The sequence below is a fragment of the Dama dama genome, chromosome 18, assembly GCF_033118175.1.
Source record: "Dama dama isolate Ldn47 chromosome 18, ASM3311817v1, whole genome shotgun sequence".
Classification (NCBI taxonomy): Eukaryota; Metazoa; Chordata; class Mammalia; order Artiodactyla; family Cervidae; genus Dama; species Dama dama.
Window position 1 is genome coordinate 83,329,146 of NC_083698.1, and position 288,358 is coordinate 83,617,503.

At 38.6% G+C, this 288,358-nt stretch overlaps 1 protein-coding gene across 4 annotated transcripts; it reads right to left on the reverse strand.

Annotated features, from left to right (window-relative positions):
• Window positions 1-17,846: 17,846 nt before the first annotated feature.
• On the reverse strand, window positions 17,847-128,689 carry SLC13A1 (solute carrier family 13 member 1). Of its 4 annotated transcripts, none has more exons than XM_061165703.1 (18): window positions 128,533-128,689; window positions 105,079-105,207; window positions 101,759-101,895; window positions 99,387-99,574; window positions 98,737-98,794; window positions 98,610-98,658; window positions 80,805-80,962; window positions 66,678-66,797; window positions 65,605-65,700; window positions 65,449-65,508; window positions 61,774-61,872; window positions 61,286-61,387; window positions 58,081-58,187; window positions 55,557-55,666; window positions 51,790-51,951; window positions 49,935-50,072; window positions 48,114-48,270; window positions 17,847-18,195 (listed from the first exon to the last, which is right to left on the reverse strand). In XM_061165703.1, exons 1-17 carry the CDS (start codon window positions 128,629-128,631, stop codon window positions 48,133-48,135), a joined length of 1,950 nt encoding a protein of 649 aa, XP_061021686.1. In that variant the 5' UTR covers window positions 128,632-128,689; the 3' UTR covers window positions 17,847-18,195; window positions 48,114-48,132. The 4 variants fall into 4 exon arrangements, with proteins under 4 accessions (XP_061021686.1, XP_061021688.1, XP_061021689.1 ...); XM_061165704.1 differs by lacking the exon at window positions 17,847-18,195 and adding an exon at window positions 20,966-21,054; XM_061165705.1 differs by lacking the exon at window positions 65,449-65,508.
• Between the last annotated feature and the right edge of the window lie 159,669 nt (window positions 128,690-288,358).

The following is a 288,358-nucleotide window of genomic DNA, read 5'->3' on the forward strand; positions in this document are numbered from 1 at the left end:
ATCAGTGGTCAGTCAGTCAAATCTTGGTTCATTTTAAAGCTCTGCACACAGGCAGGCTAAGTCGCTCCAGTCATGTCAGACTCTTTGCAAACCTTACGGACTGTAGCCCGCCAGGCTCTTTTGTCCATAAGATTCTCTAGGCAAGAATACTGGAGTGGGTTGCCATGCCCTCCTCCAGGGGATCTTCCCAACCCAGGGATTGAACCCGAGTCTGCTACGTCTCCTGCATTGGGTTCTTTACCACTAGCACCACCTGGGAAGCCCTTTCAGCCCTGCATCAGTGCTTGCTCACTTGCTTTCGTTGGGTCCTGCTCTTTGCAATCCCATGGACTGCAACCTTCCAGGCTCCTCTGTCCATGGGGATTTTCCCGGCAAGAATACTGGTGTGGGTTGTCATGCCCTCCTCCCGGAGATCTTCCCAACCCAGGGATCAAACTCAAGTCTCCTGCATTGCAAGAGGATTCTTTACTGTTTGAGCTACCTGGGAAGCCCAACTCTCTTGTCCAATTAAATTAAAATCTTTTGTTTCCTCTATTATTAAAAGGAAAACAGAAACCTTTCCCAGGTGACTCTAATTAATGTATGGCACTGAGCTTTATTGATCTAAAAGGCACAATGAATAGACATTGCTTTTGCAAAGTCCCATTCCACACAGGCATCTGGTATTCTAGTTAATCTGATTTCTCAGACAATGTCACTTAAGCAGAAAGTTGGAGCGAACATGATTTAAATAATCTTTGGATTATTCCAATTCCAAATAATCTTTGGAAAATTTGTAATTCAAAGGCAACATATTAGGGACATACTTTTCCTCCAAATGGGCTAATCACAGGCATAAGATGTGAAAAGAATGTGTCATGTTTTGACATTTCAACAATGGCTATTAATCATAGTCATATTTTTCTACTAAAATTTCCATTTAAATACTGTTTGTTAATGATAATTTTTGGGAGTCTATTCATATGTAACCTAACAGTGAAAATAGTTCATAGATGATCTTGAATTATACACCAAATTGAAAAAGCTCTTACTAAAAATAATCTGGAACAGAGAAGATATTGTGCAAGACACTAAAAATATATGCTTTGGAAAGGAAACTAGGTGAGCTAGTTTCTACCTATTTTGACTTTTTTTTTCTTTACAAAGTTTTCATGTAATAAAAGGATAATTTACTTTAAAAAATATCAGGAAATAAGAAAGTTACATTAGTTCCTTTTGACAAATATGGAAACTTTAAATGAAAGTGTTATAACTTTCTTCTCCAGGGTGTCTTGAATTTCTTAGAGAATAAAATTTTAAAGCCATTTGAATTGAGAGAAAATCACTTTTGAAACGACTGAAATTGAGAGACAGTCAGTTTCTTGGTTCTTTAGAGAAATCTGCAATGAAACCTTAAATTTTTAAAAAAAAATAGATGACATTATGAAGCATCAGAATTCTTTTTACGATAATTTATTTACTTTCTGATCAATTTTTGGGCACTGTTCTGAATAAAACTAAAGTGGTTTCATACATTGAAGAAAAACTTAGTCTGAGTGCATTCCAGAGTTTTTCATGTGAACAATAGCGTCTCAGAATCTTTAAAACTGCAAGGAAGAGATGTGCTCGGGTTAACCTAGCAATGAAGCTCTATCTATGGACAAACAGGGGAGGGTGGCATCATAGGCAGGTGAGCAGCTATCCTGAGGCCACTGCGTCTAGCCGACCATCATTTCTGGTACAGAAATGAATCACAGAGCCCTGGCTAACTGACCTCCAGGGAGCATGGACCCACAGAAGGTGCCTTCATAACCATGGAACCTCACTGCCTCTGCCAAGTCTCAGGGAACCAGAATCAGAGAACAAGAGAGCCTCCAGGGAGCCTAAGAAAGCCTAGGTCTAGAAGTGAACTGTGAAATCCACGTGGATGCCAGGACACCAACTGTAAAATGTCAGAATTTAGTTTTGAATCTTTACACTTATCTTGTGTATTTCCCTCATCTAATTTCCTGAAAGCATTACTTTTGCAGTAAATATAAAAGAAGAGAAAGTAGTTACTTCACAAATATGCTATTATAAGCCACAGTTGAGTGAGGAGAAAATATTCCCAATCAGGACCATCTGTGGTGGCCTCAAGGCAGAAGGAGCGATTGGGTTTCTCCATATTGCCTGAAAGGTCAGTAAGAAGAGTCTTCACACTTGATCCAAAATGGCCAAAATCTAAACTCTGCTTCATACATTCAAGCTGGGGAATTCCATGGAGGCTGCTTTTTTCCTCCTTCCTTTCTTCTTTCCTTTCCTCCCTCCCTCCTTTCTTTCTTTTTTTCTTTCTTTCCATGAAACCCAGCCCAAGCAGAAGGCAGTTTCTCCTACCAGGGCAAGCACTTGTTGCAGGAGGATGGCTTACAGGTTGGCTAGGGCTCTAAGGAGGAGCCCTAAAAAGAAAGAAAGCAAATGGAAGAAGCAAATCAGGCCTTCAAAAGGATTATGTGGAAAGAGAAATGGATCAATTTTTGACTCGGTTCAGTTCAGTCCAGTTGCTCAGTCATGTCCGACTGTTTGCGACCCCATGAATCGCAGCATGCCAGGCCTCGCTGTCTATCACCAACTACCGAAGTTTACCCAAACTCATGCCCATCGAGTTGGTGATGCAATTCAGCCATTTCATTCTCTGTCGCCCTTTCTCCTCCTGCCCCCAATCCCTCCCAGCATCACGTCTTTTCCAGTGAGTCAACTCTTCACATGAGGTGGCCAAAGGATTAGAGTTTCAGCTTCAGCATCAGTCCTTCCAATGAACACCCAGGACTGATCTCCTTTAGGATGGACTGGTTGGATCTCCTGGCAGTCCAAGGGACTCTCAAGAGTCTTCTCCAACAACACAGTTCAAAAGCATCAGTTCTTCAGTGCTCAGCTTTCCTCACAGTCCAACTCTCACATCCATACATGACCACTGGAAAAACCATAGCCTTCACCAGATGGACCTTTGTTGGCAAAGTAATGTCTCTGCTTTTTAATATGCTATCTAGGTTGGTCATAACTTTCCTTCCAAGGAGTAAGTGTCTTTTAATTTCATGGCTGCAATCACCATCTGCAGTGATTTTGGAGCCCCCAAAAATAAAGTCTGACACTGTTTCAACTGTCTCCCCATCTATTTCCCATGAGGTGATGGGACCGGATGCCATGATCTTAGTTTTCTGAATGTTGAGCTTTAAGCCAACTTTTTCACTCTCCTCTTTCACTTTCATCAAGAGGCTTTTTAGTTCCTCTTCACTCTCTGCCATAAGGGTGGTGTCATCTGCATTTCTGAGGTTATTGATATTTCTCCTGGCAATCCTGATTCCAGCTTGTGCTTCTTCCAGCCCAGCGTTTCTCATGATGTACTCTGCATATAAGTTAAATAAGCAGGGTGACAATATACAGCCTTGACGTACTCCTTTTCCTATTTGGAACCAGTCTGTTGTTCCATGTCCAGTTCTAACTGTTGCTTCCTGACCTGCATACAGGTTTCTCAAGAGGCAGGTCAGGTGGTCTGCTATTCCCATCTCTTTCAGAATTTTCCACAGTTTATTGTGACCCACACAGTCGAAGGCTTCGGCGTAGTCAATAAAGCAGAAATAGATGTTTTTCTGGAACTCTCTTGCTTTTTCGATGATCCAGCAGATATTGGCAATTTGATCTCTGGTTCCTCTGCCTTTTCTAAAACCAACTTGAACATCTGGAAGTTCTCAGTTCACATATTGCTGAAGCCTGGCTTGGAGAATTTTGAGCATTACTAGCGTGTGAGATGAGTGTAATTGTACGGTAGTTTGAACATTCTTTGGCATTGCCTTTCTTAGGGATTGGAAGGAAAACTGACCTTTTCCAATCCTGTGACCACTGCTGAGTTTTCCAAATGTGCTGGCATATTGAGTGCAGCACTTTCACAGCATCATCTTTCAGGATTTGAAATAGCTCAACTGGAATTCCATCACATCCACTAGCTTTGTTCGTACTGATACTTTCTAAGGCCCACCTGACTTCACATTCCAGGATGTCTGGATTTTTGACTACCTATATCCAAAAGTAGCTGGAGAAGGGATAGGCTGCCTGCTCCAGTATTCTTGGGCTTCCCTGGTGGCTCAGATGGTAAAGAATCCACCTGCAATGCGAGAGACCTTGGTTTGATCCCTGGGTTGGGAAGATCACCTGGAGAAGGGCATGGCAACCTGCTCCAGTATTCTTGCCTGGAGAATCCCCATAACAGAGGAGCCTGGTGGGCTACAGTCCATGGGGTCACAAAGAGTCAGACACGACTGACTGACTAAGCACACAGCACATTCAAAAGTGGAAATCGAAGCAGAAGTATTTAGATAGATAGATCTCTGTGGAGTGTCAGGCTTCCCTGGTGGCTCAGACAGTAAAGAATCCACCTGCAATGCAGGAGACCTGAGTTTGATCCCTGGGCTGGGAAGATGCCCTGCAGAAAGAAATGGCAACCCACTCCACTATTCTTGCCTGGAGAATTCCATGGACAGAAGAGCCTGGCAGGCTACAGTCCGTGGGGTCGCAAAGAGATGAGTGAGCAACCAACTCTTTCTGTGGTGTGTATATATGTGTTTTGCTGATGTATCAATACCATGTCTCATGGCCATATTAAAATCTAAGGTCTGTTATTTGCTTTGCCTCTCTACAACTCTGATCAAATTGGTAGCCTCTAACATCACGTTTTGCAGGCTGCTTGATTTTAGGTTTTAAAAGAATAGAAGGCAACCACCTTAGAACAAGAGGGAGATTATGGAAGCATATCTAGAATAGGCATTACAGCCATTGTGATACTGCATTGTCTGGAATTTAATGTATTAGAGAACTGAAGAGGAAACCAAACCACTTGTAATCAACAGGACTTTGTCACACTTTCTAAATGTAAAAAATGCAATGAAAATATTCTGAATGGCTTACTCACTTGAATTATTATCAAAACCTTTACATAGACCTCATCTTTGGTCTTTAATTTTTCTGGCTCCCTTTCTTCTCACCTATATACCTGAGTCTCTGTGGAAATATAATGGCCTTATGAGGTTTGTTCTCTTTTCATTAAAGGCTCAGCTGCCACTGTGGATCCTAAAGCAATTCCTGAGAATATATGTGGAGGAAACTTGGGTTGAACTGTACACTGATATGTTAAAAAATGAGACATGTCAGTCCCTGGTCTCTGATTGATGATCTTTTCATTTTTTCCTAAATACGCAGAAAAGTTGTATTTCAAATTTTCTGGTCCGATTTCCCCACACACAGCTGAGTTAGGTTTAGGCAGTTTTATGTGAGATACCCAGAGTGAAAGATGTAAGAAGTTTTACTTCAGACTTGTAGACTGGAAACACATTTTTATCTTTCCTCCCTCACACACACAATTTATTTAGGAATTAGAGTCCCTCCAAGAAATTGAATCGAGGTCTCTGACACTCATTATTATACTGCAACCTTGTCAGTAGCTGAGACCATCCCATGGAGACTCTGCTGCCAAGGTGTGGTTAACACTGCTCTAAGTTGTATACTGATAATCACAGATAATCACGATGGTGTGATCACTCACCCAGAGCCAGACATCCTGGAATGTCAAGTCAGGTGGGCCTTAGAAAGTATCAGTACGAACAAAGCTAGTGGATGTGATGGAATTCCAGTTGAGCTATTTCAAATCCTGAAAGATGATGCTGTGAAAGTGCTGCACTCAATACGCCAGCACATTTGGAAAACTCAGCAGTGGTCACAGGATTGGAAAAGGTCAGTTTTCCTTCCAATCCCAAAGAAAGGCAATGCCAAAGAATGCTCAAACTACCACACAATTACACTCATCTCACACGCTAGTAAAGTAATGCTCAAAATTCTCCAAGCCAGGCTTCAGCAATACGTGAACCATGAACTTCCAGATGTTAAAGCTCGTTTTAGAAAAGGCAGAGGAACCAGAGATCAAATTGCCAACATCCACTGAATCATAGAAAAAGCAAGAAAGTTCCATAAAAACATCTATTTCTGCTTTATTGACTATGCCAAAGCCTTCGACTGTGTGGATCACAATAAACTGTGGAAAATTCTGAAAGAGATGGGAATAGCAGACCACCTGACCTGCCTCTTGAGAAACCTGTATGCAGGTCAGGAAGCAACAGTTAGAACTGGACATGGAACAACAGACTGGTTCCAAATAGGAAAAGGAGTACGTCAAGGCTGTATATTGTCACCCTGCTTATTTAACTTATATGCAGAGTACATCATGAGAAACGCTGGGCTGGAAGAAGCACAAGCTGGAATCAGGATTGCCAGGAGAAATATCAATAACCTCAGATATGCAGATGACACCACCCTTACAGCACAAAGTGAAGAAGAACTAAAGAGCCTCTTGATGAAAGTGAAAGAGGAGAGTGAAAAAGTTGGCTTAAAGCTCAACATTCAGAAAACTAAGACCATGGCATCCAGTCCCATCACTTCATGGGAAATAGATGGGGAGACAGTTGAAACAGTGTCAGACTTTATTTTGGGGGGCTCCAAAATCACTGCAGATGGTGATTGCAGCCATGAAATTAAAAGACACTTACTCCTTGGAAGGAAAGTCATGACCCACCTAGATAGCATATTAAAAAGCAGAGACATTACTTTGCCAACAAAGGTCCATCTGGTGAAGGCTATGGTTTTTCTAGTGGTCATGTATGGATGTGAGAGTTGGACTGTGAGGAAAGCTGAGCACTGAAGAACTGATGCTTTTGAACTGTGTTGTTGGAGAAGACTCTTGAGAGTCCCTTGGACTGCCAGGAGATCCAACCAGTCCATCCTAAAGGAGATCAGTCCTGGGTGTTCATTGGAAGGACTGATGCTGAAGCTGAAACTCTAATCCTTTGGCCACCTCATGCGAAGAGTTGACTCATTGGAAAAGAACCTGATGCTGGGAAGGATTGGGGGAAGGAGAATGGGATGACAGAGGATGAGATGGCTGGATGGCATCACCAACTCGATGGGCATGAGTTTGAGTAAGCTCCGGGAGTTGGTGATGGACAGCGAGGCCTGGCGTGCTGCGATTCACGGGGTCGCAAAGAGTTGAACACGACTGAGTGACTGAACTGAACTGAAGTTGTATACTACCAGAAATTTCACAGGTATCATCACTGTGTCATGTCTGAGGCAAGAGGGCATTGTTTCATGCTTAGAAAATGCTGAATTGTAACAGTGTCTGCAGACTTTGGGGGCTAAACAGAGACTTAGATTAATGGATGGTCCGCGGGACCCGGCATTAGGAAATAGTTATGTCTACTTTTATTCTTGTAGCAGGATGCTCTTCAGTCACAGAGGAGAAAGCAAGGAGTGTAGTTACCGAGTTCTCATGTTGAAGTCATACCTGCATGCTTACAGAAAGGTCAGGACGTGTTCTACCTAGGCTTAAGGGGAATTGACAGGGGTCCAGTCAACCAGGTGTTGTTAAGTGCAGTTTAGTAAAGCTGAAGTATCTGCGCTAAGCCAGTGTGGGTGTCAGAGATGACCCGGAGTTCCTACCAAACTTAGATGTTCCTCAGACCCTCTGAATTCTGACTACAAGTAAAGTTACCAATGAAGGATAAACATAAAAGCAATGCCTCAGACTAAACCGGCCATTGTGACCAGCGCTTTGGTGTGAACTTGAGGGCAGAGAGGTGAGGCAGACCCGAGGAGGGACACTGAAGCCAGACCCTTCAGCCGGACACTGAAGCACGTGCTGGGAGAGCAGAGAGGTAGGCCCTTTCCCTGGGTGACTACCCCTCACTATCCAGCGTCTGAGTCCTACCATGCACCCTCACATTTGCTTTCTTAAGAAGGGACGTTTTCCAAATGAGACCATTGATAGCACTTCAGCAAGAGCTCTTTGGCACTCGCAGACCTCATTGGGATTGAGACATTCAGAATTAAATCCAGAAACACTGAGACTCCAGGGAGGAAATAGCTCTTCATCCCATGCCCAATTTGTCCACGCTGCAGTAAGAAAGGAAAACTGATGGCAGGATCCAGTCATGAGGATGAAAAAGGGTAAATACCCTGTTATCCTTCTCGGAAGAAGTTGGACCCATGGGGCAGCAGAAAGAGAGAATTCAATTCTGAGGTTGCTGTGCTGATTTTTAGAGAGTTACTAGAAATCCGTCTTAATGTCATGCTGGTTCTAAACATACACATGTACATACACACTCAAATATGGACCATGTATATCTGTGTTCAAACATATGTATCTTGTACATCTGTACAGTAATAACAGATTGTATATGTTGCTGTATATAATAGCATATTATTTAATATTTATCAAAACTGGATAGTTTTCAAGGTAACAGGAGAGAATTTATTCATTCATGTTTTTCAACAAATATTCACTGAACACTCACAGTGATTCAGATACTGTTTTGGGTGGTAGGAATATAAGTCAGATAAAGTCCTTCCTCAGCTGGAATCTATTTTTCAAGCTTGGAGAGACACAAAGTAAGCAAGTAACAGTACAACTCATTCTGAGTAATAATAATTGATATGAAGAAATTAAAACAGAGAAATATACCTGAGACTGTCTGGAGTGAATTGGGCAGGTTAGATAAGACCTTGCACAACAATCTTTTATTGAATTCAGAGTCCAATTATACAAAGGTCTGGAGGAAACAAGAAGATGTGCAAAAAGTCTGAGGCAGCATTGAGCTTGGCATATTTCAGGAACTGGGGGAAGGCTTTGGAGAGCAGGAAATTAGTGAGAAAGTTGAGGTGAAAGAGGTTGGAAAAGTCAAGCCACTCACATTTTGTAGACAGTTGTAAAGAGGAAGGATTCTATTCTCACAGCCGTTAGAAGCTACTGGTGAGTTTTAAGAAGGGGAGTGATATGTTCTTATTTATGTTTTAACAAGTAAGTCCTTCTAGGTGTTGCCCAGATAGGGTGGAAAGAGTGGAATCGGGGAGATAGCCTTTGGAGTTTCAGAACCACCAAATTAGAGGGGCTTGGGAAACATTTTGGGCATTCTATTATATAAGCGAAACAAATGTAAGAGCAAGCCTTTTCAAGTTCAAGGTGATCATCCTATAATGGAACTGTCTAGTCACAGGAAGCTAACAGAATCCAGAGTCTCTACAGCATTCATCCTCAAAGGCACTGCAGTACAGAATAAAAAATTATTGAGCATGCAAAGAAGCAGAAAGACATGACTCAAAGTCAAGGGGGGAAAAGTCATTAACGTTCCTCCCCTCCAAGACAGACCACACATTGGATTTAGCAGACACATATTTTAAAGTAAGATTATTTAAAAAATATGGAAACTATATTCAGATGACTAAAGAAAAGTATTTTCTTCATAAGGGAACAAAGAGGAGAATGAATGGAGAAAGTAGCATTGACAGATATACACTAGGTCAAGTGTAAAATAGATAGTTGGTGAGAATTTGTTATATAACATAGGGAGCCCAGCCTAGTGCTCTATGATGCCCTAGAGGTGTGGGGTGGGGGGAGGAGGGTGGGAGGTTCAGGAGGGAGGTGATATATGTATAATTATGACTGGTTTGTGTTGTTGTATGATAGAAACCAACACAACTTTGTAAAACAAATTTTCTCCAATTAAAAAACAATTAAAAAAGGAAATCTCAGCAGGGACATGGACTCTATAAAAAATTACAAATCCTAACACTGCAAAGTATAGTACCTAAATTGGAAAATTCACTGACTAAAATTAGCAGATGATTTAGGGGAGTGGAAGATGAATTAGTGAACTTGAAGGCATAGCAATAAATATTTTCCAGTCAGAAGAATACCAAGAAAGAGATTGGAGAAAAATAAATTGTCCTGCAGAGAATTGTGAGACAACAGCCAATAATTCGACATACATGTTCCTGAAGTATCAGGATAAGAAAATGAAAATAGGGACTTCCCTAGTGGTCCAGTGGCTGAGACATGAGCTTCTGATGCAAGGGGCCTGAGTTCGATGTCTGGTGGGGAAACTAGATTCCATGAAACACAATTAAGAGTTTGCATGGTGCAACTAAAAGAACCTGCATGCTGCAACAACGACTGAGTGCAGCCAGATAAATAAATAAATAAAAATAAATATTAAAAAAAAAAGGAAAATGAGATTAAGCAGGAAAAAATACTTGAAGACAATGACCCACAATCCTCAACCTTGATGAAAACCTGAAACTGGAAGAAGTCGAGTGATGTCAAGCAAGATATTCTTCCAGCTACTGATTCAACAATATGTATTGAATGCTTATTCATTTACTATTTATCAAGTACTTTCTGCATTGGGCAAGAGGGAATATACATCTAATTATGGCACAGTTTCCACCATATTTAACAGTGTAGATCTGTAATACCCAGTTCCCAAACCGCTAGTCACCTGTGACGATTAAGCACGTACTTGAAATGTAATAGGAGGATGGATAGTATAACGTGATGAAGTGGCAATATTTTGGATTAAATAAAATATATTATAGAAATTCATCTCACCTGTTTCTATTTCCTTAGACTATATTAGTAGAAAATTTAAAATTACATGTGTAGCTTGCACCATATATGTATTAGAACTGTTCTAGGCGATCATAATCTAGTTGCTAAAATAGGGTCCACAGAGGGTTCCCAAGTGACTCAGTGGTAAAGAATCTGCCTGCCAATGTAGGAGATGTGGGTTCAATCCCTGGGTCAGGAAGATCCCCTGGAGAAAGAAAATGGTACCCCACTTCAGTATTCTTGCCTGGGAAATCCCATGGATAGAGGAGCCTGGCAGGCTACAGTCCATGGGGGCGCAATGAGCCGGACACAACTTAGCAACTAAACAACAAATGAAAAATAGAGTCCATATGTGTATATATATACTAAGTAGCTTAAGTTTCAACTTAGATGCATTGGAACTAGATACTTTTTGTTAGCATTTTTTATTTTACAGTTGTTGTTCAGTATCATTTTTAATTATTATAGTTTTGTTTTCTTTTGAAGTTTAATTTGTGATTCTCGAGAGGAAGCAGAAACATAGTAGGTATAGAAAATATCTCTCATCAGTCACTAACAACAGATCATTCTGAACTCAGTATAAGAAGCCACTTGGGGTTTTAAGGTTATCAGTCTGGACAACTTCAGCTTTTTATCTCATGCGCCACATTAGTAAAAGGAGGTATGATTTGGTCTGCTTAGTATATATTTCAGATGGTTCATTCAAATGTAAAATGAGAAACATTAAAAAATTTTAAAAACTCAAATGTTATGTACAATGGAACCTACTTAACGTACAGTTTGAAACAGTGTAGACTTCATGTTTTGCTCATTGAACATCCTTTTTAACTTTTCTTTGGTAGACATTAACCTAAGGGGAAAGCATTTTGCCTCTAGCTTTTAAAACCTGTCCAATAAAACATTTTTAATTGAGTTAGGTTTCATAGGTATTCATTATTACACTATTAAATTAAAGAGGAACTATTAAAGAAAAAATAGTAAAGTGACCGATTTACTCATTTGAGCTGAACAGTACATTAGACACCACAGTTGACACAATCTGTGTGATTCTTGCCCTGAAGGAACTAATAGTCCTGGGTATGATTATTTTCTTTGTAGGGTTAGATTTTCTCCTCCCTAGATGCTCTGCTAAAGTTTGGTCTTTGATCTTGTAGATTTCAACTTTTAAAAACTGCAGAGCATTAAGTTCTTTGTTTGGAAGCTTCCTCTTTTGCCTCCCCAGATATAACTCAGATGAAGTCATGTGACTCAGATATGTCCATCCTCAGATGAAGCTGTGGGTTAGCAAGTTAGTCCCAAAGGGCAGTGGGGCTGTGGAAGCTAGCAGGTGTTGAGACGGCTCAGAGAAAGTGGGTTCTTGAAATCTATCAGAAGTGATGAGGGCTAAAAAGGCTCATGCTGATGGTTTGCATAATGACTAAGATTTCCTGGTGTTCATAGCTTGCCAAACTATGAGATATTCAGGAAACCATCACTGCACATCTTGCCGTCCCTGGCAAGATAACAAGGTCAAAGTTTTACTAAGATACCTTTGTTGAAAATATTTGTTCAAAGAGATACTTGGTTTCTATCTCTTTAGGACGCTTTGGTCCAGATAGTGTCTATTTCCAGGAAGACAAGTATTTATAAAGGGCACTGCAAATCTGCTGCTGTAGTACCCAGAACTATGAAGAGTGTTCCAAAAGGTGAACAGGGTTGGCGAAATCTATAAGGAAACTATCTAAATAGGATTAGAAATTGAGCTGCTCTAGAATCAAAGTGTTACATAAAAGAATCCATGTAAAGCTGGGTGGGAGAAATAAGCAAAGGCATCTTTCTCTTACACTCCTAAATTTTCAACAAAAAAGACCAAGGACATATAAAGTAGTATCAAAATTGTATAGGTTAGAAACTAAGAAGTGTCATCCATGTGACAGAAACATCGAAGGAATTTTGCTGGATATAAATGCTAAATGTACTTGGTTATTCTGAGAAACAATGACATCAGTGGAAGGAAATAAAGGGGATACTTTAAGAAAACACCCACACTTCCTGAGGAGCAGACGCTATATGGACTCTAATTAGCCAGTATCCAACACTCGTATTTGAAAACAAAAGCACCAGAGGCCCAAGTTTAAACACCAAGGAGGCAGTTTGAATGTAGGTAGCATCAAGCAGAAAGTGTGGACTGAGGAACAGCTAATTAACTGAAGAAAAAGCCTGTTGTACATCTGCACAGTGGAATATTATTCAGCAACAAAAAGGGATGGACTACTGATACCCAGCACAACATGGATGAAAGCCAAAAACATTGTCTGAAGTGAAAGATGTCAGAGGCAAGATACTATCTGTGGTACAATTCCATTTATAGGAAATGTCTAGAAAATTCACATCTCCAGAGGTGTAAAGCAGATGAACGACTGTCTGGAGTGGCATTTAGGATAAAAATTGACTGAAAACCTGCAAAAGTTATCTTTTGGAAATGATGGGAATGTTCTCAAGCTGGATTGTGATTATGGTTGTACAGTACTGTAAATTAACTAAAAATTATTTCATCATACACTTAAAACAGTTGGACTTTATGATCTATAACAGTCAGCCCCAAACATCTGCCCAGCAGTTGAAGCATTTCCTTCAGAAGAGATGTCCATTATCTTAACTATCTCAGAAATGTTAAGAGTTGAGTTAAGAATAAATGTGGGAAATCAGAGTTTTCAAAATGTTGACCTAGAGGGGTGGGATGTAGGCTCAAGGGGGAGAATATATACCCCTTGAGAGAATATATATATGTGTGTGTGTGTGTGTGTGTGTGTGTGTATACATATATATATATATACATATATATATATGTATATACTTATGACTGATTCACATTGTTATATGGCAGAAACCAATACAGCATTGTAAAGCAATTATCCTCCAATTAAAATTTTTGTTAAAAGTTGCAGTCAGGTTCACCTAACTCAAATGAGTAGCCAAATATGTGCCAAAGGACCATAATCTCCTCACACAATTCAGGGAATATGGGAGAAATGGGGTGACATCAGTCTATTAATGAATTAAAAATTTCAGTTGTAAGATAAATAAGTTCTTGTGATTGAAGGTGCAGCCTGATGACTACAGTGAATGAACAAAACTGTACTGTGTACTCAAAAGAGGAGATTTTAAATGTTCTCCACACACACACACAAAGGTAACTATGTGAGATGATGAAGATGTTAACTAGTACTACGTGGTAATCGTTTCACAATATATACATATATCAAATCATCACCTTGGATACCTTAAATGTACACAATGTTACATGTCAAGTGTATCTCAATAAAGCTCGGAAAAGAAGACGAGAAAACGCATTCAACTTCTAAGGAACTACACCTCTTAGAAGAAAGCAGTTCAGTGAATGCTTGGCTCTGAACCACTCCTAGAGAAGTAGCAATTACAGCAATATTCTAATCTTGAGATTGGGTCATTTTTGATGACTGCTGATAGTAGCAAAAATGCAACAAGGCATAATTTTTGTGTGTATGGGTGATTAATCCAAAGAACGGCCTTGAGGGTGAGTGTTAGGAAATCAAGATCCGACTATGGGGAAGTGAGCTTCTTTCTAACATGCTTGCTTGTGTGACAATAAGTATGATTAGAAATACACAGGGAGATTTATCTATAGAAAACTGTCCTTTAAAAGACAGTTTTTCTATTTGTTGGGACTGATATTCCCAGTTACAGTGATGAGAGTTGATTTCCACTTGGAAGCAATTCGTTTCAGTTTCCATTAAGCAGCCTAGAGCCTGGTTCAAAATGCAGTTAACTTTATTATATGATGCTTTCTGGCTTTCGGGTGCCTAAAGAAACTCAAATTGTGTTTAAAGAGCAAGATATTAAATAAACTCCTCAACTTAAAAAATGTCAAGGGTGTGAGTTGGGAATAAAAATCAAAGTCCTTAATTTTTTATAAGAAACTTTATTCAGTGATGTATAAAAGTGGAGAGAAGATAGCAACTTCATCATTGCACATTATTAAAAAGAAGCACAGTGTCCAGGGATTCTTTTATATGTCTGGGCATAAAGCAAGTGCCCAGAAACTAACTACTGTTTCTTCAGGTCATTTAAACCATGTATGTGATTTGATTTTATGAAAGTGAGTATTATGCTTTAATCACAAGAGTTGGGAAGACTGGAAAATTATGCTGGCATCATGTAGGTTTCAACATATGCTTGGTGGAGATCCGACTTAGAGGAGAAACTTCTCCCAGTGAGGTCATTCTTTGACCAAATCTTCTTGTGTGGAGTTAAAAAAAGTCCATTATCCACTAAATTTTGTTTTGCCAAAAATTATACGGAGACATTCTAGTTCAGTAGTACCTAAAATGGCATTGGAGCTCAGTCGCTTCAGTCCTGTCTGACTCTTTGCAACCCTACGGACGAAAGCCCGCCAGGCTCCTCTGTCCACGGGATTTTCCAGACAAGAATATTGGAGTGGGTTGCAGACCCTCCTCCAGGGGATCTTCCCAACCCAGGGATCAAACCCACGATCTCTTACATCTCTGGCATTGGCAGGCGGTTCTTTACCACTAGAGCCACCTAGGAAGTCCCATTTAACATCTATGGGTGTGTTATTAGCTCAGTCATGTCTTATTCTTTGTAGCCCCATGGACTATAGCCTGCCAGACTCCTCTGTCCAGGCAAGAATACTGGAGTGGGTTGCCATTCCCTTCTCCACAGAATCTCCCCAACCCAGGGATCGAATCCAGGACTCCCACATTGCAGGCAGATTCTTTACCGTCTGAACCACCAGGTATGGGTGCCTATTAGCAAACACAGATGGCACCACAGAGAAAAATATCTATTTGCAAACAGAGGAATAACTCAATGGCTCCAGATACTGCATTAACCAAACTTTCCTGCGATGTCCTCCAACACTCTTCCATAATCTCACCTCATCGCTTAAAAACTCTCCTGCCCAGAGCACCAGCCCCGAGTACTTGTCTCATGCATCGAGGGATGGGATGGGGAGGGAGGTGGGAGGGGGTTCAGGATAGGAAACACATGTAAATCCATGGCTGATTCATGTCAGTGTGTGGCAAAAACCACTACAATATTGTAAAGTAATTAGCCTCCAACTAATAAAAATAAACAAAAAAAACCTCTCCTGCCTTTTGTTTCAGTAGCAGTGAATTCAGACTCAGGTCTGGCCTTATGCAACTGTTTTAATAGCTTTGAATAAAATCTTCCTTACTTGTTTAACTTTGACTGGCAGAATTTTTGCTTTGATGCCCAAATGTGAATGCCCGTGTGGGCATGAAATCCTCTGTTGTTCCTATAAGTTGCCTTACAGAAGTAGTGTGGTTAACAGGTGTTTTCCTGGAGGATGGGGATAGGGTGAGTGAAGGGAAACTTGGGATGGAAATTTTCAAGACAATGTAGCTTCTCTGGGAGGTGAAAGTGAAAATGGCTCAGTCAAGTCCGACTCTTTGCAACCCCATGGACTATAGAGTCCATGGAATTCTCCAGGCCAGAATAGTGGAGTGGGTAGCCTTTTACTTCTCCAGGGGGTTTTCCCAACCCAGGGATCGAACCCAGGTCTCCTGCATTGCAGACGAGTTCTTCACCAACTGAGCTATCAGGGAAGCCTCTCTGAGAGGTGAGTATGATACAAGGTTGAGGTTTACAGGCATCCTTCCTCTGGCTTCTCTCAAACTGCTTCTGAGTCATTACTTTTAAAAAGACCAACCTTCATCTTCCTAGTGCAGACACTCCATCTCCACCTCGAAGTTCAAATATGATGTTAACATGCATATCAAGGGATAGGCAGGGTGAGGCATGGGGCCCCTGTTGCTTAGGCTGCTACAGAAGGGAATTCCCCAACTTTTGAATAATTCACTAAATGCTTACATGCTGCATAAGAATTCATCTATGTTGATAACCTATTAGTATTTAGAATCATTTCTAAAAAACATTAAAAATATTGCTTTCAAAACTATTTATTGATAATACCTTATATCTCTATAGTACCTAATTATTTAGAAAATATTTTATATAAACATTATTTCAATCTTATTTCATAACTACTACCCACCCATATGTTTTTGTATTTATTCCATCAAATGTAATTTTGTGTGATTATTAAGTGCCAGATGAAACCATATAACTACATACAAATGTATTTTTAGATTGAGGAAAATGAAAGTAAGGGAGACTAAATGACTAGTTCAGCATCACAAAATAAGAATTTTTAGATCTAGGGCTTGCACCCAGGGAGTAAAATGAATCCAGCACCCTTCTCACCCCTTTTAGGTTTGGAAAGGTGTTTTATTCCAGTAGTGCAAATGACCAAGACCTTTTTTAGTTTCAGCTATAAAGTGTGAGGTTTTTTCCCCCCTGAAAAATAAATCTCTGTCTTGTAGGTGGGAAGGCTGGCTCAGGAACTAGAGAAATATTGTGATATCTGTGTTTCATCATTGCCAGAAGGAGAGGAAGTAGAAGAAAGAGCTAAGTCAGTTTGTATATAATGTCAATTTGTATCACCTTATGATACATATATGTGTCTAAAATGATGTAACCACCACTTCTTTGTGCCTTGGAAGATCAGCTTCAGCTAAAACTTATGCTGTTATTTAGTAAGTGCTTTCTTCTGAGAAGCTTACACTATCCAAAAACTAGTTAATTTTCTAACTTGTATGCCATTGTGCTGCAAGGAGAGCCAACCAGTCCATCCTAAAGGAGATTCATTCTCCTAAGGTGTTTAGAATACCTAAAGGATGTTCATTGGAAGGACTGATGCTGAAGCTGAAACTCCAATACTTTGGCCACCTCATGCGAAGAGTTGACTCATTGGAAAAGACCCTGATGCTGGGAGGGATTGGGGGCAGGAGGAGAAGGGGATGACAGAAGATGAGATGGCTGGATGGCATCACCAACTCAATGGGCATGAGTTTGAGTAAACTCCAGGAGTTGGTGATAGACAGGGAGGCCTGGCGTGCTGCGATTCATGGAGTGGCAAAGAGTCAGACACGACTGAGCGACTGAACTGAACTGAACTGATGTTGTGAAAATAGTGGCACAGGGAATTAAAATTATTTGTACAATGTCAGAAAAAGTGTGAGACAGAAGAGATGTGTCTATACACAGAAACTGATTTAAATACATTTGACTTCAATTGTCAAAACAGCAAATAACAGTGGTAATATTAATATTAAAACTTTACTATGTTAATTATTTATTATATTAATTATGTATTCAACTTGTTCTTTTAGAGAATCTTATCATGTTTCATTAGGATATAGTTGCAATTGACTTTCCTTGCAGTGTTTATATAGTGTGAGCAAGGAAGCACTGGCAAATATGTTAGTCAGGATAAGGTAGGTTATACTGTGGTAAAACATTAGCCGTGAATTCCAATGGTTTAATACAATAAAAGTTTATTTCTGTACCATGTCAGATGTTCAAAGCTGGACAGAGGCAGGCTCTGCTCCACAAAGTCACAACAAATCTCTGGTATGAGGGGCATTGACATTTCAACATGAGGTTTCAGAGTTTGTTGCAGAAGAGGAAGAGGGAGACTGGAGAATTGCACAGAGAGGTTTTCACTCCTTCATCCTGCACATGACACAGTCCTTTCTATGCACATCTCTTTGGTCAAGACTAGTAATCTGATGCCCCTAACTGCAAGAACTCCTAGGAAGTTTAGTTTCCCATGTGTCCAGGAAGGAAGGAGAGCTGAGTATGTAGTATTTATCTCAGCATGTTTGTGAAACTCACAGCACATATGATGGGATCTGAAAATAGAGAAGATGAAAAAAGTGTGTAAAATAATAGTTTGAATAAAAGAAACCACAACTGGCTGCTCACCACTGTGTCTAATTCTGCTTAGATCAAAGTATATGTTTATCCATCTATCTTTCTACATACTGTTTATACATCATAAATCACTTCTTTACATATTGTATTTTTCAGGGTTCTCCAGAGAAACAAAATAAATAGGATGTGTATATAACTTAGGAAGAAATTTATTTTAAGGAATTGGCTCATGTGTTTACTGAAGTTGGCAAATCTAAAATCCACAGGTGGGCTGGCAGGCCGGAGACCGAGAGAAGAGCTGATGCAGCAGGTCAGATGCACAAGTCATCTGCTGTAGAATTTTCTCTTGCTCAAAAGAGGTAAGTCTTTTATTCTATTTAGAACACACCTGATTGGATGAGGCCCACCCATACATTAGAAAGTGATCTTCTTTATTCAAAGTTCCAATTTAAATGTTACTCTCATCCAAAAACACTCTTATAGGCATATCCAGAAAAAATATTTATCCACAGATTGGGACTCTGTGGTCCAGCCAAGCTGACACATAAAATTAACTATGACCCATTCTCAAGTATACCTCCACCCACCAGCTATGAGAACAAGGATGATGGACTTGCCTTTACAACCAGTAACCTCAGCATGAAATTTTCTTTTATAGCCACATTCAGATATATGGTTCCTTAAGAATCATCAAACACTTTCATAATAATCCCTTCAGAATTCCTGCAAAATGTTTTGCTTTCAAACATCAAGTTTTGAAATGAAGTCTAGTGAAATCTAAAACCTAGTGGCATTGTTTTATCTTGATTAGTAAATTCCTTTACAATATCTACTTTCCTGGAGGATTCTAATTACTAAACTATTACAGTTTTTTATAAAAATTTTTCCTTAGAGTTTTACTGAAGCATGAAAATATTTCTACCCATCAAAATAAAAATTTTAAATGTGTGTTAAAACTAGATTCCTTTCTGTACTAAGAATTAGGGTCCTAGAATTCAATAGCATGCTGAAAAGTAGGAAGAAAAATTTTGCCTGAAAAACAGTCATCCAACTTTTATAAGCTGAAGAAAGGAAGAAAAGATCAACTACCACATAGAAAACTTCATGAGATACAGTTTTTCAATACTTTTTCTTTTGTAATGAATACTGGTAAAGCTCACTGAGTTAATAGAAGAAGCATAATCAAGTTATCACCTATTTCTAGAGCACGGGATCAGGATTAACAAAATCATGTTGGTAAATTGCTTTCAGAATCTCAGGGAAAGGGCATTGAGTAAGAAAGTAGTTGGCTAAGTACTGATTAAAATACGTTCACACACATACACACACAACATATACAAACACTGATATGTATGTGTGTGTCATAATGGGTGCTACATGTCCTTATGTTATCTGAAATAAAGGTTCACAACCTTGGCAGTATTGACATTTTAGGTCAAACAGAGTGTTGTGGAGGCTGCTCTGTGCATTGTGGAAAGTTTACCAGCATCCCAGATCTCTATCCAATAGATTACAGGGACAATATTTACTCTAGTTGTGACAACCAAAACTGTCTCCAGACGTTGCCAAATGTCCCCTGGAGGGCAAAATCACCTCTAATCTAGAACCACTGACTTAGAGGCCAAGACAGAACTAACGTGAAGGAATTTCAATATGACACAATTCCTAAATCTGACTAAAAGGAAACTTTCACATTTAAAGGAGAATAAAATCATTGATTTTTAAAGTGATAGTTTAAAGAAGACTTCTTTTTTTTTTTTTTTTAAACTTTATAAGTTGGCTCCAAAAAAAAAAAAGAGAGAGAGATACAAGAATGAGATAATTTCCAACAAAATTGGTGGAGGAATTGGTGTTTTGATTAGCTGTCATTTTGCTTAAGCCAGTGTGCTATTAGAACAGGAGCAGACAAATAGACCAATGAAATAGGGTAGAAAGCCTAGAAACACACATGGACACAGAACATCCCTAACATTCGTGGGGCCTGAGACAAGGTTGCAAATGGAAGCCCATGCTGGTTATCTACCCACCAGATTGGTTTATTGGCTTATAGGCTTATAGGAAAGCTGTAAGTATTAACTGTTGCAAAGAATGAGAGGGAAATTATCAGTAATTTTGGTAGGAGTTGAAACTGATGTAACTACTTTCAAGGATCCTTGGCAACATGTAGTAAAGATGAAGGTGGTCATATAGCACTAAACATCTACAAAAAAGAAATTCTCACACAAGGGCACAAACATTGCAAATGTTCTCGATGTTGATCAGTGGAGGAAATACGAATACTTCATGGTATGGTCATACAAAGAAACCTACATTCATGAAAATGAATGAAATGTGTGTAACATCAGGTTATGCTTTGAATATATACATAATATTAAGGAAATATGTAAATTGAAGAAAAGTATATAATCATGAACAAATGATGAGCCAATTTCAAATCATGTTTTTCTAGGCTTTAAAATTGATTTCTGAAACTTTGAGGTGGCAGATTTTTATTAGTTTGAATAACACTAGGAAATGAGAAAAGACTTATTAAATAATTAAAAAAAACTAAACAACAGCTTTTCCTTTGCTCAGTAAAATTAGTGAAATTTTACTGTTTATGGACACCTGCAGGGTACACAGCAGCTTGGCAAAAACTGAGAAATTGACAAAATGTAGAATAAACTTTTATTCAATACTATGCTTACATTCTTTAAATTTATGAAGATTATATCTTTAGAAAAACTACCTTTGAGAACTGCAGTTACTTGAAAAAAAGGACTGTTTTGCTTCATTTTCCTTGCTGGAATCTCTGTCCTCCGCACAGTTTCTAGGGCAGGGGAATCACTCCACAGTTGCTGCGGGAAAGAATGAGCAGTGTGGGCTTCCTTGACGGCTCACTGGCAAAGAATCCGCTTGCCAGTGCAGGAGACACAGGTTCTATTCCTGATCCAGGAAGATCCCACATGCTGCAGAGCAGCTGAACCCACATGCCACAATTATTGAGCCTGTGCTCTAGAGGTTGGGAGCCACAACTACTGAGCCCACAGGCCCTTGAGCCCATGCCCTACAACAAGAGAAGTCACTGTAATGAGAATCCCGTGCACTGCAACTGGAGAGCAGCCCTTGTTCTCCACAACTAGAGCAAAGCCCCTGCAGCAAAGAAGACCCAGCACAACCAGTAAATAAATAAATAAAATCATTAAAAAAAAGAATGAGCAGTGTATTTCAGTTACTATTATACAAATGCCTAACAACTAGCTGTTATACCCACGTGGCTATAATGCAATGTTCTTTGTCATAAATTATTTTACCTTTTTGTCAGTATGATCAGTTAAAAATATCCTATTTGCTTTAATTATAAAATTTCAAATCATATTTTGTTATAACAGCCACTCTGATTTCTGTAATTATTTATCTTCTATGCTACAGTCCATGGGGTTGCAAAAGAGTTGGACATGACTTAGCAACTAAACAACAACAAAATTAGGTTAATATTGTCTATAACTGCAATTACATGTATACATAATTAAATATATGTCAGCGGTTCTTAGCTGGGGGTAATTTTGCCTGTGTAGGGGCATTTCACAAAGTTCAGAGATATTTTTCGTTGCCACAAATGGAGGGCATTAGCTTCTGGGATCTAGAGGGTAGATCTAGAGGGTATGCCAGGCATACCACAACACACAGGAAGGCTCCTCACTCACATGCACAAAACACTTGGCTGCACTAAAATGTCAACCATGTAGTTTTTGAGAACCCTGATTTGAAGCTCTATACAGTCAGCAAAAACAAGACTGGGAATTGACTGTGGCTCAGATCATGAACTCCTTATTGCCAAATTCAGACTTAAATTGAAGAAAGGAGGAAAAATCACTAGATCATTCAGGTATGACCTAAATCAAATTCCTTACAGTTATACAGTGGAAGTGAGAAATAGATTCAAAGGATTAAATCTTATGGACAGAGTGCCTGAAGAACTATGGATGGAGGTTTGTGACACTGGAGAGGAGGCAGGGATCAACACCATCCCCAAGAAAAAGAAATGCACAAAGGCAAAATGGTTGTCTGAGGAGGCCTTACAAATAGCTGTGAAAAGAAGAGAAGTGAAAGGCAAAGGAAAAAAGGAAAGATATACCTATTTGAATGCAGAGTTCCAAAGAAGAGCAAGGACAGATAAGAAAGCCTTCCTCAGTGATCAGTGCAAAGAAATAGAGGGAAAAAATAGAATGGAAAAGACTAGAGATCTCTTCAAGAAATTTAGAGATACCAAGGGAATGTTTCATGCAAAGATGGGCAGAAATGGTATGGACCTAACAAAATCAGAAGATATTAAGAAGAGGTGGCAAGAATACACAGAAGAACTAGACAAAGAAGATCTTTACAACCAAGATAATCATGATGGAGTGATCACTCACCTAGAGCCAGACATCCTGGAATGCAAAGTCAAGTGGGCCCTAGGAAGCATCAGTACGAACAAAGCTAGTGGAGGTGATTCCAGTTGAGGTATCTCAAACCCAAAAGATGTTGCTGTGAAAGTGTTGCACTCAATATGTCAGCAAATTTGAAAAAGTCAGCAGTGGCCACAGGACTGGAAAAGGTCAGTTTTCATTCCAATCCCAAAGAAAGGCAATGTCAAAGAATGCTCAAACTACTGCACAATTGCACTTATCTCACACACTAGCAAAGTAATGCTCAAAATTCTCCAAGCCAGACTTCAACAGTACATGAACCAAGAACTTCCAGATGTTCAAGCTGCATTTAGAAAAGGAAGAGGAACCAGAGATCAAACTGCCAACATCCATTAAATCATTGAAAATTCAAGAGAGTTCCAGAAAAACATCTATTTCTGCTTTATTGACTATGCCAAAGCCATTGACTGTGTGGGTCACAATAAACTGTGGAAAATACTTAAAGAGACAGGGATAACGGAGCACCTGACCTGCCTCTTGAGAAATCTGTATACAGTTCAAAAAGCAACAGTTAAAACTGGACATGGAACAATAGACTGGTTCCAAATCAGAAAAGGAGTATGTCAAGGCTGTATATTGTCACCCTGCTTATTTAACTTATATGCAGAGTACATCATGAGAAATGCTGGGCTGGATGAAGCACAAGCTGGAATCAAGATTGCTGGGAGAAATATCAATAACCTCAGATATGCAGATTACACCACCCTTATGGCAGGAAGCAAAGAACTAAAGAGCCTCTTGATGAGAGTGAAAGAAGAGAGTGGAAAAGTTGACTTAAAACTCAACATTCAGAAAACTAAGATCAGGGCATCTGGCCCCATCACTTCATGGCAAATAGATTGGGAAACAGTGGAAATAGTGACAGACTTTATTTTGGGGGGCTCCAAAATCACTGCAGATGGTGACTGCAACCATGAAATTAAAAGACACTTGCTCCTTGGAGAAGACTCTTGAGAGTCCCTTGGACTGCAAGGAGATCCAACCAGTCCATTCTAAAGGAGACCAGTCCTGGGTGTTCATTGGAAGGACTGATATTGAAGCTGAAACTCCAATACTTTGGCCACCTGATACGAAGAGCTGACTCATTGGAAAAGACCTTGATGTTGGGAAAGATTGAGGACAGGAGGAGAAGGGGATGACAGAGGATGAGATGGTTTGATGGCATCACTGACTCAATGGACATGGGTTTGGGTAGACTGTGGGAGTTGGTGATGGACAGGGAGGCCTGGCATGCTGTGGTTCATGGGGTCACAAAGAGTCAGACACAACTGAGTGACTGAACTGCTGCTCCTTGGAAGAAAAGTTATGACCAACCTAGGGGCATATTAAAAAGCAGAGACATTACTTTGTCAACAAAGGTCAGTCTAATCAAAGCTATGGTTTTTCCAGTAGTCATGTATGGATGTGAAAGTTGGATTATAAAGAAAGCTGAGCACCAAAGAATTGATGCTTTTGAACTGTGGTGTTGGAGAAGACTCTTGGAAGTCCCTTGGACTCCAAGGAGATCCAACCAGTGCACTCTGAAGGAAATCAGCTCCTAATATTCCTTGGAAGGACTGATGCTGAAGCTGAAACTCCAATACTTTGGTCACCTGATGCAAAGAACTGACTTATTAGAAAAGACCCTGATGCTGGAAAAGATTGAAGGGTGGGAGGAGAAGGGGAAAACAGAGGATGAGATGGTTGGATGGCATCACCGACTCAATGGACATGAGTTTGAGTAAACTCTGGGAGTTGGTGATGCACAGGAAGGTCTGGTGTGCTGCAATCCATGGGGTCGCATATAGTCGGACACAACTTAACGACTGAACTGAACTGAACTGAACTGATTTATACTGAAGGGAGAGGAAGGCCGTTCAAAGATGATTTAGTAAACTAATTCTTCAAAGTGAGCAGATGTGTAACAAAGAACAGGGTCTCCTCAAAGAAGAAATTCTAAAGCATGTCATTGGCTGCATGTTTTATTTTACTTCTTTTCTTCATTAATGGTTGGTGGAGGGGCCCGTGCATCTTCATGAAGCTGTACAAGACCGGATGTGGGACAGATTCTGGCTGAAAGCAAACATTTATCTTTTCTTGCCCGTGATAAAGAAGATGAAGAGTAAGCTGGAAAAATTGGACTCACCCTTCACTGTTCATATGAAACTGTCACAACGTTGTTGAAAAGCTATACCCCAATACAAAATTAAAAGTTCAAAAGTACTAAAAAAGAAGAGAATTTGGCTCAAAAGAGAGTTAAGAGACTTCCCTGGTGGTCCAGTGGTTAAGGCTTTGCCATCTCAAGTAGGGGATGTGGGTTCCATCCCTGGTTGGGGAACTAAGATCTCACATGCCTCATGGCCAAAAAAAGCAAAATGTGAAACAGTAAAACAGAAGCAATATTATAACAAATTTAATAAAGACTTGAAAAATGGCCCACATGAGGGAAAAAAAAGGGTTAAAACCCTGGACTTGGTGGTTCTGCAACTAATAGATACATCATGCAGTTTAAAAAGGAAAGGCAAGTACATGGTTACCACCATTAGGAAACAATCCCCAAATGGAGATCTCAGTTTTCAGGAAAGCACAATAAAGCCAGATCCTGTCTCCACAGAATGTATGAGGATTATGTACATAATTTGCTCTCATCTATTTGAACATGAACAAAAGCCATTAAGTAAGCACACAAAGGCAGTGGATATAGCATTAGTAAACAGCATCAAATGAATATAGAAGAAAATAATAAAAAATATCATGAGGAGTATTTATAATCTTCTATAGTCAATAGGACAAGACTTTAAGTATATTAAAGGCCAAATAATTAAATTGTGCTTTATTGACTTTGAATTTTTTCATAGTCTATGCAAATAATAACTGAAACTATGTTAATCTAATACACTGTGGCTATCTTAACTTAATCTTAACCAAAAGGGCAAGAGGAAAATGATGAAAACTTTTTTATAACTAGCCCTGTGGACATTGAATATGAACTAAATTAAATTTTCCACTTTTAACAAATTGGGAAGACAAACATCAGATGTGTCTCACCGTAGGGAGAAAGTGAAGTGTTGTTATGATTTATTGTGAAATAAAATATCCACATCTCATATATATGAGCAAGTATGAATATGTGAAAATCCCCTAGAACCATGCCTGCTACACAATAAACACTCAGTAAGTATGAGATACTGTTTTTATTAATGCTAAGTCCCAATCTGGCTTTAAATCTAATAAGTATTTTGTGACTAACCAAATAAAAAAAGCATAAGTGCAGTCTTTCCAGTCCAGAAGTATTCATGTTGTCAATTCTAAACATTAGGGGAAAATAAATATCTGGGGGAAAACCTATTTACCTATAAGAGGACTATGTTTTTCTGAGATACCAGTAAGAGCAATACACTACGGTGATTCTTCATGTCCAGCAAATGCTCTCCAACCAACCTCTTTTCAGTCAGAAGAAGCATAGTCAATCTGAATATGAACAGAAATCTAAGTAAGAAAAATCAGTGATACATGCCATCTCCCAGCAAGAACAGATGGAATGACGGTTTTTAGCCATGTTGAGATGAGCAAAGGGAGGTGTGTGCTGGTTATGGTGAACTGGTGGAATGTTGTATGGAATTCCACAGAAAGAGTAGCTCAGCTGAAAAGTGTTTGTTCTGCTGATAATGACATCAGTAACATAAAACCAGCATGGAACCTATAAGAATAAAACTATAGAGGCTGATTAAAGTGCATAAAATGAGATCTGAACAAATATAGTACAAAAGAAAATGCATATTGAATATAATCACAGATCAGATGGGAGCAATAAATGCTGAGAGCATAAACCTGTTTCTGGCAAGTAACATATAAAACATATATAACACACACAACCACATAATATGCAATTGAAGTTGCATTAAAATTTATTAGAAGTGTTTTTAAAATTTCTAAATATGGAGTTATTCTGAATTACCTCTTTGTTGTTAGCTACTTATTTTATGGGCTTGTGGTTAGAATACATTGTCTAAAATTAATTTTTTGTAATTTGTTGAAACTTGTTTTGTGAACTAGCTTATGATCAATCAATTCATAAAAACAAAAAAGAGAGACAGGGCATAGGTACAAATACCATAGACAAAATAACAAGGATAATGTTAAAAACTTTATTCCAATAATTCTGAAAACTAAAGCAAAAGTCACTCATAACAAATTTTTAAAAAATTTTATTTGATTTATAACATTAAAGCAGAATCAGCATTTAAAATCAACTTACTAACTGGAAATCTTATTGACAGGAGGGTGAACAGACATATGTGGTAAAGCAAGTAGACTAAAACATTAATGGTAGAATCTAGGGGGTAGGTACAGGGAAGTTCACTAAAACTCCTTCAGCTTTGCTGTTTATTTGACAATTTTCATAATAAATTTTTGGGAGAAAATTCTAAATAGTAGTAATTTTTTCTCATTCTTAAAAGAATGACACTCTATGTCTAACATAAATGATTCCAGAGAATAGAAAAAGTAGAAAAGATACTCAGCTCATGTAATAAGAGTAATATAACCTAATAAAATTGGACAAAGATAAAAAGAAAAAATTTATACACTAATTTTATGTTCCTTATGTGAGAATTGCTGCAAAACATAACAGAATAGCTCTATGGCATCATGGGCAGGGACGTTTTTCTTAAGGAAGTTGCATAGAGTATATCCATAAGGATCAAAAAAGGCAAAAAAGCACCACTGCTAAACGAAAAAGCACATTTTACTATATTAAAATTGACAATTTCATTCAGAGATAATACACCATGAAAAGCTTTTTAAAAGTTGCCAACCAGAAAGATTATTATTTAAATAATTATTAGAAATGCTAAAAAGAAATAGTAGGAAATTAAGGAAAATATAGCTACAGACAATTCAAAGAACACGAAATCCCAAGGGCTAAAAAGTATAAGAAAAAATGCTCAGTTTCACAACACATTAGGGAAATGTTAACATAACATCAAGATAAAATTTCTATGTGAATGGCAAGCATTGAAATGTCTAACAATAAATGTTGACAAGGATGTGAGCGAATAGAAAATTTCATCCATGGCTGTTGGGAGAATAAATGACTATAGCCACTTCTGAAAGCAGCTAGGTGATATCTAGTAAAACTGGACATGTTTACACTGTCAGTTCAGTTCAGTTCAGTTGCTCAGTCATGTCCGACTCTTTGCAAACCGCAGCACGCCAGGCCTCCCTGTCCATCACCAACTGCCAGAGTCCACCCAAACCCATGTCCATTGAGTCGGTGATGCCATCCAACCATCTCATCCTCTGTAATCCCCTTCTCCTCCTGCCCTCAATCCTTCCCAGCATCAGGGTCTTTTCCAATGAGTCAGCTCTTTGCATCAGTATTGGAGTTTCCGGTTCAACATCAGTCCTTCCAATGAACACCCAGGACTGATCTCCTTTAGGATGGACTGGCTGGATCTCCTTACAGGCCAAGGGACTCCCAAGAGTCTTCTCCAACACCACAGTTCAAAAGCATCAACTCTTACACTCTGCTACTGCTGCTGCCAAGTCACTTCAGTCGTGTCCGACTCTGTGCGACCCCATAGACGGCAGCCCACCAGGCTCCCCCATCCCTGGGATTCTCCAGGCAAGAACATTGGAGTGGGTTGCCATTTCCTTCTCCAGCGCATGAAAGTGAAAAGTGAAAGTGAAGTCGCTCAGTCGTGTCCGACTCTTAGCGACCTCATGGACTGCAGCCCACCAGGCTCCTCTGTCCGTGGGATTTTCCAGGCAAGAGTACTGGAGTGGGGTGCCATTGCCTTCTCCCTCTTACACTCTAGAACCGAGCAATTTCAATTATAGTGATCGTCTCTAGAAAAACCCATCTATGTGTACAACAAGCCACATGCAAGGTTATTACTAGGAAAAAAAAATTGTCCATCATCAGAAGAATTGATAAAATTTTCCTTTAAAATAAAACCTAATGCTGTAGAAAATTCAAAAGAATAAACTTGAAAATAAGCTATTAATACAGTTACTAAAAATATATTGTATACCCAGAAAATAATTTTATAAAACTTTAAAAATTCTAAACACGATATTATAAATTGCTACATACATGTTGTTATTTAGTTACTAAGTCGTGTCTGACCTTTTGCAGCCCTATCAACTATAGCCTGCCAGGGGTTTTCTGTTCATGTGATTTCCCAGACAAGAATACTGGAGTGGATTGCCATTTCCTTCTCCAGGGGACCTTCCTGATCCAGGGATCAAACTTGCATCTCCTGCATTGGTGGGATGATTCTTTACTGCTGAGCAACCAGGGAAGGCTATCTATCTATCTATCTATTTATCTATCTATCTATCTGTATGTATTTATGTATATATATATGTATTTACGTATATATATATACATACACATACAGATGTAGAGAAAGTCTGAAATCATACATAGATGGGGTGATACATATCAAATTGAGGTTAGTGATTACCTCTGGTGACAGTAATGAGTTAGGGGGCTTTATTTTCTAAGGCAGATACCGTTCTTTAATTGAAGGATAATAGCTTAGCAATATTGTGTTAGTTTCTGCCATACATCAACATGAATCAGCCATAGTTATACATATGTCCCTTCCTCTTGAACCTGCCTCCTACCATCCCACCCCTCTAGGTTGTTACAGAGCCCCAGTTTGAGTTCCCTGGGTCATAACAGCAAATTCCCACTTGGCTATCTATTTTGCATATGGTAGTGCATATGTTTCCATATTACTCTCTCCATTCATCCCACTCTCTCCTTCCTTCCCCCACCTCCGTGTCCATAAGTCTGTTCTCTATGTCTGAGTGCTCTGCAAATAGGTTCATCAGTACTGTCTTTCTAGATTCCATATATATGCATTAATATATGATATTTGTTTTCCTCTTTCTGACTTACTTCACTCTGTGTAATAGGCTCCAGGTTCATCCACTTCATCAGAACTGACTCAAATGAATTCCTTTTTATGGCTGAGTGATAGTCCATTGTATATATGCACCACAACTTCTTTATCCGTTCATCTGTGGATGGACATTTAGGTTGCTTCCATGTCCTAGTTATTGTGAATAATGCTGCAATGAACATTGGGGCACATGTGTCTTTTTCACTTTTGGTTCCCTCAGGGTATATACTGAGTAGTGGGATTGCTGGGTCATATGGTAGTTTTATTCCTAGTTTTTAAGGAATCTTCATACTGGCTTCCATAATGGCTATATCAGTTTATATTCCCACCAACAGAGAAGAGGATTCCCTTTTCTCCATACCCTCTCCAGCATTTATTGGTTGTAGATTTTTTGATGATAGCTATTCTGGAAAGTGTGAGGTAATATCTCATTGTAGATTTGATTTGCATTTCTCTATTAATGAGCGATGTAGTTAGGGGGCTTTAGTTGCTTATTTTTTTGGGAAAAATATATGGAACAAATATTTAAAACAACCTAATTATTAATTAATTTGTTAAGTTCTTAAGCTTTAAAATTTGCACAATGGGTCCATGGGATGGTGGATTCACTGTTGTTGTTAATAGTACTTTTCTATATGTTTAGAGTATTTCATAATTAAAATTTTTAAATAGATAAAATTGATATATATGGAATGTATAACACTACCATGAACATAAGGGTGCATATATCTTTTAGAATTTTGTTTTTTACTTTCCTAACCTTAAATTGGATAATCATACTAAGTACAGGAAAGCCTGGCATGCTGCAGTCCATGGGGTTGCAAAGAGTCGGACACTACTGAGGGACAGAATAACAACAACCTTGGCAATTAAAGCAAATGTAAAGAATTTTGATAATATTTAGATAAAACTGTGCAAAAATCTTACTGCACTTTTTACATAAGTCTCTCTTAATCTTACTTCCTCACCCAGGCTTCTACAATTCTACTCATATGATTATACCTGGTAATATCTTCAATAAAGTTAACTGATCAATGAATGAACTTTTCATATCAAAGATTTCCATGAGCTCATATTTTTCCCAAAAGTGAAAATGCAGACTAAATGGTCTTTTCCAGAATATCATTGTTAATTTTTAACATTTTTCCCTAAGAAAGACAGTAATATATATTACAGTGAGGCATTTTCATGAAGAAATCCTAGAACCTATCACAAAGTCTTGCTCTGGATTTATGTTAAACGGGTTAAATCATCCCACAGCTAATTCTAACCTCTGAGAAACAGGAAACAACTGAGTAAAGGCCCACATAGTCAAAGCTATGGTTTTTCCAGTAGTCATGTCTGGATGTGAGAGTTGGACCATAAAGAAATCTGCACATTGAAGAATTGATGCTTTTGAACTGTGTTGTTTGAGAAGACTTGAGAGTCCCTTTGACAGCAGCAAGATCAAGCCAGTCAATGCTATAAGAAATCCACCCTGAATATTCATTGGAAAGACTGATGCTGAAGTTGAAGCTCCAAGAGTTTGGCCACCTGATGAGAAGAGCTGGCTCATTGGAAAAGAACCTGATGCTGGGAAAGATTGAGAGTAGGAGGAGAAGGGGGCAACAGAGGACGAGATGGTTGGATCTCGTTTGGACATAAGTTTGAGCAAACTCTAGGAGACAGTGAAGGACAGGGAAGCCTGGTGTGCTGCTGTCCATGAGGTCGGAACAAGTCATACATTACTGAGTGACTGAACAACAACAAAAGGGAAATAGCTGGTTTTCCAACTCTTCTGAGAATTTTTATACTTACCTTACAGGAATTCAGAACAATACTTTGGAGAGACAGAGGGTGTGATTAAATTGTCATTTGTTATATATATTTTTTAAGGGAGCTGAAAAAAGGGATTATAAATTGTCAACAAGAAAGTATTGAATCTCCTGACTCACAAGCTGACATTTCTTCATGGTGAAGACTTAGAAGATATACTGGTGATGATTGCTTTGATAATTCTGATATTGTGGCTTTGTCTCTTAGGGGACACTTAATCAGACTCTAATAAAAGTTAATAATATGATATCCCTTGAGAACATGCAATTATAGTGTGATGCATCTTTTAATTCACACACTGACATTCTGAGTGCTTTAAAAGGGTACTCCATCAGCCATTCAGATAGTAGAAATGAAAAACAGATGGGTTGTAAAGAATAAAAACAGGAAGAGAAAAATGAGGCTCAGTATCACTCCTGCATTTGCAGAGCACTACTTGCATCTCTTCAGTTCACCAAAGCTCAGGTGTAGATGGAAAGTGATGCCTGTACCTCTAGAAACAATCTGTCAACAGCACCTGCCATCCCAATCTCCATCTCCACATTTGTTGTTTTTTTTTTAACCATAATTTACTCTTATTAGAGAGAGGCTTTCAGAACATTGTAAGAAATATTTACAGCTACTCCACAAAACTCTTAACACTTAGTTAATGCAAAACATCACCAATGCTGAAAGTGAAAGTGAAGTTGCTCAGTCGTGTCCGACTGTAGCCCACCTGGACTGTAGCCCACCAGGCTCCTCCATCCACGGGATTCTCCAGGCAAGAATACTGGAGTGGGTTTCCATTTCCTTCTCCAGGGGATCTTCCCAAACCAGGGATCAAACCCAGGTCTCCTGCCTTGCAGGCAGACGCTTTAACCTTTGAGCCACCAGGGAAGGCCACCAGTGCTGAAGAGTCCCTCAAATTACACCTGACCAACTTGTGTTACTAGAGACACTAAGAATCCTACTGGAACTAAGATCTTTCTTCAAAAAAATGAGATATACCTTACTTAAAGTTTCCTTTGTTGTGCAATAGCTTTTAAGTTTAATTAGGTCCCATTTGTTTATTTTTGGTTTTATTTCCAATATTCTGGGAGGTGGGTCATAGAGGATCTTCTGTGATTTGCACAACAAAGGAAACTATAAGGAAGGTGAAAAGACAGCCTTCAGAATGGGAGAAAAAAATAGCAAATGAAGAAACAGAGAAAGGATTAATCTCAAAAATAGACAAGCAACTCCTGCAACTCAATTCCAGAAAAATAAATGACCCAATCAAAAAATGGGCCAAAAATCTAAACAGACATTTCTCAAAAGAAGACATACAGATGGCTAACAAACACATGAAAAGATGCTCAACATCACTCATTATCAGAGAAATGCAAATCAAAACCTCAATGAGGTACCATTACACGCCAGTCAGAATGGCTGCTATCCAAAAGTCAGTCTACAAGCAATAAATGCTGGAGAGGGTGTGGAGAAAAGAGAACCCTCTTACACTGTTGGTGGGAATGCAAACTAGTACAGCCACTATGGAGAACAGTGTGGAGATTCCTTAAAAAACTGGAAATAAAACTGCCATATGACCCAGCAATCCCACTCCTGGGCATACACACCGAGGAAATCAGATCTGAAAGAGACACGTGTACCGCAGTGTTCATCGCAGCACTGTTTATAATAGCCAGGACATGGAAGCAACATAGATGCAGCTGAATGATAAGGAAGATGAATGGATAAGGAAGCTGTGGTACATATACACCATGGAATATTACTCAGCTGTTAAAAAGAATTCATTTGAATCAGTTCTAATGAGATGGATGAAACTGGAGCCCATTATACAGAGTGAAGTAAGCCAGAAAGATAAACACCAATACAGTATACTAACCCATATATATGGAATTTAGAAAGATGGTAACGATAACCCTATATGCAAAACAGAAAAAGAGACACAGATGTACAGAACAGAATTTGGGACTCTGTGGGAGAAGGCGAGGGTGGGATGTTCTGAGAGAACAGCATTGAAACAAGTATACTATCAAGGGTGAAACAGATCACCAGCCCAGGTTGGATGCATGAGACAAGTGCTCAGGGCTGGTGGACTGGGAAGACCCAGAGGGATGGGATGGGGAGGGAGGCGGGAGGGGGGATCGGGATGGGGAACACATGTAAATCCATGGCTGATTCATGTCAATGTATGGCAAGACCCACTACAATATTGTAAAGTAATTAGCCTCCAACTAATAAAAATAAATGGAAAAAAATTGAGATATAATGCGTTTGGAACTGAGATATTAAAAGAACCCAGCTCAGGGAAATAAAGGGTGGAAGGCTATACTTTGTAATTAACAATTAATTAACAAGGCTGATCATCTAGGAAAACTTCTGCAAACCTTGAAACGTTCTACAGTCATCATTATGTTTTCTCCATTGATGTAGGCAAAGAACAGGGGTACACTAAATATTTGCAGCCTGAGTTGAGGAGGAGATTTTACAGACACTAGGCACCCTACTGTCTGTGGATGTAACATTTTAAATACTCTTAATAGGTATGAGTTTTTCCTTTCTGTCTTGACTTTTAAAAATATATATTTTTATTATGTTTAAAAAACATTCTCACCACACACATACACAACAGGCACACACACATGCACAAGCAAAGTTAACTACATGAGGTGATAAATGTGCTAATTATCTTGATCTTGGTAATCATTCCACAAAGTATATGAAAATCAAATCATCACACTCTACACTTTAAAAATGTATCTTTTTAAGTTAAGCTTTCTTACTTTCACATAATTACTTTGTCTATATAATGTGTCAAATTGGATAAACTATGCTGGCTCTGTCTTGTCACTAAAAAACATCTAAATTTGAAGTCTACTTTAAATTTCTTTGAATACTCTTACTGTATCCACAGAATCACCTAACTTCAGATTCAGTATCCATGTTTGGCAAATAGATTCAGAGGAGACTTGCACAAGATGGAATACCATATTATATCAACCAGTACTTGATTGTTTAGTTATCATGCTTGCTTTCCATACATGTTCTTTTCAGAAGAAACAAGAAGGATTGCTAGTTTAAAAAACTCTTTCTTGATAGGGATTGCATTGAATCTATAGACTGCTTTGGGTAGAATAGCCATTTTGACAATATTAATTCTTCCAATCCATGAGCACGGTATGTTTCTCCATCTGTTTGTGTCCTCTTTGATTTCTTTCATCAGTGTTTTATAGTTTTCTATGTATAAGTCCTTTGTTTCTTTAGGTAGATATACTCCTAAGTATTTTATTCTTTTTGTTGCAATGGTGAATGGTATTGTTTCCTTAATTTCTCTGTCTGTTTTTTCATTGTTAGTATATAGGAATGCAAGGGATTTCTGTGTGTTAATTTTATATCCTGCAACTTTACTATATTCATTGATTAGCTCTAGTAATTTTCTGGTAGAATCTTTAGGGTTTTCTATGTAGAGGATCATGTCATCTGCAAACAGTGAGAGTTTCACTTCTTCTTTTCCTATCTGGATTCCTTTTACTTCTTTTTCTGCTCTGATTGCTGTGGCCAGCACTTCCAACACTATGTTGAATAGTAGTGGTGAGAGTGGGCACCCTTGTCTTGTTCCTGATTTCAGGGGAAATGCCTTCAATTTTTCACCATTGAGGGTGATGCTTGCTGTGGGTTTGTCATATATAGCTTTTATTATGTTGAGGTATGTTCCTTCTATTCCTGCTTTTTGGAGAGTTTTAATCATAAATGAGTGTTGAATTTTGTCAAAGGCTTTCTCTGCATCTATTGAGATAATCATATGGTTTTTATCTTTCAATTTGTTAATGTGGTGTATGACATTGATTGATTTGCGGATATTAAAGAATCCTTGCATTCCTGGGATAAAGCCCACTTGGTCATGGTGTATGATTTTTTTAATATGTTGTTGGATTCTGTTTGCTAGAATTTTGTTAAGGATTTTTGCATCTATGTTCATCAGTGATACAAAGGAGGCAAGGATATACAATGGAAAAAAGACAACCTCTTTAACAAGTGGTGCTGGGAAAACTGGTCAACCACTTGTAAAAGAATGAAACTAGAACACTTTCTAACACCATACACAAAAATAAACTCAAAATGGATTAAAGATCTAAATGTAAGACCAGAAACTATAAAACTCCTAGAGGAGAACATAGGCAAAACACTCTCCGACATAAATCACAGCAAGATCCTCTATGACCCACCTCCCAGAATACTGGAAATAAAAGCAAAACTAAACAAATGGGACCTAATGAAACTTAAAAGCTTTTGCACTACAAAGGAAACTATAAGTAAGGTGAAAAGACAGCCCTCAGATTGGGAGAAAATAATAGCAAATGAAGAAACAGACAAAGGATTAATCTCAAAAATATACAAGCAACTCCTGCAGCTCAATTCCAGAAAAATAAATGACCCAATCAAAAAATGGGCCAAAGAACTAAACAGACATTTCTCCAAAGAAGACATACAGATGGCTAACAAACACATGAAAAGATGCTCAACATCACTCATTATTAGAGAAATGCAAATCAAAACCACAATGAGGTACCATTACACGCCAGTCAGGATGGCTGCTATCCAAAAGTCTACAAGCAATAAATGCTGGAGAGGGTGTGGAGAAAAGGGAACCCTCTTACACTGTTGGTGGGAATGCAAACTAGTACAGCCGCTATGGAAAACAGTGTGGAGATTTCTTAAAAAACTGGACATAGAACTGCCATATGACCCAGCAATCCCACTTCTGGGCATACACACTGAGGAAACCAGATCTGAAAGAGACACGTGCACCCCAATGTTCATCGCAGCACTGTTTATAATAGCCAGGACATGGAAGCAACCTAGATGCCCATCAGCAGATGAATGGATAAGGAAGCTGTGGTACATATACACCATGGAATATTACTCAGCCATTAAAAAGAATTCATTTGAACCAGTCCTAATGAGATGGATGAAGCTGGAGCCCATTATACAGAGTGAAGTAAGCCAGAAAGATAAAGAACATTACAGCATACTGACACATGTATATGGAATTTAGAAAGGTGATAACGATAACCCTATATGCAGAACAGAAAAAGAGACACAGAAATACAGAACAGACTTTTGAACTTTGTGGGAGAATGTGAGGGTGGGATATTTCAAAAGAACAGCATGTATACTATCTATGGTGAAACAGATCACCAGCCCAGGTGGGATGCACGAGACAAGTGCTCCGGCCTGGTGTACTGGGAAGACCCAGAGGAATCGGGTGGAGAGGGAGGTGGGAGGGGGGATCGGGATTGGGAATACATGTAAATCCATGGCTGATTCATATCAATGTATGACAAAACCCACTGGAAAAAAATAATAATAATAATAATAAAAATTAAAAAATAAATAAATAAATAAATAAATAAATAAAAAAAAATAAAAAACTCTTTCTTTAAAACTTGCTTTACATTTTGTAGAATACTATCAGATTTTAAAAGGTAAGCTACTAGAAATGCTCAGAAGTGTTTTAGGGAATTGTATAGAGTTTTTTTTTTTTCCTTTGCTTAAATTATTTAGTCAAGTGAATATATGAAGATTAAAAAAAAACAGGTAGGAGATAGAATGTAAATCATGGCCAATGAGATGTCTCTTCCTGTGGGAAGACCGAGGTTCTTTACAACCTCACAGTTCTGGCTTTAAAAAAAAAAATAAATGGGGAAGGAAATATAAGTAACACTAGCCTTCAGGAATATATTAACTGTAAAGCTGGCTTTAACATGAAGTATAAATTATCCAGCACGTTAAATCTCAAATACAGCCTCAACCACAGTCTCAGTAATAGAGACTGTCAAATTCCAGTTCTGAGGATGAGTTCTGACCCTTTTCAAATTCTAAGGAGGACCCATGAGTAGGTTCTGTATGAAGGAAGTTTAGGGCATCCCAAAGCAACTTCCCAGATACCTGAGGACAGAGCTATTCATATCCAGTAGACCCCCAGCTCTGGAAAACATCCAGTATATCCCAACTCTGACCGGAAGCAATTACTTTCCCAGTTGAGATGGAGAATAAAAGTTTATGGAGAGGAATGTCAAGGACTGTAGTAAAAATGACTTCCCCAAACCCTGAGGAATAACCTGCCATTATTTATCATTCATTTAACATTTGTTAGATGAACCACAAAAAGCCTTGTTACTGAGAAGATAAAGTATTCCTGTCAGACCATAGCTTCTGTCAGAGACTTGCCTCCTCAGGTTGAACAAACTTTGAGGTTGACTAATTTTTCTAAACAATTTTCCCAAGGTTTAAATCTTTACATCCTCTAATTCTTTTTACATAAAACAAGAAACTATATTTGTCTGAGGTGCTTTCAAATATGGCCGTGAAATCTTGTGTTCTAAATTAAAATAATAATTTAAAATTATATCATTCGTTCATCTGTCAATGGACATGTAGGTTGCTTGCATGTATCAACTATCGTAAATAGAACTGCGATGAACATTGGGTTGTGTGTATCTTTTCAAATTATGGTTTTCTCCAAATGGATAAAGAAGATGTGGTATATTTATACAATGGAATATTACTCAGGCATAAAAAAGAATGCAAAGATACCATTTACAGCAGCATCCATGGACCTACAGAATATCATACCAAGTGAAGTAAGACAAAGACAAGTATTATATATATCTTGTATATGGAATTTTTAAAAAATGATACAAATAAACTTACTTACAAAACAGAAATAGATTCATATACATAGAAAACAATCTTATGGTTACCAGAGGAGAACAGTGGGGGAGAGATAAATTAGGATTTGGGGATTACCATGTACACTCTACTGGGGCTCCCCAGATGGCTCAGTGGTAAAGAATCTGCCTGCCAAATGCAGGAGATATGAGTTTGATTCCTGGGTTGGGGAAATTCCCTGGAGGAGGAAATGGCAACCCATTCCACTATTCTTGCCTGGAAAATTCCATGGACAAAGGAATCTGATGAGCTACAGCCTATGGGATTGCAGAGCATGCATGCATACACACTACTATATATAAAATAGATAAACAAGGACCTACTATGTTTAAGCACTCCCTAGCCTTAGAACTTTGTCATACTTTAAACTCTGAGCCTTTACACAAGGCAAAATAATAACAGTTTAGTTATTAAACAGAATCAAGGACCGTTAGTTAGTCCTGAAGGACTATAGGTAGTATTCTGAGCCATACTCTGTGAGCTGTTTTGCAGATACTGAAGTCTCTTCCAGGTGGAGAAAGATGACTACATTGTAGCTATGACAGAAGCTTTTCTGTTTCATATAATTCTGAGAACTGGCCTCAAAAAATGGGAATTAATCCTAGAACTGAAGATTAACTGTACTTGAAACAGTCAAGGTGACACTGATCAGACCACCATATTACTGATTTCGAGATGATTCTCAGAGCTGACTGTGCTTCTCTGCCCCCTCCCTCTGCCAATACACCCCTGAAGTTCCCTTTTAAAAGCTCTCGCCCTTGAGGTGGCACTAGTGGTAAAGAATCCATCTGCCAATGCAGGAGATGCAACAGATGCAGGTTCGATCCCTTGGTTGGGAAGATACTCTGGGAAGAGGAAATGGCAACCTACTCGAGTATTCTTGCCAGGAGAAACTCATGGACAGAGGAACCTGGGAAGCCACAGTCCAGGGTGTCACAAAGAGTCGGACATGAGTAAACGTCTGAGCACACACATGCTGCCTGAGTGGCAATTGGGAGTTGGTTTTTGGACATGAGTCCACCTTATTCCTTGGTTGCTGGCCTCCAAAATAAAGTAACTTTTCCTTTCTAACACTTATCTCTCAAGTATTGGCTTTTGAGCAGTGAGCAGCTGGACCTGGATTTAGTAATAGTATTGCACAGGGAACTATACTCAATATTTTGTAATAATGTATAAGGGAAAAGAATCTGCAAGAAACACATATGCATATATAACTGAATCACTTTGCTGTATACCTGAAACTAACATCTTGTGAATCAAATACACTTCAGTTAAGATAAATATCAAACAATTTAGGATATAAATATTAGGTAGCTATCACAGTATTGAAGTCAAAGAAAAAACAGTTTCTTACATGTTGTTTTTGTATGTTCTAGACTCACTTCATCTTATAGAAACATTGAATTTTAAGCTAAAAATAAAGGTCTGACCACAGTCCTCAGCTTCACATTTGGACCATTCAAGTGTGTTTAGTCAGTTTTTCTTGACTCTCTCATAAGTGCTGAATAAATCTCAAACTCAACAAATTCAAAATTGCACTCACAGAAGAACATTTTCTACCTCCAAATACCACTATAGAGGCTCCTTATCTACCATTTACTCTCTTATTTAAGATTGCACTGTACACCAGTGATTAAAATTGGAGATTTCAGAACCAATCAATTCACTTAGCTTGTCCTGATTCCAAGTTTACTGGGGGGCGGGGGGAGGGATTATAATTTAAATTTGGCTCTTCTAGGGACCTCCACTCTTATCAAGATGCAACATTAGGAAAAGGATTTATTCTTCTGCCCAAACAACTAAGAAAAAGAAAAATTTTATGAAATAACAGTTTTCAGACATTGGATATCAGGCAAAACAGGACAGTGATCTCTGAAAGGAAGGAAATAGTTGAGCCCTATAATTGCTTCAACTTATAGCACAGGGAGAGTTTCCAGGCAGCAACTTAAAGAAGGAGGAATCCAGCCAGAACCTGGTGATAACCTGAGTTGAATAGATGGAGTTGGGAGTCTGGGGAGGACAGGTGGCTTTAGTTTGCAGAGGAGAGTATCAGAGAGGAGAGATGTGCAAAGACAGAAAGATCTCCAGAAATCCTGTCCCCTATTCTGCTGAATACTAATCAAAGCATATTTGTCAGGAAACTACCTGAAGGTAAAGAAATAATCACTTAAAATTATTTAGATGAGGTGATCACAAGGGCTCACACAGTGCTGGGAATAATTCATGCTCCAACCAGAGTGTGTGTGCGTGTGTTAGTTTCTCAGTTGTGTCTGATGATTTGCGACCTCATGGATTGTAGCCCATCAGGCTCCTCTGTCCATGGAATTCTCCAGGCAAGAATACTGGAGTGGGTTGCCATTCCCTTCTCCAGGAGATCTTCCCAACCCAGGAACTGAACCCGGTTCTCCCGTATTGCAGACAGATTCTTTACTATCTGAGCTGCCAGGGAAGCCCTCCAATCAGAATGGAAAACCTCAAAGGTAACAGAGCATCAAATAAAACATTGAGAAAGATGTTGCCTCAGTAGTGAGGGAAAGGCAGTCCCAGTACAGGCTGTCTTGAACTTACCCAATAAATCTTAAGAGCAAATTGTTTCCAAATGACTGTGCCCCAGAATAACACTCAATATTTATAGAAATAAAAATATACCTTAAATATACCCAGTATTTAACAAAGTAAAATCAACAAGGTCTGGCTCTCAACTGAAAAAAAAAAAAAACAGTACCAGGAAGAAAGAGAACAAAACTATGGCTCTTAAATGAGAAGAAAATCAAGCAATAAGAAGCAGCAGAAATGACAGAAATGACAAAATTAGTAGGCAAGAACAGCAAAAGTTATAGAACCTATATTACATATGCTCAAACTCACCTCATCCAGGGTGAGTTTCATATGTAGGGTTCACAGAATTTAGATAAAAACTGCAAGAAGAAAGGAATAAGATACGGGATCTAATAAACAAAAACCTAAGTTGACTAAATTAAAAGCTGAAATAGAACAAAAAAAGAAAACCACTGAAATGACTAAATTGACTTGGATTTAGTTAAATTAGGTGTTCTGCTCTAAAGAAAAAAATGGAAAGTTGAGAGCTATGTTAGAATACTTTGTCTTTGAACTTGCATTTTTTATGCTTTTTAAGTCCTTTAATTCTAGCTTTTTTCTTAACCCATACATTTACCAATTTGGTTACCAATTTCTTACTGTGTCACACACCTTCAGTGTTGAATTATTTTTCTTTTCCCTTTGATATATGGTTTAGAAGTATCTTCGTGAGCCTTGCATATGGTAAGCCCCCTTAGTTTTTATTGGTTTGGAAATTTCTTAGTTGTTTTCATTCTTGAAACATAGATTTTTCTAGATATACCATTCTAGGTTGATAGCTCTTTGTTTTAGCACTTGGAGATTCTTAATTGTTTCCAATTGTTCTTGAGGATGTAGCCTTGGTTTAATTGTTTAATTATAATTCCTTGGGTGTATTCTGTCTTCTCTCTTTATCATCTTTTCTTTCTTTTGGCTATGCTGTGTGGCATATGGGATCTTAGTTGCATTTGGGATCCTAGTTCCCGGATGAGGGATTGAACCTGCTCCCCTGCAGTGGAAACATGAGTCTTAACCACTGGACCAGCAAGGAAGTCCTTCTTTTCTTCCTTTTGTGCTGTTGTTGTTCAGTCTCTAAGTCATGTCTGACTCTTTGCAACCCCATTTATTGCAGCACGCCAGGCTTCCCTGTCCTTCACTATCTCCTGGAGTTTGCTCAAAGTCAGACACTCTTTCTTTTGAGTGTTCTACTATTTCACTATCATGTAGATGAGGGCATATTTCCTTTCTAAAAATCCTGCTTTGGATTCATTATGCTTTCTAAAAAAAAACTTGATTGGTTTCTTTCATTAATATTGGAAAATTGTCACCCACTGTATCTTCAGTGACAGCATTTCTCATATTCTTTTTATTATCTACTCTTGGTGAAAGTGAAGTCACTTAGTTGTGTCTGACTCTTTGTGATCCCATGGACTCTAGCCTACCAGGATCCTCCATCCATGGGATTTTCCAGGCAAGAGTACTGAAGTGGGTTGCTGTTTCCTTCTCCAGGGGATCTTCCCAACAGGGATCGAGCCCAGGTCTCCTGCATTGCAGGTAGATGCATTACCATATGAGATCTACTCTTGGAATTATGATTAAATATATTTTACATTTCTCATTCTAGCTTGCATTTTTTAACTTCCCTTCAGAGTTCTGTATATCTCTGTGTTGCATTCTAAATAATTTTAAAAAAATATGCCTTCAATTCACATAATTCCTTTTCTGGTTTGTATAGTGCTATTTAACCTATTCATTAAGTTTTTAATTTAAGTCATTATACTTTTTCTATCTAAAATTTCTATTTGACAACTTTTCATATCTGTCTGGTTACTTTTCGCAGCCTCTTGTTCCTTATTGTATTTGTCTTTTATTGCTGCCAAAACAAACTACCACAATGTAGTTACTTAAAACACTACTCATTATTATCTCAGTGCTCTGTAGATTGGCAGATTTTTCCAACACAAGTCTCATTGGACTAAATGAAGGTGTTTGCAGGGCTGTGACCCTTACTGGAGGCTCTTAAAAGCAATTTATTTCCAAGCTCACAATGTTGGCTGAATTCAGTTCCACGCAACTGTAGGACAGAGGCTTCTGTTTCCTTGCTGGGTTTTAAACAAGGGTCATTCTCAGTTTCTGAAGGCTACATGCATTCTCTGGCTTGTGACCCTTTTCATCATCAAAGCCAGCAACAGTGGGGGTGGGGGGAGGTGTCCAATTCTCATGTTTCAAATCTCTCTGACTTCCCATTCTGTCTCAACTTACCATCTGACTCTTCTGCCTTCCTTTTCTGTTTTTAGGAGGCTCATATAATCACATTGAGTCCTCCTGAATAAGATTAGGTGGAATGAGATGGTTGGATGGCTGGACGGCATCACTGATTCAGTGTACATGAACTTGGGCAAACTCTGGGAGATGTTGAGCGACAGAAAAGCCCTGAGTGCTGCAGTCCTTGGGGTCACAAAGAATTGGACACAACTTGGTGACTGAACAACAACAATCTAAGATAATCTCCCTATTTTAAGGTCATCTGATTAATAAACTTAACTACATCTGCAAATGGCTCAGTGGTAAAGAATATGCCTGACGGAGATGCAGGTTCCATTGCTGGGTTGGGAAGATCCCCTGGAGAAGGAAATGTCTACCCACTCCAATATTCTTGTCTAGAAATCCCATGGACAGAGGAACCTGGCAGGCTACAGTCTATGGGATCAGAAAGAGTCGGACACAATTTAGCGACTAAACCACCACCAACCACATCTGCAAAATCTCTTTATAGTAGTTCAGTTCAGTTCAGTTCAGTCATTCAGTCGTGTCCGGCTCTTTACGACCCCATGAACCGCAGCACGCCAGGCCTCCCTGTCTATCACCAACTGCCGGAGTCCACCCAAACCTATGTCCATTGAGTTGGTGATGCCATCCAACCATCTCATCCTCTGTCGTCTCCTTCTCCTCCTGCCCTCAATCTTTCCCAGCATCAGGGTCTTTTCCAATGAGTCAGCTCTTCGCATCAGATGGCCAAAGTATTGGAGTTTCAGCTTCAACATCAGTCCTTCCAATGAACACCCAGGACTGATCTCCTTTAGGATGGACTGGTTGGATTTATAGTAGTACATAGATTAATATTTGACTGAATAATTAGGAGACAGAAATCTTAAGAGGACATTTTTAGAATTCTGCTTACCATACTTATAATATATATCCAAGACCCTCTTTTATATTTTCAAACATTATGTGTCTTCACTTTATATTCTTTATTTGGTAGTTAGAATATCTGCTGTCTTTGCACTTTGGATTCTATTTCTTTTGTTTATGTTGTTTATTGCACAAAACACTTTATGTCTTGGCAGAATTTATGAGTTTTGATGATAAACCAAAAAGTTCTTTGAGCCTCAAGTTGAAAAAAGTATTCCTTTTATTTTTTTTTGCCAGGTACCTGGGAATACTACCAACCTAGAATTGCTTTAAAATACAATTTCAGATTGAAGTCTCCAATACAACACTGATACTGAGACTTTAGGCCCCTAACCGGTGCGGTTATACATTTTCAAAGAGATTTTACTCCTCCCCATGAACAGGTCAAGACATTAAAATTTCCTTATGCTTCCCTCTATAAAGAGGGTTTTTTTCCTCATTTTCACTGAGATGATATCCTATCTCCATGAAATTTTACATTTAACCCCTAACTTGCTTGGGTCTTAGTTTGGTCTCCCATCCCTTGTACCCTGTATACTTATCAAAGAAAATTTCAAGATCTCTAGGGATTAGCAGTTTCTGTCTTCAGTCCTAGCTTAAGTCTCTGGATTCTTGCTGGTTCCTTAAATCAAACTTTTCTCTTAAGGACTTCTATTATTATTTTGCTGACACAGTAATGCATATTATAAAATATTTATTATTGTTTGCCCTTAAGAAGATCTTCCCCACCTTTGACCTCCAATATCTATACCACCATACTGTCACTAAGAAAAGCCCTTTTCTTTCTTTCTTTGTATAAAACCCCACGTCTTTTTCTTTCTAGACAAATGAAGGTCCTCATATTTGGAAAAAACGTTCAATCTCTACTTTTTTTGTGCTGTTTTTAGTGTTTATTCCTGGACTGGTCTGATCTTGCTCTGTACTGGGGACCTTCATTTTTGATATTTGCATTCTTTAAAATTTACCTCGTATATTATTACTTTGCCTAAAGTACTTCATTTGGGAATAAGATAGCTGATGCTGCCCTGGGGTAACAATTTAAACTATTTTTATTTGTATATTATGTTACAGCAATAAAACTGACCATTTGTTTGAGTTTACTTTTTCATTGCTAGTACAATCCTCTCCCTTATAAAAATAAAAACACTTAACTGGGAAAAATCCACACATAAGTAAAGATAATAGTCATGCATTGACTAAATCAAAAAAACTTTGGAGCAAAACTGTCATCACAAAGAATCATATACACAATGGAATATTATTCAGTCATAAAAAAGAATGAATTTGAGTCAGTTCTAATGAAGTGGATAAAACTGGAGCCTATTATACAGAGTGAAGTAAGTCAGCAAGGAAAACGCCAGCACAGTATATTAACGCATGTATATGGAATTTAGAAATGTGGCAATGATGACCCTATATGCGAGACAGCAAGAGACACAGATGTAAAGAACAGACTTTTGGACTCTGTGGGAGAAGGTGAGGGTGGGATGATTAGAGAGAATAGCATTGAAACATGTGTATTACCATTGTGAAATAGATGATTAGTCCAAGTTCAATGCGTGAAACAGGGCACTCAAAGCCAGTGCACTGGAACATCCCAGAGGGATGGGATGGGGAGGGAAGAGGGCGGGGGGTTTGGGATGGGGGGGACACATGTACACCCATGGTTGATTCATGTCAAGGTATGGAAAAAACCACCACAATATTGTAAAGTAATTAGCCTCCAATTAAAATAAATAAATTAATTTTAAAATCTTATTAAATATTTAGCTATGGCAAAGATATAGTAAAATATCTAATAATAACCTTTGATATGTAATAATATGTAGTACACATGTCCGGACACAATTAGTGTGCCATGTTTTATCAAGTTTTGCTAATAAATTCAGTTCATTATACTGGTTAAAAGTTACCTTCCCACCTCCTAGGCCCAAAAAGTAGAGAACCAAGACTTGGAGACCTGGTAGGGTGGAAGCAGTGCACACACTTGAAAGGAAGGAAATCTGAATTCTGAATGCTGACATGTTACAGCGGCAGTTGAGGTAAACAAAGGAAACTCGTGTGCCTGGGAGCCCTCCAAGCACCGGCAGAAGCAGACAGTAAATAGGCATTTAGTGAAATTGCCCCTATTATCTAGACAAGATCCAAACCCTGAGCAAGATACAGAGATTTAAAGTGACAAAGATTTCCAGTTAACCTCTAAGTAGAGCTCAAGATAATAACAAAAACGATATCTATTTTAGAGTGGGAAGACAAAGATTTGTTTGATTGTCTGTTTGGGCTGTCTGTTGGAAACTTTCAAAGACAGTGCATACCTCTCAAACTAAAAGAGTTTGAGAGCTTTGATGTAAATGGGACAAATGTGAAATGGATGAGTTAAGTCATTTCTGATATATCAACTAGACATAAAGATGTAATAAGAGAACCATATGGCTCACTTAAACAAATTTTGACTAAGTATCATTTTTCTTGTATTCAGCTGGCAGCTGTTGGAAGCAATTCATTAAAATGATTCAAGCTGAAATGTTTATATTATTTTCTTGAAAGCAAAATGTACTCATTATAATTTGAAAAGTCATTTCATTTTTTCATAATGAAAATATATTTGTCATATAATTCAACAGTGATAAATTGAATGACTAGAAAAAGGCAGAAGAGTGATAAATACTGTGGATCATAAATGTGCAACATATGATAGATGAGGGAACAAATAAATAGGGTGAACAGAGATGATCACACAAAGCATAATATTATATTGTAATGATTAAATGGACACATTTTTTATTGAAAAAATGATAAATTTTGCATTGACTAATAAATAATGAACATGAATTTTGAATTTTATATATGTATAAAATTACTTATAATTTTTAAAAAATGTATAACTTAAAAGATCCTATTTATCATATTTCATTTTCAAGAATAACTTTATAAATAATGTTATTTACACACAAAAAAACAAACCATCCCTGAGGACTTCTGTGAAAATTAAAGAAGCTATTAAAGGTGTGTTTTAACCTTGTCTTCTATTTTATTTTTAACATGAAAATTGCTCTGTTTTAATTTTTCCGTGTTTTCCTAACTGTACACATTTCTTTTGCCTTTGTGAATTTTTTCCCTTTAGTTTAATTTTAGAATGCCAATAGACCTTGATCTTTCATATCCCGAATGTTAGGAGACTATTTTCTTCTTACTTTTGTTTAAATGTTCAGTTCTTTTTCCTTTTTGGTTTCCCACAGATAACTTATTTTTCTCTTTTGTGAATATATCAACAGTTTCACCTTTTATTCTTTAATTTTCCTCTAGTATTTCTTTTCAATATTGATGTAATGGAGTTATATGACTTTTTTCTATAGTTGTATAAACAGTGATAATTCATGTAAATTTCTGAATCTTTTGTTTTTACGTATAGGGCAGACAGACTGAAACCCACAATCACAGAAAACTGTGAAATGAAATAAAATAAATGCTTAAGCAAAACTGCTACACAAATAGACAAATGTGTTAATAGTTTTATACTGTGTAGCTTTCTTTTCTAACTATACTGCGCTAATGGTGGAAATCATAGCAAGCCTTAACCATAGAGCAACAAAATGCATTTCTCAGTGCACTGAGATCATACAAGTATAAACCATAAGATCAAGTGGAAATTCTTATCTGTCTTCTGCTATTTAGTGGGTTCAGTTGTACATATATATATTTACTTTCAATTGTTATACTACATGGCTATATCAAGAGTAATCTGATTGGAATATTTTTTAGATGATGGGATGTACACCTTATTTAGATTAAACTTTTCTTTTGTACCACCAGATGACCACAGTTTTGATATTTTTCAGAAAATTCCCTTGGACAGCACTATAGAACACTACAGACATGATTTATACAAGTACCTAATTAACTTGCATATTTTATTTCCTATTTCTAGCTTCATGGAAAGTTTTTGAAATAATAAATGGACATCTGAAATGTTACACTGAACCCAAAGTGTAAGATGAAGCAAAGGACCTCATTTCTTTGAAGGTCAAGTTATAAATTATTCTTGTGATTAAGTAGGATACATATGGTCTTTAAGCAAAATCTCAACTGAGGGCTTCTTGATGAAGGCACATAGATACTCTTGGTTGCACCTTAAAACAGGTTTTTGGGTGTTCACTGGAACTACAGCAACTACACCAGGACTGATTTAAGAATCATCAATTTTCTAGAGCCAAAGTTTGCAGTGAAGGCTTTACAGTGGCTTCTGAAACTCACCACAGAATAGTCATGCTTGTCATGGCGTTGTCTCATTACTAAGTGGAGGAGCCCAGGAAGGGTAAGTGTAGAGGTCAAACATAGGTACAATCCAGGTAAACATGCCAAGCATCACAACAGCGACACCCACAATATTAACGCCAAGTCCAGCTTTAACCTTGAATATGAAAGAGCTTGAATGTTAGTCTCAAACAAAACAAAACAAAACAAAAAAACCCAAATTGGGAGAATTGGAATACTGTTGCAGAAGGCATATGCAGATTTACATGCATCTTAAGTGATTGGTATCAATTATTTGTTTCATAAGACAAGTCCTTCCATTTATGCCAAAAAAGAATCTGTTCCCAACCAAATGTCATTTAGTTGGAGAGCATCAGAGAAGTTTCTCTTAGGAAAGTACTGAAGTCATTACAATTAGAGAAAAATCCCTTAAAAAATCTGCCAATTCAGGTCAAATCAAGATTTGAATTTTGTGGTTTGGTATTTCAGTGAATATGTTTCAGGTCACTATATGAAAACTGAATCCTTCATATTCATTTCAGTATTCTCTTACCAGAGATCTAATATCTCTTCTACTCATCTTTCTCAAAGTTCCCATCCTTCTAGCTCTGATGTTATTATTCTGGTAGCCACTAAACCATCTCAGATTGCAGGGATTAGCCAACTCCTGCCCATAAACTGCTTTGTAAACCAAGTTTTCCAGGATCACAATTTTGCCCGTTTGTGTACATATTTTTGTTGGCTACTTTTATGATGCAGTAGTTGTTACAGAGACCCTCTATGGCCCAGAGTCTCAGATATTTACTCTCTGGATCTTTACAGAGAAAGCTTGCCTATCTCAGCATTCTCTGTGTTAAAACATGAAGCCCCGAGGCAAAATGGGATGCCAAAGCAATGAATATTGTAGAGTTTCTGTCCATGCAAGCCACTCATTTATTTTAGAACCTTGGTTTTTTTTTTTTTTAATTCACAAACCTAGCACATTGTTTATATTGCATATTATGCACATTTTTAAACCCAAAGTAAATTATGTGACTTCTGCATAGAGGCATTTACAGAATTTTTATGTTACAGGGGCTTAGGAACAGCAATCTGTGTAGAAGGAAGGAACTGGGGCTTAATTTGGAACTGCATTTGCACAGCAGGCTCACTGAATAGCCTGTAGTTATATTCTTGCTTGGTTTGGTTCAGAAGTGGGTGATCAAGTTTGAGAGAAGACCAGGATATTCTCAAACTAGTTCTTCACTACCACAACTTTTGTATTTGGCAAAATGTGCACATGTTGTCACTTACATTTTCTATTATTCCTTGCTGTGCTAATTTCACTTCATTTTATTTCAGGTGTCACCGTTAGAATCAGAAAAAGAAAGATGACTTTCCATCAGTCAGGCACTGAGCCCAACATCTTATTCAGAGCAAATGTCAGTTGTGTAAATATTTGTGATAGAAAACCACAGTGCTTGATTGCTAAATTTCATTAACCCTACTTCTTCTATCAGGCTAGGTCAAGTTGGATCCTGATCTTGACAAGCCCCAAGCTTAAACCATTGTGTTGTGTATATTCTCTGCTCTCTTCCTCTTTCTGTGTACTACTAAGGCATTCAATATCTCTGTATTTGTGACTGTAAATATTAATGGCACATTTGCTCCAGGTTATCACTCTTAAAAACAATCCTAGGGCCAGTCACATGCACTCACATTCAAAGCAGGACTCAAACTATACATTTCCTAGCATTTGATTAGTTTATAAAAGGATAGAAAACCCAAGACATCACAAAATAATGTCCACTGGACCTGATTGCATTCTTTCAGTTCACTCACCATGTCCATAACTTTTAGATGGCCATATGAAAAAACAATAGCATTGGGTGGGTTTGCTACTGGTAGGAGGAATGCAAATGAGGTACACAGAGTAGACGGTAACAAAATATAAAGAGGGTTGATGTGAATGGCTTCAGCCTGTTGGAAAAGATAAAAAGGAGTCTAAGTAAAATTTTGAGATAGGCATCAAAATGAGCAAAATTATTATAACAAACTTCCCAGAAGCAGGTTGAAATATAAAGACAAAATTATACACATAAATAGTTTTTAAGATTTTTTAGAAAACGTTATCTTCTTCTTTTGGTTGTTTATATGGTGATTGGTATCCATTTAAGCATTATAACTCAGTTCATTCAGAAAGTAAAGTATCATTTATTTCAGAAACAAAATGAAAACAGCAACTGTTTATCTAGTGCTAAGAGCCATACTAAGTGTTTACATACATGTTACTACGTAATATGTAAGTATTTATACATGAAAGTGAAAGTTGTTCAGTCATATCCAACTGTTTGTGACCCTCCATGAAATTCTGCAGGCCAGAATACCAGAACACTGGAGTGGGTAGCCTATCCCTTCTCCAGGGTATCTTCCCAACCCAGGAATTGAACAGGGGTCTTCTGCATTGTAGGCAGATTCTTTACCAACTGAGCTACCAGGGAATCTCAAATATATATATATATATATATATATATATATATATATATGTATATATATAAAGTTATATTATATATTTTTATATGCATATAAAGTTTAACAGTATATAATGTATAGCATAATAGAATAACTTCATATGTTTGTATATACAACTTAATTTTCACTATGGCCTTAAGAGATGGTAATTATAGCCCCAAATAGCAGATGAAGAACCTGAGGTCCATAGAGGCTAAAGTAACTGATCCAAAAACATAGCTGGCAAGCAGTTAGAGCTTAGGAGGCTCTCAGGTTCCTTCGGCTCCAAAGCTTCTCATCATTCCATTAACTTACTGCCTCTGTGAGCTATATAATTTAAAATTTCCTTAGGGATCATCACAGAAGAGTTACTACTATTCTTAATTATTTAACTGCTCCCTGTTGAGAGATAAACCCCAGAAAAATTCCAAATTGTATTTCACTAATATCCTCTTGCCTACATTTCTTTTCTAATTTGAAGCCACTCAAGAATGCTAATGTCTGCACCTTGAATTGGTAGCAGAACAATTCCAGAAGGGCAATCTTTCTGCATCTAAAGTGTTTTCCTTTCACCAAAATCATCTGCCCGGGGAAGAAAAACATTTTACTTGAAGCTATTTCTCTTAATTGCCATCTAGTTGTGGAGAAGAGAGACAGTTTTCCCCTCTCTATCTTTGCAAATCTACTTCTTACTTATCTTTTAAAATTCTTCTTAAACTGTACAGAGCTGTGTTGGAGACATTGAAGCTTGAAGCCCGAGGTGTAAATCTGGCTTTTTATTCCCTTGCAAATCACTTATATGAAGTGCTTCTCAAAACATCAAGACATCTTCTAGAGGGAGAAGTTAGAGATCTAAATATGAAAGTTGTCAGGAAGCACTGAATCCCAAAATCTTCTAGAGCTGGAAAGGGTCTGAGTTGACCCTCCCATTTATCTGTAAAGGAAAACTATGGGCAGAAGGAAGGTAGATGGTTCTCTTAAGATCCTGCTGCTTGAACATGGAAGAAAAGAGTTCTCCTGAGTTGAGGTCTCCTAAGAAAATATGAATGCAAATAAGGACCACCTTGTAAGTTACCTACAGGGACCCATTCAAGCCCCAAATGATTCTACACCACAATATGAGGACATGCAAAGTAGAACACTATTCTTTCATGAAGAGAATAAATAGGATAAATGAAATACTCACCAATGGAGATAGTATTGGAAGAAGGAGGGTAATGGTAGCTGGATTGCTGGCTACCTCTGTTAAAGACGTGACGAGCAGAGAAGATATCAGAATTATTAGCCAGACTGGTAATGAACCTAGAGGAGATAATTTATTTCCTATCCACTTAGATAGTCCTGACTCCTAAAAAACAAATTTGCAATATGTGTTATTCATTAATAATTCATTTAATCAGACAATTTAAATATATTAAAAAGCATTATTTGACCTAAGGACTCAGTTTCTAAATTAACATTTTAATCTTTCACATTTTTCTGTGGTTTGTTAGATCTAGGTGACTATGACATTGTGAAGTTCTTAGTTATTCTTATTTTAACACCACTAAAATGCTTTAGGAAGCTTGAATTGTCTTCCCTCATTTTTTCAGTTAAATATTAATTACATCTAATTACTATATATGGGTATAAAAAAACCATGTAGTACTACAGGGCTTTAAGAAAGGGAGTATTCTTTCTGGTCTTCCTCTTCCCACATTTAAGCTGTGTTCCTCAGAGGCAACAACTTTCATTCACATTAGCTATTTATTCCCATGTTTATGTTTATGATAGCTATTTTACAAAATTCTACTTTTTCATATTTCTAAATTTTCAATTTTAGACATTATTTGGAACAAGTGTGCTTGCTCAGTTGTGTTTGACTCTTTGCAACTGGCTTGGACTATAGCCTGACAGGCTTTTCTGTCTGTGGAATTTTCTAGACAAGAATACTACAGCAGGTTGCCATTTCCTACTCCAAGGGATCTTCTTGACCCAGGGATGGAACACTGATGTTCTAATATGTACATGAAAATTCACTTTTCTAAAACCTTCCATTATACATATATTTCCTGTCCCTGCTCCCCATTCCCTTAAATTCATATATCAACATTTTAGGTTAAATCAGTATTTAAAGTTTGCCATTATGATCATATGAATACTTTTCACAACTGAGCCACTTAGTGTACTGTGATTGCTTTAGCTGTTTTGTTTTAGTTTTTGTTTGTTTTTCCAAGAAGTGATTTCCCTATTCTTTTGCTTGCTTAGTTTTTTAAGCAATCACTAATCCTCCAGTACACTTTCCAGTAAAAGAAGAAAATTCCTCACATAGACATTTCAGCTAATTGTTCTTTTTCATTTTCCCTGATGGAGATGTTGATTTTGGAGTATATCCTCCTCTTGCTACACTGGGACTAGTTGCTCTTATCTACTTTACTGTTATTCACTAGATTACTTATGGGTCCCCTTCACCTCTTTCTGCTGTGGGAATCCTGTCTTGTTAACTCCTTTGTGTTGATGGCCCACAGGACCACATCTTCTGTAACTTGCTGATAATTGGTGCCTGGAAAGTAAATTTCTTTAGTCTCTGCATGTCTGAAAACCTCTTTCTTTTCTTTTCACATTACTTTGACATATCATCCTTTTTAGAATTCTGAATGTACAAATAATTATTGCTCCATTTCCTGTGGCTTCCAGTGGGTTCTTTAGAAGCCTGATGTTCAGATCTTGGATACGCTGTACATAATACAGGAAAATCAATCACACTCAGATGAACAGATATGTTATTCTGTTTTTATCCTACAAATGGAAGGGACAGTCCTCCATTTGTGAGATTTCACTGAGCTCCTGCGTGTGTGAATTTGTACACACACGTTAAAGTAGTATGGACATCAGAAAGGCTCTAATGACAAGATCGGAAGATGGCAAAAACATCCCCAGATCTGATAACTAGATTTATGTACATTATTTCTAGTTTTGACATTTTTGTTTGGGGTTTGATTTTTTTCAATGAAAAAGACTGTTTACCATTTAAATCATATTAGCACAGATTCCTCTTTAAATATATCAATATTTAAATAATGGATTTTTACCTATGTATTGGGTAAAATTAGATTACCTAATCTTATTAGGTAAGATTAGATGCAGTTGGAAAAGATTACATCACATACAGTCCTTCACCTCAGGAAGCCACTGAGATCATATCATCCTGCTCATGGCTTCAAGCTGACCACTCAGAGGTAGGGTGATTTTGGGCATCCCATAGAAATCTGAGGTTTTGTGCTAGGATTTCCACAGCCAAGTAGAACCCTTCCAAGGTTTTCCTACTTCTTCCAGAGAGAGAGTCTAGTGAATCAGACTAAGTCCACACCTTATCATTTCCTTCGATTCTGCAATTCTAGGGTCTGGCCAATGCTTTCAAAACCACTTTGAGTGACAGATATTCTGAGAAAGAGAGATGAACATATTGACATCAATACTAGAGTTGCTGATTCTGATTTCCTCACAATTCAAATTAACCAATACAGGAATGGAAGTTATTTATTCTGAGAAACCAGATCTCATTACTACTGAACTAGTAGAAAAGTGTCTTTGTCGTCTACTATCATCATTTGTACTTGAACAGTCTATGAAGCAAGTCAAATCTAGACTTGAAACAATATCGTAAGTGGCACTCAGAGTTGAGACAATTTTTAAGACTTTCACGTATTACCAAATTGCTGAAAGCTCAGTATCGAAATCTCATACAGAAAAACTGACAATAAAGTCAGAAGCAAAACACAGTCTTTCGTTAGACTGTCAAGAATAGAACAGAACGGGTAGTTATTTGTCTTGAAAAACAGAAAAATTTAACTTTTGGGAAACTGAAGGGCTAGACATGATATTTTTCTCACCATTGCTTTTACTTTGATGGCTGAACAAGGAAATGGAATGTTCATGAGTTTTGAGTGTTTCACAGTAGGCTACTAAGTCCAGAATAAAACAGCAGAGAATTTTCATGGAATTTTGGGGGAAGATACTCTTCTTGTAGCAACCCTATAACTAGGGCAATTTCAAGGGACAGAGGTTTCCCCAGACTTTTACTTTATATCAGCTGCATAGATGATGGACCAAAGAAATAGCCAACTTTATTTCTCATGATGATTTCATTTCTTTCTAAAATTATACTATACAGTCCATGGAATTCTTGAGGCCAGGATACTGGAGTAGGTAACCATTCCCTTCTCCAGGGGATCATCCCAACCCAGGGATCGAACCCAGGTCTCCTACACTGCAGGCGGATTCTTTACCAGCTGAGCCACCAGGGAAGCCCTCCTAAAATTAGACATAATAAATATTAAACATGGCTACGTGAAATTCTTCCTGGACTTCATTGAGTATTCATGTATGAAATAATTTTAATGGATTTAATATGTAACAAGTAATGTAATACAGTTCTATTGTTTCTCATTCTACTTTGGAAATATTAGGACCATGATATACATCAGTATTCTTGCCTAGAGAATCCCATAGACAGAGGAACCTGGCAAGCTACAGTCCATAGGGTCGCAAAGAGTCATGACTGAAGCAACTTAGCATAGTACATAATTGCAGAGAAATCTGACAGCTACTTAAATTCATCATGAGATAAGGGTATAAACAAAAAAAATGTTTAACAAGGAGTCTTTGTATAAATGACTTTTATATGTTATTTTTCTTATTAAGCTTCTCTTTTAATCCTATTTCATGGATTAAGAATTCTATTTATTTTTCTTTTGATATGCTGGGACACCATAAAAATGATGATTTATGCTCACAGAAATTCTTGAACTCTGGACTCACCTCATCTGTGTGGTATAGTTACTGCTTGGCTACTGTAATCTGCATCATTACAATGATAGAATGAAGTTGAGCATTCCAAAAGCTTGACTGTCCTTGTGTCCTTCTTTTGAATAGCTTAGTTAACTGCTAAGTATCTTAGACACAGAGTATTACCTCACAGCCATCTGCCAAGGCAAACCCTCCACCAACAAGAATGGCTATATCCCAGGGCATGAATGACTGGAATTCTTTCCAAGTAATCAGTGGAGAGTAATCAAAAGCAACTGAAAAACAAAAGTCCTACAGTTAAACATTGCTTAAATATTACAATATGACATGTCTTATTATCATAAATAGCCATCTCATATAAAGTTTTCAATATTTCTGTATTATTCTTATATAGGGAACTTGATCTGGACTTTATTTCCACCTGGCCTAGGTAGAACATTATATTATAAGAAAAGAAAAATGCCATAACTTGGAAAACTCCTTTGCATTTTATTAGAGAAAAAAATTAGATAAATGATAACATCATATATAATACTATTCATTCATTCATTACACTAACATCTTTGCCTACCATGAGTAACAAGTGTATTGGGCTATCTGCAATCCACCATTGATACAACAGCATCTGTGGAACATTATAATTATCATTCACCCATATTTATTTGAACATTTTATTTTTTTCAAATCATGAGGAGGGTCATGATAGATTCACCAGAATTTCAGTTTAAAATAATTTAAAGTTCAGATTAAATAACTTCCTTATTATTCAGGAAACCCTTAAAATGCTCATAAAGCAATAATCACAAGGATTTCTCTTGATATTTGGGTTCTAATAACTCCATTGATTTGCTTAGAAATAATATCCATGAACATGGGTTTTCTGCCCATTTAACTTTTGTGTATATCAGGCAACATGGTATGCTTTTAAGATTACTAAGAAGTCCTCTTCCTGTTTCCTTCCCACAAACTTAATCCAAACCAACTCTCACTGTTGATGGAAACTTTGGTATTTCCTGCTTGAATTAAGACCATATATCCTGTTAAACACTAACATCTCTGACTGTTCCTCTCATGTAAAACTGAATGGTTTATGTCTTCTTGTTCTTTTGTTGCTAAGTCATGTCCAACTCTTTTGTGACCACGTGGATTGTAGCCCACAAGGCTCCTCTGTCCATGGGATTTCCCTGGCAAGAATACTGGAGTGGATTGACATTTCCTCCTCCAGGGGATCTTCCTGTGTCTCCTGCACTTGGAGGTGGATTCTTTAGGCTGAGCCACCTGGGAAGTCTGTTTTATGTCTTATCTTGCATTTTTCAGTCTGATGTGAATCAGTTTATCAGGGAGAAGAGAAGTTAAAGAATGAGGAGAGGATGTTGGAGAGGAGGAATCAGAAGCAGGGGTCAGAGAAGTTAAGCCATGCAGAACACTCTACTAGGCCTTAGGGCTTTGATTGCAATGGTCAGAGACCTTGGCGTCTCATAGGAATCTCTGCTCTGTATTACACAACCTTCTTATAACACATTGGAGATATGCTAGTCTCAAGTGGCAGAGAAGGCAATGGCACCCCACTCCAGTACTCTTGCCTGGAAAATCCCATGGACGGAGGAGCCTGGTGGCTGCAGTCCACGGGGTCGCGAAGAGTCAGACCTGACTGAGCGACTTCACTTTCACTTTTCGCTTTCATGCATTGGAGAAGGAAATGGCAACCCACTCCAGTGTTCTTGCCTGGAGACTCCCAGGGACGGGGTCGCACAGAGTCGGACACGACTGACGTGACTTAGCAGCAGCAGCAGTCTCAAGTGAAGAACAAAGGCATTTACTTCTACGCTATACTGTTTACATATATCACGTCCTAGAAATCTGACTCATCAGTCACTCATCTATTCTGACTCAAGAAATCAAATGGGCCAGTCCAACAGCTTGGCAACCAGTTGCATCCCACCAGATAAATCAATCAATAATGAAGGAATAAACAACAAAACCCCACAATTCTACCAGCCTATTTCCAAACAATTTTAAACCATCTTCCCATATTGACAACACTGGAATTTGACCACCCAAAACGTGTTGTGTTAGTATAAAGCATAGGCATGGATGAGAAGTGTGTGTGTATTTATACTCAAATAAGCAGACACATTTTCTTGTCCATGTGTTATGAAGACAATGAAATCTTCCGTTGAATATGGTCTCTTTCTTCTGTGACACCAGGTTATGGTTAGCCTAAGCGTGGGGTTTATGTACATTTTCTCCAAGGCTACTATGAGGCTGTAAATACCCTTCCCTTGAAACTCCTCACATTTTTAGAGCCTCAGCATTTATTACCGAAGGCTCATCTTAAAGTATAACTTCCAAGTTCTTGTTCCTGTATTTGTCAATAGTAAGATTAATTCTGATTATGACCAGGACAATGAACTTATGATAGACCAAAGAGTATCACCCATAGTAGAATTCTAACTAACCATGGTGTGTAAAGAAATCTACTTCTCACTTCTACAAAGTAAGATGGTCCTTCATATGAGGAGAGGAAGTGTGAAGTCTGAACAGGGGTTGCAGTGTATAAACAGGAGATGTAAACCAGCAGCTGTGTTCATGTCCATTCCTTCTGATCTACTGTGTTAACTGAAACCAAGGGAATTTTGTACTTTTGCTCTTCTGTCAAATTCATTCAGAATTATAAATAATACTCAACCAGTTTCTCCCGTAGGTGTAGTTTTGGTCAATCTCTTAGCTGGGATAAGAAAGAACAGGAGTCCTATAAGTAAAGCAACAGTTGAATCTGTAGCAAAACCGGGATACCTGAAAAAGATAAGTGAGTGCATTAAAAAATGCCATCAAGGATTTGTATGAACTAAGCATCAACTGATTATGCTAACAGCATAGAAGTAGGAGTGGTGGTATTGGTTATTTATTCCGGATAATCTGCTCTAAAATCTATGGATTCATAACTAAAAATGAAATTTAGTGAAAATGGAAATCTCAGACCACATCCCCATTATTTCCACAGGTCTCCTTATTTTTAAAAATCAGGTTTACACATGCTGATATGCTAGGCCAAAAGTTCCCTTTCAGGTAAAGCTGACAGATCTGGTAAATAATTTCTTCTCTGGATTATTTCTTTTAATCATATTGAAAAAGTATTGAGGTTGAAACAATAGGCCAAGTCCTACATGATTGTCTATAAAAGGCTAATATTGAATTGTGGCAAGGCATGGATGTTTACAGAGTCTTTTAAAACTCTTCTGTAAATTGTGAAAAGGAATTGATCTGTTTTTCTAAGATAGAACATCTGCTTCTGTGTTTATAGGCCCTGGCGATATCATACCAATGAAACTGACTCATTTGAAGCTTTGTACCCTATGAAACTCAATCAAGAATATTAATTATCAGAATGGCTTTGAGATGCTCATAGATGATCACTATAAAAATTAAGAGTTATTCAGGAACAGATGGGTCTTAGAAATACCAGGCCATTCCTGCAAGTAAGACAGGTTTCCAGAATCCCCAACAGTTAAGAAGCACCTGGAGACCAGATATGAATGAAACAGGAAGAAATAATTAAAAACCAGTTCTAAAAGTCAGCATATTAATTACTGAATCTTTGAATCTGAAAAGCAGAGTTTGTACCCTAAGATTATTCTACTACCTTGTAACTCAGCAGTGCACACATAGTAAAGAGGCTCTTTATTCCTGTAATTTACTTGATTAATCTAGATAATCAAAGAAATCCATTATTTTATTCAGTCTGACAATTTTATAAAGCAGTCTTTCCCCCTAAATATAGATTTTCTTTCATTGTGGAGTGAAATGCTGCCTTGGTATAATTTATTTTAAAAATGTAACCAATATTTATTATTTTATAGTTCCTTATTTCTTGTATTTCAGTTATAATTTTTGTTGGATTTTTGCCAAATTAGGTCAGGCATCATGTAATCTGATTTTGTTTTATATGAAAAGACATATTGAAATCTTTCTAGGTTCAAACAGATGGAATGAAAACATGAGGTGGTAGCAATAAATCTTGATTTATCATGCTAGCTTTGGAAACTCTAAATGTCTAAAATGTCTACATTACAAATATATTCTAGAGTATACATACTTCATATAAAATCAAACCACAAATACAGAAATAACTGCTCTTTAAAAGACTTTTTAAGCTATTATCAGTTTATATTTAGTTTATTATGAACTAAGGTTGTCTCAATATTACAAAATATTAAGCTTAAGTAAATTTTATTTGCTCTGGCAATTTAAAAACATAATTGCCAATTAGATGTATATATGCAAATTTCTTCCTCTTTCAAAGCTTTTTTTCTTTTCTTATTGTTTTCTCTCAGAATTTGAGACAACATGGGTGCCTCCTCAAAGCAAATACACTTTGTTTTCCTACTACAGACAAAACATCTGAGTTACATTTTCCTCCCATAAGGAGGAGAATTAGAAACTGATTATATTGAATTTCCTATTGGGGTTTCTGCCTGGTTTTTATTAGCCGTTGTCTGATTTCATTTGGTTTTTACACATTGGTGTTTAGGACTCTCGCCACCTAGAATGATGGGAGTGGCATTTTTAAAAGGGGGAACAATTATTTTTCTGTTGGTCTAGGTCTTATTACAAAACCAAAAAGTTTAATCAAACTATTAAACAAGAGTTTGCTACGAACAGCTTGCTATAAGTGATTGGATTTTGTTTAGACTTCTTGAAATGAGACGTTTTCACCCTAATGGAAAGAAAAAGCCTATAAAGCTGCAGCTGATCCTTGAAAACATGCTCCTCGCTGCACTGGTGCACTTGTGTGCTCACCAGGAATTGGCAAGCACACTTGGCGGCTTTGAAAAGTGTTGGCAATACCTATGTAACCAGAAGGCTCTGATGCAAGAATTTCTTCAATCCGTGTGGGCAGAATAGATTTGACTCAAACGTTTTTAGTTTCTATCCCCACTACATGGATTTTTGTGGGGGGATGTTGAGACAGGAAGTTCAAATCATAGATCTGCTGAATTTAGGCTACAGAGGACTTCAGTGAAACACAGATTTAGAAACGTGAATCTCAAACCAAGGTATTTATATGGACATGTAGGATGGTCCTCAATTTAGCAAATTATTCTACAATCTTCCCCCTCACTTCACATGACTCAGCAGTGTCTGCTGGGATATAAATCACTGACAGATAAACTTAACTCTGACCCAGCTTCTAACAGTAGCTTGTAAATCAGTCTTCTTGCTTATTCAGGAATTCCTTATTTATAAAATAGGGGCAGGCATAGATTTATAGGGAAATAATACAAAAACGGACATCAACAGAGGAAAAGACAAAATCTAAACTAAATAAATAACCCTTCATAGAAATAAAAACAGGTTGGCAAAAATCACAGAATATGAACTCATATCAGGTTATTAAGAGGCCCTCAGTGGTATTCAGTGCACATAATAGACACTTATTGCACTTCTTGTGGGAAGAATACAGCTCTATTCTAAGTGCCATTATTAGCCCAGGCTTACAAATGGAGAAACTGAGAGGTAAGTGACTTGCCCAAAGTAAGTGGAAGAGCCAAGAATAGAACTGAAGCAGTGCGACTCCAAGGTCTATACTCCTGACCATCTTAAAACATGGCTTTCCTGCAAATTATCCTTCTAATTTTGTAAGGAAGAAAATAGTCTTGTCTGAAGAAGCCTTATCTTTAGTTACAGGGCAGTCTGGTTCCTGGGCTTATTGCCTTACCCTAAATTTCATTCTTTATCACTGTTTTTTTCCTGAAAAGATTATAATTTTAAAAACCTTTTCAATGGAAAGGAAGAAAAGCAAATCTCATACAGTCTTTCAGAGTCATAGGAACCACTTAGGAGAAAAGCAGAGTATAAAACAGGAGGTGACAAATATAACACGTAATGCTTACTCTGAAAAAAGCGCAGACCAACCAGAGACAAATCCAGGATCTCGGCTGAACCATAGCAGGGCCATTACAATGAAGAGGACTAAGGTCACAATTTCTTGATATCTGTGGGAAAATTCCAATCCTTTCATTTATTTTCTCAGTCGGAACATTTGTAGAAGCTCCCTGAACTGTTGTCAGGGAGAAGGCAAACACTATAAAAATCGGATGTATCAATTATTTAAGAGAATCTGCAGTTCTAACTTCTAAGGGGGCATTACTCCTCCGTGGGCCTTTCAGCTTCTTGTCCTTCTATCTGGTAAGTTTTAGTTAGACATGGTCTGTATTTTATCATGTGGAGTTATATTTATAAAGGTTAGAACACTTGGGGCCCTTATCAAGTGTAGTAAATGCACAATAGACAATTATGCACATATTTGTCTTTAAACAAATACTTGCAGTATAAGCTGCATCCCTCGGTGTGTTTGTGTCTACGGACATGTGTATCTTACCTTATTGGCCCAAGTTTTTGATATTCTTGTTTAATAAATGCAGCACAGGCTTTTTGTTTGGCTGTTGGGGGTTTGCCACATTGGAACATCTCCTTAAAGCTAAAAAGAAGAGTGTGGAATTATTTGAGAGAACAGCATTGAAACGTATATATATATTACCATATGTAAAACAGATGACCAGTGGCCAGTTTGCTGCATGAAGCAGGGTACCCAAAGCCAATGCTCTGGGACAATCTAGAGGGATATGGTGTGGAGGGAGGTGGGAAAAGGATTCAGGCTTGGGGGCGCACATGGACACCTATGGCTGATTCATGTTGATGTATGGCAAAAGCCATCACAATATTGTAAGGTCATTATCCTCCAATTAAAATAAATTAATTAATTTAAAAAGGATAATTAAGCTTGTTAAGCAAAGAATTTTCCCTTTATAGAAGATATGTGTGTGAAAGTGTCAGAAAATATCAAGCTCCCCACTAATAACAAAAACCTGTGCTTTTTGCCTATACCTCTGCCTCTTGCTCTGAATTTCCTCCCCCCTCTTTTCTGTTTTTTCCTGGTTTGCTTAATTTTTGATGCCTAACTGTCATTCCATACCTTCCATGACATCATCTGCTAAGCTCTTCCTTTTCCAAGTTCTTTGGCATCACTGGAATTTTGCTATGTACCACTCATCTCTAATTTAATACTTTATTACTTACCTGACTGGTTAAAGATTTTAATATATTTCTTAAGTGTGATTGTTAATTTTCATACAAAAGTTTTATCTCACTAGTGAGAATTATTAGAGAGTGGGGGGCCGTAACATGTATTTTTTTGGGGGGCAGTAATTCTAAACACTGGCATACACAGTAAACACTTGACTCATTAACTCTAGCTTTGTCAGGCTTATGAGACGGTTGTTAGATCCATCAATTTTCACACAATATGCTAAACTCCAGTTATACTCTAGGCACACAAGTCACATACACTGATCATAAACAGAGTCCAAACTAGATCTGTTTTCAGAAATAAAACCAATTCTATTACATTTTCCTTTGCATTTCTTTACTCTTTATGTCCTAATGGCATCAACCAGATCATCTTCCAATTTACTTCTAACAGTAACTGCCAGTCTCTATATCTTTTAGCTGCTTACTTTTAGTGACCCCTTTCTCCTATGACTAATTCTTCTATCCTGAAGTCCAGGGTCTTCAAAACCTTGAACAGCATTTTGTGAAGTGTTGCTCTAAATCTTGATTTTAAACATATCCCTCCAGAGGAAGAAACAAATGGAAAACTGGCCAGATTCTTCTGGATTATCTTTGGGAATGTATGAGTAGCTCAGTTAGATTGTGTTATATGTTGGTATGGAAAGCATTTCTGGGTAAATATCCAAAGGGAACTGACATCTACATTTTTAAGAAATATCTGCATTCACATGTTCATGGCAGCATTATTCACAACAGCCGAGATATGGAAACAATTCAAATGCCCTTGGATGGACAAATGGATAAGAAAAAAGAATAAAAACTAGTCCACACATATATAGTGGAATATTATTTAGCTATGAAAAGGAATGAAGCACCGATACATGCTACAGTAAGGATGGACCTGAAGAACATTAGGCTAAATGAAATGTCAGACACAGAAAAGCAAATACTGCATGACTTTCCTTATATGTGGAATATAAAATAGTTAAACACATAGAAGTAGAGAGTAAAATGGTGTATTCCAAGGGTTAGGATAAGAGGAAAATGAGGAGATGTTGGCTAAAGGGTACGAAGTTTCAGTTATGCAGAATAAGTAAGCTCTGGATGCCTCTGTGCTAAGTTGCTTCAGTAGTGTCCAACTCTTTGCAACCCTATGGACCATAGCCCTCCAAGTTCTTCTGTCCGTGGGGTTCTCCAGGCAAGAATACTGGAGTGGGTTGCCATGCCCTCCTCCAAGCTCTGGATATCTCTGCACAAATAGAGACTATGATGAACAATAAGGCCTTATATACTTAAAATTTTGCTAAAAACGTTGATCTTAAGTGAAGAGTTTTATTACAAATGAGGGGGGGAAGAGCAAAAGGGGTAGAGAGAAACTTTGGGGAGTGATGGATAAGTTTATGGTATTGATAATGATGATGGGTTCATGCGTGTATGCCTATCTCCAAACACAGTAAGTTTTGTAAACATTTAGTAGCTACAGTTTTTTTGTATATCAAGCATACCTCAATAAAGCAGTTTTTAAAAAAAGAAAGGAAGCAAGGACATATTCTTCTGTAAAATTGCTGAGGGTAAGCATGGCTATGAAAGAGTAGATGAGATGAGGACTGTGGTAGGAGGGCAGTTATCACATGAAGAGACGTTATATTTCTTTTTCTGCAGTTCTGTTACTCAGATATGTTTGGACTGTTATTACCTTTGTAGGGGCAGAAATTCCTCAATTCTTAAGTCATCCATCCTACATATTCATTATCACCCACATGTACCGCTCCCCCCCAGTGAACATGATTAGATGATTATTGTTGCATTTAAGATCAAAAAAGTAATATTTAATTTTTATAGCCTCCATTAAATGATTGACTAGCCAGTCTTGAAATTTTTCCTCTTGTCAGAATATAAATTCTACCATTAAAAGAAACTAATCTGTGGACCGCCTTGAGAGCCATCAATAGAATTTAAAAAAAAAGTAGAGTTAAAGAAAAGATGAGTCTCCTTAGAAACTGTTTTCTACCCAGTAGACTGCCTGTGTACTTTGTCACTTTGCTTGGGGACGATCAATAGTTAAATCAAAATCCAAAGCGTCTTTGCTACAAATGAAGGTTAATGCCTTCGCAGTGGAACTGATGAAGCATATGACAATGTATCAACCTCTCCATTGAAATAAATCCCGTGGCACTGACAGATGAGCTTCACTTCCCAAATAGGTTGGGGTCATTTATAATGGGTGAGTTAACTGTGTTAACACCCAATGTGCTCATCAGAATGTCTGGTGGTCTGCCAGGGGAGGGGCTGATCATTTCTGTTTGTTGATCTAAAACCTCTGGAGGTGAATACCAGACCTGTGGAGGTCTCTGGCAGACCGAAAAGGACACTGAAAAATTAGCTGGAGCATAAATCTGTGCCATGTGTAACCAACACTGGACAGCAAGGGGACTGTTGCAACATGCCACTGATCATGATTTATGGATTTGGCTAATATATGCACTTCACAGGATGTTTTTCCTCCCGGAGAAACACATTTCAGTGCCTCTGCCCATTATCTTCTTAATTTCTCCTTTTTAAGTGGTGGGCCACTTCAAAATGATGATAAGTTCGCCTACATATTTTATAAAGTCATTATATGTAGCAAAAAAAGATCGAAACAGCTGTGGGTCTGAGACCAGATGCCTTCTCCTTTGGTTTGGGATTCGAGTCCCCTGCATCCTGTGTTGTTACCTGCGCAATTGAATAGACCCCCAAAGGCTTGGATTTCCAGGAAGGGGTATTTAGTATGCAGCTGGCCTCTTCCCTCTGATGCCCACCTGCCGTAGGCAGTGACATTTCACACATTGGCTCCAGCGGGAGCGCGGCCTCACACTGCTCCCGCAATCTGGACAAATAGATTGTTCAAAAAACCATCAGTACTTTCTCCCCACTACTAACAAAACTGGCAGTTCTGGAGAAAAACCAGGAAGAGGAATGGAGAGGGAAGAATATGAGTCCTTACATGATGAAGCTTGGGAAATGTGGGCACGGGTATGGAACACGACTCCACAGAAGTGTTTGGCTATTCAGAGGAAGTACAGAAAGCTGACTTCAGGCTCCCCTGCAGTGAATAACATGCTGTTTCATTCATAAGTCCTTGAAGTTATTTAAAGAAAACCTTATAAAGTTGAGTGACTTCCCTGGAGGTCCAGTGGTTAAGATTCCGCACGTCCACTGAAGGGGGTGTGGGTTCCATCCCTGGTTGCGGAAATGCCTCTCAGGGTAGCCAAAAAAAAAAAAAAAAAAATGAAGTTGAATTGGTTTATTTTTCCATGAAAAAATTCCTGAAGGTTTGATAAACAGTCCTTTCCCCTTTCTTTATGGGTATTATTATATGTGTTGACTCTCTGAAGCAGCATTTTAGATCTTGCTGTAGAATCCTGCATAGTTTTAAATGCTGCCAGGCATTTGAGTCATGTAACTCATTGGTACTTATGAACCACTAATTTCAGTCGCAGTTAAGGTAACATCTGCAAATTCTCTGGCTCTTGATTGACCAGTGTTTCCTACTTTGACTTCTCTATATTCAACTAGGGCCCATCCATATTAGAATTACAGTGTTGCAAGTGAGCTTGCCGATCTTCCGGTTAAATTCTACTGATTTAGTTGAAGATATTGAGACTGAGAAGGGGTCAAGTCTTGCAAAGATCACTCATCTGTCTTGTGAGAAGCCACAACTTTGTCCCTGGTCTCCTGATTCTCAATCCAATGTTCTTTCCACGGAGCATGCTCTCAGATTTTTGTTTTAGTTTTTCAAGGGCATGTCAATGTTAGTACAATGTTAGGATGAAACAGGAAGCTCTGAATGCTACAGTTTAAAGTTACTTGATAGCTTGAGGAAATCCACACATTAAACCAAAGATAAGAGCAAAATTTCTTAAAATTCTGCTTTAACAGGTGGGCTAAGTCCTCACCATAATGAGCTTCATATGTACTTCTGGCTTATTAATCTTAATGGTTTAGGATCAGAGGAGACCAAGATAGAGTTTCTGTCCACAAACTCTCTTCCACAGATGATATTCTAGAGTATCCATATAATGCATGTGTTCATATGTATCAGTTTTGTGGGAAAGAGAAACGCAGAAATGCAGCATGCGTGAAATAGGTGTAAAAGCCCTGGATGAGGGGCTGAGAACATGGAACCCAGACACCAATAAATAAAGATCTGATTAACATGGAATATGTACTCACTTGAATCCTAGGAAAAGCCACTGAAGCCAGATCCAAGACAAGAGGAGAATAATAATGGCAGCCGGGAAGGACATTATAAACCATGATCCAAAGTTGATGCAATCGCAGTCAGGATAGCGCCTGTGTGAGAATACAGAAAAGTGTTCACGGGAGGAGTACAAGTGGAATCGTTTCTGACGGTCTAGGAGAAGCAGCACTTCCCATCTTTCCTACAATAGCAGCCAGGAAAGAAGAAGTGTGTGTGTGGGGGGGGGGGGGGGCGGGGGGGCGGTATTCCCTACTAAATACAGGAGTTAGCTTTGCTTTTCATCTCTTGATTCTGTCACTGCATGGTTATTCTTGCTTCTCACAAAAATGAGAGCAGATATGTTATGACTTTTGCTCCCTTTATTCGATCTTTAAGAAAGTGTTTACCAAAGAACCTAGCACAGTACCTGATACTCATGGAATTGCACAAGAAATGGGTATACATGGGTGTGTGTGTTTTGTTATTTGTATACAAATCATCAGTACATGAGTGAAGAAAGACAAACAAGCAGACCTGGGAACAGGTGAAAATTAACTTAAGAGAACAGCATGTGTCCATTACCATTTCACCTTGGGAGCTGACAACCCAGACTCTGAAGGGACTCTGATCTGACCCACACTGTCCCTCAAAGCTGTTTTCCCCTCTTGTTTCTTCTGTCCCAAAGCAACTACAACCATCTTATCAGACATATTCTAGACCTTTCTTCCTAGAATTAGACAGTACTTTGGGGCTCAAATGGAATAAATCAGGACCAGATAAAAATAATTAAAAGCCCTGTGAAAAAATATCAACTTTTCCATTAACTCTCTTTGTTATTTTCAGCTTTCTAGCTCACATAATAAAACAGTAGCAACAAAAAACATCAGGTACAAGCACAGTTTCTTTGGTAACCTCACATTCATTGTTTTGAAATGTAGTCTAAATTCTCATATAGTTATCTATTTTATGACTGTGGGGAAAAGGAAATCTGAGAAATAGTTATCTTTAATTTTTCTTCTTGAAGCAGTAACACAGAGTCAGAAATGAGAAAAGTACAGAAAATAATACAGGATTAATAAAAAAACACCATTCACATATTTTTATTATGTTTGAAATCACAAAATAGAGAGAATGTAATAGAAATGCTATATTTTCAGTATTTTTTTCTACTTAGATCACATTTTGTATTTTGCCACTTAAAAAAGATCATGTAAATAAATGAGATGTTTCATGCTATACACATCAACATAAGCCAAATTTATTTATTTTAGAACACTGCTATTTTAGCCTGGCTCCTAAGAAATGCAAAGGCTGTTTAAAAAAAAAAAAAAAAGCAAAATTAAGCTTTCAAAACTGCAGATTTCTCTTGTTGTCTGCAGTTTCTATGAGCTGATGTCCCTGGGTCCTAGAATTAGCACTAGCAACTTGAGGATGATTTTATCTACCTTGAAGAGATCCTATGATTAGCTTATATAGTTATTCCATTGTTACTGCTGTTGTTTAGTCACTAAGTCATGTCCACCTCTTAGCGACCCCATGGACTGGAGCCTGCCAGGTTCCTCTGTCCATGGGATTTCTCAGGCAAGAATACTAGAGCGAGTGGCCATTTCCTACTCTAGGGTATCTTCTTCATCCAGGGATCGAACCCACGTCTCCTGAGTCTCCTGTATTGGCAGGTGGATTCTTTACCACTGAGTCACCTGGGAAGCTCAATTGTGCCATTTGAAAGTGGCAAATGACAAGTAAAAATTGATAAAGAATGCATAAAATTGATGAATGTAAAAAAAAAAATGCTTTACCAACTCTATGAGGCTCTATTAGAGAATTGTCTGCTTAAAAAAAAACAGTGTTTTCAGTTGGAAAATAAGTGAGAAAAGGTTTAAGCTTATCTTCCATCAATTTATTAGACTTGGATTACAGGTCGGTGGCCTGTGTTATTTTGTTCAGCCTAAAGACAATGAGAAATGCTACATGGATTAGGCTCAAAACAATGCCCCAAACCCAGTTTCATTTTTCACCATCTGTAGCTCATACTTGGAAATTAGGCTGCATTGTTCTCCCCATCCATTGCAGAAAGTTCTGTGAGATTTGAGGGAAGTGGGGCTTTTCAGAATTTTTGCCTGGAGGGATAGGCCATTTAGAAAAATGAAAGTTTAAAAAAGCTAAACTCTGGGATTTTTTTTTTTTCCTTCCTTTTTTTGTTCAGTAGTACGAAAGTAAACACTATGAGGTGTAAATATTTTGAACGAAAATGGAATGAGTGGCACCCTAGAAGGGATTAGCTTCACAGTGGTGGTTCTTTTCCCACTTCCTTCATATTCCATAATGGGCTTCCCTGGTGGCTCAGAGGTAAAGAATCTGCCTGTTAATGCAGGAGATACAGGTGATGCGGATTCAATCCCTGGGTTGGGAAGATTCTCCTAGAGGATGAAATGGCAACCCACTCCTGTAATTTTGCTGGGAAATCCCATGGACAGAGGAGCCTGGAGGGTAACAAGAGTTAAACATGACTGCATGACTGAGCATGCATGCATGTCTAGTCCGTAAATGAAGGGACTGCAAATATCTGCCTAAAGCAAATGGAGATTTCCTCTATCATAAACCATGCTAACTACATTTAATTCTGATGGAATCCTTTTCTTTCACCTGACACTATGTTTTATGTCTACCATGTGCTGGGTACTCTTGCAGCTACTGGGGATATAGCTGTGAATTAGATGGACACAGTTCAGGCTCTCACAGTTTACATTAAATAAAGAACACAGGCAGAAAAACAGGTAAGCATATAATGAATTGGAAAATAAAACAGAATAGTGTGACAAAAAGAGATTAGGTGGAGGGAGATATTTTACATAGCATGACCATGAAAGCGAAATTTGAGATGAGATCTAAATGGCAAGAAGGAGCCAGTCATGTAAATACCTGGGAAATAGTATTCCAGACAGAGGAAATATCAAGTGCAAAGGCCCTGGGGTAGGAATGATTTTAGGATGTTTGAGGATTAGACAGAAGACCATTGTGGCTGTGTATGGTGAGCTAAGTTCACAGTCACATGAAATAAAGTCCAAGAAGTAGCCATCAGGGGTCAGTTCATATATAGCCATGGAGGCCATCAGAAGGAATTTGGATTTTAATACTAAGGCAGTTGGTCTTCCCTGGTGGCTCAGATGGTAAAGAATCTGTATGCAATGCAGGAAGTCCAAGTTCAATCTCTGGGTCTGGAAGATACGTTGGAGAAGGGAATGACAACCCACTCCAGTATGCGTGCCTGGAGAAATCCATGGACAGAGGAGGTCCATAGGGGTGCAACGAGTCAGACACAACTGAGCCACTAACACTTTCACTTTCACTAATGCAATTAGGAGTAATAGAAACATAGTAAGTAAGCTAGTGGCATGATATAGTTTAAAGTCTGTGTAAATTTATGAATTTCATAAAACATGTTAGCTAGATGGATTGTCAAGATGGATGGTAACAAGAGTGAAACCCAAGTGTAGTAGGCAGAACTCCATGATGACCCCCAAGAATCCTGCCCCTGATATACATACTTAGTATATTCTTTTCCCCTTCTATGTGGACAGAACTTGTAAAGACGGTGATATTTTATTCCTGAGGCTAAGTTCTTTAATGGGTAGAGTGAAGAGAATTTGCAGAGGTTCCCATCAATGGACTGACTCTGAGTTAATCAAAAGAGAGATTATCTTGGGAGGGCCTGACTTACTCAAGGGAACCCTTAAAAGAGAGTTGTTCCTGCTGGCTTCCAGATGCCAAAGGAAGGGGGGGCATCTAGCAAGGATCCTGGGGTATCCTTTAGTTGCTGAGAGTGACCTTATGCCAACAGACTGCAATAACATGGGCACCTCAGTGATTCAAACACAATGAATTGAATTCCGTCATCAACCTGGATGACCCTGGACTAGGACTCTGAGCTTCTGTGGAGATTGCAGACCCCGTTGGCATCCTGACTGCAGCTGAGAAAAGGACCTGGCTAAGCCGTGCCTAGATGCCTGACCTACAGAAGTGATGAGGTCATAAATTCCTGCTGTTTTAAGTTGCTAAGTTTATGGTAATCTAACGTAGCAATAGGAGACATACACACGGAATCTGTTAGAAGATCAAGGCAGGTTTGCAGAGGAGTAGGGAGATGAGTAGATTTTTAGCTTCATTTAGATTGGTAGCAGCATAGATGAAGAGAAGGCAGTGGATTTTACAAATATTTGGCATACAGTGTAGGAAAAGGTGTTATTCACTGACATGAATCTGAGGGAAGTGCAGGCTGGTGGATTGAATGCCGCTGTGAGGGTGTTCATGTGAGGTGACCTTTAGCTTCCCTGGTGGCTGTGGGGGATAGTCAGTTAGATAGATAAGTCTGGAATTGAGAGAGCAGTTAGAGATGTGAAATTGATGGTTACCCACATACAGGTAGCTTTAGAAACCATGGAAATGGGTGTGTCAATTTCAGGAATCAGTGGAGATGAGTGGAAAAGGAAATACACCCAGGGCACCTTAAGTCTTAGAGGTCAGGCAGAGGGGCAGGAATGAGTTAAGCACATTTAATTCTAACAAAATTCCTGCAGGCATGTATTATATTTTTATTTTACACAGAAAACGCAAAGTCTCAGAAGGTTAAGTGGATTGCTCAAGATCACAGAGTGTACAGTCAAGCTGGATATTTAAACTCAGGAGGACTGTTGAAAACACAACCCCTCTCCTTTAAAGGCCAGTGTCCTCAATGTCCCCCCAGGTGAAAAGAGAAGATTCCATATATATTTCAAAATATCCATAAACTAGGGTACAGACTTGATGTTTTAAGGACATTTTAGAATCCCACAGGAATGACGGCGTAGGAGAGACATGCTTTGACCTGAAGGACACAAATGTGTTAAGTGTTGAAATTTAGGAAGACAGTGCTATAGATGCAGTTCTTAAGTCCAAGTACAAAACTGCAAATAATGCTAATTAAAGACACAGCACTGATTCAAAAGAATGTGTGTGATTGTGGATATTTATTGCCCTGAAACAGATATTGGCCACTAAGGGCAAGATCAGCTGATATCCACGCTGATTATGATCCTTTTGATTAATGACTATTTTGATTATTTCTGAGTCAAAGCCACTTTTCAGATTTGCATTTATGTACTTCCAGAGGTTTCTTTTCAAATATTAAACTTTTTACTCATGAACCAGACTTAGATTTCTAACAGCAAGAGCAAAGTTGAAGCAGCAGCAATGACAATGGCTTGAGTTATTGACGATTTCCTACCTGCCAGGCTCTCTGCTAAGAGCCATGAATGCAGTATGCCATTTCATCTTCATAATAGTGTTGTAAGTTCTAGTTTTGCCTCCATTTTACAGATGGGAGAAACTTACATTTGTAGAAGTTAAGCTAATATATGGCAAGGTTGAATCTGAACCAACGTCTAAGTCCAAACTTTGCAATATCCAAATTTCTTCTGTACTATTTGCCAGAGAAATTCTTTCTTAGAAAAACATATTACGCTTTTCTGCAGGAGAAAATCATGGTGAGCTTTGAAAGAGGCTATTGCTAGGTCGCTGGTTTACCTTCTTCTGTAATTAGCTAAGCAGAGAGGTTAGGGAGGTGGGCTTTGAATTTAGAGCGCCTATGAACACTTTTCTTGGTTTGTGAAGCAACAATAGTTATTATTTAACATATAATTAGCAACAGTGACTGCGCTAATCATTGGTAATTCAACTTCCTTCCAAGCTGCTTTGTATACCCACACATTTCACAGCTGACACCCACAAGCTGAATAATATACTTTGATAATCAGCAAGCTGTGAAATTTTACTTGTGATAATCTTCTCTTCTTAATATGATAGATTGGCTTTTTGTGTTTAACTAATAGTTGGTGTATTTGTTAAGTGATATCGATGCAGCAAAACTCCTCTGTTATGAAAGCAATAATTGCCCCTAATAATATTTCCCTTAATAACTTTATTTTAATATCAAAAGATTATTCAGTTACTTAGATGATTCCCAGGAACAATCAGCATTTCATTCATGTCTTGGTTCAGTTTATCTTAACCAACGTTTATTGATCACCTACCTGTGCTTCTTGGGGGCTAAAAGAAGAAGATAATAATTCAATAATTATTATAATTCAATAATTCTTGAAACCTTTTACAAGCTTGCAATCAGTTGTGGTGGTTATGGATGTGCATGGATAAGACAAATTTATAGACATGTGAATATAGGTTTGATAAGAAGAGATGGGAATGGAATGTAAGTTTTGGAGTAACTGAACAGAGTTTCAAATCATACAGCATCCACACAAGTAGAGAAAAGCTGGCAGAGTTGGAGGTCTTTAAAGAACCAGAGTAGGAAAACGTGGGTTAATTACAGGGTGATATTTATTAACAATGGTGTTAGGAAAGGAGTAGATTGGATGATGAGTGGAAGAGTGCATCAGTGAAGCAGAAGGGTCAGGTGGAGAACATCGAGCAAGCAGGATTTCTTTAATGAGGAGCCAATAAAAATCCAAAGAATCTATAAGATTGTAACAGTAGGTACAGAAAACAAAGAATATTTCCATAATGCCTTATTCCAAGATAAGTCAAAAACTAACGGTGAATTAATCACAAGGGAGTCAGAATCTCGGTGCCACAGGTACTAGATTCAAAGATTAAGAATGCAAGAAGTTTCATACCTTGTGGTTGAGTTAGATAACTGGCTCAGTCTTATTAGTATTGTTCTGAAAACCACCTACTAGGCTGTATATTAACTTATGATGACAAGGGCTTCCCTGGTTCCTCAGTCGGTAAAGAATCTGCCTGCAATGCGGGAGACCTGGGTTCGATCCCTGGGTTGGGAAGATGCCCTGGAGGAGGGCATGGCAACCCACTCCAGTATTTTTGCCTGGAGAATCCCATGGACAGAAGAGCCTGGTGGGCTACAGTCCATGGGATCACAAAGAGTCAGACACGACTGAGCAACTTAGCACACAGAACAACAGAGGGATGGTTCGGTCAAAATAGCCTTGTTCTCAGCATTGCAACTCTTTCAAATAATTCTCATGTGTGCATGTTTATCTTTCATGAAAAGAAAGTGCAATATGTGAACACAAATACCAATGCAGTCTTCACTTGTCACTGGCAGCGAACTTGATTTTTTAAAAATTTTGCCAACATGGCCCCCTCCCAGATGGTGGGAGAGGCAATGAAGCCACAGAGCAAAAAGGGTACCAGGATTTAGGCCGCCTGCCTTCACCTCCCAGTGCCTCCAATGACTGCTGATCATCATTTAAACTCTCGGAGCCTTGGTTTCTTCATCTGTGAAACAAGGGTGTGTATATACGTGATCTGAAATATCTCTGTCTTCGCTTGTCCCCTCTCATTGTCACTCAGGAGCACACATCTTTCTTTTCCAAGACTGACATTTCTACTCTTGTTTCTATCCCATTCCACCTCCACCTGACTGTTAGCCAATTAATAATTTTTCTCTTTCTATCTTTCTTTTCCCCCCAAACCTCACATAGCTGTTTTTGCTGTCTCCATTGCCTGAGTGTAAAACCAAACTGATACCTCCCTTATTATAAAGGAATACTCTGCCTCTGGTTACACCATGCTCTTTCTTTTTTGCTTTCTTTATTTTTTCTTTTCTTTGTTAAACTTGAAACAATCATTTAAACTGGCTACCTTGTTCTCTCACTATGTCCTCACTCCTTCACTCTCTTTAGTCTGAATTCTGCCCCAGTCCCCATTGTTCCCCTGCATCTGCCCTCCTGGAGGTCACTGATAGAAACCAAAAGCCTCTTTTCAGCCATCATCTTACCTGACCCTTCCACCACACTGCGTGCTCCTGACTCATTCTCTGCTTGGAAAATGGTCTTCCTCTCTATCTGTCAAAATCCCACATGCTCCTGGTTTTCCACCTACCTTGATTAACTTTTCATATCTTCCTTTTTACCAGTATTTCCTAAGAATCTTTCCATGTTTCAATTCTCTTACCTTTTTTCTCCTTATATTTCCCTTGCTACACTCAAGATTTTAATTTCTATTTGTGTATATATATATATCTTCCCCAAAAGTTCAGCAGGTAAAGAATCTGCCTGCAATGCTGGAGACACAGGAGACGCAGGCTCGATCCCTGGGTCTGGAAGCTTCCCTGGAGAAGGAAATGGCAACCCACTCCAGTATTCTTGCCTGAAAAATCCCATAGACAGAGTAGCCTGGAAGGCTACAATCCAAAGTGTCACAAAGAGTCAGACGCAACTGAGCAACTCAGCACACACGTACATATATATAGTCCCAAATTTATAACTAATTGAAACAATGAATTTGTAAATACCTGCTGAAAATCTCCTTATGGATAGATTCTGAGCAGGTCACTTCTCTATATCCAAAATAAAATTTATTTATTTCTCTAATGAATGTGCCTAGTCTTCTCTAGAACTTCATGAAATCACCATCTATTGACATATAGCCCTAGTGTCAAAACTTCCTAGAGTTGCCTTAACCCTTCCTTACCCTTATAAATCCTCAGGCCTAGTTGCTCACCACCTTCTGACCGTGCGGCGCCCTGAGTCTAAATCCACCCATCACTTCATGACTCACCTGGTCCTGCCTCTCATCATTTGTCAACAAGTTGGTCATAGACTCCTGGTTGGTCTCCTGTCCCCAGACTCTTAGAACGCCAATCAGTCTGCACTCGGCTCTTCTCACTGTGCAGACATGCACAGGCTATTCTACTACTTCCAGGAAAAACTGATTATAGAATTTACGTACTTTGATTTTATGGATTATTTACATTCATTTTCTCCATAAGCATGGTGTTTACTGTTTACCTTGTTTAGGATTGAGCCAGGTTATGCAGACAAGTTTTCTCTAGTGATTAGAGGTACTGCACACAACTAGAGTCCTCTTTAAAGACACATGTTCAAAAGTTTCTAGGGAGGTAATATTTTGGGAAAACAGACTTTGCGATATGACTGATCTTGATTTGGTCTGCAAGTTCAGTTCAGTTCAGTCGCTCAGTCATGTCCGACTCTTTGCGACCCCATGAACCACAGCACACCAGGCCTCCCTGTCCATCACCAACTCCCGGAGTCCACCCAAACCCATGTCCATTGAGTTGGTGATGCCATCCAACCATCTCATCCTCTGTTGTCCTTTTCTCCTCCTACCCTCAATCGTTCCCAACATTAGGGTCTTTTCAAATGAGTCAGCTCTTTGCATCAGGTGGCCAAAGTAATGGAGTTTCAGCTTCAACATCAGTCCTTCCAATGAACACCCAGGACTGATCTCCTTTAGGATGGACTGGTTGGCTCTCCTTGCAGTCCAAGGGACTCTCAAGAGTCTTCTCCAACACCACAGTTCAGAAGCATCAATCCTTTGGTGCTCAGCTTTCTTTATAGTCCAACTATCACATCCATACATGACCACTGGGAAAACCACAGCCTTGACTAGATGGACCTTTGTTGACAAAGTAATATTTCTGCTTTTTAATATGCTGCCTAGGTTAGTCATAACTTTCCTTCCAAGGAGTAAGCGTCTTTTAATTTCATGGTTGCAATCACCATCTGCAGTGATTTTGGAGCCCCCCAAAATAAAGTCTGACATTGTTTCCACTGTTTCCCCATCTATTCGCCGTGAAGTGATGGGACCAGATGCCATGATCTTAGTTTTCTGAATGTTGAGCTTTAAGCCAACTTTTTCACTCTCTTCTTTCACTTTCATCAAGAGACTCTTTAGTTACTCTTTACTTCCTGCCATAAGGGTGGTGTCATCTGCATATCTGAGGTTATTGATATTTCTCCTGGCAATCTTGATTCCAGCTTGTGCTTCTTCCAGCCCAGTGTTTCTCATGATGTATTCTGCATATAAGTTAAATAAGCAGGGTGACAATATACAGCCTTGACATACTCCTTTTACTGTTTGGAACCAGTCTGTTGTCCCATGTCCAGTTCTAACTGTTGCTTCCTGACCTGCATACAGGTTTCTCAAGAGGTAGGTTAGGTGGTCTGGTATTCCCATCTCTTTCAGAATTTTCCACAGTTTATTGTGATCCACACAGTCAAAGACTTTGGCATAGTCAGTAAAGCAGAAATAGATGTTTTTCTGGAACTCTCTTGCTTTTTCAATGTTGGCAATTTGATCTCTGGTTCCTCTGCCTTTTCTGAATGCAGCTTGAACATCTGGACATTCATGATTTACATATTGCTGAAGCATGACTTGGAGAATTTTAAGCATTACCTCACTAGCATGTGAGATGAGTGCAAGTGTGCAGTAGTTTGAGCATTCTTTGGCATTGCCTTTCTTTGGGATTGGAATGAAAACTGACCTTTTCCAGTCCTCTGGCCACTGCTGAGTTTTCCAAATTTGCTGGCATATTAAGCGCAGCACTTTCACAGCATCATCTTTTAGGATTTGAAATAGCTCAACTGGAATTCCATCACTTCCACTAGCTTTGTTCATAGTGATACTTCCTAAGGCCCACTTGACTTCACATTCCAGGATGTCTGCCTATAGGTGAGTGATCATACCATCGTGATTATCTTGGTCATGAAGATCTTTTTTGTACAGTTCTTCTGTGTATTCTTGCCATCTCTTCTTAATATCTTCTGCATCTGTTAGGTCCCTACCATTTCGGTCCTTTATTGAGCCAATCTGCAAACTGCCAAGCTAAATAGCAAAATTTTCAACTCTACTAATAGTAGCTAACATTTATGCAGCATATGCTTTATGTTATGCACCATTCTAAGTGGTATTTATTTTATGTAAAACTTGAAACTATGAAAGAAAGAGAGAGATATTATTATCCTTATTTTTTTTTTCTGGTAAAATAACAGGCTTAAAGACATTAAGTAATTTGTCCAAGAACTGGTATTTGAATATAGACATTTGAATCTCAGAGCTAATCACCACTGTGTACCACTTCCACAACAAGAATATAAGGGTTCGTGTGCACTATAATATGTGCAATTCATCTGGCAAGGGCTCAATCCTTGTCATTTGTCACTTTACCTTCTTCTCTGTACGTCAAAAAACAAAAGTTATCCTGTTTTAAAATTGTTAATGGTTTCTGTATATGTATGTTTTGCCTATGCAATGAGCTAGAATCTTCTTTCTGGTAGGTTTTATTTTTTGTGTTCAGAGAACATAAAAGAGTTCAAAACCATGCCTTGCACATTGTCAATTCTTAACACATGTTTGTTGATTGACTGAGTGAATGAAGATCTGTTTTTATTTGCACAGGATAAAATTTAGATTTCTCAGAATTCATTGTTCTTATTTTCCATATGTAAAGAAGAAAACAAAAGAGTACATGCATAAAACATAAATATATTTCATATTTAAGTAAATAGATAAACAGTTAGATAGATAAAGCTTTGAAATGTATTATCCAGTTGCTTCCTCTCTTAGATTACTTGTAAGACAGCACCTTTTTCTAAGTGTCAAAGGCAGGAAATCATTGACTCTTGGGCTAATGTACCCTTCAGAGTTTGTCAAGACCCAAAATGAACTTGTACAAAATGATCATTGGTATTGCTCAAAAAGATGGTAGGAAGTGTCAGGAGAAAAGGTGAGATTATTGTAGTGGCTTTGGAAATAAAGGATGTTACTCTCTGGCTCCAAACATCTGAACATAGAACATAAACCTTTTTTTACTTCATGTAGTTTTAAGTTTCTGAAACTTTTCCCAATGAAATTGAATGCATTTTATTCCAATGTTGCTTTGGATTACTGTTGTATTTTTAGGGTCAATATTTAAGAAAACATTCATTAAATACTTATTCTGTTTATTTACTATTTACTTTTTATTATACAAATTGCTATATACTTTTAAAGCTATTTACTTTTTATTGTTCAAATTCACAAGGTAAGTGATTGAAAAGTAGAATTTTTAACTCAAGTGCTCTGACTGTATCCCAGCTTCCCCATTTTCTGCACTGAAGGAATATCACAGCACTAACTTATATTCAGATTCATACATCTGCCCTCAGTTACACATAAGGTTGTTTTGCCCCTTCTCTTTCAATATTTTTCTATCAAGAAGGGATATTTTGAGTTTTCCAGTTTTCACATAACTCTTAATGCTAAAGAGAACTTGAAGGAAAAAAAAATCACTAAATTTCTAATTCTATTTTAAGCATTTTCTAAAAAGAATGTTTTGGCCAAATTCCCATGATTAGGAGAACTACTAGATTAGACAATTAGGGAAAATAGTTACTGAAACATTTTGCTCCAAGTGCTACAATGCTCTCAATCTGTCATTGAAAAATGGATGAATGCATTCAAAGAGTCCAGGGAACAGTTAAATAAAAGAAAGAAAATTTTGTTGATGCATTGGGTAAGAACACAAAGACCAAGGGCAAACTCAGTATGGTTATTTTGACGACATCAAGTAATTTCTCAGGAATGGTGGAAACCAGCAGTTCTCTAACACCAACGAAGTAAAAAAAAAAAAAACAAAAAGTAACTTGGTCTAAATTTTAGGAAAAGATTTACTGAGAGGACTGAGATGTAGAATCTCTTTCTTTGGGGGATTCATGAGAAAGGATAGAAGTCTAGCTTTCAGAAAGGGATTAAGTACATTTCCTGCCTTAAATTAGGTGATGCATTGAATAAATCCTTTCTGGCACTGGGAATTTCAGTCTCTCACTTATAAAGCAAATGTCTTTATAAGGTTCTTTTCTAAGTCAGCCATCAGAGTACACATGATGGATGTATACTCATAGAAACAGTAAATGCACACAGTGGTCTGTATTGTCCCTAAATTGCTTTGTTAGGGTTCTTTTTGTACATAAGTTCTCATTCTTTCCAGAATGGAGGGTGACATTTTTTGAATCTTGAATTTCTTGGAACATCTTGCAAATAATTCAGAAAGTTCACAGAGTTTGTGACTCTGCTACCTAGAGTGTGGTTTTCCCTGAATTTTTCTTTGAAAAGGACTTAAATCTTGTTCCAAGGCATTGTCAACACTGCCCACCTTCCAGAAACTCTGACTATTATCTGTCCTTAGTTCTTGAAATTATACCTTGGGTGTAGAATCAGATTGAACTCTCATAAAACACTGTGGACTTTCAAACTATTGTTTCAATAATTCTTACATAGTACCAAGTATTTTTACATAGTTTACTTCATTTAATTCTTACAATATTCATATGGACTGTGACTATTTTAGATATGAGAAAATTAAGTCTTGGAAGAACTACTTATTATTGTGACTGAAAAGTGGATTTTTTAACTCAAGTGCCCTGTGTCCAAGATTTCCAATTTTCTGTGCTGAAGTAACATCATAGCACTCATATTCAGATTCATATATCTGTCCTTAGAATACTTTATTACTGCTATTTTTTGTAATTGCCCAATTCTTCAAATATTTTTCAATCCCAACACCAAATCTTCTGTAATGAACAATTCTGTTTACTACTCATCATTTAAGTTTAAATGGCAATTGACAAACCCTACACAAATTGTCCCATGAAAACAATCCCTTTCACTTTAGGTAACTACCATTTGCAATATTATTTTTTTTTTTTTCATGTATTTATTTATTTATTTATTTATTTTTCATTTTTTCATTTGTAGTTAGTTTATTTTATTTTTTTTTATTTTTTTATTTTTATTATTATTATATATATATATTTTTTTTCCAGTGGGTTTTGTCATACATTGATATGAATTTATAATAAAAAGTGTCTTCCGTGTTTGGAGACACAGGAGAGGTGGGCTCGATCCCTGGGTTGGGAAAATCCCCTGGAGGAGGAAATGGCAAACCACTCCAAATTGTTGCCTGAAAAATCCAATGGAGAGAGGAGCTTGCTGGGCTATAGTCCATGGAGTCGTGAGGTGGACATGACTGAGCAACTGAAAACCCATGCATGTGTTTGGTGAGAGTGATTACCCAGGAGTTATTTTATCCAAGCTGACCTTGGAATCTACAGACACCTGTTAATTCACTATGTCCTACATATCTAACTCTATGGGAAGGAGCAGAAGGGAGGTTTCTAGACCTACAGCAGTCCTGATGGGGAACAAAGGAGGATTAACTCAATATAGCTTGCTCTCTCTCTGGATTCCCTGAAACAGGTAAGAATAATTCTTATAATTTGTGTGCTGTTCATTTATCAAATCATCAACCCAATCCTTCTACTTACGTATTGAAATGCTCAGCGAAGATCAAGTTGGTGGAGGTACCAGTGATTGTTGTCAGTCCACCAATGGTAGAAGAATAAGCAATGCACAAGCACATAAGTTTACACATCATGTGATCCTTCTTTGTTCGATATTTGTTTCCAGAATTTGTGCCTGAATTCTGTTCAACAATAAAATGTACCATGAGAAGAGCTCTATTTGTGGTCATAAGAAGCAGTCACAGCATTTGTTATGGACTAAATATTTATGTCCATCCCACCCCCAAATTCACATGTTGAAGCCCTCACCCCCAATATGAAGGCATTTGGAGATTGGGACTTTGGAAAGTAATGGGGTTAGAGGAGATGATGGGGCCCTGGCCTGATAGGATTGGTGTTCTTACAAGAGGAGACACCAGAGAGCTTGATTTCTCTCTCTTTCTTTCTGCCATGTGAGACCACAGAGAGAAGGCAGCTGTCTGCAACCTAAGGAGACAGCTCTCATCAGACACTAATCCTGCTGGTTCCTTGATCTTGGATTTTCAGGTTCTAGAACTGCGAGAAACAAATTCCTGTTGTTTAAGTCACCCAGTCTATGGTACTTTGTCAGAGCAGTCCAATAATACAGCATTTATCTTTCCATCAACAGAAATGTTAACAATAAAAAATACGTAACCACTGAAATACCTTTACAAAGTCTCATTCACTTATCCTTCTTTCTTATTCCTGAGCCAGCTCTTACCTGCTTTCTTCCCTTCTCACCAGCCCTCCCAAATCTTTCCAGGGTTTTCCCTCTGAACTGGTGGTACATGGTCACTGAATTCCTAAATCTCTTTTTGGAGTGTTTCTCTGCTTTGGCACCTTAACTGGTCCTCTCCAGAAGATACCACTTCTGAAACACTTCATGTTTTCAACCCCTTATACTTCAGCATTGAGAGATGGAGTCAGTGTCCTCCTTGTTCCCTACCCTCTTCCAGAACATTAATCCCCTACTGACATGAGAGTAAATCAATTTTTCTTTAGGCTCATGTCATTTGGCTATCTCTTTCCTTGGCCATTGTTTTGAATAGGATGTTCTGATCTCCCAATCACCCACTGCTATCAATTAAGATGACCTTCCCATCCGGCCCACAGCACTCCTCCATCCTGCAAATCCTGTCAAGCATCTGGATAACAGGACCATCTTTATGAGGACCCCTCAGAGATCCCGGCCTTACAGATTTTTTTTAAAGTCTCATTTCCAGAGACCTTCAATATGCTCTTCCTCAGAGCACCTTGTGCTCTATTTCCTGGGCAACACTACATCTTCCAGTGGCTCCATCTGAAAAAAAATCACTATTTCTAATTTTTTTTTAAGGATAGAACTTCTTAAGGTGCAAGACAAAAGCAACTTCATTCCTTCTCTCACCTGTGGCCCATCTAACACACTCTCTTGGTCTGATTGTTGCCATCCCTAGAATGAAACCTGGAATAGAATCTATAACTTTTTTTTTTTTTTTTTTGCTTTCTTTTTTTTTTTTATTAGTTGGGGGCTAATTACTTCACAACATTTCAGTGGGTTTTGTCATACATTGATATGAATCAGCCATGGATTTACACGTATTCCCCATCCCGATCCCCGCTCCCACCTCCCTCTCCACCCGATTCCTCTGGGTCTTCCCAGTGCACCAGGCCGGAGCACTTGTCTCATGCATCCCACCTGGGCTGGTGATCTGTTTCACCATAGATAGTATATACATGCTGTTCTTTTGAAATATCCCACCCTCACACTCTCCCACAGAGTTCAAAAGTCTGTTCTGTATTTCTGTGTCTCTTTTTCTGTTTTGCATATAGGGTTAGAATCTATAACTTTTTGGGTCACTTCATTTAGTCAAGAGTTTTCAGTCAAGTTTAGCAAAAAAAAAAAAAAAAAAGCAACCTCATTTCATTAGCTGGAATGAAGAATCCTCTATTTAATTACAAAAGTCCATTTTCACTGTCAAACTACACAAAAGAATTGCCTGTATTCACCTACTCCATTTCTTTAACCTTTCTAATCTGGCCTCTTTCTCTTCAGTCAACTCAACGTACACTTGCTATGATTTTTTATAACCTCCATATTACTAAACTCAGTAGCTATTGTTCAGTGTCAGGTTTGTAGACTTCTCCTGTGCATTCACGCTAAGTCGCTTCAGTCATGTCTGACTCTGAGACACCGTGGACTGTAGCCCACGAAGCCCCTCTGTTCATGGGATTCTCCAGGCAAGAATACTGGAATGGGTTGCCATTTTCTTCTCCGGGGGATCTTCCAGACCCAGGGATCGAACCTGTGTCTCTTACGTCTCCTGCATTGGCAGGCAGGTTCTTTACTACTAGCGCCACCTGGAAAGTCCCTGGAGACTTCTCAGCAGCACCTAAAAGAATTGATGACTCCTCCTCTCTCTGGAGAACTCTTCTCTGGGCTCTGTGATAGTTCAGTCTTCTGGTTTTTCTTCTCCATCTCCGCCTGTTCTCTGTCTCCTTTGCCTGTTCATTCTCCTTGATCCGTCCTTAAAACTGGGCTTCCCTGCTGGCTCAGTGGTAAGGAATCTGCCCACCAATGGAGGAGACTAGAGTTCAATCCCTGATCCAGGAGGATCCCACATGCTGCGGGGCAACTCAGCCCACTGGCCACAACTACTGAGCCTGTGCTCTAGAGCCTGGGAACCCCAACTATGGAGCCCATGTGCTGCAACTACTGAAGCTCGGTGCCCTCGGGCCTGTGCTCCGCAATAGAAGAAGCCACTGCAATAAGAATCCTGTGCAATGCAATGAGGAGGAGCCCCCACCTGCTGCAACTAGAGAAAGGCTCTCCCAGCAACAAAGACTCAGCACAGCCAAAAACAAACAAACAAAACCTGGAGTTTCCTGAAACCTTATCACAGGTACTTGCTTGTCTATTCTCATGGTGATATTTCTCCTTAGGGATTTTCATACATTTCACTGGCTTAATGAAAGAGAAAATCATACCACCTAACTAGTTTTCAGCCAAGCTTCTCCTTTTACCTATGAATCCAACAGACTGTCCAACATAATTTGAATGTCTCAGATAAAACTCCAATTCCCAAATGTTCAAAACCAAACTCATTCTTTCCTTCCTCAAATCCTGTTCTTCAGGATCATCTACAGAAGATAATAGCATTACCGTCCCCATGATTACAAACACTTAGAGTGTGCTGAGTATATAAAAGCACGGCTTTAAGTTTAAATCAAATAAATGCTTTAATTCACATTTTTTTTTACAACATAATGAGAGCAGTACTGCCATTATCCAACTTTACACATGAAGATGTGAAGCACAGAGAGGCTGAGTGGTTTGCTCACGGTCACAGAGCCTGGAAATGGCAGACTTAAGTTTGGAGACCATGCAGGGCTCATAGCCTCACACTCTCAGCTGCTATATTACATTGCTTGTCCTTAAAATTCTCCTCATTCTCATCCCACTAAATTCTATCAATCGTATCTACTGAAAAATGTCTGCACTCTGTTGGTTTTTCCCATCTGCACTATCACTTCCTCTAAGTCATCATTATCTCTGATTTGGGCTATTGTAAGAGGAACCAGAGATCAAATTGCCAACATCTCTTGAATCATTGAAAGAGCAAGAGAATACCAGAAAAACATCTACTTCTGCCTTATTGACTATGCCAAAGCCTTTGACAGTGTGGATCACAATAAACTGTGGAAAATTCTTAAAGAGATGGGAATACCAGACCACCTGACCTGCCTCCTGAGAAATCTGTATGCAGAAATCTGTAAGAAGCAACAGTTAGAACTGGACATGCAATAATAGACTGGTTCCAAATCAGGAAAGGAGTATGTCAAGGCTGTATATTGTCACCCTGCTTATTTAACTTATATGCAGAGTACATCATGAGAAATGCTGGGCTGGATGAAGTACAACCCAGAATCAAGATTGCCAGGAGAAATATCAATAACCTCAGATACACAGATGACACCACCCTTAGGACAGAAAGTGAAGAACTAAAGAGCCTCTTGATGAAAGTGAAAGAAGAGAGTGAAAAAGCAGGCTTAAAATTTAACATTCAGAAAACTAAGATCATGGTATCTGGTCCCATCACTTCATGGCAAATAAATGGGGAAACAATGGAAACTGTGACAGATTTTTGGGGGCTCCAAAATCACTGCAGATGGTGACTGCAGCCATGAAATTAAGACACTTGCTCCTTGGAAGAAAAGCTATGACCAACCTAGAGAGCATATTAAAGAGCAGAGACATTACTTTGCCAACAAAGGTCTATCTAGTCATAGGCACGGTTTTTCCAGTAGTCATATATGGATGTGAGATTTGGACTATAAAGAAAGCTGAGTGCTGAAGAATTGATGCTTTTGAACTGTGGTATTGGAGAAGACTCTTGAGAGTCCCTTGGACTGTAAGGAGATCCAACCAGTCCATCCTAAAGGAAATCGGTCCTGAATATTCATTGGAAGGACTGATGCTGAAGCTGAAACTCAATACTTTGGCCACCTGATGCGAAGAACTGACTCACTGGAAAAGACCCTGATGCCTGAAAGATTTAAGGTGGGAGGAAAAGCTTGAAAAGATGATACTGTAGTAAGGTGCAAAGATTGAGGACCAGAGAGACAGTAGTAGATGGCAATAGGCAGGAAAATAGAGCTCTTAAGAAAGTCTGAGATAAGCCACTAATTAAGACGATTGGTACAGAAACTCTAAAAAGTAGTGGGAGAGTCCTTAGCAAATTGATCTGCTCAAGACAGTAGTTTCAAGAGTGTTTGACTCTAATTTTAGAGTGTTTGACCCTAATCTTAAAATGCTGTTGGAATAAGTCACTCAGGGTAGACAGTAAGATTCAGACTCTGAGAGTACATGTTTGCAGATTTATCTGAACTAATCACTACATCTATCTGAGTGGAGCAGGAATTTATGTGTGTGTGAGTTATCTTTCCTTTGAATTTTGGAGAGGAAAAAAAAATCCAAAGCAAAGAAGGGAGAAGCAAAGCATCTAGGGGGTGAGGCTGGAGATATTCAGGGATGAGGTGGGCAAAGGAAACCTCTCACACTGGTGACAAAGGACAGAGACAAAGATATATTGTGAGCGGGAAAGAGCTTACTTTACGTTTCTTGATGAGAGATGTACATGAAATTAAATGTATAGAATGATGTAATTTTTAAAAAATAAAAAATTTATCCACATATACACCTGTGCCAAGAAACTAGACTGAAATGAAATATATCAAGATATGAGAGTGCCTGCTACTTTCTTGATCTTTTTTTGGTATCTTCCACAATAATAAAAGAATTTTTTAATATATAAAAGAATCATAGAGTACAGATATTTAGAGATAATCTGGTACAAAGACATACATTTTCAGAAGAGCAAAATAAGTTTCAATGTGACATAATGGTCAAGGCAGAAATGAAGCAGATTTCTGTGTATCTGAGTTCCCTTTCAGTGATTTCCCTTGTGTCATCTTGCCTTCCAGAACACACTTTTTATTTATGTGAGTTTTTTAACCTATGCCCAAAACTTTACCTCTAATTACTTTTCATATTGCTTTCACAACAGCAACTGCAACCTAATGTGTTTTTATTCAATCCCAATTCTGTCATCATTCATTTGTATTTCCCACAATCTATGATATCTAAGACCAACCCTGTGAGTATGTCTTCTACAACTTCTTTCAAGTGACTGAAAACATTTTGTCCAGGACATGACCAAATTCAGAATCCTAAGACTCCGCGAAATGGGGAGTACTTGAGGGACATTTCAGAACAGAAATCCTGCAGGTGCAGATACAACTCACTATTGCCACCTGGTGGCAATGATTGTGGATTCCAGGGGCACATTATGCACTGACCCCAGGTGCTATTATAATAATGCATAAGGGAATCACTATGGACTATACCAGTCTCCACTGCTCTGTACAAAATAATTCAACTGAGCGAGTGTGGTATAAAAACATTATCGGTTATATTTATATTTAAATGTTTATGCAAGGCTAATTGCACAAAATATTAGTTCCTGCTAATCATTTTCTGCTTGCGAAAGTTTAAAATCTTCCAGCTCTTTTTGAACATTATTTTGCACTTTAATACTGTTCCTATGATACCATTTCTTAACTTCTCAGTTGAAGGTATTACAGTTAAAATTCCACTGTGTTACATGATGAGAATTAAGCTTTCTTTCACAGCCTCCTTTAATGAACACACTTAAGACTTCTCAAGTCTCCATTGCCCTCCTATTATGGCTATCACATAATTTTGCTTAGAGCAGAGTTCAGCATTCAGAATGTTATCTAGAGATCTACTAACAACTGAGAAATCAGATATATATTACTTTTCCTGTTTTGTGTCCCCTGCTTACTTGATTAGTTTTCTAAGTGGATACCACTAAATCAGCCCGGAATATTCCCTAGTTATTTAAATGTTCTCTCCAAAAAATAAAATGATGCAACACCTAATCTACAACAAAGTGAAGTGAAAGTCGCCTCAGTCGTGTCTGACTCTTTGGGACCCATGGACTGTACAGTCCATGGAATTCTCTAGGCCAGAATAGTGAAGTGGGTAGCCTTTCCCTTCTCCAAGGGATCTTCCCAACCCAGGAATTGAACTCAGGTCTCCGGCATTGCAGGAAGATATTTACTCTACAACAATATTCTACCAATTCCATTGTCTTAGAGACGTCTCTTCCAGGGCTTTCCTGTCTGTCCTACATCTAGTCATTTTCTTCCTCTAGACCTGTAAGGAGATATCTAGACTTCAGTCTACCCTCTTCCTTCATTGATAGTTCAACTGGGTATTGATTTCTAGGTTGAAAACAGTGTTACTTAGATTTTTGAAGGCATTCTCCCCTGACTGCTTGTGAGTTTCCAGGGTTGCTCTAAAGAAGTCGTCTATGTTTTTTATCCAAAGGAATTGTTCTTTTCTCTTTCTGGAAACTGTTAGGGTCTTCACCTCATTCACTGCATTCTGAACTCTCAGTGTCCTTCTCTATGTGTACATGTTCCATCCATCTTGCTCGTACCCAGTGGGAGCTTGTCATAAAAATTATATTTTTCCATCATGGAAGTTTTCTTGAATTTTGATAGAATCTTCTCAGTTTACTCCTTTTCTGAAACTCCTATTATTTTCTCATCTTGTTTATTCCTTTTATACTAAAGTTTCTACTTATATTTCATATCTTTACATTGTGTTTAGTATTTTATAAATTTATTTCCTATTTTATTTATATATGTTCTGCTTCTTGTTCCTCTGGTATAGAATCTCCTTCATATTTCATGAATGCAGATTCTTTGTTTCCCTCTCTGAATATATTAAGGATAGCTTCTTTTCTTGTGTTTTCATCTTTTTGCACAGTCTGTTTCCTGCAAGTTTCTGTTTTCCTTTTCTTTGTTTAAGTCTCTCTCTTCCATGCCTAAGGCTGTCTTCAGATATCCAGGAACTTTGGTGCTTTGCTCATATTTAAAGCAGTGAAAAGCTGGTTGGAATTCTAGTGCATGTGCTTTGGGATTTGTTGGTGAATGTGGGCTCATATCTAGTATTATCTGATTGGGGGGTTTTTTGGGAGAAAACCCAATGCTATATATTTTCATCTTTTCTCTTATGCTGGCTGCATTACCCAAAGAAAAGCACCCTGGTCTCTTGCCTACAGACACGAGCAGGGAATAGGTCTGGTTATTGGGGCTAGCAGGGTGGAAGGCAGGGATTCTCACCATTCAGAATCCTAATGGTAACATTGTCACCATCCAACATATAAATGGTCAGTCAGTATCTCTGTTTTCATCATGAAATCCATCCCCAATTCCAAACTGCATCGAGTTCTCCTCACCCTCTGTGTCGCCTGTCTAAAGATTACACTTCTGTTTGGTGGAGGAAGAACTGCTGTATCCATGGAGACTTGGGGGAGAAACTTGTGTATTTAACTGTTTCCTAAACAATTTTTTAAATACTCTCACTTTTCAACATTTTAAAAACTTTGAGGGCTACTGGTAAGTAAATTAGATTGCTTATTTTCTTTCCTCACTGTTGACTAGAATTCCACTTTCATTGACTAATTGAGGCATTTCCCACCTATTCTTTAACTTTCCAGGTTCCAAAGTGATTTTGCTGTCATCTTCTCACTTGACATTTTTATAATTGTGACTTTACTTTTAAAAGTTTATTCTTTTTTTAAATGAAGATTCAGGATAGAGTGAAGGTAAATGGACCTATTTAATCTGCCATCTTATTGGAAGATGCAATATTTCTCTTTTAACTTTAAAATGCAAGTAAATACATGATTTTTGACTAATAATTCTTGCACAGGTTGACCTTAGTGCCTCCATGGCATCCACACTGGGGGATGAGGGAGGAAACAGGGAAAGGAGAGGAAAGCTCTAGAGTGCATAGAGAGAGTGACCATAGGGCCATGAAGCCTTGTTCACTCTTGACATGTTGAGTTTATATGGTCTTGGTTAAGAGGATAACAAATTATCCTTTCTAGCTTTAATTCAAGCAGTCCTTCCACAATGTGCTTCTGGCTTTAAATGACTTCTACAGGAAGTTACTTTAAAAAACCCTAGAATGAAGACAACACAAGAAAATGTAAGAGGACATCCTTCTCCTACTCTTGGTGTAAACTGTTCATGAAGATCTGGTGAGGATCTAATCAGCAACAACCTGAGTGACTCAGAAGAGCTGGTAACAAATTTGAGGTTATCAGTAAGATTCCTTGAATTAGGATTTCTATCCACTATAGTTAATAAAGAATTATGATGCATAGTGTGAATCAGAATATTAGCTTATACATTAATAGTAATAGTACAATGAATGGGTATTTAAAATTTAGCACGAAAAACAGGACTTTTCATAAAAATTCTGTTTTCATCAATGTTGAAAATCAATTAAATCCAGTATTATTTTACAAAATGTTATATCCTGCTAAGTATTTAGAAGCTTCATTTGTAATTTCTTAGTGAAGAACAAAAAATCAAAATATACATGCTATTGAAAAAAAATTCTGCTCTTTTATAGTGGTAAAAATGACTGAAATAATATATAAATAACATAGCAGCATAGGAAATCAGTATGTGTGTGTGTGTGTATGTGTGTGTCTGTGTAGGATTATATATTAAAAAAACAAAGAACAAAAAGATAACAACTGCAAAAGAATGCAGGAAAGAGAGATGGAAAGAATAATTACTTGAAAAAAATAGAAATCTGGCACTAAAAATTACTCTAAACTTATGAAGTCACAGAAAGTTCAAGTGGATCAACCTTCTCAGGCAAAAATTTCTAACCCGAATAAAAATGTAAAAGCCAACAATATGCTTTTTATAAGAGAAACATCTAAAATATAAGGACATAGAACTATTAAAACTGAAAGGACAGAATTAATGCCAAGTAAACACTAGCTTAAAGAAAACTAGTATTGCTATTACGTTTTCATCAGAGAAACGCTAAGATTCCAAAATATTACCATTGGTTAAAAGGGACAGGCAAAATGGTAAAAGCATTACTTAGCCAGGAATATATAAATACCCTAAACTGATAGGGATGTAATAACATAATCTAAATAATCTAAAATTATACAGAAAGCAAAACTGACAGATCAGGAGACATAGACAGGAGGGAGGCAGGGTGGAGGGAGGTGTTAACAAAACAGTTGCATTAATTGCTGGCTAACCAGACAAAAATTGTTAGGTCACAGACAACTTGAAAATCACAACTGGCAAACTTGATCTAAAAGGCTTAGAAAATACTGCACCCAATAAGCTGAAAATATGCAGTTCTTTTTAAGTAAAATGAAATATTTATCACAGTTGGCCATGGCTAGTCCACAAATCTGCCTCAGCAAGTTTAGAAGAACTGATGTCATACAGACAAGCTTTTAACCACAGGGAATTTATGCTAGAAATAAAAAACAAAACAAGAAGTAGCTGCAAAAGTTTCATTTATTTCAAAATTTAAAACATACATCTAAGAAGCCCATGGATCAAAGACTAATATAATTGAAATCAGAAAATACAAAAAACTGAAAAATATAGAATATAACTAAAGTGGAAGAAATGGAAGAAAATTTGTCTCCTCAGATTTTTACTTTGGAAGAGAAGAAAAAGTCAAAACAAATAATGTAAATTTATATTTTAAAAGTACAGAAACTAAATGAAAAGATAAAGTAGACAGAAAAAAGTAATAAAAAGAAGACACTAATAATGTAGAACATGAAATAGGATCAAAAGAGCCAAAAGTTAGTTCTTTGGCAAGACTTATAAAACTTATAAAATGTATACTTTTGGAAAAAAATATTCCAATATTAGGAATGAAAAGATATATAACTAAAAATACTTTAGAAATTAAATAGGTAATAAAAAAATATTAAAAACAACATGCAACTAAATTTGAGATGGAATGCATAAGTTCCTAGAAAAATACAACTAAAACTCAAGGAGAAATTAGAAATGTGAATAATTCTAAACCCAGGAAAGTAATGGAAGAATTGCTAAGTATATGTCTGTTATGCCTTTTGTGTTCTCCTTTCTGTTTCCTGCTAGCTGGGACAGAGAATGGATAGAGGGCAATGAGGCAGTCATCTTGAACCCTGAGGCAGCCATCAAATGCTAATGATGGCAGAGCAGGCATAGAAGCAGCCAAGGTCATCATGATTGTGGAACCATCACACCAGCCTAATTCTATCTTATTAAAACTATTGCTATTTTGGGTGTTTGTTGAGATGAAGAAGTAATCAGTAGAAGCGGTAATACTGAAAAGAAAATAAGAAAATGATTAACTTGAAATTCTGGAGTGTGTCTACCTCCATAAGGGGTTGGATATGATTGTGTGCGACTTCACTTTCACTTTTCACTTTCACACATTGGAGAAGTGAAATGGCAACCCATTCCAGTGTTCTTGCCTGGAGAATCCCAGGGACAGGGGAGCCTGGTGGGCTGCTGTCTATGGGGTCACACAGAGTAGGGCATGACTAAAGTGACTTAGCAGCAGCAGCAGCATGATTGTGTGAGGAAAGGAGATGGAATCAGAGAAGAGCTCATGCGGAATTTTAGAAATTGTTGTGTTATTTTTCAAAAGCTGGGGTGGTATAAGATAAATTGGTATAAACCATTTATCATCTTTAAATTTGTATATATTAAAATATTTCACAATCAAGATACATGAAAAACAATTTGGGAACAAAATAAATGTATCCTTTTGTTAGGAAATATCATTGGACTGTGAAAAGAAAAATACTGTTGAGAATTTTAGGAGACAAAACAAACACAGTATTAGAATAAATTCTACGGGAGGTTTATTTTACAGAGGTTTACTCTACAGTTAAGGGAAAGTACAGTTGCTCCCAACATGGCTAAGCTCATGTTACTTGCTAGATAATATTTCCACAATATAAAAGGTGAAGAACCACATTTTTGTGGTTCAAAAATAAAAGATATATAGAAGAGAATGCATTATCAATAGTCAGTTATTTCTTTAATAACAAAACATCTTGTGGAAACCCAGCTAAGTAAACCAATGGAGCCCAGCTAGGGTTTTGACTACAATAAGTGTTAAAATCTTGAGTGAGGTTGTGTTCACAGGCTGCTGCTATGATTCTTCTTTTTTTATGAATGTCAAAATAAATTATTTATTCAGAAGTGAATTTGCCTCACCACCTGTTGTTTGTTGTTGTTATTTAGTCTCTCAGTTGTATCTGACTCTTCTGTGACCCCATGGACTATAGGCCATCAGGCCCCTCTGTTCATGGAATTTCCCAGGCAAGAATATTGGAGTGGGTTGCCATTTCCTCCTCCAGGGGATCTTCTGGACCCAGGGATTGAGCCTATATCTTCGAGTCTCCTGCATTGTAGGTAGATTCTTTACCACTGAGCCACCAGGAAAGCACCACTTGCATGGTGAATCCCAGCACCTGAATCAACACCACCTGAATCCCAGTATATGTCAGAAATATCATCCCTTGTTCCGATTTAATACCACTGATAATGAGGCTTCCAAATTCTCAATTGAATGGCATGTGTTCTCATAAATTGGATTAGTGAGTAGAAAAGTTATAATTTATTTTAAAACTTCAACTTCATCTTGTGTTCCCAGAGGTGCAGAAAACTGCCAAGTTAAAAAAAAAAAAAAAACAAGTAAAATGTACAAGCTTTCAGCTATAAGTAAGGACTGAGAAGCCACTGACTAGACACGGTGACTAGAGCTGACATCGCCACAATCCTCCTGACATACACTCCACAATTGAAATTTGCCAAGAGTAGAACTTAAATGTTCTCAAAAAAAAAAAAAAAGAAAGATAAATATGTGAGGCAATCAATATGCCAATCAACCATATAGGGGAAACCATTTCACCAAATACTTCTTCAAATCACCAATGCATACTTTAAATGTCCTATGATCTTTTTCAACTTTATTGAGGCATAACTGACAAATAAAATCATGAGATATTTAAAGTGTACATCATGGTGATCTGATCTACATATGCATTAGGAAAAGATTATTCCCACCCAGCCCTTCAATACTTCAGTTACAGCATGCGTCCCTCCCTTCCTTTCTCTCTCTTTCATTGGTGACACATTCAAGTATCAGTCCCCTAGCCAATCTCAACCATACAGTAGTATTATCACCTCTAGTCCCCATGTTTTATATTAGGTCCTCTGACCTTATTTATCTTATAGCCAAATGCTTGTACCCTATTGCTAATCTCTCCCTATTTACCCACTCCCACCCCCTGGCTCCTGGGAACCAATTTTCTATTCTTTGTTTCTACGAGTTTTACTTTTATTCTCAAGATTCCATATATAAATGAAACCATGCAATATATGTCCTTCTATGTCTGACTTATTTTACTTAGCATATGCACTCAAGGTTCATCCATGTAATTGGAATGGCAGAATTGCCTTTTTTTTCTCATGGCTTAATAATATATCATGGTATATGCATATCACATCTTCTGAATCCATTCATTCATTTTTTCCATATTTTGGCTATTGTGAATAATGCTACAGTGTGAGTGCAGATATCTCTTCAAGATCCTGTTTTCATTTCCTTTGAATATATACCCTGTAGTGGGATTGCTAGATCCTGTTTTAATATTTTGAGAAACCTTTCCATTGTTTTCTATAGTGGTTGCGCCAATTTACATTCCCACCAACAAACCATAGGGGTTCCCTTTTCTTCAACAACCCTTGTTATCTCTTGCCTTTTGGTGATGCTGTGATTCCTAAAGGGTATGTGATAGCCTTTCTCTCTCCCTCTTTCTGCTCACATCTTTATAACCTGCAGAATTTGGCTGGATGGGTAAAGGAAACCCATAGTAGGTTGTGTCAAGTGAGGTCTCAGCAGTGCTAAAAACTGGCCTTGCTGCCCAACTAACTTCGCCTGGTCTAGGAAAAGGGAAAAGCAATTTAGAACTTTTGTTTGTAGCACCTACCTGATCTAATTAAAAATGCCATTTCTGCATTTGATCTAGGGACCAGATATTCTGGTCCCTGCCTACTTGGCAGAAATAACACCCCTAGTCCATGATATTATGAACCATGCTTATTACTGTTATCGGGTTCTTAGAATTCTTGGAGAATATTAGACAGTGCTGTTTTATAGAATTCTATCTTGAATAATAAGGATTTCACCACCAAACTAAACAACATCTAATTAAAAGCAAGATTCAATTTGTTCGAGGAAATTTTCCTTTGAACTTTTCCTTTTGGGGAAACTACAAATTATATAAGATGAATGGAAAACAATTATTTTAGATCTTTCATTAAAAACATACAGAATTTCCAATTCCTTTCACTCAAAGATGCCTGGAGGTTTAGAAATTGAGCTAGTGTAAAAATCTGAGATATTTCTTTGATTAATACCAGTGCTTGAAACAAGGAAAAAACATAGCAACTTGATTCTTCTTTTGGTATATAAAAATTGATTTCCGGATACCTGAAATTCATTTCTTATGGAAATAATATGAGTGATGATTGGTCTCCCAACTGCTCCACTGGAACCTGACAAATTATTCCCTCATATATGTCAGTGTCTTTTGGGATCTTCCTTTCTTCTTGTTCCTTTTCTTCTCTAAAAATATTTCAGCTACTTTTGGAGTAATAAAGAATTTATGGGCTAAATACCTACCTACCATTTTTATTCTGGGCATGAGTAGGGAGCTCTGCTAATGTTTGGGCCTTTGCCTATGGTGAAAAGGGAACACTGTGAGTCTTTTTCATGTATGCAGCTTAGGAATGAGACTCAGATAAGAGTGCTCCTGAATCATTTCTGGAATCTGAGGAACTGGTGAATATCCATCAGCTTCAAAACCGACGTATAATCACCATTGGCTGCTGCAGCAGCAGCAAAAGGAAAATTACCATCAAATTATCATTATCATCTATATCGATACTTTGCAATTCTAGTAACAAGAATTTTAGGACTGATGACGTTTACAAAGAACTCATACAAGTCACTAGCAAAAACAACCAACCAATCGAACAAGCAAACAAAATAACCTCCCAGACGATTCAACTGAAAAACAGGCAGAGGAACTGAAAAGACAGGTTCACAAAGAAGGCACCCAAATGGTCAACAGGTACATGAAAAGTGCTTAACATCACTAATCATCAGAGGAATACAAATCAAAAACACAATGAGTTATCATCTCACACCCGTTGAAATGGCAATCATTATACTAGCTTTATGCTAAGTGAAGTAAGTCGGGCAGGGAAAGACAAATACTGCATGGTATCACTTTTACAGGGGCTTTCCTGGTGGCTCAGTGATAAAGAATCTGCCTGCCAATGCAGGAGATATGGGTTCGATCGCTGGGTTGGGAAGATCCCCTGGAGAAGGAAATGACAACCCACTCCAATATTCTTGCCTGGGAAATCCCATGGACAGAGGAGACTGGTGGGACAAAATCCATGAGGTAGAAAAGAGTCAGACAGGACTTAGTGACTAAACAACAACAATCATTGATGTGGGAAATCCATAAAAGCTGAACACACAGAATGGAGAGGAGAGTGTTGCTTACCAGGGGTTAGGGGGAAGAGCAGGGGGGGATGGGGAGATAAAGGTTAAAGGGTACCTGCTTCCAGTTTTAAGATGAATAAGTTCCAGGTATCTAATGCAAGATTATGATAATTAATATTATATACAGTAGTTGAAAGTTGCTAAGAGAGTAAATTTTGAATGTTCACACTGCAATAAATGGTAATGATATAATATGATGGAGGTGTTAAATAAAACTATGGTGGTAATCATTTTTCAATATGTAGATGTATCAAATCAACACATTGGTGATTCGAATGTGTAAAAAAATGGCAAAATGGTGTAAATTACCAAAAAACTCTATGTCTTTTTGTTTCTTCTTTTTCTTCTTTGAAATTTATTTTAAACCATCCTCTCTCAAAAAGAGTAATATTTGGATCTTTTTTGACTTGCAGTTCACATTCAAAGCCAAACCACACAGGATTTAATTTAATTCAATAAAATGTCTTATCTACTTGATGAAAAAAGGCAGAAGACTGAAACATTATGAATATAAATATTTCTTCCATTTTATAGCTAGATTAAGTGCATACAGATTCTCCCACATAATCAGTTAATCTTAAATTATCCAGTTTAAATCTGGCAAAGAACAGGTGCAATTTATTATAATTATAACATGTTATAATTATCTACTATGTTTATATCTGAGATTTGTAATTGTCAAAAATAAAAATCTATCTTAAATGTACAGTATGTGAAAAATACTTTCATGTGACCCCCTATAAATAGCACTTTATTAGAGCAAAAAGTTATCCCTTAATTTTTCTTTTACACCAAGCTAAAATTTTATGTATGAAGTTATAGAACAACCATAGAATCATTATTCAAAGGCCTAGCTCTTCTCTACCAAACCCAGAACTTAATCTTTACTGCCTAAAATAGACCCCAGTTATCTCACATTGCCCTTTTGAAAACTTCTTCCTCCCTCAGCGGCATCACAACCTTCTCTTATCTAGCTTTCTGTAGCAGAGGCATCTTCCATGCTTTTATCAGTCTCATCCATGAAGTCATACTAATCAGAAAGTCCAGTTAAGCCATACCCTCTGTCCTTCACATTGTTACCACAGTAAGCTTCTCAAAGGGCAGGATTTACCATACTGCCTCCTAGCTTCAAAGCTCTCCATTTCCCTTAAGATAAACTAGGATTCTTTGCATGGCACAAACTACTATTTTTCATCTGGCCCAACTCTCCAAACATTTCACTTTCCACAGCTCATCCCTGGCACCTGCACTGGATGTGCTTCCTGCAAAATCCCCCCTCTCAACATTTTGGGGTCTTTGAATTTTATGTATTCTCTGATTACGTTACCTCTTCCTTTTTCTTTTCTTCATTAATTAGCCAAGATAATTATGTATTGAATACTTACTCTCTGTCAAACAGTGGAATGTGGTAGGGTATTAAATGGGGAACCAAGTAGGCCTGGTCCCCGCACGTATGGAGGGTGCATATCTCTGACTGGGAGTGCCATCTTGCCTCCAGACTCAGATTTCTTGACCTCATATTCCCTCTTGGCAATATTCCCAGACTGAGCTAGTTGTTTCAGCTTCTGGGAGATCTGGTCTCTGTGTGTACCTTTGGTGTGGTATTTATGTCACAGTTTTGTTTTTTTTTTTAAAGTCCACCTTCCCCATTAGACCCTGAGTTGCTCATGGTAAAGAGGTCTTTTCATCCATAGACTTTCCTATCTTGCCTGGGACAGTGCTGGATAACCAATCCATTGGAAGGGTCTTGATCTCAAATTTAAGCATGACACCAGAAAACTGGGTTTCTAAAGATGACCACAAGAGAGTTACCAAGTGAGTGCAAGTATACCCAACAGTGTTTAAAGCTCATTTCTGATGCATTTTTCTGTAATACACCTGGCAGACTGCTGATTTTCTATGTCCTAAAGGAATTCTTTCCCTCCCTAAAGATGATAATATTTTCGTAAATATGTATTCAATTCTCATCTTAAAAACCCTTAATGTACACTGTAGCTAGTGGTTTAAGACATCACTACATTAGTTTTCTCTTTACATAAGAATCACTCTTTCCTTAAAGATTTCTGTAAATAACAAGATGGTTTTCTTTTTCCTATTCAGTTGCATGCTAATGCATTATAGCCTGAGGAAAGAACATATGCCCCTCTCTCATATTTCTAATGCCATGGTTACTGTAGGACTATTTCTATGCAGGTTTATTTTTCAGTGGTCTCGAGATATATTTCTCCCGATAAAACCTAGTATAGTATTTTTATATTGATTTATTCTGGGAAAATGAATTCTACGGGATAGTTTACAGAAGTCTTCTTCCTTCCTTTAATAGCCAGAATGGCTACAAACAGCCCCTCTATCTTCATTTGACAGCAGCAGATTATGAATTCTACTAGAATTTACTGGCAAGGAGGACACTAAAGATAACTGGATTGTAATTAAACGAATAGGAGTTGCTGTAAGTTCATAACCTGAAAGTAACAGAATGTGCTTAATAAAAAGGCAGCAAGATTTTGATAAGAAAATGAAACAATATTCTGAGGCTAGCATTATATTTCTTTAAATTACATATGCTAACTGCCATCACTATGGCATCTGTTTAAAGGAGAAAATGATGCTGATTTCAGAGCCTAAAACTTTTTCTATGAGGATTTTGATTTCAGTCCATCCATGAAGGCTTATCAAACCATTACACAATGCTTTGACGCAGGCAAGTAAAATAATTCATAGACAAGGAAGCAAGTAACAGATTTTAAAATGCATACATATCTAACTGCAGATCTAATATAATTTCATGTATAATTATTTAGAGAGAATAAAATTTAATGTACCTTTTCCCGCTCCATCTTGCTTGAAATTTTCCCTGCATCATTACTGTATCTGAAAAATAAATTGACCCAGTTTATAACTTCATTAAAATATAATTTTGAAAATCCTAATCAAAATAATATTCTTTACCCTGGAACTGGTTTTGTTTTCTCTTTTCTCTCATTTGCTTCTTGTCCGTTAATACTTTCTGCAAAACATTAAATAGAAAAAAAATTAAAATGAAGGATTATCAGTGTATGTGTGTGTGTGTGTGAAGGTGGAAGCATTATGAGAGGCTGAAAATAAACAAATTCACTTTGTACTGACATAACCTTCATCACAATAAAGTGTTCTACAAACACCAGTATCTTCCCAACATTTTTCTCACTGCATCAGAGCAGTTTATCAGAACCGGAAATAACCAAGGTAGAATGTGATGCTGTCTCCAAATAGAATACAGGAATTAAAGGTTCACAAATTATGCAGGAAAGTCATTTCAGGGTAAAAGAGTAACCTGAGTCTACTGATAAAGACATGAAAGAGGGTTTTATCAGATTGGTTGAAGTATAGAAAAGTCATTCTTATTCTCCCCCTTTTGTCAGAGAATGTAAATTCAACCATCAATTGAAGGTAAAATATTTGGGTAATATAATTCCTTTGTATAAATACTGGGAAATAGAGGGAGAGTAAGGTTGAACTCATATCATGCCTGTATGGATAATTAATTCAAAATATAATCCTTGAGTTTATCCCACTGCCCAAATAGCCAGAGCCCACCATGGCCAAAGCAAATGTGATACCATCTATTTCCAGTGCCTGGTTGGTAGATCCACTGAAATAGGTCATCTGAGTAGCCTCCACCTCTGCTTCCGCACTGATGACCTGCTGGGCCACAGCCTCCACGATGGGCATCACCATGGCTGCAGTAGAGGTGTTGCTAAGCCACATCGACAGGAAGGCGGTACTGCTCATGAACCCCAAGGACAGCCTGAAACAAGAGGGCCTTCAGTGTGAACTGTGCTCTCTAGCTTCACCAGCCCTGCAGTACTTTCCTGTAAAGGACGTTGTTTGTGAGCTGAGAGTTCATTTCTTCAAAACATAAAGACAGTTAAGGTTTCACCAGATAAAGAACTCTGAGAACAGGATAGCCAGGTAGAAATCCAAATGGCACGTGTAAGACAGGACTTATTACGAGGTTTGTCTCCCTGGAAACTATAAGAGTCTTCTCTCCAAAACCAGAAAAAATGATAAAACTTATAATCAAACTGCAAGTTGGTAGATGGTGTAACAGCTTGTAATATTACACCAATATTCAAATGCCCTTTACAGATGGCCCATCTTCAAATACTTATAAAATAAGGTGCAACTGGCACTCGCATTTAGGATCCCTTTTTCTTTTATATTTGGGTCATATCTCTGTCTATTTGTATATGTGCCAAGGAAGAACAAGGGCAAGGAGGGAGGTTAATATTTATAAGTCTGCTTTTTACTTGTTTATTACTCTGGTTCAGTATACGGTGGGTGGAGAAAATGGTTAAAATCACTAGCTAAAATGAGGTTTCAGAATTTTCTGTAGATTCAATTATTCATGAATCTGACTTTCCTGCCCGTTGTCAAGAGCTGGATGTATTACATTGTCTCCTCATGCAAATAGAGTAATCCTTCTCCCTTAAAAAATAACATACCAAAGATTATAGGATTTTAAACCATGTCTATAAGCTTTCAAAATCACAACTGGGGGAAAAAACATGATCTCTTTTGAGTAGGAGGTCCAAGAATATCATTCAGAAGCATGTCTTTCCATAGAGAATCATTTATGAAATTCTCTTTCTTTTGAAATAGATCTATAAGAAAAATTTCACATTCTACATTCCAACTACAGATAAGGTGGATATTTTCTATGTGAAAAATGAAATAAAACTTTTAAGAAAACTGTTTAAACAATAAACTATTCTAATTAAAAAATAGGAACAATTTCAACTTAAAGCGTTGGCAAAATAATCTCTCAGTACAAATCTCTTGGTACAAAAAGATTGGGAACTGGTAAAACTCTTGTGTGGTAAAAATGCCTTAACTTGAAAAACCACTTAGTGGTATAATGGACAGGACCCTGTCCCACTGTGCAGTGTGTGACTCCTCCCTCTGGGGCCAGTGAGCAGATGGCCAAGAAAAAGAGACACATTTCCTATAGCCCTTCAAGAGGCATGGAACACCATTTCATTTTAAGAGTGAAACGTCCTTAATACATACATGTTCTAAAAATTTTAAGTTACAAATGTTTGTACAAAATAGGCTTCATCTGAGTTATTGAATGCTTTTTCTATTTACAAAAGAGTATGCTCCATAAATGATAAACACAGACATTGTTATACCCTGACACGAATTATGCAGCATAATTCAATAAATTTTCTTATGTTTAAAGCAAGATGAGATGGGAAGAATCACCTAAGGTTTTAAAGCATAATGCCGTTATGTAAATGATTATGATGCTGGAGTTTTTTTTTTTTTTTTTCCAGTTCCCATCTATGTTCTTAACAAGAGCTAGAATTAAAACCAAAATGGCCAATTAATTTAATGGATTTTGGTGGGCAAAATTTATTTTATTGGGCAAAATCAGTCCAATGAGTGATTTCACATTCTATAGATGAAACTTCTTATTTGATTGTTTTACTTTGGAACAATTCATTTACAAAGAGAAATGTTCACCTTGGAATTTTTCTGCACATATTTGTATTTTGTCAGTAAATGTGTTTGTCTTGGGTTCTTAACATCCTTCCTGATGATCAAGGATACTCTTGAACAAGTCTTGAATGTGTAATCAGCCCAATAAACAAGATAGTAGTGAAATCTACTCAGAAGTCTATCAATCTTGTTTGTTGAGGTTCAGGCTTCTCTCAGCTTTGACTCCTACAGAGCATAAAAGGTGAAAGAGTTGTGTGCACTTATTCCAATCTCCCTGTAATTAGACTTGCAGTGAAATGAAAGTTTTTTTCACCTCTAATTTAAGTACCCTTTATATCACTTTCATTTTTGCAGAGAAAAAAAAAAAAAACCATGAATTACACTGCCATACAAACGATTGCCTGGATGTGCATTACTTATCCGGTTATTCGCTCTGTACAAAAATGGTCTGTATGGAATGTAAGCCTGGAGCAGTGAACACAGCACTTACCATGCCGGGTTCACACCCACCATCATCACCATTCTCAGAGCGATCCTTTTGTGCAGGTTCCATTTTTCTATGGATGTTGCTAAACTGATGACTCCAATCAGCAGTAGGTGAAAATCTTTGAAATAAGCAGATGCCACCTGAAATTACAATTAAACCCGTGAGCATTTATGCTGAAAAATGACATTGCACCAGAAAGGCATTATTTTGCTGCTCCTAACTTTGACCTTCAACTACATAATCAATGCAGATGTGTTTGAATACAAATTTAAATCAGTTCCACATCCTTATCCAGAAAAAGTAGTATTAAGAAAAAATATATATATAGAGAGAGTACCCATATACTTAATTTTTAAAGACCTGAGTAACATCAGGCAAGTGCCTTCTATTCCTTAATTTCTCCATCTGTAAACTGGGGCTAATTAGTTTGCAATCCTATAGCAGACTGACCATGGCTGTGATGAGGAAAAGTCTCAAGTCAAACTCTGGCTCACCAATATCTTCATTATCACCATTATGCCCAGACGGCAGTTATTCTTTTGTATTTTGAATGGCGATTAGTAGAGCATACAGACACTTAGGCAACAATCTATAGCAGGATTTACAAAAGAATTCTCTGAGAGGTACATAATATTTTTCTTTTTTAAAAAAAGTTTCTGTGGTCGAATAAGTTTAGAAAATAGAATTTCTTAAGATTCTAGAATTTTATTTCTTGTAGGCCTTCTCAAAACCTTTAAACACCAGTGTAAACTATCACTCTCAAAGAGTGGGATACCCTACGCCACATATTTTTCAAACTTATCTAATCATAGAAACCTTATTTTAAAATACCTCATGGTGATATTCAAGAGTCCTGACTTTACGAAATACTTGGCTTAAATTGAATCACAAGGCTGTGTTGAAATCCTCTCCCACAGCGGGGGAAAAAAAAAAAAAACTGTATTGTGGGTTATATTTCAACTATGAAAAAAAAAAAAAAAAGACCTGTGTCATGGGTTAGTTTTTTATAGAAGTCTCCACCCACAATATCGGACAGATGAACTTCATTATAGCAGTACTGTACCCAAGCAGAAGATAGAAATCTAGGTGATAAATTGCATGCCTGGCATTTTGAATGTGCCATCTTTCCTGAGAATGTTTCAGCTGAGGTCTAGGTACTTATGTGCTGAGTGGCTGAGAGTTGCGTGGAGACAGATATTTTGGCTTCAATGCATTTCATGCTTTTAATGGGAAACTGAATCCATTTTCTTCAGATGGGTACCCTTAGATTGTATAAAGGTAAGAAACACCTCTCGCCATGAATAAACTCCTCTCAGTAAGAACAAAAAGGAAGCACACATGCAAGTTAACTTGGCTTTATCTTCTGAAATGGCAGGTTTCTGGAAAAGAAAACAGGGAAGCTTTTTCTTCATTAAAAAAAAAATTACTTTTCCAACACTGTGTGAGACCCAATTTTGTTGACTAGAAAAAGCTGATGCAGGATGTGAAAGAACTGGCCCTTTGGCCAGGAGGGAGGCACCGGGCGTAGATGAGAGCCTGAAAAGATCAGACATGCATTTCTTCTACTGCCATTCACAGCTCAAGTAACCATGGACTGTGTTTTGCTTTTTTACACCTGAAGGTGGACACACATGCAGAATTCTAGGGGCAAGACATAGCTGGAAGTCTGGAGGACTTACGTGGAAGCCTTACCAACAGGATGTTTTTGTTGTTCAGTCACTTAGTTGTGTCTGACTCTTTGCAACCCCATGGACTGCAGCATGCCAGGCTTCCCTGTCCATCACTATCCCCCTGAGTTTGCTCAAACTCATGTCCACTGAGTCGATGATGCCATTCAACAATCTCATTCTCTGTCGCCCTCTTCTCCTCCTGCCCTCATTCTTTCCCAACATCAAGGTCTTTTCCAATGAGTCAGTTCTTCTCATCAGGTGGCCAAAGTATTGGAGCTTCTGCTTCAGCTTCAGTCCTTCTAATGAATATTCAGGTTGATTTCCTTTAGGATTGAGTGGTTTGATCTCCAGGATTACTGCTCCTTTTAAATACAACTTTCTCACTGGACCTTTGTTGGCAAAGTAATGTGTCTGCTTTTTAATATACTGTCTAGGTTGGTCATAACTTTCCTTCCAAGGAGTAAGTGTCTTTTAATTTCATGACTGCAGTCACCATCTGCAGTGATTTTGGAGCCCCCCAAAATAAAGTCAGCCACTGTTTCCACTGTTTCCCCATCTATTTGCCATGAAGTGATGGGACCGGAGGCCATGATCATAGTTTTCTGAATGTTGAACTTTAAGCCAACTTTTTCACTCTCCTCTTTCACTTTCATCAAGAGGCTCTTTAGTTCTTCTTCACTTTCTGCCATAAGGGTGGTGTCCTCTGTATATCTGAGGTTATTGGTATTTCTCCCGGCAATCTTGATTCCAGCTTGTGCTTCCTCCAGCCCAGTGTTTCTCATGATGTACTCTGCATATAAGTTAAGTAAGTAGGGTGACAATATACAGCCTTGACGTACTTCTTTTCCTATTTGGAACCAGTCTGTTGTTCCATGTCCAGTTCTAACTGTTGCTTCCTGACCTGCATACAGATTTCTCAAGAGGCAGGTCAGGTGGTCTGGTATTCCCATCTCTGAAAGAATTTTCCACAGCTTGTTGTGATCCACACAGTCAAAGGCTTTGGCATAGTCGATAAAGCAGAAATAAATGTTTTTCTGGAACTCTCTTGCTTTTTCAATGATCCATTATCCATGGATGGATTCATGTTCCATTTCGATGATCGATGACATTACTTTGCCAACAAAGGTCCATCTAGTCAAGGCTGTGGTTTTTCCAGTGGTCATGTATGGATGTGAGAGTTGGACTGTGAAGAAAGCTGAGTGCTGAAAAATTGATGCCTTTGAACTGTGGTGTTGGAGAAGACTCTTGAGAGTCCCTTGGACTGCAAGGAGATCCAACCAGTCCATCCTAAAGGAGATCAGTCCTGAGTGTTCATTGGAAGGTCTGATGTTGAAACTGAAACGCCAATACTTTGGTCACCTGATGCGAAGAGCTGACTCATTTGAAAAGACCCTGATGCTGGGAGGGACTGGAGGCAGGAGGAGAAGGGGACGACAGAGGATGAGATGGTTGGATGGCATCACTAACTCAATGGACATGGTTTGGGTGGACTCCGGGAGTTGGTGATGGACAGGGAGGCCTGGCGTGCTGCGGTTCATGGGGTCGCAAAGAGTCGGACACGACTGAGCGACTGAACTAAACTGTACTTCTAACTGGAAGTATCAGCACAAAATAGGGAATCTAATTAAGTCAAACATTCACAGGAAAACTTACTTCTTTGGAAGGCATGATCCCAAACATCGGGAACATTAAGCCAGGCAGCAATGCTGTTACCGACAAAGGCAAAGCTTCTGTCAGCCAGAATATGGCGACGACAAAGAGGATGTAGGCACATTCTGCTTCCTGGATAGAACAAAGGCAAGATGTCAGGTGAAATAACAAGGCTGAGAAATATTTGTTCAAATCGCAGTCACACTTGCTGAATAGAGAAAGTAAGAAGAAACTATGCAGGTCTCTGCACCTTAGAATCGGGCAGCAAATGGTTATTTCTGAGGGTCTCTAAGAGTCAAAATTTAATACACATAAAAAGACAATGACATAAAAACATCCTCATTTGTTATAATTTCTTCACATTTCCTTCAAACTAAGTAACAGCATGTCGTCAATTTTCTGTGCTCATGTCAATATTTATGGGTGTTTGCCCTTACCTTCCTGTGGCCTGTAAAATTCACACCCTTCCTTTTAACTGCAATTCTTGGTTTCTAGTTGGGTGGGACCTATGCACACCAACCTTCCTCTCTCTCTACTAAAAAGGGAAGTCAACCCAGAAGAAAAATTCTGGTGTACTTTTTTGCAGAGAAAGAAAGATACTGCCTAGTTATGTGCATGGATAAAACTGAATTTGCTTCTAAGTGATGCAGACCTGGAAGTGAAAAACCTTCTGTTTGGCTTTTTTAGGAAGACAGTTGAGCTTCTATGGAGACACAGGGGACTAAACAGGATAGAGACTCTTAATGTAATTTTTTGCTTTGCCAGGTATAAAACTGTGGGTTTCTGGCTTAGGGCATTGTTAAGAAATGGTTGAAATTTATCTTCATATTGGACTTCTCTGTGGTTCAGATGATAAAGAAGCTGCCTGCAATGCAAGAGACCCGGGTTCAATCCCTGGGTCAGGAAGATCCCCTGGAGAAGGGCATGGCTACCCACTCCAGTAATCTTGACTGGAGAATTCCATGGATAGAGGAGACTGGAATGCTACAGTCCATGGGTCACAAAGAGTTAGACATGACTGAGTGACTAATACTTTTACTTTGGCTTATATAAATAATTTTTGTATGATATCACTATGTAATAAATGATCAATAAAGGGCAGCATATTTTACACGGCTTGGTTTTGCTCTCACACTGCTTAATCTCTGCAAATTCTGAGCTGCATTTGAAAAATTTACGAATTTAAGAAACTCAAACTGCTGTCTGAGTTTAACAAGGTCTTTTATTTAAGGTTTTCCCAAAGCTGTAGCATTTCTAGTTTTGTTGCCCTCTGATTCACCTACCTCATGGTAAGTCCTCTAGGCCTGGTCCTTAACTCACCGAGCATTCCTGCACTTTCAGTGAGTTTCTAAGAAATTCTTAATAAGACACGATTGTGTCATATCTTTATTGTGCTGTCTTTTTCAAGGAGAAAGAATAAAGGTGTTTTGATGTTGACAATTTTATACAAAGTCTGCCTCTATAATCTTGACAAACAATAAAACAGTGGAACAAAGCTGAGCCTTGACTAAATTTTTCTTACTTGTTCTGGAGAGGATCTGTGAATATGTGCTTAATTTAAAATGCCAGTGTTGGCGAAAGACCAGGTCTGCTTTTTCTCTTAGTTAGAACATATGTGTGTGTGCTCAGTCTCTCAGCCGTGTCTCTGACTCTGTGACCTCATGGACTATAACCCGCCAGGCTCCTCTTCTATGGAAATTCCCAGGCAAGAATATTGGAATGGCTTACCATTTCCTACTCCAGAGGACCTTCCCAGCCCATGGATTGCACCTGCATCTCTTGCATCTCCTGCATTGGCAGACAGTTTCTTTACCACTGTGCCACCTGGGAAGCCCATTAAAACACATGGATAACACTCAAACTCTTCATTGTGACTCTATGTTTTCTATCATACTTACAAGGACCTAGATTTCAAAGATAAAATGGACCTTTTAGCTATCTTGCCTTTTAATCACAGCCAAGCCACAGTCTCTTGGGCTTTCTGGTGGTTCAGATGGTAAAGAATCTGCCTGCAATTCAGGAGAGCCAGGTTTGATCCCTGAATCATGAAGATCCCCTGGAGAAGGAAATGGCTACCCACTCCAGCATTCTAGCCTGGAGAATTCCATGGACAGAGGAGCCTGGTGGGCTACAGTCCATGGAGTCACAAAAGAGTTGGACACAACTGAACAACTCACATTTTCACTTTCAACCAGTCTCTTGGTCTTATCTATCCCACTGTCATTTTACCTCTCGATTCTGCCCTTCAGCCTCCACTCCAATTCCTCCACTATAAGCAAAGTTGTTCCAAAACCAGGTGATTTTCCAAAAATTTACTTCATTTTTGTCATTCCCTTGCATGAGGCTGGATTGGGACTAGCTACCCTGACAAATGTCTGGAGCACCCTTCTACAAGGAACTGCTAAAATATCAGAAAAATAAAAAGAATATGATGCCAGCAAAGTTTGTTTACCACACAAAATCCCTGCCATAGTGTTGTAATCTTATTTCCACGCGGGTCTACTTCAGCTAGACACTGACAGTCTGCTCAGATGGGGCAACTTTGGGGGCAAAATTTCAAGTGTTAAATTATTAGCTTGCCAAGACAACTTTCATATTTTAACTGGCCCATACATAATTTAAATGGTCACGTCAGTAATTTTTTAATTGTTTATTGGAAAGAATCCAAAGCTTGCATTGAAGGCCATCTTCACTTTAACTATGAGGTGACTCACCCCAGTACTTCCTAAAATATTTCTAAAGAGTCTTATTTACATTCTTTCTTCATATATGAATTCTGATCCCTGGTCCTCATACACTGCTTTTCTAAACTCTAATCCTTAACAGGTAGTCATCCCAGTGAGCCTCCAATACTAAAGTGACAGCTTCTACCTGCCAGGGACCATATTCTGGAATGGACACTTTAAACCTAGTTTAATTATGTACACTAAACAGTTGCAAACTGATGGCCACATCTAAGAAGAAAATACAGTTTATTTGACTTACAATGGTGTGTGTGTGTGTGTGTGTGTGCGTTTGAATCGAGATTTGCAAACCCGCAGATTTCATATTAGAAACAAAACTGAAATTTCTGGCTTCTCTTGAAAAACTGAGGAATTTGGTAACATTGGGATCATATTCTTCCAGGCCAACAATTCTCCAGACTTGAGGACTCCAATAATTCCCCTTTAGAGACTGACTTGTGTTTTTCAGTTTTTCCTGGTACCTCTGCACCATCTCATGAATTCTCTTACCTGTTTGGCCTTAGATGGCATTTGAGTAAAACCTCTGGTAATAAAAATGCTGCCTACCTGCTCTTCCTTGCAAATCTTACTTTACCCTTCCAGAATCAACCTTTGGATTGCTCATTTAGGTTTCCCTGTCTACAGCTGTGTGGTCCACGGCCCAGCAGCATCATCATGATCTGGGAGCCTATGAGAAATGCAGCATCTCAGATTCTTCCTCAGACATACTGAATCAGGTTCCCCGTGTTCCCCAGGTGATTCTGACATAAGTTAAACTTTGAGAAGCCCTGGGGTACCTACCTCTTTCAGACCTTTCCTTTTGTCATTTTTTTAAATGTAATTTTATTTATTTATTTTATGGCTATGCTGGGTCTTCACTGCCGTGCAGGCTTTTCTCTGGTTGTGGAGAGCAGGGTCGAACCCGTGAGTTGTGGTGCATGGGCTTCTCAGTTCAGTGGCTTCTTTTGTTGGGGAGTGCATGGGCTCTAGGGTGCATGGGCTTCAGTAGTTTCGGCTCCCGGGCTCTAGAGCTCAGGCTCCGCAGTTGTGGCCCACGGGCTTAGATGCTCTGCGGCATGTGGGATTTTCCCGGATCAACGATCAAACCCATGTCTCCTGCATTGCCAGGTGGATTGTTTACCACTGAGCCACCAGGGAAACCTCTCCTGTTCTCTTTATTGCTGGGTCTGACTTGCAAACCAGAAATGTGCTTCCAATTAGTGTCTTTTTGCCCAGGCTCTATCCCTAGACTCACAATCTATTTTGAAAACTTGTCCATTCTTCAGGGTGAGGTTCAAATTTACCTCTTGTCTATGGAGCTTCCCACAAACACTTCTGTACATTTCATATTTTTGCATATGCATCCCAGGAGATTACAATTGCATCTGGCTAAGTCACATACCTACTGTCCCTGATACCTTCCCATAATTTGTAGGAAATGCCTCTTTTTCTTAAGGAAGCTCAAAGTCTAGAAAAGGAGACAAACAGATTTGTGTGCCTCTGAATAGGTAGGATGGCCGGCCATTGGCCCCAGTTTCCTTAGGATAGATTTGGGTTTTACCTGTTGTGCAGTTGTCCCTTTTGATTAGCTACCACTTTCATTCTTAAAAGTGTCCCTCTTTGGCTGACAAATTACACAGTGATTCCATTGATGGATCCACCCTGGGAATACTTCTTTCTTTCAATTCTTGTTTTCCATTATGTGATCTTTCTTGGTTAGTCCTGGACCAGAAAGTGTCCTTTCTCATCAGGTATTCAACAACACAAGGTTGGTTAATCCAGGCACAATGTCAAGTATTCTATTTTAAAAATCTTATATGAAATATAGATAGTTTTTTTTTAAATCAAAGATCTGTGGATATTTTTGTTAAAAAGAAGAAAGGAACAAAAGATAGAGAAAACATTTCATTTATTTCTCTATACTCAAAAAAACTAAAATGAGAGTGAATAATTTTTGCTGAACAAGTTCTTCTGAGGAAGAAGAAAATGGAGAAGTTGTCTCAGTTTGCAGCATCTCAAAAGTCATCCTGAAAGTTTGATTTGTAGAACCATCTCTGAGGTAGAGGGGGAAATTACTTCATTTTATCACTGGAAATTCTGAGTGACCTGTTATCTATAGCTCTACCATCTTTGTCTCTTTAATTTTTTCCCTCTTCTATCTCTTTGTCCACCTTGTCAAGCCCCCAACTCCTAAAACAGAAGGACTCCACCATTACCATCATTATACACCACAATCACTCCTACTACTACAAGCAAACAACAATCCAAGGAAACAATGTCAATCCAAACAACAATGTCAAGGAAGTTAGACCGTGGATGAATCATTTTCCCTTCTCAATTCCTCTCAAGTCTAGTGAAAATTGTGAGTACATCTGATGTCTTTATTAAAATTAACCCTGCAACCATAACAAGAAAAAACTTGAATCAAATTCTGTTCTAGAGATAGCAAAGCATTTTAGTATTGTAAATTCTTTGAATGTAGTAACAGCAACACAAATAGTGTCTACTTTCATTTTGTTTATTGTGAAGGAAAATTTAGGAAGGAAAAAAGATTGAATATTATGAGTAAGACGGAACTTACAAAAATACTTTAAAATCATAACTTCTCAAAATACTATATGAAACAAAGAGGGGAAAAGTTCAGAGAACATCCTCAAAAATAAAATCACCCAATTTTCTATATACCTCCTACTGTTTCCAAAAGTTATATCAAGAAGTATGGCAAAAAAAAAACACATCCACAAATCAGAGGCAACTGTGCAGAATACAGATGTTGTCAATTTCATTAGATAGTATCAGGTGTAATGTCACTTGACTGTAGTTTCCTGCTGTGTGTGTGTATGTTGTACTTTTCTGGCTGATTTGGAGTCTTCTCTACCTTTCCTAGGCTTCCCTGGGGGCTCGGATGGTAAAAAAAAATCTGCCCGCAATGCAGGAAACCCAGGTTTGATCCCTGTGTTGGGAAGATTCCCTGGAAAAGGAAATGGCAGCCCACTCCAGTATTTTTGCCTGGAGAATCCCATGAACAGAGGACCCTGGCATCTACAGTCCACAGGGTTGCAAAGAGTCAGACACGACTGAGCAACTAACACGTTCACTTTCACTTTCTACCTTTCCTATTAAAAGAAGTTTTTCTCAAACCACCAGAGAGATAAAGTGAAATGTGCAGATGATTACCAACCAATATGGATAAGATATTCCTATTCCCTACTGACAGACACACATTACTGTATATAAATAATAACTAAGATAACTAATAAGGACCTATTGTATAGCACAGGGAATGCTACTCAATACTCTGTAGAGAACTACTTTGGAAAAAAATCTAAAAAAGTGTGGATCTATATGTATTTATAGATTCACTTTTCTGTGCAGCAGAAGCTAACACAACATTGTTAATCAACTATACTCTAATACAAATTTAAAAAGAAATCCCTGTTCTCTGATATTTTTTTTAAAAAATGAAGCATAAGAAATCTTCTAGCAGTATATTTTAAAAAGCATTTTAAAAATTATGAAATATTAAGAACATATGGAAAATTATATAGTAAACACATTTGTGCACATATCTTTAGATGCAGATATTTTGCCACATTTGCTTGAATTTTATAAAGTAAATAAAACATTTAAGATTTACATATATCACTTCACTTCTTTCTCCTCTGAAATCCTGAAAGTCAACCACTATCTAGAATATGGTTTATATCCTTTCTATCCATGCTTTCATGATTTTATTACATGTAGACATTATTACATTAATAAACAACATATGGTTTTGAGATTAAATAAGATTTTCGCTGCGTATGACATGAGATATGCGGGTTCAATCCCTGGATTGGGATGATCCCGTGGAGGAGGACATGGCAACCCACTCCACTATTATTGCCTGGAAAATACCATGTATTGGGTTGCAGAGTCAGACATGACTGAAGTGATCTAGCATACATACATACTTAAAAACATTTTATTGGAATATTGTGTGAGTTTCTACTGTATAGCAAAGTGAATCAGCTATACATATACATATATCCCTCTTTTTAAAATTTCCTTTCCATTAGGTCACCACAGAGCATTGAATAAACTTCCCTGTGCTATACAGTAGGCTATAATTAGTTTTCTATTTTATACATGGCATCAGTAGTGTTACATGTCAATCCCAATCTCTCAATTCATCCAACCTCCCCTTCTCCCCTTGGTAGCCATACATTTGTTCTCTACAACTGCATCTATTTTTCTTTGTAGGTCAGATTATCTATACCAGTTTTTCATATTTCACATATATGTGTTAATATTTTATATTTATTTTTCTCCTTCTGACTTATTTCACTCCGTGATTTTTCAACTTGCTTTTTCACTCAATGTTTTATTGATTTCAAATGTGTTCATGTTGATACATATAGACTTACTGTTAATTTTTTTTAAATGGATATAGCATTTCTTTTTATAAATATCTTACAGTTTATTTGTCCATTTTTTTCTATTGACGGCTGTTTAGGGCTCTTTCCCTCAATTTTTCATTATTATAATGCTACGGACATCTTCATACCTAGTTCCATGTGAATATAAGAAAGAGATTTTCTAAGCTATTATATGAAAGTAATTATCAAAATTTCTGAGTGGAAAGGACATGTTGGAGCCTTACCGGTATTGCCCAAATGCTATGCAAGATGGTTGCATCAGTTTATACAGTATTAGCACCAACAATGTGAGAAAGTTCTGTTTCACCACCCACTGGTATATTGGAGTAATTTATTTATTTGACAATCTGATGGTATGGAAAGTTCTTCTTAATTTAATTTGCATTTGCTTGAATACCATTGAAGCATTTTTTCATGGTTGTTGAACATAATTGTTCCTCTCCTGAAAATTACCTTGTTTATAGTCTTTTCCCATGTTTCTGTTGTTCATTTCTTTTTATTGTGAATTTGTGAGGTTATTTTTAGATTCTTAATATTTCTTTATACATGTATATTTATAAATATTATTCTTAGCCTCTGACTTATCTATGAAATTCGATTTATTGTGTTTCTGGGTAATAAGGTTTTAATTTCGATTCAGTTATTTTAAAATCCTTTCTGTTATGTTTTGTGTTTTTACTATCTTATATGAGAAATTCTTTCTATACATATTGTATTCCCATATTTTTTTCTAAAATAAAAAAAAATTTTTTTTTTCAAATGTAGGGCCTAAATTGATTTGTATAGGAGGCTGATGCCTTTTTTCTAAATGGGTAATCAAAATGTCCTGGTTTCTTTTTAATTAGATGGTCCATCTTTGCCCACTAACTCTTGCTACTACATATTTCCTGTGGCAAATTTCTACAAATGCAACACATGCATTTATGGACTCTCTATCTCGATCACTTACACTCCCACCACCTTTCAAAAACTGGTGAACTTCAGAATTATTAAACTCTTTTAACTACTGCAGCTTTTCAATCAGTAATTCAAGTCTTTTATTTTATATTTTTTCAAAGTTGTCTTGATAGTTTTAGGCTTTTACTTTTTGAATGTTAGATTTTTATTCAAATTACATGAAATTTATAAAATAAGAAATGGCTTTAAAATATTCTCATCTATGAATTCTTCCTTCATTTAGGTATTCATTAAACTCTTTTTATAATATTTTGTAGTTTTCTCCATAAGGGTCTTGTATTCTCCAAGCCAGGCTTCAACAATATGTGAACTGTGAACTTCCAGATATTCAAGCTGGTTTTAGAAAAGGCAGAGGAACCAGAGATCAAATTGCCAACATCAGCTGGATCATCAAAAAAAGCCAGGAGAGTTCCAGAAAAATATCTATTTCTGCTTTATTGACTATGCCAAAGCCTTTGACTGTGAGGATCACAACAAACTGTGGAAAATTCTGAAAGAGATGGGATTACCACACCACCTGACCTGCCTCTTGAGAAATCTGTATGTCCAGTTAGAACTGGATATGGAACAACATACTGGTTCCAAATAGGAAAAGGAGTACGTCAAGGCTGTATATTGTCATCCTACTTATTTAACTTATATGCAGAATATAGCAGGAGAAATGCTGGGCTGGAGGAAGCACAAGCTGGAATCAAGATTGCCGGGAGAAATACCAGTAATCTCAGATATGCAGATGACACCACCCATATGGCAGAAAGCAAAGAAGAACTAAAGAGCCTCTTGATGAAAGTGAAAGAGGAAAGTGAAAAAGTTGGCTTAAAGCTCAACATTCAGAAAACTAATATCATGGCATCTGGTCCCATCACTTCATGGCAAATAGATGGGAAAACAGTGGCAGACTATTTTTTGGGGGCTCCAAAATCACTGCAGATGGTGACTGCAGCCATTAAATTAAAAGATGCTTTCTCCTTGGAGGGGAAGTTATGACCAACCTAGACAGCATATTAAAAAGCAGAGACATTACTTTGCAAACAAAGGTCCATCTAGTCAAGGCTATGGTTTTTCCAGTAGTCATGTATGGATGTGAGAGTTGGACTATAAAGAAAGCTGAGCACCAAAGAATTGATGTTTTTGAGCTGTGGTATTGGAAGGATTGATGTTGAAGCTGAAACTCTAATACTTTGGCCACCTGATGCAAAGAACTGACTCATTGGAAAAGACCCTGATGCTGGGAGGGATTGGGGGCAGGAGGAGAAGAGGGTGACAGAGGATGAGATGGTTGGATGGAATCACCGACTCAATGGACATGAGTTTGAGTAAACTCCGGGAGCTGGTGATGGACCGGGAGGCCTGGCGTGCTGCAGTCCATGGAGTCTCAAAGATTCAGACACAACTGACCAACTGAACTGAATTGAACTGAATCCTTATTAGATATCTTCATTACTGTTGAAAAAAATAAGAGATTAATCTAATTATCATCCTTTTGTATACATTTTTTCTCTTTATAGTTTGGTAACTTTAAAATTTTCTCCTTCAATGGTTTTCTCCTTCAAAGTTTCATTTATGATGTATCTAAACATGGACTAATATTTAATTAAATTATTTTGTACTTAAAAATGCATATTCTGTTTGAGGATTCATATCTTTTTTAATTCTGAAAAATTTAGCCATTATTACTTTGAATATAATCTCTCTTCTAGTCTCTCTTTTTCAGGAATACCTTTCACATGTGTGTTGGGAATTCTGAATCTACCTTCAAACCATTCTTTCACGTAAAACATATTTACTTATGTGTGATTTTTAGGTGAATTCCTAGTATTCTTTCTTAGTTCACTGAGTTTGTCTTCAGGTGTATTCAGTTTAAAGTTTATAGTTTCATCTTAAGTTTTTAAATTTTGAATTCTTTTTAATTTCAGAGAAGACTTTTTCATTTCCAAGATTTCTAACTAGCCATCTTTTTATATTCGCCTGTTCTTGCTTTATATTTCTTTTAAAAATGAGGATTAATTGATACACAAAATACTGCACATGTATATTATATACGATTTGTTGAGTTTTGGACATATGTAGATACTTGTGCAACTATCACCACAATCAAGGTAATGAACATATCCATCATGTCCAAAAGTTTCTTCAGGCCCCATTTTGGGTTTTGTTTGTTTCTGCGTGTGTGTTAAAGACACATAATATGAGACGTACGTTCTTAAAAATTCTAAGTGTATAGTACAGTGTTAACTATGGATACCATGTTGTTCAGCAGATTTCTAAAACTTACTCATCTTGCATAACTGAAACTTTCCCCTTTGAACAACTCCCCTTTCCCCATCCATTCAACTTTTGGCAACCACCATTCTACTCTCTATTTTTATGAGCTTGTCTATTTCATATGCCTCATAAAATTGGAATCATGCAGTATTTTTTCCATCACTGGTTTATTTCTCAGCATAATATCCTCCCAGTTCATCCATGTAGCTGCAGATGACAGGATTGCCTCTTTTTCTTTAAGGCTGAATAATATTCTGTTGTCTATACATACCATATTTTCTTTATCTATTCATCAGCCCATGGACATTTAGGTTAATCCCATGTTATGGATATTGTGAATAATGCTGCAATGAACATGGAAGAACCAATACTTCTTCAATATCCTGATTTCAATTCTTTTGGCTGTATATTTATAAGTGAGATTGTTGGATCATACATGTGGTAACTATTTTTAATTTTTTGAGACGCCTCCATACTGTTTTCCATAGTGATAGCATCATTTTACATTTTCATTAGCAGTATACAAAGGTACCAATTTTTCCACATCATCACCAACACTTATCTTTTTTTAAAAAAAAGTAAAGGACATCCTAACAGATGTGAGGTGATAACTTGCTGTGGCTTTGATTTGCATTTCCCTCATGATCAGTGATATTGAGTACCTTTTCATTTGTCTGTTGTTCATTTGTATATTATCTTTGGAGGATGTGCATTCAAGTCCTCTGTCTATTGTATAATCTTGGTACTCTTGTCAAAGATCAGTTGACCATATATTTCTGAGCTCTCTATTCTGTTTCATTGGTCTAAGTATCTGTCTTTATTCCAGTATGATACTGTTTATTTACTGTAGTGTAGTCATGTATTTTGAAATCAGAAAGTGTGGATGCCACAAGCTTTATTCTCTTTGCTCAGATACCCTTGGCTATTCAAGGTTTTGTGGTTACATATGAATTTTAAGGGTGTTTTATCTATTTCTGTAAAAAAAAAGAAAAGTCTTTGCACTTTTGATGTAGATAGCACTGAATTTGTAGATTGCTTTGGGTAGATGGACATATTTTAACATATTAAATCTTCTAATCCATGAAATGAGACGTCTTTCTATTTATGCATATCTCCATTAATTTCTTTCATCAGTGTTTTATAGTTTTCAGTGTAGAAGTTTAAACTCTTTGGTTAAGTTTACTGCTAAGTATTTTATTATTTTTGATGCTATTTTAAATGGGATTGTTTTCTTAACTTTCTTTTCTGATAGTTGTTAATATGTAGAAAACAACTGATTTTAACATTGATTTTATACCGTGCAATTTTACTAAATTAGTTTATTAGTTCTAACAGTTTTTTGTAGAGTATTTACGGTTTTCTACACATAAGATCATTTATGTCTTTCCAATTTGATGGCTTTTATTTTCTTTCTTGCCTAATTGCTCTAGTTAGGGCTTCTAGTACTGTAATAAATAGAAGTGGTAAGAGTGGGCATCCTTGTCTTACTTCTAATATTATGGAAAAGCTTTCAGTTTTTGGCCACTGAGGATGGTGTTACATGTGGGCTTGTTATATATATATCCCTTATTGTGCCGAGGTTCATTCCTTGCACACTTGATTTGTTGAGAGTTTTTTTTTTTAATCATAAAAGGATGTTGAATTTTATTAATAATTTGCATCTATTGGGATGATCATGTGATAATTATTTTTACTTAAAAAACCCCATGTATTTGGAAAGTAAATGTCTACTTTAAATGATGGGTGTATCTAAAAAGCCATAACTAGGGAAATTAGAAAATATTTGTAATAGAATAAAAATAAAGAGAATTTACCAGAATTGGTTGCATGCAGCTGGAGATGATTATGTAATTTTTTAAATAAATCCTTCATTCTGTTAATGCGATACATCACATTAACTGATTTGTGTGTATTGAATCATCCTGGTATCCCAGGTATAAATCCCACTTGGTCATGTTGTATGATCCTTTTAATGTGCTAATGAGTTTGATCAGCTAGTATTTGTTGAGGATTTTTATATGCATGTTTATAGGGATATGAACCTGTGATTTTCTTTCATTATATTAACTCTTTGCCTGACTCTGGTATCAGGATGTTGACCTCATATAATCAGTTTGGAAGTGTTCACTCCTCTTTAATTTTTTGGAAGAGTTTGGAAAGGATTGGCACTAATTCTTTCAAAAATTATTTGGTAGAATTTACCACTGAAGCTCTGAGCCTGGGCTTTTCTTCATTAGGAAGTTCTTGATTATGATTCAAGCACCTCACACTCTTTATTGGTCTGTTCAAGATTTTCTGTTTATGACTCCATCTTCATGGGTTGTATGTTTCTGGAAACTTATCCATTTCTAGATTATTCAATTTGTTGGTGTAATTGGTATATTTCCATTTTAAAATAATTTGTTACTTATTGTGGATCCCTTCGCCCATTTCTCATCTACTGATTTCCCTATTACTTTTATTCTATTTGGAGTGTTTCCATCTCTGCGTTGGTTTCATTGTCAGACCTTCTTGATTGTCTTACTGCATTTTGAAATTTTGTTTTCAGATTTACCCTGCATAGTAGTTGCTTTGTTTCTGGGTTGTTTCCTTCTGGACTCATTATTCACCATCTAAAAGTTTTACAGTTGCCTGCAGCCAGTCCCCAGATTGCAGTCCAGTATGTGCTCTATCTTGTCAGCTTGAGGTTCATTCCTGCCAGAACAATGCAAATCCAGCCATCTCGCTGGATCAGGAAGCTTGGGTCAGTCCTGGCTGGGGGCTGGGCAGAAACTGCTTCCTCTGAATGCTTCCACAGACAGCGGTCAGCCTAACTTTTTTGTTTGGCCATTCATAACTGCCAAGAAAATCACTCTGTAGCACTTAGTTTGTGGCACTGAAATTAATTCTGACCCCAGAGTGACATGGGGGCGCTTTAGACCACAGGTTCTCACGTTTTCTCTGCTTGCTTGCTTTTCAGACCCATTTTGGTTTACAGAAATGTTTATCAGTGTTGTGTTTATGGCGGAGAATAGGGTGGAGGGGACTTCATTGTACAAATTTCATCCAGACTGCTGACCGTAGGCTTTATAGATAGGAAACCTTATTTCAAAGGTGAAAATATTTGCCGAGTAAAGAGACAAATCTGTTCTTCTGACTTGATTAAGAGGAGGGGACAATAACATTTATGAATGCCTGTGACATACCAGGTATAATATTTGTTTTATGTAGTCTTTCCCCAAATTCTATAAAATAGGTATTTTAATTCCATGTTGAATTAAGGATCAACAATCACATTGCTAATAATATGTAGTAGAGTTCAACCCAAGTATATTCATGAGAGCACATCTTATTTCATTTACTACCCTGTTCCAAGCACTTAAAACAGTGGTTGGCATATAGTAAGTGCCCAGTAATATTTATTAAATGATTGAAGCTTTTTTCCTCTGTGTCTTTTCTACCACTGTTCTTATTCAGTTATCTGATCCCTGGGCTTTTTCAGTGACTCAGTGGTAAAGAACCCAACTGTCAATGCAAGAGATGAGGGTTCAATCCCTAGGTTGGGAAGATGCTCTGGAGAAGGAAATGGTAACCCACTCCAGTATACTTGCCTGGGAAATCCCATGGACAGAGGAGCCTGACAGGCTACAGTCCAAGGGGTCACAAAGAGTTGGGTACTATTGAGTGACTAAACAACAAAGCTTGATCCCTAGATAGAAGATCCCTATATTACTAGGCATAAATTACTTAGTCTAGGAATCTCTTTTCTTTGCCTTGTTCTCTTGTCTATTTTCTACTTGCCTGGCACTGGATATTTTGATGCCCATCATGGTGGGTAAATCATCTCTATAGTTCTCCTGAGGTTTTCATCTCTTTTGCTAATAAGCTTGAATTAGAACTAAACCTTTTACCTGCCTGGGTCACTTCCACATTTCACAATATCATCGTCGTATCTAGTTTTATCCACCCCAAGTTAAGTGCAGCCAGGAACTTGCTACAGAGGCAGAAAAGGCAAATGCTGCTATGACAAGGCAACGTGGATAATGACTCCCCTCTGACTAAAGTTCTGAGTGTCAAATTATCTTGGGAAATGTGGTGGATTATATTTAAAAATCACCTTGGTTCTCTTTTAAATTATAGTTCCAGAAAGAATTGAAATATAAATTAGCCTTTAAAATACAGTTTTTTTTTTAATGACAGACGGACTGATATTAGGGAGTAATTTGGCTGACGAATTAGTACATATGTGGGTACGGTCTCTCAGCACAGCTTGAGAAAAGTAGGACCGATCACAAGCTTCAGTCACTGCATTTGATTTTCAAAAAGAACGCACAGCAATTAAGATGGGAGAAAAATCATGCATTATGAATCTGTGTGCTACAAGAAAAACACTATTATTATATGACAGAGCCCGTAAAGGGCTTTGCATGGTTCCTGACACACCTACCCCTACTGTGGCAGGAATTTCTCAAGACTCAATCCATATTAACTGAAAACCTTAAAGTGACTCCAACTGGCCTCAGATTGGAAGATGGAGAGTAAGAAGCTCAACTACAAAGTTAAGGAAAAATAATTAGCATTTCTTATTCATTTTCAGCCCAAAATGGGTAGCAAGGGAAGGCAATTAGTGGCTCCACTATGTCAATTACAAGGGAATTTTTATTTCCTTTTCATTTAACTTCCGAAACCAATTAGCAATGGAGATGTTCTGTGTTCACATCCCACGCACACAGTGGAGCTACAAACAGCCAGAGTTCACCTTGTTCTCCAACCTGACAACAGGTTAGGGTGTGATTAAAAATGCCGGCCATGGGTTAACTGCTTCAGAGTCACGATGCGTCTTAACCGTGCAGCATTCTGGACTTCATACCCACAAGTACCTCAGGTGACCTTGGGGCAGCCAATTCACAGACAATGTTCAAAACTCTTGTAAGAGGCTTATTCAATTTACAGATGAGGGTATGGACCAGGGGGCAGTGTGACAGAACCAGTTAGGGAGTTTTTCAGAATATGCTAGATAAGTTGGGACAGCCTAGGTTAAATCTCAGCAGCTTGAAACAACCAATGTTTATTTCTTGCTCACATGATCTGTTTACCCTGTGTCATGGTTGCTCTGCCATCCAGGCAGCGGGAGATCTCATCTCAATATGTGTTCTAGTAATTACAAATGCAAGAACAGCAGTGCACAAGCTTTTAAAAATTGGATGTAAATCCCAGTAAGGAAGCAATAGCATCAATGGGTTTGGGAGTCAGACAGCTTGTCTGTAAATCCTCATTCCCCTTAAGGACTATGTGACTTTGGGCAAATTGCTTAACCTCTTTGAGCATCTGTTTGCTCATCTGTAAAATGGGGATAATATTGACTACTCTAATGGTTGTTGGAGGCTGATAGTAGACATTCACTTACATTATCATTACCAAACAGAGTATCAAAATGTATCATGAAGAGAAGAGCTTCGTGGAAGAGACACATCCCCATTCCCCTGATACACCTACCTACATTCTTGTTCTGACCCTTAGTGGCTCTTACACTCTATTTGAAGTTCCTTCCTTTCATCATCTCCTTTCTCCGGTATCCTCTGCTTCCTACACGATCTAGCTCAGGTATCCACATCCTTCTGCCATGAGAGATCTTTAACCCGAATGGGTTCAGCACAGTTATCAACCATCTACTGTAGGTCAGGCATTGTGCCTGGCCAGAGAAAACAAGTACACCACGTGTTCTGTGCTCTTGAGGTATCTGCGGGGCAGAGAGGGGAGTGAAGATAAAGGCAAAATGGAATACACACCACAGTGGAGGCTGATGTCTCCACAATCATGCAAGGAGAGCATGGAGAATGATTCTGCTTGTATCAGAGCCTGAGCTGCCTTTCCTAGCAAGCTCAGGGTGAGAGGAGTGGGCATGTCAGGAGGAAGACACCGGACATGAAAGACAGAAAGGCAAGAACAGTCCTGGGTACTCCAGGTGCATAGACAGTGAAATGTGAATGAAGGAGTTAGATCCTGGGGGCTTTGGGGGAGGGCTATTAGGACAAAGAAATGGCAAAATCCCAAGATCCATCATATCTACAAGTTCTGTTAGATATTTCCCTCTGTCAGCCAAAGGGAGCCATAGAAGAAGTAGTACCAGTGCATGTTCAGTCCGTCAATTGTGTCTGACTCTTTGTGGCCCTACAGACTGTCCCGTCAGGCTCCTCTCTCCATGGGATTCTCCAGGCAAGAATACTGGAGTGGGTTTCCATGTGCCCCTCCAGGGGAATCTTCCCAACCCAGGGATCAAACCCACATCTGCCTGTGTTTTTACCCACTGAGCCACCTGGGAAGCCAATGGAAGAATTAGGACCAGTGGTAAATGCAATAGGATGAGGCTGACATGTAAAAAATAGTCCTCTGGCAGGAGACTTTGGGGGGAAACAGTGTAAAATGGTCTGTGAAAGAGAGAGATGAAGACAGCCCAGTGGAGAACAGTGCCAGCAGGAACGGAAATGAAGATTCAGATGGGAGGCAGGTGGATTCAGGAGGTAAAGCAACATTGACTGAGTGATGTGGGCTTAGGAAGAGCTGAGGGATCTGACATGACACGCAGATTGCAGACCTGGATAAGTGGTAGCCAATTCTCTGAGATAAAGAACATAGAAGGAGTGGCACATTGTAGGCAAGTGGGACTGTGCAGGGTAGGGGAATGGAGGGGATGGTGAATGTTGTTTCCCTAGATACATTCACCCTTAAACTACATGCCGATAACATAAATTATTTGTTTCCATCACTGGCATGGATTTATGTACAACCTTATTTTGTGATGAATGCTGGCCATGGTATATATTAACTTTTCAGCAAACTTGCAAGCTACTTGAAATCAGAAACATTCATTTAAACTGCGTAAGATGCTATCATTCACTGAGCACCATACTTTGGGCCTCGAAAGTTCTCATCAAATATTCATGAAATAAATATATATCACATTTGGACTTCCTGGTTTTGTTCATCTCCTACCACATTACTATCAGCATGATTCTATGTTTTCTTTTTCTCTTGCCCATCATTCTGATGCTCTTTTGTATCTAAAATGTTCACTTTCTTAGCATTCATAGCATTTACCCCTTTATCTTGGGCTTCCCAGGTGGCACTAGTGGCAAAGAACCCGCTTGCTAATGCAGGAGACGTTAGAGATGTGAGTTCCCTCCTTGGGTCCGGAAGATCCCCTGGAGGAGGGCATGGCAACCCACTCTAGTATTCTTGCCTGTAGTATTCCATGGACAGAGGAGCCTGGTGGGCTACAGTCCATGGGGTTGCAAAGAGTCAGAGGTGATTGAAATGACTTAGCACACACACACCCCATTATTTGAAATCCCTACAATATTTTAGACCAACATTGAAAACAATATCCAGTTTCATTTGCCCCTTTAGAAGGTCCTTATGTATTCTCAGAGTTCCTCTCCTCCCTCTTCTCTCACTTGTGGTCTTTTTAAATCCTCTCCCACTCATTTTCCTTTCCTTTGTCAGGCTTCTCAACCTACCTCTTCCCCTCTTCCATCAGAGCCTTTATCCCTTTAAGGTTTACAGTTCTTTACAAGTGCTGTATTTTCCCCATCTGTTTAGTTTTTCTAGATGGAGCATCTAAGTCTCTCCTTAAGTATTAATTCTTTTACTTATCATAATTTCTATTATAACTTTGAGATTCATGATGCATCAGAGGCATAGACTGTGGAGGAAACAGAAGCAGCCCACGACAGCCACAGACACAGAGGCGGCCCTCCCAGCCGTGTTTTTACCGTCGCTGACCGGGGCTGGTACAGCGTGTTAAGACTCTGTTCAGCTGACTCTCTCCTCTCTTCAACTTTCTCTTGGCATAAAATGTTTCCCCAAGAAATCCTGAAGTATCTGACAGAAACCTGAAGTCTGGTCTTGGATTTACAACCAATCAACTAGGGAATGCTGCTCAACATCTGTGGGACTGTCTTCCTGAGAAAAAGCGGGGTCCATAGTGAACACATAAACCAGACGGACTGACTTACCAGTAAGAGATGCACTCTACAAACAGAAAATATTATTGTTCAATTTTCTTCTCTTACAACTTGTCAGACAAACCTGGCCCTGTTTTTATCATGTTGTTCCATCACAAGAAATACAAAGAAGAGCCAAGAACTAGAAAAATAAGCAACGAAATAGCACAGAGTTCTGAGAAGAATAACATTAACAAGCTGCTAAAAATAGTTGTAAAAGAATAATGTTGCACGGGGAATATTACTGGAACTAAGGCATGTAGCCTAGGCCAATTTTAACAAGCTTTTATCTGGAAATATTTAAGTTAGTTCCTCTCCAAAGGGAGAAAAAATTCAGTTACAATGATTAATTTTACTCATTTACATAAACATCAATTACATTACAGGCTTCTTTCACTGACCATTAACTACTATTTGGGAGCTTCCCAGGTGGCTCAGTGGTAAAGAAGCTGCCCACCAATGCAGGAAACACAAGACACGGGTTTGATCCCTGGGTCAGGAATATTCCCTGGAGGAAAAAATGGCAACCCATTCCAATATTTTTGCCTACAAAATCCCATGGCTAGAGGAGCCTGGAGGGCTACTGTCCAGGGGCTTGCAAAGAGCCAGAACAATGGGGCAGCTGAGCGCATGGCACACGGCTACTAATTGGGGAAGGACTGGGACTGCCTTTACACTTATGTGGTGATTATAAAGACTATTTCTGATGTTTCAGTGGAAAGCAATAAGAAGATAAACTTCCTTCAGTAAAGTGACATTTATACCAATGTATCAGGAGTATCTTATTCCCCTTGGAAGACATAGGACACAGGTATTGAGCTGAGGTTGAGATCATGGCTCTGGAGTCAGACAGACGTTGGTTGGACATCTGTATAGCCACGTATTGGTAAGCTATTGACTTGTTTCTATCTCTAATTCTAATCTTCAAAATCTGACCAATTATAATACCTAATTCATAAGGACACAATTTGAACTTCTGTCTGACTGAGACCCATAAGCTTCTGGGGTGATGCATAATTTCTTTTGCTATAAAATATTATTTCCATGAAAACATGGAAACACACAGTTGCAAAATCTCTTCCATCTAAAAATTTTAAGACTCCAACTTAATGCCATGACTCATGGTAAACATCGTGTCATGGGAAGGGGAATCACATCCTGACAAGTTGATTGCACCAGGTTGTAGAGCTGGGACTCTGGGACATTCAGCAGATGACATACATGAGACCCTTACTCCAGTTCTCCTAGGTCCATCCCCAGGGTTTAGAATTACTGCACTCATCTACCTTCAAGAGGTTGAGTTGCCTGGGGTCAATTAAGGAAATGGCCAATATACACCTCTTCTCTAAAGCATTATGGTAAGGAGTTATGCCTGAGTTGTTGATAAATGAGTATCAAGCCACAAATTTTGTGACTATTTAAAATAGAAGGCACATCTTCAAAAATACAAAATATAGAAAAGGGTAAAACAAAACCACTGTTAAAGCATGAATTATGAGTTTTGACAGAACCTGAGTTCAAATCCCATTTCAACACCATCCCTGTGGCCTTTGCTGGGTCACATGTCTTTGAACATCAATTTCTGCAAATGTAAAATGAGAATGCTAGGACATTTATGATTGTCTTCTTGGTTTGTAATGAAGGTTAAATAAGATAACTTGGATAAAGCAGCAGGTAGAATGCCTGGAACAGAAACAAGCTCTGTAAAGCAAAGCCCTTCCCCTCCTTTTTGAACATTACATGGTAAAGCCACTTACGGACTCTCATCTTTGAAGCTACATTTTTGAATTAAGGTTGAATTAAGCTAAGGGTTAAGGCTGGTCTACAGAAACAACTCAAAATTCAGCAGGGAAATGAAAAAAAAAATCAGTCAATAACTTATAGTTTACTAGTTCCACCTTCGTGTAGATTTATTGTGTTTTTATAAAGCAAAATTGACTTTTTGTTTGCTTGTACTCTTTAGTTGTTCTGTTATTACATGTTTAGAAGTATAAGCTTCACAGTTTGGTAGCCTGAAAGTTACAATACAATGATTTCAATCCACATCAAATTAGCCTCTACTTAAATTTTATACCTTCTAATGTCCTAAGTTCTCTGAAAGAAAGTTCTGCTTTCATTGTAAGCAACAGTTAAAATGGGTTTAATTAGCAGTTGATTGAATGGTTAAATATGCATTTGAAATAGCAAAAAAATGAAATTATTTTATTGTACTTGGAAAAATCCTCCCAATAACGTTAGCTGAGTTTTAACAAATGAGTTGATTAGAAGGAAAGGAAAGAGGGACAGAGTTCATCAAATGCAACTTGATGCCAGTTTTCCCAATAAACCTAATGTACTCTTGACATAGCACTTTGGAAAAAAAAAAAAAATCAATGACTACATTGCTTAGCAAGAGTACACTTTTTCTGGTTAATGAATCATGCACAGAGAACATTGCTTTTTATTTATTTACTTGTCTTTCCCTCGCAAAAAGTTTATATTCATTTTCTCTGAAAATTATGTTAAGATAAGCAAAGTATCAAGCATGTATATGTCAAAGGAGCAGCACAGATGATATGCAGTCATGGACAAAGTTTGTCTTGACTGGTTTAACTTACTTTCTCAGTCATAAGTAAGGACTTTATGCTGAGAGTAACTAGAAATATTAAAATATAGCAGGGGTCCAGGTAATGAATCAGGAGGTAAGAGTCAACCAGGTCTGGCGGACAGGTAGGGCCAGGGGAGTTGGCAAAAGAAGGCCATCATGAACATGAAATGGAGTAATGAGTCTTTGAAGTGGGTAGAGGAGGAGGCATTCAGATGAAAGACTTGTGTCTGTGCTTCACATTTGTCATCTAGTGATTGCCAGAGACTCAGAGGAGTCCTCAGAGCTAGCTGGGATAGGAGGGGCAGGGGGAAGAGGGGAGGATGAATCACATGGAATTTGAAAACAAAACCCACCAAACCAAGGCCAGTGGAGGCTGCCTGCTGTTTTCACTAGAAATTCTTTAAGAATCTGGGGGTTCAGAACAATGTCTGATAAAAACTGGGGGAGGTGAGTTCTTCCCTCCCACTTCAGGGTGCGGTGAGACCTCACTGCTGAGAGAGACCCAGCCTGCGAGGCTGTAGCCCCTCATTCTTTCTCCCACCACCCCCCACCAGGTGACACCCTGAAGCTGTGGGCAGCCAAGGCTAGGCCCCCACCAGCTTTGCTGGTAAAGAAGAACTTGGCAGAGCTAAAAAGGACTTTTCATTATCTAATCTCACTTTCCTTCACTGTGGATGAAAAAGGCTTAGAAGAAAAGCTGATAAACCTAGTCAGCTTATTAAAAAGCAGAGACACCAGTTTGCCAACAAAGGTCCGTATAGTCAAAGCTATGGTTTTCCCAGTAGTCATGTACACATGTGGGAGTTGGACCATAAAGAAGGCTGAGCACTGAAGAATTGATGCCTTTGAACTGTGGTGCTGGAGAAGACTCGAGAGTCCCTTGGACTGCAAGGAGATCCAACCAGTCAACCTAAAGGAGATCAACCCTGAATATGCACTGGGAAGGACTGATACTGAAGCTGAAGCTCCAATCCTTTGGCCACCTGAGGCAAAGAGCCCACTCACTGGAAAAGACCCTGATGCTGGGAAAGAGTGAGGGCAGGAGGAGAAGGAGGGGACAGAGAATGAGATGGTTGGATGGCATCACTGACTCAATGGATGTGAATCTGAGTAAACTCTAGAAGATAGTGAAGGACTGGAATACTGCAGTCCATGTGGTTGCAACAAGTCTGACACAACTTAGTGACTGAACAACAATTTTCCTTCAGACCAGTGGCAGACTGCTGAGCTAGGCTGGAGTATTACAATTACTGTGATTCTGTTTTTACCCAGACTCATATAACCTTGGTTAATGCTTGTTAGAGAAGAACATCAGGAAGGTTTTCTTCTACTCAGAGAAAAGGCATCTTGGGGTGGTGGGAACTGCACCATTGTAGGGTTAACAGATTTGGGGAGATTCTCACTAACCCACTTACTGTGTGCCAGCCACAGCCCAAGTAAGTTCTTGATGAGTGCTCATTCACTTAATTCTTAAAACAAGCGCAATACAATCCCACTTTTACATAGGAGAAAATAGAAGCCCAGAAAGGTCAATTAATTTGTCCAGGTCACACAGCTTTTAAGTGGAAACCTGAGACCTAAAGCAGGGAGCCTGGCTCTGGTGACGTTTTCTTGCCACCAAGAGAACCTTGTCACACTTGGCACAAATAAGGCACTCACTAAATGTTTGCAGATACAAATCATTTTAATAAGGTAATAAAAATGCATTGGGTTTATATTTCTACACTTAATAGATTGACCATACTTAAAGGAAACAGAAAAATCCCTACAAGAACACCAAAGGACATAAAATCTCAAATGATCAGAACACGTACAATAATGTGTAAGATTTTCTGATTAAACAAGGAAAATTACTTCATGCTTTCAGTGTCTTCTTCTCTCATGTTCTTGTGTTGTTCATTTGCTAAGTGGTGTCCAACTCTTTGTGACCCCAAGGGCTGCAGCACTTCCAGGGGGTTCCATGGCTTACACCAAAATGTGGAACTGCCAAGTAAATTAATCTGCCCTAGATCACCTTTCCTGGAGAATCCCATGGACGGAGGAGCCTGGTGGGCTACAGTCCATAGGGTTGCAGAGTTGGACATGACTAAAGAGGCTAAGCACGTAGCACAGATCATGCCTAGGAATTCCAATTGTCCTTTGAGCTCTTTCCCCCAGTGTCACATTGCTGCCTAATCTCAGGGCAAGGGACTGTGTTAACCTGGGATGCTCCCTGGAGAGTGATAACTAGACCAACAGGATCTCAAGGGTCGTGATTCTTTTGTTCTTCTCTTCATCTGGTTGCCAAGCAGAGAACAATTCTGATTGAATATACTATTTAATTATTCTAGTTAATCACACTGAGAATCAACAGCATTAATCATTAAGAGGGAGAAAAATGGACAAAATACAATGTATAACCATCCTGATTTCAAGCCCAAGGTGTCACCACTCTTTCAGCTCTGAGACAGATAATTACATAGCAACAATAAAGGACAATTAGATACCTCAGAAAACCCACTAGCCTGCTCTCCGGGTTCACCTACCTTTGAGCGGAGGATGAGTGGCAGTGGTAATAAAATCAGCAGAGTGAAAACTACGAGGAGAAACCGGCGATAAACTAAAATGTAACTGAAGAATTTCATTGTCTTGCACAGGTGCCTTCAATAGTGTTCTCCTCAAATAAAGGGCAGGCATTAAATAACCAACCTGGATTAATATTTCTCTAGCTCATCATCTTCATTTACTGCCCCAGAGTCACCAACATGAGTTAAAATTAAATCTCAATTTTTATTGTTTTACTGTCACAATTCACATGGAGAGATAAGCCCTAGAGTGTGAGAAATCAAAGACTATTTTCTGCTAGGGTTTTTGAAAGGCAAAACTGCCCTTATTTAGTTTGTGTATTGTAACTGGACTAGAAACTGTCTAGGTCTAGGAAGCAAAACCATGAGGTGGGCTGAGTCTGCCCACAAGGAGGTCCCTCCCCACCTTCTGATGTCCCCTGATTTTGAGGCTCCACCCTTGGGTGGCACCTTAAGCAAGTCTTCACTGGGTGCCTCCAGTATCCTTTTCAACGAAGCACATTTTCAGTTTGTGAATTGAAATAGCCACCCCAGGAGTAGGAATTCCAGTGTGAAAGGCAAGTTTTGGGTACAGATGGGTTTTCCTGGGCCTGCTCAGATAAGATACTGAAAGTCCACTGCCTTTGCGGAGTTTGGCTCCGAGGAGAGCTCCTGACTTCTCTCATTCAGAACTTCTCTGTTTTCATTCAAAAGATAAATACCGATGCCTCTGATAGCTAGTAGTACTTTTCTCCCCAATATCACACCTGTGTGCACATACCATGTGGAAGCTTCAGTCATACCTGACTCTTTGAGACCCTATGGACTGTATCCCACCAGGCTCCTCTCTCCATGGGCTTCTCCAGGCAAGAATACTGGAGTGGATTGTCATGTTCTTCTCCCGGCGATGTTCCCAATCCAGGGATCGAAGCTGTGTCTCCTGTGTTTCCTGCATTGGCAGGCAAGTTCTTTACCACTAGCATCACCTGGGAAGCCCCAATACCACACCCAGGTACACAATAATTTGTTCACTGTTTATATGCACAGTTCTGTGTATTTCTTGGACTCTATGGCCTCTTTGGATAGGAAACCAAGTTATCATAAAGTCTTACAGCCCTCACCTGTAAGACTTTTCCAGGATTGAGTCGATACTATTGTGCTGATACTGGCTGGATTGACTAGATAATTATCAGGGAATTTGTACAGAGATGAGTCATTAGGGTCATCCAAGGAGAGTGAGTGTGTATGTGTGTGTGTGTGTGTGTGTGTGTGTGTGTAGATGGGAACTGTTCTGACAGCAGTATCAAGGACATGTTTTGAAACACCTCAGGGCTAGGGAGTCATTGATTAGTTTCTCATTGTCTGGTAAATTAATCTTCCAATGAACCTCAACTAAACAACTAGCCCTGAATATAAACAAAACACATTTCCTTCTATGTGTATTGTATGCTCAGTTGCTCAGTTATATCTGACTCTCTGTGACCCCATGGACTGTAGCTCACCAGGCTCCTCTGTGCATGGGATTCTCCAGGCAAGAATACTAGAGTGGGGTGCCGTTTCTTACTTCAGGGTATCTTCCTCACCCAGGGATCAAACCCACATCTCCTGCGTCTCTTGCATTGGCAGGTGGATTCTTTACCACTGCATCATCCTATATTCAATTTCTGTTGTGACAAATAACTTTACTTTTATGCAGTTTATGATTAACATGTAGAACTTATTTCTAATTCCCCATTAATGTAACTCTGCTTTTTTTCCCCCCATCAAGAAAGAGAATTCTTTCAACAAAACTCACCTCACTGTACTGCTAATGTAGATGGGAAAACACCTTTTCCCTCTACAAGTCTAAATTTCTAAAGATATATCATCTATAGTGATTCAGGAAAATCAGAATAGTAAACAGAAAAAAAAGTCTGCAAACCAGAAAGGCACATTACATCTTGAGTTTCTCAGGTGAAAAAAAAGGAGAGTAATTATAGATAATAGTAATAAATAGTGAGCAGTGGTGAAGAAGCAGTCATCATAGTGTTAAAAAACACATGAAAGGAACGAGTTACTTCAAACACCTTTGATACTTTTTTTCCCTATATCATACTCTGTGCAGTTCATTGCATGCTTTTTTAATATATATGTTTTGGAGAAATCATTTCGGTTCTCAGATTTCCTTTGGCCACCTGGTGAGACCATTTGAGCCTGACTTTCTCATCTTAGAAGATTTTGCTCTGTGAGATGATACCAAAAAGGAAAAGGCATTTGTGTGATATTTAATGGAAATGAAGGCGTGTGCATGCAGGGAATGGTAGTCCTCCCGCTAGAAGGAGGCTACAGGAAAAACACTTGACGTTTCATCAGGGCCTACATTCTATGGGCCATTTTCTCTATTCTGGCTCCCATTTCTCACCAGACCAGTTTTTGCAGGATCTCCCCTATGATGGCCTGAGGATCTAGCGGGCTTCATCTTCTGTGGCTGCTCCTTATTACAGAATGGTTCTGTCTTTTCTTTACATCCTTTTCTCTCCACTGTCATTAAGTTTAAAGATTTGACCAAACAATTCACACTAACCACGAATGACTAGTATGCCTGGATACCTCTGTGAGCGCCAGCAAGGAGTGAAGCTCGAATGGGAGACTTTGGGACCTTTAGAAACATACCTTAAGGTGTATTTCACAATACATCACATTGCTAAACAGTTACACAGTTGTCAGATTTCACCTCTTATTTGCACAGAAAAACATAAATCTCTCTTGAAAATGAAAGTGAAGTGAAAGTGTTCGTCTGTCAGTCGTGTTCAGTTCTTTGTGACCTGGTGGCCTGTTGCCCTTCAGGCTCCTCTGTCCATGGGATTCTCTAGGCAAGAATACTGGAGTGGATTGCCGTTCCCTTCTCCAGGGGATCTTCCCAACCCAGGGATGGAACCTGGGTCTTCTGCATTGCAGGCAGATTCTTTGCCATCTGAGCCTCCAGGGAAGCCCTATATCACAGTTGTGGTATTTTCTCTATCTGCCCTAAAACAAATCATATCATTGTGTAACCATGGATTAATCTGCTTAAAACATCTTTATAAATAGAAAATATTATAAATAGCGTTCATTCATTCACTGCCAGCTACTTTGTGTCAGATTTACCATCTCATTCAGTCTTCAAAATCCAATACAAGGTATAGGAATTGTATGTGCTTTTATAATTATTTCTCTTCAACAGATTTGGAAACTAAAATTCCAAAGAGGCCAAATTTAATGTCCTTGGTAGTAAGTGGTGACAATGATTTAAATTCAGTTATTTCTGGCACCTAAGATGTGGGGTTTTTTTTTTGGCAGAGTACTACGCCATTTACCTGCCATAATGACTATTAATTTGACACTAAATCCATCAAATCTAGTGTTTGTCTATAGGTACATGGTTCAGTTGGCTTAGCAATTGTAGCTCTAGGGCTTCCTTTCTTAATGCCCATCAAGCCTTATAACTGGACATAACACATGAAAATCAGGCTTCTCTGGTGCCTCAGATGGTAAAGAATCCGCTTGCAATGCAGGAGAACTGGCTTCGATCCCTGGGTCAGGAAGATCCTCTGGAGAAGGGAATGGCTACCCACTCCAGTATTCTGCCTGGAGAATTCCATGGACAGAGGAGCCTTGCAGGCTACAGTCCAATGGGTCACAGAGTTAGACATGACAAAGCGATTGAGCACATATATGAAAATCAGGTTCAGGCATAAAGAGAAAGAAAGATTCCTTCTGTATATATTCTGGTTATGTTCATGAAGACGTTAGATACCTGAGTTGTATAAATAATTGATGTGAGGGGCGTGGAAACCAGCTTTTATGTGTCAACTTTCATACTTCTCTCAGGCTTGTTTTCTGGTTGCCCCTTTACTAGGCCACATTTACTCTCAAATTTGTGCTCTTCTTCAGGTCTTTTCCTCTTCTAAGAAAATACTTTCCTCTCTGTCTTTAAATCCCACCATCCTTGAAATTTGACCTAGTATACTCATCTCAAATCTGCCGCTTTCTATAAATCCATCCTGACAACTTCTGAGTCTTCGTGGACTCACCTGGGAAGTTCCTCCGGCCAACTGTATTCAAATAACCTAGAGTGCTTGACAAGAGTGCAGAGTCCCTGCCCTATTGGGTCATGTTTTGCTGGCTCCCTGCATACTAAAATTTGAGAATCATTAACATAATATCTGTAAGATGCATTTTAGCCTGTGAGTAGAAACTCTGACATTAATTACTATTTCAATAATGCATATCAATCTCAAATCCTCAATAAACTTGCTAACTCTGTGAATAAACGGGGATATTAATTTATTTCCCTTGTGTCCCTAGCAAAGTGACAAGCAAAGGGACTTTTGCTTGACTCAGTGAAAAATTTCTCTATATTGGCCTATAAATACAGATAAATAGGAACCAATTAACCTCATTGCTTACCTAGTATGGATTACAAGAGCAGTTCTTCAGTTAAGTATTTAGATTTTCAAAGAAAAATACACATGGCGTGTTCAACAGGGGAATATTTCCCCATTGCAAATGCACCCATAAATACTTAGATAAAAAGTGTGTATGCTTAGTGTATGCTTTGACTAAGGAAAAAGAATCAACATGCTTTAATTGTTGGTGAAAGAAGTCAGGCATATTTGTATATAAAAAGATTGCATTTCCTTCAATTATGAGTGCCTGTTTTCATTCTTAGAATTTGTTGAGTTCAAAGTGCATGCCAGTTTTACTTGATTGCTCTTTCTTAGACTATCGAGGCAGGTATGCAAGTATTTTCTCTTCACAGTCATTTGCTTCTATGCCTTGACTAGTTCCTCTTTCGGAAACTCACTTATCATGCATCCCATTTATATATTCTAGTTATTATCATAAATTCTATCATTTCCAGACATTGCACTGTAAAGTGTTTACTCCCTGAGTTCCGTATGTGAGCTGTGCCCTAAAACCTTTTTAGATACTGTGAAAACTAAGATAATTTTTCCCTTCCTAATTGGCATCCAGTAGTCATTTACTTTGGCATTTTTTTGCATTTTTTACTTGTTCATGTTTACTTTTCTGTTCTTCAAGGCGATGAATTGTCTTGATGAAAGTGAAATTTCCAGGTCCACATCAATTAACTGTATCAGTTTTGATTTTCATTTTCTAAAGTAAAGGATAAAGGCATTACCCAGGGTAGGGTAATCTACCCTAGAGACTCCAGGTTCATGAACCACTCCCTGGACTCCTAAAATGGTATCATTCATTATTAACCACAACCTCAATAATCATTCCTCTAATACCATGAAGTAAATGACTGACTGAACAGATGAAGATTGAACTGTGTCCTATGAGGTGGTGACCTGAACTCCCATGAACTGAGAAGCAAAGCAAATTCCACAAGAGGAGGATCTATTTTTGGCAAGAACAGCAGCTTCCTGAACACTTTAGTCCTCCTGCTTAGACAGAACCAGTCACACCCTCCACTGGGGTGGATGGGATGTTTTCTCCTCTTGACCAAGCTTGACTATATCTTTATCTTGAGTCCTCTGGGGGATGAGAGGGGAAAATTCAGGGATGGAGGGAGGAGGCGGGGGATGCTGGGAAGAGGGGAAGAGAAAAGACATACCAGAATACTTAGCCCATTGTTAGAAAAGGAAACTGACTCAAGCTACTCAAAAATGTCTAGAACTCTGAGTTCTGTTCCCTGCTTGTCCCTCACCACCCTGCCTCGTTACATTATGTAATAGTCACATAGGAGACAGTGTGGGACTTCCAGGGAATTCAGAGGTGAACCAGGACTCCCAGTTGTAGCCTTTCTTGTCAGTCCCTGAGTGGAAGGCAGATCAGAGTTTGAGGTGCTCTGAGAGGATTGCTATAACTCTAGGGCTCCAAAAAATGGGAGCTGAGGCTCCACAGATATACATCACATAGAACCACGCTATGACCCTGGCTGATCCAAGTGTTCGACCCTTTTGTGAAGTCATAACGATTTCATAGGGTTCAAGTAGGCAATCAGAAACTGCTTTTGGGTAAAGCCAGAGAGACCAATTTAAAGCAACTAGAAAGGTCAAATTTTCCCCCTAGGAATCTCAGTGCTGCTAGGAATTCACCCTTTTGTTGCTCATAGACAAATGGGTCCATTTTTCTCTCTTGGGAAAAACATTGGTATTTCTCCCTTCATTTTTGCCACCAAATATATTGTCCATTTGAGCTTGATACATCTCCTGGCCTTGATGACAATGAAAAGATAAAGTTTCTAACAGCAATTTCATTTTAAGTCTAGTGAGTGGCATTGACACAATCCAGCTTACTGTCAAGCTGACCCATCTTCTTTGGAAATTAATTTTTACCTAAGTGTGGAATATTTCACAATATGTCATTAACATAAAGACAGAAAGTCAGCCAGGGTGCCCTTCTGCATTAATTTTCTGTTGGCATAGCTACAGCAGTCACTGCTCTTTAACACTTGACTTCTCTGTTACTATTTGAGTTTGGTGGCTTTTGGTCCAAATAGTTGCTTATAGAGGAAACCCATTTCTTAGGAGAAGGAAGTATGTGCCCTGTGACTACCTACAGCCTTATGAAGAAACATACCAATGTTTATTCTGATAAGTTATTTCAGTTCAGTTCAGTCGCTCAGTCGTGTCTGACTCTTTGCGACCCCATGGACTGCAGTACGCTAGGCCTCCCTGTCCATCACCAACTCCTGGAGTTTACTCAAACTCATGTCCATTGAGTCGATGATGCCATCCAACCATCTCATCCTCTGTCAACCCCTTCTCCTCCTGCCTTCAATCTTTCAGGCATCAGGATCTTTTCCAATGAGTCAGTTCTTTGCATCAGGTGGCCAAAGGATTAGAGTTTCAGCTTCAGCATCAGTCCTTCCAATGAATATTCAGGACTGATCTCCTTTAGGATGGACTGGTTGGATCTCCTTGCAGTCCAAGGGACTCTCAAGAGTCTTCTCCAACACCACAGTTCAAAAGCATCAATTCTTTGGCACTCAGCTTTCTTTATAGTCCAACTCTCACATCTATACATGACTACTGGAAAAACCATAGCCTTGACTAGACAGACCTTTGTTGGCAAAGTAACATCTCTGTTTTTTAATGTGCTGTCTAGGTTGGTCACAACTTTCCTTCCAAGGAGTAAGCGTTTTTTAATTTCTTGGCTGCAGTCACCATCTGCAGTGATTTTTCAGTGATATACCCATTTGGATGCACAGTTCCAAAGAATAAGAAAACCTTCCTCAGTGATCAGTGCAAAGAAATAGAAGATAAGTTATTTAGGCTTTCATTTTTGTCCATTTTTCAAAGACTCACAGAGGAACCTTTTCAGAACAACATTCTCTTTTTCATTTGTAGGATTGTAGAGTTAAACCACATTAGAAGACAAACCATGAGGGTTCAGCTTAATTTACACTTTTGACCTGGATAAACATGATATAAAATAATAGGGGTGAGGAATGCTTTGAATTCTAGGAGGTTTTAAAAGAAATGGGGCTGATAAAATGGACTCTTGTAGTGAGTACATTGATGTGAATGAGAGACTGTGTTTTCTTCACAAGGGACCTGCTATTCAACGGGGAAGGCAGTGTGTACATAGCCACCAACTCCTGGTGGCTTCGTAGAGCATAAGACAAGTGCTATAGGAGGCCCATTAATGCTGAATGCTCTGTTGTCTTTCATAATAATCTCCAGTTTCATAGTCCCTAAAATAACTAATTATAAAATTTCACAGCTAGAGTCTTGATCAAATGTGTTTTTCTCTACTTTTGAGAACTGTAGCATCTCTGGTTGGGAAAATTCTTCTAGTTCCACAGGAAATATTAGTACCAAAAACAACAACAACAACAACAACGCACAACCATTCTTTCCCAGCCCATTCTTGAATGTCTCTGATGATGGATGATTCACCCCTCATTCCATATATAAATAGCCCCACTCTTCTCCTTGGATTTCTCCCCTTAGACACTGAGTCAAAATTTGCCTACCTGTAGCTTCCATTTCAGAGAAGGCAATGGCAACCCACTCCAGTACTCTTGCCTGGAAAATCCCATGGATGAAGGAGCCTAGTGGGCTGCAGTCCACGGGGTCGCTGAGAGTCGGACACGACTGAGCAGCTTCACTTTCACTTTTCACTTTCATGCATTGGAGAAGGAAATGGCAACCCACTCCAGTGTTCTTGCCTGGAGAATCCCAGGGACAGCGGAGCCTGGTGGGCTGCTGTCTATGGGGTTGCACAGAGTCGGACATGACTGAAGCGACTTAGCAGCAGCAGCAGCAGCAGCAGCAGCTTCCACTTACTGTTTGAATTCTGCTTTGGGGGGGACCATAGGGGGGAAAATCAAGCTACTCCTCCATATGACAGAGTTTAAATATTTGTACTCTTCCCTTACCCATTTGCTTCAACACTGTCTCATGTCTTAGATTTTAAGTTTCTTTGCTATCTTAAATTAAGGACATGGCCTTTTTTTTTTTTTTTTTTCTATAGCCCTGGCTAGTACATGGGTTTCATGCTCTGTTGCACATGCTGCTGGGCACACAGAAGCAGAACTGGAATATCACCTCCCCGGTTCTAGATGTTATTCCTAGAGCAATGCCAGCTACATTTGCCCCATTACATTGCTGCAATATTTTGAACTTGCTATCCCATAAATTTGGGTATGTGCTGTAGCTAAGTAATCTCTAGCTTGTCATCTTAATAAATATGGCAAATTTTCCCCACTAATTTCCATCTTGTTAGATTTTTACACATATTTTAAATTGTCATGACTTGGGCCATATATCATATGCATGCTATAAACATATTTAATGATAGTGTCCTCCACGTATTTATTCAAAATAATTGATAATATATTCAACAGGTTCCCTTCTCCAAGTACCTTCCTTCAAGTTGACACCCTTGCGCTAAAGTAGCTTTTGGATACTGTCATGAACTCAGGCCTACTCAACTGTCTCCCTTTCTAGAATGCCTCCATGCTAGAATCCGGTTCAATATTGACATCTCACTTACTGATATACAGTTAATAGCAATGACTTTTGCCTTGTTGACAATCAGGATGGCATTTTCCTATGTCTTTGAGCATAAAATCACATTTCTTATAAAACTGTTGAAATTGTCCTTCACAGATATTTAGATTGCACATATGAATATGTCTACTTTTCTCCTTCTTGGCTGCATAAATGGTAAAAAGGACATAAATGGTGTTTTCTAAGGTGTAAGTTACTTTCAACTTCACAAATCAGTTCTTCTATACTTCAAAATATGCATTTGTCTGGATACTAAGCATTAGTTATTATTGTGTCACTGATTTCTCCAAAGAAAAAAGGACTATTCATAAATCATTACTTAAGAATTAGAAGTGCTCAAGTTTTCTAGAAAGGAAATGTTCTCCATATTAAACATGTGTGAATGCCTATGTGTGACTATAAGTAGACATCCAGAAAATCACATGTGGAGTCAGTGTGACCTAATAGTACTGGAAACGCCTAACGTATTTCCTCCAGGCTTTTCATTCTTTTTTTTAGTCCTACAGGGATGTTACCTCTTTGGCAGATTCAACATCAGCCACTCAGTGATTTCATCAGAGTCTGCTGGGAAAATAGAGAAGCTTGACCAGGAAGTACCAAGGCTGACAGTCGGAACTGAACCTCAGACTCTCTCCTCAGGGAAAGGAGACATCATCTGAAATTATAAAGACCAAGGAAAAAGAAATCAAAATACTGATGGTATTTTGTATTTTGTCATGCCTTTGATTTCCAACAATAGTCTCATTGTTACAGATGAGGAGGCTCCCAGAGGTTAAGTAAATTGCTTGAGGTCGCTCATATGAAGTTCAGATCCAGATCTGTGTGATTCCAGAGCTGGTGCTTCCCCCGCCCCCAAGTCACCACTAGTCTGACCTCCCACAGACAGCATAATTTGGGTACCATAATTGGGCAGAGGTAAAGAATCCATGTGCCAATGCAGGAGACGTGGGTTTGGTCCTTGGTTGGGAAGATCCCCTGAAGGAGGATTGGCAACCCCCTCCAGTATCTTGCCTGGACAATCCCATGGGCAGAGGAGCCTGGCAGGCTATAATCCATGGGGTCACAGAGAGTCAGACATGACCGAGAAACTGAGCACCCACATACACAGAGAGGAAGGTACAGAGCGCAGGGCTCCAAGACTGAGGCTCCCAAAAGACACAGGGGCCAGAGTCACTTCTGAGTATCCTGTCTTGTTTCCTATTGGGAATGTGGGGAACAGGGTGCAGCCACCGAAAGGAGGGTCTACAGAGCACCCTGGCCAATTCGTCCATGAGTCGAGGCAGCTCTCCTGCCCAGATGAGTAATCCATTCCTGGATCAGGAACTGTGAGTGTGATACAAATACGTTAATTTAGAAAACTTGGCAGAGATTGAGGGCAGAGTGGCAGTTTAGTGGCCATGAAGATGTCTGTGTGGTGACCTGAGGGGCCAGCGTATCAGGCTCATAACTAAGGTGACAAATGGTACCAGTTTTCCCAGGACGGAGAGTCTTCTGTGACATGAGACTTTCAGTACTAAAACTAGGAGAGTCCCAAACAAACTAGAATATACGGTCACTTTGTCATGGCATCAAGAAGGCTCCCAGTCCCCATTAACCAGGGATCTGGACATTATGTCAATTCTGTCCTCTCATCCCTACTCCCCACTTCGTCCATCATGGAGCCTCTTCTCTTTATCCCTGCAATGCTCTCAAATCTCATGTCTTCCTCATCTCTATGACCACTGCTCTTTGTTCAGACTCGCCTTTCCTTACTATTACTGGCCTCATAACTGGTCTATGTCTCCATTCCTAACACCTTCTCCAATGATACATCCTCCACAATGACACCAAAGAGCTCTTCCCAAAGGAATCTGACCACATTTTTCTCCTGTTCGGACATATCAGTGCCTCTTCACTATGGAAAAAAATGTCCAATATCCATACATAATTTGAAAGGCCTTACAGAATAGAATGTGTGTCTGTGTTTTCAGCCTCATCTTTCTGCACTGGCCTGTTTCATCTTTGATGTTTTTCTGTAATGCAGTTTCCTAACAAATTATCTGCAGTCTCTTCTCCCCCCATAAAACCCATATTTCCCTTTCTTTTTTAAATTAACTTATCTATTTTAATTGGAAGATAATTACCTTACAATATTGTGATGGTTTTTGCCATACATAGACATGAATCAGTCATGGGTGCACAGTGTCCCCCCATCCTGAAACCCCCTCCCACCTCCCTCCTTACCCCATCCCTCTGGGTTGTCCCAGAGCATGGGCTTTGGTTGCCCTGCTTCATGCATCAAACTAGCACTGGTCATCTGTTTTACATATGGTAATATACATGTTTCAATGCTATTCTCTGAAATCGTCCCACCCTCACCTTCTCCCACTGAGTCCAAAAGTCCATTTTTTACATCTGTATCTCCTTTGCTGCCCTGCATGCAGGATCATTGTTATAGTCTTTCTAAATTCCATAAATATGTGTTAATATACAGTATTTGTCTTTCTCTTTCTGATCTACATCTCTCTGTATAATAGGTTCCAGTTTCATCCACCTCATTACACCTGGGTCAAATGCATTCCTTTTTATAGCTGAGTAATATTCTATTGCCGGGAGAAATATCAATTACCTCGGATATGCAGATGACACCACCCTTATGGCAGAAAGTGAAGATGAACTAAAAAGCCTCTTGATGAAAGTGAAAGAGGAGAGTGAAAAAGTTGGCTTAAAGCTCAACATTCAGAAAACTGAGATCATGGCATCTGGTCCTGTCACTTCATGGGAAATAGATGGGGAGACAGTGGAAACCATGTCAGACTTTATTTTCTGGGGCTCCAAAATCACTGCAGATGGTGATTGCAGCCATGAAATTAAAAGACACTTACTCCTTGGAAGGACAGTTATGACCAACCTAGATAGCATATTAAAAAGCAGAGACAAAAAAAAAAAAAAAAACAAAACAAAATAAAATAAATAAAAATAAAAAGCAGAGACATTACTTTGCCAACAAAGGTCTGTCTGGTCAAGGCTATGGTTTTTCCAGTGGTCATGTATGGATGTGAGAGTTGAACTGTGAGGAAAGCTGACCACCGAAGAATTAATGCTTTTGAATTGTGGTGTTGGAGAAGACTCTTGAGAGTCCATTGGACTGCAAGGCGATCCAACCAGTCCATCCTAAAGGAGATCAGTCCTGGGTGTTCATTGGAAGGACTGGTGCTGAAGGTGAAACGCCAATACTTTGGCCACCTCATGAGAAGAGTTGACTTATTGGAAAAGACCCTGATGCTGGGAGGGATGGCAGGAGGAGAAGGGGACGACAGAGGATGAGACTCTTGGATGGCATCACCGACTCGATGGGCATGAGTTTGAGTAAACTCCAGGATTTGGTGATGGACGGGGAGGCCTGGCGTGCTGCAATTCATGGGGTAGCAAAGAGTCGGACAAGACTGAGCGACTGAACTGAACTGAACTGAATATTCTATTGTGTATATGTACCACAACTTCCTTATCCATTCATCTGCTGATGGACACCTAGGTTGCTTCCATGTTCTAGCTATTGTAAATAGTGCTACAATGAATTTTGGGGTATGTGTGTCTCTTTCAATTCTGGTTTCCTTGGGGTATATGCCCAGCAGTGGGATTGCTGGGTCAATGAAAAGATGTTCAACATCACTCATTATTCAAGAAATGTAAATCAAAACCACAATAAGGTGTCATCTCTTGCCTGTCAGAATGGCCATCATCAAAAAGTCTACTAACAATAAATTCTGGAGAGGGTGTGGAGAAAAGGGAACCCTCTTACACTGTTGGTGGCAATGCAAACTGGTACAGCCACTATGGAGAACACTGTGGAGATTCCTTTAAAAACTGAGAATAGAACCCATGGTCTCTTACACCTTCAAGTCTCTGCATCTGATTTTCATGCTACTTGGAGCATCATTCTAAACTTTGGATGTAAATAAATTTTGTCTTTTAATGGTCAATTCAATCTCTTTCAATGTCAAGCTTTGCTCCATATCTAAAGGATCCAAGGCAGCCATCTGCCAGTCCCCTATCCATGCTTTTATAAAAGACTAGTCCTTGATTTTCATCTCTTGTAGTAACACTCTCTTGGTCTGACAGCTTCATGGTAACTCTTTACATCTTACCTTTGCTCTTTAAATTTTTCCTGTTGGCTTAGTTAATATATCATTGAGACAGCTGATGGGTCAACTTTTTCATATTGAGAGAAGCACTCCAGTTGCTTACTAAATATGTGCGGTACCTGCGTAGTTACTACAAGTTTGAAAGTTCCTTCCATTTTTCACCTCTTTTGTGACTGTGGCTGTGTGTGAATGCTCAGTCGTGTCTCACTCTCAGTGATCCAATGGACTGCAGCCCTCAAGGCTGCTCTGTCCCTGGGATTCCCCAGGCAAGAATACTGGAGTGGGTTGCATTTCCTCCTTCAGGAGATCTTCCTGACCCAGGGATCGAACCTGAGTCTCCTGTGACTCCTACATTGGCAGATGGATTCTTTACCACGTGAGCCACATGGGAAGCCCCAGATGACTGTGGCTATAGCCTCTTATCCTTCCTCATTGCCTAACGAATTCCCTGTGGGCAAGCTCCAAATAGTAAACTTAGCCTTGTAGCCTTCATTATTCACCCTTTAAAAATCAAAGATTTATATTACATGATCTCATATCTCGTCCAGCTATTACATTCTATATCTCCATTCTATTATCTTCAGTCCTGATTTAGAATTTCTTTTCAGAATACATGTTAACTTTTTCCTTTGAAAAAATGTTGAAGCCTCAGAAATTTCTAGAAAAATCTAGAGATTTCTAATCTTTGAGGCTATGCTTCTCCTAAAAACAAAACAAAAAATACTATCAAAAAATAAAAGAAACTATCTAAAGTCAACCCGAATAAGTAGTCATGAGATTTACTACCTAAAATAGGTATTAGCACAATCTATTGTTATCAAGAAATCCAGTCTAAATAATATAAAGGAAACTTTAAGATAATTTTACACAGAATCATTAATCTTCTCATATATTCAAGCACTTGCTGTGAACACTCATCTGGAAGATGTTTTCATAGACATTGAGAGAACTGTTTCTCAGGATTGACTTCTGTGTCATATGTTTTCACTAATTATATAGCAGCCCATGCTTAGTCTGGGAATGTGCACTTTGAACTTGGTAAAAGAAACAATTAGTCAAGACTAACTTAGAAGCAAGAAAAAAATCAGGCAAAAGTAAACCTACTCTCTAAAAATAGAACTACCATATGACCCAGCAATTTGACTCCTGTGTGTATATCTGAAAAAACAAAAACACTAATTCAGAAAGACACATGTACCCCAATGCTCATAGCAGCATTATTTATAATACCAAGTTAAGAAAATAACCTGTGTCCATCAACAGAGGAACAGATAAAGCAGATATGGCATATAAAAACAATAGAATATTCAGTTCAGTTCAGTTCAGTTCAGTCACTCAATTGTGTCTGACTCTTTACAACCTCACGGACTGCAGCACGCCAGGTCTTCCTGTCCTTAACCAACTCCTGGAGTTTACTAAAACTCATGTCCATTGAGTTGGTGATGCCATCCAACCATCTCATCCTCTGTCGTCCCCTTCTCCTCCCGCCTTCAATCTTTCCCAGAATCAGGGTCTTTTCAAATGAGTTAGTTCTTCGTTTCAGGTGGCCAAAGTGTTGGGAATTTCAGCTTCAGCATCAGTCCTTCCAATGAATATTCAGGACTGATTTACCTACTAAGATAGACTGGTTGCATCTCCTTGCTGTCCAAGAGACTCTCAAGAGTCATCTCCAACACCACAGTTCAAAAGCATCAATTCTTTGGCGCTCAGCTTTCTTTGTAGTCCAACTCTCACATCCATACATGACTACTGGAAAAACCATAGTTTTGACTAGGTGGACCTTTGTTGGCAAAATAATGTCTCTGCTTTTTAATATGCTGTCTAGGTTGGTCATAGCTTTTCTTCCAGGGGCAAGTGTCTTTTAATTTCATGGCTGCAGTCACCCTCTGCAGTGATTTTGGAGCCCAGAAAAATAAAGTCTGTCACTGTTTCCATTGTTTCCCCATCTGTTTGCCATGAAGTGATAGGACCAGATGCCATAATCTTAGTTTTCTGAATGTTGAGCTTTAAGCCAACTTTTTCACTCTCCTCTTTCACTTTCATCAAGAGGCTCTTTAGTTCTTCTTTGCTTTCTGCCATAAGGCAGAAAGTTCTTCTTTGCTTTCTGTGGTGTCATCCGCATATCTGAGGTTATTGATATTTCTCCCAGCTATCTTGATTCCAGCTTGTGCTTCATTCAGTTCAGGGTCTCTTATGATGTACTCTGCATATAAGTTAAATATGCAAGGTGACAATATACAGCCTTGATGTGCTCATTTCCCGATTTGGAACCAGTCTGTTGTTTCATGTCCTGTTCTAACTGACGCTTCTTGACCTGCATACAGATTTCTCAGGAGGCAAGTCAGGTGGTCTGGTATTCCCATCTCTTGAAGAATTTTCCACAGTTTGTTGTGATCCACACAGTCAAAGACTTTGGCATAGTCAATAAAGCAGAAGTAGATGTTTTTCTGGAACTCTCTTGCTTTTTTGATGATCCAACCGATGGCGGTAATTTGATCTCTAGATCCTCTGCCTTTTCTAAATCCAGCTTGAACATCTGGAAGTTTTCGATTCACGTACTATTAAAGCCTAGCTTGGAGAATTTTGAGCATTTCTTTGCTAGTGTGTGAGATGGGTGCAATTGTGCAGTAGTTTGAACATTCTTTGACATTGCCTTTCTTTGGAGTTGAAATGAAAGCTGGCTTTTTCCAGTGCTGTGGCCACTGTTGAGTTTTCCAAATTTGCTGGTATATTGAGTGCAGCACTTTCACAGCATCATCTTTTGCGATTTGAAATAACTCAGTTGGAATTCCATCACCTCCACTAGCTTTGTTCATAGTGATGCTTCCTAATGCTCACTTGACTTTGCACTCCAGGATTTCTGGCTCTAGGTGAGTGATCACACTATCGTGGTTATCTGGGTCATTAAGATCTTTTTTGTATAGCTTTTCTGTGTATTCTTATTCTTGCCCATTATATTTGATGTTGATAAAAAGAAATCTTTCTACTAAAAGAATCTGCTATGTAATAAGAAAATTGTAATTGCTAAACACTAGAACATGGGCTCTTCTTGTTATGATTGTCACAAACACAGGTATCACTATGGACTGAGGTTGCCAGGGGTAGGACTCAAACATGGACACTTTTGAGAACAATAGAAATGCTGTTAATAATTCCTCTGGGATTGTCACAGACAAATTGAATCATGTTGTTCCCTTAGCCAGGGCAGAAGCTGAGAATTAAACTGAGTCTTAAAGGAAAGACTCTGAATATTTAGAGGGCCTGAGGAGACTGTCCTGCTTGGAGGGATGACACGGCCAAAGGAGTGGAGGCTAACATGGGTGGATTAGCTCACAGTAGAGAGGACTTTAGAAATCCTGAGAGCCCACAGAATCTTAAGATGAAGAATTTCACTAATTATTTTAATCATTTGAAGTACTCTATTTTCTGAGTGTCAAAAATTAGTTGAGTTACAGGAATGTCTTTGATAGAGACAGATACTCTTGCCAAACCTAATAGACTTACTCATTCACAACCATAGGGCTTAATCCCATTAAGAGTATAAAATGCATTTCTGGTGAAAATAACTGGGAAATCTGTGCCTCTTCCATCAGAAAGGACCACTGGATGGAAGTAATTTAATTAAGGCCAATTTCTTTCCATGTTTAATAAATAAAACAGCCTGTAAGCAGGGATTGCAAACCCAAATCCTTTCCAACACCAGACAGTTAGATATGAAAGGGAAGGGCAGGCTGGGGACCTCAGTATAAGTGAAAGTAGCTGGTCCTCTGAAGGAGGCAGCCATCCTCAGACCCAGCTGGCATGAGACATGATGGATCTTAAGCTTTCTGATTTTTTTTTAGATCATTCAAAAAAAAAAATCAGATACATATTCTTTTATGTGAAATGTCTTGGTATTTAAATATTTGCAGCAGACTCAATATACTAATAGAATTAAAGGCATGCATGTGATCCTGTTTGTGATTCTTCCAATCAAAATTCTGTCTTGTAACCCATAGCATAGGATCAGTCTAAACCTAGCCAGCTACATATCACTGGAAGCACGGATGCCTCAAGCCTCCCTGGGGCTTAGTGTTAAAGAAACTGTCTGCCACTGAAGGAGATGCAGGAGACACAAGTTCGATCCCTGGGTTGGGAAGATACCCTGAAGAAGGAAATGGCAACCCGCTCCAGTATTCTTGCCTGGACAATTCCAAGGACAGAGGCTACAGTCCAAGAGATCACAAAGAGTTGGACATGACTCAGTGACTAAACAACAACAAAAAACAAGGATGTCTTACAGCACAAATCTGCACCATTAATTAAAAAAAAAAAAAATCAAAGGCATATCTAATTGAGGGTCAAAGCATCCTCGTATCCCAAGAGGAGCACTGTTTATTTTATTTTTTTTTTACTTTTTTTTTTTTTAAAGTTTCAGTGAGATTTTTTTTTAATTTTTTTTCCTTTATTTGTTTATTTATTTTTTCAGTGGGTTTTGTCATACATTGATATGAATCAGCCATAGATTTACACGTATTCCCCATCCCGATCCCCCCTCCCACCTCCCTCTCCACCCGACTCCTCTGGGTCTTCCCAGTGCACCAGGCCCGAGCACTTGTCTCATGCATCCCACCTGGGCTGGTGATCTGTTTCACCATAGATAATATACATGTTGTTCTTTCGAAACATCCCACCCTCACCTTCTCCCACAGAGTTCAAAAGTCTGTTCTGTACTTCTGTGTCTCTTTTTCTATTTTGCATATAGGGTTGTCATTACCATCTTTCTAAATTCCATATATATGTGTTAGTATGCTGTAATGTTCTTTATCTTTCTGGCTTACTTCACTCTGTATAAGGGGCTCCAGTTTCATCCATCTCATTAGGACTGGTTCAAATGAATTCTTTTTAACGGCTGAGTAATATTCCATGGTGTATATGTACCACAGCTTCCTTATCCATTCATCTGCTGATGGGCATCTAGGTTGCTTCCATGTCCTGGCTGTTATAAACAGGAGGAGCACTGTTTATTGTACACTGTAGCTAAGCAATCTCTGGAATATGAAATGAATCTCCCAAGAGCTATGCTTGAAGGACATACTTAAAGATTCATTTATTATTGCAGCATTAAGGTGTTTTAACTACATGTTTTAGAAACCAAATTGAAGTTGGACACTTGAATCTTCTAATTCAAATCCTGGTATCAGAGATGAGCCACTGAACTTCCATGGATGAAAGCTAAATTAAGCTATAGACACCCTAAGACAGTGCTTTTCTTACCTCTGCATTCCACTGTAGCATAGCATCCCACTGTTATGTAAAACACAGACAGAATAATCTACTTTTTGTAGCAAAAGAAAACTTCTGCAACACTGACTTTGTCCCAAGGTTGCCATTCTGATCATTTCTCCCAAATGATCTAGGACCTGGAACACAATGTTCTTTCTTGAGGATCAGTATTTAGCACAGCATCAGTAGGATGCAGCTACTTCAGGGAGGTAGACAGACTCAGATGGCCAGTGAATGTGATTGTCAACTAGGGTCAGCGCTTTGAAACTAGTCCCTATAGGAGAATCTGAATGAGGTGATCTATGAAATCCCTGTGCCACCAGCAGTTTAGAGAGGAAACTGCTCTGCCCATGTCACTCAACTTAAAAGGAACAGGGAATGAAAAGGAGAAAACATACTGAAATCCCAATGGTAGAATCATTCAACTCAAATAATTTCAGACTGAAATCTTTGCAGATGCTCAAATGAACTCTTTGGGAGCTCTCTTTAGAATTCTGTAAAAATACCACTGTAGAAATTGAAAACACAACAAGCCCTGCATGGGTGGTTTGCTGCAAGGCCCTCAGACCTGTATCCCAATGTGCAGCCAGGCTTGGGGCACCTGGGCAGTGAGTCCTGGCAGGATACTGACAGGATACTGATGATGCCTGGGACCCCGGAGAGGTGAAGAAATGGGCTCAAGAGTACTTTGAAGAATGACACTCTGCATCACACACAAAACTGGCTCCCCAGGAGATGACCACATGAGTTGCTGCTGCCACTGGAAGACACAGATTTTTTGGCCACAATATCTACTAGAGAAATGGAATTCACACAGAATCTCTTCTTCCATCACCCGCTTTGGAATCCAAGTATAGCACGGGTGAACCTAATTCACAGAGTCCAGGGCTCATGCCTGTGCCCTTGCTACCAAGCCCCAGAGAGGTTGATTTCGGACTTCTACCTTAGGAAGGTGGATTCCATAATGTTGGAAATTCACCAAGCATAGTAAGCCTGGCCCCAGGTGCTGGATTGTCATTGGAAGATGCCACCTCATCTGACAATAGAGTTAATGTTGAGTTGGAAGCAGACAACCCTGTAAAGAGTTCAAAACACTTTGCAATAATTCAGGGGATATGTAAACTCTGACACCAAGAGTGGGAAGGGAAAATAGGAATCAAAACTAGATACGTGAACTTTGAGGAGGTGGAATCTATCAAACCAGAAGACAGATGGGATAAAGGGTCTAAGAAACAAAGAGCCGTGGGGAGTCTGCCTTGAGGCACAGGGTAAAAAGAAGGAGAAATATACAAAGGATGGTAAATGTGAAAATAGGGGAATATATACTTTGACATTTCAAGTTTTTGCTTTTAGTGATCTAGAAATTCACTTTTTTGGATATTTTGTTTCCTAACGATACTGACCTAATGAGATAATCATGAATTTATAAAAACCTTGAATGTATTCAAGCAATTGAAAGGCTTACCCAAGTTCAAACAATCTGGCTTCTATTCTCTGAAATATGTATGTATTATATTATTGTAAATTCAGGATACAGATTGAGAGATATATGAAATAATTGACATTTCTAGCAAGTCATCAGATGTTACATTTCCTGGCATTTGGTTCTAACTAGTTAGTGGTTTGCTTATTTAAATACATAGTTTGTGTCCCAAGTTCCTATCATTAGGGAACATTTCTCTCTGAATCATTTTGTGGTGATAGCTGCTTTAGTCTATCCAGTCTGGAGGAAAAGTGCCAAAAAGGATAACTTGCTATATGTCTCTTCTCTACCATGAATCTTTTCCACTCAGGCAGGTACTCTGTAGATTCCTGGGGGTGTCACTGGAGGGAAGTGGTCCCACCAGCAAAATGGTGGTCAGTTAGCATGCTCTACATGTGGAGGCAACTTTAGCAGACACAGCTTTCTTCCTGGCTGGATACACGAAGCGTGAGGGCTTTGAGCAGGGCAAAGAACTCCCAGATATGTTGGCTGCTTTCTCTGAGTTCCCACAGGTTCCTTGGAACTTCTGTTTGACAAACAAGAGCTCTTTTTTTCACATCAGTAGAATGCGGGTAGTGAGAAGCCTCTCTTTTCTTCACATTTCATCCTAGAGAGTGTAGGTTTCATTTACTCTTGGACGCATTTATTGAGTAAATAATGTCCCTCTGGTTCTAAACAAAGATCTATCTTCATAGTTTCCTGTCATCTAGACAGTTCTCCCTAGCTACCACTGTGTGGCCTGAAAAGTCTGCCCTTCCATCTTTTGATTTTCTTATTCTTACAAAAACAAATAACAAACCACCAAGTGCTCCTGACATCTTTGTACTGTCATAAAACTTAGACAAGCGATTCTAGACATATCAGCACAATCTTAGCTGCATAAAACACAACATTTCATAAAATATTTTCTGTGATGTGATGGAAGGGGGCTCAGGTTTGGAGTCACCAGACTTGGGTTCTAAACTTAGCTCTTCAGATTGATTTTAAATGATGCAAACTTGGACAAGTCAGTTAGCATCTCTGGACATTAATGAAGAGACAGGACTTCTTCAGGACTTTGAGATCCTTTGTGTAGACGTTTTGATAATCTCCAAGAAATACAAACCAGTGGGTTGCTGATGGTGTACAGGAATAGAAAGGGTGTGATGCGCTCAGGAGCATGGTCCGCAAAGTTCTGGGTGGTCTGGCCACATGGAGGAAATCTTCTTCTTCTTCACAGTCCCCAATCACTCTCCCCTAACTCACTGTGTTTGACCACTCAATGACCCTGCGTTTATATCAGGGCTTTTCACAGCTATTCTGCCAGCAGATTTTTTTGCATTGAATTCTTACTTCTGCTGACTATATCTTGCTCATCCTTCAAATTTCAGCCTAAATAACAATTCTTCAGGTAAACCTTCCTGGCTTCTCCAGAGTGAGTGGGGCCTACCTTCATAGTTCCTGCTTTACAGTATTTCTCAGAATTGTAATTTAACAATCATTTCTACAATTAATAGTATGATGTTAATATTTCTATCATTGTTTATTGTTGTTTAGTCACTAAATTGTGTCCAACTCTTTGAGATCCCATGGACTGCAGCACACCAGGCTTCCCTGTCCTTCACCATCTCCTGGAATTCTCTCAGATGCTTGTCCACTGAGTCAATTCCATCATACTATATTTTACAAGCGCTGGGGTTATTACTCTGGTTACTATGACCTAGCTCTTGGGGCCTTTGGATAGTGTCTGCTCTAAGAAAGGTGCTCAGTAAGTATTTGGTGAGTGAAGGAATAAATAAACCCATCCTGTACCCTCTGACTTTCATGTCTTTGCAGGTTACTGATGTATCTGTTTGGGACAGGCTTCTCCCTTATTTCAATTAGATATTCCTTTTTCACCAAGTGAATCAATTCAGACATACCATTGAGGTCCTATATAATCCCTAAATGTTTCCACAGTACTCTATACTTTCCTCATCACAGATGCTATTACATTTACCTGGGTGCTGTTAAAAAATGCTGTTGTCCCGGCACTATCTCAGAACAATTAAACCAGTATCTCTTGGTCAGAGACCAGAATCATCATTTCTGGGGAGGTCTCTCTGGGGATCCTATTATGAAGTCAGGGTTGAGGATCACTGATTATTATACCACATCTTTAATCTATTGACATGTCTATCTCTGCCAAATGACTCAGGCCTTTGAAATAAGACTTTTAACTAAGACTTTGTCTTATTCATCTTACCAGTTCTCTAGATCTAGCATAGAACTGAGTATTTTGCTGAGTACTCAAAAAAATCTTTGAATGGGTTAGATGAATATATACCATAGGAACAGAAGTAAGCTCACATCATTATCAGACCACTTTTGCAGAAGATATGAGTGTTAAGGGAATGTTTTAATAAAGACAATGACTTCTAAGTATTGCACCAAGGCATTCTCTGCTAAGTGAGAAAAATCTATAGTAACCTGCTGTTGACAAAATTCAAGATGTGTTTTTCCCCTCTTGGATAATAAAACAGTATTTCAGTCTCACATTGAGAGTCTTCCAAATGTATTTGGTTGCAAGAAAGAACCTGGATGAACTACCATGAATTGATGCTGTCACATGTACAAATTTCAGACAAAAAAGGCAAACATATGGCTGTAGAACAATCACTGTGCTTTCTTTTTAGCAGTAAGTGTAGAGAAACTGAATAGGATAGTGTTTGGAAAAAATAAAAAAGAATCAAGTTCAGTTTTTCTGAAACATGATTATTAAGAACTATACTGATTTACTTAGTGAAGGCTTCTGGCCAAAGTACAAATGAATAGGTTAGTGGGTGGGCTGTTCTTACTTGTTTGCAAAGCTTGGTGCTTTCCATAATTGATTTTTAAATTTTAAATGAGTAGTGAAAGTCACTCCGTCGTGTCTGACTCTTTGTGATCCCATGGACTACATAGCCCAAGGAATTCTCCAGGCCAGAATGCTGGAGTGGGAAGCCTTTCCCTTCTTCAGGGGATCTTCCCAACTCAGGGATCAAGCCCAGGTCTTCCCACAAGGGAAGCCCAAGAATACTGGAGTGGGTAGCTTATCCCTTCTCCAGCAGATCTTCCCGACCCAGGAATTGAACCAGGGTCTCTGCCATTGCAGGCAGATTCTTTACCAACTGAGCTATGAGGGAAGTATTTATTTAACTGCACCAGGTCTTAGTCTTAGGCATACAAGACTTCTTATTTTTTAGTTGCAGCATGTGGGATCTAGTTCCCTGACCAGGGTTTGAACCCGGGCTCCCTGCATTGGGAACACATAGTCTTAGCCAATGGATCACCAGAGAAGTCCCTTTCCATAATTGAGGGTAAGGATCTGTGAACTTCTTGAATTCATGTCTATGGCTATCTATGAGTTTCCCTAGGAAGACAGAACGTAACTTTCATCATATTCTTGAAAGTTCATCATCTGAAAAAGGTCCACTCTCAGAGGGAGTTTAGAGTCCTACTGACTACTTGTGGCAAAACCCTGAGTGTGCCGAGAAACCTGATCAGATCTTCTGATCCAACCTGGGCAGACCTGAGGATCTATGGCCTTGTCCACAGTCTTGTTCAGTCACACAGGGACCCTGCAAATTAGCCTGCTTTCCAAGTCTCTATTCAGCTTAAATCTACTTTATTTCATTAAAAGGTCTCAGGACTGTCACCATTCCAGCACGGCCCTCTCTTCATCATCTCTTCGTTAGCGTTTATTTCCTGACCATTTCAGTCTCTTCTTCAAGCTTGCTTCATTTCAATTATGCTCATAATATATGCAAAATGTTCCAGATTGCAGCTACAACAGGACTCCTGGGACACTGGCTTTTGTTGAGAAGACGGGACAAGAGCATGTGGAAGAGATGGAGGTGGATCCATCAGAAAGACTGGAGAATAAGCTTAGGGAGAGAATGGGGTCAAGGCCAGAGTGAGATACAAGAGGATTAGTCCTTGAATGTGTCCTTGAATGGAGGTCATGACTGACCTCACATGAGAACAATTTCCTGGGGATGTTGAGCATGGAAATCAAATTGCAGTAGGTTGAAGAATGGGTGGAAGATGAGCCAGTGAGATGGTTTTCTCTGAAAAGGAGGAAAGGAGAGCACACAGCTTTAGATGACTTATTTATTTGGATAGAAGGCCTTTATATGCTGAAGGAGGAGAATATTTAGAGGCAAGAAGGGATATTTGATGGAACAATATCTCAACATGAGAAAAAAGTCCATTTTGGTGTTTGTTTGTATTTCATTGTATAATCTCTTTAAAGATGATTTGTTATATATGGAATTTAGAAAGATGGTAATGATAACCCTATATGCAAAACAGAAAAAGAGACACAGATGTACAGAACAGAATTTTGGACTCTGTGGGAGAAGGCGAGGGTGGGATGTTTCGAGAGAACAGCATCAAAATATGTATATTATCTAGGGTGAAAAAGATCACCAGCCCAGGTGGGATGCATGAGACAAGTGCTCGGGCCTGGTGCACTGGGAAGACCCAGAGGAATCGGGTGGAGAGGGAGGTGGGAGCGGGGATCGGGATGGGGAATACATGTAAATCCATGGCTGATTCATGTCAATGTGTGACAAGAACCACTGCAATGTTGTAAAGTAATTAGCCTCCAACTAATAAAAATTAAAAATAATAAAAATAAAAGATGATTTGTTTATTGTTCCTAGTAGAGTGATATGTAACAAAGCACAGTGTCCATGAAGCATAGTTTTGGGAAATCAATAGTAGAAATATATCTAGAAGATAAAGATTCTTGATTTTTCACTTCAAAAATGTGTATCTTCATCTGTACTCCTCCCCTTTGATGTTAGTGGAAGACACATCTGTTCTTTCTAGAGAAAATGCTTTCACCACTGGTCTTTGGTCACAGGGATCAGTCCCCTTTTTTTCTAGCCTTTTCCTTATCTAGTTATAAATGTGTTTAATTTACTCTTGCATCTCTCAAACCTTAAGCTAATTTAAAAAATCAACATTCTATTGTACCCAACCCTTTTATCTCTGAAGTCCTGAAGAGAGTAATATTTGCTGTTTTTCTGCATTTCTATTCATTCATTCCCCCTTTACCTCTGATCTGGTCTTGGTCCTCACTAGTCACTCGCCCTTGCATGGCTTCTCACTTCCAGGAGGAGAAGGAAGCTTTTTCTCCCACACTGCCTGCAGTTTCCAGACTCTGGAGCCAAGTCTCACTGCTTTTGCCCCATGGAATTCCTCCTCTGTTTTCCACTATCATTGTTTCTGAGTTTGGCTGTTGCACACAGCTTGTATTCATAGCTGTATAAGCCATGGTGCAGAGGTGAAGCGTGTCATGGAGGCGCGGAGTTACGATGGTGTGCTGTAGCAAGTGAACAAAAAGTCCTGGGATGCTATGATTTTTTATAAGAAATATATATTTGGTCTCCCTTCCGGTTTCTGGCACAGAGTTCCTAAAATCCTTGGGATTTCCTAATTGAGAACAGTGACAAATATCCTTTGTTATGTTAATGAGATGATTTTGCAAGTTCCTGAGGAAGGGGCTATTTCCCAGGAGAACCTCAATTTCAACTCATTTCCTCAGGGAGGCATGCTCTGACCTTACACTTGTCTGTGAGGTCATCTTATTAAAGTCTATCCTTTATCCATATCTAAGTTTAACTATTAGGAAAAAAAAAACAAAAACAATTAGGGTTAGGAGATCCAACCAGTCCATCCTAAAGGAGATCAGTCCTGACTGTTCATTTGAAAGACTGATATTGAAGCTGAAACTCCAATACTTTGGCCACCTGATGCGAAGAGCTGATTCACATGAAAAGACCCTGATGCTGGGAGGGAATGAAGGCGGGAGGAGAAGGGGATGAACAGAGGATGAGATGGTTGAATGGCATCACCGACTCAATGGACATGAGTTTGGGTAAACTCTGGGAGTTGGTGATGGGCAGGGAGGCCTGGCATGCTGCAGTCCATGGGGTCGCAGAGAGTCGGACACAACTAAGCGACTGAACTGAAGTTTAATGAGAACTCTGTATTTTCCCCAACATGTGGTATGAGGTGTGTGCTCAGAAATAGTTATTAAATCAATTAATGAATAAATTATGCCTCTGACTGAGCCGTCAGTCCACTCAGAATGTGTTAGTCTTCCTTCAAAGTTCTTTTCCCACCTGGGACTTCCTTGGTGGTTCAGTGGTTAAGAATCTGCCTTTCAATGCAGGGGACACAGGTTGAATCCCTGGTCAGGAAAGTATTAAGATCCCAAATGGAATCAGGCTACTAAGCCCGAGTACTGCAATGAAGAGCGCTTGAGCCAGAACAGAAGATCCCACACTCCCCAACCAGGATCCTGTGTGTCACAACTAAGACCCAATGCAGCCAAATAAATAAATATTTCTATTAAAAAAAAGAACTTCTCCCATTCCATTTCCTCCTGATTCTTATACATTTTAACAACTCCAGCTCAAGACACCCCTGTTTAGACTGCAAACTGCTTCAGGGAAGAAAGCCTGCATTTATCATCTCCTTAATTTCCACAGTACCTTATGTAATGTTTTGAATGCTGTGGGTACAACCCTGTGGGTGAATGAAGGGAGAGTGTGAATGAATGCATGACCCACTCTACCTATTCTTGTTCTGTTACTCTGATTCTTGTGGACCTGAGCCTCTTGGTCACATAATTTGATATAAAGTTTTTGCTATCTAATATTATTCTAATTTCTTAATAGTACCACCTGTCTTCTATCTGACTCAACTTCAATCTCCACACCTTGGTTTGTGCAGACTCCCAGCATAGTGCTAGGCAAAGCAGATCCACTCAGCCTTCACAATCCTTTATGCCACCAACTTTCTGCTCTGGACATGCTATTTTCCACTGTTCCTTACAGACCTCATGCTCCTTCTTGTGGTTAGATAGGTGTGTATGTTATTCTTCCTGTTGAAATGCCCTCCCTCATTCTCCGCTGCCTTTTGGAATCTACATGTATTTTTTTAAGACTGACTTCATGGACTTCCTTCCTTCTACAAAGAATGGCAGTACATATAGTGCTAATATGTATACTGGTTTGGGGTCAGACAAATTTGCAGTCTAGCATGAATTCTGGCATTGTTAACTCTGTGACCATGGTTGAATTTATATAACCATTTTAAGATTCAGTATCTGCATGTATAAAATGTGAATAATAAGAGTATGTTGTTTTCTCCTTTAAGTGGGAATAGTTAAAAGGGCTGTTGTGAGGATTAAATCAGAGACAGCACACAGAGTACTTTGCACAGTACCTGGCATATGGTGAGCACTTAATGCTCAATAAAAGCTGGCCATGGCTGCTATAATGATAGTCATTGGTAATAATAATTTGAAAACCTTTGGCCCACACTGATCTCTCCTCGCTCTGAGTTTCTACTGCACTGAGAGTCAGCTCCACCCAGTTTGGCCTTTGTTGCTCCCTTATTATTTTGGATGTGTAGGTTTTGGGTTTTCAATTCAATCGTGGGCGCTTGCAGAGCACCTAACACAAAGCCAACTACATAGTAGAGATGCTGTATCAACTTGCTGATTGGTTGATGGGTTTCGCCTCCAGGCTGCTGACATAAAATCCAATAATGTCACCAAGGGAAACAATTCAAACCAGGCCTGGGCCCTTTCTGAACCCTCCGCAATCTAATTAAGGGAAGAAGGGCTGTGCTGTTGCACCAGACACAAGGCAAGAGAACAATTAATGCTCCTGTTGAAATCAAAATGGAAAACATTTCTCATATCATATGTCCTAAATCTGGCCAGCAGAAATGACATGCACTGTTCCCCCTATAAATTTGAGAGCAATACCTTTGAAATATCTATTCTGCCTTTGTAAACATTCATTTGTCTTCAGACTGGAACTTCCTTTTCTGAAGCCACAGATTTGTCTGCCATCAACACCTGTGATATGAAACTCTTTCATCATTCTGAAGACGACAATTAAGAACATTCTCCATGTCTCATGGCAAACAGAGTGGAGAATGATCACAAAACATACACAAAACAATGAGGAATATAAATGAGCAATGGAATAAAAATGTACAAAAATGTCTTCATTTATTTATTCTTTGAACTTATTATAAACATTCCCACCATTTACCTTTTAGTATATATGATTCAACAGGCATAAAATTTGGCTGTAAAAGGATGAATGCATTACCTAAAGCAGTTATGGAAAAGTGAATTGAAGCAAGAGCAGAAAAGAAGGAAGCAACCCTCCAAAGGATATTGTGAGTGCTTTGGAAAACTTTATTCTACTTTTCAAGCAACATTTGAATTCTCCTTTCCCAGTCACTATGACTAACTACCACTGTCTACTATTTCCTGCTTGTTCTGCTAGACTCACTTTTGTCTTCTAGATGTCCTCAACTACTTATTTATGTTTTTCTTCTTTATCTTCAAACTTAGTTTTGCATCTCCAAATTCCATGATGATTTAACACCCTAATATCAACATGTCACATTCCTCAGTAGCATTTGTTGAACAACCACTCAATAAGCATTTACTGTGTGCTTATACCCTTAAAGGGTCTTCCCTGTAGCTCAAACAGTAAAGAATCTGCCTGTAACGCAGGAGACCTGGGTTCGATCCCTGGGTCAGGAAGATCCTCTGGAGAAGGGAATGGCACTCCAGTATTCTTGCCTAGAGAATCCCATGGACAGAGGAGTCTGGCAGGATATAGTCAGTGGGATTGCAAAGAGTCAGACATGACTGAGTGACTAACACTGCTACTAATACCCTTAGTACAGGCAGATTCTTTATCATCTGAGCCACCAGGGAAGCCCATTAACATGCAGAACTTCACTTAATACCCCAATATATCTCTGAAGTAATCATTCTGGCTTCTTCTACACAGATGCAGTTGTTTATCTCCATGCCACATTAGACACTTGACACCCCGAGCTAAGCATTGGATCTAAGCAGCTTGAGCTGTTGTAACAAAATACCATAGACTGGGTGGCTTAAAATAATATTCATTTATATCTCTGAGTTCTGAAGCCTGGGAAGTCTGAGATCAGGGTGCCAGCACAGTGGGGTTCCTAGTTGTCAGATGGCTCCTTTCTTGTAGCATTCTTGCATGGTGGAGAGAAGCATCATCTCTGTCATGCCTCTTATAATAAGGGCACTAATTCTATTTATGAGGGCTCCACCCTCACGACCTCTCAAATGCTCCATCTTCAAATACCATCACATTATAGGCTGGGGTTTCAACATATTAATTTGTGTAGGAGGGCACAAACATTCAGTTCATAGTACCCCGCATCTTGAATTTGATGCTTCTCCAACTTGAGTTGCCTTCAACTTACTAATTTTTTCTTAAATTGGTACTCTCTATGTTTACCTTTCAAACCTCTTCTTCTATCTTTTCCTCTTTATTGATTCCATTGGTTCAGGTTGGAAGACACATTATTCCATGGCTGAATCCTCCAGTGCTGTTATCACCAGCCTCTCACATAGTCTACTCTTGATGTTCTGCATTCCAAGCCTGGTGCTACTAAAACCATATATCATCTGGACAGGATTAGACCCCCAAATAGAATAATATATACATTTGTTCAGCTCTCACCAGCCTCACCTGGGCCTTTGAGGCTGTTCAGCAAATCCATTTTTCCAGCTTTTATTGATTTTCTAGTATCCTCCTTGCTTCTGGCCACACAGAAACTTGAAATTAGTGGGTTTTTAAGAAATATCGCTTTGGATTGAGAAAAGAAACTACTTTGAATTCTGTACTGCTTTTAAGATACAAATTATGAATCACAAAAATATAGCAGAAATACATATGAACATATTATCTAGTTTATAGACAATATAAACTAGTTTATATATTTTATATATCTAGTTTATATATTCTATATAACTTTTTTAAACTTCTTGCAGTAACTCTGAGTTCCACAGATGGAAAAACCACTGGAAAATAGACAATACTATTCATTTTGTCTCATTAATCATCCTGTTATCTAGTTCATATGCTTGTGTAATACTTCCTAACATAACTATTGCATTAGGAAGCTTCTTAATAACAGGAATGGTTAGGAAAATAGGCTCTCGAATCAAAATGTTTCTGTTGAACATTCTGGTTCAACACATACTATCTATGTGACCTTGGGTAAGTTACTTATCACTCTGTGCTTCTATTTCTTTTTAAAAAAGTATCTATATAGAGGCAGTAAGAGTGTTTGTAAGGTTGTTGTAAAAATTAAATGAGTTAATTATGTAAAGTGTCTCGTGTATTACCCAGAACATAGTAATCACAAAATAAATATTACCTGCTAAAATGACTGCCATTCTTATTATTATCATTACTATCATCATCATCATGGATGAATCTACAATGGTTGCTCAATAAATACAACCCAGGTGGAATGCAAAATTATTCATCTTGCCTCAGAGTCGTCTTCTACAGAAGTCATGATGATTCATTATTAGATATAATTTTTTATTCAAGGTGGCATACTGTTGAGAGTTAAAGGGGAATCCATTAATATTTATGTCAGGACAGCAGTCATAAACTGATTCTGTTCTCTGAAAACCAGAATGTCTGGTAATGGTTAATAATATCTTTGGAAATGGTTTTCCATAGTTCTACTTAATAGTTCTGTGCTCTCCTTTTCCATAATAATTCTAAAGATATAAAAACTTACCAGCAGGCCTGAACTTAACATTGCCTATAATTTTATTATCCAATATCAATTATAATGCCAAATTATTAACTGTAAAATCAGTAATTATTCAGTTATATATTCCTTGGTGTTCTCATCATGGGTAGTTGTTTATGCATGTTTATTTGTAACTGAAAGCCTTGCCAAAGTATCTGAAGACTCCTTAACCAGTACTGGGAGGTCCAGATTTCTGTCATAATCCATACGTGATAATGGTTTCTATGGACTGTCTGGAAACATCCAGGTATATACATCTTATTTTTACATTCCTCTGGTACTTTTTTTTTTTTTTTTTGGTCTTTCTGGCCTTTCCTTTTACAGTAAATTCTACCTGATTGTAAAAGCCAGATCTTGGGGCAAGAAAAAAAAAAAACCATTGACGGGTGCTCTCTAGTAAGAATAAAGCACTGATGGGTTGATACCATATCGAGTCTTATTAGGTCTACGTCTTTATTCCAATATCCTTCCTTTCCATTCCTGTCCAGTTACTTTAAGCAAAAGACACAATGAGGACTTAATAAATATTTGTTAACAGACACCATCATCCTGTCATCGGAAAAACATTTAGGTTATAAGCAACAAGAAATACAATCCAACTCCGACTGCCTCGTTTTCTGGAGAATCATTTTCATTCCTGTCACACTGAATGAACAGAGCAATGGATTCTGTGAGTCTCCCTCCATGTACAACTTTCCTAAAGAGATATTCATTTGCAATGCCAAAAGTGGAAGCAAAACAAATGATTTTTTTTTCTCGTACAATGGCACACTTCAGAGAGTGCCAAAAGACCATTTCAGCTTAACTAGTAATCTGTAAATTTTGAAAAATGCCCTTCCTCTCCACACATCTCCATTTTGTCCCAATTCCAATCTTACCACCATCAAAATAACGAAAAGGGGGAGCCAATGAGTGGTAGCCTTTGTCTGACAGTTCTTGGATTCTTGTCCTTACTTTCACTGTTAACACAGGGGGAAAATGTAATTTTCCTCCGCATAACCAGTGCCTCCCTAGTTTCTACTTAAAGCTTTCTTTGGGGCAAGAGAGAGAGAGATTTGCAGGTTCATTACAATGAAATCAGAGATGGATGACTTGTGCTTTTTTACTTGCTTCTTGCAGAAATAGATCTAGCTTCTGTGACCAGTGTTTAGGAGTGTCATCAAAAATAAAATGCACGTTTCCAGATATTTTTAATAAACAGCAAAATATTTTTCCTTGTTTGTACTGATCAAACTACTAACCCAGTACTAACTACTAGTGGATGGAAAGCCTTGTTCCTGGAGTCATTTTTACTTGGAGTTGAAATTATGGTCCTCGACCAACAGCCTCTCCTCAGGGTTCTGTTGTGGCCGAATGTAGAGCATCCAAGGATAACGGCTAGTTTTAAGACCACTCTGCACAGAGGCATCTCAGTATTAGAGATACAGCTCATAACTCACTGTACTCGTGGTATAACTTTCAGAACTCGAATGCCACAACACTGTAATCACTTGTAAAGAACAGAACATCTGAGCAGGTGATACTGAAATCGAATTGACAAGTCCAGGAGAAATAAACACAAACAATCCAGATAGGCACCTATATCCTCTAATTTTCTGTTTTGAGCACTGTAAAGTCCTGATCCTGTGCACAATTTCTTGTTGAGAGTGGAATCCCTTTTCTGCACCATTATACAATCAACCCTTCATGTAGACTACAGTATATATTAAGGTGGAGATAGGTGGGTTTCCCAGGTGACACATTGTTAAAGAATCTGCCTGCCATTGCAAGACATGCAAGAGATGCTGGTTTGATCCCTGGGTCAGGGATCCAGGATGACCCCCTGGAGAAGGAAATGGCAGCCCACTCCGGTATTCTTGCCTGGAAAATTCCATGGACAGAAGAGCCTAGAGAGCTATAGTCCATAGGGTCACAAAGAGGTGGCCATGACTGAACACATACACACACACAGAAAAGTGTATAATGACTTGAAATAAGGCCTCACACCCGTCTAGGACATCCCCTAAACAAGATTCCATCCACATTCCCATGCTATTTCTAACCAGTTCCTGTTCATCTTCCCTGCTTGAGCTAAAATGTTGCTTCTTCTGGGATGTCTTCCCTAAGCCCAACCAAGATATCAGTCACTCCATTATGTGCTTCAGTATACTGCCTACTCCTCTTCTTTGTAATTACTTGTGGAACCACCAGGGCTATTATAGCTCAGGCATCTAAGAAGTATTCAGATCAGGGACCCCAAAAATATAAGTATGACTCTTCTTTACTCACTACCCACTTGATTTTCAGGTTCTCTCCTTTAGACTCCTAGGTGCCCTGGTGCATAATTTGAATTTAGGTGATCAGATTATCTAGTAAGAAGACTAAGGAACTACTAAAGGCATGAGCAGAGGAAGATCACGTGGCAGAGATAGTTCAACTTCAATCCAATTATCTAGAATTTTGCAGCAAAACATCTGATCTTCTGATTCAGCACAAGTATAAGTTTGAGTCATTAAAATATTTTGGTTAGAATTTCATTAAAGGGATACATCAAAATCTTGTTATTTTGAGGGGTTTCTCAACATCTTCATCTGGTCTTCAAGGGGATGCACATACAGGAGAGCTGGACAGAGGCCCTGACAAGCCTCTGGCAATGGTGGGCACGGCTCCCACTGGCCAGGCTATGGTGAGGCGCTGGTGTAACAGCGTCAGCCAGGGAACTGGCTGGCATAGGTTTTAGGATAGATGATGGGCTACTGCCTCCTGGGTACAGGTGGAAAAGCCTCTATAAGGCTCCTGGACTCTTGAGTATACTCTTTGTGGAGCTTATTCCCTAAATTCACTCACTCTGTTCTTCTAGAATATTCTTGGGCAATTCCTCAGGAATTTCTCAGGCTTCTACTGAGCATCCTTCCCCGAGTTTGCCCCTTCACCCTCTCCCCTTTGCTCTTTCATTCCTGGCCATGTCTTCTTTATCCTTCCAACCTCCCCACTATCCCTTTGCTCATTTACAACAGATCGCAAACCACAATGACTGTTACATTTCAGGCCCTAAGAAATGTTTTGGAAGAGGTCATTTGGTAGGCATTTTTCTTAGTAAGTAGGAATAAAAACTAGAGGAAGCTTATTGTTCTTCCTCTGAATATTTTTTTTTTCCTGATGCATCAGAGAAAACACCTCACACTAGTCTAGTCTATTCTTCACTGATGAACTAAGTGAACAGCTACCATGTTATATACAAAATTCATTATTTCAATACTTATTTGAGAAAATTACTTGAAGCCTTTCTTGCTCTCAAGGAATGTACAGTCTTCTAAGACGTTTGTGATGTTTGTTCACTATAAACAAGTGAAGAAAAAAACTAATAAATATCATATTAGTTGCAGATAATGATAAAAACTATTATAGCAGGTCTAAGTTATAATCAAGTGAGCCTGCAATGTCAGATTAATTTGTTTTCTTCAAACAAAATTAAACCTACTTTTGGATTCCCAACTAATCAGACTGGCAAAAAATTCAATCACAGTCATTTTGAGGGGCCACCCCTTTCTCTTCCTGAGGGTTGCAAAGAAATCCCCAGGGAAACTCTTCAGTGGTCTGGAATATGGGGAGGAATCTTCATTTTGGGTCGGCATGGCTGGGACTGGTTTGCTTAGGTCACTGTGGTATCTGAGGTAACAAGGTCCTGGACAGGTAGGCCACCCCCAACCACATCTGAACCCTGAACTCAACTGAGGCTGCAAGGCCAGTTCCAAGGTATCAACATTTCCAGAGATACAGAAGAACTCTGAACCTTTCCTGAGATACTGCCAGCAAACTGGAGCTGACCCCTGCCGATGGACTCATAGTCTGTTTCTCTTTCCCAAGCTTGGAAATGTTTTCCTCCATCCTCCAGTCCCCAGCTGCCCAGGCATAAGCCTCTCTTCTCTCCCCTCTGGAGTACCTAGCATAATATCCTCTTTGAAATCAGGCAAAAAACCTGGAAAGAAAAATTCAAAACAAAACAAAACCACACTAGATCTTATCATTTTGCTTCTTCTATACCAGCAAAAGAAAAATGCAAATTAATACATGAGCTCATTCTGATACAAAATTCAAGAAATAAACGCGGTTTCACTGGAAGAAGATAAGGTGGAGACTATAGTATAAGAAGTCAGACATGGTCTAGCTGGAGGCTGAGAGAGGTGAAGACACAACTATGCAAAGAGGGGTATCGGGGGCACTCCGGGCAGGGCGGCAACCATGTGAAAGACCGGAGTGTGGACCAGAGCTCTTAGGGCTCCCAGACTGAAAGACCAGTTAGAAAGAAGCTTCTTAGATGAAACAGTGTTAGAGAATCAAGGTGGAGAGATAATAATAAGAAATCTTTGTAAATACCAATCACTCCTTGTATCTTTGGGCTTCCCTGGTGGTTCAGACAAAAAGAATCTGCCTGTGATACAGGAAAGCTGGCTTCGATCCCTGCATCAGGAAGATCCCTGGAGATGGGAATGGCAGCCCACTCCAGTATTCTTGTCTGGAAAATTCCATAGACAGAGGAGACTGACGGGCTATAGTCCATGAGGTCACAAAGAATCGGACACAACTGAGCAACTAATAATTTCACTTTCTTGTACCTTTAAACATACCATTTCATATAATCCTCACAACTGGTCTTTATGAGGAAACTTCTAGGTAGCTAGCCCAAAGACATAAATCTTACCCTTAAGATGTCCATATCCAGAGGAAGCAACACACGCAAATAAACTATAGAAGGTGTGTTGAAGGTGAATGGCACAGGCGTAAGAAGTGATAGAACACAGGAGAAGGACACTTCATCCAGACTGGAGGAGACCAAGAAGGCTTCCTGCTGCCCACTGGGATGTATCTTAAGGATAATACCAGGCAAAGAGAGCAAGACATCTCATGCAGTGGGATTCACATGTCTGAGGGGTCAAAAGAAGAGCGTTCCTTGTCCACTTGGGGTTGCGGGAACTTTCTCACAAGTACTGTTCCTTAGGGCTTGGTCGATTCACCACCTGACATAGCATGGACTCTGAAGCCAGTCTACCTTGGGTGAAGCCCTGGTGCTTCCATTTCTTAGATGGGCGATAATGACAGTCTCCTCAGAGTCCTGCGTCTCAGTCTTCAACTGTAAGTTCAGTTCCGTTCAGTCGCTCAGTCGTGTCCAACTCTTTGCGACCCCATGAACCGCAGCTCGCCAGGCCTCCCTGCCCATGGGGCTAATAATAGGGCCAGTATCCTAAGTTGATGATTCTAAGGATGAAATGAGTCAACAAAGTAAAAAGTGCCATATGAGTATTTCATACTATATATTTCTGATACTTAAAAACACTCACAAGCAGATCCTAAAATATTCTTTGTCATTCTTCTTTGTTTTTTTTAAACTGTCATACTCCATTCTTACATTGCATGATATCACCACGGTTGTTAAGTCATTTTAGGGAAAAATAAAATGGAATACTCTAGGTCTCCCCTCTTTTAAGAAGTCAAGTAAGAGATGCTCCCCCTCTTGGGGACTCTCCAGTACTCTTTCATAAGTTCTCAACTCCTTGAACCATCATAATATATTTTAGTGCCTAAGATAGTAGGAGCTGAATAATATTGTTAGATCAATAAGTGAATAGATTCGGTAAGTACAACCTTGTATTCTGAGGAGAAGAACAGGAAAAAACTGTTTTTCTTAGCCAGTACCCTCATCAATCATAATTTGCAGCATTTTGGAATAAGCAATTCATGGCTAGTATAGCTAGGTAGGGGCTTTCCTGCTGGCTCAGTGGTAGAGAATCTGCCTGCTAATGAAGCAGACATGGGTTCAATCCCTGGGTTGCGAAGATCCCCTGGAGAAGGAAACGGCAACCCACTGCAGTATTTTTGCCTGGAAAATCTCATGGAGAGAGGAGCCTGGTGGGCTACACAGCGACTAAACAATAGCAACATAGCTAGGTAACAGAAGTGAGGTTTCATTTAAAATATAATCCTTGAGGGTCCATCTGTACTTCATCCCACAGTCAGACCTGGAAGTCAAGCTTCACCCTGCTGTGCCTCTCCAGCATGAGACCAGCCCTTTCAGAACCTTGTCACACATCACCTTGTCAAGATCTTGCTTTGCTTTCTTCCTTGTGTGATAAGAGTTACCATTCCCACCACAAAGAAAATCACCAGTGAGAGCATCCATGTTGTGGGGCTCCAGGCTGAACTTTACTCTCGGGTCTTAGGATCCTGTGTGAAATAACAGGGAATCACCCAAGGTCCCTAGCTGACGTGGTGCCCTTGTTCCCCTTGCATTGGTCACTGTGAGGCTTCTTTTTGTTTCTCATGTTAATCTCTTTCTCTAACCTAAGGAAATGAAAGATACAATTCGAACTGAAAAGGCATGATACACATGCTAGTGTGTGCTTTCAATAGTATATATTCTGGTTTAAAGAGTCTCAAGGAGTAAAGTCTCTTGAGAACCTAGTGCAAGCTGCGTGTGTGTGTGTGTGTGGTTATGAAGCAGGCCATGTTTGTTCTGACACTTCCTCCTTACTTCTGCAGCCTTGCTTCCTGTCCTGGGCACCCTCAACCCTAACTCTACCTCCAATTACCCAAGATTGCCCTCCATGTTGTCCAGCAGAGGGCTAGAGTTCACCGCTCACCAGCCTGCTCTTCATGTTCCTGTCCTATTCCTCGTAGATTCATTCAGTCATTCTCCAAATATTTGCTGAGCACCTAGGCACTGCCCTAGGTGCTCTGGATACTGCAGTCTGTAAGATCATGGCCTTGCCTCGTGGACTTGCCCTGGGGGACGGAGACAGCAAAAGCAAGGGTACAAGATAACTGTAAACTACTGTAATGCTATGAAAGAAACAAACAGGATGCAGAGAGAAAACAATGAAGAGAAGGCTACCTTAAGATGGTCTGTTAGATCTTTCTGAATCCCAGAGATGGGAAATGGCCAGCCATAAAATGACAGAAAAGGAAAAAAAAAAAAAGCACACATTTGAAGGCTTGAGAGAGGTAAATTTGAGCAAGTTTGAGGGTTCCAAAGAATATCAAGGTGGCCAGAGCCACACTGGGAAAACAAAGTGAGAAGGGCAAATCATACAGGCCTCTGGGTCTTGGCCAGGAGGTCAGATTTAGGGTCTCATTCTCACCTATTAATTTTACTGAATTACGTAATTCTGAAAGCATTTAAGAGCACTGATTTTGAAGTCATAAAAGGTTGGGCGCAATTATTGGCTCCGGACTTCCCTGGTGGTCCAGTGGTTAAGACCCTGCCCTTCCAATGCAAGGGACATGGGTTTGATCTCTGGTCGGGGAATTAAGATCCTATACACCCTGTGGCACAATCAAAAAAAAAAAAAAAAAAAATTAAAAATAAACATTTTTTAAAATATTGTCTCTGACATTAACTATATCTTATTTTGAAATTCAGATGATGTCTAACTCATAGGCTTAAGGTAAGAATTAAATGAGACAATGTGTATATAGCACCTTAAACCAGTAAATGTCCAATTAACAGTTGTTACGGTTTTTGCTGTTGTTGTTGCCAGAAGTACCCAACTCATTTCAACTCTATGGACCGTAGCCCACCAGGCTCCTTTATCCATGGGATTTTCCTGGGAAGAATACTGGAGCAGTTTGCCATTTCCTTCTCCAAGGGATGTTCTCAACCAGGGACTGAACCTGTGTGTCCATGTCTCCAGCATTACGGGCGGATTCTTTACCACTGAGCAATCATGGAATCCATGTTGTTATTGTATTTGTTAGCCCTTCTTACATAGCAAACCAACTAGAAACATAAAAACTTACAAAACTTACAAACAAACAAACATACAAACAACTTACAGCCTAGGGTGGCTGGCCTAGGCTAGACTTCATTGCTCCTGGGCTCCGGTCTCCACACATGTCATTCTCGGGCCCAGGGCGAAGGGACAGCAGCCTCCTGGGAGGTAGTTTGACAATAACAGTAGGAGATCAAGGCCAACGATGCAATCACAGTTCAAGTCTGCTGATAACCTTCTGGACAAAGCAAGACATCATCTAATCCCAAAATTAAAAAGCAGGGTATTATATCCTGCCCACCCAGAGTCCTAAGCCTAGTATGTAAATATCGTAAATAATCTAACCCATCACAATTACTGTGGCTGATAATATGTTACCTTGCTCGAGAATGCCACTGTTTCCACAAGACTATTATTAACACACAGAAACAAATAAATGGAATCTCTAGCAAATACTTACTACAGAGTAAGGAACAGCTTCTTATTCAATAGCTGACTAACCACATCCCCAGTCTATTTGTTTTATACATTTGGAAATTAGTACTCTATTGCATTTCTACCAGAAAGGTATTTTCTTTAAAAAATTATTATTATAGAACCACTGAGGTTGAAAATCATTTTGTTGGTTGATTCAAATGTAGGACTTGCCATTTTCCAGAAGTGACTTATTAGGCCTAGGCCAACAGAAACAAAGTACTGCAGTAACAGAGCCAATTTTTTTTAATACTCAGGGGATTTTATTGAATTATAACTATTGGAAATTGCTTTACATTGTAACTTTTCTTTTTATGTAACTTTTCTTTTTACAGAGTAATTGCTTTACAGGGTGGTGATATCTGCCGTATATCAACTTGAATCAGTCATCATCAATTTAATCATCTCTAGAAACCAAGTAGAGAGCTGAACAATCAGGAAGATGGTTGTGTAAACTTGCCTCTCTGTAACTTCAAGTCAGCCACTCAGACTCATTTCCCAGAGCAGGAAATGAAAAAATGGAGAGTTGCACACATAAGTAATAAGCATTAAGGAGTTGGGACCTGTGCCCACTCTCCATGGGGGGGTGAGGATACTAAAATACATTATAACTCTATTCCTGATGAAGTCAATCCAGCCAAATTGCCTTATATTGGTGCCATGATGGCTCACGGAGAAAGGCATCCTGTGTGCCAAGATCCAGCATGGGAGCAGCTTTCTGTGGCTCCCCTCACAGACATGCCACAGCCTCAGAGCCACAGAGCGAGCAGAAAGATTGTCTGGAGACTAAACAATTACCCCTCCCACACTGTGCTTGCTTTTATAAAAAAGCAAATAGGACCTAAAGTGAACAAAATTGCCAAAGATCGTATTTGAGTTTTCATTCACAGGGTTTGGAGGGACTGTTTATCCCCAGGGATGGAAATTAACTTGATTTTATAAGGGACTAAGATGGAATCACTTTATATGTGATCTCAGTAAAGATGCTGTTAATTTTCATTTATTCCTTAGCGAGGAGAATGAGGAGAAAAAGTGGCATCATGCTGTTTAAATTCTAATAATGTTCAAGGAAATAACTTGTTTGCTTAGAAATCTCTCTAACTCCATCACACACCACTTCCCTACCAATCCTATCCCAGAAGTGTTTTTAAAGTGCAAAACAAAAGTTCTCTGATACTTAGAAGACAAAGGTAAAACCAAAAGAGGACATCCTTGTGATATTTGAGATTTTAATGACAATATTCTGAGAGGAGTAATTGGTTTTTTTGTTTTGCCATAGTTTGCTCTCTTTATCCTTCCATCTCAGAAAAACTTCATTTGTTTTGTTAACCTGGAAACTACATCTAAAGTGGTTAAGGTAATGTTATGAATGGAGGCGATGATATATCTGAGGGTATGTGTGTGTTTGGTTGTTTAGGTATGAGGTAGGGGTGGAGGTAAGGAGTAGAGGTAAGGAGTCCAGCCAGCAACGGAGCTAGGAAGCCCCAGAAATTACTTATCACCAAATGACAAAGAAGCTGGTGAGCTTTCTGCAGAAGTTAACATTTTCTCCTCGGGACACTATGAAGCCACATTATAAGAAGGCTGGGTAATTTCTCATGGCTCAAAGGAATGAGTATGTAATAGGAAGGCACTACGAATTCAATTAAGATGTTTCTTCTGACCTTAAATAGATGTTGCACGGGATCAAAGGGCCTTAAGAGAACTCTTGGGGAAAGAGACTTCTGTATGAGAAGAGGAAGCTGGGAGTAATAACACTAAGTTCAAAGCCATGCGCAGCCCTGCAGAGGCTGTTTCCCAGCTTTCAAGAGCATTAAATGAGACAACCTACTAATACACAGATAACGTTTTGTAAACCTGATGCGAAGAGCTGGCTCATTTGAAAAGACCCTGATGCTGGGAAAGATTGAGGGCAGGAGGAGAAGCGGATGACAGAGGATAAGATGGTTAGATGGCATCATCGACTCAATGGACATGGGTTTGGGTGGACTCCGGGAGTTGGTGATGGACAGGGAGGCCTGGCGAGCTGCGGTTCATGGGGTCGCAGAGTCGGACACGACTGAGCAACTGAACTGAACTGAACTGAACCTGTGACAAGTTGATCCTGCCATGAATCCTGTCAGCTCTGCCTTCACACCCATGGCTGATTCACATCAGCAAATGTATGGCAAAAACCACTATAATATTGTAAAGTAATTATCCTCCAATTAAAATAAATAAATTAATTAAAAAAAAAAAAAAAACACACCCATCCAAAATCTGATCCTGTTTCACCACTTCCAGAGGCTTTCACCGTCAACTCTGGCTGGATTGTAGCTATTACTTCCTAATAAGGCTCCCTGCTTCCCACCCCACCAGGCCCCCCAATTCCACTGCCCACCCCCTTCAGTCTGCTCTCTCCAGAGAGTAGTTGGAGGGACCCTCAATCCATCAATCAGATCACACCACTCCTCCACTCAAAAACCCTCTGCAGGCTTCCCACTTTCACTCCAAATAAAAGCCAAAGTCTTTAAGTTGGTCTTACGAGCCCTATGTATTTTGCCCACTACCCAAGCGCCCCCTTGTCTGACCTCATCTCCCTCATGGGTTTTCTTGCTGCTCATAAAACGATTCTAACATGTTCGCGCCTGTGGGACTTTGAATTTGCTGTTCCCTCTTCCTGGAATTATCTTCCCACAGGTGTTTCCCTCCATCCTCTCCTCCCTGGACACCTTATAGTGAGGCCTCATCAGATAGGCCACCCTATAGAAAATCCAGGACTTCTTTTACATAGTTATTCAATGCAATCAATTCCTAAGTGTCCATTCTAATGCAAACTTAGCGTTGTCTTTCCTTCTGTCTCTGCTGATCTTCATATCTGGAAAAGTAACTTTGTGTTAGGAAGTGCTGGAGGGCACAATTCAGCTCATTCCTCTAAACTCCTTTCTAGCACTGCTCTTGTTTAGCTTGTCTGCCCTTGTCTTCCCTGAGCTTCCCGGGTGGTTCAGTGGGTAAAGAATCTGTCTGCAATGCAGGAGATCCGGGTTTGATCCCTGGGTTGGGAAGATCCCCTTGAGAAGGGAATGACAACCCACTCCAGTATTCTTGCCTGGAGAACTCCTTGGAGAGAGGAGCCTGGTGGGCTACAGTCTATGAGGTCTCAAAGAGTTGAACACCACTGGGTGACTAACACCTCACTTAGTGTCTCTTAACTATTTCATTAGTACACTGCTATATTCTCAGCATTTCTTCATGTAAAAGGCTGTTGTTTTTGCTGTGTGTCCCACCTGACAGTCTAAGATTATCCTATACCCATCCCAGCTGATTTTATTGAGATATCCCGTTATCTGCTGCTGATCTGCTCTTCTGGTGGAACTAATACACATGAGTTAGGCAAGAGTCTTCTCAAGGACAAGAGGAAAGGACATATGGCAGTTAAAGGGGCTTCCCCAAGAAGGACAAGAGGAAATTCAACATACCTCATCTTGCTTTGTTTTTCTCTATTGCACTCATCTCAGTCTGATGCACTGTATATTTACTGGTTTATTTACCACCTGCCACCCTCCCCTAGGATTTAAGAAACTGTATTTTGTTCACTGTTCTATCTCCAGTGGCTGGAACAGTAGACATAATAGATACTCAGTAACATATGTCAGAATATTTTAAATAAATGAATACATATGATTTATGAATGGAAATTTTGGGGAAGCCAATACGTTAGCAATTAGATTTTTATAAATCCTTATATGTAGACATCCCACACTTTAAAAGGACCTGCCCCCACTTCTGTTTTATGCTTTCTTTGGAATTGTGCTAGAGATCACCCTTGAAGGGAAAATTAAAGCATACATAGGTATCCCCATATAGAAAAACTCCCAGAGATATAGAACAGAATCTTCACTTTGATCTTTCAGTCATAGCATGCTGAAAATACAGTAGGTACTGTGCTAAACAATTTACATGGATGTTCCATTAGCAACTCTAGTAAAGAGTGAATAACTTCCCCCAGAGTTCCACCTAGAACAGATTTGAACAAGGCAGTCTGACCCCACAGTTCATGCTTTTAAATTCCATTCATGTGTCCATCATGTCTGATTCTTTGTGACCCTATGGACTGTGGCCCGCCATACTCCTCTGTCTATGGGATTCTCCAGGCAAGAACACTGGAGTAGGTTGTCATGCCCTCCTTCAGGGGATCTTCCTGACCTAGGGATCAAATCTGGGTATCCTACACTGCAGGCATATTCTTTACCATCTGAGCCATTGGGGAAGCCCCTTTAACTGCCATATGCCTACCTTAGTCTTCATCATGCTTGAGATCTCTTCTCAGATACACAGCAAGAGTCCACTGGATTTGTTTCATGCAGTGGAGCTGAAGAATCATTAGCAATTAGAGGGTCTGCATATACGTGGCTTGTTCTTGATTTGTGTAAGTGAGAGGTTTTAATTGTGTGTACCACATTTAACCAGGGAACCAAAATTAATGGTTTGGGAATTTATCAAATCCTTGCTCAAAATGTGGTTTTAACTGGTTAATTCTCATACTAGGATTGTATTTGTCAGCCATTCTGTAACGGGAAGAGAGATAAAAGCTTCTTATGGACTGAACAGATGACAGTGAAAGCAAACTGTTAGAAAAGTAAGGAGCTCTTAAACCAGAAACTTGAGAGATTACACGGGCAGGAGAATGGGAGGGTGAGAGCCAAGCAAATGTAGTGCTTTGTTAAGAGAGAGGAATAGAGAAGAAGGAAATGCTTAGAGAGGTTTCCAAGAGTTGTAGCTGGAGAAAGCTGTGTTAATGACTTGAGGAGAGGAGTAGGGAGGGACTTCGAGGTCTCTCAGAGGCCAAGAGGATTCTACTCTTGGTGAGTGTCTGGATGGTCCCATTAGTTGAGCTGAAGCAGATCCTGTTTATTGAGTTCAAATTCACTGATGTCAAGTAGTTAATCATCTAGTTATAAGTTCATCACCCTCATTTAATTCACATGAATATTATGAAAGCATCTCTCAAAAGTTAGCTGCTGAGCCGAAATCTAGATACCGTCTGTCCACACATCCCTCTTAGGTACTAGTCAATAAATGGAAATAAAAATTACTTTATAACAGTAAAATATCGTTTAGTCTCATGTAATATAATTCAATGTAATATCTTTTTATTAACAGTAATAGATAATCAGTGTTTAGCACTTCCTGTGTGCCAGACCTGTTGTCAACTTCTAGCCAGACAAAAAACATGTGAGTTAAGTGGCACTGAAATAAGGCTTTGAACAGTTCAATAACTTGTCTAGTTCACATATAAATAACTGAGCCAAGGTTTAAACTCATGTTATTTGATTCCAGAGCCAAAACCCTTAACAACAAAGGCATCTTGCTTTTCTCTTTGTATTTGGTCTCTCCAAATCACTTGTTACAGTACTTGAGACTCTTCAACTTCAGCAACTATTTTCACGTACTTCCTACTGACTATGCTTGCTTTTAAAGTGTCTGTGGACAAAGCATCATTTAAAATTACATGAAAAGCAAATTTATTCTTTTACTTTGGTCAAAAAATTATAATTACATAGGTAGGTTAGCCAATTGGTATAATAAGAATATTTCTTATCCTTCCTTTCTAAATCATTTACTTTTTTCTTATTTCTTGTGATTGAAATTTTCACACTTAAATAGTTATCTTGATACCCAGAATTAAATTCAGAAAAACTCAAGCTTAAATGGCTAAATCTTGGCAGCATTAAATTTAACGCATGAATTACAGTGATGGACTAAGAATATAATTTTTGAATATCACAACTGAAACACCATCTCTGTTGCCTGAGCCCACCATGCTAATTTGATAGATTTAAAAAGATAAAGGTCTTTGATTTGGAAAGGCACAGCAGAAAATTGATGAGCACGAATCTGGCATTTTGTCAGTCAAGTAAATATGATAATGATGGTATCATTAAGCAAAATAATAATGTGACAGTTTCATATGATGAAGGAACACTTCTGCCACAGAGAATTTAAATGTCGAGCACCTGGATTCCCAGATGTTTACCAGTTTCAACTGCACAGATCCTCTGCTAACCTGTGCTCTTTGTATAATCACTTTGAAAGGTTTTGGGTAGTTACAGAGCAGAGGCCAAAACACATAATCATTGCTGGTGGTAGGGAGAATAATGTTGCTCTACCCATTTATTAAAATGAATCTCTGTTTATTCAGTTAACACATCATAATTTGGCTTACTCCAGAAAGACTGAGAAAATCAAATTCAGCTGTGACTTTCATCTTCAAATAGTTTTTAATTATTCCTTTATAAAGAATATTTTTACCTCCTGTGCACGCATGTCCATTTCCTCAAATGGAAATAGCCTTGAGTGTGTGTTGGAGTGGGAGGGTCTTTCTGTTGGGAGTGGATTTTTGTCTTCAGTTAGAGACAATTCCTGCTTCCTCCTTTTGTCCAGTGATTATTGGTTTACAGAAGCCCTGGGTTTTGTACAGAGGCCAAGTTTTGGCGAGGCCAGTGTTTGTTCACCCACTTACTGTGATTCATAGGTGTCTTGGCACCTGGCAGAACAGGTAAGTAATTACTAAGCTTCCTCTTTCATTGTCCTCCCAAGGTCCTTCCTTCTTTTTAGTTAAGAAGCACCACTTAATAACTGGGTGGGTTTGACCTATCTAGAGGAAGGTTCTGTTTAGGTGATGCTGAGCTGTTTTCACCCAGGTCTTCAAAGCAATCATTTGGTTCACAACTGCTTACTGACAGGAAGCAGCAAATAGTGCCAACTTTTCTGTGCATATTCACTGAATAACTTCTCATCCTGAGAGTTCCAAATTCATGTAAGTTTGGAGAAAACACCCAAGTAACTCTGATGCATCAATGGTTTCATCATGGCTGCATCTGGGGATCACTGGAGAGCCTCAAAAACCAGAGGTTCTGCTAAACTGGTCTGGTGCATAGCCCAAGATTCAACATTTTTCAAAGCTTCCCAGATGAATCTCATGTCCAACCAAGGCTGAACTCCTCCAGTGGAGAGACTTAGAGGTCATTCAGTCAATAGGAGCTCACTGTTTGAATCACCTTCTGGCCATTGGCTCTGATTTTCCACATATATATGGGCTACTTTACTGACCTAATTACTTAAAACTCTCAGAATGCAGGAATAGCACACTCCGTGAATGTCAATTTGTTGAAGAGTACTGTGGTAAGGGAAAAGGTTTGATTTTTGCTTAGGTTAAAAAAAAAATCAATCTAAGCTTATTTGAAAGAGATTTAGAAAGGATATTCAAGTTTTCTTTCTTGTTACCATTCTGGGATTATCATTTTTAGAGGTGAAAAAAAAGCAGCTATTCTTTATTTTTTTGCCTACAGGGAAAGAATATTTTACTGAATAAAAATGATTAAATTTACCAATTGGTAGTTAGTGTTCTTCTTACTTCTAATATAGTGATCAGTGAGTGATGTATCAGCCTTGGTTATCATTCTTAAAAGGGGGCCTCAACCCTGATGTTCAAGGGAATATGAAGGTAAACAGGGAGACAGGAGCTTGTATAGAACTCAAGGAATTTCTGCCTAGATGTAAAAAGTTTATGGCTTTTTGAAAAACTGGGCTTCTTCTGAGGTATTTCTATAAAGAATAAAATGAAACATATATTTGAAAAATAAATGTTAGTATTAGCTAGAAAATTTCAATTGGGTGGGGGAAACCTTGGCATCTGATGTTCATAGCCTAGGTCAAAGAATCCTGTATCAACATTTCAATATCTGGATCCTTTCTTGCTTCAAACAGAAATTCAAATGAATTGAAATTCAAACATATGAAGTACATTTTGCTTAACCAAATGGTCCAGATTTTCTTAGGCTTGACATGGCATCATTTAGATCTCTGTGCCCAGGATAAGTTCAATCAAAAACTGTATTTTTTTTTTACAAGTCAAGATTCACATGCTAACAATCTTATTGGGTTTCCAAGTTTTTCTAGAAGGATTCACAAGTTATAGGTATTCACACCAGAGCCTCGAGCAGGCAGGAATCTGTCTGCCCTGATTGAGTGGTCACATAAGAGTCAGAGCTCCAGTACTCTGAACAATTGGAGAAGGGACATTCTGAAGGATGAGACAGAAGGGGGTGGATTTCCCCCAGTTTTATTGAGGGTCCAATTCTAAGCTTGTAACACTGAGGAAAGGCAGTAAGTCTTGATTTAAACATTGCCAAGATGGCTTCCCTGGTGGCTCAGTGGTAAAGAATCCACCATCAGTGCAGGAGGCACGGGTTTGATCTCTAGCCTGGAAAGATCCTGCATGTCACGGAGCAACTAAGCCCATGGGCCACAACTATTGAAGCCCCCATGCCCTAGAGCCTGTACTTGCAACAAGAGAAGCCATTGCAGTGAGAAGCCCACAGAGAAAAACCCATGCAGCAGTGAAGACTCAGTACAGCCAAAAATAAATAAATAAATAAAATTATAAATGTTGCCAAGATCACCATACTGTGTATACCTCAGCTATGACTGTTGGGGCCTCTTGTCTTGGGTTAATGTAATTCATGTCAGATTTATTGTTGTTGTTCATTCGCTTAGTCATATCCAATTCTTTGACCCCTTGGACTGCAACATGCCAGGCTTCCCTGTTCTTCACTGTCTCCTGGAGTTTGCTCAAACTCATGTCCATTGAGTCAGGGATGCCATCCCACCATCTCATCCTCTGTCACCCTCTTCTCCTCTTGCCCTCAATCTTTCCCAGCATCAGAGTCTTTTCCCAGGAGTTAGCTTTTCTCATCAGTTGGCCAAAGTATTAGAGCTTCAGCCACAGCATCAGTCCTTCTAATGAAAATTAAAGGTTGATTTCCCTTAGGATTGATTGATTTGATTTCCTTGTTGCCCGAGGGACTCTCAAGAGTCTTCTCCAGCACCACATTTTGAAAGCATCAGTGTCAGATTATAGGCTCCCAGTTATATCAACTAACCTGAATATTTTTCCCAACATAATGTTATAACCCTTCCTTTAAGGTCTGAATAATATGCTCTGAGTCTGAAGTATATCCTGGCTCCAGTCCTTTCTACCCAGTTTCACTGCTACCACCTTAGTCGAAGTCACCGCTCTGTCACTTGAACTGCTGACATGGCTTCCTTATTGATGGTCTTCTTAATCCACTTCTTTAGCCTCCCTCCCCCGCCTCAATCTATTCTGCACACAGTCAAGTGATCTTGGCTCTAATCATGTTGCTTCTTAACTCTCTCCCCTTAGAATTAACCCCAACCTCTTTATCACAGCCCTGCTTTCCTCTCCAAGCCTGACCTCTTCTCCCCCCTTCCTCCTCCCAACTATGCAAGCTTTTCAATGTCTCAAACTTGCAACCATTAGAGAACCTCTAGCCCTCACCTTCAGAAATCTCTGAAATTTATACTGGCCAGTATTTCAGACTTGCTAAAATGCCTGCACCCATAGGGTGGCACCCACCTTTCCATGGTGAAAGGTTCTACAGCTGTTTAATTGCTATTTTTAGCACCTATTCAGACTGTGTCCCTACTATTCCCACTCCCTTGGGAGGAGGAGGAGGATGCTAACAGCAAGGTGGGATCACCCAGAGATTTCTCTGATGAAGGCCTCCCAAATGAGTGAGTCCACATTTGACAACCTCCTAGTACCCTGCCGGCCCAGTAGAAGGGTGTCCAACATAACATGCAAAGACTATACATTAGAAACCAAGGGCTTCCCTGGTGATTCAGTGGTAAAGAATCTGCCTGCCAATGCAGGAAATGTGGGTTTGGTCCCCGGGTCAGGAAGATTCCCTGGAGAAAAAATGGCAACCTGCTCCAGTATTCTTGCCTGAGAAATCCCATGGATCAGAGGAGCCTGGTGGGCTACAGTCCATTGGGTTGCAAGAGTCAGACAAGACTTAGTCACTGAATCACAACCACAACACATTAGAAGCTTCATGTTTACTGTCAAAACTAAGACTAATTCATCCCGAGAGCCCAGGTTCCCAATCAGTATGCAGCAGTTGTGTGCTCTACAAAGGTACCGAAATATCAATCTCTTTAATGTTGGTGAGTACTCCATACATGATCAGTTTCCATGTGGACTATGATACAGAAGAAAATAGCTAGAATATTGCAAGGTCAGCGATTGTGTTCATGATCCCCCTTGCCCCCATGTCAGCAACCTCAGAGATTGTCCAGGGCCTTCTGGAGCACTCCAGCAGTTTCTGATGGAAACTTTGCTTCTCACCTGTTCATCCCCTCTTCTTTTCAATACTACTATATGTACTGCATTCACCTATGCCAATCATTCTACTAGGAAACATAAAAGAAGTCTGTACCAAGGAGGTCACTTTGATATGATTCATTGGATTTCCATCAACCCCAAAGACTTGCAATCACTATCTTCAGATCCTGAAGCAGTTAGTGATGCTGGTATTTTAGTCATGTGAGCAAACCAGAGATGAACTATCTTTGGATAAACCCCGTTATAGTCTACTCCATCATTATCTCAAAAACACTCTCTTCTTTAAGTCCTTTTCCCCACAATTTTAGTCTTTCACTGACATAAAGAACAGACTATAAATAACAGAACATAAAGAATAGAAATGACAAGTTACTTATTCAACAGTCAATGAGGCCATTTTTATCACTGTCTTTGAGGAGATGTTACCTTGGAAATCTTGCTTTTAAGGTCCAGATTCCATAATCACCATAAAAAAACAACTCCAAATGAGATCCAAGTGTATATTGAGGGTATATAATTTCTATATATGTTTCTGCCTCCAAACTCCTGCTGAGTAGTTTGCTATTATTATTAAGGAATGCAGGATCAGCCCTCACCTAGTGACTTGTCTTCAGATGTAAAATAGCTAACACTTTCACTCTAAAAGCTTCCTGCATAAAAGCAGCAAATTACCAACTGATCATAATGATCACTTGGGGGCAGATGTATGCATGCATTTATGTTCATACATATGGATTATACACCTAGTGAACATTGGAAAAATAAGAAAACACATTTAACAGAAATGACTTGCTTAGCCCCACCTCCTTTACGGTGGTTAAATGAATGCATTGTAGCTGATTTATGAGTTCCAAGTGTGTTTTCATATCCTCAGATACATTTCTGGGATACATCCAAAAAGTAAGCTTGCATTCAGACTCATGCCCCGTTTACCTTAGCAGCAGGCAACCTACCAAACTTCAAATTGAGTTTCTCCCCTAGATTCTAACTTCTGCATTTCTGTTCCCCCTGCAACTGTTATGGAGAATTAGGTATGATTGAGATTCATTTTTTTTTTTTTCCTGCACCCTCCTGTGAAATATTGTGCTATGGAAGGAGTAACCTGGATCCTTCCTCACTGCTCAAATACCAGGAATGAAATTCTATACCTAAGGGAAATTACCAAAGAGGAGAGCAAGTCTATTTCTGTATTCAATAGCCACTCAGAAGAAGATCTGAAGTTTTGGGAGGGATGACAGAGGAAGGAAAAAAAAAATGCAGCTTTCCTATCTCAGAGACAGCAAGGGGAAGGAGGTTGCTCTGGGCATGAGTGAGGAGCCAAAATGACCCAGCATGAGGCTGTCACTTTGCTGTGAGTCTCAAAGGAAGAACATTTGGGAATCGTACGTAATGTTCTCATATGAGAATGTGGCAGAGAGCTTAATTTGTTCTTTCTAGGATAGGAAAAATTATCTGATTATTATAGAAAGAAAAAAAAAATAGCTTCACGTTTTTGGTATAAATGACAGGACTTGAGAGAGTAAAAGAGAGAAATATTTAAGAAATGTCAGTGTTCACTTTGAAAATATGGTTGCTATTGCTGTTCAGTCACTCAGTCGTGTTCACCTCTTTGCATTCCCATGGACCGCAGCCTCTCCTTCACTATCTCCCAGAGTTTGCTCAAATTCAAGTCCATTGAGTCAGTGATGCTATTTAAGCGTCATGGTTGGGTAAACCCTATCATTCAGAATTTCACTCTCTAAGCCCTGGTACCCAAGAGGCCAAAACGAGCTTTCCCTTAGAGAAGGGGTAAAAGTCAATTTCTTTGGAGTTTCCCCCTTTTCCTACAGAGTATTAAATCATGCATTTTAAATAGCTTGTTAATTACTTTTAGGAATCTAATTTTCATGTATGCCTTTTTTCTCTGACCTGCAAAGTGCTTCAGAGCTGAGGGCATCAGTAAACATAATTTCAAACGTAATCCCCACTACTTCTTTGCACTCCAGTGAAAAGAATCACACCAAAATGAAAGATGCTGTCAAACACCAGACTGGATGTGTTTTCCAAGCCATTTCTTTAAAAGAATAAAAAAAAAAAAAAAAAAAAAAAAAAACTACATTTTACAAAAGGCCAAGCCCAGTTGATTTCAACAGATGGGCTCTGAGAGTCTGGGGTGTGGTGGCACGGGTTGGAGTCTGTGATCCTACCCTCCGATCTGGTCTCCCTTACTTGCAATGAGATTCTGGGCTTCAGCATGCTATTTATGAAAATGAAGGGACTGAATTAAGGGTTCACTAGATTATTTTTTGGCTCAAAAATGAAAAGATTCTATGACAGTTAAAATGTGTTTGCCTCCAACCCCCACACGCACAAGCATAAGCAGGCAAGAAATCTGGCTTTTACATGGTGTCGTTGATTGGGATTGTTTGTGATTTCAAACCTATGAAAATCCCCAGGAACACTGAATTAGTGATGGGATTAGGAAATTTGTCAGTAGTTAAAATAGCCATTTCGGGAGAGTTTCCAGAAAAGAGTTTACCCATCAAACCGTAAGCACTGGGTAGGATGGAAAAATAAATTTCCACATTCGTGAGTAGATGAAGGATTGTCAAACAGGTGATTTAGACCTAATGATAAGAGAGAAGGGATAAGTGGAAGAGTTTTGGGGACACAAGGAGAGATTGGAATGGACAGGAAATAAGACAAATTAGGATTGTACATGGCTGCATCAAAAGACATCAATAGAAAAAGTTGAATGTGTCTTTGCATTCCTCACTTGGAAGACAGTGTTTCTCAAACTGAAAGAAGTAACTGTATTTCATGTACTTTCACTAATCGGGGAAGGAAAGGATAACATTTTTAAAGACCCTTCAATTATTAAGAAATGAAGATCACTGTCCATCTGAAACTATGACAACATTGTCAATCAACTGTACTCCAATATAAAATAAAAAGTTTTAAAAAGGAAGAAGAAAATGAAGATCAGAAGGGAAGTAATATCTAAGCAGAGTCTTAAAACGATAAATTGAAATTTGAAGGAAGACTTGGTGGGAAGTTTATCATCAAAAGTGGTCAATTTGCAACTCAATCAGTATACTTTAATATATCCTGAGCTTTCTATTAATACCTTCTTAATTAAAATGCTTACATTTGCAATATATATGACAAAAAATCCTGAAATATGCTTAGGAAAAACAGTTTCATTAGACAAATGTCTTTAAGAGTGACAAGCAGAAAACAATGAGAAATCATCCTCAATTCTCTTGATGGATTTATCTTGCCATAAAAGGTCTTGCAAGTGTATATTCTCTTGAGAAATCAGAAGCTTGCTCTTAAATTAATACTGCTAATACAAAAATTAAAAGTCACTTGTTTTAGAGGAGTGATCAGTTTTCAGACAAGGCAATTTTGTTTTTCTATTTTCTCTTCACATAATATCTTAAAATCTCATCCTTTTTTCCCATTGTTGAAATCAGCTTCCCCTCCCAGACTGCCTGGAAAAATTCAATTCACCCTTCACATCTCTGTTCAGACAATACTTCCTGTCAGACATTACTTCCCTGACAACTCCCAAAGCCCCCCAATGAGAGGCTTGTCCTACATGTTTATTTGTCATTATTTGTTTACCATCTCACCCCTTCATTTGTGAGCAACTTGAAGCCAAGGAAGATATTTCACTCTCCTCTGTATCTCTATTACTTGCCATGGCACTTGATCAGAGTTGGTGTCAGATAAGTGTGGTTTTTGAATGAACAAATGAATGTAAAATAACACATGGGCATATTTGCCATATGTTTTTGGTAATCTCTGAGACTTTGATACAGCAAATACACAAAGAATAAAATAATTATCAGTCCAGGGCATCGATAGAGGCAAGACAAATGTCAAACATGATAAATTTTCCATTGAAAGCATAAAAAATTATTGGTCAATTTCATCATTCTATCATGCCATCATTCTCTCAAAATCCTTTTGTCCCTATTTCCTCATCTATAAAATGAAGCTAACACCTATATAAAGGGCTACTGTGAGGATTAAGTGAGAAATATATATATATATATATATATATATATATATAATGTATTTGGAGCCTGTTAGGTTACAGTCCATGGAGTTGCAAAGAGTTGGACACGACTAAGAGACTTCACTTTCACTTTCACTTTCATATAGTATATATTGGGTTAACCAAAAGTTCATTCAGATTTTCTAAGTGCTTACAGAAAACCCTGAACGAACTTTTTGGCTAACCCAATATACATTGTGCATTGTATTGCCCAGCACATTGAAAGTGTTTTAAAAATGGTAGTTATCAATTATTGCAAATTATAGTAGAAGAATTTATCCTGAACAAAAATCTACTGCATCTCCCTTTCTCCTTGTGCCTACTCAGGAAAAATAGTTCTCAGTTCTTTCCTCTCTGCCTACTTAAGTATTAATGGATTCATCGTACCTGGTGGAAATGGGATATATTACCACAATAATCATCATTGTTAGATAGTGATCCTCTAGATACAAAACCAAATAAAGTGCCATTGGCCAGATAAAACAAACAGAGCAGTTAACATTACCAGCTATGCGATTTGAGGTAAGTTACTTAAACTCTGTTTCTTATAAACTGGGGGTAATAATAGTACCTATTTCACAAAGTGTTGTTAATGATAAAATGAATGAAAACACACACACACATCTCCTAGAATACTGCCTGCTAGTTGCGAGCACTACATAAATATTCATTGTTATTATTATTACTAGTGTTAAATCAATAAATACTGAAAATACTAAAACACAAGGACATACACCATAGTCCAGTTATCAGTCGCTCTCACTTCTCAATACTCTAACTGTGGAAGCCAAAGAGCCAGGAGGAGTGAGATAAGACCCTGACAAGATACTCTTAGAACCACATAATTGGGCTCTAAGAATATTACCTTGCACCGGAGGCTACATGTCTGCTTAAGTGAGTCAGAAGTTATAAGCTTGCTATATTTTGTTTTCCCCAAAATGCCTCACTCTGCAAAAGCCAATTATTTAATAGAGAGAAAAAAGAATAACTGGTATATAAAATTTAAGAGCCATGATTACAAATGACTTTCAAAGAGGAATTTCACATTAGGAACAAAGGTGAACGAGGTTATTTACAAGAAAATAATTTTCTTACTTTGCTAGTAACTTTATAAACTCCCATTACCATATCTCTGAGCTATTTTTGATTTCTCCATCAGGTTTGATGCTTGTTACATCAGAGCGTGTTGCTATGGAGATGACAAAGATGGCACAGATTCACCAGCAAGGACCATTTTCCAAACAACTAAATATCTTTCTTTACGATAAAAGAAATATGCCTGTCTCAGAAATTTCTCATGTTTTCATTTTGAGAAATAAAAAACAGGTCTCACATTTTCCATTTAATAGTGAAGCTAGGCTATTGGAGTGGCAAATTTCTTAATAAAATATTAGTTACATTTGGAGAAGATGGATCTATTGAAGAATACTTTATTTTCAACATAAATCCTACTAATCATAATATTGAATAGTATTTTTGCAACTCACAAAACTTATATCACATATGCTATATTATTTGATTTATGCAATCTCTAGTGACCTAAGAAGATATGGTTTTATTTTCATATCTTAAAATTAGCACGGGGAGCCCAAAGAAACTAAATTGCCCAAGGAAAAGTAGCAAACGTAGGTGCCTGCACCCAGATCTCTTGATAGTTCCCCTTCAACTTACTGTACCACTCCATATCTCAGGGTACAATGTTATTTTCAAATCTGGTAATAATTAAAGTTTTCTGACTTCATCTTCCTCTTATAACACAGAAGAACAAAACTGACTCCATAGTGGACCTGTTCTTTTTTATTTTTTAAATTAATTTATTTTTTATTGAAGGATAATTGCTTTACAGAATTTTGCTGTTTTCTGTCAAATTTCATTGTCTGTGCTTAGTCACGCTGGCTCTGCACTTTTGTAAAAGAAGGTTGCCCATAGGCTGAAATATACATAATAACCCATTCTCAAAGCTCTGCCTGCCAGGCTAGACCATTAAAGGTGTAACACTTCACCATTCATATAAAGATTAAAAACTTCCAAAACAGAACATTTGTCTTGCTGGAGGTTTAAAGGAACACTGCAATCAGACCTACAAGACCAGCTTCAAGAACAAAGACATTTGCAACAGCCAATCACATCCCCTCCCTTTTTAGTGTAAAATAAGCCTGAATTCTGACTCAGGGAAAATGGTTCTTTGGGACATTAATCCACCATCTCCTTGGTCTGTGGGTTTTCCCAGTAAAGTCGCTATTCCTTGTGCCAACACTTCTTGATTTATTGGTCTGTGATGTGGTGAGCAGTATAAGCTTGGACTCAATAATATTTTTCCTCCTCCTCATTCAGTTCAGTTCAGTTCAGTCGCTCAGTCGTGTCCAACTCTTTGTGACCCCATGAACTGCAGCACGCCAGGCCTCCCTGTTCATCACCAGCTCTGGAGTCCACCCAAACTCATGTCAATTGAGTCAGTGATGACATCCAACCATCTCATTCTCTATCATCCCCCTCTCCTCCTGCCCTCAATCTTTCCCAGCATCAGGGTCTTTTCAAATGAGTCAGCTCTTCACATCAGGTGGCCAAAGTATTGGAGTCTCAGCTTCAACATCAGTCCTTCCAATGAATACCCAGAACTGATCTTTAGGATGGACCAGTTGGGTCTCCTTGCAGTCCAAGAGATGCCTCAAGAGTCTTCTCCAACACCACAGTTCAAAAGCATCAATTCTTTGGTGCTCAACTTTATAGGCCAACTTTCACATCCATACATGACTACTGGAAAAATCATAGCCTTGACTAGATGGACCTTTGATGACAAAGTAATGTCTCTGCTTTTTAATATGCTGTCTAGGTTGGTCATAACTTTCCTTCCAAGGAGTAAGAGTCTTTTAATTTCATGCCTCTAATCACCATCTGCAGTGATTTTGGAGCCCCAAAAAATAAACTCAGCCACTGTTTCCATTGTTTCCCCATCTATTTGCCATGAGGTGATAGGACCAGATGCCATGCTCTTAGTTTTCCAAATGTTGAGCATTAAGCCAATTTTTTTACTGTCTTCTTTCACTTTCATCAAGAGTCTATTTAGTTCTTCTTCACTTTCTGCCATAAGGGTGGTGTCATCTGCATTTCTGAAGTTATTGATATTCCTCCCGGCAATCTCGATTCCAGCTTGTGCTTCTTCCAGCCCAGCATTTCTCATGATGTACTCTGCACACAAGTTAAATAAGCAGGGTTACAATATACAGCCTTGACGTACTCCTTTTCCTATTTGCAACCGTCTATTGTTCCATGTCCAGTTCTAACTGCTGCTTCCTGATCTGCATACAGGTTTCTCAAGAGACAGGTCAGGTGGTCTGGTATTCCCTTCTCTTGAAGAATTTTCCACAGTTTACTGTGATCCACACAGTTAAAGGCTTTGGCATAGTCAATAAAGCAGAAATAGATGTTTTTCTGGAACTCTCTTGCTTTATCGATGATTCAGAGGGTGTTGGCAATTTAATCTCTGATTCCTCTGTTTTTTCTAAAACCAGCTTGAACATCTGAAAGTTCACGGTTCATGTATTGCTGAAGCCTGGCTTGGAGAATTTTAAGCATTACTTTACTGGCGTGTGAGATGAGTGCAATTGTGTAGTAGTTTGAGCATTCTTTGGCATTTCCTTACTTTGGGATTGGAATGAAAACTAACCTTTTCCAGTACTGTGGCCATTGCTGAGTTTTCCAAATTTGCTGACATATTGAGGGCAGCACTTTCACAGTATCATCTTTTAGGATTTGAAATAGCTCAACTGAAATTCCATCACCTCCACTAGTTTTCTTCGTAGGGATGCTTCCTAAGGCCCACTTGACTTCTCATTCCAGGATGTCTGGCTCTAGGTGAGTGATCACACCATTGTGATTATCTGGCTCGTGGAGATCTTTTTTGTACAGTTCTGTGTATACTTGCCACCTCTTCTTAATATCTTCTGCTTCTGTTAGGTCTATACCATTTCTGTCCTTTACTGAGCCCATCTTTGCATGAAATTTTCCCTTGGTATCTCTAACTTTCTTGAAGAGATCTCTAGTCTTTCCCATTCTATTGTTTGCCTCTATCTCTTTGCACTGATCGCTGAAGAAGGGTTTCTTATCTCTCCTTGCTATTCTTTGGAACTCTGCATTCAAATGGGTATATCTTTCCCTTTCTCCTTTGCTTTTTGCTTCTCTTCTTTTCACAGCTATTTTTAAGGCTTCCTCAGACAGCCATTTCGCTTTTTTGCGTTTCTTTTTCTTGGCGATAGTCTTGATCCCTGTCTCCTGTTCAGTTCAGTTCAGTTCAGTTCAGTCGCTCAGTCATGTCTGACTCTCTGCGACCCCATGAATCGCAGCATGCCAGGCCTCCCTGTCCATCACAAACTCCCAGAGTTTACTCAAACTCATGCCCATCGAGTCTGTGATGCCATTCAACCATCTCATCCTGTGTCGTCCCCTTCTCCTCCTGCCCCCAATCCGTCACAACATCAGGGTCTTTTCCAATGAGTCAACTCTTCACTTGAGGTGGCCAAAGTATTGGAGTTTCAGCTTCAGCATCAGTCCTTCCAATGAACACTCAGGACTGATCTCCTTTAGGATGGACTGGTTGGATCTCCTTGCAGTCCAAGGGACTCTCAAGAGTCTTCTCCAACACCATAGTTCAAAACCATCAATTTTTCAGTGGTCAGCTTTCTTCACAGTCCAACTCTCACATCCACACATGACCACTGGAAAAACCATAGCCTTGACTAGACAGACCTTTGTTGGCAAAGTAATGTCTCTGCTTTTTAATATGCTATCTAGGTTGGTCATAACTTTCCTTCCAAGGAGTAAGCTTCTTTTAATTTCATGGCTGCAGTCACCATCTGCAGTGATTTTGGAGCCCCCAAAAATAAAGTCTGACACTGTTTCCACTGTCTCCCCATCTATTTTGCATGAGGTGATGGGACCAGATGCCATGATCTTAGTTTTCTACAATGTCACAAACCTCCATCCATAGTTCATCAGGCACTCTGTCTATCATATCTAGTCCCTTAAACGTATTTCTCACTTCCACTGTATAATCATAAGGGATTTGATTTAGGTCACACCTGAATGGTCTTGTGGTTTTTCCCCACTTTCTTCAATTTAAGTCTGAATTTGGCAATAAGGAGTTCATGATCTGAGCCACAGTCAGCTCCCTGTCTTGTTTTTGCTGACTGCAGAGAGCGTTTCCATCTTTTTCTGCTCATTACTAACTTCCATTGACTGGTTCCATATTCAATTACTGTTTCAAGTGTTGTTTATGTATCACATGGAGGTAACTGAAGGAATAATAACTGCTATAAAAGCAATGCACTAAATTAAAGTACATTTGTAGTATATTTTATTTGTTTGCCACTAAGTACTTTAAGGATACCAGAAACACATGGTTAAAAATTAAAAGATCTGTAAATAAAAGTATAAACAAACTACACTCTAAGCTGTATTTGTTTTATTTATTCCTTTACCACCAACATCTAATATAGTACCTGGCTTATCATAAATAATAAATATTTGAGCACTAGGTGTGTCACAATTAAAAAATTGGTTTATACAGTTTCCCCACTATGTGCTATGTATGCATTTCTATAGCTCTCGGTCCTAGAGAAATAAATGATTCTACATATTTGAAAGCAAAACTCCAAGCAGTGCATGTGGATCTCTGAGATGGTTTTTTTGGCAGGTTTCAGCTAGTTTGCTTGCTTGGAAAATCAATAGAGAAACATCACTTGGGAAGAAAATATTTGGTTGTGACAGACTTCCATTTCTCTTTATGTGTCTACTCTTTCCTTTCTGTACTTCTCATCTCTGCTCCAGTAACTTTTCCTTCATGAACCCTTGGAATATTGAAAAGATTCTGGGGAAAGCTACTTATGGCTGATAATAGACAGAGTAAAAAACGAGACCAGATATTAACTTAGTTTTAAGGAGAGAATTTAAAAGACATCAAGATTGTCCTCAGCCCATTTAGGGGATGGGAGAGGAGGGAGGAAATTCAAGCTTGCAACAAAAGTGTCAAAGAAGGAACACTTCAGACTGAAGAGCTGAAGAAATGTGAGAGATCAAGAGGAAAGAATATAGTTCTTATACTCGCACGGTGACCATAGACTATTTAAGGAGAGGAGGAAGAGCTTAGAAGGAGCAGAGCTGATGCAGGACCCTGTATTGGATAACCTCTTCTCCCTAAAAGCTTTCTGAGCTTACCAAGCCATGCTCAGTGCTTGGTGAACATCACCACATTCTATTTGTACCCTGGCTTGCAGCTTTTAAGTTTTTCATCATCAGTTTTCATTAGATCCTTTTGGAAATCTGTGAGGCCAATACAGCAAGATCGATTATCTTACTTTCTATGAGTAAACCCAGGACCTCAAAGGTGATACAGTGTGCTCAAATTGCCATTAAGTATCTGAATCAGGTACAACCAAAGCATGATTTCCTACATTCTCCTGGGGAAATGGAGGTGAGAAAAATAGTAGCCAGACCTGTTCAGAACAAGATGAGAGAAACGGCTTAGAAAATCAACAGGCTATCTGGAATATGACGGGATAAAACAAAGTAATCAATGAGTTGCCAAAAGTTATGCTAATTGTTCTTTCATTTGCTCAATCAACACCTTTATTTTACTTGAAGCTATAGGTCACTATTCCATATACACAGGGGAATATAGTGATGTTAGCATATTCTGGCTTCTACCAAGAAGGGTATGTATACGTTTCAGAAATAGATTCAAATCCTACAGGAGGGCCAATCTGTGTTTTGAGATTCTAGAGGCTCAAAAGTTTGAGAGGCTCGAGGTTACTCACTGTAAGGAAAATTCATGATGACTGCATAAAAGAAGTTATGTCACACAAGTTCCAAATTCAAATAGATCTTTGATTTGGTTGTTCTTGAGTTCTTTTTTCCCTTGAAATTAAAAAAAAAAAAAGTAAATGAACACTTTTCTTTGACGGATTGGTGTATACTGCTAATCCATATTATGCTTATCTCTGGAGGCAGATGCCATGGACAGATCAACAGCAGCCACTTTGGACCTTGAGTATGAAGGTAACACTCTAGCGTGACTAGGTAATGATTTTAAAGGTATATGGGTCCCCAACTAGTTGGTGCAACTTCTTCCAGCTCAATCTGGACAGTCTATCCCCTAAATTTATTTACCTGAGAGAAAATAAGCCTATTGTTTACTTAAGCCTGTTTTCTATTTTTACTTTATATACAGTCAAACCTAATCCTAACAGACCCACTGATATGGCACATTAACACCATAATACTTATCTCTCCTTTCTTCATCTTCCCAATGTACTTACATCTCAGTTTTTTACTAACTCAGTATCAGCACTTACATTACCATTAGTACTGAAATACTGAAAGAAAATATACTTCGTTATCCATGGCACACCACAGATCAGAAAATTTGTTCACTTCCTTTATGGCCACACTAATGCTTTGACCTTTGACCAGTGTTAGTTATGGTGTTCTGTAAAAAACAGACAAACTAATTTTGGTGCCTAAAAACTATCGGGTCAGATTGTAGGCTCACCAGTGGAAATGGGTGGTCCTTGAAGTTAAAAAAAAAAAGGAAAAGAAAAGAAATTTAAGAATTTAAACTTCATCACAGCCCATGTGCCAACCATGGTCTACACTTAAGACTGCCTACTCATTGAAAATGAATTTACTTTAAGGTATCTTTGAAGTTAATACAATGGTTTTTATAAGGATGTGAATGAGAACAGCAGCCTTTGTACTCAAAGCTAGAAGATTGTCAAAACAAATCTTGATATATCAAAATATCTCAATAAGAAAATATTGAAAATGACATTGTAGAGTATTCAAGGACTCAAAAGAAAGCTTCATATATAAATTTAAGGGAAAAAAGAATCATAAAACAAAAAAATTTTAATTAAGAAATGAAAGAATATACTCTTAAGCATTATTGATACTTTATATCATATCTGAATTTTAGCTTATATTTAGTTTATGCTTCATTATGCTTTTTTTTACATTTTATAAATTCTTTACAGTGTAATTATTTTCCATTTGAAATCAGAAGAATGTGTTATCACAGAAATTATGAAGAGAGACCTCAAGGCTGATATAGTCACTTTGGGCTCCCTGGCAAAATAAGAGAAAAGACTGAACATTGTTCCTGTATATCTACTTATGTGATGTCATATAATAATTAGAAAATAGCCAAGAGAAAATATTTAAATATCTTGAAACAAAAGCAATTAAAATCTTAAATGCCAGGATGGAAATGCTCAATTAACTTGAAAAGGAACTTCCCCATTGAATTTCATGCTGTGATTAGAACAAATGTAATCCTTATTGTGTGCCTGGGATTTAGAAGACATACTGCAGCATCCTAAATTATAAAAACAGTGTTAATTCAAATTAATTTGCATAAGTACATGTGGAAAACACCAGCTGAAAGACACTGAGAAGAAAAAGATCACAAACGATGTGTCAGACGGAATGGCAATATTTCAAGTTCTGAGGAGGCATTTTCACAGTCTACCGCAAAATCCATATTAATGTAATCCCCACATATTTACTAAATTCCTACTGTGTGGAAAGTATTTTGTTAGTCCCTATGGAAAATACAAAGCTGCATCTCTTCTGCCCCAAAGACACTTAAAATCTAGTGGGAAAATGAACACAACTAATCATACGCAGAGCTGTCTGGGAAGTGATAAGAGAGGTGTAAGGAGAAGAGAGGAACAGACTTTTTGTTTATTAATAATCTGAAATAGGAAATGAAGTTCTCAAAAATCATGTTGGCCAATAATTTCAAATTGGAAGTTGCTCAACAAAATTTGTGTGGAAAGAAAGGCGATGAAAAAAACAAAAGAAAGAAAAATGATGTAAATTTCCCCAAAGACTTGGGAAATAAGAACAGAAATGAACAAAATGAGATTCAACTTTAAAAAGTTGGGGGTAGGGGGAACATATAGACGTTGAAAACCAATCACTTGAAAGCATTAGGTATCCAGTGGGCAGAAACCTGACCCTAGCGTGTGGGCTAATAGATCCCACAGTAGTTGCCACTCAATGTTATAGCTCAAAGGCCTAGTCAGAGTGTTCAGGAGGTGAAGGAGACACGGGGGCCTCCAAGAACAAAGAATGGAAACAAGATTTATTCTAGTGAAATCGCAGGAAGAAAAGAGCATTCCATTAACTCAGAGAAAAAGATAATAACCACCTTTAAGATACCTGAAAAAAGCATTCAAGGTCTTTATGAAATCAAAAACAGGGGGGAAAAGAAAACCCAGCTCCTCACTTAAATACCAATATCACTTAAGTAAAAACAGTCAGTATAGTAGAGAGGAAAAGTTTAAAAGGCAGAATTATATGAGGAAGAAAGAAAACTAGCCATGGTATTATGCCTACCAGCTAAGGTAATGACCAAACCACATACCACAACATGGTTAATTCAGGAACCATAGCTTTATTAATCATTGACTAAATTGGACTGCCATTGAGTCGATCAAATTAAGGCCAGAACAAATCAAATCTACTTCAGTCTTACTGATTAAATCAGTTTAAGTAGTGTTTTGATGCAAAGTCAGAAAGATACCTGAAACAAAACCTGAATTAAGCTGTCCTTTAACCACAGCGTCTAAGGGTGTCTGGAATAGTTCTTGGCTGGTAAGTAGCTATTTTCTTTAGAGCACCTCAATGCTCATTTGTGTGTGTGTGTGTGTGTGTGTGTGTGTGTGTGTGTGTGTGTGTGCATGCGCGCACTAAGTCACTTTAGTCATGTCTAACTTTTTGCGACCCTATGGATTGTAGCCTGTCAGGCTCCTCTATCCATGGGATTCTCTAGGAAAGAATACTGGAGTGGATTGCCATGCCTTCCTCCAGGGGATCTTCCTGACCCAGGGATCAAACTGGTGTCTCTTATGTCTCCTGCATTGGCAGGTGGGTTCTTAACCACTAGAGCCACTCTGTGGGTCACTCTGATTCACTGTTATATGGCCACAGGCTTTTAGTCCTGACAAACATGCTTACAAGGTATTGGTTGATCTTTTTGGCCAAGTAAGTGTAGGGAGCTCAAGCAATCTCTCTTCTTTACTGGGCAGCTGGCAAAAAGTGTAATATGCTTGTTCTAATAATTACAGATTAGGGCTGAAAGATGCTAAGCAAACATTTTAAACATATTTTTAAAATTTTATTATTATTATTAAAATATTTATTTATTTGGCTGTGCTGGTTCTTAATTGTGGCACATGGGATCTTCAATCTTAGTTGCAGAATGTGGGATCTAGTTCCCCGACTAGGGATCAAACCTGGGCCCCTTATATTGGGAGCAAAGAGTCTTAGCCAGTGGCCCACCAGGGGAGGCCCCACTAAGCAAACATTTTTTTTCTTCTCTCTTTGCTCTGTCATTTACTCCTCTTCTCTATACTATACTTCTTTATTGAAAATTACTATTAGTTTAATTTCCATATATTGTTTAGGGGAAAAAGTTAAACTGATACTTGAGGTTTAAACATCTTCTGAAAGTAAGTTAATCATAAATGACATTCAATGAAATGTTCTTCATACTCAGGCTCATACCTGAGCTCATTCATTTACCAGCAAAGGAGAGAGATTTATAAGCCAAACTTTAGGTGGTGTCCAAGGTTTAGAAAGATAAATAAAACTGAAGCTCCTCTGCATACTAGTTTTATCCTCTGATCACCAGAACTGGGACTCTGAACCACCGGACAAATCCCAAAGCATCAGTTACTTACAGCAGAATTGAGCAGTTCTTTGAGAGCTGGATGCCCCAAATTTCATCCAAAATCAGCTCAGTTTGGTACATTCTTTTCCATATTTTAGAAGAACCTGAAGGACCATCCTACTTTCTGCTTCTGCTTTTACTGTATTCTTTTGTCTAGTTGCTCACCTCCAAACCTCTGATCCTGCCTCCTTATCTGGGGCACCTCTATATCACACCCCCAGAACATGCCCAGCGATGTTCACACAGCACTAAATTCATAATTAGGAGTTGGCGCACAAGGTATAATAAGAGTATTACCAGTTCACAGTGAGTACTTAGCACATATCTATTTTTCAAACACAGATGAGAATACAGTCACACTCCACATTTTCACAACCTTAAAAGGGTAAAAACTAACTGTTGTGTGTGTGCTACTTGTTCAGTCATGTCCAACTCTTTCCAACCCCATGGACTATAGCCCACCAGGCTCCTCTGTCCTTGGAATTTTCCAGGCAAGAGTACTGGAAAGGGTGGCTATTTCTTTCTCCAGGAGATCTTCCCGACCCAGGGACCGAACCCAGGCAGGTTGTAGGCAGATTCTTTACCATCTAAGCCACCTGGGAAACTTAAAAACTGGCTTACCACTTTAATTCTATTAAGTCAAAAGTAAGATTTAATTTAAAAAAATTTAAAAAAAACTATGTTACAATTTTCTTAACATTCAACTTGAAAAACAAAATGAGGAGTCTTTACTACATTACAGAATACATGTAGTCACAACAGAAGCTAATTTATTCTCAGATGCTGGATCCTGGGATACCACTTTGTAGAAAAGAAGACCTTAATTCTGGGGGCCAAGACTTGGGCCAAGACTTGGTTGAAAATACAACATAAAAAGACTAAATAAGTCAATAGAAATGCAGAAATAAACTCAGGTAGTGAAATAATGCCAGAGAGTATTGGTTTACTGCCCACCCAGTGGTCTCACAAGGCCAGCATCCTGCCTGCACAGGGACAGATCTGGACACTGTCTCTCCATTGTTGCCACAGCTCAACCTTTTCTTAACCTCTTGTCTAAGTTTTCCTTTTCTGTTCCTCTTAAACATGAGTGTTTTCTCCTTCTCACATTTTGTATTTTGCTTACTGGATTCTGATGCTTCCAGTTTTAAATATCACAAATCTTTATAAATTTCCATCATTGTTGCTTTGAGTTTACATTTTAAAAAACTATCCAGGAGTTTGAATGTGTTCCAGCAAATCATTTGTTAGTAAAGATCTTATTTTCTATGAAATAAATGCCCTCAAAGGCATTAGTATCTCTGATCACAGAAATAAATCTACGGGCTAAGCACACAACTGGTCATTTTAATAAATGACTAGATAACTGTAGCCTGCCAGGCTCCTATGTCCATGGAATTCTCAAGGTAAGAATAGCAGAATGAGTAGCCATTCGCTTCTCCAGGGGATCTTCCTGACCCAAGGAATGAACTCGGACCTCCTGCATTGCAGGCAGATTCTTCACCATCTGAGCCACCTGGGAAGCCCAAGGTTAAGGAAAGCCATGGACTTATTTCAGGCCTTTATCTCAGACTGTGATTAAATCTCGGGTAACAACTGGTCTGACGGTCAGTGTCATGACTGAGAGGTTACCATTGTAGAGTTACACTATGACCAAGATCACACTGTTTCTATACTTGACTTTCTAGTTCTTTAAGTTCTAGTTCTTTAAGTTCTTTCTAGAACTTTAAGTTCATAAGCATTTAAAAAATATAGTTTTGCTTTTCAACATATCAGACCAAAAAAAAAAAACCAATATGCTGATTTGCAACACAATACTAAGAAACTGTGTGCAAAGGTAAATCGGATAAAACTATAGTTTCTGAGGAACTGTCCAAGGTGTGTCTCCTGGGTCATCTAGTCTATAGATAGCTGTGAAATATAAGATCGTGTGGATCATATACATCAGGTTCCAAAGTGAATTTATTAATGTGCTCCAGCTATTCAAACACCAGGAGAGAGGAAAGAAAGTCAATGCGTATGAATACAAAGTGGTTTTGATGGTTTTTTACACCAAAGCCTGGAATCTACAAACAGAAAAGGTCATGGAGGAACAGAAAGATTCCCAGGAGGTTTTGCTCTGCTTGTGTTAGTTTTATAAATAAACACTACACAAATTCCTTTTTACTTCAATAAATTCCTTTCCCTTGGAGGAGGCACAGATCTTTACTAATACAATCTTTGTTTACCAGCTGCTCTATCCATTTTGCAAATTCAACCCTGTTGAAATATAATGCCAGGGAGAAAAAATACTGAGGAAATTTCTGTACTCAGTTAATAGTCAGTATTTTCTTGAAACCAGTATGGAAGTCACTCTCTGTAAATGCTAGGGAAAGATACAAAAATAAAATTATCAGACCATCAGTCAAAGCTACTAGAAAGCTTGGTAATTGTCCTATTAGAAATGACAAGACAAGGTAATAATACCAGAGCAGAAAACAGGCTCTGCTCCAGAAAACAGAAGGGGAATTTCTATCTTCTCAATCCTGAAATGTTGCTCTGTCTTCCTCTCTTTGGTTTACAGGCAAGAGTCACTGTATCTATAAGACTGTGTCAGTGAGAATTATGCTATAATCGCCTATCTATAGAGTCAAGGGATAATTAAAATATGAGTAACAGTATATCTTTGTTATGAGTAAGGCATTATTTTTCTAGCTCTCACATTGATAAAAAAACACTGCTTGGCAGAGAAAAACCCTACTTACTCTAGTAATAAGATGAACCATAGGGAATTGTCAATATTCCACCATTTCTCACCTACAAAATTGGAAATTTCCTAGAGTTCAACCCAATAGGTGAAAGCAATTTTTCTACAAATCTTTGTTTTGAAAAAACAGACTGTTCTAAATGCTGATATGAAAATGTTCCCTCACTCTGAGAACTCTCAAATGCTTTTCCAAAACCTGACTTTCCTATAGTCTTCTTCTTATTTGTCCATCTGGTGGTGGACACTCTAAGTGGTCATCAGGATATCATTTGTGAATGGTGTGGATTTTAGGCACACCTTTCTTTTCTAGCATGTTAAAAGAATGTTGTCATAAGTAGTCCAGGACTTCCAAAATGAAACCAAAAGATCTTATGCTTTGTATGCTTTGAATTGAATGGAGCAGCTTGTAAGGGATTCTCACATCAAAACTTATTTGCCTACTCTACAAATCTGGAGGAGGAAAAGGAAAAAGTCAAAGGGAAGAAAGTTTGAAACATGTACAGTACTTGTAATATTATGTATATATTAAAATAGACACAATATTATAACAGAGGTATAGTACGAACCGCTCTCAGATGGACTTGAATGACTGGAGATGATGCAGTATTGGTATAAAGCAGAATCAGAAGCAGTGATTGTAACCTCTGTATGTACAGTGCTCCTTTGCTGGTAGTAACATAATTGAAGTTAATCATGTTAAGAAGGGTCTACGTGTTTTAATATATAGATATATTATTATTACTATCAGGTATGGCAAGGCAAAAGATGTGGAGATCACTGCTGTTGAAAAGTTAGCTTGTTATACTTTCAAGTCACAAGAAATGAAGACATCACCATGCAATGGTGGAGGGGGCGGGTACCACCCGGAGAAGCACTAGGATCAGACAGGCGGTAGAGGCAGGGGGGAAATATGGGGACACACCTTTACTGTGATTTCCACAGGGAGGAACAGGAAGACAGGGTCAGCAGGTTTAAGATTAGCCAGTTTGAATAATTTCAGTGGGTTCCAGGGCATAGGGACTATCCCCAGTTGTCTGGTACCTGGTCCTAAGGTGATTAGAGCAGATGGATGATGACTATGGAGTGTGAAAGTCCACTGAAGAGGTTGTTAGGGAGGTGGGCTTTGGAATTGATCGGTTTGCCATCCAAAAGTTTTCTGATAAGCGAGTTGTTTACCACCTCTAGGAGCTGGCTAATTCTGAAGAGGGTAGCCCCTCCAGACCCGGATGTCAAAGCATGAGGACACAAAAAATAAGAGACATGGTTAATCCATTACATGGTCTAATAGACTCCCTAGGTGTCAAGTCATAGGCTTCTATCACAGCTCAGTCAGTAATTATCTGTGTGATGTTAAAAGGTCACTTTCCTAGTCTTTAATTCTTCCGCTGGTAATTTAGACATGATTTGACTAGATAAATCTTAAATATATTAGGTGCATATTTAGCATTCTTTGAGTTATGATCGCATGACAAAGGGGCTTCCAGGTAGCAGAGAGGTCAAGCATCAATCTGTCAATTCAGGAGATGCAAGAAGCATGGCTTTGATCCCTGGGTCGGGAAGACCTCCTGGAGGATGAAATGGCAACCCACTCCAGTAGTCTTGCCTGGAAAATCCCACAGATAGAGAAGCCTGGCATGCTACAGTCCGTGGGGTCGCAAAGAGTCAGGCAGGACTGAGTGACTGAGCACCCAGCACCCCACATGACAAAAGGAGATGCGTTTTTATATTTAACAGGATAACTCTTACTCAGGACAAGAATTTGGTAAATTCAGTTTGATATAGGAAAATTAGGCTTGAATACACCTATTATTTTAGGTAATCTCTAAGATAGACAAGTTGTTACTGCAACACGCAGTCTAAAAAGCTGCAGCTTAAGAGCTAGAATGCTTGCTTATGCCTCAAGGCTGCTTCTAACCACATTGAACTTGACTTCTGGAATCTGTAAGCACTGCCAAGCCCAGGACTCCAGGAGAACTATTTCAGTTTTACTGATTGATGACATAAACAGCAACTGCATTTTACCTTCCTCTTATTCACCTTTCATATAGCAACAAGGATGTGGAGAGCACACCATAGCTGGTAGACAATGAAATTATTCGTAACTTGGTAGCCAGCCCACTAATAAAGTGTCTTAAAGCAAAATACCAATATAGACAATTGTAAGATGAAAACTGGAATGTTGTTCTCAACCATATAGGAAAACACCGCCATATTTCTGTAGCATACCTGAAATGACTTATTTCTTCAAACTGCCTTGGTGCCTCTGTCATGTTAAGCTGGGTATAAGATCCTCATGAAACATTTACACTTCTGATATTTCTAATTTATAAGTAATCATCCTTTACCTTTCCTGCTCCTAAATAGAAAGCCCTCTGATTAGACTTTCAACTTATTTATGCTTTGGTTGCTGTTCAGTCACACAGTCGTGTCTGACTCTATATAAGCACGTTTTTGAAATAGAAAGATTCCAGTGGTATGTGTGCTTGTGTGTGAACATGTGTGTGTGTGTTTCTGGGATGGGGAGATCAGATCTATAAAGTATGATCATAAATTTGTAAAAAATAAATAGATATATTTAAAGATACGGAAAAATATATATAGTCAATTATAAGCAGAATTCATCCTCCAGTGATGAAATTGTAGTGATTTTAATTTTCTTCTTAAAATAATAATAATAATAATTTTCTTCTTTATACATTTTGGATTTTCTGAATTATTTGCAATGAATATGCATATATTCCTTTTACAATGGGGGAAAATTAAGTTACTTCTATTTTGCAAAACAAATATTCCTACATCTTTAGAGAATTTTTTGTGAATATATAGTGATCACTCATTTAGATTTATAGATTTACCATACAGGTTTTTTCCCCAATTTATTTAGGACCCTCCATTTCTAATTATTAAAATCTTGCATTGTAGATAATATTTATTTTTTTATGTCTTTTTTTTCATTTATTTTTATTAGTTGGAGGCTAATTACTTTACAATATTGTAGTGGTTTTTGCCATATGGGGAACACATGTAAATCCATGGCTGATTCATGTAGATAATATTTAAAGCAGTAAAGGGGCTTCCCAGGTGATACTAATGGTAAAGAACTTGCCTGCCAATGCAGGAGATGCAAGAGATGTGGGTTGGATCTCTGGGACAAGAAGATCCCCTGAAGGAGGAAATGGCAACCCACTCCAGTATTCTTGCCTGGAAAATTTCATGGGTAGAGGAACTTGGCAGTCTACAGTCCACAGGGCCTCAGAGTCAGACATGACTAAGCCATTGAGCACACAGCATTCACGAGGCAATAAAACCAGCCATCTATGGTGGAGACTGTAAGTAAAGATTGCTTCTGATCATAGCTCAGTAAAGCCACCCTCTATTCTAAAGGCCACAAGAATTAAACTAAAAGGAGAGCATTTCAGTATTCAAAAGAGTTAAAATAGTTCATCAGCCACTGCCAAGATCTCAGTCCAAAAAATTTCTCAGCCTTCTGAGAAATTGAGGCTCTCAGGGTCCACTGTGTAGGCAACTGAGTATGACGGCTCCGTTTTAAAGGTTTCCTTGCTTGATTAGAATTTCATAGTCATGAGACCATGGTCCCAGGAACATTCCTCTTACCAAACAGTTTTACAGAAGGAGCCATTGTTTTGCAGCCACAGACTGGGCCAGTATAACAGCCAGGTTCTCTGCAGAGCGAGGTTCACAGAGGAAGCTGGGAATAAGCACGTGGCAGTGTGTGCATTCCGTGGCTCAGTCCTCACCAACTTCTTGCGACCCCATGGACTGCAGCCTCCCAGGCTCCTCTGTCCATGGAATTTTCCAGGCAAGAATATTGGAGTGGCTTGCCATTTCCTTCTCCAGGGGATCTTCCCGACCCAGGGATCCAACTCACACCTCTTGCGTCTCCTGCATTGGCAGGCGGATTCTTCACCACTGGCACCACCTGGGAAGCCCAGCACGTGGCTAAAGCAGCACAAATTTATGACTACATTTTCAAAAGCAGCTTAAGTTTGCTTCTGTGATAACAGGTCAATAACAGCTTTAAACAGAAATACTAGGAATTCTAAGGTGGGACTAGAGTATAGACTAATCATTTTAGGTGTCTTTTAAATAAACTTCCTGCTCAAAGCAATGGAGAAGCTCCTGTGATTCTGATATCAAAAGGGTGAAATAACTCTGAGCTTCATGCTTTGATTTCCACTCCTCAAGTGAAAAGTGAAAGTGTTAGTCGCTCAGTCATTTTATGACAGACTCTTTGCAACACCACGAACTGTAGCCAGCCAGGCTCCTCTGTCCATGAAATTCTTCAGATAAGAATACTGGAGTGGGCTGCCATTTCCTTCTCCAGCGAATCTCCCTGACCCAGGGATTGAATCTGAGTGTCCTGCATCGAAGGTGGATTCTTTACTGTCTGAGCCTCCAGAGAAGCCCAATCTTCCAAGCCTAGAATATTAAGATGGTATGTAAAATCTGAAAAGTCAGAAGGAAGACCAGACCAAGATCCTCAATAGGTAATGAAAGTGGCAGTCACTCTTAATGTCGTTGTACTCATTCCTGTTTGTTATCTATGTCAGACTTTGTGGTTCTCACTTATTTCCATGAATAACTACAAGAGAAAAGATGGGAGAGACTAATTTAAACTGGGTGAAACTTTTGTAAGGAGCCATATTAAAAAATTAACATGGTCTTTATAGAAGCCCTAATTGAGTTGTTGTCATTGCCTACAACACAGGAAACTCCCAAAGTCTGTATTTTAACTGTTAATCATGTCAGTAACAGATATCACAGATATTTTATCAAACATGCTAAGGCTGAAATTATTTTCATTAATTAATTACATTTTTAAACCATCAATTAAAACTTCAGGCTAAGAGCTAAAACACTGTCAAATACACTAATCCCCATCATTCTCCTTTAAGTGAGTATTATTAGCCCTGTTCAAAAATCAGTTCATCTGAAAAGCCATAAAGGACTGTGATTTGATAGGCAGAGCTAAGGCTACAATGCAGACATAATGATTTATAGACCACGGTGCTAAGTTTTATCCAGTCAGTATTTTTATATGTTCTAAGATTAAAGGTCATATATCTTCCCTTTGATATGTCAACCATAGCATGATTTTACCATATGGAATGAGAAGTAATTGACTGGTGTTGATAATTAAACTCTAAGTATCTGCCAATAAACTCAATTTATGATGTGGAATGTCAGTGTGGTACAAGATCATTACCTGCCAAGTAAAAATGTAAATGCTTTCATTGGAATTGTTTGGATAATACAATGACTGACCAGATTAAATAAAATACCTGGAAAGATTGATAACATATGCAAAGGAAAGATCTACTTTTAACTTCTTATGAAAAATTTCAAACCAAAGAGCATGATGAGTCCTCATGCTCTCAGGTCTCTGATTTAAAAGTCATCAACTCATGGCCAACTCTGTTTCATCTCTCCCCTTCTCCTGTACTGGAAGATAGTACGTACGTATCCCTAAAAACTAAGTACTGTTTTATATACAGTGCCATAATGCCATTGTAATATCTAAAAACGAAGTAACAGTACTTCAATATCATTAAATATCTTGAAAGTTTCACATTTCCAATTGCTTAAACTCAGTTTTTTTTTTTTTTAACTGCAACCCAGTAAGACCCACCTCGCAATTAATTGCTTTATCTAAGTCGCTGTTAATTTATCAGATCCCCCTCTACTTTTCTTCATTCTCTTTGAAACTTAATTATTGAAGCAACTATGGCATCTGTCCTGTTGTCTGAATGTTATCATTGTATCCACTGGGGCATTTAACATGTTCCTTTAAAAACTCCATAGTTCTAAAATTGGTGGTTAGATCTAGAAGCTTGAGCAGAATCAGGGTCAACTTTTTCTGGACTTACTTCACAGAGGAGGTAACATTCTTCCAGGAGGAACACAGAATGTCCAATATTATCCCTTTTTATGATGTTAAGTCATTGACGATTATTACTTAAGTCGAATAATCTATTAGAATTTGTATAATGATGATTTTTCACTTCTACCATTTAAAAAAATTTTTTAAGCTGGAATTCCTTTATAAAAACAATATCTCCTCTATTAATACTTGGCTAAAGAATGATACACATTTGGTAAGAAAGACAATAAATAATTTATTTCTTGCTTTATTGACTAGTTTATTTACCAACTTACCTTAATTATCACAAGTTAAGTCTTTGTTTTTTAAGTATGAAAACTTACTTTAATGGGTCTTATACTGGTGAGTGCCTGTATGGTAAAAAGTTGGGGATTTTTGAAAACGCCAATGTATGAAGTTGTCACCTTGTACACTGTATACTTTATCCTCCTTAGTAAATGTGTTTCAAATTAATAAAAGATAACCAAAGAGAAAATAGAGAGATGTGTTAGGTGTAATAGGTAGAACTTTTCATTACTAAAAGATTGGTAGAGTCTAACTGAACCTTCAATAAAACTAAAGGTATATTTTACTGGAGGCTTAAATGTTGACAAGGCAGGAAATGACTTATCCACCCATGAGAGGAATACTGATTTTTTATGTGGTTATCTTCTTTTCTTCCAGTATCACTGAGATATAACAGACATACAGCACTGTATGAGTTTAAGGCAGACAGCATAATGATTTAACTTACATACATCATCAAGGGTTTCCCTGATGGCTCAGGCCATAAAGAATCCGCCTGCAATGCAGGAGACCCGGGTTTGATCCCTGGGTCAGGAAGATCCCCTGGAGTTGGTAATGGCAACCCACTTCAGTATTCTTGCCTGGGAAATCCTATGGAGAGAGGAGCCTGGCAGACTACAGTCCAACGGTTTGCAGAGTTGGACACAAGTTAGCGACTAAACCATCACCACATCATCAAATGATTATCACAGTAAGTTTTGTGAACATCCATCGTCTCATACAGACACAAAATTATAAAATAGAAAGAAAAAGTTCTCCTTGTGATGAGAACTCTTAGGATTTACTCTCTTAACAACTCATAAGTAACAGACAGCATTGTTAGTTATAATTAGCATCTTGTACATTACATCCCCAGTACTTATTTATCTTATAACTGGGAGTTTGTAACTTTTGACTGCCTTCATCCAATTCTTCCTCCCCTCTGCCTCTGATAATCACAAATCTGACCTTCTTTTCTATGAGTTTGTTTGCTTACTTGTTTTTGGAGTATCATAATTGACCTACAACACTGTTAGTTTCTGTTACATAACATATTGATTCAGTATTTCCATACATTTCAAAATGATCATGACGATAATCTAGTTATGATCTGTCACTGTACTCTGTTCCCAACACTGTACATTTCATACCCATGACTCATCATTTTGCAACTTGGACTTTGTACCTCTTAATCTCCCTGTATTTCTTTCCTTCACCTCCCTTCACATTATATATGTATATATACATTATATATACATGTGTGTATATATATATACCATCTCTTCTTTATTCATTCATGGACACTTGGATTGCTTCCATATCGTGGTTATTGTAAATAAAGTTATAATGAACATAGAGGTGCATGTCTTTTCTAATCAGTGGTTTTGTTTTCTTTGGATAAATTCTCAGGAATGGAACTGCAGGATTATATGGTAGTTTTATTTTCAACCTTTTGAAGACCATCCATACTGTTTTCTATAGTTGCTGCATCAGTTTACATCCCCACCAATAGGGCCCAAGAGTTCCCTTTTTCCACATCCTCAATAACACTTGTTATTTGTTGTCTTTTTGATAATAGCCATTCTAACAGGTCTGCAGTGACAGTTCAGTGTGGGTTTGATTTGCATTTCCCTGATGATTAATGGATCTAACAGAAGCAAAAGATATTAAGAAAAGGTGGCAAGAATACACAGAAGAACTATACAAAAAAGATCTTCATGACCCACATAATCACGATGGTGTGATCACTCACCTAGAACCAGACATCTTGGAATGTGAAGCCAAGTGGACCTTAGGAAGCATCACTACAAACAAAGCTAGTGGAAGTGATGGAATTCCAGTTGAGCTATTTCAAATCCTAAAAGATGATACTGTGAAAGTGCTGCACTCAATATGCCAGCAAATTTGGAAAACTCAGCAGTGGCCGCAGGACTGGAAAAGGTCAGTTTTCATTCCAATCCCAAAGAAAGGCAATGTCAAAGAATGCTCAAACTACCGCACAATTACACTCATCTCACACACTAGCAAAGTAATACTCAAAATTCTCTAAGCTAGGCTTCATCAACACGTGAACTGTGAACTTCCAGATATTCAAGCTGGTTTTAGAAAAGGCAGAGGAATCAGAAATCAAATTGCCAACATTTGCTGGATCATCGAAAAAGCAAGAGAGGTCCAGAAAAACATCTATTTCTGCTTTACTGACTATGTCAAAGCCTTTGACTGCATGGATCACAATAAACTGTGGAAAATTCTTGAAGAGATGGAAATACCAGACCACTTTACCTGCCTCTTGAGAAATCTGTATGCAGGTCAGGAAGCAACAGTTAGAACAGGACATGGAACAACAGACTGGTTCCAAATTGGGAAAGGAGTACATTAAGGCTGTATATTGTCACCCTGCTTGTTTAACTCATATGCAGAGTACATCATGAGAAACGCTGGGCTGGATGAAGCACAAGTTGGACTTAAGATTGCCAGGAGAAACATCAATTACCTCAGATATGCAGATGACACCACCCTTATGGCAGAAAGTGAAGAAGAGCTAAAGAGCCTCTTGATGAAAGTGAAAGAGGAGAGTGAAAAAGTTGGCTTAAAGCTCAACATTCAGAAAACTAAGATCTTGGCATCCAGTCCCATCACTTCATGGGAAATACATGGGGAAACAGTGGAAACAGTGGATGACTTTATTTTTGGGGACTCCAAAATCACTGCAGATGCTAATTGCAGCCATGAAATTAAAAGATGCTTATTTATCGGAAGGAAAGTTATGACCAACCTAGACAGCATATTAAAAAGCAGAGACATTACTTTGCCCACAAAGATCCATCTAGTCAAGGCTATGGTTTTCCCAGTAGTCATGTATGGATGTGAGAGTTGAACTATAAAGAAAGCTGAGCACCAGAGAATTGATGCTTTTGAACTGTGGTGTTGGAGAAGACTCTTGAGCATCCCCTGGACTGCAAGGAGATCCAACCAGTCCATCCTAAAGATCAGTCCTGAATATTCATTGGAAGGACTGATGTTGAAGCTGAAACTCCAGTACTTTGGCCACCTGATGTGAAGAGCTGACTCATTTGAAAAGACCCTGATGTTGGGAAAGACTGAAGGCGGGAGGAGAAGGGGCCAACAGAGGATGAGATTCCTGGATGGCATCACTGACTCAATGGACATGAGTTTGAGTAAACTCCAGGAGTTGGTGATGGACAAGGAGGCCTGGTGTGCTGTAGTCCATGGAGTCTCAAAGAGTCACACATGACTGAGCGACTGAACTGAACTGAACTGATGATTAATGCTGTTGAGCATCTCTTCATGTTGGCTGTCTCTATGTCTTCTTTGAAAAAACATCTGCACAGATGCTCTGCCCATTTTTCAATCGAGTGATTTTTTTTTAATGTTGAGTTGTATGAGTCCTTTGAATATTTTGGTATTGACCCTTTATTGATATATCATTTGCAACTATTTTCTCCTATTCAGTAAGTCGGCTTTGTTATTGCTTTGCTGTGTGGAAGCTTGTTAGTTTGATAGAGTCTCATTCATTTATTTTTTCTTCAATTTCCCTTGCTTGAGGAGATACAACCGAAAAAATGGAGATACAGCCAAAAAAAATATTACTAAGACCTATGTCAAAGACCTCACTGCCTATATTTTCTTCCCCAAGTTTTATAATTTCAGGTTTTACATTTAAGTCATTAATCTGTTCTGAATTTATTTTGAATTTATTTATACTCATGCTGTGACAAAGTAGTACAGCTTGATTCTTTGCACATAGCCCTCCAAAATCAGGAGGTGGGTCTGACCCAGTCTCCTCTCAAATGACTGCTTCTGCCCTGGGTCCCAAAGTGTGTGAACCTCTGTGTGCACCCTTTAACAGGAGAGTCTTCCCCACAGCCTCTGACTCTCTGGAAAGTAAGCCCTCCTGGCTTTCAAAGCCAGATGTCCTGGGCTTGTCTTTCCAGTGCAGGATGCCTGGGCTGGGGAGCCTGACATGAGGCTCAATCCCCGCTTCTTGGGGAAGACTTCAGCAATTGTTATTTTCTTCCCCTTTGTGGGTTGACCATCCAGGGGTTGTGGGTCTTAACTGTACCATCTCTCCATCCTTCCACCTATCTCACTGTGGTTCCTTCTTCATATTTTCAGTTGTAGAAGCTATGTTTTTTGCTAGGCTTCTGGTCTTTCTCATCAATAGTTGCTCTGCAAATAGTTGTAATTTTGGTGTGCTCATAGGAGGAGGTGAGCTCAGGGTCTTCTAACTCTGACATCTTGGCCACCCCCTCCCTTACCTATTCATCTTGAAGATTAAAAAGAGAGAGAGAGAGAGAGAGAGAGAGAGAGAGAGATGTCATGGCTAAAGTGAGGAAGTCTCTGGCTGGCCAGTGCTGGTTTCAGGGGCCCCTTCTTGCTTCCTCACAGGCTGGTGGTGTCTTGAAAAGAGCATCTATTGAGAACCCTGCTGCTTAGCATACAGCCAGGTTCATCACTGCATATGGTTCTAGTGGGTCAGAGAGGAGAATATTTTCCCATTTATATCTGAGAGGGAATAAAGCTAAAATAGAGCCTGACCATACTGTGGCTTTCTGAAATTCTTCAGTTCTTGCCACAGCTCATGGGGTAAACCCTACTTGTGTAACCAGCTAGTCAAGGCCACTATTATCTGGCCTACCACTGACTATTCTAACTAGCGTCCGCTACATTTCTTTCATAGCCTCCCCATTAGTGTGCCTGTGAACTAGAGGAAAAGCAATCAAATTTACTACTCTTCTCCGTTACTTGAAACCCCTCTTTTCTGGGTCTGTTCATGCTGTTTCAGTTTTCTATTTATGAAACCTTCCCACCCACCTTCTGTGTTAGGTCGAAGGACGACCCCTAAACATGTCTATATCTTAATCCCTGGAACCAGTAAACATGCTGCTTTACATGGCAAGGGGGAATTAAGGTCACAGATTGAATTAAGTTTGCTAATCAGCTATTTTAAAATAGAGAAATTATCTTGGATTATTTGCATGGGTTTCATGTAATCACAAGAGTCCTTAAAAATGGAAAAAGGAAGCAGAAGAGTATGTCAGAGTGATGTGATGTGAGAAGGACCCAGCTCATCATTACTGAAGAGGGAGAGAGAAGATCATGAGACAAAGAATGCAGGTAGCCTCTTGAAGATGGAAAATTCTGCAAGGAAACAGACCCCCTAGACCCTCCAGAGAGGGACACAGATCTGCTGACACCTTGACTTTAGCCCATGAGAGCTGTTGGAATTCTAACCTAGATAACTTAAGATAAACTACTAAATTTTTAGTGATATGTTACAGCAATCTTAGAAAACTGATGCACCATTCATTTTACCCACATGGCACTCTGTGCCACTATTTTATCTGTGTATCTGGAGGTAGTAAATGTAATGCATCAGAGTAAGATTCTACCTGGATGCAAATTTCTGCTTTGCTACCTCTAAGCCGTAAGATTTTGGACAATTAAGAAATTTCTCTGAACCTCATTTCACATTAGATCATCTGTTTATAGCCTTCCATTGCTCGGAGCTCCTGTCCTTTGAGGTATTTCTCACAAGTATAATTAAATAATCACTTGAGTGCTTAATTAAATGTCTGTTTCTCCCTGGAGATAGTAGTTTCCCCAAGGGAAGAAGCTCTAACTATCTTGCTAATATCTTGTATCCCTAACACAAGCTCCAGTGCTAAGCAAAAACAGGCATTTAAAAATATGTGGTATTTAAATGGATTTGATTAAACATATCAACCTTGGGTGTGATATAGACAATGTATGTGTGCTCAGTCTCTAAGTCATGTCTGACTCTACAACCCCATGGATTGTGGTCCTCCAGGTTTCACTGTCCATGTTACTTTCCAGGCAAGACTACTGGAGTGGGTTGCTATTTCCTCCTTCAGGGGATCTTCCCAATCCAGGGATTGAACCCACATCTCCTGCATCTCCTGCACTGGCAGGCAGATTACTGCACCACCTGAGAAGCCCTGATCCAGAAATACTGTCCAGTAAAACATCAATACATTCAGAATGTAAAATAAATATTCACTGTACCAATGTAACTCAGGGATTTAGGGAGCCACGACTCAAAAGAGATTTCATAATCTTATTTTTTGAATTCCCATTTTTAAAGTTATTTTATTTTGTTCCCCACCCCCCACACTTCGCTTTCCTAACAAGGAGGTGTTTCCACTATTAGGTATACTTAGAACAGATGGAAAGTTTCACAGCTATAAGTAGGGCCTCCCCAGGCATCATCACTCTGGTAGACTTCCCATGAGGCCAGGGTCTGATACTCATACTTACAGATAAAAAAATACAAATTTATTGTGATAAACTCTAGGAGACTGATTCAGCTCAATCAGCTAAAAGACCATTCATCAATTTACAACGAGAAGTCTTCCAGGAGCAAAACAATATTTATGTGCACTGAATCATACCTTCTTTATCCAGCAGGAACATTTATTAGGGAAAATATTTTTAAGTTTTAAAAAAGAGGAAAACAGACAAGCACTATGCATCTAACAACTTCTAAATACAAAGAATATATAGTGAGCAGTACTCATAAAAGAATGATTCAGACTTTAATGCATTCAGAATTGGCATTTGCTGTTCAGTGATCACTATAAATGGTCAATAGATCATACAATAATTGTCATGCATCCAAACCATAGGAAAGAAAAGAAGAATCTTTTAAAATATATGGCAATGTCAATTTAATATTTATGTCTTGTTTCTAAATCTTAAAGACATTTTTGTACTCAACAAATACATATCAGGCATTCTCTAGGAGTGGATCCCTGCAAAGCTCTTGATATAAGCCCTGAAGACATCACTAATACGTGAAAGGGAGACTATAGAACCTGCTAGTAATTCATCACTCTAGATTTTTGAAATTCAAGACTTGAACAGAGCCCAAACCCTTAAGAAGCCACACATGTGTCCCAGAGAGCTTTGAATCCCTTTAGAAACAGTTTGCTTTCACTGTGTTGGTGCTTCAGATGCTATGAAGTTTGCTTATAAGGAATAGTTAGGTGAAGAATGTGTCAGCATCCCTTCTAAAAGGAACTGGGAGATGCTGTGTCTTATACTGTTCACTATACCTGTACAATCACAAAGCCCTGAATTATCAATCAATGAAATAAAGAGTCTTTTGAAATAAGCTAAATGATTAGCAAAGAATTCAACATAATAATGCAAGCAGCACCAATATCCTTGAGGCCCCAAATATCAGATGCAGCTCTCAGAGCACTCATTTCTGCACCTGAGCTCATTTGCTTTCAGAATTATGCTGTCTAACTGGGTACAAGTTAAGCACAGGAAAACCAATGAACAGAGACTTAGCCTTATAATGGAGTAGGAAATGGCAATCCACTCCAGTATACTAGCCTGGGAAATCCCATGGACAGAGGAGCCTGGCGGGCTACAGTCTATGAGGTTGCAAAGAATTATGCCTCATTCATCATACATACAGACCTGTTCCGGTTACCTAATTAAATTCTATTCTTCAATGGGCTTCCCTGAGAGCTCAGCTGGAAAAGAATCCACCTGCAATGCAGGAGACCCTGGTTTGATTTCTGGGTCGGGAAGATCCCCTGGAGAAGGAATAGGCTACCCACTCCAGTATTCTTGGGCTTCCCTTGTGACTCAGCTGGTAAAGCACCCGCCTGCAATGTGTGAGACCTGGGTTCCATCCCTGGGTTGGGAAGATCCCCTGGAGAAGGGAAAGGCTACCCAATCCAGTATTCTGGCCTGGAGAATTCCATGGACTGTATAGTCCATGGGGTCACCAAGAGTCAGACACGAATGAGCAACTTTCACCTTCACTTCAACACAGCTGCAGCATATAATTCCATAAATTTCAGATTTATTTATAAGACTCAAACTAGGTAAATCAAGTTCAGTTCAGTTCAGTTCAGTTACTCAGTCGGGTCCAACTCTTTGTGACCCCATGAACCGCAGCACGCCAGGCCTCCCTGTCCATCACTAACTCCCGGAGTTTACCCAGACTCATGTCCATTGAGTTGGTGATGCCATCCAACCATCTCATCCTCTATCCTTTCCTTCTCCTCCTGCCTTCAATCTTTCTCAACATCAGGGTCTTTTTAAATGAGTCAGCTCTTCACATGAGGTGGCCAAAGTACTGGAGTTTCAGCTTTAGCATCAGTCCTTCCATTGAACACCCAGGACTGATCTCCTTTAGGATGGACTGGTTGGATCTCCTTGCAGTCCAAGGGACTCTCAAGAGTCTTCTCCAACACCACAGTTCAAAAGCATCAATTCTTTGGTGCTCAGCTTTCTTTATAGTCCAACTCTCACATCCATATATGACCACTGGAAAAACCATAGCCTTGACTAGACGGACCTTTGTTGACAAAGTAATGTCTCTGCTTTTTAATATGCCGTCTAGGTTGGTCATCACTTTCCTTCCAAGGAGTAAGCGTCTTTTAATTTCATGGCTGCAATCACCATCTGCAGTGATTTTGGAGCCCCCCCAAATAAAGTCAGCCACTGTTTCCAGTGTTTCCCCATCTATTTCCCATGAAGTGATGGTTCCAGATGACATGATCTTAGTTTTCTGAATGTTAAGCTTTAAGCCAACTTTTTCACTCTCCTCTTTCACTTTCATCAAGAAGTTCTTTAGTTCTTCACTTTCTGCCATAAGAGTGGTGTCATCCATTTCTCCAAAGAAGACATACAGATGGCTAACAAACACATGAAAAGATGCTCAACATCACTCTTTATCAGAGAAATGCAAATCAAAACTACAGTGTGGTACCATTACACGCCAGTCAGGATGGCTGCTATCCAAAAGTCTACAAGCAATAAATGCTGGAGAGGGTGTGGAGAAAAGGGAACCCTCTTACACTGTTGGTGGGAATGCAAACTAGTACAGCCGCTATGGAAAACAGTGTGGAGATTTCTTAAAAAACTGGAAATAGAACTGCCATATGACCCAGCAATACCACTCTTGGGCATACACACTGAGGAAACCAGATCTGAAAGAGACATGTGCACCCCAATGTTCATCGCAGCACTGTTTATAATAGCCAGGACATGGAAGCAACCTAGATGCCCATCAGCAGACGAATGGATAAGGAAGCTGTGGTACATATACACCATGGAATATTACTGAGCCATTAAAAAGAATTCATTTGAATCAGTTCTGGTGAGATGGATGAAACTGGAGCCCATTATACAGAGTGAAGTAAGCCAGAAAGATAAAGATCATTACAGCATACTAATGCATATATATGGAATTTAGAAAAGATGGTAATGATAACCCTATATGCAAAACAGAAAAAGAGACTCAGATGTACAGAACAGACTTTTGGACTCTGTGGGAGAAGGCGAGGGTGGGATGTTTCGAGAGAACAGCATGTATATTATCTATGGTGAAACAGATCACCGGCCCAGGTAGGATGCATGAGACAGGTGCTCGGGCCAGGTGCACCGGGAGGACCCAGGGGAATCGGGTTGGGGGGGAGATCGGGATGGGGAATACATGTAACTCCATGACTGATTCATGTCAATGTATGACAAAACCCACTGCAATGTTGCGAAGTAATTAGCCTCCAACTAATAAAAATAATTGGAAAAAGAAAAAAGAAAAAAAAAAAAACAGTGGTGCTATCTGCATATCTGAGGTTATTGATATTTCTCCCAGCAATCTTGATTCCAGCTTGTGCTTCATCCAGCCCAGCATTTCTCATGATGTACTCTGCATATAAGTTAAATAAGCAGAGTGACAATATACAGCCTTGATGTACTCCTTTCCCGATTTGGAACCAGTGTGTTGTACCATGTCCAGTTCTAACTGTTGCTTCCTGACCTGCATACAGATTTCTCAAGAGGCAGGTCAGGTGGTCTGGTATTCCCATCTCTTGAAGAATTTTCCACAGTTTATTGTGATCCACACAGTCAAAGGCTTTGGCATAGTCAGTAAAGCAGAAATAGATGTTTTTCTGCACCTCTCTTGCTTTTTCGATGATCCAGCGGATGTTGGTAATTTGATCTCTGGTTCCTCTGCCTTTTCTAAAACCAGCTTGAACATCCGGAAGTTCACAGTTCATGTATTGCTGAAGCTTGGCTTGGAGAAGTTTGAGCATTCTTTGGCATTGCCTTTCTTTGGGATTGGAATGACCTTTTCCAGTCCTGTGGCCACTGCTGAGTTTTCCAAATTTGCTGGCCTATTGAGTGCAGCACTTTCACAGTATCATCTTTTAGAATTTGAAATAGCTCAACTGGAATTCCATCACCTCCACTAGCTTTGTTTGTAGTGATGCTTCCTATGGCCCACCAGACTTCACATTCCAGGATGTCTGGCTCTAGGTGAGTAATCACACCATCGTGATTATCTGAGTCATGAAGATCTTTTCTGTATAGTTCTTCTCTGTATTCTTGCCACCTCTTCTTAATATATTCTGTTAGGTCCATACCATTTCTGTCCTTTATTGAGCCCATCTTTGCATGAAATGTTCCCTTGGTATCTCTAATTTTCTTGAAGAGATCTCTAGTCTTTCCTATTTTATTGTTTTCCTCTATTTCTTTGCATTGATCGCTAAAGAAGGCTTTCTCATCTCTCATTGCTATTCTTTGGAGCTCTTCTAAAAGCATTGCTGTTCCATAAGTCAATGTTTGCACAAGTTCCGGTCAATCTTACCTCAGGCATCCCTGAGGAAGGGAAACTAGTTACAGACCCAGTGTTAAATCTTTCCTGGGCCTGTATAATGATCCTTTGGGTAAACAAGCTACTGAAAGAATTCAGCAATAGACAAATCATTCTCTCTCTTCTCTCTTAAAAAGATGTTAAATAAATAAATAAATAGAACTATTAATTCAAAGAAGATGTTATGCTAACTTTTATGACAATAGGGATTACATAACACAACTCTCCTTTTTTGGCTTTAGCTTCTACAATATCATGCCTTAAATAAATACATAATCTTGACTCTATTTATACCCAAGGTTTTATATATAATTACCTTCAATCTAACATACCATATTATTTTTTTTTTCCTTTAGAGATGGGTCTTCTACCCCCTAACACTTTTGGTAGAAATGTAAATTGGCGTAGCCACTATGGAGCACAGTATGCAGGTTCCTTAAAACACTAAAAATAGAGCTACCATATGACCCAGATATCTCATTCCTGGGTATATATCTGGAAAATGAAAACTCTAATTCAGAAAGATACCTGCACCCCAATAGTCATAGCAGGATCATTTACAATAGCCAAGACAAAGAAATGATCCAAGTGTCCATCAATAGATGCTCGATTTAAAAGGATGTGATATATATATGTACATATATATTACTCATTCATTAAAAAAATGAAATATTGCCATTTTCAGCAACATGGATAGACCTAGAGAATATTATACCCGCTCCCCAGGTGGCACTAGTGGTAAAGAATCTGCCTGCCAATTCAGGAGATGCAAGAGATGCGCATTCGATCCCTGGGTCGGGGAAGATTCCCTGGAGAAGGAAATGGCAATCCAGTATTCTTGCCTGGAAAATTCCATGGACAGAGGAGCCTGGCGGGCTGTAGTCCGTGGGATTGCAAAGAGTCAGACATGAGTGAGCAGCTGAGCACACACAGAGAATATTATAATTAGTTAAGTAAGCCAGGCAGAGAAAGACAAATACTGTAATCACCTATATGTGGAATCTAAAACATAACACAAGTGACTACATACAAAAGAGAAACAGACTCACAAATTTATGGTTACCAAAAGAGAAAGAGATGGGAGATTAAATTAGGAGTTTGGGATTAACAGATATAAACCTCTATCATAAAATAGATAAGCAACAAAGATTTACTATATAACATAGGAAACTAAATTCAACATTTTATAATAGCCTATAATGGAAAATAATATGTATATAACTAAATCACTTTGCTATACATCTAAAATTAACACAATATTGTAAATCAGCTATACTTAGTAGAAAAAAAAGAAGTGCATCTTCTGTTTTAAGCAACTTCAAACAATTTTTGTAATAAATTCTAAATAGCTAACAGTTGTATATTTATCTAGAATAAAATTAGAATTGACTTCCTACTTCTGATAGAACTATTGCTTCTCTTCCACATCTGTCTCTTCATCCTCTTACACTTTATTTTCACAGATTACCACTGATACACATCATAGTCAAGGTCATGGAACGTATTTCCTGTTATTGGATATTTTCCTTCCCTACAACCTTCCCCAAGGCAAAAGCCCTGAGTTAACTGCATCACCCTCACCCCATAAACACAAGGACCTCAATCAACTGCTTTCTGTTCACTGTTAAATTCCAAAGGTCCTGGATGCTGGAGGGCTTGAGGAAACAGAAATTCTGATCCATGAGATTTGAATAATTGCTCATGGGCTAATGACAGGATCTCCATATTGAGAGGAGTAATAAGAAGTGAAGGCCATCGGGAGAAGAAACAGTGGAACAGGGCCTGCATTTTATGACTCGGTGAAGAGTTTAAAAGAAAATACTCAGATTACTGAGAAGGGAATAAAAAGACCAATATTCAACCAAACATGTAACTGGTTTTTTCCTGTCTTTGGGTAGTTCAGGCATGCTAGAAATCTGAAACATTAATATTGAAGGAACTTTAGAAATCATATTATCCAGACTCTTTATTCAAAACTACTTAAGATCAAATTGGGAAGGCAAAAGACTAACTACAGTGGCAAAGAAAATCTTTTCCTTCCCTCGCTAAATCTCTTATTCTCCTTTTAAACTTTTTTATTTGCCTTATAAATTTTTGAGGTTGAACTTTTTTCTCTTTTCTTTAATAGTGTCAAGTGCTTTAGACATAAGTATGTTTTCTCCATTTCTAGTTGATACAGGAATTCATTATTTTTCCGGTACATACATAGGTTTTATAGAATTTTTTATAGAATTTTTTTATTTCTTAAATATTCAGATATCAGTTCAATCAGTGGATTTTATTCCTATGTATAGGAGGTTAGAATTTAATTTTATCTTTTTTCAATATTTTTCCAGTTGTAAAATTTATCTTTCACCATTGATTTAGCATACATACAGCGTCCTACATACTTGGATCTAATTTTTTAGTTTTCTGTGTGTTTCCTTAGAATGTCAGTCAGTCTATATTAACGCATCACTCTGAGTGTGCGTGCTCAGTCGCTAAGCTATGTCTGACTCTTTGCGACCCCATGAACTCTAGCTTGCCAGACTCCTCTGTCCATGGTATTCTCCAAGCAAGAATACTGGAGTGGGTTGCCACTTCCTTTTCCAGGGGATCTTCCCAACCCAGGAATTGAACCCACATCTCCCGCAGTGGCAGGCAGAGTCTTTACCACTGACCCACAGAGAAGTCCATGCACCAGTCCACACTGCTTTAATTAGGGGTTTATGTAGTATGTTTTAATATCTATTCCCGCTAATCTTCTTACTCCCCATTGCCCTTTTTCTCCTGTTTTATTCTCTTCATAGTAATTTGAGCTTCATTAAATTTTTTATATAAACTTTTCATCTCATTCATCTAATCTCAGTTCATCTAATTCTGTCATTTTTTAAAAAGGTATTTTTATTAGAGTTTATATTATCTTGGATAGAAATAGCATCTTGATGATGCTTATTCTTTCAAAGAATATGGAATACCTTTCCATTTGTTCAAATATAATGTACATTTCAAAAGTATTTTAAGGTTTTCTCTATAACTTTTTCATATTTGTTAACTTTATCCTTTCCTCTCCCATTTTTCAGTTGTTTCTATTTACTTAAACCATTGAGTTGTTTCTATTTACTCAAATCATTTAACATTTACATTCTAATATTCCACCCTTATTCTCATCTTTATTTTACTCTTGGATGGATAATTAAATACATGCAACAATGTTGACTAGAAGGGCTTTGCTAAAATTATCTCTTAAAAAAATTCATTTATTTATTTGGTTGTGCTGGGTCTTTGCTGTGGCATGTGGGATCTAGTTCCCTGACCAGGGATTGGACCTGGGCCTCCTGCTTTGGGACCACGGCGTCTTAGCCACTGGACCACCAGGGAAGTCCCTAAAATTATCTCTTGATTGATTATTCTCTGGCAGGTTCCTCAGGAAAAAATTGTAAGTGCAACATTCTAAGTTCTTACATGGTTAAAATTGGTTTTCTATAGCTATAAAAACTGAAGGATCGCATGTAAAACCCTTGGCTCACACATTTTTCCTTGAATGTCACCCTATTTTTTTAATAAAAATATCACCCTATTTTAATCTAACGTTATATGCTATTGTTGACAATTTTCAGCTTCCGCTTTGTGGTTGTCTTTTACATCCTTGGTTACTTGTTTAATTATATTGAGTTCATTTTTCAGTATTGTGTTACAGTTTCCTTTTGTATTGTGGATTTTTCTCAGGGCAAGGCAATTATCATTATCTTACACAACTCTTCCATTTTTCTTTCCTTTATGTTTTATACAATAAAATTGTGTTCCTCATCTCAGTTAGCGCAGGATGAGAGATGATTCAGTATCAAAGTAAAAAGGTGCACAATTTTCCATTATTACTACGTGATAGGACTTCACCTCCCTTACAACTTGATTTTCTCTCCCTGGGACTCGGATGTCTCTTTGCTATCAAATAAACCCTCTGGCTGATTGCCCATTACCTATTTTCAATTATTCTTGCCAATACTGTCTTCAGTATAAGAAATGATAAGAAATTGAGCATTTTTCCCTTGGAGAATATTACGTGGACCCTATCTTACTAGCTGAGTTCTACATATCCAAAATCAATAACCTCAGTTTCTTCCCACATTCCCTAAGTTTTAAAGAAAAATTAGAATGCTGTAAATAAATGTGATACCAGATGCACTCCAGCAAATGATAGCTCTTGGAATAGCATCTGAAACGACAATATGTACTCACTTGGAATTCAGAAATGAAAATGTCCCAGTGCCTTCCTTGCTTCATTACTGAAGGGAATCAGCCTTCCACCACGGCAATCGCCTGTTCCCACCAGCTGACAATGAAATGAATACTCTGTAGGAGCTGAGATGATTGTGGCACTAAACTTAGCATTCTCTCCATGATCCTGCAAGACTGCTGCTGAATCTAAACTAAATCAGTTTTGAGAAGAGTCCGTACAGAGCTTGCTCATCATTTAAAATCTGGAGGGGAAAAAAATGAGTAAAATCAAATGAGGTAGGAGAGAGATTATCAGCTAAGAGACAACTCAGGGATCTGTTTTAGATCAGGCGGAGAGGACAGGATAGAATCAGCCAAACAGCCTGGGGAGAGTGGACATCATCCGCCAAAGCCCAAGACACTGTTTTATTATTGTCATCAGTTGCAACGATGATGATAATAACAGTGATCTGGTGTTCAGCGCACACAAAACACTACAATAGCAACAGCACTGGTTACAGAAAGAAAAGCGTGATGCGGCCTCCCTGGCTGCTGAGCTTGGCATCTAAATTACCCGACTATGACCCACAGCAGGGACACTGAGGGAAGAGAGTAGATGCCCGAGACAGGGAAGCACCTGACGTAGCGTGACATCAGCTGGAGGTGATGGATCTTAGTCCTTTCATGCCCCGTGTGGAAGGGTTATCAGTGGCTGTTTAGTCCCAGTGGGTAACAGGGGGTTAAGGACCACGGTAAGGGGTAGGAAGAATGTTAATATCTCTGGGTAAAGTTTTCTGAGTGTATCTCATTTAGGATTCACAACAATGCAATCAATTAGAAACTATGGTTTCCATTCTGCTTGGGAAGTAACCGAGGTTTGAAGAAGTTAAAAGTGTCCAGGCTTCAGGTAGGAAGGAGAGAGAGCAAGGCGCAGGCTTGAAGCCCACTGAGGCAGAGCTGCAAGCGTCCGTACTGAGAGCCTCGGATAAAACTGGGCGAGGAGAGGACACAAAATGCTCCAAGATGTGATCTCCTGCCTACAGAAGGTCTTCATCTACATGGTCCTGCTGGGAGTCTCTTGTTTTATACTAAAGAAACTGGACAGCATCTAAAGATTGGGCACTCTATGTGGAAGCATGACATGAAAACCTGATTACAATTTCTATCCACAAAAGAGACTCTTTGACTTCCACAGCTAAAAGAGAACACTATTTGTAAAGTGTGATCAAAAAAAAAAAAAAACTTCCGGTCACAGTGAACCTTACATTGGTTATAGTCAGCCTCTGTGAATGTTGATATAATTGTAAATCAGGCCAGGCTCCATTTTCCAGCAACTATTAATTGTAAAAGAATTATATCAAACTGGCCCTGTCTTGTAAGTCATTTCTGTTCACATTTTTACTTCTGTCCAGAGGATTTCTGTGGAGAGTCTTTTACAATTAATTATGGTTTATGAATGTGGACAACCACAATGACATTTAAGCATAAGACCATTGGTCTACATTTTTTTAAAATGTAAGAATTTTTTGTATGCTCAATTCATCAATTATTCGGAACTATGATTAAATATCCCATTATATTTTGGATTTCTCTATTTCTTTTGTAAATCCTTAATGTTTTCTTAATGTACTTTGAAATTTTGTTATTAGATACATACAAGTTTAAAATATGGCAAACTAATACTTTAAAAAATTATGATATTGTTTATTTTTAAAAATACTTTTTGCCTTAAAGATTCCTTCGTATGATGTTAATCTAAGTATATCAATTTTCATTTAGTTGGGAATATCCTTTTACATTCTTTTAAAATTTTCTTTATATAGTACTAAGATACCAACTTTTGTTTGGTTAGGAATATCTATTTTTACTCTTTGGTTTTCAGAATTTCTGGATCATTATGTTTTAGATGTACTTCTTATCAACAAGATATAACTGAGTTGTATTGCATGTGTTTTTAAATCCATTCTGAGAAAAAATATCAACAGACCCAAAACGCCAATTTTTCAACTGATGTATTTATTCCGTTTATGTCCATAATGCGTATTGATATATTTGAATTTATTTTTGTGGTTTTGGTTTCACTTTCAATGTTGCTTTTTCTCCTTTCTTGCTTTTTAAAATATTTATTATATTTTATTATTCCATCTCTTTTCACTGTAAGTTTGGAGATAAATACCACATTCCTATTCTTAGAGTAGTTACCTTAAGCTTTCTATCATGAGCACTGGGCTTCTCAAAGTTTGAAATCAATGAAAATACTTATTATCCTTCCTACAATGCAAAGGTCTCAGCACTCTAAACACATCTGAACTATTTAATATTGTTGAGTATTTTAGTTCCTGTGGTGGTTTTCCTTTTATTCCATAATACAATGTTGTTATTATTTCCTAGTCAATGTTAGTTAAGCAAATTCTTTGTCCCCTTTTCCTTTGCTCATGTCAGATTGTTCTGAGATTACTCTTTGTCTGAAGCACAACTTTTAAAATTCCTTTAGTAAGGATTGTTTGAGGACATTCTTTCAGTCAATTGCACTTTTCTTACATAATTTTTTCTTGTATTAATACAATTATCAAAATCAGAAAAGTAACACAGCTCTAAGACCACTATCTAATCTGTAGATCTTACTCAAACTTTGCTGTGAATCCCAGTAATGTCCATTATGTGCTCTTGGTCTCCTTTAAGTTGAAACCACCCTTGATTCTTATTGTTTTTCATGAGTTTGCCATTTTGGAACAGAATAGGCCAGTTAGCTTATAGAATGGCCCTCAATTTAGGTTTGTCCAATGGTTTCTCACAGTTAGATTCAGGTTATCGTCTTCAGCAGCAATGACAAAGAATGGACATTGTCTCCTTGCGTCCTATCGGCAGACACATGGTTTTGCTTTGTCCCGTTACTGGTCATGTTAACTGTGATTACTTCATTAAGGTGATATAAGTCAAGTTTTTCCACTGTAAACGTATCATTTTCCCTGAACAAATAAGTGCCAGCTTGTCAGTAAATTCTTACCTTTTATGGTTAAGTAAACCATTTTTATCTCCTAGCACTTCAAAGGGAACTTGTCAGGTTTCAATTAATTTTTTTTTTGTTTTCTCAAATGGCAAAATGAAAGCTTGACCTATTTGGAAAATAATTGCAAAGCAGAAAAAGAAATATAGTTAAGAGTTGGGATTGAAATTTGGAAAATTCATGTCTAGTTTCCTAAAATTATCAAAGTTACTAATGAGATTTTAACAAGGAATTTTGAAAGAATGGGAGTAAAATTGCTCACCAAAGATTTCAACCTATATAAAACAGTGCAGAATCTTATCAAGTTAGGAACATAGCTAAAGGCATATTTCTTCCCTGTAAAATTTTATTCAACATGAAATTTTATTTTGCTTTTATTACAACAAATTTTGTCCTAAATTTTCCTTTTGGATAATTTTCCTAGGATAATAAGTTGAATACTTAATTTATCTTCTATACTTCTGATCACATCAAAAATATTTTTAAAACTACTAAATTCATTTTGATTGATGGTTTGGCCTCATTCCATAGAGTTTAAGTTTATACAAGGGTTAATATTTTATCATTTTGGAAACATTTTATTGCTGTTTCCTTGACTTATTCCTTAATCTTTATTGATTTCTTGGCCCAATTGTTACTTTATTGAATAGTTTTAAAAAATTTTGCATGTCAATTTTCTTTCAATTTACTTTTTTTCTAGTTTTATTGAACAGCGGTCTGAAAATACATTCTTCAGATGTCTGCATTTAGATTTATGTTAACTTTCTTTGTTTTCTATTATACAGGCAATTTTAATATATAAACAATGTGTGCTAAAAAATGAATAATTCTTATTTATGGTGTATACATTTTGGTAAATATAAATTCTTTCCTATTACTAATGATTTATTTTCTCTATATTCTTGTTTTATTTTAAAGTTGGCACAAATAGGACCAAAAAAAACACATAAGCACAGTTTGTGGAGGAGGCTGTGGGCATAAATCTCAGGCCTAGTATTTCTGTGTGATTTTGCTCAAATTGGGCTTCCCTTGTGGCTCAGCTGGTAAAGAATCTGCCTGTAATGTCGGAGACCTGGGTTCGATCCCTGGGTTGGGAAGATACCCTGGAGAAGGGAAAGGCTACCCACTCCAGTATTCTGGCCTGGAGAATTCCATGGACTATATAGTCCATGGGGTTACAAAGAGTCGGACATGACTGAGTGACTTTCACTCTCACTTCACTTTGCTCAAATTATCTGTCCTTTCTGTGACTTGATCTCATTGCCTGAAAAATGATGATAATAACTGTATATGCCACATAGACTTTATATGAGTATTAAATATTTAAGAGATACACTTGAACATGTACATAAAATCAGTACTATACAAATGTTAGCTATTACTATTATATTTGCTTTAAATTCCACTTGAAACTTACATTCATTTTTTCTTGTTTCCTTAACCTTTTATTTTTAATGTTTTTTGTTTCAGTGTTATAGTAATACAAATTATTGTATTTTATTCCTTATTTATATACACTACCCTATTTTTGGTGAGTGATTTAGACATCCTTATTCACAGATGTAGTCCCTATGCTAGTCCTATCACAGATCATTCCTTTTTTTTTTTGCATATGTCATTCTTTATTGACTTTATGTAAATTTATACTTTTTTAGGGGTGAGTCTATTATCTATGATTCCATTTGTTATATAGACTTGCTTTTAGTTTTGTAACATTAAAACTTTTATCATGAAAAAAAAAACAAAAAACTTTTATTATGTTGTTTTTGAAAACATGCTGAAATAAACAAATGAAGTCACTTACCAAAACCTTTTCCAAATTAATCATTGATTTTGCCTCACAAACAAACTCAACAACTTTGCTCCCTTCTGTAACAGAGGAAGTATTTAACAATTTTTGGCTTTCCTTCTATCTGACCCCTGCTTTCTCAGCCTAATCCAATTCAGTGGGGAGGAAGAGGGAACTGAATAGAGCCCAGCTTTTGGTTGAACAATTAACTAAAATAATCAACAACCATCTGCTCCTTTCTTCATCCGAGAATTTCTTCTTGTTCTCTCAGCTCATTATTTTTCTTTTTGTTTACTTAAATTTCTGCAGAAAATAAAAAACTGAAGTGAAGTGAAGTCACTCAGCTGTGTCCGACTCCTTGTGACCCTGTGGACTGTAGCCCACTGGGCTCCTCTCTCCATGGGATTCTCCAGGAAAGAATACGGGGGGAGGGTTGCCATTTCCTTCTCCAGGAGATCTTCCTGACCCAGGGATGGAACCCCGGTCTCCCGCGTTGCAGGCAGAACTTTAACCTCTGAGCCACCAGGGAAAATAAAAGGTACTTAAAAAAAAAAAAAAAAGCCCCTATTTTTGCATTACAGGGAGAACTAAAGGCTGCTGTTTTGTTTAGGAAACACTTATACCAAAGCAAGGCCTCTTCTGGAAAGAGAGAGGTAATCTAGACTAACTGAACAGCTCCACTAAATAATAGGAATATGATTTTATTTGTGGACTGAGTGGCATCTTCAAAAGATGTAATTTTGATCTGGGGGAAGTAGAATGATCGAGGATTCTGGGGTTGAGGAAGGGCATGAGAGAATGGTGACATGAAAGAGGAAGTGCTGATGAAAGAGAGGGACGTGCATGGACCTCGAAGCCTGGGTATGAGTCTGAGAAATCTTTGTAAAAGTTCAGAGGGATGGTAGCTCTTGGGAGCAGTGAGTCCTGATAAGCAATTCAAAGGTATCTTTGTTGCTGTTCAGTCGCTAAGTCATGTTGACTCTTTTGCAACCCCACAGACTGCAGCCCTCCAGGCTCGTCTGTCTATGGGATTTCCCAGCCAAGAATACTGGATTTGGTTGCCATTTCCTTCTCCAGGGAATCCTCCCGACCCAGGTATCGAACACGTGTCTTCATTGCAGGTGGATTCTTTAAGCACTGAGCCACCAGGGAAGCCCCATGATTATCTTTATGTTGTTAAGATTACTTGGAAGATTCAGTCCTGGCCATTCCCTACCATAGCCTACAATTTGCTGAGACCTGGGGGATGGCGGGCTTATCTTGGTGTGAAGCTGGCTGGCCTCTATCCATTGTGGTACAGAGATGACCAGGTATGTCAGAGAAGCCCTCAGCAGCATCTGGAACAAGAGGGGAGAAGAGAAGTGCTCGGTACGTGTACCCCAATGCCCTCACAAACACTGTGGGACATGGGAGTGCATTTCCTACGGTCTCCCAGTATGGGGGCTGGATGCTAAATAAAACCGTGGCAATGCAGGATAGAAAACACTGGGACACTACGGATACATTTAAGATAGATAATTTTTATCTTGGGTTATTCTAAAGTCCTTAACAGAGTCACAATTTGAGAACTGTCTTTTAAAATAAACACAGCTCTAAAAATTGTGGAAAACATTCTCTACTACAATAAAGGTTTTTAACATTTTAGAGTCAGAGATCTCTAATAAAAATGATAAAACATTGGATCCTTTCATCAGAAAAATGTATCTATAAATATACACATAATATTTTGTCTAAAATTTAAAATTTTTATTAAACAAACCCAGAAACTCTTTTTTCTCTCCTTAAAATTTAATAGATGTACATGGCAATTTGTTTCTGTTGGTTACTTTTTTGATGTTACAATGAGTACCTTTACCCACTCCTAGTTATACCTTTGATGATTGATTGTTTCATTTACTCTATTTTCAGAAACTTCTATTACTTCCATTAATGTTTTCTTGCATATCATCTTCCCTCACACTCTCTTAGTACATTTTGATTGTGTTCCTCAAACCCATCTTTTGTGAGCTATGCTAGAGACTGCATATGAGGGTGAGGAGTAGAATTATTTTGTTCATTACTTCATCCCCAGCATCTTGCACAACAGCTGGACTTGTCTGATAGTCAATCAATATGAAAATAATTATTTCATTCATTTCTTGTTAGCATTTATTAGTAAAATGCAGATTCCTAAGGATTCTGCCTGAGAACCATTATTTTTTTTAAGGCACAGATAAATCTGATGCAAGTGGTCCACAGAAACATTACTCATCTTCAAAGAGGAAAATCTATGAGAACAGGTCAAAAGTAAGGAATAATTCAGTTTGAGGGAGGGGCAGCCAGGACCGATGTATTTCTAAGGCCCTTACTGAAGCATTCTACAAGATGAGCGAATGAGGAATCAAAAGGTTCTCTTTCAATTCTTGGTTCTTACAGTGGCCCCCAGAGGCCCCAGTAACGGACAGCGAAGGATGCTGGGCCCATTAGGCTGGCAGTGAGTCCTGGCAATTTGAACTCCCCTAAATTTCGGTTTTTCCAATAGTCCTCCCCATGCAAATTCTTTCTCTTGGGATTTCCCCTGCCCACTGCTCCCTTTTCAGTGGGACAGACCTAAGAGGACACAAGGGACCCTATTAACAGTAAGTACCAAAGAATCTGCCTGTAATGCTAGGAGACGCAGAAGACGTGGATTCCATCCCTGGGTAGGGAAGATCCCCTAGAGGAGGGCATGGCAACCCACTCCAGCACTCTTGCCTGGAGAATCCCATGGACAAAGGATCCTGGTGGGCCACAGTCCCTGGGGTCGCAGAGTCGGGCACAGCTGAAGCAACTAAGTATACAGCATGCACTAAAGGATTACACTGATGTGTGAATACTAAAATTTGCATTACATTTCTTCAGAATCTTTTAAAAATCAACATTCTTTTGGTTATATTTCACCCTGAAGAACGTGGGAGGGGGAGAAAACTATTACCAATATCGTTTTGCGACCTACAGATAGGAACATGTTAATGGAGTACCAAATAATAAACTCCACATTGGCAGGAAGATTTTCCCCCTAATTTTTTTACTGTGCTAAAATACATATAACATAAATTTTTTCCCTTAAAACCATTTTAGTGTACAGTTCAGAGGTATTAAATGCATTCATACTGTTGTGTAACCACCGTCCATCTCCAGGGCTCTTTTCACATTGCCAAACTAAAACTCTGTATCCATTAAACAATAATTCTCTATTCTTCCTTGCCCCCAGCCCCTGACAATCACCATCCTACTGTCTGTCTCTGAATCTGCCTACTCTAGGTGCCTCTTGTAAGTGGAATCAGATAGTATTTTTGGCCAACCTAATACTTGAGTACCAGGTCCCCTTACTAGCACGGGGACCATGATACTTAATTAGCATTGCCTCCTAAGATCTTAATTTAGGACTGTATTTTCAGATCTTTTAAATGCTGAGCATTACTCAAATGAAGTTCAGTTATAAGTGTTAGTCACTTAGTTGTGTCCAACTCGTTGTGGCCCCCATGGACTGCAGCTGTCAGACTCCTATGCCCATGGAATTCTCCAAGCAAGAATACTGGAGTGGGTAGCCATTGCCTTCTCCAAGGGATCTTCCCAACCCATGGATCGAATCCAGGACTCCTGCATTGCAGGTAGATTCTTTACTGTCTGAACCACCAGAGAAGCTTGTGTAAAGTATTTACTAAAACTGCTAAATTTAAGCAATAGGAAATCTATCTTAAAGACAATATTTCCTAAAAGTAGTGATGAAGTTTAATATCTACATTTATCCAAGTTAAAGTACCTCTGAAGAGCATTTTATCACACTTATATATACCAAACACATATCTGAAAGAAATTGACTTCACTGTCAAGTCGAATGAGCTTGGGCACATTCAGAGTAGTTTGGTGGCAGAACAATTTGCAAGGCCTAGAGTTAAAAATAATTGAAGACATATTATTCAATTTTTTTTTGGAAATTGTTTGCCGGCTAGAGTCTAGTGTATATTGTTTCAGGTCTAACTGGATTTTATAAATACCAAAAGATGGGAATTTGCAGTGTCAGTACTGACAGAACAATAGCTCTATTGAGCTCAATAGAATTCAATCTTACAACAGAATTTCCTGTTTTCCTTCTTGTTTTTTCTACCTTCAACATTACAACTTACCAAAAAAAAAAAGACAAAGAAGAGATAAAGCATTCCTTTACTAGACTCAGAAATGTTGTATCATGTCTCCTTTCTCTAAAAAACAAACCAAGAGCCTTGTGCCCTTCATCTTTTCAGATTCCTAGATTCCTTCAGCGAGACCTGTCTCCACTGGAGCATAGCGAACACAGATCTGCATGCCTTACATCAGCAATCATGCCCTGGTGGACTTGACATTGGTTGTGGCAGTTTGATAGGTTTAGAGTTGCTCCATTGTAATATCTCATCAATGTTTTAAAACAACAGAACTGCATGAAATACATAAGAGGTTCTCAAAGCATGGAACAGTAATAGCATGCAGATCAGACAGAAAATCATACGGGCTTGTAAACAGTTTAACATTCATGGGATCAGGCTGGATATCTGACATAAAGCCACAAGAGGGTCCCAAGGCAATCTTTATGTCCCTGAAATAGTGCCCTCACATATTGCCAATGTTCTTCTCTCCAACATAGCCTGAAATGTCAACCAACTTTTTTGGGTTATACAACTAATTAGTTATTTTCTTAAAAACAATACTGAAGTTTATCAAATGGTTCAAGGAGATGTTGAAAAGTCCTCCATATATTAGCATGAATTATTATGTGAAATTATTAATAGCTCATATCACTTTGAACATATCACAGGTCCTAGGAAGGTGGAGAAAACAAAGATATTAATACAGCAAGTTACCACAAGGTGGGTATTTGATAACTCCAATATCGGAAACTTCTGAGAACTTTTACTAAATTTTTTTATTAGTCATTTTTTTCTTGTTTCCTGTAGCTTGGTAACTTTGTAAGGGAATGTTGGACATAGGTATGAAAATTTCTGGGGACATCTTGCTTCTTTTAGTAAGCAGTTATGGTAAGGAAAATTCACCTTAATCTGGTCTGAAGTTGAAACTGAGCTTAGTTTGAAGCTGAGTTTAGCTTGCAGTGCAGGTCAGTTTATTTCTGGTTCATCGTTACTATTACAAGAATAACTTGTTAGGAGTCAAAACTGAAATCCAAATTGTTAATTAGTTCTCTGCTCCATAATGATCACTGAATTCCATTTTTGTCTCTCAAGCTTTGGTCTGATTTCTGACCAGTCATCCTTCAGTTACAAATTGGCAAATACCTTGACAGCAAAGGCATCACAGAATGTTGTGTTGGTTTACTTTCCTTCTCTTCTTTTCAGCTATCTGACTTTCAAGTACTTGCTGCCATAGAATTTCTCTAGTGTCTTAAAGCAGATAATGGGTGGTGTGTGTGTGAGCACGTGCATGCATGTGTATTTTAATCTAGTTTTTTTGCTTTTCCAATTTTCTTGGAAAGTTGATTGGTCTGCTATAAACTAGTCTGTCAGAGCCAAAGCAGAAGTCTTCAGGAGTATTTGTAATTAACAGAGACTACCAAGGAAGAAGTCCTGGAAGAGGAAAGACAGAATAAGCTTTCATATTTTTGTGGGCTCTTTTTCACTTCTGGGAGTTTCTTTCTACTCACTGACATGCCATTTGCTCAGACTCCCCTTCATAGTCTCACACACTGTCCTGCCTCTGAGCACCATTCCTTCAGAAACGTTACCTTAATGGCTATAGTGAATTGCATTTTGAAATCCTTTTGAAAATTGATTTTGAAAATCTTTCATTCATTCCTGTTGTGTGCCTTGGGCATTCTCACTGGAGAAAACTACAAAGAAATAAATATCATCCCAATAATTTTTCATAGCAAAGGATAAATGGTAGTTCTTCCATCACTTAGAAAAAAATCACAGGCCCATGGAATCAGTAGGGAACTTAGAGAATTCTGTCTAGTTTCTCATGAAGATGCCAACCTGCCTGAGGTACCACACTATTTGAAGGGAGGAACGAACTGTAATTGTCTTCTTCCTGTCCATGGCTCTTTCAGAAAGAGTCTATTGCTTGCAGTTACTTCATGGGAAGATCTAAGATAATAATAACTCTTAGACTACATCTATAATGTCCTCTCTGGGGAGAAAAAAAATCTTTTGTGATTGTTGCCTAACAATCTCGTCCCATACCCCAAACTTTCTGATCTAGACTGTCCAAAGATGACTGTGATTTTAAAACTTACATGTTGCTGTGTAAGTTCAGTTCTCCACAAATGGACATTTGCATGCAGGAAGTTTATTAAGAAAGCTTGCAGGGGAGTGTAAAAAGGTTGGACAAAGAGGATGAAACTACAACAAAGGTTCACTCAATCATGTGAGTACTCTGGATCAGGATGCTGCCCTCACAGTGGTCCTGACCTAGTCAAGGAGGAAATCTTCATGTTTCAACCAGGCAAATGATGCAGGCTGACCTCAGGGAAAGGGTGTGGCCTTGAGCAGGGTGGCTGTCTTTGGTGAAGGGCCTTTCCCAGAGAGGCACTCACTTGAGAGCCATTAAATGATAAGTCTCTCAAGGTTCATTCCTGGAAGGGCAACTTGGGAAATACCATACAGCATCTACTATGGGTTCTTAATTAAACCAAAATCTAGAACAAGTAAAAGCTGAAAGGGAGTCATTAAAGATAAAATCCAAACAAACTAAAATGCATCTCTATTTGTCTCTCCGTTATCTTTGAAATAAATAGCAGAGAACAATAGTCTGAAAGTGAAATAACCTAATGGTTTTATTCATAAATGTTTTATACTTGTTATCAAAGAGAAGCCATTAAGAAAACTTGTAAACTTCACGTTCATCTGTCTGATGAAGGATATCAGAGTTGGGGTAATTGCTTTCTAAAGGGTACTTTCACTCTTTTCATGTGCCTTGTGCAGGTTTTACTGAAATGCTTAATAAAATAATTGTACCGAAGTCAAAGCAACTAAAAAGCAGACATCATTCTCCAGTCATGCACATCACCATCTGAAGAACAGAATAAATATTCATTTACTAAGAACAATCACTGTATAGTCAAAATGGAATTTTGTATTTGACCTTAGCAATGAAGGCAAGTATCCAATAATATATTTAATGAAAGGAATTAATGCTCTTCAGTACACAAGCTATCATGTTAATAGTTTTATTGAATTAGTTTAAGAACATGAATAAAGTATATGATCTCTAAAATTGTCAAACTCCAAATTTTTTAAGAAAAATTTAAAAGATCAACAAGGAAAACGTTTGTAATGAGTTATTTGTAAACAATTTCAACTCCTTCAGTTTCAGTCAAATTAAATGTAAGCTTTTATTGCTATCATGAAATTCTAAAGCGCATATCCTGTTCATCCTGAAATGACTATGTTCTGTTGGGTCTGTGTATGTGTGCAAGTATTCTTAGAAGTTAAGTTGTACAGGACATGAATTTGAGACCATTATGTTATTAGAATGGAGAAAGATACTTTTATATGAGAACATCAAATAAGAAATTAAGGAGCAATTTGAAGGATGAAAAAAATATCTTATTAATATTCATCTGTGTTTCCTTTAACAAGTCTGAGAATCCTGATTTTTCACACCCAGTCTAATTTAAAAGTAAAAGCTAATAACTGGAAGACTATAAAACCATCTGATTTTCTTGTGTTCTCAAAGTCTAAGTCATGAAAGAAACCCACATAAAATTAGCAGAAATATGTGTATGATGTGACTCAAGGAATTTCTCAAAACTATTTTTCATTCAAATCCCAAAGAAGGGCAATGCCAAAGAATGTTTAACTACTGCACAATTGCACTCATTTCACATGCTAGCAAAGTAATGCTCAAAATCTTCCAAGCTAGGATTTAATAGTACACGAACAAAGAACTTCCAGGTGTTCAAGCTGGATTTAGAAAAGGCAAAGGAACCAAAAGCTCAAATTGCCAACATCCGCTGGATCATAGGAAAAAGCAACGGATTTCCAGAAAAACATCTACTCTGCTTCATTGACTACACTAAAGCCTTTGACTATGTGGATCACAACGAACTGTGGAAAATTCTTAGAGATAGGAATACCAGACCAGCTAACCTGCCTCCTGCATAACCTGTATGCAGGTCAAGAAGCAACAGTTAGAACTGGACATGGAACAACAGACTGGTTCACAACTGAGAAAGGAGTACATCAAGGCTGTGTATTGTCACCCTGCTTACTTAACTTATATGCAGAGTACATCATGCGGAATGCTGGGCTGGATGAAGCAAAAGCTGAAATCAAGACTGCTGGGAGAAATATCAGTATCAATAATCTCAGGTATGCAGATGACATCACCCTTATGGCAGAAAGTGAAGAGGAACTAAGGAGCATTGATGAAGGTGAAAGAGGAGAACAAAAATCTGGCTTAAAACTCAACATTAAAAAAACAAAGATTATGGTCCCATCACTTCATGACAAATAGATGGGGAAACAATGGAAACAGTGACAGATTTTATTTTCTTAGGCTCCAAAACCACTGCAGATGGTGAATGCAGCCATGAAATTAAAAGACGCTTGCTCCTTGGAAGAAAAGTTATGACTAACCTAGACAGCATATTAAAAAGTAAAGACATCACTTTGCCAAAAAATGTCTATATAGTCAAAGCTATGGTTTTTTCCAGTAGTAATGTTGGATGTGAGATTTGCACCATAAGGAAGACTGAGCACCAAAGAATTGATACTCTTGAACCATGGTACTGGAGAAGACTCTTGAGAGTCCGTTGGACTGCAAGGAGATCAAACCAGTCAATCCTAAAGGAAATCAATCCTGAATATTCATTGAAAGGACTGAATCTGAAACTGAAGCTCCAATACTTGGCCACCTGAAGTGAAGAGCCTACACATTGGAAAAGACCCTGATGATGGGACGATTGAAGGTAGGAGGAGAAGGGGATGATAGAGGACCAGGTGGTTGGATGGCATCACCAACTCAATGGACATGTTTTTTGAGCAAGCTCTGGGAGATGGTGAAGGACAGGGAAGCCTGGAGTGCTGCAGTCCATGGGGTCACAAAGAGTCAGACATGACTGAGCGACTGAACAACAACAACAAATACCTGATTTTAGATATCTTTCCCCGAACAAGCTGCCAAAGTTTTGCCTTTTAATCTGTCCAGACTATTGGAGGAAGTAATTGGAATGCTGTCATCTTTAAACATGAGACTTGGAAGGAAGCCCAGTCACTGGGGTAATTTTTATGCAGTTAGTATCCTGCTTATTATTTGATGCTTAGATATATTTTTGTTGTTGTTAACACTGAGCAATTTGGCAAATTATATATTGGAGAGAACTGAGCAGATAATAGAAAAAAAGTGGTTACTTTTCAGTTAGAAAGGAAGGACTAAGAAGAGATTGGCAGATAGGGTGGTGGGCACTTAATGAAGGAGACCTGAGTATACATTGCCAGGAGATGTGAAGAACATACAAATCTACTTTGTGAATTTCTCAGTTTTCCCTGATGCCAATGCTGTTAGCAGGCCTTCTATTTTCTACTGTTCTCTCAAGTGATAACTTTCTCTGACTTACATTGTGGGGCCCTTGCACCTTTTTTAATCTGCTTTATCCTATTAACCAGGAGAAATGCTAATATGCCTCCAGTTCCTTTCTCTTCTTAGTACTGGAGGTTTTTATTTATTCCTAAGCACTACCAAGGGCCACAGGAAGAAGTAAAACTTAAAATGTTGCCACTTATTAAGCAAGTGTTTGTTACTTGTGCTTCCGTATCAATGAAATAAGAAACAATATCAAAAGCCAAGAAGCAGCTTATTGTCTTCCATTTCCAAGCTAAGTATGTATTCTTTCCTCATTCATTCTTAACATGGATCATTAGGGACAAACTGATAGGATCATACCTTGTAACTATTACCATTTTTGAAGTACAATATTCTGTTGGAAAGTTCTCTGATGATTCCAATAATTGCTCTTCTTATATTAAGATCCTCTGGTTCTAAATATTTAAAAACCCTGTATCAAAGCTCTTATAACTTTTGGTGAAGAAATGAGAAAACATTTTCTGACTAACCAGCCTCAGTGCTTAAATACAGATTTTTAAAGTAATAATGGCCATCATAATTGTATTTTTGAAATGAAATCCATAATAAGTATCTCAGTTGAGATACAGATGAATTTCTGCTGTGTCATGGTCTTCTTTTATGTGAGGGCTATTAGTCTGTGAGCTGGTTATACATAAGCTAATCTGAGCATTGATTTGACTTGACAAATTTTGTTTAAAATATTTTGTGTGTATCATGTATGGTGATGGAATTAACACTCTGGGGGAAAAGGCTCTGTGTGTGTGTGTGTGTGCACATCCACATTTGTATATATAAACTGGTAAACTGGTATACATATGGGGAGGTACCTATCCATGTAAATACTGTAAGACAAGAATTTTTAATGAGCAAAATTTAGGAATTTGAATAGCTACCTATAGACAGTATCTAAACATGAATTTCTAAAAAATTTTCCAAAGCCCGTTACTGTCTGTTTAAATCCTAGAAATAGCAATGATTTGCTCATATAGTACTGCTTCTTTTTAGGTTCTGGGGGTTTGAGTATCTGAGGTTCTAAGAGCTAAACTTCACAGGCATACTAGAACTTTGAATGTTTTGAGGTTTAATGTGAGCAATTTCCTTGCTCTTTTGCCTAGCTGGTAAATCATTTACCCCAGTAGGCAAAATTTTTCTTTTAAAAATTCTTCTATTGGAAAAAAAAAAAATGCCTCAAAATAGAGTTGAAATAGAAGCACCGTGTCCTTTCTCTGGACAAAAACCTACCAAAGTAGAAAACAGTGGTCGACTTTTTAACTAAAAACCCAGTGGGAAAACAGGAGGAAGGAATTTTAAATAAGAAAGATGTATCTAAAAATCCTTTCTACTAAGTAGAAGGAAAACAACAAATTATTGGGTAGAGGTTAAACATTGGTATTAGTGGAAGTATAGAAGCATACATTCTGTTCCCAAAAGACCCTGAGGGCAAAATAACACTAGGTTCTGGAGCTGAATATCTATACCTATTTATTCCCTGCCCCCCAGCTTTAGCAAGAGAACAGTCCTACTGGGATCTGAGAGTCCTGAGTCTGAGTTACAAGCATTCCAACAGCACCTGAGTGTATTTCTTATACAGAATGGAAAGGAAAATAATTTTCAGAACCAAAATCATCACCAGAGAGAAGTATTAAAGAAGTAGCTAGATATTTCTCTTTGTGTCTCAAAGAAAACCTTAATCTATTTTCTTTGCCATCCTGTTAATTCATAGACTTGACATCACTCTGAATTTCATGTTATGTATATTTACTCCCTGGCTTGCCTGATGGCTCAGATGGTAAAAAATCTGCCTGCAATGTAAGAGACCCAGGTTCGATCTCTGGGTTGGGAAGATCCCCTGGAGAAGGGAATGGCTAGCCACTCCAGTATTTCTGCCTGGGAAATTCCATGGACAGAGGAGCCTGGTGAGCTACAGTTCATGGGGTCCCAAAGAGTGAGCAACTAACAATTTCACTTTCTTTCATGTTTACACACACACACACACACACACACACACACACACACACATATAGGGCTTCACTGGTAGCTCAGATGGTAAAGAATCCACCTGCAATGGGGGAGACCTGGGTTTGGTCCCTGGATTGGGAAGATCCCCTGAAGAAGGGAACAGCTATCCACTCCAGTATTCTGACCTGGAGAATTCCATGGACAAAGGAGACTGGTAGGGTACAGTTCATGGGATCACAAAGAGTTGGACATGACTGAGCAACTCTCACTTTTATATATATATATATATATATATATATATATATATATATATTTGTATATTATGGTATTTCCTTGGTCTGTAGATGCATCATTCTAATCTCTGCCTCATCTCCCTCTGTCCCACAGGGTTGCCAGGTGATGGGAGAGGCTGGTTTGGGAGTGGAGTTTGTCTCCAGCAGATGTCCCAGCTGGGAGAGTATCATCAGATCTCATGACTTTACCATCAGTGATCACCAAGAGGACCACTTCATAAGCGTTACTTCCCCTCAGTTCCATGGTCGAGTTGGTCACTGTGTCTTGCTTTAGACCACCAGCCAGCATCATATTTGGTGTTCATTGTGCAAACCCTCCAAACTCTTCAAATAAGGGCTGCCTAATCCACAGATTCAACCAGGACACTTCTGAGCACTGACCTGTAAGTGCCATCCAAAGAGATTTTTTAAAGTAGTCCTCGTTAGAACTGAAGTCTTAAACTTTGGAATGTGATGGAGATTTTATTGCCAGTATAACACAACTCTAGGATTTCAACATTTATATCTATCAAATACCCCCATTTTATGCAGTATTTTCATTCCTAATACATTAAGAAATAATCTATTAACATATAATGTAACTTGTGCAACTACCCATGCTATTAATAACAAGAAAGAAAAAAAAAATAGACTGAAGTGTTCCCAAAACTGAAGAGGAAACAAAAAGAAAAACAATAGGAAAATTCATTATCTTAGTTATTACAGCAAAATTATACTGGTTCGTGACTTATCAATCACAGATGAAAGATGTAAACACCATCAGAAATCATCCTTTCAGCAGAGACATCAGTCATAAATGAGGATTCATCATTGATATGCTTGTCCAAAGTGGTAATTTAGAACTACTGCTACCAGCTCCGGCTGTATCCAGAATAATAATTATGAATTAAGTGGTGAGCAGATGCTTGGAAATAAAAGTTTGCCCTGGGGCTCCAGGAGCCTAAGAACAAACCTAACAGTCCCTATAAACTATTAGTTTAAAAATGGAATTGTCAATACACCCACAGGTTCACAACTTGCTAAGCATCAATGACCATGACATACAAATATGAATGATTTTAAGAAAAGAAACTGTCTCTGATACACAATCTTTTTTGCTTTTCTCTCTATGGCTCTGTGCCTACTCTGAATATCTTAGAGCAGCAACTCAAAATTTATTCACAAGAAAAAAGAAACAGGCTAGTAAAAATTGTATTTATTAGCTCACAGCAAGAAATATGTGCTTAAAATGGGATTTATTCTTTCTGATTGCTATCGGAATGGACACTTAATTTTCTCCCTACAATGAAACAAAACTTTTAGAAGATTTATGACTGCTGTGAGAGCAGTTTCTCACATGCCAAGCTATGTTAGCAAAGTTGGGAATAAATCATTGAAGAAATCTGACTAGTAGTACATAGTCCCTGCAAAACAGTACTTCACTTCCTACCCACATGAAGCAACTATAGGACAACTATCATTACCGAGTTCCCTGCAGTCTATAAAATGACAGCCTTGAATCACAGACAGTTAGTATTCTTCCTCTTTCCTTGGTGTTCAAGTGAGTCCTTTGGTATCTTCTCTTCTAGTCCTCTCTCCATTGTGACTTCTCATTCTGCGATCAGAAGGTTTGCTCAGCTACCCTCATGCCCTCAGCTTTCTCCCCTCCTCATTTTTCCCTCTTTCACTGGCATTATGTGAAGCTTCATTAAAGGAGGCTGCTTTCTTAGAAGTCCCTGTAGATGACAATGACCGTAATCATAGACTTGTCCTCCATTTTTCCAGATTGTTGTCATAGCATGTGCCAAATGGCATTGTTCATTCCGAATGAGAACAGTGACTGATATTCTTTTTACAAATAGGCTTAGATTTCTAATCTTTTTTGCCTCAATGTATATTGCAATTTTTATCCGAACAAATTAAAACACATCTGGATAACAATTACATAATTTCAAAGCTTTGGGTTGAAGGGTTACCTTTTCTATTTTCTGGCTTCTAACACATATTTCACTACTGGGTGAGAAGAGAAATTCCTGGCCAATAAATACATGATGAGTCTCTTTTATATTAAAAAAAAAAAAAACAAAACACAAAACTCAGCCAACTGGGTGAAATCTCATTATGACATAAGAAAACAGGCAATAATAACTATTATTTTTCGATAGCTTATATTGTGTGCCTGAAACTGCATTTGCTCTTTAACACACACACAGCCCTGTGATACTGTTCTTCACCGTGCTGTCCCTGTTCCAGCAACGAACACATTCAGTCTCTGAAAAGTCACAATCCCTAGTCAGGTTCTACCAGCCAACTCAGCCTCTCATAGCCTCAAATACCCATTCCAGTTTTATTTGCTCCCTATGACTTAATGATATATCAGACTAATTTGAGACATGATTTTATTCCAAGAGAATGTAATCTACTATACAGGGACATGTTTTATAACACACTGTTGACTATATTTTGATTTCTTTCCTATAATTCTTACTAGTATATGGCTCTGGATCTGCGATTCTTAAACCATGAGACTGGAATCTTCACTTTTCCTTTGTGCTTCCTGAACCTCTCTCTCTCTTTGTAAAGCTTACACATTTCAGGGAGGGCCACCCTGTCAACTTAGAACCATGTTCTTGCCAAAAACTTTTTGCTAACTCATGTTCTGTTTAATCCAAGGGGCAGGGAGACAGAGATTTTCCCTTAGTCATCACAGTAGCAATTCTGAAGGTGAGGAGAATGCTGTGGAGGGAAAAGCTTGCCCTTTGGAAGAAAGATGGTTCATGTTTTGCTCCTTGAATTCAACTTGTCACGGGGTAGTCATGTAATGATGAAATCAAGTTAATTATCTCTTTCTATAAAAATGTGCTCTGACCATACTAGTTAAACATTAGGACTCGGAGGAATCAATTTTTTAAAAGCCTTCCCTAAAAGTTATGGGCTTCCCTGGTGGCCCAGCTGGTAAAGAATCTGCCTGCAATGTGAGAGACCTTCCCTAAAAGTTATTGCAGAGGGGGAATAATACATAGAAATAATTCAGGGGTAAAGTTGTATTACAGAAACATGGCCCTTGCACTACATGATGTGTGGATCGATTGAAGGAAAGGTTTTGTTGTCGATCTGATTCTTTATCCTCATTGTCTATAAGGCACAGAGTTGGTGCTGACTGAGTTAGAGTCAATCAAGAGAGGCATGAAAGTGTTGTTTTCCCAAGTAGAACTCCAAACACCTGGACCAGCACAAAACTTGTTGTATTATTATAATCTTAGCATTTCCAGGGTCCAGCACAGAACCTGAATAGTGGCTCAATTTGTATTTGTTGAACTGAAACAAAGTGAAAATCAAACGAGATAATTATAGTAAATGCTTCTCTAATGAGAAATCTTATATATGGTAATAGTATACAGTTAATATATTATTGATATAATATTAAATACATAATTACTTTTATAACATATACATTTAGCTATTTAATTTTAACAATTGTGAAATATGCCCTATTTTTATCCCCCATTTTATAGATGGGAAAACTGAGGCAAGGAGCATTTAATGAATTTTCCCAAAGTCACATGGCCAATAATGGGCTCACCTGGGATTTGAACCCAAGTTCTCTTGCCTCAGAGTCCATGTTCCTAACCATTTAGCAATACCTACCCCAGAGTTGACTCATTGGAAAAGACCCTGATGCTGGGAGGGATTGGGGGCAGGAGGAGAAGGGGACGACAGAGGATGAGATGGCTGGATGGCATCACCGACTCGATGGGCATGAGTTTGAGTCAACTCTGGGAGTTGGTGATGGACAGGGAGGCCTAGCATGCTGCGTTTCACGGGGTCACAAAGAGTCGGACATGACTGAGCGACTGAACTGAACTGAACCGAACCCCCTCATAAAGTCTCATAAGAGAATGTTTGTCCTCAGGTCCTGTGTATTTGGTCATGCATTCAGTTGTTATTTTCCTTACTGTGCTGTGAACTCTTGAACTCTTCTGAACTCTTCTAGGAAGGGCCCCGGGGCTACTCACCTGGATCAGCAGACCCTTGAACATACTAGTCTGTTTTGAGTTGAATAAATACATCAAAACTAAATCCTCATCCCAGAGGAAAGGACAACCTACTGGGACTTCAGAGTGATGATGCATGAGTCCCTTCTCATCCATTCAGGTATCTCATGACTAGACTCCCCTAAGAAAGGAAAAGTGGGGAAGTGACCCACAAGGACCTAGACCAAACCAAGGAACCCTGAACTCTTTAGGAAAAACCTGAAGCACACCGACGGAAAACACAGTTTTCTCAGAGTCAGGTTAACCTGGCAATACTCCAAGCAATTTGGTTGAGATGAAAACAGCAGCAGCTTAGCAATGTCTGCCAAATGGCAACATAGAGGGAGAATCTTTTCCTGTTGGATCTTTCAGCATCTCCTGTGAGCAGATTGATTACCAGTTTATCAGATTAGTCAGCAGGCACCTGTGGAATAACATATGGAATGGGAAGGTATTAGTGAGTGTGTGAAGCAGGAAATGTAAATGGCACAAGAATAATGGCCTTTAGATACCAGGGGGCCTGCAGGGCTCAGCAGACCTCTGGTGACAGGGAGCCTGAAGAAACACCTTGGCCAGTATTTGTACTTGTATGTGTGGGTTATAAAGATGTATTTTGGTAATACACATAATGCATGAAATGTTTTACTAAGTGTAGGAAGACCTGACCTTTCTACAAATGGTGTAACATTGAACAAGTGGTTATATTCTTAGGGTCTCGGTTTCCTCACCTATAAAATAGGAAGGACTGGACTAGATGATTCCTGTGGTTCCTTCCATCTCTAACATGTGGAGAATCTACTGTGAGTCATCAGGGCCAAAATCAGCTTTAATCACTTGGGGTTCAGGAAAATAAAACAACAACAAAATAAGAAAAAGAAAAGAAAGGAAGAAACAGAGGAAAGAAAGGAAGGAAGAAGGAAAGAAGGACAGACTTCACTGGTGGTTCACTGGGTAAGACTCTGCCTTCTGATGCAGGGAAGGCAGGTTTGATCCCTGGCTGGGAAACTGAGACCCCACATGCCTCAGCTGGAGAACTCACGCACTGCAGCCAGAGAAGCCCAAGTGCTGCAGCCAAGACCCAGTGTGGCCAAAATTTTTTTAAAAAGAAAGAAAGAAAGAATTGGTTAAGAACTTGCACCACCTGAGAAGGCAGAAGGCCCAACCTAGCCCTCCCGTTGTGCTGTCCACCACTCACTTTGCCCTGGATGAAGCTTCCTGTTTTACCATCTTTAAAAGCTACCCAGAACCAAGGTACCTTAAGTAAACAAAAACGTAAAATTAAATTATAAGTAATGAAAATCTTCTGAAAGGAAGAATTGAAAAAAGGATATGAATGGTTACACTCATTTTAGAAATCTCTTCAATGGTTAAAAGGAAAACACTGCAAAATCAGAAATAACTAGAATTGTACAATATTCCATCACACTGAGGTTGATCACTGCATCAGATATGCAAACACAGTGAAAAATTATCTTCTGGTCTCTCTAAGGGTCCAGAGACTTGAATTTCTAAATTCAGGTCCATCATTTCCTCCAAGAAACTGATAAATCTGAGATGAAAAGAAGTTACCTACAGAGAATAAGTCTACAATCACAGTGTATTTATTTATAAATGTATACTGTTCTTACACCATATGGTTTGAACAAGAACATCAAAAAGTGAAAACAAGAGCAGGTCTAGGGCAGAGAGGCCATAGAGATGTCTCAGTTTCCAGGTCTGGGATGTTCTCAGAGACACATCCACTCCCAGTCTATTCAACCACAGACACTCCTGTTTTAAAAACATATCTAAGATAAGATGTCCATAGGTTCGTGGATTTATCTCTGGGCTTTCTATTCTGTTCCACTGATCTATATTTCTGTCTTTGTGCCTGTACCATACTGTCTTGATGATTGTGGCTTTGTAGTATAGTCTGAAGTCAGGCAGGTTGATTCAACAAAGGAGGCAAGAATACAAAATGGAAATAAGACAACCTCTTTAACAAGTGGTGCTGGGAAAACTGGTCAACCACCTGTAAAAGAATGAAACTAAAACACTTTCTAACACCATACACAAAAATAAACTCAAAATGGATTAAAGAGCTAAATGTAAGACCAGAAACTATAAAACTCCTAGATGAGAACATAGGCAAAACACTCTCTGACATAAATCACAGCAGGATCCTCTATGATCCACCTCCCAGAATATCGGAAATAAAAGCAAAAGTAAACAAATGGGACCTAATGAAACTTAAAAGCTTTTGCACTACAAAGGAAACTATAAGTAAGGTGAAAAGACAGCCCTCAGATTGGGAGAAAATAATAGCAAATGAAGAACAGACAAAGGATTAATCTCAAAAATATACAGGCAACTCCTGTAGCTCAATTCCAGAAAAATAAATGACCCAATCAAAAAATGGGGCAAAGAACTAAACAGACATTTCTCCAAAGAAGACATACAGATGGCTAACAAACACATGAAAAGATGCTCAACATCACTCTTTATCAGAGAAATGCAAATCAAAACCACAATGAGGTACCATTACACGCCAGTCAGAATGGCTGCTATCCAAAAGTCTACAAGCAATAAATGCTGGAGAGGGTGTGGAGAAAAGGGAACCCTCTTACACTGTTGGTGGGAATGCAAACTAGTACAGCCGCTATGGAGAACAGTGTGGAGATTCCTTTAAAAGCTGGAAACCGAACTGCCATATGACCCAGCAATCCCACTTCTGGGCATACACACCAAGGAAACCAGATCTGAAAGAGACACGTGCACCCCAATGTTCATCGCAGCACTGTTTATAATAGCCAGGAATGGAAGCAACCTAAATGCCCATCAGCAGACGAATGGATAAGGAAGCTGTGGTACATATACATCATGGAACACTACTCAGCCATTAAAAAGAATTCATTTGAATCAGTTCTAATGAGATGGATGAAACTGGAGCCCATGATACAGAGTGAAGTAAGCCAGAAAGATAAAGACCAATACAGTATACTAACACATATATATGGAAATTAGAAAGATGGTAATGATAACCCTATATGCAAAACAGAAAAAGAGACACAGATGTACAGAACAGACTTTTGGACTCTGTGGGAGAAGGCGAGGGTGGGATGTTTCGAGAGAACAGCATCAAAACATGTATATTATCTAGGGTGAAACAGATCACCAGCCCAGGTGGGATGCATGAGACAAGTGCTCGGGCCTGGTGCACTGGGAAGACCCAGAGGAATCGGGTGGAGAGGGAGGTGGGAGGGGGGATTAGGATGGGGAATACATGTAAATCCATGGCTGATTCATGTCAATGTATGACAAAACCCACTACAATATTGTAAAGTAATTAGCCTCCAACTAATAAAAATAAATGGGAAAAAAAAACCGAAAACATATCTACACATCTGTACTTCCCTCTCCCCTATGGATGAATTAAATTCACATTTTACCCACCAGATCCAAAAGATAAAATGACCCTCCCACTTCCAGTGGGTCCTTCCTTTCAAGAATATTGCTTTATTTGGCTATTCCCTCCCTCTCTCCAAAACTTTGGTCACCTGAGGTGAAGAACCGACACATTAGAAAAGACCCTGAGGTTGGGAAAGATTGAAGGCAGGAGGAGAAGGGGACAACAGAGGATAAGATGGTTGGATGGCATCACCAACTCAATGGACATGAGTTTGAGCAAACTCCGGGAGTTGGTGATGGACAGGGAAGCGTGGTGTGCTGCAGTCCATGGGGTCACAAAGAATTGGACATGACTGAGTGACTAAACAGGCTGAACTGAACTGATACTATTTGAGAAGAACAGGTGGCAAGGGCCCAGCAGACATAATGACAGGAACAAGAGGCTAGTTTGTCTTCAGGCTCATCCTGTCACACATTTCTGAGGTCTCTGCTCTTCCTTGTCTGAGTGACCTGATTGCTGCCTCTCTGTTCCCTCCCTCTGCCCCTCCCCGTGTGGTTCAAACCGCACTGGTTAGCTCTCCTCTGGCTCTGCACCCCTCTCTGCTGCAGGGAGGATGTGGCTCAAAAGAGCTGCTTGGCAATTCAGTCCAGCAAACTTCTAGGTATTAACACTGAAGCACAGAGGTTTCATCAGAGAACCTCCAAATGTCAATATCTTGCAACATATCCTCCTGTTTACCCACTGATCACCCCTCCCCATTTTATCTTTTCTCCTTCCTCTCTGTCCTACTCTGGGTCCTGAGGGCTACATACCCAGTCTCCCTAAACAACTGTAGTGTGGTGGGCAGGCATCAGGGAGATGTTGGTGAGCCGAAAACAAAGGTCAGGGTCTCCCCCACAACTCTCTCCCAACTCAGCAAAAGCTCTAGCAGCATCTAGAACTCTCCACATTTCACTTTCTGAGAGAGGGCTTTGGCCAACTATTACATTTCTCCCTGGCCTCTATTTCCCTCCCTGTACCTTCAGCCCTGGGGATATGATGGCTTCCTACCAATGCTGGTTGCTAGGCGACTCATCCCTCCCTCATCTGTTCACTTACAGACTGTAAGCAGTTCCTCCATTAACGTCTCTTCATCTGAATCATCGAGAATATGCTTTCCTGCCAGGACAGTATCCATGGGTGTTTTCTTTGGAACACTTCAGTTTCTCCAGTGAAGAATTCTGTAATATTTATCCAGGGGATAGAGGAAGTATATACCTGACTCAGTGCTCACACAGTAAGGAGCATTGGGGTAGGCATTCAATTTTCCATATCATCTTTATTGCCTCTTTCTCATTTATCATTTTTTTTTACAGTAGCTCTACCTTATCTGCTGTTATCCTTGGTGTTTTTGAGATTTACTCTCTTCAACGGAAATTTCTGGTTTCTTGGTGGGGTTGGGCTATGGGGGATGGAAGACAGGATCATTAGGTCTGGCCATCTGTCAGAGATTTTTTGACGAGTTCTTATTTTTTCTAACCCCTTGTTTCTTCCTAGTCTTATGTAGAAATAGGTACCATTGAGTTCTGAATTTTTCCCAAGTTCTGCGGTATGACTTGATCTTCTCACTGACATATACATGCCATGCTATAAATTTCCTTCTAAAAACTTTTTCTGCATCCCCAAATTTTGATAAGTTATATGTTCATTTTCATTTACTTCAAAATATTTTAAAATTTCTCTTGAGATTTCTTCTTTGATGCATGTGTTGTGTAGAAGTGTGTTGTTTGGGAACTTTCCTGGTGGTCCAGCGGTGAAGACTCTGCACTTCCCATGCAGGTGGTGTGGGTTTGATGCCTGGTCAGGAAACTAATTCCCCAAGGGCCGCATGGCAGAAGCGTGTTGCTTAATCACCAAGTTTGTTGGGAATTTCCAACTGTTTTCTGTTCCTGATGTCTTGTTTAACTCCATTGCAATCTGTATGATTTCTTTTATGTGTGTTTTATGGCCCAGAATGCGGTATGTCCTGGTGAATGCTCCATGAGAGCTGGAGAAGAACGTGTACTCTGCTGTTGTTGGACAAAGTGCTCTATAGAGGTCCATTAATCCAGTGGTGAATGGTATTTTCGAGTTCAGCTGTGTCCTAACTGATGTTCTGCTTGATGGATTGCTGAAGACTCCAAGTATGACAATGGGTTCATCTATTTCTCCTTGCAGTTCGATCAGTTTTTACCTCCTGTATTTTGAGGTTGTATTGTTCCATCCATGTCCATTATAGATTGTCATGTCTTCTGGGGGCAGAGGGGAAAAAACAAAAAGGTCAAATGGGGACTTTTTATGAAATTTATGAAGTGTTTTGTGTTATAAAACCTCTCCTTCATGTCCTCCAAAAATCTTCCAAACAACAATGCAAAACCTATTTTACTCACTTATGATTACTGCCTTGGGGAGGCTCTAAGGGAAAAGGGCTTGATTCCATTATGAGTTAAGGGCACACATGGAGACAAACAGCATTTGAGTTCTGTTGCTCTTTATGTTCCTTCCTTTATTTCTTTTTATTCCCTTTCTTCCATTCAACAGATATGCACTATATACTCAGATATTATATCAGTGGCTATAGATTATAAATATGTGCTTTCAATATATTAACAATAGAGTTGGAGATACTGAGATAGCACTGATGTTATGGAAAATTTTGAAGAAAGTGTGTGAAGTATACAGCAGAGAAACAGGGAGAGTACTTGGTGTAAAAATGAACAAACCAGTTTCGGGGCTTCCCTGATGGCTCAGTAGTAAAGAGACCATCTGCAATGCAGGAGAAACAATTTTGGTCCCTGGGTCAGAAAGATCCCCTGGAGAAGGAAATGGCAACCCATTTCAGTATTCTTGTCTGGGAAAGCACAAAGACAGAGGAGCAGAGTTCCAAAGAATGTCAAGGAGAGATAAGAAAGCCTTCCTAAGTGGACAATGCAAAAAAATAGAGGAAAATAATAGAATGGAAAAGACTAGAGATCTCTTCAAGAAAATTAGAGATACTAAGGGAATATTTCAGGCAAAGATAGGCACAATAAAGGACAGAAACAGTATGGACCTAACAGAGGCAAAAGATATTAAGTAGAGGTGGCAAGAATACAGAGATGAACTGTATGAAAAAGATCTTAATGATCCAGATAACCATGATGGTGTGATCACTCACCTAAAGGCAGACATCTTGGAATGCGAAGTCAGGTGGGTTTTAGAAAGTATCACTATGAACAAAGCTAGTGGAGGTGATAGAATTCCATCTGAGCTAATTCAAATCCTAAATGATGATGCTGTGAAAGTGCTGCACTCAAAATGCCAGCAAATTTTGAACACTCAGCAATAGACACAGGTTTGGAAAAGGTCAGTTTTCACTCCATTCCCAAAGAAAGGCAATGCCAAAGAATGTTCAAACTACTGCACAATTGCATTCATCTCACATGCTAGCAAAGTAATGCTCAAAATTCTCCAAGTTAGACTTCAACAGTAGAACTGAGATTTCAGTACAAGTAAAACAGAGAACTTCTAGATATTCAAGCTGGATTTTGAAAAGGCAGAGGAACCAGAGATCAAATTGCCAACATCCGTTGGATCATAGAAAAAGCAACAGACTTCCAGAAAAACATCTGCTTCATTGACTATGCTAAAGTCTTTGATGGTGTGAATCACAACAAACTGTGGAAAATCCATAAAGAGATGGGAATACCAGACCATGTTACCTGCCTCTTGAGAAACCTGTATTCAGGTCAAGAAGTAAAAGTTAGAACTGGGCATCTAACACACTGGATCCAAATTGGAAAAGGAGTATGTCAAGGCTGTATATTGTCATCTTGCTTATTTAACATATATGCAGAGTACATCATGCAAACTGTTAGGCTGGATGAAGCACAAGCTGGAATCAAGACTTCTGGGGGAAATATCAATAACCTCGGCATATGCAGATGATACCACCCTTATGGCAGAAAGCAAAGAGAAACTAAAGAGCCTCTTGATGAAGGTGAAAGAGGAGAGTGAAAAAGCCGGCTTAAAACTCAACATTCAAAAAACGAAGATTATGGCATCCAGTCCCATCATTTCCTGGCAAATAGATGGGATAATAAATGAAACAATGAGAGACTTTATTTTTGGGGGCTCCAAAGTCACTGCACATGGTGACTGCAACCTTGAAATTAAAAGATGCTTGCTCCTTGAAGGAAAAGCTATGACCAAACTAGACAGCATATTACAAAGCAGAGACATTACTTTACTGATAAAGGTCCATCTAGTCAAAGCAATGGTCTTTCCAGTAGTCATGTATGAATGTGAGAGTTGGACCATAAAGAAGGCTGAGCACCAAGGAATTGATGCTTTTGCACAGTGGTGTTGGAGAAGACTCTTGAGAGTCCTTTGGACTGCAAGGAGATCCAACCAGTCCATCCTAAAGGAAATCAGTCCTGAATATTCATTGGAAAGACTGATGCTGAAGCTGAAACTCCAATCCTCTGGCCACCTGATGTGAAGAACTTACTCATTTGAAAAGAGCCTGATGCTGGGAAAGACTGAAGGCATGAGGAGAAGTGAATGACAGAGGATGAGATGGTTGTATGGCATCACCGAATCAACAGACATGATTTTGAGCATGATCCAGGAGATAGTGAAGGACAGGAACACTTGGAGTGCTGCAGTCCATGGGGTGCAAAGAGTCAGACATGATTGAGCAACTGAACAGCAGACCGTCTCCATCTACAAAGGGCCCACATTCTAGACAAGGGAGGGTGGAACCTAAGTATTACCAGGAGAACTAAGTAGAAGATAATGTTCTGGACCATACAGAGGTTAAGTGCAGGGCCGGTAAACCTGAAGCTGGGTGATGCAGTTCCAGGTACCCATTCGGATTGGTGCAGGGAAGCATACAAGTGGGAAATTGTGCAAGGTGAGCCTAAGGGCAGACTGGGGGAACTAGTTGTTTTGAACATCATTCTGAACACTGCGGAGAGATCTTCAAAAATTTGAGGATGAGGGGTGGGATAGAAACAGATTTAGATTACTAAGAGACCACTCGGCAGCACCATAGAGTATAATGAAGTAGGGCGAGGTGGAGGCACAGAGACCAAAAGAGAAGCGACTGCAGTCCAGTCATCATAACAACTGCTGTCCATGATGGCGAGGCTTGAACAGTGGCAGCGGATCCAGAGATGAAGGAGACAGTAGGGGAGGGAGGATGTTGTGGTGGGTGTTAAAATCTAGCCTGCACTCTCCGCAACTAGATAAAAGCCCACATAGCAAGGAAGACCCAGCAAAGCCAAAAGGAAATAAATAAATAGATAAAATTAATTTTTAAAACTTCTATGATAAGCCATAATGGAAAAGAATATGAAATAAAAGCATATATATGTATGTATAACTGAATCACTTTGCTGTACAGAAGAAATTAATACTACATTATAAATCAACTATGCTTCAATAAAAAAAATAGATGAGCAAACATAAAAAATCTACAGAATCTGGTCATGGGTTATCAGTATGGAGGAGGAAGCAGAACAGAGGCTGGACACATCTGTAAGGGTGTGGGGAAACTTCACTGGATATCCTGGGAAACTCCCTGCAGGGCTCTCGGTGTCACTCATGGGAGTCACAGGAGATGCCATCAAGTGTGCGCTCTTATAACTGCATATAAAATGGAGCTGAATAGGCAAGTCTGTTGAGACTGAAAATAGAATCCTGGTTGCCAGGGACTGGGAGGGAGGGCAATAGGGAAATGAGGAATGATTGTTAATGAATAATAGGGTTTCTTTGGTGAATGATGAAAGCATTCTGGAATTCAATAGTGGTGATGGTTCCTCAACCTTGAGAATATATTGTGCTTAGTCGCTCAGTCGTGTCCGACTCTCTGTGACCCTTTGGACTGTAGCCCACTAGGCTCCTTTGTCCATGGAATTTTCAGGCAAGAATACTGGAATGGGTTGCCATTAAATGCCACTAAATTGTAAACTTTAAAAAAGCAAATTGTATGGTTTGTGAGTTATATCTTAACTTAATAGATAGATAGATAGACACATGTATATATTTACACACATACAACCAAGTCTCAGGGCCCAGGTGCCAGTAACTAGACCATGTTGGACATCTCCTTGTCTTAGGACCCTTGGACCATTGCACTGCCCTCTGAACTGGGCTCAGCTCATCTCACTGGGAACCTTTTTTCTTCACCAGTAGAAGCTTTAAGATAGTGGCCTTAGAGCAATGGAGACTCGGATGTAGAGAAAAGACTTGAGGACACAGAGAGGGAAGGAGAGGATGGGATGAATGGAGAGAGTAACGTGGAAACATATACACTACCTTACGTAAAATAGAGAGCCAGTGAGAATTTGCCGTATGACCCGGGGAGCTCAGTGACTCACAAAGCAGGGCTTTTCAACAACCCCGCGGGGCGGGAGGGGGTAGGAGGTGGGAGGGAGGTTCTGGAGGGAGGGAACATATGTATACTTATGGCTGATTCATGTTAATATATGGCAGAAACCAACACAATATTGTAAAGCAATTATGCTTCAATTAAAAATAAATCAATTTTAAAACAAGATAGTGGCCTTACTCATATATCCAAAGAAAACTCTAAATCAAAAAGAGATAGGCATCCCAATGTTCATAGCTGCACTACTTACAATAGCCAAGACATGGAAGTGACCTAAATCTCCATCAAGATATGAGTGGATAAATAAGATGTAGTATACATGTATATATACATGGATACGCTTGGCCATAAAAAAGAATGAAATGTGCCATTTGCAGCAACATGGATGGACCTAGAGATTAACATACTAAGTGAAGTAAATCAACAGAGAAAGACAAACATCAAATGATACCACTTATTGTGGAATCTAAAGTATGGTACAAATGAAATTGAAACAGACTTGCAGACATAGAAAACAAACGTATGGTTACAAAGGGGAAAAGTAGATAGGAGAGGGATAAATTAGGGGTTTCAGATTAGCAGATACAAGATACTATATATAAAATAGATAAACAACAAGGTCCTACTGTATTGCACAGGGAACTATATTCAGTATCTTATAATAAACCATAACAGAAAAGGATCTGAACAAGAATAAGAGATAGAGTCACTTTGGTATATACCAGAAAATAATGCAACATTTTAAATCAACTGCATTTTAATAAATAATCTCAATATATAATAATTAATCTTTTTAATTTTTTAAAAAGAAAGTGGGCTTAATAACACTCTTGGTCATCTTCTTCTCTTATCCTTAGGGGGGAGCCTGTTATCTATGGACAAAAATAGAAGGAACAGGGAGAGAAGACAATTATTCCAGCCAGCCCAGATGAAAAGTGTCTGCAGTTCCCAGCTGACAACTGGCCATTTTCTGTAGGCCACTGAGACTTAGTTTGTCAAAGAAATAAACGCACACACAAACACACAGTTAACATGTATCTACCAAGGAACTGCGACCTTCATCTCCTTTACCTTCATTATGCTTAAAACCTAGTGAACTTCTTGATTATGTTAGAAAATAACAACGGTATATTAAAATTTCATTTCAGTAAGATTGGACTGGGTTTTCTTTACTAAAAACTAGATACCATACGACTTGGGCTAGTGTGACACAGTGAGAAGATCATGGGCTTCAAAGTCAATATGAGATGAGGCTCACCAGTGGTAGTTTGTGGTTTTGCACAAGTTATTTGGAACACCATAAGCCTTTGATTCTTTAACTCTAAATTGAGGATAATACCTACCTCAAAATATTAAATGTCATAAAACATGCAAAGTGTCTAGTAGCATTTGGCATGATGTTGTCAATGAACATTACTACTTCCCTGCTATGACAAAGAGAATATAGTTCTCTGGTCTTCTCTCTCTTTCTGTCTCTCTCTCCACCCCATCCTCCCTCCCTCTCTTTCCCTCTCTTCTACCTTCCTCTAAAAATCTGGATTGTCTGACTTCCACTAAAAAAAGACCAAAATTTAAGATTCTTTAAGATTCTTTGAATGTCTTCTTTAAACAAAAAAAGGGAAAATACTATATTAATTTTTACCTGTTTCTCTGAGTCATAGAAATATAAAAAGTGGAAGATTCTGGTAGCTCAGTGATTTTCCATTTCTCATGCATAATAATGTAGCTGATAAGTCTCTCTGGCCCTTTCATCACTACTTTCATACAAGCTGTGTTCAGTTAGGATATCATTTGCATGTTGGCAAGATGATTACTTTAATATGCAGTCATTGAAAAAAAAAAGACAGAACCCAAACAGGAAAATAGAACACCTTTTAAATAATTGAGGTATTAAAAGAGGAACAGTTTCCTTTCATGAGAATATATTACTTGACCTTCTGCAAAGACAAGTTCATTGGCTCTAATTTTAAGGAACCAATTACATTTTTTTCTATCCAGAGAGATGGTTTTATTTGATTGAAATCTGGTTAGGATGCAAAGAGGCTATTAAAATGATTTTTAGCATTTTTTTCCCAAAAAGTGATCCATTAATTGCCTGTGAATATTCATCGCTCAAACCTCCTACTCTATTAGGCTCAAACCAGAGTTGTAAGATTATGATGTTTTTATTGATACAATTAATAACAAATGTTACCCATTAACTTGATTATCATCAAATTGGACAATTGACAAATGTACTCAGGACCTTACTCCAGTGAATTTAATATAAATACGAGGCAACATATTGATATGAAAAAATGAAATCAAGAATGTTACTGTAGAAATAAAAAATGGAGAAAGTGCTTTACCAATCTTTGGGAAAATCTAAAAACAATGATTTTTAAAATGAATTCTCTTTAGATTTTTCTGAACACAATGCTCAAATAATTTAAGACATCTGTTCAATATATGACATCAGTCAAAATGATAAAAGATAGCTTAGAACACTAGATGTGGGAATACCACAAAAAGCAATAATATGCAACATGTAGAGATTAGATTATGAAAAAAAAAAAATAACCTACCATACCACTGTACTTCACTCCTCATTCTACAACCAAGAACAAGCTCCGTATAATCAGAAAATCTCAGAAGTAACAGCGATGAAATCTTTCTGTCCTATTGTAATGCTGCAAATTGTAACCTTGAAGAGCATACTCAGATGTGTACCAGTGGATCTTAATTGCAAAACAGCATAAGGAATGAGATTTGTAAACAGAGTCTAAGGACCTAAAATAAGATTTTAAATCAGGCTACATTAATTCGGAATTTATCCATGTGTTGATGTTTGCCTTTAGGTTATTTGAAAGAAAAATCAGAATGTATCTAGGATTTTTCTTTTATTTAAAAAAAAAAAATAGCACCTTTTGATAGCTCAGCTGGTAGGGCAGGGGGCTGCAGAGGGAATTTTTTAAAAAAACAGATGCTTTTTCAAGCTTTAAACAATAAACTTCACTGAGCTAACCCCTACCCTACATGCACAGTCAGGGTAGGGATGGAAGGAAGGTGAGAAACATTAAAAGAGTGGGACACACATTGCAACTTGACAAAATTAATAGTAGATAGAGAAGAATTCCAGTTCCTTGAGGCCAGGGTAAGTACTGTCTTATCCCATTTTACAGATCAGAAACTGAAGCTGAGCAGTTACTTCTGCAAAATCCCACAGCTGAGAATCAGTTCTGAGGGATTTTCTTTTACCCCTAACGCCCCCATTTTTCCTGTTAGACTGTCTTCAGAAAGATAATGCAAGAGTCTCAAAGAGTAGCTGATTAACAAAACCCTTCTATGGTTATCCTTCCTCCAACTAGAAAATGGAATGCTGACCGGGCTGGCTGAGTGTCCCTACCTCCTACTCTTTACAATGCTCCTCAACTGAGACTGGGGCTTTGGGCTCAGACAGTAAAGAATCTGCCTGCAATGCTGGAGACACGAGTTCTATCCCTGGGTCAGGAAGAGCCCCTAGAGAAGGAAATGGCAACCCACTCCAGTATTTTTGCCTGGAGAATTCCATGGACAGAGGAGCCTGGTGGGCTACCGTCCATGGGGTTGTGAAGAGTCAGACACGACTGAGCGACTAACACTTCTGAGACAGGGCTGTTTCCTTGGTGCCCCTAAGATATACCAATGTGAATAGAGGTCTCAACAGCTAGAAACCAAGATGCCCCCTCCCTCACAGGTCAAAGTCAGCTGTAAGCATCACTGTTAGGCACTGTGTAGGGGTACAGAGAAATAGAATACTATTGTTGTTGAGAAGATGCTTCCAGGCTGATTAGAAGACAAGGCAGGATCATCCCCCCAAAATAAATACAATGAGAATCCCAAGCAACTATAGAGGAAAGTTGAAAGAGGTATTTTGCTTCAGGACTTTGAGAGATCCTACATATTAAACTGGGCTTCGCAGATATCTCAGCAGTGAGGAACCTGCCTGCAATGCTGGAGACGTGGGTTTGATCCCTGGGTTGGGAAGATCCCCTGGAGAAAGGCATGGCAACTCACTCCAGTCGTCCCATGGATAGAGGAGCCTGGTGGGCTACAGTCCATAGGGTCACAGAGTCAGACACTACTGAAGTGACTGAGCAGGCACACACATATTAAACCACGTGGGTGACAGTCTAACTCCCAAATGCGTAAGGTCATGTGGATCCACCTAGGTGTGAACTAGATGGATGTTTTACTCCATTCCTTTTCTTTACCCCCTTTCCTGTTTTCAGTGCTTTAACACCCCTCGTCCTATTGCTCGCTCAGTGTCCCCAGATGCCTAAACCCTGCCTCGACTGTGCAGGATAGTTTTATGCTCAATATATTTTCCTTTCATTCCTTTCCTTTCCAAACTCACTAGTTCTATTTCTCCATTCTCAGTACTCGGCTGTCTTCTGGGAAAATTCAAACTTAACTATCGGATATCCCAAATAAATATTATGCCTTTGCAGTTACTGGGAATTACTTATTGCTGGCAGTTAAGTTAGGCTGTGTAGATATTTTAAAGACGATCAGAAAAATAACTTCCAAACAAGTGCTTATAATATATTCTTGCTCAGATTCAGACTATATCTAAGGATAATGTTCCCCAAACCAAACAATCTTAGGAAGTCTCTTGATTAATTTAATTTTACTTAAAAATAGAAAGCAATTAATATTCTTAATGCAGCATCTAATTTGACCTCTGTTCAGTTCTTTATTTAAGTTCAACAAAAAATAAAAGACCCAAGTTACCTTGCTTAAATTAGTTAAATATAATTCATTTTAGACACTTCAAATGTTTCAATATTTTGTGTATAACTAACTAAAAAGAAATTTATTTTGGCTGTATCTTTGAATTTTCATTGTATTTTACAATTACTGATCCTTAGTAAGTATTGAAAACTGAGATTTCAATGTATTTGAGGTCCCAGAATACTTGCATACGTATAAAATAAACAAATTGAGGCTTGAAGAATAATCCTATCTTGGAGAAAATGTGAAAAAATGGATGACTAAAGTTGCCATTTAAATTGCATATCAGAATATAACCAATTTCAGTTCACTTTTATAAACCTGCATAATGGTTTCATATCCAGTGTGTATGTGCTCAGACTCTAAATCATGTCCAACTCTTGGCCGCTCCATGGACTGTAGCCCACCCGGATCCTCTATCCGTGGGATTTTCCATGCAAGATTACTGAAATGGATTGCAAGCCTCCTCCAGGGGATAAGGTACAAATATGAACACTCCGTTCAGTCACTCAGTCATGTCCGACTCTTTGTGACCACATGGACTGCAGCACGCCAGGCCTCCCTGTCCATCACCAATTTCTGGAGTTTACCCAAACTCATGTCCACTGAATCGGTGATGCCATCCAACCATCTCATCCTCTGTCCTTTCCTTCCCCTCCCACCTTCAATCTTTCCCAGCATCGGGACTTTTCAGATGAGTCCGTTCTTTGCATTAGGTGACCAAAGTATTGGAGTTTTACTTTCAACGTCAGTCCTTCCAATGAATACCCAGGACTGATCTCTTTTAGGATAGACTGGTTGGATCTCCTTGCAGTCCAAGGGACTCTCAAGAGTCTTCTCCAACACCACAGTTCAAAAGCATCAATTCTTCTGCACTCAGCTTTCTTTATAGTCCAACTCTCACATCCTTACATGACTACTGGAAAAACCATAGCCTTGACTAAATGCACCTTTATTGGCAAAGTAATGTCTCTACTTTTTAATATGCTGTCTAGGTTGGTCATAACTTTCCTTCCAAGGAGAAAGCATCTTTTAATTTCATAGCTGCAATCACCATCTGCAGTGATTTTGGAACCCAAAAACAAAGTCTGACACTGTTTCCACTATTTCCCTATTTCCCATGAAGTGATGGGACCGGATGCCATGATCTTAGTTTTCTGAATGTTGAGTTTTAGGCCAACTTTTTCACTCTCCTCTTTCACTTTCATCAAGAGGCTCTTAGTTCTTCTTCACTTTCTGCCATAAGGGTGGTGTCATCTGCATATCTGAGGTTATGGATATTTCTCCCAGCAATCTTGATTCCAGCTTGTGCTTCATCCAGCCCAGCGTTTCTCATGATGTACTCTGCATAGAAGTTAAATAAGCAGGGTGACAATATACAGCCTTGATGTTCTCCTTTTCCTATTTGGAACCAGTCTGTTGTTCCATGTCCAGTTCTAACTGTTGCTTCCTGACCTGTATACCAGTTTCTCAAGAGGCAGGTCAGGTGGTCTGGTATGCCCATCTCTTTGAGAATTTTCCACAGTTTATTGTGATCCACACAGTCAAAGGCTTTGGCATAATCATAAAGCAGAATATATGTTTTTTTGGAAATCTCTTGCTTTTTCGATGACTCAGAGGATGTTGGCAATTTGATCTCTGGTTCCTCTGCCTTTTCTAAAACCAGCTTGAACATCTGGAAGTTCACGGTTCACGTATTGCTGAAGCGTGGCTTGGAGAATTTTGAGCATTACTTTACTGGCGTGTGAGATGAGTGCAATTGTGCAGTAGTTTGAGCATTCTTTGGCATTGCCTTTCTTTGGGATTACAATGAAAATTGACCATTTCCAGTCCTGTGGCCACTGATGAGTTTTCCAAATTTGCTGGCATACTGAGTGCAGCACCTTCACAGCATCATCTTTCAGGATTTGAAATAGCTCAACTGGAATTCCATCACCTCCACTAGCTCTGTTTGTAGTGATGCTTTCTAAGGCCCACTTCTTTGCATTCCAGGATGTCTGGCTCTAGGTGAGTGATCACACCATCGTGATTATCTGGGTTGTGAAGATGTTTTTTGTACAGTTCTTCTGTGTATCCTTGCCACCTCTTCTTAATATCTTCTTCTTCTGTTAGGTCCATACCATTTCTGTTCTTTATTGAGCCACATAAACACTGGTAAGAAACAAAAACTAACTATAACCATCATTAAAATGATTGGATTTTATATTTTCTTAAGAAATAATTCTCCAAGTTAAAGATGTGTAAATAGGCTACTCAGACAACTATATTTTCCAAACCTTAACAAGCAATTTCTGATACCTCATGAAAGTAAAGCATTTTGAAATATAATTAACTTGAGAGAACTATGATCTTGGAAAATATTGCAAATTTTAAGAGAAAGTACCTTACTATAAGGGCTAAAAATGTAGGTGGCCTAGTCATTCTAAATATAAAAATTAAATAGCAAAGATTTATCAGTGTTTCCATCACTGTCTAAGGGACTGGATAATTTTCCTCTAAAAATAAAGTCCTATAATGGAGAAGTAATGGTACTTCCCTTTTTTTTTTTTTTTTCCACATAATTTATGTTTTGTTTTTTTTTTTTTTTTTGGCCACTCCTCACTGCACATGGGATCTTAGTTCCCTGACCAAGGATCAAATTCATGCCACCTGCATTGCAAGCATGGAGCCTTAATCATGGACTGCCAGAGAAGTCCCTAGTACTTCTCAATTTTAATGATTCTTTTCATTGTCCCGAGAGACTGTGTGACTCCCAACTCCAGAATAGTATAGTTACCAGGAGGCCTTCTAGTATTGATCTTACTTTGTAAATAAACTTTCCTACAGGAAACACAATTTGCTGTCCAGTTCTGTGGGATTCTAGTCAACTTCTCATTGTTTTTGTCATAAATTAATAAACTGAAATTTTTATATATAAATAAAATCTTTCAGCATCTTTCAGACTTTACTTAGCCCTGACTAAAATGTGAAAATTGAGTTTCAGTACCTGAAAATTGCTGGATATGTGATCAACTCATCCATAAGTAGACACTCTTTGAGTCTCAAGCTCTGGACAGCTTATCTCTCTTTCACTTGGCACTTACCTCATGAACATGGTTCAGTTCAGTTCAGTTGCTCAGTCGTGTCTGACTCTTTGTGACCCCATGGACTGCAGCACTCCAGGCCTCCCTGTCCATCACCAGCTCCTGGAGTTTACTCAAACTCATGTCCATTCAGTCAGTGATGCCATCCAGCCATCTCATCCTCTGTCGTCCCCTTCTCCTCCTGCCCCCAATCCCTCCCAGCATTGGGGACTTTTCAAATGAGTCAACTCTTCGCATGAGGTGGCCAAAGTATTGGAGTTTCAGCTTCAATATCAGTCCTTCCAATGAACACCCAGGACTGATCTCCTTTAGGATGGACTGGTTGGATCTCCTTGCAGTCCAAGGGACTCTCAAGAGTCTTCTCCAACACCACAGTTCAAAAGCATCAATTCTTCAGCACTCAGCTTTCTTTATAGTCCAACTCTCACATCCATACAGGACCACTGAAAAAAACCATTGCCTTGACTAGATGGATCTTTGTTGGCAAAGTAATGTCTATGCCTTTTAATATGCTGTCTAGGTTGGTCATAACTTTTCTTCCAAGGAGTAAGCATCTTTTTATTTCATGGCTGCAGTCACCTTCTGCAATGATTTTGGGGCCCCCCAAAATAAAGTCTGTCACTGTTTCCAGTGTTTCCCCATCTATTTGCCATGAACATGGTAAATGTTAATTTTTAAGATTAAGTATCATTACTTTCATCTTTTTTGCATACATGTTTAGGACTAATTTCAATTGTTTTCTTCTCACTTTTGGAAAAATAAATCACTCACAGTATTTACGCTGATGTCTTGAGAAAAATACTGTTATTCAGGAAATTTTAATAGTGTGTGTCAGACATCATTTAAGAAGGGAATTGGGCTCTGAAATCAATCAGTAAATGAAAGAAAGTAACTCCCAAAACAGTATGGGGCTCCCTTTTTGGACCTATAAGTTCTGTCTATAGGATAAAGCTGTTGATACAAATACTTAGGGCATTTGGAGTGAAAAAGCCCAGCCTGAGGCTCTTGGGCAAACAGAACATGCTTAATTTATAACCCACTTACTCACAGCTACCAAAACCTATGACCTGCTGCCTTTTAAAAAACTGTAAAGGACTTTGCCTGGCTGTCTGGTGGTTAGGACTCCATGTTCCCAATGCAAGGGTCTTGGGTTCTGTTCCAAGCTGGGGTCTAAGATCTGGCAAGGTGCATGGCAAGGCCTCCCCACCCCCCACCCACCCCCCAAAAAAACAGAAGACAAAACTAACAGACAAACAAAAAACGGTAAAAATTTGGAGCCAGGTGATAATTTAGTGATGATTAAGCTGCAGGAGACCTGGGATCCCTCCCTGGGTCGGGAAGATCCCCTGGAGAAGGGAATGGCAACCCACTCCAGTATTCTATTCCTGCTTAGAGAATTCCATGGACAGAGGAGCCCGGTGGGCTACAGTGGAATCACAAAGAGTTGGACACAGCTGAGTGACTAACACTAAGCCAAATGCTTAATCTTTCTGAAAAAGGGGTTATGAGAAGTTCCAGGGCTTACCTGCCATCAGGAGTAAACCGGACCCTTCACTGTAGAATTAGAGTTTCCTACGGCCCTATCCTTTCTTCCATTTTAACTTTCACTGAGGTACACAGCTCATGTGCTTTAATCCTCTGTGACTTCATCACCTAGAAGCATTATATTGAGCAGGGGTAAATAATTATTTTATGTAGGTCTAATTAAGTTCAAGCTAACTTGCATTTGCCCCAGGCCTTCTTTGTTCCCTGGAGTCAGTTTAATAGGAGCAATTGAATCTCTTCAGTTCAACACGTATTTGGGAGGCATAGGCACCTACTTGGGGTAAGAGAGAAGGGACCGCCATTTCACTGAGCAGAAAGTTTCAGTTGCTAGAAAAATGTGAACCAGACCTAAGCCATTCCAGCTCACAAGATAAAGGAATCGCCCATAGCAAAGCTAGTTGGAAACCAGGTTGACATGTACTGTCTTTACTTTTAGGTTACAAAGAAAACACAAAACTCTCTGAAGAATTGCTATCCTGTGGTAAGTAGAACATGTATTGCTTCATTTTAAATAGTCCTAAATTGTAGCTAAAGAATCCTTTTTTCACAAGAGATCAACATTAAATGAAGAATGGCTCTTATCTAGAATGTATCCTACCATATATGAAAATAACTTATGAAGTATAGTAGTTTTCCAGTTTTTTGTTTTTTGTTTTTAATTTTTGGCCACAGCCTGGGGGATCTTAGCTCCCTGACCAGGGATGGAAGCTGGCCCCCCTCACACTGGAAGTATAGTCGTAACCATTGTACCTCCAGGGAAGTCCTCCAAACATTTCTTTTAATATCCTTTAAATAATTAACTATAGGTTAGACTTTAAGTGGAGTCATAGATATTTATCTTTATTTGGTAAATAGGTTTGCCTACTATCTCTTCTTCCACAAACTCAATGTAACTCACCCATTCTGTGCCTCAAAAATACAGCAGGGCTGTAAGAGAGAGCAGATGGCTCCGGGCAATTTGCCTGTGGGGACAATTCAGTCCAAGAAGTGTGCCATTAGGATCTTATAGTGTGAAGGACAACTCCTTCACCTCAAGCTAAACTAATGTCTGAGATTACATGATGCTAGGCAATCTTGAAGTCACTACTAAACTTTTAGGATTCTCTTTGGAATTAATGCATAACTCGTCTTAATATCCGTTTATCAGTCAACTATAAGCCAAATATTGTGCTCGGTGTTAAGAATACCAAATCAAATACAACAGGACTCTTGCCCTAAAGAGCTCATAGTCTGGTTCCAGGTTTTCATTTAGTCCAACACACCAGTGTCATTTAAAGCTGGTTTCCATTCTGATTGATTGACACCTATGTCCTACTGATGCTTACATGTTTTAAATATTCTCTACCACCTTGTGGTCTGTAATTGCAAATTGTAGGAGCGTGGAAGAACTTAAAAACACGCCACCGAGTGAGATTTAATAGACATGTGTACAAGGTCCAGTAGAAAAATCAAATAAGGAGTGGTGAAATTCACATGATGACAATCTAGGAGGCTTCACAGAGAAGATGATATTAGAACCTTAAAAACTGAAGTTTGGGAGTGAGGGTGGGAATGGAGGAAGGAACTGGAGGAGTAGGAGAAGTCTGGGCATTACCAGAATTACCAGGACACACTCCTTGGTTTCCCTGGTGGCTCAGTGCTAAAGAACGTGTCTGCAATGCAGGAGACATGACCCAGACACTTCCTGAGTTGGGAATATTCCCTAGAGAAGGAAATGGCAACTAAATCCAGTATTCTTGCCTGGAAAATTCCATGGACAGAGGAGCCTAGTGGGCTACAAGTCCAAGGGATCACAGAGAGTCAGATATGACCGAGTGACTGAAAAACAACAACTGCTTCTTACTGAATAATATTTGGAAGCACTCAAGTACTGTTACCACAAGGTATATAATACAGCTTTAATAATTTAATACAGCAATTTCATTTAGTTGAAAAGATAAGACTACTCCTCATGACTTTCCAAAACATTCAAGGGTTTTTGAGAGCATTGGTTTAAAATAAATAAATAGGGTAAGAAAGCAGTAAATAACTTGAGAATAGGGAAGACTGTCATTCAAAAAATTTTTAAAGAGCTTCTTAGAAGGACCTTCTTCTCACTTTCCCGTTCCTGGTTGCTGGTGTTCACTAGTCATTTAATTCTGACTAAGGATGCTCAGGAGGAATTGTGGGGAACATGGCTTTTGGCTGCCTGCCAGCCTCTGAACTGAAGATGATAAAAACACTAAAGTACAATAATAATGGTAAATTATTCTGTCTTGTTCCAAATGATTTTAATTTTTTTTGGAGAGCTTTCAAATGCTTTTGGATTAAGAGATTGATTGCAATCCTAAATTTTAGGAACGTGACAAAACTTAAAATGATCCTATTAATTTAAAGTTGAGGTAGCTTCATTCTTAACACATGTTATTTTACAAGTGCTTTCATATTTCAAGGCCTAAATAGATATTTGTTTTTTTTTTCAAATGTTCTTAGGGCCCTAACTTCTTTATTGTAACAGAAATAATAGAGACTCTTACTTAAATGTAGAAATTGAATATATATTCAAATACCCAATAGAAAATGTTGTATATTAGCTTGTTAGTTAAATTACATTTTGTGAGTAAACAAATTTAGAGCTTATGAATGATACCAGATGGGGAACTCAAAGTATCAGTGTTTGCCATATTTTGTCTGCAAAGATAGTTACTGAGGAAGCTTACCTAGCACCATGCCTCAACCCTGACCTCCAGAGGCCTTTCTAAGAATGACAGAGGGTTTCTAATATTTAACAATTGATTGAATTTAGACAGTCAACTAGTGGGAAGCTGCTACATAGCTTGATGCTCTGTGTTGACTTAGATGGGTGTGTGGGGGAGGGTGGAATGGAGGCTTAAGAAGGAGGGGATACATATACATACAATATATCTGATTCACACGGTTGTATAGCAAAAACTAGCACAACACTGAAAGGAAAAAATACTTGACTAATACAACTTTTAAGATTATTTAAAAGCTATCAAATTTGTCCAGGCTTCCCAGGTGGCTCAGTGGTAAAGAATCTACCTGCCGGTGCAGGAGACGCAAGAGAAGCAAGTTCAATTCCTGGGTCCGGAAGATCACCTGGAGAAGGAAATGGCAATCCACTCTAGTATTCTTGCCTGAAAAATTCCATGGACAAAAGAACCTGCTGGGCCACAGCCCATGGGGTCACAAAAGAGTCAGATATAACTTAGCACTAAACAACAACAAACATTCCCAGGATATACAGAATATGAGTCCCACGAATATGAATATGATCAGATTTGAGGACTTGTTGTTATGGCCAAACACCTTGCTGAGTATGACATTGTGATTTACAAGAAATATATGTAGAAACAAAACTAAAGCAGAGTCATTTATGTTGGAGAAAAAAAAGGAGCTGGCGACACAGGTGCATTAAAGAAAAGCAAAACTTAACCTTACCTGACATAAACTGCAGGAAATTGACAGCTCTTCTCAGAAATCAGCAGAGGACAGCCAGACAATCTACAAATGCCAAGTCTGCTCACACCACCTCTGTACTTCCTTGTTCCTCTTCTTTGTTCCCCTTAGTCGGCTGGCCTGATTCAAAAAGAAAGGCCATCAGGCGACCAGTCAGGTGAAAAAGACAAATAATTCCCTCATTTAACCCATAGAAACCCTTCGGTCTGTAAACAGCCGGGAACTCGCTGCTCCCATAGCTTTGCGTTTCCCTGCTTGTAGGTCGAAACCCTTGCCATAAACTCATCTTTCAGCTTTGTTTCACTTAGCGTGCAGAGTTTGGTTTTTCACATTCAGATGACCAAAATTTATTTCTCAGATATATTTGAACTTCACCCGTGGTTTCTTTTCACAGCTCCCCAAACCTTTGGAATTTCCTCAATGAGTGGCAAGAGCAATGGAAGCATCTTTTATTATAACATTTGGTCTCTTGTCCTCAGTTTCTGGAAACACTTTAGAGCCACAAAGGTAAAGTAGGTGTGTCTTGTTATTCGTAACAAGCCCTCTATCATTACTGTATTTATGTTAAGGATGTGACTTTGGGATAGCACATAAGGATAGGGACTGGTTGCCAGAGGAATAATTGAAAACCAACGAATTTTTCCAAAGTTAGTTCCACTTTCTTACATCTTCCCTACCAATTCCTCTAGCAGTGAAATAAAACCAAACAAATGTACTTAAATATAGTCAAACCAAAGATGGCAAAGAATATTTTCCAAGAAAGGCAAGAAACTGGAAGGAATGATTGGCCAAATCATCAAAAATTTATTTTTTTCAAAGATGTTGCTAGAATCAAGCAGTCCCTGTAGTGTATGGAGTTGCTAGGAGTTGTTACTCAGTCGCCAGGTCATGTCCGACTCTGCAACACAATGGACTGCAGCATGCCAGGCTCTTCTGTCCTCCACTGTCTCTTGGAATTTGCTCAATTCATGTCCATTGAGTCGGTGATGCTATCTAACCATCTCATCCTCTGCGGCCCCCTTCTCCTTTGGCCTTCAATCTTTCCCAGCATCAGGATCTTCTCCAATAAGTCAACTCTTCATGTCAGGTGGCCAAAGTATCCGAGCTTCAGAATTGGTGTTGGGGGCACCTCTAAAGCAATGGGATGCTCAGAATTCATTAAGAAGTCAATTCTGAACGGGGATGAATAAGAACAGAACGAGAAAATCTTGCTCAAGATGGTAAATGTGCACTCAAACTCTTTCCCGTGTTCTGGTCGCTGTGTTTTCTTGGAATTCATTGTGTTTACACCAGAATGAAAGGAAAGGATGGCATCGAGAACCCCACAAATCAGCTTCCACGGTCCCCAGCAATGAGTGTACATAAGAATGTGGAGAAGAGTTGTTCTCAGAATATCAAGTCCTCTCTTTCTTTGGGAGAAAAATAGTATACACTGGCCATAGCAGGAAAGATTGACAAATCTATTTTAAAGGATGTTTAGTGAGGTGTATCTCTGGTATTAAAGCTATGCTTATTAGTATAATTAAAGGAGTAAAATTCTAATCTCCTCATAAACACTTTCTCACAAGTAACTAGAGAGACAAGAGGATGTGTTACCCTCTTCTGCTCCAGTAGAGGAGAGTCCCTTCCCACGAGAGACATGAGGGTAGTGAGGGTGTGAGTCACCATGAGATTAATTTCCCATCTCTTTCATTACCAAGTGCTTCTCTCAGTTGGGAGGATAGTTTCGATTTTTGGTAAACGTTTTTAAAAAAATCAGCTAATGTTTTGCCAAGTCTGTAGGGATTAGTCAATTAACACACAATATGATCATTAGCTGGAAGCAGCTTTTGGAATAATCTTGAATTAAATTAGTTATTTTATTTTAATGGAGAGAGAAAGACATTTTCCTATGGAATAATTTTTTAAATTGGTTTCTTCTCAGAGGTGTAAGATGTTAGCATTCACATCTCGCCTCTGCTTTAGAGCTAGACATCACTTTTTTCATTAGGAGAAGGAAATTATGACTAGCACTCAACAGTAGGAATATAGCCTGGGAAAATGATTGTTTATCTCATTAAGGCTTTCAAAATGACTTCTGAGATGATGATATGTAATTTTACATTCCAGGAAAAGAAGAGACAACTGTAACTATAGTTACCAAGTGTATCAGGGACCTCTGATTTCCAGAATAGCCTCCAGACTAAGTATTTCTTCAAGGGAGTTATCATGTAAACACTGAGGGGCACAAGGTTAGAGAAGGCTTTAAATGCACCTGTCACAAACATTTTAGTATGCAACAGTTCTTCATTTTTTTCATAAAACACTATGTACTTTGTAAGTACATAAGAGAGATATCCTCCCTTAAGAGATATCCTCCCTCGAGCTGTCTAGACAAAAACTGTTAGATGGTCTTAGTCCCACTACAACAGGTACTTATTTTCTAGGCTTTGCATGTCCAGGATGGAATGCTCATAGATGGCCTTAACTTAATTTTTAACTGGAAAGAGGGAGTTTCCTATTGTTTCAGAAGACAGAAGGGAGAATGTCCAACTCCCCTTGCCTCTAGAAAATACCCTCACCACTTACTCTATGGATATAAAATTCCAGTGTTCTAGGTAACTTCTGGAATTAGCGTGTCTTTCCCTGGGGCTGTGCTATAGGCTGTGTTTTATTTATTCTATATATTGATGAACTCAACCTATTTGGCTTATTCAGAGTGTATAAGAACACAGGATTTAAAATCAGGTACCTGGAATTGAACACTGGATACTTCATTTACTAGATATGTGAATATGTCCAAGTTACTTGTCAAACTCTATTTTCCCATCTGTAAAAAGGAGAAAATAGTAGTGTCTTCCTCAAAGGTCAGTTTTGAGGATTAAATGAGGTTAACTCTCCAAGGCTTAGTATCTTCCAAGATTTCTCTACCAGTGTTTAGAAAGAAGATAATCTTTCTCATTTTCCAAGATAATCAATAAGAAATAATTCTTTAAACATGCACACATACACCTCCAAAGGAAAGGGGTGAAATCTAGAGTCAATATAATATTGAAGAAACTATTTTCCTTAAAAAAACAAAATACAAAGTCCATAACCCATAGAGGTAACAGCCTGATATTATTAGGCACAGCAGCATGAGTTTCCTTTTGTTCATCTATTTGATATATATATTACAGCCCTAACCTTGGGCTCTTCATCCTGGTAGGGTTTTAACTCCCTTTGAAAGTAAAAGTGAAAGTCTTTGGAGAACTTCAATTATTGCTACTGCCTTAGCCAAAGATTCGGACACAACTGAGCAACTGAACTGAACTGAACTGAACTAGCCAAAGTTGAGGGGAACCAAGGACTATACCCAGGGCCACTGTTGCTCCTTTGTCAGGAGCCAATAGAAGTCTTAGAAGTTTAGTGCACAGGAAGATTCTTGTTTTTCTGGCCAAATTATTGAATTAATATTATTAGATGTAATAAGTTTCAGTTCTTTCCTTTTAGACTTTCTAGGCATAAATATAACACTAAATTATGAAAATGCCAATGCTTCTTATCTAATATGTATTCATGACCACATTCTTAGAGGGAGCAATTTTATATATACATTTTCATTATTGATGTTGTTAAAAAAAATACAGGTTCAAATATTGGCCAAAAATATTTGTTTTTTTTTTAAATGACCATTAGTTTAAACAGAAACAAATTTCAAATCACAGAAAAGAATAATAAAACAATTTTATTCACTCAAGTAAAAGTCGAAGGATATAAAGAAAACAGCAGAGTAAAAATTAAATAGGGCTTCTGCTTCTGGACTTGACAGAACAAACTGGTGCAAATATCATTGCCTCTGATGCTATAAGCAACTATTAAACTGTAGAAAATATTTAAAATAACCATTATCAGGAATTAAACAACAGACAGCACAACACTAGGATTCTCCAAAAAAAAAAAAAAAAAAAAAAAAACCATACAAGCTGAGCGTCATGATAGCCCTAGATCTCTGTTTAGAGGTTACTTTTCTATTTTGGACTCAAGGAGGAGTAACAGGCATTAAGGAAGCAGAGATTAAAGTTCCAAGTTGCTAAAGGGATTGGCTTTTAAATGGAAGTTACCAGAGGTCAGCAGAGAAATTGAAGGTGGATTATTGGCTTGAATATGCACAAAATGAGACTCTGGGAACCTTAGCAGAGGTTGTCTGCTATAGGGGGCTGCCTTTTGGTTCAAGGAATTCTGTAAAGGCATTTTCCAAGTAATTAACATTCATTTGAAGCTGAGCACAGGGAAGATATTGTTAAAAATGATCTTAACCCAACCTAATCAGAAAATTTGAATAAACACAGAAGCTTGCTAGATGGAGAAACTAAATGAGAAAGCCATTCAACTGGCAAAGTAACTTGGAATGCACAACAATCAGGCCTATTTGTAGTATTACATGTAAAGACCCTTGATGAAGTGTCTTTAAGCTTGTTTCAAGAACCATTTCCTTGTAAGTCATATTCAAATTATAGATCTCAAGTTTAGAGATCTTTAGCTAATAAATATCATGGCACATGACTCATTTCTCATTTGTGTGCGTCAGTTCTGTTCTTAATTTTGCTGGACGATCAAAGCAAGAAAAACCAGAGACTAGTACTTATGACTCCTAGTTTCTTTACATGTAAATCAGAGGCAAATATCTGTGGCATTCAAATACAAAAGCTACTGAATAAATACTTTTTGATTATTTGAGCTTATACTGCCAAAAAGGGCTATAAACTGCATATAAATCATAGTTTTATTATATTTTCCTGATTAACTCATTCAACAAACTATTTTTTAGTGTTAACATATGGTGGTATTGTTTGGGGAACAAGAATTAAGTAGTGAACAAAACTAACAAAAATCTTAGCCTTTATGATGTTTGAAGATAATCATAGTAAGAAAAGTTAACAGGACTTAGAGGGTTAGGTTTGCTTATTTTATTTTTTCCTGGCTAATATTTTTAGGAATAAGTTACCCTTGTGATCTTTTTCATGCTTTGGCTTTATTCCTTATCTTAACAATTTAGGCTGCTTGTTAAAGAAAAACTGCATTTGATTCATTCATGATAGTCATGTATCAGGGCTTCCCTAATAGCTCAGTTGGTAAGTAATCCACCTGCAGTGCAGGAGACCTGGATTCAATCCTTGTGGCTCAGCTGGTAAAGAATCTGCCTGCAATGCAGGAGACCTGGGTTCAGTCTCTGAGTTGGGAAGATCCCCTGGAGAAGGGAAAGGCTACCCACTTCAGTATTCTGGCCTGGTGAATTCTGCCTGGGTTGCAAAGAGTCAGACATGACTGGGCAACTTTCACTTTTAGTCAAGTATCAATAAATAGTTTTAAACTCGTATAATATACTTGAGACTTTATACATACTGAGAATTTATTCTGAAGAAATAACAAAATGAAGAAAAGTATTTCACCAAAAGGACATTCATCACAGGTTTATTAGAGCAGATTTTGTTTTCTTTATTTTGTTTATACATATATTTAAATTTTTCTACAATGGTTGCATGGTGGCTTTTGTTAGAAAAAGAATATTATTTTTAATTTTTAAATATAATTCCTTATACCATCTATAGAAAACTAGGTCATGAATAAATAACATAAAATTTGCTTTTAAAGTAACATTTTTTTGAACCTAGAAGTCTATAGGTATACCTATACCCTAAGCAAATTATGAAATTTGTGGAGACATCTTTGGCTGAAAAATCAGGACATTTCTTAAAGCAATGGACTGGAGAAAAACCTTTTTGTGAAATATTCCTTGGGTAATCAAGTTTTAACTTAGTACTTTTTTTTTTTTTTTTTTTTTTTTATTTTTTCCAGTGGGTTTTGTCATACATTGATATGAATCAGCCATGGATTTACATGTATTCCCAATCCCGATCCCCCCTCCCACCTCCCTCTCCACCCGATTCCTCTGGGTCTTCCCAGTGCACCAGGCCCGAGCACTTGTCTCATGCATCCCACCTGGGCTGGTGATCTGTTTCACCATAGATAGTATACATGCTGTTCTTTTGAAATATCCCACCCTCACATTCTCCCACAAAGTTCAAAAGTCTGTTCTGTATTTCTGTGTCTCTTTTTCTGTTTTGCATATAGGGTTATCGTTACCATCTTTCTAAATTCCATATACATGTGTCAGTATGCTGTAATGTTCTTTATCTTTCTGGCTTACTTCACTCTGTATAATGGGCTCCAGCTTCATCCATCTCATTAGGACTGGTTCAAATGAATTCTTTTTAATGGCTGAGTAATATTCCATGGTGTATATGTACCACAGCTTCCTTATCCATTCATCTGCTGATGGGCATCTAGGTTGCTTCCATGTCCTGGCTATTATAAACAGTGCTGCAATGAACATTGGGGTGCACGTGTCTCTTTCAGATCTGGTTTCCTCAGTGTGTATGCCCAGAAGTGGGATTGCTGGGTCATATAGCAGTTCTATTTCCAGTTTTTTAAGAAATCTCCACACTGTTTTCCATAGCGGCTGTACTAGTTTGCATTCCCACCAACAGTGTAAGAGGGTTCCCTTTTCTCCACCCCCTCTCCAGCATTTATTGCTTGTAGACTTTTGGATAGCAGCCATCCTGACTGGCGTGTAATGGTACCTCATTGTGGTTTTGATTTGCATTTCTCTAATAATGAGTGATGTTGAGCATCTTTTCATGTGTTTGTTAGCCATCTGTATGTCTTCTTTGGAGAAATGTCTGTTTAGTTCTTTGCCCCATTTTTTGATTGGGTCATTTATTTTTCTGGAATTGAGCTGCAGAAGTTGCTTGTATATTTTTGAGATTAATCCTTTGTCTGTTTCTTCATTTGCTATTATTTTCTCCCAATCTGAGGGCTGTCTTTTCACCTTACTTATAGTTTCCTTTGTTGTGCAAAAGCTTTTAAGTTTCATTAGGTCCCATTTGTTTAGTTTTGCTTTTATTTCCAATATTCTGGGAGGTGGGTCATAGAGGATCTTGCTGTGATTTATGTCGGAGAGTGTTTTGCCTATGTTCTCCTCTAGGAGTTTTATAGTTTCTGGTCTTACATTTAGATCTTTAATCCATTTTGAGTTTATTTTTGTGTATGGTGTTAGAAAGTGTTCTAGTTTCATTCTTTTACAAGTGGTTGACCAGTTTTCCCAGCTTTTTGATGTGCACTGCTATATGATTTTACATGAATGAGAGAGTTAATTCTTAGGCAGGTTGATAAGAAGTCCGGGGTCCCCAAGGAGGAGAGAGGGGTCTGAGGCACTTGAGAAGAAGAAAAGAACAACTTTTTTTTTACATTCCTTCATCTTAGTCACATAAAATTTTTTTTTTCTTTAAGCCCAGAGCTAATGATTATACAACAAAATGACTCATCTTGCTCAAGGATATGTTTTTCCTTAAACTCTGTACCAATGATTATATAACAACAATATATCCTGCTCGGTTCAGTTCAATTCAGTTCTGTCGCTCAGTCGTGTCTGACTCTTTGCAACCCCGTGGACTGCAGCACGCCAGGCTTCCCTGTCCATTACCAACTCCCAGAGTTTACTCAAATTCATGTCCATTGAGTCGGTGAGGCCATCCAACCATCTCATCCTCTGTCGTCCCCTTCTCCTCCTCAATACCCTGCTCAAGGACACGTTTCTCCTTCTTGAGAACCTTCTGAATAATTCTGTCATCTTAAAATGTATATTGTGGGAGTGGGTCTGGTAAGATCTTTCTATTGTTAGTTCTAATCCCGTTATCTTAAAATGTATATTGTGGGAGTGGATCTGCTAAGACCTTTACAGGCTTGAGACATTCTTTTGATTTACTGTAATAACCAATTGAAAAAGTATATAGTTCCCATGCATCCAGCCCTTGCTAAGACTAGCAAGGGAGGCACTCTCTGTCCCCCTTCTGATGTCCATGTCAGAAGCTTTCTCTGTCCCTCTTTATACTTTAATAAAATTCTGCTACACAAAATCTCTTGAGTGATCAAGCCTGGTCCCTAGTCCCAAAGTTCAATCTTCTTCTTCAGAGATCATGAATCCGACATCATTCACCATAAGCTGTCAACGAAGGAACACTAATTTATAGGAAACAAGCTTTCTGTTGCTTAAATAGAAATGCCATTACATCAGTGATAATTGTCCTGAGTTTAAGAATTACCCTAGATGAATAGTGAAAGCCTTCACTGTTAACACTCTGCTAAAAGTGATGGCTAAGGATTTTTTTTTAATGAAGTCAGGTGAGTACAAAGATACAGATTCACACATCCTGACTATCTGTATGAGGAAATTTTAAAGTAAACTGGAACTACTGTTGAAAGTTGAGTTAATATTTGTAGGTATAGGTCTCTCTTTACAAAAAAAGAAAAAGAATGGCTTAGCCATTGAAAGCTGTCACTGAACTGAGCTAAAGTCAGTCGACGGTGAGCCCCTTTATATGGGTGCAGTGATCTATGAGTTGGCATGCATTAGGTTTGAAATGATTGGTACATGAAGGAGTAATGGAATGTACCATGTTTCTTCATGCCCAGAAATATGATCACTGGTAATAAGAAATATTTGCTTTTACCATATTAGTTAGATTAGATCGAAGAAAAATTTCTCTAATTTTCATTTCAGATTAGAGTTTACTTCACTGGTTGCTAAAATCTGGGTTTTTTTTTCATGGAACTTTAAGAAACCCCATTTCTTTTGCAGAGGTAATTTAAGCTCTAATTATGGATACATTTACTTATTTCATCAGCACAGTTGCTAACATAGCAGAAAAAACTACTATCTGGAAATGTCTTTTAGGATCATAAATCTATAAATCTGGTGCTTTTATGTTCTTACTTCATGTTAGAGTGTGTTCTCCATTCATATATCCCGGCTCATTTTCTCTATGGCTACAAACTAGACCACCAAAAATACCAATTTTTAAATTATATCACTGCAAATATCAATAAGACAAGCCATCTATGATGCATGAGATTTTCATACACTGATCTACTGCTGAATCCTTTCAAGTCAATATTCCAGCTGAATAAAATATTCTGACCAGTCTTTTAAGATTTGCCAAAATGGAAGTAATACACAAATGGCATCTGACTGACTGTCCACTCAAGTCTGGACTTTGCCCTAGTGCAACACTTCCAATGTGTCATAGTGGTGCCAGTGTAGGGTGAATTGTGCAATTGTGCCCCCCTCAAAATGGTATGTTGATGTCCCAATCCCAGTATCTGTGAATGTGACTTTATTTGAAAACAGTATCTTTGCAGATACAATCATGTTAAAAGGAGGAAATATGGAATTAGAATGAGTTTTAATCAAATTTCCTCCTCATAAGAGGAAAATTTGGACAAAAATACAGACAGGGAAGAAAGTTGTATGAAAATGGAGGCAGAGATGGGAACAATGTGTCTACAAGGCATGAAACACCAAGGATAGTGGCTCAGATGGTGAAGAATCTTCCTGCAAGCAGGAGATCTGGGTTAATCCCTGGGTTGGGAAGATCCCCTGGAGAAGGGCACAGCAACCCACTCCAGTATTCTTGCCTGGAGAATCCCATGGACAGAGGATCCTGGCAAGCTACAGTCCATTGGGTCACACAGGGTCAGACATGACTAAAGCAACTTAGTATGCACTCATGCACCAGAAGCAAAGAGAGGAGTTTGAAAAAGACAGTTTCTCTAGAAGAAACCAGCCAAGTGGACACTTCAACTGTGGAATTCTAGATTACATGAACAGAGGAGCGTGGTAGGTTACAGTCCATGGGGTCGCAAAGAGTCGGACACGACTGAGCGACTTCACTTTCACTTTCAACTGTGACAGAGTAAATTTTTGTTGTTTGAAGCCACTCTGCTTGTAGTACTTTATTATGGCAGGACCAGGGAACCAAAGCAAGTGCCAACGGCTTTATGCAAGGGGACAACCACACAGAAAATTTTCTCAAATGTAATATGCAGAATATCATTTTTAAATGACAGAACTTTTAAAAGCTTTAAAAGTTTTCTAAATTTTAAAAGTTAGAAAAAATCCAACTAAAAGGGGAGATTGATTTATATTGGGAAGACAAAAAATAGCTAGTAGACCCTTCAATTCTTAAAATTCTCTGGCTCTTAAACAAGAAAAATTGTGTAATCAAGCAGTTACCCACACTTTATTAGTCCTCATGAGATTAACTTACTAATGAAAGAATCCTCTGAAATGGGGCATGCTAGTCTGGCAATCTGAGTTGAGATGTCTTCACTTGTGCTCCTTGGTGATATGTTATGTCAATGTTTCTTTATACCAAAGGAGAACTTTGGCCTAAACTATCCATCTTACCTATCAAAATTAAGCTTCCCATGTGACTCAGTGGTAAGGAATCTGCATGCCAATGCAGGAAACTCAGGAGATGCCGGTTTGATCCCTGAGACTGGAAGATCCCCTGGAGGAGGAAATGGCAACCCACTCCAGTTTTCTTGCCTGGAAAATCTCATGAACAGAGGAGACTAGTGAGTTACAGTCAGTGGAGTCACCAAGAGTCAGACACAACTGAACAACGGAGCACACACCACATGCACCTATCAAAATCAACAAAATCACATGTGTTGCATAAACATGATTTTAGTGTTCATATAATTGTTTTTCAGAATCTAAATACTTAACATCCTTTAAACCAGGGAAACCAAATTTTTTTTTTTTTCTGGATACATATATTTCCAGTGTAAATTTTTTAAACAAAGAAAAATAACATAAATCTTTTCAACAACTATAATTTAAACTTGAACCAAATAAAAGCAATTTAGTATTTTCTTAGAGAGGCATGCTCCCACAAAGCAAAAAAAGAAAAATAGAAATAGTTTTAAACAAAAGAGCTTGATATAAGACAAACACAAACAAAGCAAAACAGAAAAGGTCTTGCTCCCAACCAAACACTGCAGAAAATGTCAGCATAACAGAAAATGTCAAAAGAGAAAAAATTTAACCTTTTTTCAAATCCCATTCATTTCCTACAGACTGTAAGAATCTTTCCTTTTTAAATAAAAATTTGCTTCCTTTTTCATATTGCAGGAAAGAATATAAATCAATCTGGCACTGCCCTATAAAACTCAGACTTGTACTAAACAGAAGCAACAAAAGTGTGAAATGATCTTCCCTTCCCCAGGGCTGCCTTTTCTTCAATGGCCTTAGAGCATCAATAACAGAGACAGCTTACAGTCCAAGGTCGTGCAGCAGAGAACAAAAAGAACCTTAAGTTTCAGTTTACCCTTTCCTTTGCCCAGGGCAAGAGAGCAGAGTGGAAGGGCTGCCATTTACAGGGCACCAGGAGTGCCCTTCCCATCACATGACCTACGTTTCCGGCATCTCAGCAGAACAGTTCAGAGTTAACCTTTCCAGTGAGTGGGTGAGAGCCAGTGTGGCTCCATCACTTACTAGCCGTGTCACCATGGCAAGTTACTTAAACCTCCTAAGCCTCAAATTCCTCATCTACTAACAAGATAATAACATTCTGTGTTCGTAGGATGGTCAAGGAGCATAAAATAATGCAAGTACCAGGCATTACTTGAAGGAACTCAACAAATCACATAAGTATTGTTAATATATATAAGCTTAGGGGAACGGAAAGTTAGAAAAGGGTAAATCTCCCTTCTGGGTCTCTCCTCCACAAGTGCCTTCATATATATGTTCCCCACCCTACTTCCTGACATTCTCATTTACTTTGTTCTCACAACACTTTTAGTAAACAGCTAAAGCTCCAGTTATGAGGTGATACATGCCCTTGATAGAAAGAGCTGTTATCTCAGCTTGGTATGGTAATAGAGATTCAGCTTCCAATTTCCTACAAACCGTGAAAGCCATTCAGGCCTCTGCCCTGATGCTCTGTCAGTGGCCTAGAGAAGTAACCAGCATGAGTGAAGAGAGACTGAGTTAAAGACACACATAAGCTGGAGCCTTTGTGGATGCTCACCCATAGATAAACATTTGGGGAGTTAGTAATGAGCTGAGTGTCCTCTCTGCCAAAACACTGGCGATTTTTGACCCAAGAGCCAAAAGTCTCAGGTGTGTTGCTGGTCCCTCAACCAGTAAGCCTAAAGATGTGCACTGAATTTCAGCTACATCAGAATGAAGGATTTTACCCAAGAACCAAGACAGAAGAAGCAAGCTGACTCTGGGTATCTCGCTTAAATGCCAACTGGTGTGTCAGCAATCTTGAAATGAAGCTGTTGGACCAAGTAGACATTTTCCTCAGTGCAAATAGTTCGAATATGTGACACATTAGATCTATATGAAGGCATCAACTATAAAAACAGTTTCTTACATTAAGTCACAGTAAAAATTTCAACTTTCAGAATTAATCTTTTTGCCTGCATTCACCCAGAAGTAAGACTGGTGTTATTTTGGCAAGCCTTAAAAATTAAGTCCTAGATTTAATAGAAATAAAACAAGTAAAAATTTTAGTGAACTTATGTTTGGAATTGGGGGTCTTAGAGTGGGTCATATTTATAGTTTGTTATATATCCTAAGAAAAATGCTTGAAGATGGGTTTGAATAAAAATTTCAAAGAAAAACTATTTCAAAATGAAATTCAAATCTTTTTATTCTCCATCAATCAAAGTGTGTACTGAGATTTCATTTGTCAGTCAACTATAATTTTTAAAATTCAACCAAAAATTAATAATTTTAAAACTCACTGGAATATAAGCATACTAAAGTGAATTAACATGTTAAATAGCTTATAAAATTTCTTGCTTTTGCTGCATGAGCTGATAATATATTTTTAAAAAGACAAAACCATTATCCATATATGTCATTTACTCTCTTTGTTTTTTCTCTTTCTGACTTACTTCACTCTATATAACAGGCTCTAAGTTCATCTCAACATATATACACCACCATGTGTGAAATAGATAGCTGGTGAAAAGTTGCTATATAAAACAGGGATCCCAGCCAGTGCTCTGTGATAATGTAAAGGAGGGGGTTGGGGGTTGGGAAGGGAGGCTCAAGAGGGAGGTAATAGATGTGTAATCATGCCTGATTTGCATTTGTTGTATGGCAGAGACCAGCACAACATTGTAAAGTAATCTTTCTTCAATTAAAAAAAAGTCTAGGAGAATATGTAATAAAATGATAACTTCAGAAAAAAAACAAACAATCCTGTCATCCAGTTTAGAAGGACAGCTCTGGTTATTAAAGAGAACGGTCTTCCCAACCTATAAAATTGTAAAAACAAAACAAACAAAACTAACCTACTGTGTGTTGACAAAGTAAGAATATATTGTTGGAAGTCTGTGTGAAAGCTGGTTATAGAGACAAATTCTGCTCATGTTTTGCTGTGTGTCCTTCGTGAAATGAAGGCTGATGTTTCCTTAATGAACTGCAATAAACTAGCAATTATGGTCACTTAGTCATTCTCAAAGATGAAGATTTACTCTGAAGATAATAAAACACATGTAGTTAATGTGGTGACTCTGGTTCTCAGAAAAGAATTCATCTATAGAAACATAATAGTCAAACCACTTTTTTGAAAATGTCTAGTTTTAAAAAATGACTATATTGAAGTGTTCATTATAAGACAATATATTTCAACTTATGTCTACTATGTCCTTTTTCTACAATACACTGTGAACTTTTAGAAAGAAATTTTAGACAAAACATTTCCTTTAATATTTTTGTAGAAATGCTAAATTTTGTAGAAATGTCTGCTCATGGACAGAATGATTTTTAAATGTAATTAAATGAACTGAAATTCACTCTGCATTGGCCATCATTCTCTAAATGATAGAAACCAGATTCAAAACTTACTTAACTCCATGGACATTCTATTTAAGAAGGGGAAAGAATTAAAGGTTTATTCTGAATGTTGTGTTTCCCTATAGTAGGAATAACATTAAGAATTATATTTAATGCTTACAAAGAACCAGATATAATGCCTAGTGTTTCATGCAGCATTCTATATCTTCATTTTGAAGTTGCAAAAAATTCCATGCAATAAGCTGAATAACTTTCCCTGGCACCCAGGTAGATAAGTAGCAAAATTGGGATTTGAAAGCAGAGTTCTGACTAGGAACCAGTGCCCTTAGCCACTGCACTACAGACTCTAAAACTGAGCACTTTGATATGCAGGTTCTACACGTAGATGTGAAAACAATAGAGGTCAAGAATAAAATTTCTATTTTTTGTAGCATGGTATGAAAAATTCATATTTTTCCAGTTTCTAATGAAAATGTAAAAGCTGTCATCAGGAAGACAGGAATACTTGATACTTGTGCCCTTATTCAGAAAGAGATCAAAACAGAGATGATTTCCTCTTTATTCTCAATTCTGTCCTGCCTTCAAGCCTCCGTTATATTTCTCAGGAATCTGTCCTTAGCTCTCTTTTTTACTTGCAGTCCCTGTTTTCTTATTTCCATCTATTTCTGATGATTCCTAAATTTGTAACTCAGGCTTCACCCACCAGTCTCCTGAGTTCCACTCCCCAATTCCCACTGCTTCCTGTATATCTCCTTTGCATGTTTCATAGGTACCATATCTTAAGCAAGTCCCAACAAAGTTTACCATCTCTCTTCAAGCCTGCTTCACTACTCCATCATCAATCCTTCTTGATCGGTGCCATCTTTACCCTTCAGCTGTCTCAAATTTAAAACATCAGGGTCATCTTTTCCCACCCAACTATATTCAATTCCCTGGTGGTTCAGATGATAAAGAATCTGCCTGCAGTGCAGGAGACCCAGCTTTGATCCCTGGGTTGAGAAGATCCCCTGGAGAAGGAAATGGTAACCCACTGCAGTATTTTTGCCTGGGAAAATCCCATGGACAGAGGAACCTGGCGGGCTACAGTTCATAGAGTCGCACAGGGTCAGACATGACTGAGCGACTAACACTTTCACTTCCATTTTCAATTCAATAATTGATCACTTAAATCTAACATTCTGCTTCTAAGGTGTTTCTTGTATTCACTACGTCTTCATATCTATTCTGCTTCAAGCCCTTAACATTTTTTTTTCAGGACTCTTGCAACAGAATCTTTAGTGGTTTCTAATCTCTTCCTCTCCAATTAATTCCCTAAATATAATAGTAGGCTGTGATACTGTGATTTACAGTGTAAAACTAAACTAAAATGGAGTCACTTATGTCGAGGACAGAATGGAGTTGGCCAACGCAAGTGCATTAAAGAAGATGAAACTTAACATTACTTAACATCAGTTGAGGGAATTTAAAGCTCACTTTAGAAACCAGAAGAGGACATCATCAATCCCCAAACATCAAGTCTGTTCACAGCATGTCTGGACTTCCTTGTCTCTCTAATTCAATTACCCTGATCCAAATAAGGAAGAAGACCACAGGCAATCAACCAGCTGAAAAAGATAAATAGCTTCCAATTTACCACATAAAAAACGCTTGGTCTGTGAGCAACTCAAAACTCAAGTCTTGAGTTTCTAGATTGAAACCCTTGTAATAAACTCATCTTTCAGCTTTGTTTTCTTTGGTGTGCAGAGTTTGGTTTCTGACCAGGTGAAAAAACTGTATATCTGATCTTCATCCCTGTTTCTGGCATGGAGCTCCTAGGATACATGGGATTTCTTAGTGATGAGAACATAAAAGTGTATTTTCTCATGTTAAGGAGGTGACTCTTGGAAAGTGTTTAGGATGGGGGTTGGTTGCCAGTAGAACCAAGCATCTGATTAAAGGGTTGAAACTTTCAGTAGCCCCCTACCTGCTCCATCTCCCACTGCACCTCCAGACAGAGGAGAGGAGATTGTCAGCAGCGGAGCAAACATAAGGCAGAATTAGGGTTGATGACAACTGGACTAGAATTATAAAAAGGTAGTGAAGACTGTCAGGCACATGGGGGTGCTTCCCAGGTGGCTTGGTGATAAAGAATCTGCCTGCCAGTGCTGGAGACACAGCAGACCTGGGTTTGATCCTTGGGTGGGGAAGATCCCCTGGAGTAGGAAATGGCAATCCACTTCAGTATTCTTGCCTGACGTATACCATGGACAGTGGAACCTGGTGGGCTGTAGTCCATGGGGTCACAAAGAGTCGGACACGGTTGAATGATTGAGCATGTGTGCACGCAGTGACAACTAGCTTAGACTAACACAAGAACGTGGCTCAAAGTCTTTAAGGTTTACAGATACCTTTGGAATGGCAACAACAAAGTGGTCTCATGGGAGACATTTTGAATCTCCCTATAGAACCATTAAGGTTTCACACCTCTTTGGTATTCTTTCCATCATGCCTCAATGCCTGAAAGTCAAAGGTGAGTGAATGCTTGGCTTCAGATTTCTTAGACTCTGAGATACACCATAGTTATGATCTTTGACTTGATTAATACTTCCTCAGGGTTAAAATCATTCTTGACTGCTTTCCTCTCTAACTCAGGTTTAGCAGATTCATTTTTAGTGAACAGTAAAACTTAAGCTAGAGCCCTGTCTGAGAAGTCCCAAGATGTTTAAAATGCTAATGTATTTATCCTCTCACATCAGTTTGTGAAAAGGTGAATAAAGACTAAAATGTCTAACAGAATTATAGAAAAGAGATAGACCCATTAAACTTTGTAATACTACTTTCTCAATCCCCAAATGGATACAGTACACTTGGAGCAAGAGAAATGATTCATGTTTTCATTTATTAATAAATTCATCTATTCAGGTCAGTTCAGTCACTCAGTCATGTCTGACTCTTTGTAACCCCATGAACTGCAGCACGCCAGGCTTCCCTGTCCATCACCAGCTCCCAGAGCTTGCTCAAACTCATGTCCGTTGAGTCAGTGATGACATCCAACCATCTCATCCTCTATCGTCCCCTTCTCCTCCTGTCTTCAATCTTTCCCAACATCAGGGTCTTTTCAAATGAGTCAATTTTTTGTATCAGGTGGCCAAAGTATTGGGGTTTCAGCTTCAGCATCAGTCCTTCCAATGAATACTCAGGACTGATTTCCTTTGGGATGGACTGGTTGGATCTCCTTGCAGTCCAAGGGACTCTCAAGAGTCTTCTCCAATACCACAGTTCAAAAGCATCAATTCTTCCTTGCTCAGCTTGCTTTATGATCCAATTCTCACATCCATACATGACTACTGGAAAAACGACAGCCTTGACTACAAGGACCTTTGTTGGAAAAGTAATGTCTCTGCTTCTTAATATGCTGTCTAGGTTGGTCACAGCTTTTCTTCCAAGGAGCAGGCGTCTTTTAATTTCATGGCTGCAGTCAACATCTGCAGTGATTTTGGAGCCCCCAAAAATAAAGTCTGTCACTTTTTCCATTGTTTCCCCATCTATTTGCCATGAAGCAATGGGACTAGATGCCATGATCTTAGTTTTCTGAATGTTGAGCTTTAAGCCAACTTTTTCACTCTCCTCTTTCACTTTCATCAAGAGGCACTTTAGTTCTTCTTCACTTTCTGCCACAAGGGTGGTGTCATCTGCATATCTGAGGTTATTGATATCTCTTTCAGCAATCTTGATTCCAGATTGTGATTCATCCAGTCCAGCATTTCTCATGATGTACTCTGCATATGAGTTAAATAAGCAGGATGACAATATACAGCCTTGACGTATTCCTTTCCCTACTTGGAGCCCGTTTGTCGTTCCATGTCCAGTTCTAACTGTTGCTTCTTGACCTGCATACAGATTTCTCAGGAAGCAGGTAAAATGGTCTGATATTCCCATCTCTAAGAATTATCCACAGTTTGTTGTGATCCACACAGGCTTCATGTTTTCATTTATTAATAAATTCATCTATTCAAAGGACATTAATTAAACATACTCTAGACACCAAGCATTTTATTTTGACACTTGAGTTTTTAAAAAATAAATGAGCTGCAGTCTCAGTCATTAAAAGGCTGAGGAGACAATCAGTTAAGGAGCAATTACAATATAATGCAATAAAGTGTAAGGAAAGCACTGATAGAAGTAAGATGGATGCTATGAGAATCCTATTCTGAAGTCAAGTTATCAAAGGGAGTGAGCTAGGAGGAGAGCAGGCAGTGGCCTCAGAAGCAAAGCTTGAGCATGAGATTACAGATGGTTGCCCTGTAGCTCTTATGTCAGCCCCCTTATTGTAAGAAAGTTTCTTCTCTCCTCATGAGAAGAGGAAACTCAATTAGAGTAACAATTGTCTCTCTTTGTGCCTTAACTCACTGTACCCCTAATGCAGATTCAATGGTTTATATGAATAGAAATTTGGAGGGACAACCCATGCTTGACTTGACTCCACCCTTTTTCCTTTTGGAAGCCCATCCTTCTAGAGAGCACCATTCTCCTCATGTGCTCATATAGGGCTCCCTCTGTCGTGGGAAGAAGGGGAGGGAGAAAGGCAAGTTCCTGCCCAGTATTGCTAGGAGCTACATGCTTCCTGATTCTTGGGTTCAAAATTATAAGTTTATGTGGCCTATAAACCTAATATTCCCATAGAAGATGGAACTGCTCCTGAGAATTTGAAACCCAAAGTTGATTCTACTCTAGAATATATGCCTCTTGGAGGTGGCTGAATCATCACCTTTTTTTTTTTTTTTATTAGAGAGAACAAGTTTAAGAGTCAAGTGTGAGTGAACTTAAGACCCACATAGGAAAGAATCTTCTTCTCACAGTGGTTAATCTAAAGGGACAAAGCAGGATGGTTTGGAAGCCAAGAGTGGGAGAGGGTGTGCTATCAAGACAGTGGTCAACTCTTCATTTAGGAAGTCGTATGCTTGCAGGGAATACTGGAAACAACATGGTTTTGGAGTAAAACGAAGATCCCAGTTCTACAGATGCCATTTGCTTGTAAGCTTCTTTAAGCCTCATTTTCTCATCTATAATATAGGACCTGCTCATGCATACATGATTGGTTGCTTCAGTTGTGTCCGACTCTTTGCAACTCTACGGACTGTATAGCCTGCCAGGCTCCTCTGTCGATGAGATTTTCCAGCCAGAATACTGAAGTGGGTTGTCATTTCCTCTGCAAGGGGATCTTCCCAACCCAGGAATCAAACCCACATCTCTTACATTGGTAGGCAGATTCTTTATGACTGAGCCACCTGGGAATCCCATTAAAAAAAAGCACACTAATACCAAACTTGCAGGATATTATGAAGATTAGAAATGTGTTTGTAAATATATAGCAGCATTTACGAGGTAATCATATACTAGATGGAAGCTAAAGGAAGATGTATCCTTGTAAAATGAGAAAAATGATGGACAGGGATTGAAAATAGTTGTGCCATGATTTAAACCTGTGCCAAGAAAAGGAAGTACAAGAAACTTGCCTCAATTTGATACAGTTTCCCTTCTCCAATTATTCACAACATAGGGAGGTTTAGTTCTGTCACAGAGACACGAGCCAGCCTCGTATGTGCAACATGGAGGAGAGCCTCCTGAAAGAGGTGCAAGCCAGTGTCTGTGGACCTGGACAGATGTGTCAGGGAGTTAACCTGAGTCCTCGGGTTACAGCGCATCTGAGAACACACCTATCATCAGTTTAAAAATCTAAATATGACAAAATGCCAATTCTCTCTCTAAACATTTCATTTTTGTTTTCTGAATTCTTATTAACAGATACCCCTAACTTAGACTTCACTGAAAAACTAGTCATGAGCCTATAAACATCTTTTCAAATGTATTCAGCTAAATCAAAGTATGTTTAAGCAAATCTCTTCCAATCTTTAGTAATCCCCATATGCTAAAAGTTCTCTATTTTAAATAATTTAAAGTAGAACTTTCAATAACACAGTGAGATAAACTGTTAATACAGTAAACTTGTATAAAAATAAATATTGTCATAAAAGTAAAAATATATATTCATTCAACAAATATCAATTGCATGCTAAATACGTGTACTGACCGTGGTACAACAAATAACAGCACGCAGGTCCTTCTTTTAGTTTCTCCTTGAGGCTAAACAGATTCAATTCCAAGCCAATTTGTTCAACAGTAATTCAAAACTGGTAAATCGATCAAAGACTGATTGGAGAACTCAGAAAATTTTGTAGTTCCATCAAGGAGACATTCAGGGGCAACAAAGGATGCACTCTCCTTTAGAGCCTTGTTGTTCAGTTGCTCAGTCGTTTCTGATTCTCTTGCTTCCTGACCCAGGAGTCAAACTCAACGTCTCGTGTGTTGCAGGTGGATTCTTTACCACTAAGCCACCAGGGAAACCTTGGGCCCTAATTAACAGTTGCACTTTTCAGATTTTTTTGGTAAGTTACCTACTGACTCTGTACCTCAGTCTTGGGCTGAATGAAAGATGGCTAGATTAAGCATCAGAGGACATTTGTACAAAGAATAATTTTAACTAGATTGCAAAAGCAACCAATTAATGAAAAAAATGAACTAGTGAAAGTGTTCATCTCATGTCTTAAAGAAGACTTACCCTATGAAGAGAATTGATTTAATTCATATCATCCCTGTCTGCCTCTTAACAGTTCAAAAGGCTTCTTCCCATGTTTGATGTTTTCTTGCCAAAGCATTGTTTGTTCGTTTGTTTGTTTGTTTATTTCAACCCTACAGCTATTAGCTGCATGGCAGGCATTTTTTTTCCTACCAAACGGGAGAGGAAAATTTACTAGATTCATTTCATTTTTCTCTCAGTACCTCTAAAGTTTACTTAAGTAAACTCGATCTCCACATTTACTCTAACTAATCCCTATTCAAGGATTTTCTCTGAGAACACAACCATATCTTTTCCCAAGGACACCATTATTGATTGACTGTCTATCAGTTACAAAGCAAACTCAAAAGAGTTTACTCAGGTTATACATTTATATAACCATTTCATTCCAAGAATTGCTCAGACCTTTGCTGGCAAACATACCACTAAGCAAATGTGACATATGGAGATTCAGTTTCTCCTAAAAGATAAATTGAGGATATTTTTCTTTACAAAAGGAATTGCTGTAGGCTTTGTTCTGCCAACTCTGATGCATACCATCGAACATATTTTAAAAACATTATTAAAACTGGGACTTCCCTAGTAGTCCAGTGGTTAAGATTCTGTGCTTCCTGCATGAAGCACAGGTTCGATCCCCAGATGGGGAACTAAGGGGGAACTAAAATCCCACATACCACATGGTTTAGCCAAAAAACTTTTTTTTTTTTAATTATTAAATACTGTCGAGAAGTTCACTCTGTGAGGTACAGTGGAGAACGACCGCTCCCAAGGAATTTACAATTCAAGTGGAATAGAGCTACATAAACAACTAACTATAGCTAGCTCAAAAACTTTAAATCACCTAGAAGTAAGGGTTCAAACAGCATGTTGTTTGAAAGCAGAGAATAATACACTCTGATTAAAATATTAGTAAAGATTTGCCAAGTACCATATCATAAGAATTAACATATCAGAAACATTTTGATAAATGCTGCAGCAGACTGTCTTGGTGTCCTGCTCAGAACTCCTGCCATCCCTGAGGAACCCAAGTCCTAGTTGCTGTAGGGTGCTTCAGCTAACAATTCACACCTCCAGTCTCCTCTGGAGGCATGCCTGGCATGACTGAAGCCATCTTGATGCCATTTGTCCCACTGCAGTGGTCAATGACTGACTGGACAGGAATCTAACAGTTGCACTCCCCATCTCAAGATGGGACAGTGTTTGTGGTACAATTTACATTTCAGAATTCCCCACCATATCATGATGACACTAGACTCTTCCTGAAACTACCAGGGATAGGATTCTTCCACAGCTCCTTCTTGTTCTCTATATTGTCTCCATTCCTCAGATTTTACTCTGAAGGAGTTACAGGCCCCAGACTCTACTAGCTGGAGCCAGGAAAATATGCCTGGGAGGGTTGCAAAGAGTACTGGACCAAGTGGTGGCGAAACATGAGGCTGGATAAAGCAGAGTTTATCAATATGAGGGCACACTTCCTGCAAGACAGACTCTAATGTCCTCTCAAGAGCCTCAGTCCTGAAGCACGGCTGGGGAGGTTTTTAGATGCTTGGGAAAGTGTTAGCTCCCATTAGATGGGTACCAATACCAGAACTCTCTGGCAGTGTGTGAAAAGAGAGCAAAGGCTCAGGAGATGAGCTTGCTAGAATAGATCAAAACTCCCAGTGGACTGTGTTTTTGGAATTCCCAGAGGACTCTCCTTTACTTGGTAGATTAGCTCCTTGGTGGTCTTGGCCTCAAAGAGCAGACCCTAAGGTAACAAGCCTTGTCCCTCAAGGCAGATCTTTCCAGTTGTTGTTGTTTAATTGCTCAGTTGTCTCTGACTCTGCGACCCCATGGACTGCAGCACGCCAGGCTTCCCTTCCTTCACTATCTCCTGGAGTTTGCTCAAACTCATATCCATCGAGTTAGTGATGTCATTCAACCATCTCTTCCTCTGTCATCCCTTTCTCCTCCTGCCTTCAGCTTTCCCAGCATCAGGGTCTTTTCTAATGAGTCAGTTCTTTGCATGAGGTGAACAAAGTGTTGAAGCTTCAGCTTCAGCATCAGTCCTTCCAATGAATATTCAAGACTGATTCCCTTTAGGATTGACTGGTTTGAACTCCTTGCTGTCCAGGGGAGTCTCTTCTCCAGCACCAGAGTTCCAGAGTGTCAGTTCTTTGGAGCTGAGCTGTCTTTATGGTCCAACTCTCACATCCGTGCGTGACTACTGGAAAAACCATAACTTTGACTATGTGGACCTTTGTTGGCAAAGTGATATCTCTGCTTTTTAATACAGTGTCTAGGTTTGTCAAAGCTTTTCCTTCAAGGAGCAAGTGTCTTTTAGTTTCATGGCTGCAGTCACCATCCACAGTGATTTTGCAGCCCAAAATAATAAAGTCTGTCACTGTTTCCATTGTTTCCCCCATCTATTTGATCTCTCTAGCATGCATGATAAAGGAACCCCTGGCCAGTATGACCAAATGGAATGAGTCTGAATTGCAGTATATATAGATCAGCTGTCTTTTAAAAAATAAAAATACATGGGGCATAAGCAAAAAAAAAAAAAAATTGAAGGGAATTAAAATCTTTCCAAGAAAACCAGTGAGACTAGAAAAATGATTCTGAATTAATCAGAAATGCCCCTCCTTCTTAGAGAAAAGCAGCTACAATAGATGTGAATCCAATTCAGATTTTTATGTCAGGACCAGATCAGACCCACATCACCCAGTCCCTTCTCTATTCAACCCTATATCTCAGAGTGGATCAGGGACCTGATTCGTGAGACTCTGGAGGCAGCACAGAGCAGAACCTCTCAGTGCCTGGAAAAGCTCTTCCCCACCAGTAGGGAAAACCCTGCTGATGGGACTGAGTGTGCCATAACAAGAGCAATTACAGCATGAGCGATCACAGCCTCAAAGATTAGCACTTCTGTTATTCCATCTCAGAAGGTGCATTTGAGGCATTGACACATGGTTTGTTGGGAGGAACATAATGTTGGCCCCCAAGAAAGGTGCTCCGTAGCCATGAAAAGTATGGCCCTCCTCCTAGCAACATCTGTCACCTTTGCCATACCCAAAGTGTTGTCACTGAGGCTTTTTTCAGAATGCATTTGAGGCTTTCCTTTTAGGCAGGCTATCACACTCACATTGCCATCAACCCTATTACAGCATTTGCAGAGACATATGGAAAGAAGAGCGAGGAACAGGATAGCTTTGGGAAAAGTGAGAAAAGGGCAGAGCCAAAACTGGTTCTCACCGTTAACCCAGAGTTTACCCAGCATGGAATTCTAGAAGCAAGAATGTTTGCAAAACAGAAGAAATGTTCATTGCTTTTATATCATAAATGTCTTGAAATAATCTCTGTCCAACAGCTGTCATACCTGTGCTTGAAGATCATATAAATCAGTACACTATATACAAAATAAGGTGCTCTGAGTTTGCACTGGCAGCTCCATTCTAAACACCACACATGATCTGTCTGCCTTTGGTTATTATCAAATCTTTCCTGTTACATGTGACCACCTAGAGGGGTGGGGTGGGAGGGTGGGGGTGGGAGGGAGTCTCACGAGGGAGAAGATATGTGTATATTTACGACTGATTCACATTGTTGTAAGGCAGAAGCCAACACAACATTGTAGAGCAATCATCCTCCAATTAAAAATAAATTTTAAAAACATTAGAAATCTTCCATGTTAATAATTTTTATTTGAAATCAGTAGAGCCTATTGTCTCTTTTAAAATGCATTGAAAACAGCAAATCTGGTTTGATTTAACTTGACTTGTTCCTAGATTTGCTTATCACAGCAAAGCAGCCACAAGATAGTACCACAATCCTATGTGACTTTATGCCAACCATCTAGTCCCTCTGAACTATAAATGTGTCATCTGTAAGTCTCCTCTTGGAATTTATAACTATAGAACTGCTGACTTTTGGACCTGATATTCATGTGTAAGTTATTTGCAAGGTCATGAAAAACCCGTGTCAATAAAATTGAATTAAAGTGGTGTATTGCAGGTTTGGTTCTTCAGAAGCAGAACTGAGGTAAGAGATTGAGGGAGTTGTTTGTTAGGGATGAATACCTGGGAAGGGAAAAAAGAGGGAGCAGGATGGGGTGGAGGAAGAAAAGGAATAGCGATGCAGGACAAAGCCTCGGTCAGCCCAGTGGGGCGATCTGGAGTGAGTATTCCGAATGGGGTAGGTATAGCCAGGCCATTACGCCTGCTTCATGGTCTCTTGAAGATCATATAAATCAGTATAGTATATACAAAATAAGGTGCTCAGCATTCGCACATACTGGCAGCTCCCCTCTAAGCCCCACAAGTGATCCGTATGCCTTTGGTTATTGTTAAATCTTTCATGCTACACAGGGAGCTCAACCGGTGCTGGTGACGACCTAGCGGTGGGATGGGGGTTGGCGGTGGAAGGGAGGCACAGCAGGGAGGAGATACAGGGATACCAGTGGCTTCCTACCGCTGAAAGAAGCTGAACGCAGTGGCTTCCCACAACTGAGCAGAACCCAAGAGGATAAAAACTGGAGGCTGTCTATTTAGCACACTCTCTGCAGCGGGGCAGCAAGTTCTCTCTTGAAAGTAGATCTAGATGCTGTATCTCTGTGTCAATCACACAGGTTCAGAGTGATGCTACCCTCTGGGTCCCAGCAGCAAAAAATATTTTCTGGGAGTAGTTCTTCCTGATTTGTGCCTCTTAGATTAAGTTCAGTCAAGTATGAGTTCAAAATAATAAAAGTAGCAAATGTGTAAGCAAATAAATCAGTGTGAGAGAGAATCAGAAAAAATAATAAAATATATTGACACCACACAAAACTTGAATAGTGACTAGAAAATGTTAGCTTAAATTGAATTTTGGAAGTAAAGATATATTGAAAGCATAATTGAGAAATAAAAAGCTGTCATAGTGACTGGACAACTTCATATAATTCTCTGGAACTAGATTTTGAAATTCTAGTACAAATTGTTAGTCTTTTAGGAAAATTAATTTAGCAGAATTGGCCCAATTGAGATAAAAAGTCCAAAGAGAACTTTTAGTTCTTAAAAAGATTAAGAAAATTGTAAAAATAACTTTCATGTTAAAATGTATGAGGCTCAACTAGTTTCACAAGGTAATTTTATTGGATTTTTCAAGATCAAGAAACCCTAAAGCTATTTAAATTATTTTAAACCCTAGAAAAAAAGAAAAACTGAAAAATTGTTTTTATTAGGCAGATTCACATTTAATGTCAAAATATGTTAAAAATTGCACAAAAAATATAGAAAGATATCTTTTGAAAGACATCTCCTTTCAACAAATTAGTACAAAAATTTTAAGTGATTAGCAAGGACACTTGAAATATAAATTAAAAAACAATGTATCATGACCAACTAGCATCTACTTCAGGAATCTAAGGTGATTCAGTGTTGGGAATCCAGTAATATATTCATCACATTTAAAAAGTAAGGAGAAAAATCATGGATTTTTAATGAAAATTTGACAAAATTCAAACTCCATTTAAAAACCCCAGTTAAGGAATACATGTAAATCCATGGCTGATTCATGTCAATGTATAACAAAAACCACTACAATATTGTAAAGTAATTAGCCTCCAACTAATAAAAATAAATGAAAAAAAAAAAAAAACCAGTTAAAAAAGGTAACCTACTGAATGACAAAATATTTGCAAGTCATATATCTGATAAGATGTTAATATTCAAAATACATAAACAACTCATACACCTCAACAACAAAAAGAAACCCCAAACAATTTGATTAAAAAATAGAGAATCTGAATAGACATTTTTCCAAAGAAGACATACAGCTGGCCAACAGTTACATGAACAGATGCTCGACATCACTCATCAGGGAAATGCAAATTAAAACCACAAGATATCACCTCACACATGTTAGAATGGTTATTATCAAAAAGACAAGAAATAACTAGTGTTGGCGAGAATGTGGAGAAAAAGGAATCTTTGTGCACTGTCAGTGAGCCTGTAAATTGGTACAGTCACTATAGAAAACATTACAGAGGTTCCTCAAAAAATTTAAAAATAGAACTATCATATGATCCAGCAATTCCACTTCCAGGTATTTATCTGAAAGGAACAAAGACACTATTTCAAAAAGATATATACACCCCCATGTCCACTGCAGCATAATTTTATAATAGCCAAGACATGAAAACAACCTCACTGTCCCTTGATGGATGAGAGGACAAAGATGTACTATATATCTATACAACGGATTGTTGCTCATTTGAGAAAAAGAAGAAAATCTTGTCATTTGTGACAACATGATAGACCTTGAGGGCACTATGCTAAGTGAAGAGAAAAATCAGAGAAAATAAGTCTGAGAAAAATCAAATGCCATGTGATTTCACTTATATGTGGAATCTTAAAAAACAAACAAACCCGAAGCTCATAGCGAGAACAGATTGCTGGTTACAACAGGCGCAAGGTGAAAGGTGGGAGAGATGGGTGATGGTGGTCAAAAGGTACAAACTTCCAGTTATAAGAAAAAAATGAATCTCGGAATGTAATGTTCAACGTATCACAATAGTTAACGCTGCTGGATAACACACAGAAAAGTTGTTGTTAGTAAATCTGAGTCCTCATCACAAGGAGAATATCGTTCCTTTATTTTTTTCTCCTTTCTTTTCTATGTATTGGGTCTGTAAGAGAAGATGGATGTTAGTTGAACCTATTGTGGTCATCATTTCACAATATATGTAAATCAAGCCATCATGCTGAACTCCTTGAACGTACTTACACATTTTCCAACCTGGTACAAATCTGCTCTTGTCTTCCTGCTTAGAACTGTAATTTGCTAACATTAAAATTGCTTAACCTTGACTTTAGGGGGTATAAATGATTCAGACTCTAGGAGGAAATCTCTCAGCATTTCAGCAGACTTTTCTACTCTTTTGAAGTAAATCTTCCTCATTGCATCTTTCTGATGTAAAATCTATTGCCTTTGCTTTGAGCTTTGGCAGGTGAGAAATCCCCCTGAAACTGTGTGCTGTGGACTCCTGACAGGAAGTGAAGGGAGCTTGAATAAAGCATGGAAAATCATGACTAACCAATTCAATGGCAGACTGCTCTATGACTAGAGAGAAAATTGTAACTTGGAAGATGGCAAGGCATTTAAGGCACTTATAGGCAGTTCTCCTTTCTACACCCTTAGAACTCCATAAATTCCACCCCATGAACAAAACCAGGTTCTTAGGTTTGAACCTTTAAGCTCCTCTTGGACGCCTCCCTTTGCTCTCTCCACAACAGGTAGATCAGCTGGTCTCAGTGAGTATTTTCTCACGTGGTCTCCCAAATCCATCCCTCCATTTCTGCCTAGAACTGCTCTAATTCCATTTTGAGTCACTACTTTCCTCTGCTTCTCCCAAATATCCCATAAATTGTAGCTGGTTGAAGATAAGAAGAATGATGATCACTTTTCCCACCAAATCAAATGTTGACTCATCTGCAAAGGTCACAATACCTACCCTCCAGAGAATGACATAAAGGAAACTGGTCAGGTCAATTTTTTCTTTCAGTCTGAAAATCTTGGTTGACTTTGGCAATCCTGGCTCCTCAGCCTTTTTTGAAAGTGTCCCTGTTTGGGGCACTAAATTAAACTTTTTCACGTTTACATCAAATTCAAATTACTCACTGGCTATGTCCTCCCAGTGGACATATATCTTCTATTGGGATTATTTATTTAAAAAAATTAGAGAGAGAGAGAGAAGAAGAAGAAACAAATGAAAAGGAAAAAACCCTAGTGAGTAGAACCCAGTCAGTGGGTCACATTTAAAATCCACTCAATTCAACCACACATCAAATACTCTCTTCATTATATTCAAGTCCAAACTCTCTTTCATTATACTCAGGCTTTTGCCACTTCTCTCTCTCTTAACCCTGTATCCCATTATAGATACAATCACTGGGCCTGGAAGTGGGCTTGCTTCACTAAGTCCTGCTTGACTATTTCCACAACTACAAGGCAATTAGCTTTTGCACACTACCAAGTAACTATTTCCCAGATACTCCTTTAGTTCTATACTGACCTATTCATTCCCAGACAGTGGTTTTATCTGCAGAATTGCACTAATTAAAGATATGGTGGGTTACTTCGGAGTCCACGAACATGGAGTTGGCTGAGGAATCACTCACCTACTGAAATGGAACATTTATATAAATAAGCTAGGGAAAGTCTGCACAACATTTTGCATCCTTCCATAGACAACAGACAACACTAAAGCAAGAAAAGTCAAAGTTACTGCTCCTCTGTCTTGGGCCCTGACTTTCTGTATTGGCCATGAAGACACATTTCAGAGGATTCATCCATATTTTATTAGTTTTGCAGTTCTTTTTGTACTTTAATTTAGCTGTAATTCAACAAGCATGTTTTTGGACATGTGATGCTTAAAACCATGCTGGGCTTTGTGGGAAAGATTATTTCCTTTATTAGTTAAAAAAAAAAAAAAAACTTGAAGAAAACAGGAATGTTATTTGGCTTGAAAATGCATCATTTTTAATAATACCAGTTAGAAGTATGTACTTAGAAACTAGAGTAAGGAGAAGAATGTGACTTCCAGGCTGTTTGGTCTCTATCTGAGAATGTACAAATGTGTTCTAGTCCTTATCAGTCAGTTTCCAGTGAAGAAAACAGAAATTGTTCTAGGTATTTCCAACAAAGAAGGATTTAGTTCAGGGAATTGGTAACGAATGTGTTAGCAGGTCTGGCTGAACAACACAGAGATAGGATGTCACTCAAAGACCAAAAAGCTGCTGCCACTGAGGCTCCAGAGCCAGAAGGTTAGACTCACCACTGACCCTA

Excerpts from the sequence above, each read along its gene's own strand:
- SLC13A1 (XM_061165703.1), bottom strand. The coding sequence starts at position 128,631 with ATGAAATTCTTCAGTTACATTTTAGTTTATCGCCGGTTTCTCCTCGTA. Across the intron at positions 99,575-101,758 it reads GTGGGTGTGAACCCGGCATG|GCTGTCCTTGGGGTTCATGA; the intron begins GTAAGTGCTGTG and ends CTCTTGTTTCAG. Across the intron at positions 66,798-80,804 it reads TTCGCTGAGCATTTCAATAC|GCGCTATCCTGACTGCGATT; the intron begins GTAAGTAGAAGG and ends ATTCTCACACAG.